Below are 283,825 nucleotides of genomic sequence, written 5' to 3'. Positions count from 1 at the left end.
TCACTGAGAATCGGGGCTGCGGGTGAGTGGGGATGTCTAGGCGAGTTTAGAAACCTTTATTGGCAAAGTGAAGCTGGAGTTGTAAGTGATGGAGAACTGAGAGGGCGCTGGATAGAACCAGGTGTCTTTCTACGACTGTGCGCCCCAGCCCGAAGCAGGCGGGGATCGGGAGGGTGACAAAGTGTGGTTCCAGAAGGGTCTTGACACTTGCTCCTGAAGGCGGGTCTTTCTGATCCCTGGGTGCAGCAGATCCTGCGTCCACCGCGCCCAGTAAGAGCCTGGGAAGGGAGGTGGGTCTGGTTCGCTGGGCGTGCGTCTACTTCAGCGCGCAGGTGTCTGAGCAGGAAGTTGCTGGGGCGCGTTGCTCGAGGCTCGGGCGCTCAAGACGTTGGTGACCACTAGAAGTGACTCTCAGCTCTGGCAGTCTGGAATCTGGGGGGCTTATCCCGGGGGTGCCGCGCCAGGAGGGGGTTTGGGGGCTGCCGTAACGCAGCCGCTGCTCCTGGGCCACCGCCTCATGACCTCTCTGCAGCCTCGGGCTCCCGCGCGCGGGTCATGCCTTGCAAGGTTCTGTTAGCCAGTGGAAGAGCTCTCGGGGATCCAGCTGAGGGTGCGGGATCTTCGCTTGGTATGCTGTAGTGAACTGGGTTCAGCTGTGGGCTCAGGTCTCCGAAGTGGCACCGCACGTTTCCTTTCCAGTTGGTCTTGCCCAGGCTCCCGCCTTCCCGGAGAGGTTCGGAGTGGCGGGCGCTCTCTAAGTCTGGAGCCTTTTATATTGGGTTCCCTCCGCCTCCAGCGCGGTTTCCTCCCTTCCTCCTCCCCTGAGCCAGCCCAGCTCTTCCCTCCCTGTGAGCCCAGCCCAACGGGCGTTCGTACACATCCGTTTCACAAATTGCCAAGCCCATCTCTCATCCTAGACCCCAGTGCCACCGGGATGAATCCTCCGGATTCTCCCTTGGTGAATGAAATTAAGTAAACAAACCAGACTTTCTTACTGGCGCTCCCCTCCACCTCACTTTCTGCCCTCATTCTCCGCGTCCTAGAAACTGATGAAAGATTTAAATAGAACTACTTTCTGAGTTCACGTCTTTACGCAAGGTACCCCAGCCAAGTCTTACCCAAATTAAGACAAATTCTTTCGCCATTCTCAGGTTCCTCAGGTCACCGCGGCATTTTGCAGAATTTAAATAGCGGTGGTTAAGGCATCCTACTCGAATCAGGTTTATTTTTATCCAGGAAAGGAAGCGCTAGCTTCCTCTTTAAAGATTCCTGAAGCATCTTTAAAATTCTAACCATGCCCAGCATCTTATTGATAAATTGGCAGCTATTTATAGAGCGCGCGATATCTTTTCCTTTTCCGTAGCGTTTTCGGTTTGGTTTGTTTCTTTGCAGAATAGGGAAGAGGTGTTTGGAGGGAGTGCTCACTTGGGGTTTTTAGGCGGCCTGGCCTGTCAGGCATTGTGATCTTCAGGATCTAAAATGCCAATAATTGTCAACTGGAGCGCTGAGGGGAGAATTTGAAACAATAAACCGTCCGTGGTTCAGATGGGAGATCAAAGAGGGAATCCCGGCAGCTTTCAAATCCCATAAGGATCCTCCTGTGTGTTTTCTAATTAGAATCACTTAAGGGGGTGGGGTGAGGTAGAATTAGCCCAAGGGATGGAATATATATAAAATTCAGATGGCAAACTAGACTGCTGTAGCCAAAGACAGTCTAAGGATGGCTCTTACCGCAGTTGTGCAACATTGTGATGTGGACACACAGGGACAAATGACTTTCTTATTGCCAGAGGCAGGCTGGTCTAAATTAGAGTCCAGGAGTTGCTGTATCCTGCCATTTTTAAAATTTTTTTCACACACAATCCCCACATGTGAGCCTCAACTGCTTTTCCTCTCATCTAAAATCACATTTTTTGATCCTAAGGAAAAATGACTTTTAAAAAACTCTGGAAAGAAACCCTCGCAGTGAATGTAAATTCTTGTAAAATGGTAAGTGGAGATTTGGAGATCAAAGTCTTTGTAAAATGTTGTAAAAATTGTAAATTGAATTTTGGGGACAGATGTCTTTATTAAATGTTGAACAAATGTATGAGTGGATCCTATTAAAGTCCCTTCATGCTGGGCAATCCAAATTCCAGGTGAGTTTATGTTCTAGCGAGCACACGTAAATAGTATTGATAAATATCCATAGTCTATGACTCAATTTGCTAAAAGGCTCCCAGCAGAGCTTTGTTTTTGAAGGCTTAAGGGACAGAGGTTTATAATTTTTGTGGAAACAGAATTACAAATTTAATACCTAAACAAATTGAGTTTCAAGCACATTTGTGAAATCTTATCAGTAACTGATGAAAGTTTTAAAAACCCTACCTCCTTTGGAATCTCCAAAGCACTATATTTATACCTTTATTTTTGATCGTACTATACTCTAGTATATTGTATGTGTTTGCATGTCTGTCTTCCCACCAGACAGAACTGAGTCAGGAGCACCTTTGTGGTAGAATATTCTAGAACTCCAACCCCAGTATCCAGTTTTCTTCTTCTTGGGTTCCCAGCTAGAGGACATTTTCCAGTCACATTTGAATCTAAGTGGTACTTCCGAGGTCTGTTACTTCCAGGTCTGCCCATAAGATATCCTGCATAATAATTTACAAGCACTTTGTTTTCTCTGTTCATTTAGCAAAGATGGAAGGAACCCAGGCCTGAGTCTTTGCTTAAAAGAGAGCTGTTGGACCAGGAATACCTACATTTAACTTTGTGCAAATGAGAAATATACTTTGTGTCAAAGATGCTGTGATTTGTGGATGTTTGCTCAACAACTAGTATTGCTAGTATTACTGATAAGAATACAGGAACATCTACCTCATCATCATATATTTCTAAAGCTGAGTAGAATGCTGTGCGTTGAGTCATTTTAACGAAGGTAATTAATCTGGTGTTCATTTAGACCCTACTTAATAAATTAGCTCACCTTAGAGTTCCTTCTATAGGTATCCCACATGAATAGTTAACTCTTCTCTCTCACAATTAGCCTATGTACTCTTGTAGATTTTGTCTTTATTATCAGTCCCATTTATGCTACATGTTAACTTTGACTAGAACATTTGTAGAAAATAAGAAAAATTAACAAAGACTCAGAATGACTATAGTCAACATTGAAGAGATTGTGGTCTCATTGTAGTCTATTCTGGTCAGCATTTTATTGTTTTTACTTTAAGCTCTTATAAAGACTAGTGTCAAGCAGCAAAAACTAGTCAGCATTATCTTTTACAAATATATACAAGCATAAAGGGAAAATATAATAAATCCTTATATATTCATAATCTAGCTAACGGCAAAACTCGAGACCAATCTTCTTATCTATACAGTAGTCCTACTCTTATTTGTGATTTTGGTTACTGTGGTTTCAGTGTTCCCAGGGTCAACTGCAGACTGAAAATATTCAATGTAAAAATTCTGAAATAAAAAAATTAATGAATTCTATGTTGTGTGGCATTTTACACAGCGTAATAAAATCTCCTGATGCCCCACTGCATCTAGTTCAGATGCAAGTCATTCTTTTGTGCAATGTATCCATGTTGTATATGCTACTTGCTTTTAGTCACTTAGTAACCTTCTCAGTTATCAGATTCGTTGTCTAATTACTCCAGTACTTACCTTAAGTAATCCTTTCATACTAGCCTAACCTGACCTCACAATGCCTCCATCATTGACTTGACTTCATCTCATCATATAGCTCATCAAAAAAGAAGAGGGAGTACAGTGAAATATTTTGAGATAGAGAGCATATTCATATAACTTTTATGTCAGTATACTGTTATAATTATTCTATTTTATGATTAGCTATCTTACTGCACCTAACTTATAAATGAAACTTTATCATGTAAAAGTATGTATAGAAAAAAACAGTGTGTATAGGTTTTGGTACTCCCTATAATTTCAGGTCTGTACCAGGGGAGAAGGGGACACCACTGAATTCTCATTAACTAACTTCCTCCTTCTCAGATTATTTTGAAGTAAATTAATTTTATCATAACATTTCATATGTGCATTTTTAGTATATATATCAAAAAGGTAAAAGCTCAGTTTAAATTTTGGAGGTCAAAACCAGAGCCCTTTTCTGAATGTAAGAATCATTAGCATTTAGGGATTTTGGTGGTGGCTGTTACAGCTCACCACACCCTGTTTCCGCTTCTTCCGGCACATACTCCTAGACTACATTCCCTAGTATCCTATGCATTTAGGTACAGTCACATGACTGAGTTCTGGCTAGTAGAATGTGGTGAAGAAGATGTATGCATCCCTACCATGTCTAGTTCATGAAAGTCTCCTACGTGTGATTCTCTCTCTTTTCCCTTGTCTGTTGTCTGGATGTTTCTCTTCAGGGTGCTCTTGGAGCAATGATCAGCCTGGGACCATGGAACAGAACCCTTGCCTGATCTCCACCTTTGCCCTGGAATATCCTGGTTGAGTAATATGGTTTAGGAGTTAAAAAAAATAGCACATTAAGACACTAAAATTTTCCAGTTTGTTATAGACTAGTCTTGCATTACCCTAACTAATTCAGAAGGCAGTGTTCTGAGAGAGGAAAATGGCAAACTTTTTCTTTAGAGGGCTAGATAGCAATTTTCTTTGTTTTTGTCTCCATGAGGTCCCTATTGCATTCATTCAACTCTGCTGTTGCAGTAGGAAAGTAGATATAGAAAACACGTGGATGAATGGATGAAGCTATGTTTTAATAAAACACAGAAATAGGCTGCTAGATCACATAAATGTTTGACAACCCCGTTCTGAGACACTCAGAGAGGTGTTTAGATAGATGCCACTAATGAGTGATGTAATCTTTGGGGCAAATTATTTTACCTCTCTGAGTCTTGATTTCCTCATCTGTAAATTAGGGCCAAAAAAGTCTACTCCAGGGCTATTGTGAAGTTCAACTATCATTCCTACAAGTAGAACAATATAACGAATTTCATGTCTCTGTGTCTAATAGATGAAGGACTCTATAAGCTATCCATGAGACCAGGGAGCTTGCTTCCCTCCTTCACTTCTAAATTCATATAGTGGATGCTCTATAATTACCTATTCAATGAATGCTGGTTTTTAGAAAACTGCTGAAAACTGTAGTTCAAATGGGCCTTAGAGATAAACTCTAAGCCCTCAAGAAAACACAAACAAAAAGTCAAAAGTGTTGTATCATTCGAGTCTCTCCTTTGAACTACACAGAGGGGTCATAGTGCTCGGAAGTGAGAAAATCACCACCATCAGAAGCGTTCTCAGGGTCTCCACCCCCAAAAGGCAGCTGCTAGGTTTGCTGGACACCTGGACCTCAGGCAACATTCTGGTTCTCCACACTCCAGCACATGAAATGTGTGAAAACTGAGGGGACACCTGCCACTCTTCTCTGCTTCGCCTAAAAGCTTCTAAATGTGCAAAGAACCCAACAGACCACTGGGTTCATGGTTTTTTGAAGAGGTCAAAAAGCTGCCTAGCAGAGAAGGTGCTGCCTTTCCACTGGCCAAGGATGAAATGGTGGTAATACATGATTGGTTCTTCCTTACCAGGAGGCTCTGTTACCACATTGCCGATATTACATTGAAATATGAAATTGCGCTCTTCTCAGACTTCTTTTGCAAATGGCTAGCTCTTTAGCTTTCATCTGTATTCCAGAAAGACCACTTTATTGTTTTTGCCTTGTTATGATTATTTCTGCAAATTCTGGAAAGGAAAATAAAATCTCAGGGACATATTATAACTGGAGGAAAAAAGTGCTGCCTAATTACAAAGTTATATGCTATACATCATATACGTTATTGTCAAACTTCTGACAAATAATTTTTAGGCAGGAAGTAAACATGACATTCAGTCAGAACCAAATCTCAGAGTCTAGATGTTGTTTTACAGATAAGGAAACTGAGGTCAGAGAATTAAATAGACATTCTCAATATGTCTATGACTTGGTGGCAGCATCAGGACAAGAATCCAGTGTCCCATGTGCTTTCTACCTTGCAAAGTAAATTTTCAAATAATAAAGTATGACATACATATAGAAAAGGATACATACCCTAGAATGTCCCTCAATGGAATTCTTACTACTTAAGTCAAGAAACAATGTTACTAGCACCCAAAGGCCAATTACCCTAATGTCACTGTATTCATCAACTTTTTGCTGCTGTGACCAAAATACCTGATATGAACAACTCAAAGGAGGAAAGATTTATTTTGGCACATGATTTCAGTCCATGGTCAACTGGCTCCATTGCTATGATCCTCAGAGGAGGCAGAACATCATATTGTGGTGGAAAGTAGTGGCAGAAAAAGCTGTTCAGTTCAGGATGGCTAGGAAGGAGAGAGAGAGATGCAGGGGTGGGGGGAAAGAGGAGGAGGAGGAGGGGGTGAGGTATCAGGGACAAGATACCATATAGTCCCCCAGGAACCTGCTCCAACTAGGCCTCACCCCATACAATTTCCTCAGCTTCACAAATTGCCATCAAATTGTTACTCTGTTGATAAGGTTAGAATCCTCATGAACCAATCACTTTCCAGAAGCCCCACCTATGAACATTGCTGCACTGGGGGCAAAGTCTTCAATGCATGACCTTTGGGGAAAACTTCTAGATTCAAACCATAACAGTTACAAAAATTCTGACTTATATCACTATGATTTTTCTCTTAAAAATTGATACGAGTTGAACTTTATGGTACATAATCTATGTCTACCTTCTTGTGCAATCTTCTATTCTTCTCCCCAACTCTTTTTTTTGAAAAATGTCAAACCTTTGAAAAATTTGGGAGTTTAATTGAATGAACACCCATAGATCCTAGTAGTAGACTGTTAAAAGTGTTCATAGTTTTCACCCCATTATATCAGGATCTTTATGAAGGGACTTTGCAGCTTCATTCATCACAAGGTGAAAACAGCGCCCCTTTGACTCTGAGCTGGCTTTTGGCTTGACTTAACCAAAAAGTAATGGACCAATTCTATGGTTAGGCTTCAAGAAGCACTAAGTGCTCCCCTTCACCCACCAGAACTTTGCCACTTCCATGTGAATAATCCATGACTAGCCTTCTAGAGGGTCCTTATTCACCCCTATTGCCCCTGCTGGCACCAGCTTATCTCCGTAAATAGAGATGCCTAGGTAAACCATAGCTGATCACAGACGTCTGAGAGGAGCCAGCCTGCTCTAAGGACCATCCAGATAAACCGAGTCTTAATAGGATAATAAATAAATAGTTGGATTTTAAAAATAACATAGTTCACCATGCAGTAAAAGGTCCTAAATACAACCCAAAATACTTCCTAAGAATAAAGTGAGTCTACATCATCGCAATGTAATCATCACACTCAGGACATTTAGTATCAGTACAATATCATTTAAATCACAATCCACATTTAATTTTTTCTAGTGGTCCCTATGTTATCCTTTACAGTTAATTTTTTTTTTTAAATCTAGAATTTAGGTGAGAATTACTCATTGAATTTAATTGTCATTATTCCATCTCTTTATCACTTTTGTTCTTTGCCCTCCTCCCTTTTTATTTTGGTCTCTCTTGCCATTAACACTTTTTAAAAAGCAAGTTGATTTTGCAGAATGACCTTCTGTTTATACCTGTGTGATTGTTTCTCCAGGACCAATTTTAGATTATGCACTTTGGACAAGAGTACCACTCAGATCACATTAAGTTCTTCTCAGTGCATCACACGATGGGTCCATGATATTGATTTCCCAGTCGTTGAGGAATCCATCTTCAGATACAGAGAACCAGAGTCATTTTGTGAGGTTAAATGGGAAGAGTTCTGAACTGACAATATGTTGGTGTGTTGGATTATTTTTTTCAATGTGGAAAGAAAACATGAATTCATCTAATTTTTTGGGAATCTACTTCATTTTCTTCCAAGTTGCTGTCAACATTGTCCGGTTCCCTCAGGGTAGTGGACTGTGGCCATACTGTGACCATACTACCAGGCGACTATCCTCAGACTGAAGTCTAGGAATCAGTTATTTTGTTTATTCTAATCAGAGTTCATTATCAAATCATTCTTACCAGTTTTGCCTCAGATTCTTTTTGTTGTTGTTAATTTGTTTGTTTTCTTTTTTTAGGAACAAGTCAGACATGATATAAGATGAAAGAAAAATAAGTTTGTATTTAATCAAAACTGTCTTCAGTGATTTAGAATAATAAAGGTTTTAATTTTATGATGCATTTTTTAAAATAAGGAATCTAAATATACCTTGGGGAGGTTAAAACCATTAAGCTGGAGATTTTAACTCTTTTCTGAAGAATAATTGAAATAATCTTTTCAACAACTCCAGGTGAGATTATATCTGAAATGAAGCTCAAGTTAATTTGCATTTGGAAATAGATTTAATCCAGCAGTCCCTCAGCAGAGAAAAATCAAACTGACACCTCTAAGATGCCACATCTGAGACATCTCTGCTCGAAATAGCTTTGCAACTGACTGGTTCTAACATCTTTACTAATAAACACAAGATCTCATCATCAGTGCTGGTGGCAAGAATTTCACAATGATTGAGGGGCCAGTGCCTCATTTGTGAGCCAGATGTGTCTAAACTGAAATCTGAAGATTCTCACTTGTAAACTCTAAACAGGATGATGAAAGATGAGACATGGCCTTGTGGAGGAATAAGCATGAAAGAGCTGTTTATAAATTTTTGGAGCTGAAATTGGGGGTGATTGTTGTTTTATAAAGGTCAAATTTTTCCTTTATTTATCTGGTGTCTAACTTGGGTCTGAAATTGTAGTTCAGTAAACAACTGTTGGCTTTTATCCATAATAAGTGACAAATAAAAAGTAGGTCTTTGGAATACAGATTTTATTTGTTGTGGCCACAGAAACCCTTGAAAGGGATATTTTGGTTATTCACAAAGATTGAAGGATGAACTACTCTTACTGTGTGTGTGTGTGTGTGTGTGTGTGTGTGTGTATCGTGAGTAAATAGTATGTGATGATGATACCAGGCATGGCAATTTTGAAAAATGTTTTACACTTGTATTAGGGAAAATGATATTAGCTGTACCAAACAACATCCCTGCCAAGGCTCAGTGACTTAGCCCAATAAAAGCTCATCTCTTGCCAGTATGTTACAATACTTTTAATGCTTTGGTATTCAAAGGGTAGTCTTTCTTTATGGAAGCCAGGATCCTTACATTTAGTGAGTATTATTTTTTTAGAATATCAATCCAGAGACAAGGGGAGAAAAACTATTTGGAGAGTTGATCAGGAAGCTTTAAAGGCCAAACCACACGCCATTGCCAGATCTCAGTGACATGACCCCATCCAACTGAACAGCTGGAATATACAGAATTTCTGTATACTAAGGAGGAAAGGGAAACAGGTATGTTGGATGCATGGTGTTCCCACCCAGAGTTACTTCTGTGAAAACACCATTCATTTCCACAAGTATGTGAACAAAGGCTTATGAAGTCATAGATGAAGTACAGCAAATGTGTTCTATAAAGCACCAGGTAACAAACATTTTTAGCCTTATGAAACAAGAAGAAAAGTCAAGGACTTACATAACCATTTAAAAGATGACTATTGAAAAATGTAAAAGGCATTCCTTAGCTTATGAACTATAAAAAAAATAGTGGGCAGGATTTGAACTGAGGGCCAGAGTTTACTGGCCCCCCAACTAGAGAAACTCTCAAAGGAAATACTTGGTACTATGGAATTTTCTCTTCCTTAGGTATCTTCCTAAGCTTTTTCTTTAGTTGAAACTTTCAGATGATCTATTTGTGCAAATTATGTGAGAAAATAGACTTAGTTGATGTTACAAAGATTATGCAGAATAAAATAACAGTTATATCTCAGGAAATAACACTTAACGAATAAAAAAATTACTTATATAAACTGAAAAGTAAACTGGAGAAAATATGTTTCAAAATATGACAAATCTATATGTCCTTACAAAAGGGTTCCTTTGGGCAACCTGATCCATGGTTACATCATGCTATTCATATCTTCTAGCTGTCTGACTACAAATATTAAGTTCCATTCAATACTTGTGTTATCTCAAACACTCAGATGTTGACGTTCCTCACTCCTCTTCTCTCCTCGTTTTTGAATGTTTAGTTTTCCTGGATGTTGTACAACTAGATAATAACATTAATGATCATATAATCAATAAAGAGTCTAGCCACTGTTGGAGGAGCTGTGTGGCCTAATGGTATCAGTTTTTGATTCATTAGCTCCAGGGTGAATGGTCAGATGTTGAATATTGTTCAGTGATATGCAAAAATGATAAATATATTATTCTTATAATTTTGTTCAGTAATACACATTGCAAAAATGGGGTTTGTATGTAGGATTACTCATGAAAAGATTGCTGTAAATTTTAATTTTATTAACTGATTATTATAAAAAGTAACATATTTGTGATCTTGAAATTATGGGAAATTATGAAAAGGTGAAATTAGGCATATTTCTATCACCTCAATATGGTCCTTTTTTAACCTGATATAATTCTTTTCTACTTACATACACAAATGCACATGCAAATTGTGCATAGAGACATATATCAAACACAGATATGCATAGACTTCCATCATATTTAGAAATTTGTACATAGTTTGGGGACATAACTGAAAGCAAGTTGCATATGATCATACAAATCTTCTAAAAGAAGTATTCTTATGACTGCTATGAATTTTCTTTCATGAATATATCATAATTTACTTAGCTTAACCTCTATGTTTAGACACTTATGTTGTACAAAATTTCCTTCATTAAAATACCATTAAGAGGTTTATACCCAACAAAATGAGTGCTTATATTCAACAAAAAGACATGTGTAAGAATATTCAGAGCAGCTTATTCCTAATAGTCCACAGCTGGAAACAATTCAAGTGTATGTCAATTTAGAAGAGATAAACACATTTAATGTATCCATACAATGTAATACTAATCATCAATGGAAAAGAACTATGGCTGGTTGCTCCATGGCCATATGGGGAATTCTCACAGACGTAGTATGTAATGGGAAACAAGAATACTTTTTGTACAAAACAATACATGTAAAAAAAAATTTTGTACCATTCATTTATACGAAATTCCAAAACAAACACAGCTAATCTAAAATCAGAATATTGCCTTTCAAGGGGTATAGACTGGGTTGGGGCATGAGTGAAAACTTTGGAATACCAAAAGCATTCTATGTGTTTATCTGAGTGCAGGTACACTTATGTGTAAAAAATTAATTGAACATAGTACCTCAGATTTGTGCACTTTACCATACGTAAAGTTTTCATCAATAAATAGAAATAAGAATTAAAATGCTCTGGTACAACTTTGCAGACAGAGTTTGACTACTTATCTTTTAAGTTCCTTAGGATAGAATACTCTCGTAATTCTTAAAACTGCCATTTTGAATTAGTTTCTTAAGTCTATGATCTCTTTTTCTGTTACAGTAGTCTTACAAGCTAGATTAAGTACAGAATCTGCCAGATAACATTAGTAATGTTTAGATTTGTCAAAGGACTTAAATCATTTGGAGAGTCATGATTAAAACTCTTGTATTCTTCTTAGGACTTCAGCTCAGTTTCAGTTTAATCTAGTTTTGAACATATAAAAACCCAAATTCAAAATTTCTATACAATTGAGGATATGGTTCCAAGAACTGCAGTTTGCTAAATGGATTCACAATAGTACTCTTCATTTGTAAAATTTCCTGAAACAATTCAATTATGATACAATCAATATGTAATTGTAGTATGTTTTAAACAAGGTTACTGGTATATGGAACAAGGTTATATGCATCCTATAGTACACTAACTTTGTACATAAATATTCTGTATGTCAGTCAGATTTTGTTATGTTAATAGTACTTAATGAAAAAACATAATCCCAGTGGATTACTATAGTAAACATTTTAATTCATACTCATGCATCTGCAAGTTGGCTGTGGTTTTACTGATCTTGGTTGATTCAGGAGGGACCATGGATTCCAGTCAGTTTCAGGTCTTCTCCCCCAATGTTTGCATCTCAGAAACAATGCTGAAGGAACAGCAACTCCCTGAGGATGCGTTTTAAGTAAGGGTAGAAGCTCCAAGAAACCTATCCACTCACTCAAGCACATTTGAAGCTTCAGCTCATATCACATCCTCTTACACCCATTGACCAAAGCACCCTGACCAACCCAACATCAGTGCATTGCAAGGTGAAAGATTGGGCTGAGTATACTCCATTGATATTAGGCTTAGTCATATGTAACTTGACTGGGATATGTGGTGCCTAGATTAAGCATTAATTCTGAATATGTCTGTGAGGGTGTTTCTGGATGAGATTAGAATTTGAATAAATGAACTGAGCAAAATAGATTATCCCTCTCCCAACATAGGTAAACAACATCCAATCTCTTGAGGACCTGAATAGAACAAAAAGACAGAGGAAAGGGGAATTTGCTTTCTTTGCCTGATTGCTTTAGCCAGGACAATAGTTTTCTCCTGCCCTTGACTGGGACTTAGACCTCCAGTTGTCCCCCAGTTCTTAGAACTATGCCATCAGCTTCTCTGGATCTCTAGCTTTCAGAAGGTAGATTGTGAAAATTCTCAGCCTCTGTGAGTGGGTGACCCACCTCCTTCATATCTGTATCATCTAAGTCTACATCTATATCCTATTGGTTTTGTTTCTTCAGAGGGACCCTAACTCATCATGTGACTTGTTTGGCTAGTGGCATAAGGACAGAAGCAATGGTATGTCAGTGCTGAGGTTAGTTTCTAATAACTTTGCATGTTTCTCATACTTCTGCCTTGGGGCAGCTGCTGTTCCAGGGAGGATGAAGACATGTGGAACAGACCTGGACGCGGCCTGCATGCTGGGGCTGGTGTCAGCTTAGGTCCAGCCTAGATTGGCCAATTCTCACCAAAAGATATGTGAATAAATGATTATTGTTTCTATTCATGAATTTTTAGGATGGTTTTATACAGTATGATTGTGGACCTGGTTATTTTCCAGGACCATGAGCTGAATTGTCTCTCCACGACTCACTCTCACATTTATTGAAAAAAGCTTGGACAAATAAATTCTATATGAAATCTTACAATTGGTAAATCATGCATATCCCACTTCAAAAATTTGTCATAACTATACAACCCTTCCACTATTATTCACCTACTATTTTTTGAATAAATTTCAAATTCATCATTTTGATCAGTACCTCTACCTACTCATATTCAAGCAAATACCAAGCGAGACGTGTCAGCTTTATTTTTTTTAAACATTTGTGTCTGTATCTGTATCAACATCTGAATCTATATATATGTAGCAGTGTCATTCTATGTGTTCATTTATCAGTCCCCATTTGTTAGTTTTCCTGGGTATACTGAAAAATTACATTTTGGGCCAACAAGTGGTATTTCCAGACCTGGTCCCTGAAATACCTTGAACTATTCTCTCGCTATCTCTCTTTTCTCTCTTTCTCCTTGTTTACTGAATGGATGCAAAGAACACAGGTTAAGATTCTGTCTACAAGAGTGGCAGAATCAGTAGAGGAAAGGAATCTTGGCTTTTGAAAGACCTTGTGGATCTGAAACCTCCCTCCCTCCAACCCCACCAATATGCACTGGAGTATCCATGAGCAAGAAATCAATGTTTGGTTATGCTAAGTCCCTGAGAATTCAGGATATTTGTGTCAGCAGTTAGAGTTACTCTGTATAACAAAAATACATAGCACTTAAAATTAAAGTACACCCATCCATTATAATCTAATCTTACCTTCTGTACTACCTATAATCTATATGCTGCCCTGCTTTGGAAACAAATCCCCATTTTACAGTCAAAGAAACAGAACCTCAGAGAGAAAAGGTATCACCCAAGGGTGTATAGAAAGTTAGAGCAAGATATGGAGGCTTAGATCCTAAATTTCCAAGTCCTAGCCTGGCAGTATTTCCAGGAAAACTGTCCATGTATTAGTCTGCCAGGAACTACAGGGCCAACTCCCCCTCAGGATTATGAAATAGGTTATTACAGACCCTGATGATGTCCCATATCACCTTGGCAACACTGAGTGATGCTGGGTCTGGGGAGGTAGCCCAGTGGTAGAGCACTTCCCTTGCATGTATGAGGCTCTAGGTTCAATCCCCAGCATCACTGGAAAAAAGAGAGAAAAACAAACAAAAATCCCTTAGAGATGCTAAGGACTCTCTCCTCTGACTGCCTGTGACTTGGCCTATGGGTGTTCATTGGTCACTGAAAGTGTATCTCATTTGCGTGCAATGGTGGATACCCTGGGAGCTCCATCAACAAAGGAAAGAGAAAAATAGTGGGTAACTTCCCTCATGGGTATACTCTGAGGAATATTCTATGCAGTATCCCAGAAGGTTTTAGTTGCCCACAGTGCTAACTTGCCCATCAATACTCCCTGCCTTCATTCTTTCCCTCTCACTTTTACTCCCCACTCATACCTGATAACATAGCAAAAAGCATTTGATGGACTGTCAGCACAAATGCCATTTGAAAGCCCTCTTCCCCAGTGTGATGGCACTCGTAGATGGGGCCTTAGCCATGTGGTTAGGTCATGAGGGCAGAGGCCTCAAGTATAGGATTAGTGCCCTTATAAGAAGAGAAATCAAAGAACTTACATCCTCTCTGCTCTCTGTCAAGTCAGGGAAGCACAAAGTTAGCCAGCTGCAAACCAGGAAGCCTGCCCTCACTACACTAAATCCACCAGCACCTTGATCTTGGACTCTCCAGCTCTCAGAGCTGACTGTGAGAAACATATGTCAGTAGTTTAAGTCACTCCCTTTATGATCATTATAGTAGCCTTAGAAGACTGACAGAGAAAGAGAGAAGCCATCTCTCAAAAGTGATGTTTAAACAGAGACCTGAATTGGAAAAGGAGCACAATAGAAGAGAGTTTCAGGCAAAGGGTTCACCACTTAAAATATTCCTGGAGCATCACAGTGAGGTTGATGTGGCTACAGAGAGAGGGAAGCAGAGGAGGGAGCGCGTGGGCATCAGCAAATCCCTGTGGAGATATTTGGTTAGCGGGAAAAAAATGTGTTAAGCAGAGGAATTGTTTGATCTGATTTATTTTCAGAGTTCAGTGATAGACTTTTTCAGAAAATGTGGAACCCAAGACAATCCCCTTTAGGCAAGGAGACAGTGTAGGTAACCAATAGCATCTACTCCGAAGCTTCCTCTTGAAGGTGTGGCTAGTGCTGGGGGGCCCTGTGCCTCTGGGCACTGTGACAGCTCTTGTCCTCTGCCTCCCATTTGTACCCCGGTGTGTTTTGTTCCTCCTTAAAGTCAGAGGGGGCTGGTAGGTGGCCTTGGGGTCTGTGAGGGTGTCCTCAGTGCCTTCCAAACAGATACCTTGGGCCCTATGCTGTCTTAAAATCCTTAAACTGCCTGCTACTTTATACCAAATCCACAGTGGATTTCATTCAACTGGGAAGCAAAATAAAAACTCACAATTAAAGAGATATTTTCCCCACACTTCGACCACACAAAATAAATATCTTCTTGCACAACACCCTGTTAAAATTATTAAAGGAGGCCCCAGCAATATTTCTGAACCCAGGGGAAGAATACTGTTACAGAAGTGTACAAAACAGGCCCTTGAAAATTCTAACAGGGGATCCTGTAAATGGCAGAGGAAAGTTGTGAGCTCTAAATGTGAAATAATTGAATAAAAGTAGCCCAGACAACCCGAATAGCTCAGCCCTCTAAGGAGTCTCTGTCACCCACCTCCCTTCAAAAGCGGGGAGCTCTGTTGTGAAAGCAATTAGGTTGTTTCAGACTTGAAACTAAGACATCTCAAAATTAAAATAAAACTATGGAAATCCAAAACCAATCAGTACTCAGAAGACTGATTAAGTCTGTCTTTAAACATACAGATGATTGAGGAATATTATTTGAGTTATTATATTCATGAGGATTCTGAGAAGTCTTAGGGCATTATTAAGTTTTATGCTCAATGATTTCGCAAAGCTGTTTTTGGTGTGAGTCAATGTGACAAGCACTTGAACAAACACTTTTTCCCCCCTCAGAGACTCATATTTATTGTAGTTTCAAAGTGGATTAAGGAGTTGAGTCAGAAACTGTTTTAAAACGGTGAGCTTATCCTTAAACTTTTTGCATTTCTTAGTCTGAATTACCCAACCCCCATCCTTCCTCTGAAGTTTAAAATGATGGTTTGACAGTACAAATTACCTTCTTTGTTTCCATTTAGCATAGCTTGTGGTTTTTATAGGCATATAAACTATTTTTATAACAATTCTTTGCAAGTTGTGGCATGAAGAGAAAGAGGCAGTGGCTATAAAAATGTTACTAAATCACTGCTAATTAAAAATGCAGCAATTTTCCATGTTGATGGAATCAAATAATTGCCTTTTCATATTGTAATTTAATTATTTTTATCAATAAAGACACATTTTATTAAAATAGCCATAACTTCTAATGCTGTAAGGCAGTGGAAAATATAAAGCCTTCCATTATCTGAGCAAGATCCTAAAGTTTAATTTGTGATCATTAAGATGGGTGTTTTGCCTACAAACAGATATATATGCACTAGGTCTTTATGAGATTGCTGAAGGCAGAGATTTTATTTTTAGGTATCTTAACTTTAGAAAGAAGTTTCAAACTGGCATTATCACCTCCTAACCATCTCTGTGCTCCAATTTTTCTAATAAAGTGAGTATAATAGTAGTAATTACTTATGAGGCTATTGCATGCATTAATTCAGTTAACAAAGGACCTGAAACAATGACTGGCACCCAGTACAGTTCAAAACATGTTTCTCATTTTCCCCAATCCCTAGCACCCAGTTATCATTCGTGTAGTTATGGCTTAGTGTAGTGGTTAATTTGAATTGCCAACTTGACTGGAGTAAGAGATGTCCATGAGGGCGTGTCTAGGAATGATTGGCATGTGGGATAGTGAACTGAAGTGGAGACCCTCCCTAAGCATGGGCATCACCGCCCAATAGGATGAAATAAAAGTTGGAAGAACAAGGAAGCAGATGCGAATGCAAGTTCCTCTCTTCTTGAAAGGGTTCTTGATCGCTGTTTCAATCATCTGAAGATATCAGACTCTCGCTTCTTCACTCTTCCAAAGTCGACTCTGCCAGTGATTCTCCAGGGAGTTTCCAGAAGCCTTGGTCTCGGACTAGGGTAATGCTGTTGATCTTTCTTGTTCTGGGGCTTCTGCATCTTGGACTGTGAAGTTACTGGTTCTTCCAGCTCTCTAGCCTGAAGATGGCCATTGTGGACTATTCAACTTCTGGTTGTGTAAGCCAATCTAATAAATCGTCCCCTTTTTTTATTGTAAGCAAATGGGGTACAACTTATTTCTCTGGTTGTAGAGGCATACCATTTGTGTGATCGTACATTTACATAGGGTAATGGTGTTTGACTCATTCTGTTATTTTTCCTTCCTCCCCTCCCCTTCCACCCCTCTTTTTCTTCTATATAGTCCATCCTTCCTCCATTCTTATCTCCCTCCCACCCCCCATTATGTATCATCATCCGCTTATCAGCGAGATAATTCGACCTTTGGTTTTTCGGGATTGGCTTATCTCACTTGGCATGATATTCTCCAATTTCATCCATTTGCCTGCAAATACCATAATTTTATTATTCTTTATGGCTGAGTAATATTCCATTGTGTGTGTGTGTGTGTGTATATATATATATATATATATATATACCACAGTTTCTTTATCCATTCATCTACTGAAGGGCATCTAGGTTGGTTCCACAATCTGGTTATTGTGAATTGAGCAGTTATGAACATTGATGTGGCTGCATCACTGTAGTATGCTGATTTTAAGTCCTTTGGGTATAGGCCAAGGAGTGGGATAGCTGGGTCAAATGGTGGTTCCATTCCAAGTTTTCTAAGGAATCTCCACACTGCTTTCCAGAGTGGCTGCACTAATTTGCAACCCCACCAGTAATGTATGAGTGTACCTTTTTCCCCACATCCATGCCAACACCCATTGTTGCTTGTATTCTTGATATTAGCCATTCTAATTGGGGTGAGATGGAATCTTAGGGTAGTTTTGATTTGCATTTTTCTTATTACTAGAGATGTTGAACATTTTTTCATATATCTTTTGATTGCTTGTACGTCTTCTTCTGTGAAGTGTCTGTTCATTTCCTTAGCCCATTTGTTGATTGGGTTATTTGTATTCTTGGTGTAAATTTTTTTGAGTTCTTTATGTATTCTGGAAATGGGTGCTCTATCTGAAGTATGAGTGGCAAAGATATTCTCCCACTCTGTAGGCTCTCTTTTCACATTGCTGATTGTTTCCTTTGCTGAGAGAAAACTTTTTAGTTTGAATCTATCCCAGTTATTGATTCTTGCTTTAATTTCTTGTGCTTTTGGAGTCATGTGAAGGAAGTCTGATCCTAAGCCGACATGTTGAAGACTTGAACCTACTTTTTCTTCTATAAGGTGCAGAATCTCTGGTCTGATTCCTAGGTCCTTGATCCATTTTGAGTTGAGTTTTGTGCAGGATGAGAGATAGGGGTTTAGTTTCATTCTGCTGTATATGGATTTCCAGTTTTCCCAGCACCATTTGTTGAACAGGCTATCTTTTCTCCATTGCATGTTTTTGGCACCTTTGTCTAGTATGAGAAAACTGTATTTATTTGGGTTTGTCTCTGTGTCCTCTAATAAATCCCCTTTATAATCATACTTTCTGTTGATTCTGTTCCTCTAGAGAACCCCGACTAATACACTTATTAAGGAATATTCTGGTAAGGCAAACCTTTTCTAGAATTCAAATGATAAAACAAAACGTAAAAGTCAAGTAAACTACATTGAAAGCAAAGATAATACTCAAAACTTATTTCCTCATCGCTTTTTACGATTACCTGTGCTCTCAAATTTAGTCATGTCTTTGTATCTACGTGGGGGAGATACCACATAATGGTGTGATTCTGCAAATCTCTTCCCAATTCTATGTCCAGTGATGTCACATCAATGGCTTGAAACAGCTAGGGAGGGAATGCAAATGTTATAAAGCAGGGCTCCCCCAACCTCACTGGGCCTCCTCTGCTGCTAGTTGCTAACTATTTATCAGCATATCACTGACCTTGATGTGGAGGGGTGGGTAGGAAGGGGTAGATAACTTCAAAAAGTTTACCATCTAAGAGTCCACAATTTTGTTCTGCTTTATTCTATTTTTTCTTCATTTTCAAGTTTTCATATTTCGTTATATCAGGGAAAATGTGAACCCATATTTGTGATATTTCTGAACACTCAGAGTGAAAATCTGAATGTACTTTCTCTTCTCATTGCCTTTCTTTGCATATGAATATTTAGCTTTAGTAGCACGTGTAGCATTTTAGGAATTCTTATGATAATTAGGTGTTATTTTTCTTTCTTTTTAAATTGACATTTAAAGATCTGTGCTAATATAGGTAGCAATGGCATGTAAAATCCCAAATGACACCATGCATCCGGTTACTTGAATTTCTCCCTTCCCTCACCCTCCACAGTGTATCCATCAGCTAGTCTTACTGATTCTCTACCTTTAGCCACAAATGAAACTCACCCACTTCTCACCCCGGTGCCAGCCTCTCAGTCAGGCTTCTGCCCTGTCTCACCAGGGCTTCTTCAACACTTTGACCCTTCTCATTTCCTCTCTTGCCCCTTCTCCAATTCTTGTGTCCTTGCAGTAGAGTGAATGATCTCTTCAATATGCAAATCAGGTCACATCATTCCCAATGTGAATCTCATCCATGGTTGTGCATTACAGTTGGAGTAAAATGAAACCTTCTCATTATGGCCCATAGGGCTCTGTAAGGCTATCTCTCTGGTTTTTGATGGTTTGCCCTATCCATCTGGGTTATTCTCCCCCTGGCTTCTTAAGCTCTAGGCTCATTGTTCTTCTGACAGTTCCTGGAACACATTATTTTCTGTCTCAGGGCCTTTGCACAAGCAGTTCTGCAATTGTATCATCCCCGTGCTTCTCCTTTCTTAAAAGTCTAGGTACTTTTTTCCTTCAGCTATTAGAGGAAATGCCACCTTGTCAGGGAGGTCTTCCTTGATCATCCTGTGTAAACAGGTCCATCTCTTTATCACAAATCCACATCTCTTTCATTTATTTTCCTCATTTACCTATGTGTAGCAATTGTTGTTTCTTTTTCTTTTGTCTGGTTCCTTAACTGGAGTGTAAGATCCATGAGCTCAGAGGCAATGTCTGTCTTGTCACATCAGAGTATGCCCCAAATCTGCCCAACACATTGACCTTTAGTAATATTTCTTGAAAGGAGAACTAAAGTGTGACCATGAGTGAAGATTTGTATAAACTCAGTTGCGTTTTGCTATGACTACATTTGCAAATGAAAAAAAAATACTCACCTTCCTATTTTCCTTTTGTGGTACTAACAGGAGTGGGTTTCCTAGGCTCTCATGCAGTTCTTCCCTCCTCTTTTGTGTCTTTCCTTGTCTGTTTCCTGTGACCTGGCATATCTGATGGTCCCCTACAGCCTGCCCGTGGTAAGGTCCCACCTCAGAGACCACTTCTTGGAGCTTTCCCTGGGTCTTCCTAGAGGAACGTGCCCTGAATGGAGCCTCCCTGCTTCTTGCTCCTGTAATCTGCTAAATGTGATTATAAACTTGACCATAAACTTTTCCAAAGCCTGTACAACTCTACATCTCAAGTCACCTAGCAGCATGCTTTATAGATAACCCTGCCCTCAGTAAAAAAATCACTAAATTAATTTGTTTCTAATGAAAACTTGAAAAGTGGGTTTATTACCTCAATGTTTCCAAATATCCAGATGTTTGTCTTCACTAGGAAAAAAGAAAACTATGAATGACTGATTAAATGTCTTCCTTCTCACCTCTGTGGCTTAGAGTTGTTTGAATACTGTCCCAGGGTATTTTTCTTAACCCTAATTTCTCCTTGCTTGATCAGTGCAAATTTGCTGATGTTTAGTCCTCCCTCTTAAATTTAAAACTTTTTTTCTTTAAATTTAAAACATCCTCTTGAAAGAAAAACTGAGAGAAGCTAAAAATATTTATATTGAATAATAAAAATCACAAAATGAAATTTCCTTGGTGCATTTTGTAGAAAGAGCTGAGGCAGATCTGCTAAAGGACTGGCAGTCTCTCCTTACTGGGATCAAAGGGCAAGGGAACCAGACTCTAGTCTGGTATTTGCAGCACTATATGCTTGCAGCTCTGCCTCCAAATTCCAAATAAGGTCAAAACTCATAGAAAGTAGCCCTTAAGATCTGCACGCTCTCAATAACTATGATGCATCCATTTTAAAAGGGGGAGGAGAGTTATATGAAAAGGTAACATGTGCATATTGAAAAAAGTAAAATAAAATAGGGTCAAATAAAAAAACAGAATAGCAAGAAAAATAACAGACAATTCTATAATATGCAGCATCAGCATCACCAGAGAGCTTCATGTTGGAACTGAAAACTCTGGCCTCATTACTGACCTGCAGTTAAAGAAGATCCCCCGGTAATTTGGATGCATATTAAAATCTGAGAAATTCTGCCTTAAAAAAATTGGGAAAATAAGAATGATTATCTTTCTATAAACTGAGGCTGATTTTTATCTGTTGTGTTGCATTGTTTACTTGTTATTCTGGTAAAAATTTGGACATTTCTTCCCCTTCCCCACTTTGCAGTATCCACCCTCTCTCTGCCCCTCTGCAGGCCCTGAGCCCAAGCCTGGTACTGGAGGTATCATTTAGATTGGATTTTGTTCACAAATCAGTTACTGGCTGCCTGAATCACTTAATGCCGCAAAATCACTTAATGCTGTATGTGTCTGTTTACTCTACTTTACAAAAGATGTCATGATGCTGGGTTACCCAGAGCTTAAATTAATTAATGTTTATAGGGCACTTCAAACCTTGGGGATAAAAGACTCTTTGAAAATATGTGTAATTATCGTCATGGCTAATGAAGCTCACTCCTAACTCCTCCCTCTCACTGGGGAGTGGGGAGCTGCCCACACAATCCAGATTAGAAGGAAATTTAAAGTTTGAGGAATTGTGCTTTAAAAAAATGTGGGACGATAAGGACAGTTATCTTCTAACGGAGGCTGATTTTATCTGTTGCATTGCACTGTTTACCTGTTATTCTGGTTAAAATTTAGCCATTTCCTCACTTTCCCTCTGCTTTGAAGTATATCCCCTCCCCATACCCTGAGCAGCCCCCTGAGCCTGTGTCTAACATTGGAGCTGTCATTTAGACTAGATTTTGTTCACAACTCAGATTAAGAGGAAATTTACCTTAAATATCATTTCATCTTTTTGGTCACCTTAATAGGGTTTTTCAGTTTTTTAGTTTTGTTTTGGTGCTAGGGATTAAATCCAGGAGTGTTCCACCACTGAGCCACGTCCCCACCCTTTTGTATTTTCTTATTTTGAAACAGGGTCTTGCTAAGTTCCTGAAGGCCTCCCTACATTGCTAAGGCTGAACTTGTGATCGTCCTGCCTCAGCCTCCCAAGTTGTTGGGATTACAGGTGTGCACCACAGTGTCTGACTTTTTCTTTTCTTTAAACTGCAAACTAGGTTTAGATGCATTAAGCAAGTTTATGATAAAATAACTCACAGGAGTTCTAAACTAGTGCTTCTCTCCACCTTCCCTTTGGACTTCCACTGTTTCTTTCTTGGTGTGATCCAAACAGTCTTAGAGAGGTGCTTCCACTAGAAGAGGGCTGTGAGGTTTACGGTGACAGTTCTGATGTTGAAGTTTATTATTTAGTCTTCAGGTCAACCAACTTCCGGGAACATATTTACGGCTAACTGCAGAAGAGAAGACAGTCTCCATAGGTTTCCTGCTGTAGGATAATGATAATCTAAAGTGATAGGTGCTTCTCCAAGTGGTGAGTGTTCGCTGCTGGAGGTGTTCAAAGGGAGACCTGCTCACTAAACACAAATTATGGTGCGAATGACATTTGTCATTGACCATTTTAAATTACTTTTTATTCCTTTCTCTGAATCTTGTCTTTGATTATCATTAATCTGATTTTGGAGATGATGAAGGAAATCCAATGAAGAAAGTCAATGAAGTAGTCACAGTGCCTTTGGGAATTTATTTATTTATTTGCATTACTGGAGACTGAGCCCAGAGGTGCTCTACCACTGAGCTACCATCCCTAGCAACCCTCCTCCCCCTTTCTTTTTGAGACAGAGTCTTGCTTAGTTGTCCAGGTTGGCTTCAAATTTGCAATCTTCCTGCCTCCTATGGTCCTGTGCTTATGGAGTTTCATTACTGCAAGATAAAGCTGTGTGTTGTCATCATTAAATCAGGTCTTGGGACAGGAATAGGAGGTGTAAAATCAAGACAGTTGGGTGCAGGAGTTAATCTACAGCACAGGCCACTCTGAGAAGTAGAATCATTAAAACTAACACACAATCAATGACTAGACTTTTAAATCCCTAGATTTGGGCCCCATTCTGTGGCAGTTGCTTGAGCATGGGCTCTAAGTAGTTAATTTCTTTTGTATCCCCCTCCCTCCATCCAGAAGGGTTTAGGATTCAACCATTCAATAAATATCTTAGTCAGAGTCCTAGAGATAAATACACAAAATGAGTTTTGCATATTGATATGAAAGTTATTTAAAGGACAGTGGTCACTTTAAGAGGTATTTCTGATACCTTCCCGGACCCCAAGGATGAAAGTGGTCCTTGCCTTTAAGGGGCTTGTGAGAGACAAGATAAACAGGTTTATTCTGTTTCTTTCACTAGAGGAGCTTTGTGAGGACAGGAGCCAGTTCTCCTACTCTCTGTTGGGTCTTCTTGAATAGAAGTGTGGTATGTATTTTGTGAATGTACAGAGGATGGAAGGAAGGAGGAAGGATGTGTGGCAATGAAATAACGTGTTCTGTATGCTGTTAAAAAGCTAGTTACAAATAACAAGAATGACAATGAATATGTAGATTTGTGGGATGAGGTGGGAATTCATGATAGACAAAAGAGGCAAGTATTATTCACTTAAATATTGGTTCAGAGGTCAGATCTCATGTTAAGTGTTTGCAAGGGACTATATATTTGCATCCCCCTTTGAATTCATATGTTGATGTTCTAAACCCTAATGTAATGGTATTAGGAACTGGAGGCTTTGGAACTGAATAGGTCATAAGGATTGAACCCTCAAGAAAAGGCTTAGAAAGCCCTTGTTCTTTTTTTTCCCCCTTCCCTTTAGAAGACAACGAGAAGTTGGCAGTGTGCCCCAGGGACCAGAGTCCTCACTAGAACAAGACCATGCTGGCTCCCTGATCTCACACTTCCAGCCTCCAGAGCTCTGAAAAATACAACATTCCTGTTGCTTGTAAGCTGCCATTTAGTCTATGATACTTGGTGATAGCTTCCCAAATATATTATCTTATCACGATAAAAAAATACCTAGACTTCGTTAAATAACTAAATGTTTGTTCTATGTGGAGAATAGCATCAAATACGAGGCTGAAATTTTCCAGATTTTCAGCCAATACCGTGGGAGACCCTAGAGAGGATTTGGTATTTATAATCATCCCAAATGGGAAATTTTAAACTTATTCTTTTGAAATATTTTTTAGGAAGGACACAATAATAATAGTATATACATAAAAATCAAACACTTATTTGCCTTCAATGTAACCAAAGTATTTTACAGCAGGAATAACCCAAATCAGGAATTAGGAATAAAAAGGACTTAAACAATCATTTAAAGTTTTTCTGTAAATCATTGGCCAGGATAGATTTTGAACCTCAGACAATCTGGACATGAGTTCAAATATATACTTTTTCTTTTCTTTCAATTAAAAAATCCTTATTCTAAGATAATAAGCGGGAAAAACACAATTTATCTCATAATTTACACCGTGCTTGGCCAACACCAGGCTGTTGGCTTTCGGAACAGAACAGAGCTAATTCCATCAAGAATAAGTAGGTTTCAATATGGTCTGGACAAAATCTTTGAGTCTTCAGACAGGCAAATCTAAAAATAATAGTAGTGAGCAGAGTGTGAACTTTCTCATTCATCTTAATGGGGTTGTCAACTATGAAGCTTAATTATATCACTTATATAACACTGTTAGCCACTTAATGGCAGTTATGGGACTCAGAGGCCAGCAATTAGTGGTGACTTCTACCCTAACGCAGTCCCTCTAGTTTCTTTATTGTTGTAATGATTGTTGGCTAAGCAGAAGGTCAGTTAAAGAGTCTGTTTGATCCCAGTCAATCACCTTAGTTACTGAGTCATTAGCTTCCTAATAACTGGCAAATCCTCTGGTGAGCTGGATCTGTTAGTTGGGTTGGCCATTCTGACCAGATGAAGCCGAGAATCTTACATTTCTGATGGCAGTATCATAAAGAAAACTACAAAATATGATTCAGTCATGGCCAGTGAGCAAGTGTAACTGCCCCTCCTCTTCCTCCAGGGGTATGTAGTCTAACTCATTAACACAGAGAACACTCAAATGAGGTGGAAATGCTAGCTGTGGGTCCCTCCTTCCTCTATTCTTTTCATCTATTTATTTCATGAAATAGTTTTCAACTTTACCATGTGCCAGACATTGGTGTAGAATAAACTTGGCTGACAAGATCCTTGGAACTTACAGTATACAAGTAAACAACTGGTAATTTACTTGTATAATTCCAGAGAGAGATAAAGTGCTTTGATGTCAAGGAGTGCTTTGAGGGTGGTTTGGGGATTACTTTAGGTTTGCACTGAACAGTAGAAATAGGATGTGGGTCACAGGTAGGAGTCACATATGTATTTTTAAATTTTCTGGTACACCAGAAAATTTTTTGACTACACCAAGAAGAGTAAAAATAAACAGGTAAAATTAATTAATTTTAGTAAACATTTAACTTGATGTGTCAAAGTATTTCAACATATAATTGATATAAAATTTATTAGTAAAAGGATTTACTTCTTTTTTCACATTAGGTCTTCAAAATTTAGTCTACATTTTGTACATAAGACACATCTCAAGTGCTCATCATTCACAAATGGGTACTGTTTTAGAGAGCATAGTCTTAGGTAGTGAAAGAAGACGGTCCGTTTATCACCCAAATAGTGAGAAAGAACCAGCCAAGCTGACTTAAGACACTCCAAATAGGGACTAGCCAAGACCCTGAGGCAGGGTTAAGATTTTGAACAAATTTGAACTCAATTGTAAATTAAAAAAAAAACAAATGTAGCTAGGTATCCTCATTATAATACTTCTATAAAGCCTTGCTAGAAACTAAATTGTTTCTTTCAAAATGTTCGTATAACAAAACAGGCTATCATTTCTTATGAGTGAAAATGAAATGACCAGTTCCATGCAGCTTAATCACTTGGTTGCAATAGAAATGAACTCAGTGCAAAATGAAACTTTTTTTTTTAATGATGTCTAAATAAATGCATCTTGAACAGATTTTTCCCCTTTTCCTTCAAACATGCAAATTTATCACAGTCTAGTGTGTATTTTACTGATAAATATACTAATTGTAGGTTCTACTTTCTAATAGCATTATCTGTCTTCAAGACAGGACTTTGTGAAAAATACATCTGGGTACCATTGCTTGCGTTTTATCTTTCTCTAGAGGCAGGCCATGGTTGACCCCTCTGTTAGCCCAGCAACATAATGAATTAATTAGAAACAAAGGTACGCTATACATAGAAAATGAAAACTCACACAGAAATAGCTTAAAGACAATCATTGAATGTATTCTAAAATAAAATGTCTGGTATATATTTTTCTTACCAAATATATATTCTCACATTTACAAAATACTAGTTTAATGTATGTCTTCGTTTGTATTCCTCCAGATGTTGACTCTGAGACAGGATGAGAGTGTAAGAAGTTTATTTGGGAGATGATTTCAGGAAGCAAGGATGGGAATGAAACCAGGTGGGGAGGAAACAAACAAACAGAAAAAGATGCGTCAGCAAGCCAATTAATTACCATATTGGGCACCTGGAGCCTAATCAAGCTGTGCCACTCTTGGGGTCTGTGAAGAACATATATCAGAATTAGCTCACCCTCCAGAGCAAGGAAAGATTACCCAGTTCAGGCAGTCACAGGCTGGGATGCTCCTGGGTTGGGGAGAAGAAGGGCATCAGTTCTGCAGCATAGGATGTCCATGTGGGCCGTGAAAGTCAGTCCACAGAAAAAAACTTATAAAGAGACTTAGGTGCTTGCATTTGGAATTTGGATGGTGTACACGGAAAAGAGAAAAGCCAAGAGAATCTGGACAGTCATTGCCAGCAGCTGCTTAATGAACATATTGGAAATTCATCCAGAAGCATACTTCATTGCTGAATACTTTATAGTTCACCAAGTACCTCCACTTAAGTTGTCGTATTTAATCCTCTCCCGGCCTCTAGGGGGTGAGTTGAGCAGACTGTACGTTAAAGGAGCAATCTGACTTATGCTAACAGATGGAAAAGAAGCAATGTAGGAATCTGGCTCTAGTGGAAACCATGGTTACCTTTTCAGCATCCCAGTCCACCCTGCCACTCCCACTAGATAGTTCTGAACTTTACTCTTGATCAACCTCATTCTTAGTTATAGGAATGGGCCTTGGTTGCCTGTCACTAATCAGACCACTCTCACTCTTGACTTAGTGCCACAATATTTAGTTGCACGGCAATTATGTGACCAAGTTTGGGTCCTGTCAGAGCAAAGTGAAGAACTGTAACAAACTAAATGGCAAAGATAAAAGCAATTTTATATAGCCATGAGAAGATATTTAGCTCTGCAGTCCTTGGCAGTCATCATGTGAGCAAGAGGCAATTCAGTGTGAAGTTGATATCATAGGTGGCATAAAAGAAAGAGAACGGAAAAAAAAAAAACATCAAATGGAAACCTTGGTGACATTTCTAACTTACTGGGTTAACCTCTGCTGAAGTTGAAATTTCCTTTCATTGTTTAAGAAAGCCATTTGAAATTGGAGTTCCAATTATTTGCAACTGAGAACATTCTGTCTGACTCCTGACTTGGGACTCTAAATCATTCTAAAATGAAATAATTTGAAAGACTTGTATAAAAAATGTAGAAGGATTTTTGGATATCATTTGTATCATACATTTACCTAAATTATGTCTTTTCATCTAAGGTGTATATCATAATGCTTGAAAACATCAATATAGACTAGGATACAGGGCACAGACCAGTTTGATGCTGGGAATAGAAAGGAAAAAGTGTTAGATAATGTTAAGTGAATGTGTGCCTTACAAACAGAATTTTCAATGAAAAAAAAATTTTTTTAAAGAAATCAATCCAAAGTTCAAACAAAAAAAGACAAAAGAAAACCATTTTCAACTGGATATGACATGATAGCCACACTAAGAGGATTGGTCTATCTTTTCCTCTCTCACCTACATCAATTATACAGATTGAAGACGCAAAATACTCATTTTTACAGCCTACTTTGCAGCTACATGATACGGTTCATATCAGTAAGGTGTAAATAGATGTCTTCTGGGGGAATTTCAGGGAAAGTATTTACTTTCTGATGAAATGGAATATACTTCTAGCATGCCCTTTTCCTCCTCTGTCCTCTTTGAACAGAAATATGAAATCCAGAACTGTGATGGTCTCCTTGTGATAATAAGGTAACTGACATGAGGACAAATGCCAAGTGAAGTAGAGTGGAAGGACAGAAACATGCTGCTTGATAGCACTGCAGGATCAACTGAATGCATGCCAGAAACTGCCTATCTCTGGCTTCTCTTTTAGGTAAGAAATCTAAACCCCTATTTGTTTAAGCCAGTGTTTATTGCATATTTTCTTACTTGCATCCCAATGCATTCCTAACTAGTATACAGTAAGTACCTTAACAACTCTGAATATTTAGGGTGATTTTTACCTTGTTTTTAAAACGTTTTTATGGTGGTAGCTTGACTCAGGAAATATTTGAATATCAAAGAAATCACTGACTGAGTCATTTTAAATGTAATACAGATATCCAGTAGAAAGGGTCTGTGTTTTGGATTCAGAACATCTTTGGGACTATATCTGGGCAGTTCCACATGCCACCTTTTGGATTTTTTTTCATTCACTCTAATGACCTATGTCTTTTAACAAGTGAATATAGATCATTCAGATCTAAAGTGATTATTGATGTAATATGATTGACAACTACCATACCTGTCATTGTATTTTGGTTTTTCAAATCTTTTCCCCCTCCTTCTATTTCTGCCTTTCCCCCCCCGATACTGGGAATTGAACCCAGGGGCACTTTATCACTGAGCTATACACTTCCCAAGCCATTCTTAATATTCTTTTTTGAGACAGGGTCTCACTAAATTGGTGGGAGCTGACTTTGAACTTGAGATCTTCCTGCCTCAGCCTCCTGAGTAGCTGGGATTACAGAAGTGTACCACAACTAACCTTCTCTGGTTTTAATTGAGCATTTCATGTGACCCATTCTTCTCTATCTCCTTTCTTAGCATATCAATTATACTTAAAATTTTTATTAGTGTTTTCCTTAGAGTGTACAATCACCCTTTTTTTTTAAAGCTTATCTTAGTCCACTTTCAAATAATGCTAGAACACTGTGTATGAAGCATAGGTACCTTTCAGTAGAATATTCTCTATTCTTTTGTCCTTTGTGACATTGCTATCATTTATTTCACTAACCATGTTATATTTTTTCAATACACTGTTACTATTATAACTTTTAAAATGTTATCATTTCAATCAATTAGAATAATAAGAGCAAAATATTTTATTTTTTAAATATTTAAATATTTAATTATTAACTATTTTATTAATTAAATTAATATTAAATAAAATATTAAATATATTATTTGAATATTTTATTCTTCATTGCTCTTCCATTCTTTATGTAACTATGAGTTTCTGATTGCTATCATTTTCCTTATTCTAAATAACTACTTTTAGTATTTCTCATATGATGGTCTGGCAGTGAATTCCCTCAGGTTTTTTTTTTTTTTTTTTTTTTTTTTTTTTTTTGCCAGAGACAAGTCTTAATTTACCTTTCATTTCTGAAGAATAATTCCACTGAATAATAGAGTTCTAGTTTCGTGTCTATTTTCTTTCAATATTTCAATATTGTACTTCTCTGTGCTACTGTGACAGAATACCATAGAATAGGTAATTTGTAAAGAACAGACATGTATTGCTCATGGTTCTGGAGACTAGAAATCCAAGATCAAGGGACTGGCATTTTTTTCTGGTGAGGTATTCTTGCTGCGTCTTTACTGGGCAGAAGGCAGAAGGACAAGGTAGTTGACTATGTGAAACCTCCTTTGAAAGGGCCTTAATTCCATAAACTAGGGAGTAGCCCTGGGTTGCCTGAGCTGGGCATTTCTTCATCAAGACAGTTCTATGGAAATGCCAAAGTTTGGCTCTTGGAGAAAGAAGGTGGTAACAATCTCATAGTTGACTGAGGAAGTTTCATGTGACTCTAAGGAGACCATACACCTCAAGATTTGATGTTTATGGGTAAAAGAGATAGAGATGTCTTTTTGCTTGGGTTCATCTAAAATCACAATAGGGACAAGTATTTGAATGCCAGTCATTTATTTGGGAGGTGATTCCAAAAACGTAGTTAGAGAGGGTTCATTGACAAGCAATTTGCCTGTGTAGGTGACTGGAGTGCTGTCCTGCTGAGGACATTCTGAGAGACAGCATAGAAGAAACCTTCAAATTATACTCCAGTGAAAAAGAGGTGGAGGTACTCATCTCCCAACTTCCCTGGCTTATGGTGGAGTGTGACTCCAAAACATCAACTTCTGCTTTCTCTGAACAAGGGACTACTGAGTCCAGAGGAAAACCTTAAGCAGAGGGATGCAAATCCTTGAGGTGGAAGCAACCATCTGTTTGAAAATGTCCACCTAGCTGCAGGTTACCTCCCGGGTGAGCTAAGAGGACACAGAGTATAGACTCCAAGAAGACCCTAGAATGCAGAACATAAAATAAGTCCCAGGATATCATGACTCTTTTTATTAAATCTTACTGTGAACTCAGCTTGCTTTCAGTAAACACTTACTATAATAACAAGACCATTGAATTCGTTTATCTGAATATGAACATTTTGCAGGTAGGGACAGAAGTAGTTTTTATCTTCTTTTCCCAATATCCAGTTCAGAGTCAGATACATTACTCATTAAATGCTTATGTGGGGAGGGAATTTAGGAGAGTGGGGAAACCTCAGTTTTTGAGGACAAAGAAATGGCATAGTATCTTGTAGCTCGGTGATTTATGTCATTATTTTCCACTGTTTCTTTTCAACTCTTACTCTATTTCCTTATGTTTAATATTGGAAGAATGATACTGATCCAAGTTTTACTCTAAGAAGCAAATGGGTTAACATATATTCAGTTACTGCTTTAGGATTCTACACTGGGAGAATTTTGAGGATGTAAGATTAGGGCTAGAAGAAAAAGAAGGGTCTGGGATGTACTTGGCAGAAGATTAAAAAATGCCATTGATTGGGGAAGGACTGGCTGACACAATGGGGAAGCTAAAGAAGTTTTCAAAGTACCCCCTTGGTGCTACAACAAGATCTGCTAGGTTAGAACAGGGTCTGGCAGGTTACAGGCATTTAATCAGATAGAGTTGCTATTATCAGATTGTGATGTATAAGATTACTATGGCTTAGAAATATTGAACTAAGAGCATATTGACAGTATTTGCACCTTGAGACCCATAATTGCCATTGCAGTACAACCTCAGGACTCTAGAAACAGGAAACTTGCAGTTCACAGGAGTATTTACCCTTGAAACCACTACATTTTCCCTAGATTTCTCTCTTGCTCGTATCCAGGTCCTTGTGAGTGACTGTCAACCCGTGAGGACTGCAATCAGGATTCAGAGTAAGGTGGAGAGCACAGTCCAAAGCCTGGGATGAGTGTTACTACAATGCAGGTCAGATCTCCCTTCCCTGATCCCCACAGAGTACGAACTCCAATATGGTGGGGATTTGGTCAATGGCGATATTGGGGCAATTCACAAATTCATCATATAAAACAGGGTGGGATTCATCTCTGTCAGTATCCTCACAGAAGTTATATTTCCTGAAAAACTGGCAGGAGACTCTTCAAGAAAGTCAGTTGAAGGAGATGAAGGACAAGCTGATCAGGGGTGCCTGTACCATCCAGATGTTGACACTGTGTGATGGGTACTTCTTATCTGAGATCCACACTTCACTTTGCATGGATCAGGAAGCCCCTCAGGGGGCTTCTTCACTCTGTTGTCTCTGACTGCAAAGACACAAATCTGTAAGCAGATTGGACCACTGCCTTTCGGGCTCAGCACCTTGCCATTGGGGACCTCAATCAAGACATGAATCAAAAAAGAATTTTAATCTGATAGTGATAATCTGAGTTATTTCAGTATGTTGGTATTTTTCCTCAAAATTGAATTTATTTTATTTTTTTAACTGTGAAAGATCTCACATGCACACACACACAAACACACACACACACACACACATCCTGTTTGCTCAGAGATAATGAGGTATATTTAAAAAAATCTTTTCTGTTTTTAATTTTTTTTTTTTTTTTTTTAGTTGTCAATGGACCTTTTATTTTATTTATTTGTGTGTGGTGCTGAGTTATTGAACCCAGGGCCTCACACATGCCAGGCAAGTGCTCAACCACTGAGCCACAACTCCAGCCACTAAAAATCTTTTCTTGTGGATTTATGTAGAGACCTGTTTTTTTTTTTTTTAATACTGAAGTATTTAATTAGGTGTGTAAAAATATTTATGCTTTCAATGTTTTAGATGTGTTTTAATGGTAATCATTTATATTGAATTAATTAAGTCTTACACAGCATTCTTAAAAAATAAAAGATTAAAATTAAACAAATTATAAACAGTTATATTATTTCCACTGTTTAGATTCTACAATCCTGAGATTCCTGTTGCTTAATCTTTATGATATACTTTATTCATTTTTCAAACACTCATATTTTTTCTTTTTCTGGGTTGCATTCTGAATAATTTTCTCTCATATGATTCCTAATTCTCTTTTCAACTGTGCCTAAAATCTTTTGAGATTTTGTTTTCAATGATATTTCATCATTGATGAAAGTTTTACTTTCCAAACCTGTCCCATATTTTTTCTCATATTTTCTGTTCATTTGTTACATACTTAATCATTTATGCATGGTTGTTTTTTGCATTGTCTATTAGAAGATGTCTATTAGTAGTGTTTCTCATATCTGCTTCTATTGCTTTTGCTTGTAGCAGATTGTTTCTCTATGTGTGTTGCAATTTTGGAGTGTGAGTTTATTTTCTGTGGGACTTAAGTGGGATCCCACTGTAATATGTGGCTCTTATAAGAGCTTTTCTGTTACCTTCTTCCAGTCATGTAATGGGTATTACTAGCAAGATCATATTCTATGCCAATTTATTGATAAAAGTTCTAGCGTATGTGTATATGCCAACCGACCAGGCCAGGACCATGATTATGAATTCTCAGAGTCCATCAATTTTTTCTTCATCTAGAACCTAGACAGAACAATTTGATTATCTTTCTCTTTTCTAACTTCTCTCCAGTCTAAGTCTTCATCTTCATTCACTATGTGGACTTTAAAACCTCTGTTTCTGAGACCAGAAAACTCCTATAGGGATTCCAGAGTTTCAGCTTAGCTATTCCAGTTTAAGTTTTCAAGGTTCTTTATTTTTCATCCTGGGGATTTTTCTAACTTTCTTGCAGGCCCAGCCTTGTATTTAAAAGGATGTTACATTTATCTAGAGTTTCTATTTTGTAATGGAAGAGTGTCTGAGTATTTAGACCACAATATCAATAGAAACTAAAGCTCTTAAGCATTTATTTAGTGTGCATTTTTAGAGGTGAAATTGCAAACTTAAGAGACATGTACATTTTGAATATACCTCATACATTAAAATTTGATAAATCATATGTAATGTTGAAAAAGGTTTGTCCTATTTGAAATTTCTTAGGAGTATAAGAGCATGACAATGAACATAAGACATCTTTTAAGTAACTTCTTTGCTCTTTTGTTAACTAAATCTCTGTTCCACTTGTTTCCTTATCATTTTAAGCTTTTCCTCTTTAATAGAACATCTGTTTTATCATAAACTTTCGAAGTATAAATCCAGAAGATCTGAACAGGCCCATGGGATTAGGATGAACAAGAATTTTCTAAAAACATGCTCTCACATTCTTCCTCCTACAAGGTGAGGACCTACCATATATAAATTCTATTTTCACATCACTCACATATGTTCACATTGAAGACTGAAAGGTGGAGTGGAGGAAAGCCCTTCGTAGGGATGGAGCAGAAATTAATTGCTGTGTATGCTGTTATTTTTAGTGGCTACCTCTCCGAGTCCTTAAACTGTCAATGAAGAGTAGCTTTGAATAAGCTACAAAACCCTGAAAGGTCATAACCCAAGAGAGGAGGGACTCCAAGAACGTGCACAAGGGAAGATGCAGATGGATAAACAAGCTGTAAAATGGACCATATTTTCTCTTTCCTAGCATTTCACTACCCTGTGAAAGTGAAATCTTAAAAGAGCCAATTCCAAACAAACCTACACCGACCCCCAGTTGGCTTTCTTTCCCCATCACTAATGAAACCCAGGAGGGTCCTGAAGTGAGGTGTGACAATTTGAGAAACAGAGAGAAGATCACAGAGGTGAGAAGCCTATCACCTCTCTTTTCATATCCCAAGGAGCATATGGGCCAGACGTAGAATGCCCATGGTTCTCGTGGCTGGGACAGCAGATGGACACCCACTGTTGCAAGCCCCCTCCTCCATCCCAGCCCAGCCTTTTCAAAGGTGCTTTATCTGAGAGCACTCACATCTGAAAGCCACCTTGCATGGCAGACATAAGCATATCTTTTCTGAGGAATTAGGCTTATGTGTCCATAGGTAATGAGAAGCAGGGATGGGATGAGAGGTGACTGTCCGGCCTACTGACCATCTGTGGGTGGGTTTATGCCTTTGGGTGCTAGAACTAGAATATGGATGAAACTTTTAAGATTTTGTCTATCTGATGCAAGTCAATAAAATTGATACTGGAGCAGTGTTGGGAGAGGAGAGCTGAAACTCTAGGAACTGAGGTTTCAGGATGTTATTTGCATCAATTCTGCTTCTTACCAATCTCTGTAGATACTCTGTTTACATTGTGAAATCAGGATCGGCTGGCTCTCTCAAAATGATTTCAAAGAGTTAAGTTAGTCATCAGATGGGGATCACATGTAATGATAAAGTCCTAGGCATGGTTGGGTCACTAGCTGGAAACCAACCTCGGTACTTGAAACACCACATGGAAGAGAGTTCTTGTCAATCACAGATACTTAGATTTCAATATGGTGCAATAAGTAATTCATCATTTTAAAATTATTTGTTCTAATTATACATGACAGAATGCATTTATGCATTTTGATAAATTATACAAAATAGAGTATAATTTCTCATTTTTCTGACTGCACATGTTGTAGGATCACATTGATCATGCAGTCATATATGCCCATGAGGTAATAATGTCTGCTTCACTCTACTACCTTTCCTACCCCCATACCCTTTCCCTCCATTCATCATTTCTTATCCCTGCAGTTTTATGTACTTTAACTTGAATGATCATTCTGGAATTTTTCATTGTACTTCTAGATGAATTCACTCTCCTGGATACCATGATTTCTCATGCTTAGAAGTGTTTATTGGAGTATTTTTCAAGTAATTTTTTAAAGAGTATTGAGGACATAAACTTTCTGAATATTTCATGTAAAAATGTTCCTAATTTTCTCTCCTTTCATTAGATGGATTTTTTTGGATGTAGAATTTTAAAAAACTATTTTCCCTCTAGGTTCTGAAGGCATTGCTTCACTGTCAACTAGCAACCAGTTTTGCTAATGAGACATTTGCAATAAAGAAGGAGGTATGAGCTACAAATAAGAAAATTACAAAAGACAGACAAACAGCTAACATACATATGGAAAAATTGTATCAGTAGTAAACTAAATCAAACATTAAAGATAACTGATTTTTTTTTCTCTATCAGATTGGTAAAGACTATAAAAATGATCACATCCAGCATTGGTGCAGCATTGGGTGAAAAAATTGCTATCGGCATTCTGGAGGACATATTTGTAATATCCAGTAATAAAACCAGTTACTTCTACCTTGTCAGGTGAGATTTTTTTGTTTTTTCCTAGTTGGAAACTTTAAGTTCTTCACTTTACCCTTGATATAATAAAATTTGATAAAGGTGTGTTCAGGTGAGAATCTTTTAATATTCATCAGTTGAGCACATACCCATTTCATTTTCTGTTTAATTTTAACCCCAGGGGAATAGTTCTTTTATTATATCCTTGATTTTTTTTTCACCTTGCATTCAATGTTTTTTTCCATTTTTCTCTCAACATTTTTATTGAGTAAATATTGGTCATCCTGTATGAATCCCTTGTGTTTTAAATTTTTTTTCACATTTCTAATATATTTGACCTTTGGTTCATATTCTGAGGGAGATTTTGAAAGTATTTCTTCTTTCTTTCTATTGGTTTATTTTCACTAAACATTTGAATATTAAATATTTTTAATTTTTATACATTCTGGGTTCCTTTTGGTATCAGCTAATTCTTGTTTTGTAGATATATTTTCATATAATAGAAGCAGTTTGACCTACAGTTTCATAATTAGGACATTTGGAAGTTTTCTTCTCCACTAGTTTTCTGTTTCTGTCCGTGAAAAATTTCTTTTTATCATCTTGACTACCCATTTTGGTGTTTCTGGTTTTCCTCTAACATCTGGTATCCCTGGTCATCTATTTCAGGTTGATCAATATGAAGAGCTGGCATGTTTCCTTTCAACTTGGCTATTACAAATATTAAATGTACAAAAAATCATTGCGATTTTCAAAAGAGTTTTCATCTTACTAGATATGAACCTACTTTAATAAAATATTTTAATGTTTCTATATAATGTTCCTATAACATTAACTATCTATAGGAGTTATAAAGTCATCTATAGAGGAAATCTTTAACATTTCGTTGACCTCACTTGGGGTTGTCTTGTAAATAAAATCTCTTACAAATTTGTACTTTGAAGTTTCATTTAATAATTTTTTAGAGTTCAAACGTCATAGCTATTTTGTTGGAAGTGTTTAGGAGAATTGAATTATATATACTTTTAACATCAACATACTATTTTATGTTGAGTGAAAAATCCATTTTGTTATAGGTGTCCATAATTTGTGACTATGATTTATTGAAGTTTTATGTGTGTGGAGTTTTTAAAAGACTTGTATAAATTATATGGAATTGGTATGGACACTATAAAATTTGTTGCATGACAACTGCAATTATTTACAAAATAGACACATTAAGGGGAAACCAGGCATGGTTGAAAAAGAGATGATTTTACGCTTTAAAAAAATTCATAGGTGGATTTGACTGCATCAGTCTGTTGAAAAGTTTTCATTTAAAAGATGCCAAGATCTTTTTCCATGACCTCACATTGCTACCCATTCATTTTTCACACACAGGGCTTTATTCACACAGGGAATCACAGTCAAGTCTTAGGGTGGATTGATCTCATCACAGTGAAGCCAGTACACTTCTTTTGGTCTTCCTTACACATTTACTCCATGCATGCTTCAAATCTGGAAAAAAACAAACTTTCAGGCTGGAGAAACAAAGAAGCTGCAATTTCCTTGCCTTAGTCCTTGGCCCATGATGAAGTAGAGAGCACGATGTGGTGATTGGAGCCAGACCTACCCTTGGCCATGGGCACTGCAGCCGACACAAACCTAATTAAGAGAGATCCTGAATAAACTTGGGTGAGAGCCAAAATCACTATTCCCTTCAATCAATATTTTTGATATAAAAATTAGCATCTGGCCTGAATAAAAAGGAGCACTGTTTCATGCTGCCCCCCAAATCCTCTCTTGCTTCTATTCTTACTTTCTGTTGTTGGAGATTTTATTGATCCGTGTTTGTGATAAGTTCTTAGCAGTTGACTTGCAAATGTTAGATTTCAACCTCTCGTTTGGATCAAGGGATGCAGTGAGAATTAGAATAGCAAGTCCTACCTTAAACCCAAACTGGCATAGGTGTCAAACTTTTCCAGACATGTAAATTGGTTGGACTTGTTCTCTCATTCTTGATTGAATAAGAGATTAATGGGATTAATGTAACTCTTGCTAATATATAAAGTTTAGCTGAATAACCTTTTAGGAAAGTTGATTTGATAAAGAAGAATTCAAGCATTTCAAGAAAGAACAATGTACCATCAGAGTCTTGGAATCCTCTTTATGCTCTGCTAATCCCCCTGAATCCTGTTGCCTTCCAAGAAATCTATCACAAATGTCGACAAGAGTACTTCTAAGATGGTGCATGTACAGTGTCTAGCTTGTGGTACTGAATATGAGTGCACTATTGTCTTTCATGTTACCACACACCTACTTTAGAAATAATTTCTAGTTTTGTTCCAGGGAATTCGTATACAGGCTATGAGACAGAAAGTAAACGTTAACATTTGACTCATTTTGATGACTTTGCTATTCTGAAGACCTATATTTCAGTGAAGTTGAAAGGAAGAATAAATTAAGCTATTCCCTACTTTTTAGAGACTCTCAGTGAAATATTTACTTATGAAATAAGATGATTTCTGGGGTTCCCTTTAAAGTCATCTGATGGGAGAGGTAGGGAAGTGGGCCAGGGAATAGATTAAAAGCTCGGCCATGAATTGATCATGTTTGAAGCTTGGTGACAGGTATTTGTGGGTTCATTATATGATTCTACTTTATTGTAAATTAAAATTTTCCATTATAAATTTTAAGTAGGTGTTTTAGAAATAAATTCTTACACCAATGATAACAGCTGAATAATTATCTTTAGCCGAATAGAATTTTCTGACCCAAGGTCATGCATGCCCTGTACCTCTAGCCAGTGACTGGTTGGTGGTAGGAGAACACAAAGACCTGATTTTGTTTCCCTATATTTGAGATAACTCTAGAGGACTATCTCAGTTGCACAGTTCCCTATGGAATTGACTGAGGCTTCTGCAGTGATTATATCACAGTTGAACTTCTCCCTTTTCCTTTTTTTTTTTTTTTTTTTTTTGCGGTACTGGGGATCGAACTCAGGGCCTTGTGCTTACAAGGCAAGCACTCTACCAGCTGAGCTATCTCCCCAGTCCCTCTCCCTTTTCCTAATCTTTTTCCCTAACTGTAATCTAGGTATTGTATCATTGTATGTGATCTCAGTGGTGTGCTGGCAAATGCTTAACAGACATCTCTCCAGATCCTTGGTTCATAGTATTTGCCAGCTTCCATGGTGTAAATACACTTACAGTGGCTAATTTTGAGCTCTCAGTGCAATGCCACTGAATGAGGAGTTGGAAAGAGAGGTGCTCAGTTGGTTCTCATGAGAGTGTAAGCCTGCCCTACCAGTTTTATCCAGTGAAATTCCTAAATGCAGATCTCTCCCTCAGTCTTTTTTATTTTCAGGGTAACCTAAACTAAATCAACAACAACAAAAAATCATTGATTATTTTTTATACTGTCAATTTTGGTGATTTGTTTATTAAAGAAACTAATATTTCACAGGCACAATAAAGTGAAATTGGTCATCTCAAATGTTTCAGTGAAGCACATCACACACACACACACACACACACACACACACACACACGTCATATACTATACATCCTAACACTATTATACAATGCCCCACAATAATTGCTTAGAAAAATTTAAGATATGACCTCCTTTTAATTTCCTAAAGACTACACAGCTGGGTAGGGCACTCTGAGAGAACAAACTTCAAAATATGTCCTCACAGTTTTGAGACCAGGATAAAGTGCAAAACCTTCACCACATGATATTCTCATTGTTATTATTATAATTGTTATTGCTGTAAATCAGAATTTATATTTAACAGAGTTCAGGTTTCATCATCAGAACTTAGGTTTTAGAATCAGAGTATTCCATTTACATATTTGCTAACTTTGAAGAAAAACAGAGGCACATTGCATGTTTGAGAAACTGTTAAGAATTTCACCCTGCTGAGGACCTGTTGTTGGAATAAATAAATAATTAAAGGTTGAGTTTTTTTAAAGATAGAAAGAAAAAAGAGAAAAAAAAAGACATCACATTCAAAGAAGGAAGGTGATGAAAAGAGAAAGAAATATCTTTCTAAGATTGATGCAAAAGAAAACTGGAGAAAGAATTTTGCCCCAAAGCATGGAATGTTATTTTTCACCATTGGTTCCATTTTTATAGAGAAAAAAGTAAATTGGAGAATGGGAAGAAAATGTTCCATTGAGGAGAAAAAGGTGCTCATAGAATAAATTCACTTTTGTATAAACATCTTTAAATATCAACAAAGAATCAGAATGAAATTCCTGTTATGTTATTAGCGCCAACTGTGTTAAAAAGACCTACATGTCTCTTTTCTTTGCACATTTATATGACATATGCCTTCTCTGCACAAGTAATGCTGCACCAGTTCATTGAGAGGGGTTGGAATTAGTTATCAAAACTAAAACCTCCAATAATGGTTCCCAATTCTGGCATGCATTAGAATCACCTGGGAAAGCTTGTTAAAATGTAGATTCCTGGGCACCACAGCTATTGATTCTGTGGAGGTCTGGTGTGGGGCCCAGGGATCTGTACATTAACAAGCTTCCTAGTAAATTCTGAAACCTGCGGTCTCTGTCAAATCAAAACACGCCAAAAGGCTCTATGGCCAAATATCCATGATGCCATCATTCAGAATTAATATTAGCAGTGAGTCTTTGCCATTTTCTTGTTGTGCTAATGTATCCTTATCAAAAATACCAGTCTGGAACCTTTGGTTTCTGCTTCCCTGAAGGTTATCTTCTAGAACAATATCTTCCATCCCTCTATCATCCAATCAGGTTCTCTATACCTTTTTGCTCATTTCTTGTGCAAAGAAAAGGTACATGTGTGTATGTGTGCGTGCATTCAAATGTGAGTGTTGGGAATGCATAATATTATAGCTCTGTTAGAAAATCCTTTTTCCTAACAGACCCAAACTGATATAGTTATCAAGGCTCAATAATTGCAATTGAATTGAAATCACGTTCTTATTAACCTAGCAGTAGAGGACTTTATTTCATGAAAGACAAAATTCTCAGTATTCACAATCCCCCTCTTAATCAACCTTTTTCTCTTATATTGGTAGCTCTATGAGTCAGGGTCTCTTGTGATTTACTCAAGAAGCATTCCATTTGGGTTAGAGTTGTTATCATAAGTGTATATACAATATAGGCTCTCTGATAGAAATAGGTCTTTTCTCTTGTGCATGAGAATGTATTAAATAGCCCACGACTTTTGGATCTAAATGAAAAGAAACTATTCTCCCTGCCCCCCATTCCAGGTGGGAAATGAATTAGACTCAGGTTCCTCCATGAAAGTTCTAAGGGTAGACATTCCTGCTGAGGAAAACACCTGTTCATCTAGGGGCTTAAAACTCAAAGGTTAGGTGTGAAGGTATATGTGAAGATCACAGACAGATCCAGAAAAGAAGAGGGGCGGGTATTTATTTCTTTGCTGTACCTTAAGGGTTGGCCTAGATGTCTGACCACTCTCCTCACCTCCTGTTTCCTTTATAGAGCTCCCCCATATTCAGACATTTTGGACAATTCAGTAGGAATGATGCCATTCAAATGCATGTGTTAAAAAGACCTACATGTCTCTTTTCTTTGCACATTTATATGACATATGCCTTCTCTGCACAAGTAATGCTGCACCAGTTCATTGAGAGGGGTTGGAATTAGTTATCAAAACCAGTCCTTGGATGAGGCAACTGCATTTTCAGAACTTCTTTCTTTTCTTCCTTTGCTAACATTAACCATTCATGAGGAACATCCTCACCATGATTCACTTTTAAACTGATGAACCTACTGGGGGTTATAATTTATAAAAAACTTTCCATGCCAATCACCTTTTTCCTTGAATGAGCTTTGAGCATCAGGGCATATTGCTCCATCCAACACTGGCGCTGCGGGTTGAGTTTCTATCTCAGTGCACAACATGAAAGCTTGGGCCCATCTGTGTCACACAAAGCCAAACCTCTCTTGAAGTGATTTGTTTACAGTGTCATTTGATGGAGTGGAATGTTCTGTAACTCATTCGAACTGTTACAGAAGCTTGGCTAAAAGGTCACCACTGCTCTTTAGAGTTTCCAAATCTGGGCACCATCTGGGAGCTTGTTAAAGATAAGGTTTTCCACTGACTTTTTCCATACCAACTAGATCCAATTAGCAAAGAACTAATTTTTCGAAGAAGTATATGTTTATATTGTACGTGTATGTGTAAGAGAGAGTAAGCACAGAGAGAGAGGGAGCAAGCAAACAAATAAATTACAGTTAGTTGTTCGAACATGTACAGACCCACCTTGCCCCCAATCTGAGTATATGTGCCAAATTGACGATATTATTTAATAGGCCTGAATGGGTGTGGCAGTCTTGAAAGAGATGAGAGAATTCACTGTTAAATGTCCTTCTTGAGTCAATACATCCTTCAAGTGTAGTTTTGGGAGTCAGTTCTAAAGGAGATTGAATCTCAAAATTTAACTCAAAATCCAATAGGAAAATGGCAACTTATTCCTTAAAGTAATAAAAGTTATGCATGCTAAACTTTCACTCTGCATGGTACCAACAACATTGGAGTAGTTATAATTTTACAGTTCTAGTCTAGGCCTAAAGTTGGCTGTGCTTGCTTTCTGCCCCCTTCTTTATGATACAAGAGTCTTAAATTTTCCCAACCTCAAAAACTCAGCTGTAAAACTGTAGAAGAGCAAGAGGAAAAGGAAAGTTTCCTTTAAAGACATTTCCAGTTGCTGCTGACCAATTCTGCTCTCTCCCTCAAAATGTTAACTGTGTCTTTTGACACTTGTCCTTGGAAAAAGTCCAAATGTGGCAAATGGTAGAAGCAACATTCTTTACCCTCCTGCCTGGAGCTTCCCATGATGTGGATGAACTATAGCTGGTACTTTTATGGGTGGAATGAGGAAGTCAGCTACTCTCCACCATCCTCACCCCTGTCTGCAAATGAAATAAGTAAACATACAGTGAGATTGCTGAATTCACTATCAAAATCTTCTCATTTGGTTGAACTCCTGAAAGGGTCTGAACCAATCAGGTTGCACAGTAGCAGCTAAAGCAGGTTCATTGCAATTAAAAATATTCTTAGAAATGTGCGTGTGTGTGTGTGTGTGTGTGTGTGTGTGTTTCTATCAGATACTTGGGAGAGGAGAAACTTAAATCTGGGACCATATTTCTGTTTCTGTAGTCACATGTTAAGATATTAAAAACACAATGATGTCTCTCTCAGTTCAATTAAGCTGGTCTGGAAAAGAAAATTGTTCTTAGGAAGGGGAAGAAATCCATTTATATTCCTTCTGAGGCAAGGAGGGAGGTCTTTCTGGCAAAGTCTTTATGTTCCATTCTGGACCAGGAAACTTAATCGTCAAGTTCAAAGTTCATTTCGTCATTGAGTACAGGGCGTGCTGACTTCCTGTGCCGGGAATATTTCAGGTGCAGGAGATCACCCATTTCATCAATGGCTTCCAAAACCTGCAATGAGATTGCCTTCCGTCAGTTATCTTTAAATCCCTAAGTGGCTCTGCCTTGCAAAACCCAGATTAATTACAAGCTACACAAAGGCTCAGTCTTATTTTGCCAGCTCCTTTGATTTTAAAGAAAAGGAGCAAGATCCATATCATCAGGTTGTGGTTTATAAGCCCTAGAGGAATGTTAGATGCTAATTCATTTTATGTAATAGTCTAACTCCACATTTTGAATGTTTATTTTATTTTGGGAATGTGAGGAGAGGAATAAAAACATCTGACCCATCTAAACCTTTAAGGATTTATTTTCAAATTTAATGACTTACATATAACCTTGTGGAAGAAAAGATAAGGTTGCAGAATACATTTAAGGTTGTATCTTCATGACACAATAAACTAACCTGGCCAAGAACAAAATGGAACAATGTGGGAACTAATTAGCATCACCCTCAGCCCTCCCATGCTTTAACTCTCCCCCAATCTGTTTTTAAATACTAATCTCTACATTCTATGGAGTAATAGAACTTAAACTCATAAGGGACCAACTCACTGTCTGGCTATATATTTATAATTCTTTCTGTATGTATATATTTATGATAATGGTATTGAGTACACCTTTTCAATACTTCTGATTTATTTTATTTTATTTTTTTGGTCCTGAGAATCAAACCCAGGGCCTCATGCATGCTAGGCAAGCCTTCTACCACTGATTCACATTCATAGCTCTGAGCCTGTATTTCTTAAGCTGCCAAATAGGAAGAAAACCATATTAGGATCTACTGCCCTGTAAAAGTCAGAGTAAGGATTGTTAACACTAAATTGAATGATTAATGAGGCTTATGTACTTTCACGTTTGAGGAGTCTTTCAAATTAATAGCAGTTTAAATATCCACCAACATGTTGAGAGTAATTTATTTTTTGTTGGTAAGGTTATGGATGTTTAAAACGTTCTTTCTGTAGGCTGGGGAGACAGCTCAGCTGGTAGAGTGCTTGCCTTATAATCACAAGGCCCTGAGTTTGATCCCCTAGTACCGCAAGAAAAAAAAAAAAAAAAAAAAAAAAGAATGTCAATAAAACGTTCTTTCCTATTTTTTTTCTAAATTTCCTACATCAAACCTGTATACTAAGAAAAAGCAGCAAAGGTTATCTTTTAAATGACAGCAATTTAGGATCGTTTCTATTTATCTTTGCTGAAGGTGGGGCATGGGATAGTTCAGAGGTTTCCAGAGAGAAGCGCCTGTGTCCTTGTGGGATGTATGTGGCAGTTATGGAGGACAAGGGAGGAAAACATCAGGTTTTTCATTCATCTTTATATTAATGTTTTTAACTTCTATTTTTGTCTGTTATATAATGTACACAATATATTGGGAATGCACACAAACTAATAAATAGTTTATGCTAAAGTTCCCTGATCTAAGACTATCTAAAAGGCACCCTACTCAAACATAGCTTTCTTCAGCTTGCTGCACCTGTACTCAAAGACAGGTTTCCTCAGCTTGCTGCAGCATGGAAGAGCAAAGCTCCAAAGCCAAGGGCAACTTAATGACAGGAAGTTGGGAGGGGCTTCTTACAGCATTTGGTTTTGAGCTTGATAAGACTTTAAAGCAGCAGAGACAGTTCTGGGTTGGATGCAGTCAAGTAGTGGGAGTAGTTCACCAGCTGGCTATTAATTTATAATCTTTATCAGGCAGATGGAAGGATTAAGGAGAAGCTAGAGCTGTTGTTGGTAAAGGAGCAGCCTTCAGTTTGAAAGGAAGATTTAAATTGTTTTTTGTTTTGTCCTAAACATGATCTCAAGCAGCACTTTGTTTCATATTGTCTATATTCTGTGATGTTTCAGTTGCTGCCTTAATGCCCTGGCTATTCAAATTTCACTTTTTCTTAAACTATAGTAAAGAATTGCTCACAATTTTTATTGAGATGGAGGCATGATCTCAGAAGTTTAGAGCAATCTGTCTAGATACTGTCTCACTGCTTTTTTCACCCCAGGTATTTCACAGCAATGAGGAGTTTTTGAAGAGAACGCAAAATCTACAGGATTGTGTATACTTAAATACTTCAATGCTGGTTGCACCACAAGAAATACAAATTCATCTCCATTGTCCTTTCCTTCCTGTGACTACTGGGAGCTTGCTTCCTGGCCATGTCCTCTTCTCTTCTGTATCCGTAGAATTCCCTCTTCATTCTCTTCATCCTTCAGTGTGTTAAACACATCATGTCCTTCCCCATCTTCAAAGGCTTTTCCTAGTTCTAATGTCCTCCATGACTTTCTCTCTTTCTTCCTTTCCTTCCTTGCTTCCTTCCTTCCTCCCTCCCTACCTCCTTCCCCTCTTTCCTTCTTTCCTTCTTTCTTGGGATTGAACCCAGGAGAGCTTTATCCTAAGCCACATTTGCAGGCCTTTTTGTTTTTCATATTAAGACAAGTTCTTGCTAAGTTGCTGAGCTCTTGCTAAGTTGCCTGGACTGAACTCCAGCTTGCCATCCTCTTGCCTCAACTTCCCAAGTTGCCCTAATTTTCTTGAATTTACAGTTGAGCTTCTTGAAATACTTGCCTACTCCTCCTTATTACTATCTCACTCCATTTTAAAGAAGCAATATATTAAAATTAAATTACTGGAAATATAGACTCATTTTAGAGAACCTGGAAAATATAGAAGGGTATAAAGACCAATGACAGAGTTTACTCATCATCTCAAAACCTGGAATTAGGTTGCTAATGTATCATTCAATCCATTTTTATTGTGTACCTATTATACACCATACACTGATTTAGGTCCTGAGGTTATACATGATAAATAAGGAGGAGATGTGTGTGTGTGTGTGTGTGTGTGTGATTATAGCTCAAGCTGTCCTCTTCATTTTTTTATTCTTTGTACTATTTCTGTTCTTTACATTCCCCTAAAACTGTCCACTGTATGGAATACTGAGTTCCTATGAATTGCTAACCCAAAAGGGTCTTCTAATCTCTTACCCCACTTGGACTTTCTTAAGTTGGGGGGGATGTTTTAATCCTCCTCTTTCTCCTCAAAACTCTCTTCTACTGTGCTCGACACTACGCTAGCCCACGTCTCTCCTGACTGCTCTAGCTCTAGTTCCCACTGTGATCCCTGTTGTCCTGGGACACGTGCACTTCGCTTCGTGAATTTGCCTTTGACCTGTTCACTCTTGTTTTCCCCTGGACAATTATATATTCTATCAATGGCTTTAAAAATCCCCGGTTCCTGAAACTACAGCAGTTCCAGCTTTGCATATTCCTTTAAGCTCTAGAATTGATTTTCTCTTCCACAGATGGCCCATGACATGTAATCTCAGCATGTGCACATATGAGTCCACTCCCATTGAAGACTTGCTGATCCTTACTGGATACCGTGTCTCATTTAACTACTTTACCATTCTGTTCACCAGAGCTAGAGACCTCGAATTATCTTTGCTCTTTTTTCTTCCCACACCTGTTCTGCTCCAATCATTTGACAGATCTTGGCAATTCCTGCATTTGTAATGTCAGTTTGTAGATCCATTTTCTTTCTGTTGTCATAGACATTGTCATCTCTTGTTTTGTTCTAATAGCTCCATTTTGGGTCCCTTCCTCTTGCCTTTTTCCTCTTCAACCCCTTTGTCACATTTATTTCATAGTGGCATGATAATGTTGCACCACTGGTCAGAAAGCTTGAATGATGCCTCATAATCCTTTTAAAAAAGGCTCAACTGAAGAGTCCCTTTACCTGTAAATCTTCCCCCATTATTATAATTCATTCCCACCTTCATGCCCCCACAGTGTTATTTACATATTTTTCATCAACATTTATTCTGACATTATCATTTGCTATTTATTAGTATCTTCTTCTCTAGACTTTTTGCCCCAGTGTTTGCACATTGTAAGCACTCAATAGTGTTTGCAAAACTACATTGATAGTCCCATTAGCCCAAACTGATTAAGATGGCTTAGTTCTTTGATATTACTCATTCACATAAAAATTGAAATCAAAGGACAAAAAATAAAGCAGTCTTGAAATTCATTTCCACCTGACTTAGATCCAGCTGATGTCATATAGATCTGTCCTGTTAACTTTCCAACATATTGCTTAGTTGGGTCCTGTTTTATGATGGAAGATTTCGTGGCTATGAAAATATCAGGATACAGGTTGTTAACGTTAAAATAACATGGAAGATCAGCTTTCATATTTCAGAACAAGTAAGTAGCACATTTGGTTACTTACTTGTCTTTTCTATGAAACCACAACACTGACTTGACTCGCCTTCACTAAACTGATTTTTTTTCTTCAATAGAGTTGATCATTTTGTTGGATATTGTTGTCATAACCTAGGTTTTTAGCTGTGAGTTTCATTTGTCCTGGTGTTGTGCTTCTACACTACCCAAGAAAATTTCAGAGAATCCCAATCTGGCTCAAGAAAAGAGGTGTTCAGAATCCAAGGTGCCATGACTAGACTTCCCATTGGCCTGTGGGGTACTCACTGTGTCTAACATCTCCCGAGTATGTGCCGCCGAAATGCAGAACCGAGCCCGAGCTTCTGCGAGTGGAGTGGCTGGAAATCCAACGACGACCACCCCAATTTTTCTATCTAACATATGCCTTGCGAAAGCCCTTAGGAAAAGGGGAGGGGGAAAGTTAACAGAAAGAAGACAGAATTATCCTGCTTCCCAACCCCCAAAAGGAATGTGGCAAATTGATTTTTCATTTTTATGATAATAAACAGATTTAAGGTTATTAAATTCTGTCAAATGCAATTGACAAAGAGGTGGGTGTTCACTTGATGTCTCCCATAATTGAGTGTAGTATTATAGGGTTTGACACGAACATTTGATAATTATGAGCACTGTGTCTGTGACATTGAGCAGAAAATGTTGATGTATGTGACTCTGGTTTAATAAGACTGCACTGATATAAAATCTTTCACTTACTGGGTTCCTAGGAATTAAAACCAGCTAACACATTACAATTACATAAGAAAAAATATATATTAAATGCAAATCTATGTTTTAAAACACTTAATACCAGTAAGTTATACTTGGTGACTATAATTTGAAGATCAGGATCTCAGGGTCTGTACAATTCAATCCCCAAGCCAATATTCCCATTCCAGAACCAAAGATCATATTTTACATCAAATCAGAGATAAGAAGTAACAAGGGTTTCATTTTTTAAAAACATATGAATAAACATATGCAGGTATGCCCGGGGATAATAAACCCATTGACTGGGATCAAGGAGACTCAGGCAGGAGGGAGGCAGGGAAAGAAGTGAGCACACACAGAGAACTTTATGGGCAGATGCAGCCTATGGGATCTAAGTCATATGACTGTAAAGCTCTTTGATGCAGGGTAAACCTTTGTAAGCTCTGATTCCTTCCCTTCATCCTTCTAGCTTTCTTTTTTCTAAAGCTAATCTCAGTAACAATTCTAGAATATTAAACTCAAAGTCTGTAAATTGCTTGCACTGAGAGCCAAGGTCAGATAAAAAGGCACATACCCCCAAGTGAGTCTTTCCCCGCTTTGGGCTCTGTTGCTCTCTGCAGGAAACCTTAATTACTGAGTGGCTCTACCCATAAGTAAAGTAAAAGCCTCAGATCTGTTCTGAGCATTAAGAGGTTGCTGGTGTATTATTTTAGGCTGGATGCTGACAGTGCCACAAAAACCTACAGTCATAACTCAGGAAGAATTTAGAACCAGACTTGGAGAGTAAGGCTGCTTGCCCATTCATTTGTCTTGCTGTTTAGTAGTCTGCCTTTTGGTTGCTTTACACAGAAGACAGGTTATCAAATGGAGCAGTGGAGACTGGGAGGCCTACCGGACACATGGCCTCTCTGGCTCCCTGGCTTGGGCAAGGCAAGATTAGCCCTTTGATTTTGACTGTTCTGTCTCCTTCTTGATCACCCTATGGAAGGCTGCCCACGGAACTGCACAGGATGAGAGCTCATAATTGTCTGAGAAACAAGTCAAGTGCTTTTATTGCTAGCGTACAAACCACCTGACCCATGATCTCAGGCCATGTTTGGGGCTCCCAGAAGACCATTTTCACTGTCTGCATGTTTCCCTTTGTACCAAAGGAAGCAAGTTTTGCCAAAGAATGTAGAGTAAAATATATGACTCCATTGATTCATTAGGCTAATTCGGGGTCTCCCTGGAGCATTTTTGACTTGAAAACTTATACTACCCCAGCTAACATCCTTATATTAATGTATATGGTTGCACTGAACATTTTATATAATAAGCTTCTGGGTTTTATTCTCCAAAGCAAATTAGAACTTGCAGAGGCAGGAAAAAGCTAAGCTAGGTGAAATAATGATGATGATGATGATGATGATGATGATGATAGTGATGAAGATTAGCACATCACTACATGCAGCATGACCACGTCTTGTATACTACTGTCTTCTAAATTCGTGACAAGGAAGGAAAATACAAACTTTCCCTATACCAACTTACTAAATATGTTACAGTTTTGATTATTCAAGTGCTCATTTCATGGGTGACATCACATTACACTGGATGCCATAGATGATTCCAGTGGTAGAGCTGTAACAGTACTAGAGACTATCCTTTTATTCAATAGAGATGGAAATGTGGAGAAACCACAATGTTTTAATAACATGAAAGGTTTTTAAATGTGTAAATTAAAGAAGTGCTTTCTACACTGTCCAATACAATTAATTCCCTGTTTCTCTGCATATAAACCTTCAATGGAAGAAGTATGATAGAAAGGAAAAAAGGCAGCAAAGTAAGCTCTTACCAGCAACTCCTGCTAGCAATAGATGTTATTATCTTTTCTTTCTAACCTTTTCTCAGTTTCTTTAGGAAATCCAAGCAGATATTTTTCTGTCTGATGCCTTTTGAATCACCAATGATGACATTCAAGAGAGTTTTATTTATACTGTTTTTTTTTAATGAGATGTGCATTTTCTCCTATGGATTGAAGCTTGAGAGGTTGAGCTGTGTATTCAAAAGTGCTCAGGTTTAGGAGGCAAATGGCTTTGAATTCTGAACTCTGCTGCCTACAACCTGTGTGAGCCTCAGAAAGCAGTTTCTAAGCAGTTTCTGCTGACTGTTTTGTCAGTATCCCACCCTCAGTGGATAAAACTAGTGATAAGCAGTGGGTGATCACTGGCATCAAACACCCTTGTTTAGTATATAATCAGAATTCAGCAATTTTCACTTCTTTTGGAAAATAATATTCAAGTGGAATGAACACAATACTTCAATATATCATCTAGTACCCAGTAGAGCATAATTGCTGCAGAGTATAGCAGAATCTTTACCTATTATTTTTCAAGGGAGTTCTGTTTTTATTAATGTAGCCAAAATTGCAGTAATCATTTTGGAGAGTCATGCAACCATAATAACTCAATATCCATTGATAGTCAATTGAAACTAATAATCATCATTATGATAACAGAATAGTAATCATAGCAGTAATAATGGCTATCATTGATTGAATGCTTCATAGTAAACCAAGAACTATGTTAAGTGCACTATACACATTATTGATATTATTAATAACAACTAACACTGAGTGGCTCCTATGTAAGAGTCAACATGCCAGTAAAGACCGTACCTTGTTTAATCTTCATAATGATCTTAGGAAGCAGGTACTTTTTTATATCCCAATTTATACATGAGAAAACTGGGATTTCAGAACGTTGGACCACTTGTCCAAGATTCCCCAGATTCCTAAGAGGCTGTCAAAATTCTTTTATGATTCCCGAACACTTAGTATGACATAGAGCATAACTTTTACATGAGGCATACTGTATTAGTGACTTCTTGAATTGAAATGCATTTGAAGTGCTGACTCGCTATTGTGCATACAGATAACAGTTATGTACTGTATACCTTAGCAAACTAGAAAAAAGGATTTTCAGTGTTTTCAGTAGAAAGAAATTGATGTTTGAGGGGACAGACGTGTTTAACCTAATTTAAACATTAAACAATGTATACGTATACTGAAACATCACATGATACCCCATAAATATGTGCATTTTTAATATTTTATATGTCATTTTTATGTATCACTTAAAAATAGATATAATTAGTAGAAAAGGCTTTTCTTGCCTTTTTTTTTTCCTGTTCATGACTCTTCTCATTGAGTTGGTTCATTTTTCCAACATGTTGAGATCCTAATTCTGGCTCTCATCAAAGTCAAAACTACTCCTGGTGTGGTGGAGTGGTGGCGTACTCCTTTATGCCACCACTCCCACATTGTGCACTCTATCCCCAAGCAAGTTTATTTTGGGTGGCTTCTTTTGAATTAAAGATCAAATATTAGTTACAGAAGAACTAAGTTTGGAATTTTCCTTCCAGAACATGCCATTTCGCCAGTCACTTTGAGCATTTGTGAGTGAGTGTGTGTGTGTGTGTGTGTGTGTGTGTGCCTTCCAAAATCATATGGTTAAGGATATTAGACTATCTGCTACTTGGAATCACTGCCACAGAATGCCATGGTATAGAACATTTCTGTAGCACTCTATCTCTTTGGATGCTCCATGCATTGTTTTCCTGACCCAGATTTGTGAATAAAGGGACAACTGGTGGCTGGTGTGGCATGCTAAACAATTCATCTTTGTATTTTAGCTGTTTGTTACTTTGCCATGGTGAAGTGACATAAGAGCATGCTTCAAAGAATCAGTCTTAGAACTCAACCCTACTCTCCCGAGTTTTCAACAACTAGGTCCCACATCTCTTTTACTGGTACTTTTCTATTGCAAATGTTCTGTCAATCCATTCAGACCTTTAGAGAGTCAAACAGAAAGCAATGGCCTTATGTTGGAGGGGAGTTAAACTCTTTAGAATCTAGGAAATATGATGTTGAATATTACTTTCCACCCTATGCTTCGTCAAAGATACCGATAAATATTTAGGAAGATTTTTGGTTAACTTCCTTTTAATAGAGGTAATTAGTCTCACACAGGTTGAAGAATGGCTCCTGTATAAAGTTGTCTGTGCCATACTGAGAAAAAGTCATTTTTCCCCTATATATAGTTGTCGTCGATGTTCAATTTCAGAGTTGCAATCAGGGGAAAACAACCCACAATAGGTTTATAGCATAGGTACTAAAATTTGATGTTAGGAAAATGAGCTTTGGTGTGAACCTAGGTTTGGGGTTTTGCTCTTAGTTTTACTACTGTTTGATTTATATGACTTTGGGAAAGTTGTTGAACTGCCCTCAGCCTTGGCTTCCTCACACCTGAATGAGGATACCCTCTTCTGGGGATGACCATGAGAGTTCAATGGGACAAAGTCTGGTTGTTTTGATATTGATATTGAGAGAACTGAGGGCTTTGGAAGTTCTCCCCGAGAAAGACCATGGGTTAGAAGGAGGCTCAGGATCATCCTTAATTTATCATTCAGTAACTTCCCCAAAATTCCTAGAGCTGGAACAAGGTAGTAGGGAGAGAAGTGGACCTTAGCACCTGACTCCTTTATTATAAGACATGTGAAAAAATCCCTGCTATGTCTGGTATGTGGCTTCTGAGAAGTTTGTATAAGCGAATTCAGAATTTGAGTACCCCTTTCAAATGCATGATCTAATAACTGTGCAGGAAAACTTCAGAGTGTCAAGGCACCATCTGAGGTCCCTTTGGGGTTCAGGCGTGACTCTAGGAGTCCTCAGATACTTACGCTACTTTACTAGGCATGTAAAGGAGCACAGGAACAACTGGAGACTTATCATTGCCATAGATAATTAATCCTATTTCCTTGAGTTTCTCTCGGAAGTATTTTGTGTTTTTTGCAAGTTGCCGTATTCTCTGCAATCCTGAAAGGAGACAGGTGTGAAATTCATTGATTCCATTGAGGAGAGGGAAGCAAAGATCAGCTCAACTTGACAAGCATTTCTAAGTCTTTTTGTAGGTGTCCATATTAGCTGGGAGGGGTGGGTAGGGGAATAGCTCCTAGTGAGCAGGTGTGGGCACTTTTGTGTGCCTGGAAGACAGGATGGAAAAGAGGTACTGCTAGATGTTGTAAGCAAGTAAAGCCAGGCTAGGCTTCAGGGCCAATGGGAAACGGGAAATACTTATTTGGTGTGAACTCTGTGCTAAGTGCATTAAACACATTAATTTAGAAGAAGCAAGTGTGATAAGAAGTACACACACACACACACACACACACACACACACCATTTGCTGGTAAATATATTTTAACCAAATTGAGCTGGCCTATTAAATTACCCCTTATATAAGTCTCTAATCAAAGGATGATTCAACCTGGTTTTGAAAGAAGTAGAATATTCCTGGATAAAGATTACTCCAGCCGTTATCATGACTGTTTTGTGAAGCATTTGGTGGAATTAGGGAAGAAGAAAAGAAAAAAGGGGGAAAAAAGGTGGGGATATATTTCCTCAGTCAGGGGAGGGGAAAAGGATAAGACAAGAAGAAGAGTATATGTGTCCTCCATATCAAGGGTTTTTGGTGCTTCAGTTCAAAAGCTTATTCTCTGTCTCAAGTATGTGTCCCAAAGCAGGGGTCACACATGTAAGATGATAAAGGGAATTAAAGAGCAGGAGAAGTTCTGAAGACAACTGCCTACTCCAGTCCTGCATTCAAGAGGTAGGTGAATAAAGCAGCCAGAATTAGAGAGTGTGTGCTCAAGGAAAATTAAGAGGATTGAACAACTGAGTCCCCTAGAAGTCAACCCAATATTTTCATTTGATGCAGGGTTACTGTTCAGTGGAAACATTCTACTTCAGTTGTGCTGGTTGTCTGTAGCTTTCCTCCATTCTGATTGGTCAGATGTTCATTCAGATTGAACCAGAGGTCACACTCTAGAAGTTATCCAATATTTTGAACATCCACTCATGGATATTTGGAACAATCCAGGTGGAAGAAGGATAAAAATGTCAAAACCATGTCAATTGTGGCAATCTAGTACCTCCTCAGAAAATGGCCCCAGATTGTGCACAAAGGATTGAGCAGTGAGTATCTTCTGTTGAGCATCTTTCCTCCAGATCAACTGAGGAAGAAATGAAAGGACAGGGTAATCCTCAAGCTACATCTTTGTTACCATGTAAAGGAAGCATGCTTGAGAATAGTGTTGGCTCTGATGAAAGCCAAGGCACAAGAAAAGGTCTTGGGTGGCATCATTTGAATATTTGGGTTCAGCCACGCTGAGGTTAGGCCATCATTTAGATTTCCCTGTTGTGTGAACCAATAAATGTCCTTTTCTGTTACCTTCAAGCAAATGTGTCCTAAGTGACACAAGTGGCCATTAATTGGATCAGGTGGCTTAAAGGATAATAATAATATAAACAACAACAATTACAGCTCGCATGTGTCTAATGTCACCAGTGTCATCATCACTTGGCTTTTAGTAACTTATTTAATCTTTGCACCAACCATATTGAGGTAGGTACTGTAATCCTATGTTATACATGGGGGACACCAAGTAACTTACTTGAGTTCACATAGGTGGTAGATAGCCAAGCCAGAATTTAATTTAATTGGGTTCTAGAATCTGTGCTATTAATCCCTACACTATAGTTGCTCTGCCCAGGAAATGGGTGGTGGCCATATCATCTCAAATATTTTAATAAAATCTTATCTCTGCCAGTTGCTTAAATCACAATTACATGTTTGTTTGTTTATTTGTTTATTTATTTATTTTGTAATAGAGATAGTTGAGAGGTTGAAGGCTGAGAAATTTTTGACAACCTCATGTTGTAAGAGGTTGGGTAGGACATCAAGGATTAGAAGCCATGGCCTGCTAAAGGGAAGAACTGGCAAATCCCTTTCACTTTCGGTGGGGGCCTGAAGCTCTGCACCCAGAAGTAAAGATGAAATAGTAGAGTAGCCTCCAAAGACCACTTTCTTTATATGTTAGAGTGACATGTGTTCAGTAGGTTCTGTCATTCCCCAAATACCTCAGATCTTCCTTTAAGAGTTTTTCTTTGCTCATTAGACCCAAATGGACTTAACCTGTGAATCTTAATTGTGCTAACAATATATGCAGAGGGTTGGAGATTATGTTGAGAAGAACATCAACCAAGGAGCACATGTTGAATGCTACAATTTTGTGCTTGTTTCTTTTCTTTTCTTTCTTTCTTTTTTATTCTTGGTCCAATTTCATCAAGTTCCAAGATAAACAAATACAACTTGGAAGCACACAAACATTGCAATGGATAATAAGAGCTGTCAGATTCATTTGTATGAACTTTTCTACCACGGAATATGGAAAACAAAGTCATGGTTTGAAAGTCTTTCATGGTCTGGAAAGATATCATTTTGCTATATTCTTTTCTGTGCTTGTTTTCTCTTTTATCCTTCCTATAACCTCGGTTTAAGGAAGATCCTTCCCCAACACTGCCAGTTCCTACCAAGCAGACCATGATTAAGAAAGTATCTGGTATACTGTATTTTCTCAGGGAAATTGGTCTTTCATTTCCATCATTCTAGCCACAGACAATGAAAAGAGGATGCCCTTGGCCTGAGTGAAGTCCATTTGGGTATTGGACAGGGAACCATGAAGTAATCAGTCAAAGGAACTTTGACAAAGACGTGATAAATATGAAGTAGACCAACCAGATCTCTGGCTAATAGAGTGTGGATGTGAAAAATTCAGTGAGAACTAATAGTTGGTAGTAAGAGTGGAAATTGAAAGACACAGAGAGAAAAGCTTATTAACAGAATCTATGAGACAGAGTAAATCATTGGTTGGCAGGAGCTATGGCAACCTATGAAGAAGAGAGTTGGGCAGTGCAAGGTTAGACAGTAGTGAGAGAAGATACAGAAAAGGCTTGTAGTCTAGTGGGGAAAGTAGACATGAATTAAATAATGACACAAATAGATATAAAACTATAATTCTAATAAGGGCTGTAAAGAAATATTACACAATGTTACAAGAGCTCACATTAGGGAGGTTGGAACAAATCTGGGACACTTAAAAAATGATATGAGCTAGAACTGAAGGAATAGCAAGAGTTAATCAAGGGAAAAAGGCAGAAAAGAGTGTGCTAGTAGAGAAAATAAATACAATGGTACCATGGTTTTTAGGAAACCAGAGTAGTTGAGAACCAAGCAACATGTGAAATGTGATTGAGTATGAAGCAAAATAAGGCTGGAAAGATGGAAGATTGTCTAAAAAAAGGGACAGGGATATGAGTCTGCAGGGGTCAAAGAATCTCATGTTTAGTGGTTGGGAAGAGGAGGCTAAACCTAAAAGGGAGACAAAACAGTACCAATCTGAGAAGAAGAAGATACATCAGAAGATGAAATCCATTGGATTTATCAATACAGCAGTCATTGAAAATCTTTACTTTAGGATTCCTGAATGGCATGTTGGCTTTACAGAAACAGTTGCAAGTATGGTATCCTTTAGGCATGTTTTAGTCAGCTTTTTCACTGCTGTGACCAAAGACCTGACGAAAAAATTTTAGAGAAGGAAAAGTTTAAGTTTATTTGACACTCACTGTTCTGAGTTCCACAGATGGCCAACTCCATTGCTCTGTGCCCAAGACGAGGCAGAACATCATGGCAGAAGGGTGTGGCAGAGGAGAGCAGCTCAGGGCAGGACGCCAGGAAGCAAAGAGAGACTTCTCCTCTTACCGAGAACAAAATATAAACTATACATAACCCAAAGGTAGGCCCCAGAGACCCACCTCCTCCAGCCACACCCTATCTGCCTACACTTAATCCAGTTAATCCCTATTAGGTGATTAATACACTGATTAGGTTAAGGCTCTCACAACCCAATCATTTCATCCCTAAACTTTCTAGCATTGTTTCACACATGAACCTTTGGGGGACATGTAATATCTAAACCATAACAATGCATATGTCCTTTTCTTTTCCCACTTACTTCTTTCAACAAAATAATAGTACATTTCTCCATTTTCCAATTCTAGACTTGCCACATAGATGTAAATGATCTGAGGGGGTGTACGACAATTTGTACAAATTCTGTTGCATAGAAACAGTCTCCTTGGTGTTTAAAAAGAGAATAATTTTGTAACATCTGAAGTGCCCCTTGGAAAGTCAGATGCGTATAGAGAGCAGTCTATTTGAAGATTAAAAACTAGAAATTAGGAAGGAGAATATTACTTAAAAAGTTCATTCATACATCAAAACTCCGTGTGGAGAGAGATAAGAACATGGGGAGGAGGGAAAGACTAGAGGCAGAAGGAAAAGATGAGTGCTGTGGTAAGATTTGTTATAAAGGTGATTGAAATGAAGGCACAGAAATACATCCCAGCCACCAAAATGTATTCCATATGTCCTGTCCCCTTGTGTGTTCGGCTCTTTTGTTGATCGTTAGCTGCAGAATGAATAGATGACTTCATCAAGCTGGTCTGATGACTCCTAAATGTTCCCCCTCTAAGACTGGAAGGATTTCCTGGCCTGGAAGTGCCTGAATGACTTAAATTGCTTTTCCCAGTGGCATTATCTTTGCACTTGCCTCTAATGACTCATCTATCATTGGGCTACTCAGCTACTTAATTGGCCCCGTCTGTCCCTCTGCCTTGATTAACCCAAGTAACTGGATCATCAACTAATGTCACCACTCCAGAGCTTCTAGATCCTTGGGAGACTTGACCAAACAGATCATAATATTGGTTCTGGGGATACCTGACTTGTAACAACTGAATGTTTTGCTGTCACTCTCTTTTCTATCTTTGAACTGGTTATTAGCACAGCATGGTTGACAAGCAGTTATGACACACTTTGTGGTCACCATGTTTCCTCATATAGGTCACTATAAATGCCTTTGAGGTCTTTGGAGTTGGCCAAGATACAGCTCCTTTCAATTACTCTATTGCTCACTCTTTAAAATTGGAAACATTTGCATTTTCTCTGAGGGCCTGGGGGCAGAGGAGAATTTGTACATATAAAACGCTACTCATCTAGACAGGATGTGGGTGATTTCATTAATTATTTTGTGCTTTGAGATCCTTGCTTGAAGAGTACTTTGCAAAAACATAAGGAATATTTGGCACAAATCCTTTTCTACAGTATTGGTCGTTGCCAGGATAGCACCTGGCCACTCAGGAGATAGGGTATGGGCAACAAATCTCCTATGAAGTGCTGAAAATTCCTAAGAGTTTCTGATTCTTCCTCCATATCGTACATGGAAGTTAGGAAAGGTCTTTACTCAGATAAGGAAATAAGAAGATTTCTTATGCAGAGCTCTGGAGAATTTATGTGTTTATTTTGCCTAATTCTGGGTTCTTTGAGGAGGCTGTTGAGTGAAATGAACAGATTTTGGAGTTAAATGGACTAGGAATCAAACTCTACCTGGAGAACTTAGAGCCTTGAAATCTCGGTACTATCTATAAAATAAGATAAGCTTATCTCCCAGGAAGATTGAAGGAATAAAGGGATTCATGCAGGAAAACTGCTTGGTACTATATCTGGCATCCAGCAAGCACTCAAAAGTTAATTATCTTTTCCAATAGAGCAGTAGCCCTCGGCATCTTCAGTGTCACCTTGGAATCATCTGGAGAGTTTGGAAAAATTCCATTGCCCAAGCTGTACCCCAAGCCACATGAATCAGGGTCTCTGCCCATGAGACTGGGCATGAATTTTGGTTTTCACAAGGTGAAATTTTTGTGGGGGAGACCTGCTCCCCTGACAGCTACCTGCTCCCAAGTACTCAACTTGAGATCGGCCCCACTGTCACCCTCACCTCTTTCATGAAGGTGGATAAAATCAAGGATGAACCCATTGCGACTGACAACCTGTATGTTGCTGTTCTTTCTGGTCAGATCTCTAGCCCTGTTGGCTTGAGAGATGGACTAGGTTAACAGAGGCCACGAGTGCTTTAACCTTCCCTCCAATGCTGTTAAAACAAAAACAGCTGGGGCAGAGGAAGGAAAACAAATAAAACACAAAGCATCTTACTACAAGCTTTGCAGTCCCCTAATAAAACAATGGTCTGTGGCGTTTCCAAAACTATGTTTGGGACGACTCAGTCTCCCAGAGGGCCAGAAGGAATTACAGACAGTGGAAACTACCAGAATGACCTGTCTTAAAAAAAGGAAGATTTCTTCCGTCAAACCATTGGTACACAAAAAAAGAGAAAGGCATTTCCCCATAAGATAATGAAAAATTCGATGAGCTCATGGGCCATTACCAGTGCCACACTCACTTTCTAATGGAGGAAACACGAATATACCCAAATGCCACAGGATGATTTAGTTTATTATTTCCTAGGCTCAAAAATGGACACACAGAAATATACACTGCTTATACCCTCCTTAAATTATTTATCACATCACTGTTGTTGGAATACAGACTAGACAATTCAAATATGCTCCTAGGCAGTTAGTTTGGAAAATGTTCTCCTTGTCTCTAGAGATGGAAAGTATCATTCCATAGAACATTTGTCAGCATTTAAGAAGTTCATATTTATGAAAAATTTATCCAGGGAAAATCAAATTGATATTAAAGAATGCCTACAGTGTTCTAAGAATGTTCTCTCCACTTCTCTGCACATTGTGCCCTTGGCTGCTCCCCCTGGCAAGGTGTTGGGGTGCTGGGGAGAGATCTGTGAGTAAAATTTCAGTGTGGCAGCAGGAACCCAGAGTCTGTTATTTTAAGTACTGGACACCAGACAGGACATTGTGTTTCCAACACACTCAGGGGCAGAGAGATCTCAGTAAAGATCAAGAGGCTATAGAGCGGTGAGAATCATAAGAATCACATTAGCAGTGACAAGCTTCCCAGTGGGGTGGAGAAAACAGCATTTGGAGTGGTTTGCTGAGAGGAACGCACATTTTTATCAGGCATTGAAGCTCTCCCTTTTGATGTTAGGATTCCAAGGTTACGGCATGTTTTATAGTCACATACACATGTTCCAAGGGCTCTCCAGGCTGCTCAGTCATGCCCTGTGGAATGCATGCAGGAGCTGGCTGGTCATCAGGGTGGGTGGCTGGATGTCTGCGTGGACAAATTTCAAGGGCTTTGAAGACAACCCTACCTTCACTTCCCCATCAGTTGCTCAACAACAACGTTAGGGATTTAATCCACAAGGCAGGGTAAGAAAAGACATCACTTGCATATCTACTGGAAGCTGGCAAATGATGTTTTGGGGTCCCCATTACAGATGAGGAAACTGAGACTTGGAGATCAGGAAAGCATTATTCAGATGATCTGGAAATGGGCTGTGCCCAAGACACAGTCTGCCCTTTGGAAATGCTGGCTAATTCATTCAGTATGATCTATGAATCCTTTGATTCACGGATACATACATTTCACACATGAAAACTACTATGTACAGGAGCCAGGCTAGCTGTGCAGGTGGGAGTAGAAGATGAAAATATTCTGAAGACCGTTTAGAAAGAAATATTCTAATAGAAGACAGTATAAATATCCAATACTATACCACCAAAATAAGTACCCTAAAACAGATATAAATATTCCTACTGCTTTGTTTCATGAATACTTATTGAATGAATGATGGGGCTTAATATTCATTTGCATTTCAGCAGAGAACAATTTCTTAGCAAGTCACCAGTAATGGAATTTTACACATTAAAGGAGGTAATTTGGGAGAAAAGCCTTCTGGAAACCCTTGTAAATCAGTGATTCTTAAGCAGAGGGATACACCAGAACCTTCTGGAATGTTTTAAAGTTTATTTTATTTAATTTTTAGAATACACACATTAACCTCCCTCTGCATATATTCTGTTCTAGAAGGGATGTTTATAAACAACTCTCTGGGCAATTATAGTGTGTACCCCAGTTAAGAACAATTGCTCAAAGTATAAATTATATCAAGGTGGTTGAATCTATACAGGTAATGATTGGTCATAATTGAAGACATTCTGTGGTAAAGAATTTTTGCTATCCATCAACATGATCCTTGTCAGGTTCCATCTGTCCCTTTTTCTATGAAGATGAGCAAGTCACTCATCATCTCTGAGCCTCAATTTACTATTAGATGGGGATGACAGTAATAGGAGCTCCACGTATTTCCCAGGACTTTGGCGAGGAGGATTAATTTAGCATCTGCTTATTTAGGGCTCCTTATGTGCAGGCTGATGTGTTCAGCAGAGGATTGAAAGATGAACATGTTTCACTATTTTAAAGAAGCTTATAAACTATAAAATGTAATACAATCATAACAGAAGTTGGAAAATCAAGTGCCTCATGAAAGAAGTACTGAGGGTTTAGAGTAGAGACCTGGAAGTGGTTAGTTCGTGTCTTGGGCACATAAGTTTAGTGGGTGTTACAGCAGGAACAGTGACTCACTTGCCTAGAACATTTGGATTGGAGTCATGTAAAGATTATGGAGTCAGATCAATGGGAGCTGCCAATTCCACCCTGAGAGTCAGAATTTGGAGATGGGCAGTAGGAAGCAAAGACAGCATCATAAGCTAAAATGGCATGTTCTGAGGGGGTTTAGGAAGATGAAGTTCATAGTGTGTAGTGCATGGATTCAGAGAAGGGAAAACCAGCAGTACAAGCTGAACAGCCAGAGTGGTGTAAATGTCCAAAGTAGGTGAGGAGATAGTGTCAATGATTCTTTTGATTTCTACCAGAGGCACAAATCCTGGGCTGGGTAACCCAGTTAATAGGTCCCTTGAAAGAACTCTGAGAACTCATGTAAAGGAAGGCCACCAGCAGACCCTCTTTGGGGCAGCCACCTACATAATTAAGCATTATGTTTCTAAAGCTCTTGCTTGGGAGGACTGCACTGCAGAAGCTCCAGAAGGAGTGGGTTGTGGGGAGAACAGATGGAAAGACCTTTACTTTGGCTTTAAACAACAGTACCACAGACAGGTGATCAAGGATGGGGTGAACCTAATTTCCTGGGTTCAATATCAACACTATCCCCTTGGCAAGGTACTTCATCTTTCTGTAACTTGGGTTTTTCAGGGGTAAAATGGGAATGATGATGATGATGATGATGATGAATAATTCCCATTTAATACTACAATTAAGTATTAATATTAAGCATGCAATTGAGTGATGGGCACACAATAAATTCAGTGTTATAAAAATTTTAAAATATGTTTTTATATAATGGATTTCAATTAACATTTCATTTGAAAAAATTCTAAGTTTCAAAAATATTAAAACCATTAGGGGGTGGCGGTTTTGGTTCAGTGGTAGAGGGCTTGCCTAGCACGAGTGAGGCCCTGGGTTCCATCCTCAGAAACACATAAAAAATAAATAAGTATTGTGTTCACCTACAACTAAAAAATAACATTTAAAAACAAAAACATGAAATATTACAATCATTAATCTGAACAAAATCCTGACTGCTTGACTTAGATTTGCTCTCTAAAGTTGGTCCTGTAGTCAATGTTATCAGTTTATCAGGCTGCCCTCTGTGCCAATATCTTCCTATCTCTCAGAGTTAATCGTTCATAGGAATAACTTTTGTCCTAAGTGCTCAGGTTGAGCCAGATGATCACTGAGAATCTGACTACATAAAGTTCTCCTACTTCACATGGGGTGCAAGCTTTAGAAACATGAACCAATAGCACCTGACACAAGTGCTATTCTGCAATAAATAACAGACAGCAAGATCAGCTTGATGACGTGGGTGGATATGTGTAGAGGGGACTCAGCTCTTCCTGAAGAAAGAGATTCAAAGAGAGAGAGAGGAAGGGATTTGATGGGAGGGAGACTCCATTGCTGGCTTTGGCAATGGTGGGTCAATGGTGAAGAATGAGAGTGGACCTGACTGACAATCAGCAAGGACCTGGGGACCTCAGTCCTACACCACCAAAGAATTGAATTTTGTCACAACCAGGTGAGCTTGGAAGAAGAGTTGAGTTTCAGATGAAGGCATAGCTGCTGACACTTTGATTTCAGCCTCATGAGAATCTGAGCAGAGAACACCCTGTCCCCAGACTCCCAACACAAAGAAACTGATAATAAATGGGCATTGTTTAAGCCTCTGTTTGTGGTCATTTGTTATGCAGAATAGAAAGCAAAAACATTCCCTCTAGCCTAAACACACACATGCAGGATTCCACCTGCTAAATCCTCCCCAGCTGTGACAGTTGAGGTACCTGGTTTTCCTAACAAAATACTCCAAACCAGAGTGGGGTTTGCTACTTAGTTGAAACTGAGCCCATAATGGGAAAAAAACAAAGAATAATGTGCAAAACCAGCTCTGGGAGATGCCACAGATGGAATTGAGTTCTTTCCTTCTCCAGTTGTACTGAGGTCGCATGGAATTCCAGGCATGTTTACCTCACAACTCTCCCACCTCAGAGGCCATCCACACAGAGGAGACAACTGAGAAGAGGAGTCATGATGTATAAAGATCTTGTTTGCAAGATGGCTGGAAGGAAGTGGCCACACTATCCTTCGTCCCACATGCCATCTAAAAAATCAAACAGATTTTCTTTACACTCTTGCTGGGGAAAAAATTTTAAAGGACTCCAAGCAAGTACAGAATTTTCTGGACTGCCATAAAATCCTACTCCTGGCTAACTTTTAAGATGAAGCAAATGAAGGGGTGGAAGATTCTGGAACAAACTTGCCAGTCATTTTTCTACAATCAGGCCAATGTCCCCTCCTAGCTAGAGTTTAGTTTGTTGGTTAATTTTGTGTTTGTTGGACAAACCCAAGTTGTCCTACATGCATTTAAGAAGCTACAGGGCAGGGAGGCAATGCTTGTCACCTTGATTGCTAACCCTGACCTTAGTTTTTCACACACAAAAAGACCAGGTAGATTTTTTTTTTAACCCCCCAGCACAGGTGATTAATCATGGGCCCAGGCAGGCCCTCAGTTGAAAGCCAGTGGAGCGTAGCACCTGACATCTGTTTTGTATTAGCTATTGCTGAAATGCCAGTGGCCTGAAACCATTTAGAAAACGCAGCTCTCTGTGCCCTCTGTCTCTTTCTTGGCCTCTTTCTGTGTCTCCAGCTGGTAACCAAGTGGCAAATATATTTAGTAAGCAGCAGTTAGCACCTCTCACAAAAATACCAGGGGCCTTTGATGCCAGGGACCTCAGATGGTGCATTTTAGGTGGAATTATCTGTGGATGCCACTTGTATTCAACAAGGGACCTCAGAGGGACAGGATTAATCCTCCCTAGGAGGATTGTTGTTACTGACTTTGACAGAGAGAAAAAAAATTGGAGGAAGCCAATTTGGTATTCACGAACTCTTTGCTGTGACTAAAAAAAAAAATGAGAAATATGAAAAAATCCAAAACCTTTTAAAACTGGGTGTTTAATTATTGTTGTTGTATTGCTTTGATTGCAGTCCTTTGTACTTCCTCAGAGGAGCCACAGAATTTCTATTGAAGAGTAAAATTCTGCAATAAATAACAGACACCCAGATCAGCTTGATGATGTGGGTGGATATGTGTAGTTTGCATCCCCCAAACAGCTGGCATTGAAGAAAAGCAGTGCCTGGTGAAAGAAGTTTGTGACTGTATCTGATGTCAAAAATAAACAGTAGGAAAGCAAGAAAATTCCTCTCTTGAGAGCTAATTGCTGTCACCCAATGTACTCCTTTCTCCTCCAACCCTCTCAATGCCCTAAATCTTCCCACTTAGTCACTCCTGGTTTTTAAACCTATCAAACTCAAGTGTAAAAATATGTGTGCCCTGTTCCAGGGACCAGAGCAAAGGTTGAAGGTCACAGCTGGAAGGGGCTGGTGCCACTTTCTCCAAGTCCACGTTGGGTTAGAAGCAGGGTCAATACCTCATCTGCCAATCTCATGATAAACTTTCACAAATGATCAGAATGAAGGAAATCATCCTTTCAAAATGAGTTTTAAATAAGGCACAGTTGTATTTTTTCAAAGTAAATACATTCCAAGTATCACTCTTTTTCCCTTTATCTTTTATCTACAGAATTTACATAAAATTGATTGAGTTTTCAAATTAATAAAGTTACTTGAAAGACACTGGCATTTTATTTGATTCCTTCTCTTAATAATTGAATGAAACCCAGAAATCTGAACTTTCAAATTAAAAAAAAAAAAGAGTCCCAGATATGGTACAATGTGAATTATGTGGCATGAACTTGTCCACCGAGATATAACAACAGAAGCACACAGCTTTTAGTGCTTCTCAAAGTAGATGAAATGTTGAAAGTGATGTTGATCAGGATTTTATTTTTATATAACTCAAGTTTGATATGGAATCTCATTCATTTCTCTGTCTGGGCTCCGAATTCAGTCTTTCCTTGTGTCTGGTTACCTCTGTCAGTCAGAGCTGGAGCTAATGTGATCCAAATCAGAGGTTCAATTCCCACTCAAGCCTGTTAGGTTTCTCTTGGTCTGCAGTCCCAAAAGAACTCAAGGAGAAATGAGTGAGAGAGTTGGGGCTAACCCCAAATAAACCCATCCAATTCAGATAATCAGCCTGTGTGTGTGTGTTTAAAAAGAAATTCATAATTTTCTAATAATGATGCCATTTTCCGTCTTACGCCTTTTGACAATAATAAAAAAAGAATCCTAGAGTTGTATGTTAATATTTCCAACATATACTTTCTCCCTTCTTCTGACCTGAACTCCAGAACTTTTAGAATTGTATGCCATTTTAATTTATTTTAGGGAAGGATTATCTTTGGGAGGATACAAAGTACACAGTATTGGTTAACTTATCAACATACTGATGTGAATACCTGCCATGTGGAAGGATAGAGTCCTGTGAAAAAGAATCCAGAAGTGAATGTAGTTAAAAGTCAGACTGATAAACCTCAGAGTCCCTATAAAAAGAAGAGATTCTCTATCACTGAGTTACATCCCCAGGATACATTCTTTTTTCTATTTCTTGTTTCTTCTTCTTCTTCTTATTTTGATTCATTGTACACAAATGGGGTACAATTTTCATTTTTATGTTTGTACATGAAGTAGAGTCACACTGAAAAAATAGAAAAAAAAATATCCTAACTCAGTGATAGAGCACCCATGAGATCAATCACCAGTACTGCAAAAAAAGTTACTAAATGTAAAATAAGGAAAAATTAGTAAAAAATAACAACAACAAAAAACATACTGGGGTTAGATTAAATGGTCCCCCCTTACTAGAGGTTACTCTTCTGTAGTTTTTGTTACCCATAGTCAACTATGGCTTGAAAATATTAAATGAAAAATTCCAGAAATAAACAATTTATAAGTTTTGAATAACTTGAAAAACTAAATAAAGAAGAGATCCATCTCTAGTCCTTTGGACTTTATTTGCTTTTGTTCTTTATTACTTTTGCTCTATTCCAGGTCAAGAGTTTATGTATTAAGTCACTATGAAAAGACTAGGGAACAGTCTAAATATATAATATACTTTTATCTTACAGTTATGTCCATCAGAAAGTCTGAGACAAGCAAGTCCTGGACTGAAGTTAACTACTGTGACGAAGACTGGTTACCTATTCACAGAACTCATGTTCTCCTCCTAAGCAGGTGATTAACTTCATTTTCCCAGATTTCTGTGTGGTTAGGCAAAGTCATGTGATTGAGTTATGGCCAATAGAATTTGGGCAGAAATGTGCCTCTCCAGTCATGGCCTATAAAAATAGCACAAAAGATCCTCTACCCTCCTTTCCCCTTTGGTAATAAACTTGAAAGCACATGTGACTCTGAAGGAACCATAAAATGGAAGGAGGCTGACTAACTTCCTGAAGGAGAACAACTGGCTCAACAGGAACACCAATTTTGGATTTTGTATGAGGAAAAAGTAAATTTCCATTGTGTAAATTCACCGATATGTTGAGTTTTCTTTGTTACAACAACCAATCCTAACAAATACTGCCCATACAAAGAAGGATACTATGACAAATTAATAAGAATTTAAAACCCTAATGCCTCTCTATCTTTTCTTTTTTATTCAAGACCTTGCACATGCTACAAAAGTGCTCTATCAATGAGCTACACCCCCAGCCCACTTCCCTTTTATTAGCTATATATTGTGAAATGTAATCTGCATTTTTCATGGGAATTTCAGTTTCTTAAGCTCTCATTACTAGTCACCAAATTAAGTCATGAAAACAAGGAGTTTCTTGATTGAAAAACATCCAAAGTACAAATCATCAAGAAGGGAGAGGAATTGGAGAGGGGATGGAAAAGATCATTTTGAATGGTTAAGAATCAATCCATTCTCTTATATGTCAGAAATATACACATCTGGACAGAGAGGATTAAACTGGTGCCCCCAGACCCTGCTGATTATTGTGCATAAAAAGTTCAAATGGACTTTGAGTTTTAGATAGAATCTTCATAGGAAATCTTAAGTGAGGGATTCAGTGAACTACTTGGATAATTAAAGGAAAAACTCCATTTTTGTTTCTGCAATTTGAGTAGCATTAGCTTGAATTATCAGTCTTCCTCACCTCACTTCTATAGCTGATGGTATAGACAAACCCTTACTGTACACAATGTAAAATTGTTCATTTAGCAAAGGCATTGAAAAGTGAATTTGAATTTTGTTCCATGCATGTATGTACCCATCCATAAGTGATTATAACTTCAATATTTGAGCCAAAATAATTTATTGACCACCTCTAAAAAAAAGTTGGAAATATTTATAAATGTTTTTTAAATTCCAAGACTTGTCCAGAAATTTTGCTTAGTCCAAAATCTAGCATTTGCTATCCATATTCATTCACGTATTTGATATTTAAAGCACAGTTAAATAATAAATCACTGTCTATTTGGAGGGCTGGATTAGGAGTGCATGTAACTAATAGGAACAAAAACCTTCAGAAACTGGAGGGGCAGCAGAGGGTTATCAAGATAGGGTTCAAAAGGATTAAGAGAGGTTTAGAAGATAAAGAATGGGTGTAGAAGGTTGTGGGAAGAGATGAGAGTCTACCAGATGGAGGACAAACCTTGAGTACACCCAGGGAGGTACAAATGCCCGGGGGATAGTTGATGAGATGTGTCCAAGCTTACACTGAATAAGGTCATTCATTCAGCCAACACACGGCTGTAAAGGAAGAGTGTTGTTTTCCCTCAATTTATCATTTAAGCCGAGGAGATCTTATTAGCAACAATGCAGGTGTAGTCTACTGAAATAAGATATTATACATTAGGAAAGAGAATTTCGTATTTATTTTCTTTAGTAAGTAAATTTCCACTGCTCTTTTCCTTTCGACAGACATTAATGGCCACTCAATTGTAAACAAAATCAAATTATTTCCATGCATGTGATAGCAAAAAATAATGCCATGACTTAGAAAGTTGGTGATTATTCCACTAGTGATAACACTGAAGTTAACAGTTGAGAGAGCATTGATTAAATTGTAGACATTATGGTTTTTCCTGTAACCATTTCTATGAAATAAAGAATGAGCTAGTCAATGGAGTAATCTAAAATTAATCACTGGCCTCCTAATTATAGCTAGAATCATTCTAATTTTTCCTATCTCTGGTTAACTCTTGTATTTAAAAAGACTTTTTTAACACAAAAATTCTAAAATATCCAAAGATTTAGATCTTTAGATATATAGTTTTGCAGATTTTAAAAGATACACATTAACAAGAAAGCTAAATGCTTGATAATATAGTCACTATTTCATGCATATAATATTGGAAGTATAACAAGAACCTTAGTATCTTACATTCAGTAGATACATTAGGTTGAGCAGATCTTTTCTTTAAAACAGGCTCATGTCTCTTCACTACTGTGTCATCAAAACTGTAACCATCATGGCAGGACGATGAGTGCCAAAGGAGGGTGATAATTATAGTGCAAAGTCAAGCAGATCCCACATAATTACAGGAAAAGCCATTCTTTCCGAGTTATGGATATGAAATATTTAGTCATAAGTTATTCCCATAACAAAGCAAGACTTGGCAGTGTTGCCTGTGGGGGAATCTCCTTTCTCAAACATTCGATTCTACCTATTAAAGATGCACTGAAGTGATAACAAATTTAAATAATTAATGTGAATACCATCCTCTTTAACCCAAGGAACATGAGTTAGTGAAGAAACGGCAGCATCTCTGTCAGATTCCTACTATCAAATTGCATAATATAATCAATGTTGTGACCACGAAGGGTTATGACTTTACATACTTCAAAAAGTTATATGAAAGCACAAGTTGTAGGGATGGCCTGTTGTAAGGAACATGCACTCCCTGTGGGCAAAAACCTCTTTGTTATTCCTGATGCCAAGGTGGTCACCAGTATTGAGGAGGACAGGTGAGAGTCCTGTAGTCACTGAGTGAACAGGATTTACATTTTGATTGAAATAGGGTTTAAAGAGATGGATCAAAACATGTTTCATGCTTTTCTATTTCTAGTCACCCCCCATCTGTTCTTCCTATTGCATATCTGCTAGGCCCCTTACCTGTGCCTGCATTGGCTAAAATTCTATTTTCTGATCTTGTTTCTCTCTGCACACATACCCTTATTTGTTTCCTTTTCTTTATATGGAAGTGTGATTCTTAAACTCGAGCCTGCATCCACCTCTAGAGTTTCTGATTCAAAAATGCCTACAGCAGTTCTAACAAGCCCCAGGTGATGCTGATGATGCTGGTCTAGAGACCACCCTTTGAGAACCACTGCTTTATAAATGCCTAGTCATCCCCCTCCTATCAGGCACTCCTGTCTTCATGAAAGTGAGGATTGGAGATATGTGGGTGACTACATTCATGGGATTATAATCCACATATAAATGTAATGGAGCAAACTAGTTAGGGAAACAGGCAAGTATTACAAGTCAGAGGCTGACCTTGGTGAGCAAGTTTAGTTACTTAGAGTCTGATTTAAGTACTCAAGTTTCTGATGAAAAACAAAATGGCCCCCAAGCATTTTATCAGCCTCTGCATCATGGCACAATTAGGACTTAACACATGTCTTCTCCATTCAACTTGAACATGTATTGAGAGCCTATTATGGGCCAGGCACTATGCTGATGGCAATGATATGATATTGATGATGTCTATCCACAAGAAATCTACAATTCATTAGTGCCTGATGGGAAGGACAGAATGAATCCGAGTTCATTAATAAGCAGTGGTTCTCAAAGAGTGGTCCTTTGGTCAGTAGCATCACCTGGGTCTTATTAGAAACAATAAGTATTTCATGCAGAAATCTCTGGGGGTGGGGGTCAATATCCCTACAGGTGATTTTGATGCAGAATCATTTCTTTATATAAAGGAAAGGGAACAGGGAAGGGTAGAAGCAAATGCAAAGAGAACAGAGGCTGGGATTCTTGTAAATATCAACAGAAAAAAAAAAAAAAAGAAAGAAAGAAACCCTGCAGAAAAGGGGTGGGAGAACAAGAAGAAAAAGAAGAAAAATCTGAGGATAACAGCATCTCCACAACTAAGGGAAGATCTGTTTTTAAAAAGAGAATGATGCAGAGAGGTCAAGTTCAATCTGGCAGAAGGATCAGGAGTGAACTTTGAGAGAGCAGAGTCCATGGAGCAGAGGGGCAGAGGACAAACTGAAGGGACTGAGAAGCAACAGATAGGACAGTTCTCTGTTCTGAGATTTGCTGCAATGGAAGGAAAAAGGGAACAAAGGGTAAAAGAAAGACTTTTTAGGATAAGGAAAACCAACAAGTTTATGGTTGAGGAAAGGGGCCAGTGCCTTTAGAAGGAATTAAGTACAGAGACCTAAAGGAGATCAGAGTTGTTTATTTGCTGAGATAAGAGGGAAAGAGAAAATGAAGAACACTATCTTTCAATAAATATTTGTTGAGAATTGGTGCCTACCAGGCACTGCTTTTGGTATAATGAATGACACAGACAAAGCACTACTTCTCCTGAAGAGAGGAAACTGACAATAAGCGATTATCTATCTATTTATCTATCTATCTATCTATCTATCTATCTATCTATCTATCTATCTATCTATCTATATCGTCCATCTATCCAATTTGCAGGCCCTCATAAATGCTATAAAAATTAAAGCAAAGCAAGGAAATTGAGAGAGACAAGGAGGGTATACTATTTAGGACTGGACTGTTCCCCTCAGAAGACTGATTCTGAGCAGAGATGTGAGGAGAGGAAAGAGTAAGCAGGGATGTGAGGGACAGTGGACCACACAGATGCTGATCAGAGGAGAAGTTTGGGGGAAGCTAGCAACCATAAAGGCCGGCTGCAGGAGATGCTCCCTATGATCCAGGAACTTCAAGATTCCTGGCTGCCTGGCTGCCCAGAGGTCACTAAATAAAGGCAATTGCTGGGGGGAAGTATGAAGGGACAAATCCAGTGAAGCCATGAAGACCAGTCTGGACCTTACACTGAGTCGCTGGTGATTTTTGTTTGTTATTTATTTGTTTGTTTTGGGACTAGGGATCAAACTCAGGGGTCAAGGGTACTTTACCACTGAGCTATGTCCCCAGTCTCTATTATTTTTTATTTTAAGAAAGGGTCTCACTAAGTAGATTAGGGCCTGGTAAGTGCTGAGGATGGCTTTGAACTTGCAATCCTCCTGCCTCAGTTGCTGGATTCCAGGCATGCATCTGGATCTTACACTGAGTAAGTAAGAAGCTGACAGAAAGTTCTGAATGGGGGAGTGACATGGTCTGAATAATGTTGTTTTCTTCTTTTAAGTACCACATATTCTCTCTTGTATGGATGTTATTAAAAAAGTTAATCAGAGTGTAGAATAGCAATTATGGAGGGAGAGAAAATAAAAAGAGGTTAGAGGAGAGGCACGCAAACACAGAAAGAATAAGCTCTAGTGTTCTACTAAAGAGTAGGGGGGGAGACCATAGTTAATAATATTCTATTATTTTTTGAATAACTAGAGAGGGGAACTCAAGGGCTCTAAACACAAAGTAATGATATGGAGATGGAAATGTTAATTACCCTGATTTATCAGCAATATTGTGTACATGAATTGAGACATAATAATACTCCATAATATGAACTAGTAAATGTCAATAAGAAATTAGAAAAAGTTGAAGGATATGTAAATGTTAAATACCCTGATTTGATCATTACAAATAAAATCAAATGTATAGATATATTAAATCATCACACAGTTCCCCCATAAATTTGGACATTGAAACTAATATAACAGGGATGATTTCTGTCTTTTGAGAGCAAACCATGAAAAGGGAAAAGCATGAAAGGGAGACTATTCAAGAGCTTCCTCTAGTAATCGAGGTGAGAGATGATGGAAGGAGTGGAGATGAGAGAAGTGACCAGATTCTGGAGACATGTCAAAAGAAGTGCTGCAGGGTTTGCTGATAGAGTAGGAATCAGGTGAGAGCAAGAGAGACTTCCAAGATGGGCCAAAGCTATTGGAAAATTTGCAAAAGGAAGGAAAAAAAAAGCAAACAGGCTAAAAATAATAGTAACTTTATTATTTACTCTGTACCAACCATCAGTCTATGTTCCCTGTATCACATATGATCTTCCTGACAACTTCAACTTCAATGGGGAACTGGAGCGAACAGAGGGCAAGCAATCATCATGAAGCAATTGGTGGGCCAGGTCCTGGGCCCAGAGCAGTCTGGCACAGAGTGCACCCCTTTAATCATCGATGTGATTCAACCTCTACGCTCTCTGAGAAGTGAAAGGTTATCCAGAGTTGGGTGTGGAAAGGAAGGGTCAAGACTGGAAGCCGAAAAACAATGTTGACTGATGAATTGGAAACTGTGCATCAAGATTTAAACAAAATAAGACAACTGTTGACAAAGTTTTCTTTAGGGGAGAAGTCTGTAGCTTGTGACTCACCCCGCTATGGCTGCTTGTGCTATGTCTAGATGAAGAAAGTGGCTGAGCTGCAATCTTTCTGAACCTCTCCAAGAGTAATCTCACCCACTGAGTGATCCCTTCAGCTGCCACAACTGATGTGGAACTGATTCCGGGCCTCCTAGTCCTATGAGATAAACATCCCTACAATCTATTTAGCATAAACACTGACCTGAAATCGAGCAGGCTGGCAAGATGGAAGTTGAGTCATGACATATTTATTAAGCTGAGCACTGAGTTTGACACTCAGAGGAACACCAAATTAATTCAAGACACATTTCTTGCCCTTAAGGGGCTTACAGCATGGGTTTGGCTGAGGGACCACCCAACATCTATTAGGATGGGGAAATCAAATCTCCACTTTGGGCTCATTGCACTGCACAGAGTGACAGACCAGGAGATTAAACTGGTCTTGGTGCATATGGAATGCACAGTCGGCCTGCAGCCCCTCAGCCTTTGTGCATTAACTCCACCAGCAGCCTGGCTGCAGAGTGAAGGTGGCTGTTTGTGCATAAACATTGTCATTTCACTGGGACTGCTATTTCATCTTTGAACCTTGGCATCAAAGGAACACTGACCTTATTCCTGTAGCTTGCCTTTCTTTGAAGCGTATGGCTTTGCATTGCAGATTAAAGTGAAGACATTCATCAAGGAACAGATCTGGCCAACCGCTCCCCAAACTCAACCAGAAACAAAGCCTTGAAAGGCTCCAATCACAGTTACAGTGGAGTGGGTTGAAGATGAAGGCTTGGAGCCAGGCTCCTCTTTCTCAGATCCTGTAAGTCAGCTCTAGCATGACAGTGCATCCTTTTGAGTGTTGGACAACTTTACCTGAAAGGCAATCTGTGTCTGTAGAAAGGGGTAGGCTAATGTGAAATTCCCAACCTGTTCTGTTCATTTTCTTTAAAGCAGGCATTGTTGCAAATGAGGCCAGTGTGATCATTCACTGTGTGCCTTTGAATTCTTCAAAAGATGTGCCAGGCAGAACCACCTGAAACTTAGCTGTATGATTCTACCAATTTACTTTTCGATTACCTCCTTTGTTCATTTATCGGAAAGGAAACTTTCCTATCTGTCTTCCTATTTCTGCTATCTTAGCTCTAAGAAAATGGACTGTACACACAGAATCCTCTGTTCTTTTCTTTTTTCTTAAGATGGCAAGAGGAGTAGAGTGAGAAACTTCAACTACGAGGTTAAAAATAATAACCAAAATTTTCTTAATCATAAGTCTAAGGAAAGAACCAAGAGAAATATTTCCCACCACAGGGGAAGAAAATTGATGATGGATGCTTTTTGAAGGGCAAATGATCATATCTTCAAATGAAATCTTTCTGCAGATCTTCAAATTCTGAGCAGATAAACAGTGAGTTAGTTCTGTCTGCAATGAAGGGGTAAAGCAATCCAGAGGAGGGAAGGAAGTGATTGTAAAGTTGTATACATATAAATCAACTGATTCTGAGAACAAAACACTAAAGGGTTTAAGAAATTAGTGAAAGTCCCTGTTGAGACTTAGGCTAATTTTCAAAATAACATTTTCCTAGTTAATCATCTTCAAATAATACCAGAGGATAATTTCAATTACTATGAGACTATTCACTTGCATTTTTGCCTAAATATCAAATAATTGATTTTCCATTAGAAGTGCTTGAAGTTGTCCATTGCATATATCAAATTATTAATTTTATTAAAAACAGTCCTATTAGAAGAAATGCAAGAAAATAATTAATGGAGATTTCTGGAAAGTCAATGGTTTCAGGCCAGTTTTAAAAAATCAACTATTCCTTTGTTTTTGTGATGCTGGGGATTGAACCCAGGGCCTTGCATGTACAAGGTAAGTGCTCTATGACTGAGCCACACCCCAACCCCAGAGCAGTTTTTAAGAGAACTTGATAACCATGTAGAAATGAATGTAACTCTATATAGCTTTGGTTTTTAAAAACTGAAAAATAACTACTTATACAATCTCCATATCTGTAAATTTACCACCTCCTCTTTTGGGGGCATGACCATGTGACCAGTTTTTGCCAATGAACTATAAATAAGGTGATAAGTGTCACTTCCAGCTGAACCTCCCTTTCTGTCTATTTTGGTGACCACGAATGGAGATGGCCAAGACTGAAAGTAGCCTGAATCACTGCCCTTATAGACAAGAAGTGTGCTGAGAGTTTTCTGATTTTATTAGCCTTGGTGCAAACAAGAAATAAATCTTGATTCTGTGAAGCCATTGAGATTTTCTGAGTTTATTTGTTATGGTGGCTAACTTAGTTTATCCTGACTAAGGGTCAAGATAGACATCTACTACTATAGAGCAATAGTAACAAAAACAGCATAGTATTGGCACAAAATTAGGTAGACCAATGGCACAGAATAGAAGACACAGAGACAAACCCACATAAGTACAGTTATCTCATACTAGACAAAGTTGCCAAAGAAGTTCAATAGAGAAAAGATAGCCTCTTCAACAAATGGTGCTGGCAAAACTGGAAATTCATATGCAGTAAAATGAAATTAAACCCCTATCTCTCACCCTATACAAACTCAACTCAAAATAGATCAGGATCTAGGAATTAGATCTGAGACCCTTCACCAAATAGAAGAAAAAGTAGGCCTGAGTCTTCATCATGTTGGCTTAGGACCAGACTTCCTTAACAAGACCCCCAGATGGCAAGAAATAAAAACAAGACTCAATTAATGGGATGGATTCAAACTCAAAAATGTTTTTCCCCAGCAAAGGAAACAATCAATAATGTGAAAAGAGAGCCTACAGAGTGGGAGAAAATCTTTTCCAGAAACACTTCAGACAGAGCACTAATCTCCAAATTTATAAAGAACTTAAAAAACTTACACCAAAAATATAAAGAACCCAATCAATAAATGGGCTAAGGAACTGGGCAGACGCTTCACAGAAGAAGATATATAGGTGATCAATAATACATGAAAAAGTGCTCATCATCTCTAGTAATTAGGGGAATGCAAATTAAAACCACCCTAAGATTTTATCTAACTCCAATTAGTATGGCTATTATCAAGAACACAAGCAATAATAAGTATTGGCATGGATGTGGGGAAAAAGGCACACTCATACATTGTTGGTGGAGTTGCAAATTGGTGCAGCACTCTGGAAAGCAGTATGGAGATTTTCAGAAAACTTGGAATGGACCCATCGTTTGACCCAGCTATCCCACTCCGTGGTTTATACCCAAAGGATTTAAAATCAGTATACTACAGTGATGCAGCCACATCAATGTTCATAGCTTCACAATTCACAATAGCTAGATTGTGGAATCAACCAAGATGCTCTTCACTTGATGAATGGATAAGAAACTGTGGTATATATACACAATGGAATATTATTCAGCCATAAAGAAGGATAAAAATTATGGCATTTGCTGGTGAATGGATGGAGTTGGAGAATATCATGCTAAGTGAAATAGGCCAAGCCCAAAAACCAAAGGCCAAATTTTTTCTCTGAAAAATGGATGATGACACATAATGAGGGTGGGAAAGTGGGGGGCAAGAGAAGAACAGAGGAACTTTGGGTTGTGTAGAGGAAATGGGGGGGGAGGGGATGGGGGAAGGAAAGATAGTGAACTGAGACAGACATTATTACCCTATGTACATGTATGACTACATGAATGGTGTGAATCTACATTGTGTACAACCATAGAAATGAAAAGTTTTATCCCATTTTTGTACAATGAATCAAATACAGTTTGTTAAAATAAAAGTAAAAATAAAGAGAAAAAATATGCAGACATCTAGTCCTACTTCCTTCTGTGTAAGAATTTTCCTACAGCATCCTTGAAAAGTGTTCAAATACTTCTTGAACACTTTAGGAATAATAGCAATAACAATAATAACAATCATATAGGACTTATTATTGTTCCCAGACACATTTAAAACTATTTGACATGAATTAACTTACCTAATTCTTACAAAACCTAGACACATAAATATTATTTGCCTCATTTTATAGCTGGAGGAACTGAAGCACAGAGAATTTAAGTAATTTTCTCAGGATTGAACAGATAAATCACTTTCTGAAGGCCAGACAGTGCTAAGTCAGTAGATTCAACTAGCTTCAGTCTGTAAAACCAGGACTTCCTAGACTGGGTTTGTGTTTCCTTTCTGCAAAGAGCATTTAACAAGATGCAATCCCAGGAAAGACCTTAGAGGTCAATCAACCACTGAATTTTATAGGAGGACGAGAAATTATCAGAAACCATTTTTTAGGCCATTCTCCTGATTTAGTGGGAAAAAAGTTTTACTTTGTGGTTTTCAAATTAGCATCCTGGGGAAAACTAAGGCTCAAGAGAAGGAACTCAGTGGCTATAGGTAAGAAGGTATGGAGACACTGCTTCGACCAGACCAGCCTTGTTCTTATCTGCTTTATGTGAGGGACACAGGTTGTTCCTTATCTGAAATGCTGCAAGCAGAAGTGTTTTGGATCTCAGGTTTTCTTGGATTTTGGAATATTTGCATCTAGATAATGAGATATCTTGAGGATGGACCTAAAGTCTAAACACAAAATTCATATGCTTCATATACACCTTATATACCTAACCTAGAGGTAATTTTATAAAATATTTTTAGTCACCTACTTTGACTATGTCCTGTCACATGAGGTCAGGTGTGGAATTTTCCACTTGTAGCATCATGTCGGCTCTCAAAAACACTTTCAGATTTTGGAGCATTTGAAATTTCAGAATTTCAGGTTGTGGATGGTCAACCTGTACTAGGTTTGTGATAAAATGCATATATGAATAAGTATTCTGCTGCCTTGAATAATATTGAAAAAGGAGGGAATCATGTATCTACTGAAATAGGTTTAGAATTTTGCACTCAACAACTCAGGGCTTTATAACAGTTGGGAGAAGGGGTGGAACACAAGAATTGCCTAGCTCAGTGGCCAGTTTGGAGGTCAGTATAATTTCTATTTCCATAAATGTACTTACTAGCTGCGTGGCAGGGAGAGCTGCTTTATTCATCATTGAATTCCCCACTGGTATGTGACATATAGTAAAAACTCTATAAACTAGATCTGAAAGATAGAAGGACAGTTCCAAGAGGCTTTGATGAAGCCATTCTTCAAAATGAAGATTATGTTCATTTAGATTGAACAAAGTAGCCACATTTTAACTGAGGTGACCCAATGACAAAGAAATGACTGGAAAGCTATTGTGTGTGCTTTCCCATAGGTCCTCAAGTGGCTTTCCCTTGCCCAACCTCACCTGTAAGAAATACAAAAGATTTTAAAAAATGAATATTAATTTGACTAATTTGGTCTGGGAAATATAAGGTAAGCCTCAAGCAGGCACACACACATACACACACACACACACCATGTTTACTTCATTTTAACACAATGGATTACACAAAATTATCCAAATTTGCTAATCATGTTAAGGGTGAATGAGAAGGTTTCTTTGTTTTAACAAAGGATTTGTGTGTGTACATGTGTGTGTGTGTATGTGTGTGTGTGTACTGACAACAGTTACAGTACATTTATCGCCTGACTTGATTTACAAATTGGATTTCATAAGACAAAAATGTGTACTTGAGAAGTACACATCCTGGACTGATAGAGAGGTTTGGGAGAGTTCAAGGGAACTGTGCTCTCTGAAGACCTTCTTACCTTGTGTGGTCCCATCCAGTCCCATGATGAGTTTCAATGATCTGATGATTTGCTCTGCAATCGGGGGGCTCATGGATGTAGCATAAACAGCACTATGTGAGTGAACCCGTAAATAATCCACAAGTTCCTTAAATAAAAGAGGAAACAGAAAAAGAAGGCAAATAGATCTCAGTACTGGTGGTGATAACCAGATCTAGTTCCATCTCCACTCATTGCAATGAAAGATATTTGATTTTTTGCAGCTCAAAAGATGAATGTGGTCTGGTTTCCAATGGGGATCACCAACTGCTTATTTTTTTCTATTCCTTTTTTCTTAGTTTCTCCTTCAAACACCTACAAACAGTAAAAAGCGGGGTGCCACAAGTTTGAAGTTGAGGTTTCCAATTCAAAACTAGATGTATGAAGGAGAAATGATTTCTGAAACATCTTTTGAATGCTTACTACATATGAGCACTGCCTTAGTATTCAGGAGTATCCAAAGAATACAGGATATAGTTCTTACCCTTGAGAATATTACATATGATTATGCTTAGGGAAAGCAAAGGTACAAGAAATAATTGCACATGCAAATAAGTGTATGTAACAGGGCTGCAAGAAGCATAGGAAAGAGAGAGGGTACTGATAGATAGTAAGGATATTAGGGATGTTCCAGTGAAAAGATGGGATTTATTAAGCCTTGAAGAATGAAGATAAAGAAAAAAAAGGAAACTTGCAAGAAATGAGTGGCACAAGGGAGAAGTCAAAGGTGCAGAGGCAAAAAAGCAAAAAGCATGTATATTTGAATATTAGCTAAGAAATTGCAATTCTTTTCTTCCCTGTACCATACATCTTTGCAATCCAATTTGTAGACCCTTCCATCAAGAGGCAGATAACTCTGGGCTGACCTTCTGAACTGCTTTGAGCAATAGAATGTGGCAGAAGTGATGGTGAGTTAGTTCTGACCCAAACCTAAGAGGTCTTGAGGAATTTTGTCCTTTTAGAACCCTCCCCAGCTGCCATGCAAACAAGCCCGAGCTAGCCAGCTGGAGGATGAGAGCGTGAGGAATAGAGCAATGCTTCAGCAAAGGCCACTCCAGTCAACCAGTGATTAGTTGACCAAACAGTTGACTGTTACACAAGAACAAGTTCAGATGAGACCAAAAAGTAGCCCAGCTGAGCCTAGCCCACATTGTTTATAAATAGAATTGTGAGCTAAATAAATGTGTTTTAATCACTAAGTTTTGGGGTGGTTTGTTATATAGCAAAGGCTTGCAGATACAACATGTGTGTAGGATAGCAAAGAACAGGTTAGCTAGGGATAGTGGAAATTAAACCAGAGTATAGGTTAGGACCCAATAAACTCTGATTGTGCCTTGGGCAATAGAGAACTAATAGAATTTTTGAGTAACACTCTCTGGAGTACCAGCCAATACAGAATCCTGGTTTTCAGAGGTAGGAACAATATTTAACCCACATGTCTGACTTCTGGGGCCAAATATAAAGTCCCAGGTAAGTTTGCTGAGAACCTTAAGAAGTTTCAAAAAACAACTGTCACAATGCAGAGGGACTCAGAGTCAGTATTTGCATGTACTTAGCCTGATTCATTGGCTCATGACCTGAGACTCTGGATGTCCCGTAGAAAAACTAAGGCGGTTAATAGCAACTCTATGTATTCATAGTGTGTCTTTAAAGGACACACCCTCTTCTCTAGGATAATATAGAAATTCCGTTTAAGTGTCTGATCATTCTTTATGGCAGTGAACTCAGAAGAACTCTTGGGAATTGAGATCTTTTGCTTTGGGGTAAGTTCATATCCTCCTAACCTATCCTACATATATTCCCATCTATGAGCCTGGGAATGGGCCCTGCCTCTCATTTTCCCATCTTTTTGGGGTATTTGTGGGCATTTTTTTTTCACAAGTATTTTGAACATTTGAAGTTCATGTTCCTCAGCAAAGTGGGTGGTCTGCCTCACAGGTGGTGGATGAAGGTTAAATCAATAATGTCATGACTCTACCTGGCTCTCAGGGAGTGTCAAGGGCTCCATTCTGTCCTTTCTGCCTCCTCCAATATGTCTTTCATTCTTAGTTCCCTCCTCACTCTGCCTTCTTCTCCAACTTCCTCCCTCCTTCTTCTGCACTTCAAATGGTTTGTTCCTTTGTTCCTTCTTTTCTTCCTAGCTGCTTTCTTCCTCTCTTCCTTGTACTCAGTTCCCTTTCCCCCCTCTTATTTTTATGTTTCAAATTCTCCATTTAAATATTTTTCCTTCTTTATTCCTAAGTATTGCTCTCCTTCCTTCACTTCTTTTTTTCATTCCCTCCCTCCTTCTCTTTCTTCTTCTGCCCACTCCTTCCTTTTATCTTTCCTTCTCGTCAGTGTATGTCAAAGACTTGCTCTGGACTGTGTGTGGGAGTCCAAGGGGGGAGGGAGAACAGAGAGAGGCCATAGTCTAGTCCCTGGCATCCATTACCCATGTGTATAATTAAAATGGACTTTATGTCTATTCTTTTCTTTGGTGAATCATATTGATTTGGTGAAACTCTTTGGGAGAGTTTTCCTCTAGTCAAAGAGCATGTGTGTGATGATGTCCTGACTTAAGGCACCAGCCAGGAAGCATTCAGGAAGTTCACTTTGGGGCATCTGGTATACCTCTAAAAGAGAGTAGTAATTTTCCAGGTAGTGGTAGCCAGGTTGTCCTCAAGCTCTCTGTCCAGCACCCCTAGTGAGCATCAGCAGGGATTTTCTTTCTCTGTTGAGAGTGACTACCTCCTCACAGGATGCTGGAGGAGCCAGTAGGAGAGAGTAGGTGAGACAAGCATGGAACATGGGTGGGGAGAGGGGACAAAAAGACAAAACTCCTCAGAGTCTTTATTCCAGCTCCCTCATTTTGCAGAAGGTAATGTTCTAAGCTTCTGTAACTATACTTGGATAACCTCAGACCTCAAGTCAAAGATATTTAGCTCAGCTCTTCCTCCATGACTAGTGGGGTGGTGGCAATAGCAGTGAAAGGGAGGAAAAACAGGGGTGAACAGCAGAATACTCAAACTTGAAGACAGACGGAATGACTCTGAAGAGAAAACGGGGCTAGAAGTTAACACCATTGCTGATATATACATACATTTCCTGTGCGAGGTTCTATTTTAAGAACTTGGCAGGTGTTAACTTATTTGAGCTCCACAATAAATCTATGAGATAGTACTTCTTTTATTGCCATTTTACAGATGGGACAACTGAGTCACAGAGAGGTTCAGACAATTATTCACAAAAGGTGGCAGAATGAAGATTTGACTCCAAAGAATCTGGTGCTGGAGTCCACCCCCATCCTTGGCATTAGATTTATTTTTAAAATTTATTTATTTTCATATGGTGCTGAGGATCGAACCCAAGACCTCACACATGCTAGGCAAGCACTCTGCCATTGAGCTGCAATCCCATTCTGGCATTAGACTTATTATCTCTACAAACCAGACCAAGAATGGGCTTGGTTTAAGGTGAGGGGAAAGTCTAGGAGAATACAGAGACCAATGAAACTTCTATTCACTCTATGGTACTCTCCTGATCCACAGAGGTTGTTCCTATTGTAGGGGAGATGGGGAGAATTCTGGATATACTCCAATCTACATAGTACTGAACCACAGCTTGAATTCCATCTGTCTAAAATGTTTCATGTCTATTACTCTTGTTTCTTCAAAGGAAAGAAAAGTCAGTTGGGAACAGGGATGGACTAATACACCTTCCTAAAATCCACAAAAGTGGGTACTCAGCAGGTGCCCAGTACATCCTGATTGTCTAATGAAAGGCAGAGGGGTTTCAGAGATGGAAGGATGGTGGGACACCTTGATGTCTGTAAGGGAGTACTAAGCTGCATTCTTAGGAACAAATATAGCAAAAGTTCCCAGCCTGGAGGGCACTGCTGACCGAGACCAGACAAGGAAACAAAGCCTCTTTTGATTCCCACTGTCCCCCACTCCAATTTCCTTTCATAAACTGAGAAGTTTCACAAGCACTTTTAGTTTGAGTAAAGTAGCTCATCAACATGAAGACTTTCTGTCCTACATTATTATTATTCCTTTGGACTTAGTTCATTTTCTCTCAGTCTGAGTTTGCAGGTGGGGTTAATTTGCTTTTGTGGTTCAGAAAATGGGACTCTTTAAGTAACTTCTGGAGAGTGTCAAGCAAGCCTCAGTTCTTGCTTACTGATTCCCTTCCTTTCTTTCCACCCCCCATTGGGCTCCTTGAGCCATGAATTAGGCGTTGGCTTTGGTCTTTTGTAAGGCTAGTCTGGGTTGTGTCTTTCTTCAGTGTGGGTTAGAGGTCTGCTCAGAATGAGGTTTCCAAGTCCATTTGTAAGTTCAAAACCTTGATTATTTTCTTTACCCATAGGCCTGGAGTTCAAGGACAAGGGTGGGTTTTCTGGAGGAAATCAGACAGGAGGCTCTTAGAATAAACATCTTGGTACTCATTCCATGACCCCTATTTACTTCAAAGAGCCATTAAATACAGCCAGGGCAAAGCTGGCTTCTGCAAAGGGCTTGCCTTCTTCTGGCTTGCAGGCTTCTGGGGCTAATGATCACCCCAAACTCTGCTGCCTATCCCACTTCCCTCCTTCAGAATTCCAGCCCTGCAACCTATCAATCATGAGGACAACCTTTGCTTCATTCATTTGCAACTTTCTGGTCAGCCTTTGGAGGCTGTGGAAGCCAGTGAATAGTAAAGGTGTGTGATAAGTCTGCAGATCCATGCCTGGAGAAAAACTGAGGGTCTGCTGTGTTGAAAATATCTCCCCAGCAACTGGAAAAATAAAAATGAAAAGAAAGAAAGGAAAGAAGAAAGAAACCTATCCTCATCAGCTCAGGTTTTCTTTAAAGAAGTTATTCATGACATGGAACTCTGACATGGGGAGGGAAGTGATTATCTGACATTTTATCCAAAAGGTCTTGAAAGAGTCCTCCAAATGGACTGTTCACTGTGCATCTATAGTCACTCTAAATTCAAAGTGAGCAAAATGGAAAACTCTTTCAGGCTCTTGAGAAATTGCTTTGGCAGTTTCTCTGAGGTGAGGAAAGAAAGCTATAGCCCAGAGACAATCTCTAATTAACAGAGATAAATTTGTAGGACATTTGTGAGGGGAAGACTGAGAACCAAACACAACCTCTAATCTCTGTGGTCCTAACTTAGTACTAAGCCATTTTTTTCTCCCCTTGTTTGTTTCCAGATATTTATTTCTTATATGATTCATCTTGTTGCTAATGTATGAAGCTGACCTTGACCCATTCCACAAAGATTTCTAGAACCTCCTAAACATTGTTATTGGAAATGTCATCCTTCTACAGTAGTATTAACAAGACCATTTAAAGAGATTTCAGACCTGGATGTTTTTATCTTTTTTCAAATCTTTTTCTAGATTTTTGTATTTGCATGATTATTTTCCAATTTAAAGATTTACTAAGAACCCAATAAAATTGAAATTATTTAGAGTTTCAGAAAAATGTCAAGAGTAAGAGTGTGCACTTAACTTTTCATGGTTAATTTTGTGTCCATTGGTTTTAAATCTTAGATATTTTGTAGTTGCCCATGAGATACAGACTACCAAATATCCATAGTTTCAGAAACTTTGAAAATTGTGTTCTAATTATTTAAATAGATGCATAAAAAATATTTTTTCAAATAAAAACTTTACTATTTGCCCAATCCTATGTCCTTTCAATTAAAAAGCATAGTTTAAAACAGACTTAAAATGAAAATTGTTCACAAAATTATATAAAGTTTAGGGAAATAAAATACGTGATTTAAATTGAAACTACATATAATTTAAAATTAACATAATTTAAAAAATATAAAGATACCAAGGAGCATATTCATAAGTTGTATTATTTCATGCGCTGTTAAGATTGGAAGGAAATGAATTTATCTGGATTTATTACAGTCTCACCCAAACTGTTCCAGACAGGTATGTATCTGATTAAAATTTCAGATCATCACACATGCAGTTTCTTAAGTGTCCTCTGCTTACTCTCCAGGTCTCCCAAACTACCTTACATGTTCAAGGTTTGGTATCTTGCTGATTTAGGGCAGTAAATCTCAGTATGTGCTGATGAGCCTCCGCCAAACACTCTCTAATTCCTGCTGCCACCTAGTGGTAAATTCAGAGACTGCAATGTAACATGGAGTAGGAGGAGAAGACTGGGAGGGAAGGGGAGAAGGGTTGTGAAGGAGGCAGGCTGCTGGATCCAAATTTCTACAAAATTAAATTTTTAAAGGGCAAGAATATGAACAAATGTACAAACTTATTCTGCATCCTGATTAATGAAAATAATTTTACAATCGTTCAGTATCTACCCCAAAGGACTAGATGTCATGTAGGCAAGAATATCCCCACTTTTAAATATTCCAACTGACTTCAGGATAAACAATAGTAGAGAATCACAGTGAGCTGGTCCTAATTGTAGCTAATCACAGGTCTTTGTTTAAAGTGGGTATCAAATGAAGACACTCAAAAGAGAAAAATGTGACAATGACCCAATTTGACAGCATTTCAAGGATCTGCTTGCTTCAGTTTATTCAGGTGACTTTGGCTCAGGAAACAGAGTTTCGCTTGGTTAAAAAATTTGTAGCTCAGACTGCTGCTAAAGTAATCACAAAACCACAACCTTGCAAAGCAATGTAATGTGGATAAGGGAGCTCCTAAATTTGAGACCTTCTGATCGCACTGCTCTGACAGGTAGGAAGGGAATATTTAACCTTTCACCAGATTTAGCTGACGTTTGTAAGAGCCTGAGCCTTTCCTATGTTTTTAGCATTACCCTGCTAATTCCCACAGGCTGGTAGAGGAGGATGAAAAACAATGCTTTGAGCCATGAAGAAAGCAGTGCTTATTGAAGAGTAAAAGATGACTAAATTCTGAACATTTTAAAGCATCTGTACATCTCATGGCAGGGCAAGTGGCCAAAATGAAATCTGTTGTTTTAAATCACAGACTTTCAATGACAGAATTGTTTTCTGCTGCTCCTACCAGGAGGCTGAACTTGTGCCTGCTGGTCACCATGGGAAGAGAATTGGGAATTTTGGACAAGCTGTTGATGCTGCCTGCATGCACTACTTTGGGGCCTGTGGTGCCAGCAATGCAAGGTAGAACCAATTCCACTGCCACACACTCTTTTTGGGACAGAGGTAGGTTTATGTGAGATGACCGGCAAGACTTGGAAAATGCTGCATGTAAAGGGCTGACAACTGGCTCCCTGATCCAGGAAGTTTGAATATTTTTTTAATTCTTTTTTTTTTTTATTATTGTAAACAAATGGGATACATGTTGTTTCTCTGTTTGAACATGGAGTAAAGGCATACCATTTGTGTAATCATAAATTTACATAGGATAATGTTGTTTAATTTTCTTATTGTCCTTCTTTTAAAATTTCTTTCAAATATTTATTGTTGCATATTTATAAACTCTTCGGTGATATATGGACACTAGAATAACAGGGCTAGAACTCAATCATCTAATAACATCAAATCAGAACTTTTTACTTTTAGTTATATAGATAAGAAATTAGAGGGTGATAAGATTTGGCTATCACTTATCCAACCACATGGGTAGGATTTATTTTGCAGAGAAAGTGTCTTAAGAGTCTGTTCCCGATCCTGCTATTCTTTTGATTGACACTCTTAAAACCCACGGGGTCAACAACCTCTTTAATATCTGACTTCATTTAAAATTTAGGTTTTAATTTTAGATTGAAATTCATTCTAAAAGACATCTCAGATCCTACCCTGCAGAGTCAGGGTCCTCTTGTACCTTGTGCATACTGCTAGCATTTCTTTTTTATTGTAATGTGATCATTCATCCCAGTTTCCTCTTCATCACTGGAGAATGAGTGCAAGGATGTTCCAGGCCTTGCCTGGCTCTGAGCTGGTTACAGAGATTAAGACGAGGCATGCTGAATTGAATTGAAACTTTCAAAAATTCAGAGAAGCCCTGCTGACGTTGTACCTCAGGATGTTCAGGTTTTAAAAAGACACAAGGAGTCCCTTCCTTACCTTTTTTCCAGCTATATAACCTCCGGAGGCTCCAAAGCTTTTGGTGAATGTGCCCATGTACACATCAACATCATCAGGGTCCATTCCAAAGAATTCTCTGACCCCCCGGCCAGTCGGTCCCACAGCCCCAATACTGTGAGCTTCATCCACGTAGAGGTAGGCCTTGTATTTCTTCTTCAGAGCCACAATCTGGGGCAGATTCACAATGGAACCTTCCATGCTAGGGCAGAAGAAAAATTGCTCAACAAAAGATCTATTAATCTTTCTTCTAATCATCCCAGACAGTTTTTGTTGACATTAGTCAGGGGTGTCAGGGACATATCATTCTTTTCTTCTGAAGGCATATTTTATTTGATAAGATAGCCCTCTAAATCTTGTAAGACTGGTCTGGCATGTCTATGCTACTTGAATAAAATAATTTACACATTCAGTGGATTTGAACCACTTTGAGTTATTATAGTTAATTCCCAAGTCAATAATGAACTCACTTTATTTTTGATCCAATTTATTTGTAAAGTTGATTATTGTAACTAGCCTTACCATTTTGGATTCTAGGTATTGTGCTAGTTATAAATTGCTCTGTGATGACCCACTTTTATCCACCTACTATTGCCTGTTTGACCAGGTCTGTCGACCTAAATTCAGTGCGTGGATTGCCAAAGATTAAAAGAGGGAATTAAAAACACACTAAAGACTCATTTAAGAATTCATGGTATTAATTACAGGATAATAGACAGCCTCTAGGACCTCTCTTCAGTACTTTCTGCAGGTCAAAGTCTTATCGGAAGTTTCTGGTGGTGTCCCTTCTTTCTGTTTCTTTAGGGCAACAGAACGAAGTTGAATAAGCATCAGAATCCCCCGAAAGGTTTAAGACCCAAATTGTTGGGTTTTCGACCCCAGAGTTTCTGACTTAGTAGGTCTAGAGTGGGCTTTGAATGTGCATAATCTCCCAGGAGACACTGGCACTGGTGGGGACAAAACTCTGAAGACAAATACTACAGAGGAATCCTTTAGCTTTAGATCTGTTTTATTTTTCATGGGATTATAAACTGCAAAAACACTTAAATCCTCTAACAAAGGGAAAAATATAATGTCAATCAATAAAGTTAAAATTTACACTTACATGGTGCTGTTTAGAACTCAATGGATTTAAAAGAATTTTGACTTCCATTCATTCTCGGAAAACTGTGGGCTTTGTCTACACTGCCCACAATTTTGATCTCACTGACAGGTGAGTTTCATGAAAACAAACTTAACCTGCCTGCCACACAAAGGAGCTTGTCAAACAAGTCAGCAACCCTTCAATTTGGTTCAAAGACTAAATCAATTCAGTCAAACAGAGTTGAAGAGTTGAACTACTATCCCCTTTATAATTAGTTTATTAGATTAAATTTGGTATATTTAACAAAAATTCAGCTTATGTGTGAAGTTGGTTTACAACAGTCCAGCTGGTTGCATAGTTACCCAGACCAAGCAGTTAGGTTTGGGGAAGAGTATGATGATCCCTGAGTGCAACATATGTTTTTTTGCAAAATTACTTTGGAAGTCTTCTCTTGGGTAAATTTGTGAGTTAATTCCAATATTTCTTTAGATTGCTTGTTGAAGCTGTCTTCATGGAAGGGGAGGCAAGATGGCCATCTGACTGCTTAGGCAGTCAGATGTAAACTTGGGCAACTTATATGATATCCTCTGCCTTGGTGTCTTTCTTTCTTTCTTTCTGTTTTTTTATTTATTTATTTTTTTCCCCACAAGATGACAGATTTAAATTTTTAAAAAATTTTTACAGACTGCATTTTGATTCATTGTACACAAATGGGACACAACCTCTCATTTCTATGGTTGTGCATGATGTAGATTCATACCATTTGGGTAACCATCAACGATGTCTCTCATTCCACCATCTTTCATACCCCCCTTGGTTTCTTCCTATGTAAAATAAGCATGATAATGGAGCCCTCTTCACAGGGTCTTTAGAACATGACTAGAAATCGTGCTCGTAAAGTGCTTGACCCACAACAAGTGCTCAGTGAATTGCTATTGTTCCTGGGAGGAGGAATGTAGGAGGAAGTGGTTGCAATGAGTTCTAACTAGGAAAATAGGGAACTCTTGACAATGCTCTGCATTGAATCTTCTAGGAATGAGGCATGTGGGTGTCATTGTGGGTGTCAAACATAATAAATGGCTTTGGGCCCTTGGAATTCTAGAACTTTCTTCTCATCTTTAAAATGTTATAAGTTGGTAACACAAATATGCTAAAAACCTGACATGCCACAAATAGCCATTCTTTGTTCTGGAACTGGATTTGACAGGGGGCAGTTAATGTTGAACATTGTTTATAGACACTCTCGGCAGCTAATTAACCATCCTTCCACGGGGCTGGTCTAACTGATGTTAGGAGCCTGCCCACCTGGTTTATATTTCTTCCTCTAAGATTAATGACTCTACAGTACTGCTGATTTCTGAAGTTAGTGCTGGGCACACATAGAGTCCTAGGAAGAACTCAGCTTTACACTAAGTTTTCATTTTCTCAATGAGATCATATTTTAATCGAGCCTTTTCTTTTAGTGCGATATTAAATCTGAGGCTTGCAGAAAAAGACAACCTTATTACTATAAATTACTGTAAAAAAAGTACCCAAAACAACAAAGAAGAAAGAACAGCATTTTGTTCTTTCTTTCTGAATGCAAGATTTTATCTTCCTTTTAACTTCAATAGAGGAAAAAACAACTTAAGTATAACTATAGGTAAAGATAACTCCACCCGTTAATTTGAAGTTCTGTGCAGAGACTTGAACTCTTTTTAAACTAGCAAGTCAATGAATAATTTCTTTATATCTTTTCTATTACATAGTATATTAGCTAAGTGACAAGACTCCCTTTTGAAATCTCCCTCTCATCACCTTTCTCTCCACATATAAACCATGTCATCCACTGACAGGATTGGAAATTAAAGCATTGGTTGGCCAATTTGCATATGGAAAAATCACCTTGGTGGTTCCAAATCATAACCAAAGGTGTGTGTGTGTGTGTGTGTGTGTGTGTGTGTGTGTGTGTGTGAGAGAGAGAGAGAGAGGATTAAAAATAACTACTCTTTTGTTATTCTTTACCTTTATGTGCTTAAATCATAGAGATAAAGAATAGAGTTTACCACTGAAATTCTCAATCCTTAAATTTATACTGTTTTGGGGAGCCAAATGGATTACTTAGTCTATTCTTAAACTAGATGGCATTCTGAGACTTCAGCATAAATTTATATGTGCATTCTTTTTGGGGGGGAAGGGCTGGATATTTTTGATTCCTCTCATTTTTGAAGTTTGGGCTCCACTTATGTTTCAGATTATTTGGGATACCTTTCTTATCTAGTATGTTTTGAATAATTTTGAGATTTCAGAACCCCCATGAGTTGATAAGAAATCTAGACTTCTCAGAGACATAAAAACTACAAAAATATGATCTTAAAACAACAGTAAAATACAGATAAGAACACTAAAATGATATTATTGTATTATAGTATTTACACAGATTTATGGAAATCATAGATTTATGGAATCTGTAGGCTTCAATTTCAATCTCCCCATTGTACGGATAAAGAGAATGAAGCCTAGATAGAATAATTATAAAGGTTGAAATGCATGTCCTTGAGTTTCCGTGTTTACTTCCTTGGATGTGGACAGATGGGCTGACCCTGCTGTTTCTATGGAGTCTTTGTCCTACTGAGGTCATCTGGGTTTAATCCCAGCTATGCTTCATCTCATTTATCTGTCCTGGGGCAAGTTATCTAGATTTCTGAGCCTTAGTGTCCTCATCTTCACAATAACTTCAGGGGTACTGAGAGGATTATTCAAGATTGCATGTATGAAATATTAAGCAAGGAGCAGACACATAGTCAATGTGATTACGTCCTCTGACATTTGTTTTCTGGGTGAATAAAGAGTAAACAGCCTTGCAATATATGTTGCAACTTCCTCAATTGTAAGCCAATATCATGAAGAAGACAACCACTCTTTGTCATGGCCTTTCTATGGGCCAGGCCTCTTCCAAAAACCAGCTTATATGATCTCAGTTAATACTTGCAAAATTGTCCTTTTGACGGTACATAGTCAAAGGCAGCATCATCGGAATTTGAACACAGGTCCCAGGCCTTCCTACAAATCCTGACTTCTCTATATTATACATAAAAATAAAATAACACCTATGGTTGATGACATTAACAATAATTACTATAATGTAATAATAATAATAATGGTTGTTAATATTATTACTTTTGTGGAGTTTTCTGACTTTTTAGTCTTGGTACCTAGTCTTTTTAAATCTTGATACCCATCAGGAACTTTCTGATTTGGCTGACTACTCTTTTTTGAAAAATATATGATATGTGAGCTCTTTGTGGTGGGGGTACTTTGTCCATGTTGACAGACCATAAGCAGGAGAAAAAGATATATCCTAGAAGTTAAAATTTGAAGGAGGCTTTGAGAAGGTATTACCTAGATCTGTGTTGATAATATACCTCTCAAAAGTGGAAGCACAGTTGTGAACTATTGATTTTACATTTATAACTGGAAAATCCTATGAATGCCATATTTTGGTGATAGCTGAAAATTAGAACCCCTGTATGAAGACTTTCCCATTGAGATTTATTCAAGAACTCTCCTTAGGCTAACCTTATTTTACAGATGAGGAAACAGGTTCCATGTGGTATTGGCATTTTCTAAGAGGTACCCTGATTCCTGTCTATGAACAAGTGGAGACTTCACTCTGCATAAATGCCAGATTGATTGAGATGCTATGATAAATTGCCTCCAACAATTGTAGCCTGCAAGTGTTCCTATCCTTGTGTACACAAGTTGATGCTCTCATCAAGAGGCGAGGTCTAGGACCCAGTCCAGTGCCCAAGTGCAACTCCAGCGCTACCCCAGCCCAGTGCCCCTCGTGGTCTCTAGTGCCTGCACTGCAGCTGACCATCTACCAATAGGTGGGGCTGCCTCTGCCTGCTATCATGGATTATTCCTGACCTGGAAGCCACCATCCCTAGTCAGGCAGCTCCCTTCTTGGGACACTACACTATTAAGTACCTCTCAGGCATCAGGCTACTGAAGACTAGGAGGTTTGAATAGTACAGTATAGTTTTATTGTAGAATTTTTTATTAGTAGTATTATTACAATTATTCCTATTATATCTACTATTATTCCTACTTTTCTTTTTTCTTTACTATTTTTCTCACTCTTTCTATTTTCCTCTTATCTATCTCTTTCCTTGGAGACTATTTCTCCCTTTCCTCATGCTAAAAACCAATTTCTTTTAGTTCCACTTTCACTATTCCTATGATGTAGTACCTCTATATACTCATTCTTATCTCATTAACATTACATCCTACACCGCTCCCCATCCTCTTTGTCCACCATTAGAAATTGTGGTTGTTATTGTAAACTTATTGTTTATACTATAGATAATAATCAATCTCATCATTGCTGTTTATTAAGACAATACTGTTAATATCTTAATAGGGACTATTTGGGTTACAGATGCATATTGTTTGTTTTATGTGTGTGCTGCTAATATTGATTGCCCACTTTAAGGCAAGGTATTGGAAACCTGCTGGGTCACTACACTGCAATACCTCCGATTTGCACTGCTAAAGGGAAAGATACACGAACAACATGAATAAACAAGGGAAGAAAGTGTCCCAAACAAACCTAGATGCTTTATCAATAGAATACTATGACAGCATGGTAGAAGAAATGTCGGAAAGGGAGTTCAGAATGTACATAATTAAAATGATCCAAGAAGCAAAGGATGAGATAAGAGAGCAAATGCAGGCAATGAATGATTCCACCAATAGATCATTTCAATAAAGAGATAGAGATTCTGAAAAAAACCAAACAGAAATCCTTGAAATGAAGGAAGCAATAAACCAAATTAAAAATTCAATAGAAATCATCACCAACAGAATAGATCGCTTGGAAGACAGAACCTCAGACAATGAAGACAAAATATTTAATCTTGAAAACATAGTTGACCAAACAGAAAAGATGGTAAGAAATCAAGAACAGAACCTCCAAGAATTATGGGATATCATGAAAAGACCAAATTTAAGAATTATTGGGATTGAGGAAGGCCAGAGATATAAACCAAAGGAATGAATAATCTATTCAATGAAATAATATCAGAAAATTCCCCAAATCTGAAGAATGAAATGGAAAATCAAATACGAGAGGCTTACAGGACACCAAATGTACAAAATTATAACAGATCCACACCAAGGCACATTATAATGAAAATGCCTAACATCCAAAATAAAGATTGAATTTTAAAGGCTGTGAGAGAAAAGCATCAAATTACATATAGGGGGAAACCAATATGGATATCTGCAGACTTCTCAGCCCAGACACTAAAAGCTAGAAGGGCCTGGAACAACATTTCTCAAGTTCTGAAAGAAAATGGATGCCAACCAAAAATCTTATACTCAGAAAAACTTACCTTCAGATTTGCCAATAAAATAAAATCCTTCTATGATAAACAAAAGCTAAAAGAACTTACAAATAGAAAGCCTGCACTACAGAACATTCTCAGCAAAATATTGCAAGAGGAAGAAATGAAAAACAACAATGTAAGTCAGCAAAGGGAGGAACTTATTTTTATAAGCCAACATGACTGGGAATACAAGTCATATCTCAATAATAACCCTGAACATTAATGGCCTAAATTCATCAATCAAAAGACATAGACCGGCAGATTGGATTAAAAACAAAGACCCAACAATATGCTGCATTCAAGAGACTCATTTCATAGAAAAAGATACCCACAGACTAAAGGTGAAAGGATGGGGGAAAAAACATATCACGCACACGGACTCAGTAAAAAAGCAGGGATTTCCATCCTCATGTCAGATAATGTGGACTTCAAGCCAAAGTTAGTCAGAAGGGATAAAGAAGGGCATTTCATACTGCTTAAGGGAAGCATAAATCAGCAAGACATAACAATCATAAATATTTATTCCACAAACAATGGAACAATTCCAGGAACCAAATAGAAAACAATACAATAATGCTAGGTGACTTTAAGACACCTCTCTCACCATTGGACAGATCTTCCAAACAAAAATTGAAAAAAGAAACCATAGAACTCAATAAGACAATCAATAATTTAGACCTAACAGACATATATAGAATATTCCATCCATCAACAAGTGAATACACTTTCTTCTCAGTAGCACATGGATCCTTCTCTAAGATATATCATATTTATACCACAAAGCTACTCTTAGCAAATACAAGAAGATAGAGATACTACCTTGAATTCTATCAGATCATAATGGAATGAAATTAGAAATCAATGATAAAATAAAAAACAGAAACTACTCTAACACCTGGAGACTAAATAATACCCTATGGAATGATGCATGGATAACAGAATGCTTCAGGAGGGAGATAAAAAAATTCTTACAGGTAAATGAGAACAATGATACAACATATCAAAATCTCTGGGATGCTGTGAAAGCAGTAGTAAGAAAATTCATTGCATGGAGCACATTCAATATAAGAAGAAAAAGTCAACAAATAAACGACCTAACATTACAACTCAAAGCCCAAGTAGAAGAAGAATGGATTGACACCAAAAGTAGTAGAAGACAGGAAACAATTAAAATCAGAGCTGAAATCAATGAAATTGAAATAAGAGAAACAATTCAAAAAATTGACAAAACAAAAAAGTTTGTTCTTTGAAAAAATAAGCAAAATTGATAAACCTGAAACACTAATGAAGAGAAGGAGATAAAAAACTCAAATTACTAAAATTTGTGATGAAAAAGGAAATACCAGGACAGACACTATTGAAATACAAAACATAATTAGAAGGTATTTTGAAAATCTATACTCCAAACAAATAGAAAATCTCAAAGACATCAAAGTTTTCTGGAGACATATGATCTGCCCAAACTGAATCCAGAGAACACACACAATTTAAACAGATCAATTTCAAGTAATGAAATAGAAGAAGCCATCAAAAGCCTACCAACCAAGAAAAGTCTGGGATCAGGTGGATTCTCAGCTGAGTTCTACAAGACCTTCAAAGAAGAACTCATTCCAATACTCCTCATGAATGGAAAAGGAACCCTTCCAAACTTATTCTGTGATGCTAGTATCACCCTGATAGCAAAACCAGACAAAGACACATAGAGGAAAGAAAATCAGACCAAAATCCCTAATGAACATAGATGCAAAAGTTCTTAACAAAATTTTAGCAAATCACATACAAAAACATATTAAAAAGATGGTGCACCATGATCAAGTGGGTTTCATCCCAGGGATGCAAGGCTGGTTCAACATCCAGAAGTCAATAAATGTAATGCATCACATCAACAAACTTAAAGTTAAGGATCATATGATTATTTCAATAGATGCAGAAAAGCATTTGATAAGATACAGCATCCCTTCATGCTCAAAACACTAGAAAAAATAGGGATAGTAGAAACATAGCTCAACATTGTAAAGGCTTTGTATGCTGTGCACATGGCCAACATCATTCTAAATGGAGAGAAACTGAAAGCATTCCCCCTAAAAACTGGAAGGACAGGGATGTCCTGTTTTACCTCTTCTATTCAACCTTGTCCTTGAAACTTCAGCCAGAGCAATTAGACAGACCATAGAAATTAAACGATACAAATAGGAAAAGAAGAACTCAAACTATCACTATTTGCCAATGACATGATTCTATATTTACAGGATCCAAAAAATTCTACCAGAAAACTTCTAGAATTCATAAATGAATTCAGCAAAGTAGTAGGATATGAAATCAATGCTTGTAAATCTAATGCATTTTTATTCATAAGTGATGAATCCTTTGAAAGAGAAATTTGGAAAACTACATCATTCACAATAGGCTCAAAAAAAAAAAAACCTAGGGAATCAATTTAACAAGAGGTGAAAGACCTCTATGAGAACTACAGAACTCTAAGGAAAGAAATTAAAGAAAACCTTAGAAGATGGAAATATCCCTCATGTGTTTGGATAGGCAGAATTAATAATGTCAAATGGTCATACTACCAGAAGCACTGTACAGATTCAATGCAATTCCAGTTAAAATCCTAATGATGTACTTCATAGAAATAGAGAAAGCAATCATGAAATTCATTTGGAAGAACAAGAGACCCAGACTAGCTAAAGTAATCATTAGCAGGAAGAGTGAAGCAGGTGGTATCACAATACCAGACCTTCAACTATATTACAGAGCAATAATAACAAAAATGGCATGGTATTGGCACCAAAATAGGTAGTTCAATGGTACAGAATAAAGGACACAGACACAAACCCACATAATACAGTTATCTTACACTAGACAAAGGTGCCAAAAATATACAATGGAGAAAAGATAGCATCTTCAACAAATAGTGCTGGGAAAACTGGAAATCCATATGCAGTAAAATGAAATTAAACCCCTATCTTTCACCCTGCACAAAACTCAACTCAAAATGAATCAAGGACCTAGGAATTAGACCACAGGCCCTGCATGTAATAGAGGAAAAAGTAGGTCCAAATCTTCATCATGTTGACTTAGGACCAGATGTCCTTAACATGACTCCAAAAGCACAAGAAATAAAAGCAAGAATCAATAACTGAGATAGATTTAAACTAAAAAACTTTTTTTTCAGCAAAGGAAACAATCAACAATGTGACGAGAAAGCCTACAGAGTGGGAGAAAATCTTTGTCACACACACTTCAGATAGAGCACTAATCTCCAGAATCTATAAAGAACTCAAAAAACTTTACACCAAGAATACAAATAACACAATCAATAAATGGAAATGAGCAGACAGAAGAAGATGAAGCACAGAAGAATGAGCACAGAAGAAGATCTACAAGCAGTCAACAGATATATGAAAAATTGTTCAACATCTCTAGTAATAAGAGAAATGCAAATCAAAACTACCCTAAGATTCCATCTCACCCCAATTAGAATGTCTATTATCAAGAATACAAGCAACAATAAGGTTGGCATGGATGTGGGGAAAAAGGTACACTGATACATTGCTGGTGGGATTGCAAATTGTGCAGTTACTCTGGAAAGCAGTAAGGAGATTACTTAGAAAATTTGGACTGGAACCACCATTTGACCCAGCTATCCCACTCTTTGGCCTATACCCAAAGGACTTGAAATCAGCATACTACAGTGATGCAGCTACATCAATAGTTATAGCTGTTTAATTCACAATAGCTAGATTGTGGAACCAACCTAGATGTCCTTCAATAGATGAATGAATAAAGAAACTGTGGTATATATACCCAATGAATATTCAACCATAAAGAATAATAAAATTATGGCATTTGCAGGTAAATGTATGGAGTTGGAGAATATCATGCTAAGTGAAATAAGCCAATCCCAAAGAACCAAAGGACGAATGATTTCTCTGATAAGTGGATGATGATACATAATGGGTGGGGGAGGCAAGAATGTAGGAAAGATGGGTTGTATAGAGGAAAAAAAGGGGTGTGGAGGAAGTGGGGGGATGGAAAGATAATAGAGTGAGACAAACATCATTACCCTATGTACATGTATGATTACACAAATGGTGTGACTCTACTGAGTGTACAACCAGAGAAATGAAAGTTGTACCCCATTTATGTACAATGAGTCAAAAAAAAAAAAAAAAAGACACACAACTAATACAATAAGAGGCAAGGTCTATTTCACCTTGGAATCTGGGATGGCCGTGTGTGATGTGATTTGACACAAGTTCAGGGACAATCCCTTAACATGATGGCAGCTTCTGATTTTGCTCTTTTGGAAGCCAGTTGTGTTTTAAGGAAGTTCTGGCTCAATAGTCAAATGGAAAAAGAATACATGCAGAAAAAATCGCATGAAAGAGAATAAGGCTCCCAAGTCAACAGCCGATACCAAGGGTTAGATGTGTAAATGAGATCATTTTGGATGTTCAAGTCCTAGCCGAACTCTCAGTTGAATGCAATCCCAGGAAGAAAACACTTGAAGCAGAAGTTCTGCCCACTTGGTTCAGATGACCCACAGTAGAATGGAGAATAACAAATCACTGCTGTGTAAACCATCATGCTTTGGGATGATTTGTTACATAGCAATGGATAACTGAGAAGTTATTATTGCTGATGTCATCAGTGATCTAAATTATAGGTTGATGACACATTGGCTTGGAGCCAGAAGTCCACACCTGGATTGCCTGCCTTTCTGATATGATAGGACACAGGCCCACATAGCCATTAACAAGTTCTTCAACTGGAATGATTTCTCTGTGTAACTGATGACAATATTTGACACTAAAATGTTGTTGTTCCTCTTAGTTTCAGCCATGGCTAAAGTGCTTGAAACTTAATTTTCCTTCAGTGGAGTCAAGTTCTGTTTATTTGTAATTGATTTCATTTACTCTGGTTAAAGGAGAAGCCTAGTGTGCTTTTCCTTAGCCAATATGTATTCCCACTAGTCCAAGTCTGAATGACAGGTGTTTAGATAAGGGCTGTCTGCTTCCTTCTGAGGCTGCCAGCTGGCACAAATCACACAAGGAGAAACATCTCTACTTGAGTTATGACACAGAGTAAATGCAAGATTGCTTCTTAAAATTAGCAAGTTTAGGACCAGTGAAGAGTTGATTATTCTAGAGCAGCATTTCTCAACGTTGGCATTATTGCCATTTTGAGCTAGATAATTCTTTGTTGTGAGGGAAGATGTCTTGTGCATTGCAAAATGCTTAGCAGCTACCCTAGCCTCTCCCCACTAGAGAACAGTGGCATCCTATTGCAATGGAAGCAACTGAAAATTGCTAAAAGTGCCTGCACTGGGGACAGGGGCAAAATCATCCTAGTTGAGGACCACTAGTTTAGCATCTGTATTAGTGCCACACTGCTGGGGCTGACCTTAGGAGGTAATGTTAGGTGATGCAGGAAGTGGGCTATGAGAAATTTAAAATGCCACCTTTGCCACAGTAGCACAGGGAATATCCAGAAGAGCAGTACATTGGGTAGCAAGTACTAGAGTTAGTTTAAAAAAAATAGACATATACCATGTTCACCATTATTATTTTAAATCTGGGAGAATTTGCTTCTTATTTCCAAAAGGGATGGTGGTATATTTCTTCAGTTATTTGTTACTCAGTTAGATGGTTTGAATCTGAGGTGTGTCCCCAAAGCTCCGTGGTAATGCAGGAATCTTCAGAGGTGAAATGATTATATTATGAGAGTTGTAAACTAAACAGTCCATCCTGGTTCGAATGGATTAACCTGGTGGGTAACTGTTGGCGGGTAGGGCATGCTTAGAAGAGGTGGCTCACTGGGGTTGTATCCTGGTAGGGTTTGTCTTTCCTGCAGCCCCTTCCCTTCTCTCTCTGCTTTCTGGCCAACTTGAGGTGAGTAGCTCTCCTCTGTCACTGCCTTTCTCCATGATGGTTCATCTCAACTTAGGCCCAAAGCAATGGGGTTGGCCAACCATGAACTGAGCCACTGAAACTGTGAGCCCCAAATAAATTATTCTCTTCTAAGTTGGTATTGTCAGATATTTTGGTCATAGCAACATGAAGCTGACTAACACATTAGTTATGTAAGAGAAACAACGTGCACTCAGGGAATGATCATACTAGCCAGCTGAATGTAACATTGCTTTTGTTTTTAAGTCTCCCTTGCAGCCACACTCCTCCTGGTTGGAAGGTTAAACAGCTCTTCTTTTTTTAAATATTTTTCACTTCTCTATCATTGTCTCACAGGAAATTTCTCCCTTGCATACTCTAACATTAGGATTGTTTGGGACTTGATTTAGGTAGGAATGGGTATTCTGAGATAATATTTCCCTGATCTGTGGACTAGGAAACCCAACAGCAAAAAATACTTGGATACAATTTTCATTTTAGCAGCGATAATTGGTTGAGGTAGAGAATGAAGCAATTTAAATGACAACCTGCAATATAAAAATACAGCTATGAATAGCTGAGCATTTGCTCAGGTTAAAAGGGGGTGGAAAAACTTGATCCTGAACATATATTCAAATGTTAAGATCATCACACTACCATCCTCCCTCCCTCAACTCTGGAGAAAGCCCTTTGTATTCTGATGCCAACCACTGAACTTGAAGTTAGCCAAGCTCAGCAAACAGCTGTGGTTGAATGTACTATCTAGTTAGCAGTATTGGGGACACCCATTAAAACATCTATTACAGAGTAAAGGCAAGGAACATTCTGATGTTGAGTGGTTCAGTCACATGCCTGAAACCCCAGGGCAGGCAAAGGTAGTGGAAAGAATCAACACAAAGTAATTATGAGAACACTTCTGAGGAAGGCTTCAGAAGCATGTGAACCTCCAAGGTGTTCCACCATATGTAATAAGTCATCAAAAATATGGGAGACCCAAGGACTGACAACTCCCATAAATAACCCTGTCTTAGTTTCTTTCATACTATCCATACCTAATTTGTTTCTTCATTAACCTAGGAAAGGTCAGTTTTTCCCCATTGATCATCTTGCTGTGGATGTTAAAATGCTTGTGGTTATTAACATACCTGTAGATGCCCTCTACCAGGATGAGAATCTTTTTCCAAGCTCTGCGGGTTCGAGGCTGACCATAGATGATAGCATCTCTCAGGAGCTTCTCTAGGTCTTGTATATCTTTACATAATCGAGAGAGAGAGAGAGAAAGAGAGAGAGAGAGAGAGAGAGAGAGAGAGAGAGAGAGAAAGAAATTGAGTCATGAGAAGGTTTTTTTTTTTTTCTCCCCCATTTTCTCTCTCGAGAAGGTGTCAGATAATTGAGGTTCACACTCAGACTTGAACTTTCAGAGAACTAAGTTGAAATTAGAGAATGCCGGGGAAGAGAGAACACTCTATTTCCTAGTTTCCTAGTAAAACTTATCTCTCTTGAGATGAATAGCTGGATTTGTATGAGTAGGCAGAGTCAACCTCCACCAGAGAAGCATGATTTCCAAGGCTCTTACCAGTTTCTTTTCTGCTACCTTAGAGAGCTTGAAATTCTACATTTAATGCATCTTTTGAGCTAAAGCTTTGTTGCCAGGTTAAAATGACCTTTGAGAGATATACATGACTATCACTCAGCTATTGTTCAGACAAGTATGTTAGGGTTTAGCTAAGTTTTCATGGTGTGGCAGCTTAGCTGGTGGGGAATCTCACTTCCTATGTTGTGGGGCTTGTTTCCTTTTTATTTACAGACAGCATTCACTGCATTGCTTAGGGCCTCTCTAAGTTGCTGAGGCTGGCTTGAACTCAGGCTCCTCCTGCCTCAGCCTCCTGAGCCCCTGGGATTACAAGTGTACACCACCACTCCTGGCAAGGCTCGATGTTTGACATCTTCCTATCTTATTTCAAAATTATAAGGTGGTAGGACAATTATTCCTCCTTTGTAAAATATTTGCAAGGTCTGCAATTTGATGTAGATGGTTGACCTTGGGTTGAGAAATCATGTGGATGATCTTGCCTATCAAATTAGCTGTTTGGTATGTGTGTGTGTGTTTGAATCATCAAGTCATTTGAGCAAAGTGCATTCAAATAAATGTGCCTTCATCCAAATAGGAGAAGGCTTGGATAAATCAGAATTTTCTGGCTCAGTTTCAGAACCTCTGTGCAAAGAGACCCCTGGTTTCTTTGTGTCTCACAACCTGTCCCCAGCACCCACCCACTACAGTGGATCTTGGGCCCTGACATTCAGAAAAAGTATGTGACATGTGACTAGGAGCATTATGTTCTAGAAAGTTCTCTTGGAAATCCAAGACTTAGCTATAACACACTCTTTGACATCCTTTGATCTGCTTAAGAAAACTTAGTGTACTTTATGAAGAAATGATGGAAGAGTTCTTTATTAAAGTAAATAAGGTCTTACATATTAGTGATAAACCCCCTTTTAGTGTTTCATCAATCATATTTAGCATCATATGTGAATCATCAGATACAAAATGTCATTTTTCTTCTTTAATAATTATCCAGAGGCTAACTTTTTGGGTTATACATCAGTTTAGTTATGGAATTGATCAGTAGTAATGATAACATGGGATCTGTGAAAAAAGAAATGGAAGAGATGGCAGATTTTCATTTTATTTCATGCCATTTTTTTTCTTTTTATCTGCAAAACAAGCCTAATGATATCCCTGACATTAGCATTGTTTCCTATTCATAAAGTACTTCTATTGCCAAATATATGGGGCTTTTATGATTATAGACTTTTTCCTGGCCAATCCTGTTCTATTTGACATGTGAATGGCATTGTGTTCTCTTCTCTGGTGTTTGGACACCATTTTTCATTGGTTTCTTTTTTTTTTTTTCTTTTTTTTCTTTTTTAAAAAATGGCTTTATTGAGGAGGTGTAAGTGAGATACAAGTAAAGTGCATGATTTGATAAGTTTTGGCATTTGTAGCAGTCTTTAATGTTTAATGTTTAATAATAGTCTGTTGCTTGAATGTGTCATATCTATTCATCTATCCCTCTATTGGTAGATGTCAAAATTGCTTCCATTTTTTTGCTAATACCCCCCCCTCCCAAATAAAATAAAATAAAACCAACTGCATCCCAACTCCCCTACATTTTCCCTGCACATTTGCCCTTCTACATCGAGGTTTTTCTTCTGTGAGGTGGAATATTAGCTGTAGGATTTTTGATCAAATAAATGCTCATTTTACATATTAATCAGTCTATCAGATTAGTTTCCCACTGCACAGACCTCCTTATTATGAACAGGATGTGTTCCTCACTTTGCTCTCTTTAAGGCAGAACCGTGCATTCAAACCACATTGAGCCAGCAAGCTGTGATTCTTGTTTCCTATTTGCTTCATATCAATTTTTCATTGAGTTCTTCTTTGGTTTCTGTTATCTCTTTTCCCACTATTTCTAGTGTCCCTTGTGGGAGCCATTTTCTCTTTCTACCAGTGTTCTTTTTGATGTTCACCTCTTATCCTTTTCTCTACTTTGTCATTTATTTGCCAGTGGTCTTCACCCTCAGTGTGAACAGGAAACATCATCTAGGGAGCTGGTTAGCGTGCAGACTCCTGATGTTTCTACTGAGAGATTGCCTTGGTGTGAGATGGGGCCCAGAAGTTTGCATGGGATTCTTAGGGCTCCTGGATAACTCCAAGCTGGATCTCTGTTTTGGGTTAGAAAATGTTTTTCCAACCTTCCAATTCTTTAGACAAATCCATGGGTACCTCAAACCCAACATTTCCAAGATGGAACTTGTGACAGATTGCATTATGAGACCCATTTCCCATTCTTCCTTCATTTGAGTCTTTTATTAGATGACTTTGCTGTTTTTCCTACTAAAAAGGTAGACAACATTTCTCTGCCTCTTGTCTAGGGTTTAGTCAAGTGACTTTCTTGGGCTAATTAAGTATAAAGAGGAAACAGCTTGCTAGTTCATGCAACTGCAGGCTGAAAAAGACCTTACATATTTTTACTCTTTCTTTTTATTTCTGCTAGTATCATGAAAAGAACATCCCCAGTCTAGTCCACTGGTCCCAGTAAAGATAAGAGACAGGTAGGACATAGTTATCCCAGTCCTCCTGCAGCCTCAAGTGAGAAATAAGTGCTGATTGTTGTGTGCCACTGAGTTATCTGTTATAATAACAGGCACCTAATACAATCTCACAAGGCTCTTCCTAATTTAGCCTCTGCATATTTTTTTGACATAGTTTCTCAGTGTTCTCCAACACAGCCTCCAAACTCTCCTATATGCTTCTTTTCCTGTAGTCTGTTTGAAGAGTTCCCACTCATCATTCAAACTTCAACTCAAACTTTCCTGGTCAATAATGGGGCTTCCTCCTTGGTGTCCCTCATGGCTCATCTATTCTTCTTTTAAGCACTTGTCACAAGCCTCATTGTTGATTTTTATATTTCTCCTCCATGGAAGGCAGGGACCTTCTTTTCTCTATCTTTCCAGTCAAAGTCCAAGTGCAAATATTAGGGATACATCAATACTGGGTTATTGGATCAATTCTCTTTTCATAAAAGGAAAGACCACTTTTAGATATAAGTAAGAATTATTAGAAAGGATAATTGCCCACTGTCTACGACATTTCTTTAACCAACCAGGCTTTTTTTGTTTCAAAGGTAGGCAGGTGTTTTCGGGAGCATGTTTTATCATTGACCACTAGATGGCAGCCAAGGAAACAAAAAGTAGCTCAAATTTTCAAGGGACATCTACCTTCGCTTGTGTTATTTTCACTTATGCTGTAGACTGAGTGTCTAAAATGTTGAAAGAACCCATATAATTGGAGGAACTTGTCTCCCTTTTCTCCATCTACCCCAGGATATTAGCCTCTGAATGGACAAAGAGATGATCAATACAAGTATTCCTACTTAAGGGATGTTTTTCCTTTCTGAACTTGAAATTTGGAAGTTTTGTATAGAAATGAAACAAATGAACTACAGTAGCAGTCACTTTATTTGTTTTGTTTTTTTGCGGTACTGGGGATCGAACTCAGGGCCTTGTGAGGTAAGCACTCTACCAGCTGAGCTATCTCCCCAGCCCAGTAGCAATTACTTTAAAATGGATATTCTAAGACTTGGAAAAAATCTGTAAATCTAGAGGCTTTTTTTTTTTTTTTTTTTCATCGAAAAGGTCACATATACTTTTGTATAGGACTGATTCTAAAATGAATGCCACTAGTCCTAAAGAGAAGTTTCTCTCCATTCTTTTAATAACAAGTGGAACATGAAAACAAGCCATTAAGTGACATGATACATTTTATGCATTTTTCCAATAAAACCAAAAAGAATTTTGCCTCCAAAACTGTGACTTGAAATTTTTCACTTGAATGGCAAGTTCCATGGAAAGAGGCTTTTGGTGAACTTCACAAAACCCCAGTGTCCACATACTGTGTTCTCTGAGTAGAGAGAAAAAAAAAAAATCAGTGTTTTTTTTTTTTTTTTTTTTTTTTTTCCCCCCTCTTGGTTTTCCCCTGGGAGGGACAAACTCACTGACCTAGAATTACAGAAGTTGGACAGGGAAAGGGATGACTTCACTCAGCCTGAGTTCTGTACCCACGTTAGCCTTGCTTGGGCAGTTTCCTCTCTGGTTCTGCAGGTCTTGCTCTGCAAGTCTCTGTGTGTCAGTTGCAAACCTGTAGGATTCAGGGGATTGTGATTTTTGTTCTGTAGACCTCGTGGGATTGTACTGTTTCAGCAAGCCACATGCTAACATCTGCAGGGGATTTTTAAATAGTAATACTTATTACTTCCCTTTTGCTGGCATTATGTTAATCCTTACAACACCTCTGAGAAATAGGGAAGAATGACTAGGTTTTTGTTTCTCTCAGAGAGCAAACTAATGCCAGACTTGTTAAAAAAAAAAAAAAAAAAGTCCCCCAACGAACTCATTTATGTTGTTTTATAAGAAAACGCTGAGATATGGAAATTCAAATAAAAGAATGATTTTGACACTGTCAAGGCACACACTGTACTGTTGTACAACATTGCCGTAAAGTCATAATGACATCCTATGCAATTGTAACCACAGTAAATTTGAGCATCAACAACGCTTTAAATATTACTCACCACAAAATCTGACTCACCAGGGAGGTTTCCTTTGCTTTGTGGAGGACTGAGAGGATGGAGCTGACAAGATGGTTGGGAATATTTAACTATCGAAAATGAAAATGTGGAGGCTATGCTCTAGGGCTGGTACAACAGGCCTTGTCTTTCACAGGCATGGGTAACTGGATTACTGATTACTAAACATCTCGAATAATCCAACAATGTGTAGAAAACTACAATCAGGCTTGGATGACAAATTTACTTGGCAAGCCTGAGCCTGTGCCTGTCCTTAATTCAAAGCCCTGATAATATCAGCAAGCCTGCTTGTTCTGTGAAAACTGTAGATATGATCTTGAGAAAAGAAAGCACCAGAAAGCACGGGCACCAGAATCTTCCAAGAAGGGCAGGTTGGGTGTAGTTCAAAATGCGTCTTCTTGAGGTTGAGAATCTGACGCTTATTTCTGTTCTGTTCTTACTGTACAGTGACAACACCGTTCCTTCTGCTGCATCTTCCTCATTTGTCTCCTCTTGTAAATTTTTGCTTCCGCTGAGGGCCTGGGTTTTGTGTGAGGGCTTCCTTCATTGCCCATTTCTCTGCCCTCTCTCTCAAATGAAGGAGGTTGGGGCTGGAATGCCTGCCTCCACTGCCTCTACTTTCCATATGTTTCCTGGTGTGGTTGGTGGCTTCTCTTTTGTCATTTGGGGCTTCTAAAAACCTACTTCCAGCTGCATTTAGATGTGTTCTTTTAGTGGGGAGGGGAGTGCTTACTGGGGATTGAACTCAGGAGAGCTTTGCCACTGAGCTATATCCCTGCATCCCCATTCCTTTTAAAAATTTTAACAGATCTTGCTAAGTTGTTGAGGCTGGCCTTGAACTTGTGATCCTCCTGCCTCAGCCTCCTGGGTCCCTGGGATTTTAGGTATGCACCATCATGTCCAGTTAGAGATGCTTTTTGGCTCCCTACTCTGTGGGTTGCTCATCAGAAACATTTCCACATCTGCATATGGTAGGTACTCAACAGATATTTTATAAATTAATAAATGGACTGATGATAATGAATGAATGCTATTTTTTAGTGTTTCTCATTCATTGCTTCTCTTGTTCCATTGGCGATATCTAGTTTAATCCTTTAAGAGTCAGCCCAAATATCGGATATTAAGTAGTAGGTATTTAAATGTAAATGATAAAGAAATTTTTTTTTATGACAGTGATAAGGAGGATTGTTCCCCCTCCCTTGTTTAGTCTTTTGGGGAAAAATCATAATGGCTAACATTGGCAAGCAAAGCAAATATTCTGAAAGTCATATTTATGGAATCTCCTTTCCATGAAATTAGTGAGAATATTCTTGGTGCACAGAAAAGTTCTTTTATATTTTAAAGCATATTGGGTAAATACTTTGGTACAGATTTTCTTAGCTCTGGATTGAACCAAAGTATTCACCCAGGACAGACTTCTTGGTCTAAAATTCCAGCTCTGCCTCTAACTAGCTCTTGTCTCTAAGCAAGTCACTTTACCACTTTTGCCTCTGTATCTTCATCTATAAAAAAGGGGAAGATGCCATTTTGTGTAGTTGTGAGACTAAAATGAGTCAGTGCATATAAAAGGCTCATTATAGCAAGGTTTCTGTATTTTTAACTATTGTTTAAATATGATCTCGTGGAGGATCCCAAGTTGTACCTAGAGATCTAAAGGGTCATGACTTGTAAAGGAGTGTAAGCAATGTTTATATGTTTGACCTTCCATTCAGACAACCTCATGAACCCTGATTCTACAGAAGGGCAGTGCTCAGCGCTTTCCAGCAAGTACTAGATTCTTGATTCTTTCTCCTCCTGACCTTGAATTGCTGCTAGATAGAATTTTGGTTCTTCTTCTTCGCTTTTGTTAACCACTTCAAATTCTTGGCTTGCTTGGACTTTTGACCTCATGGTAACTCTCTTAGCTGAAGAAATATTTTCTTTTCTCCAGGATTAGCTTAAGAAAGCCTTTGTGACACACTTGAGGACAAAGCTTGCTTGCTCCAGGTGTGGTCCTGCACAATAGCATCAGAATCAGCTGGGAGCTCCTCAGACTGCAGAGTCTTAAGCTCTTTTCTAGGTCCATGGAATCAGAGCAAGTGCTCTACCACTGAGCTACACCCCCAGCCCAGAGTCTGCTTCTTTTTTTTTTTTTTTTATTGTGAACAAATGGGATACATGTTCTTTCTCTGTTTGTACATAGATTAAAGGCATACCATTTGTGTAATCATACGTTTACATAGGGTGATGTTGGTTGATTCATTCTGTTATTTTTTTCCCCTTCCCCCCACCCCTCCCATCCCTCTTTTCCCTCTATACAGTCCTTCCTTCCCCCATTCTTGCACCCCTCCCTAACCCTCACTCTAACCCTAAAACTAACCCCTCCCACGCCCCATTATGTATCATCATCCACTTATCAGCGAGATCATTCTTCCTTTGGTTTTTTGAGATTGGCTTATCTCACTTAGCATGATATTCTCCAATTTCGTCCATTTGCTTGCAAATGCCATAATTTTATCATTCTTTATGGCTGAGTAATATTCCATTGTATATATATGCCACAGTTTCTTTATCCATTCATCAACTGAAGGGCATCTAGGTTGGTTCCACAATCTGGCTATGGTGAATTGAGCAGCAATGAACATTGATGTGGCTGTATCTCTGTAGTATGCTGATTTTAAGTCCTTTGGGTATAGGCCAAGGAGTGGGATAGCTGGGTCAAATGGTAGTTCCATTCCAAGTTTTTTAAGGAATCTCCATACTGCCTTCCAGAGTGGTTGCACTAATTTGCAACCCCACCAGCAATGTATGAGTGTACCTTTTTCACCACATCCTCGCCAACACCTGTTGTTGCTTGTGTTCTTGATAATTGCCATTCTGATTGGGGTGAGATGGAATCTTAGGGTGGTTTTGATTTGCATTTCTTTTATTACTAGAGATGTTGAACATTTTTCCATATGTTTGTTGATTGTTTGTAGGTCTTCTTCTGTGAAGTGTCTGTTCATTTCCTTAGACCATTTGTCGATTGGATTATTTGTAGTCTTGGTGTTGAGTTTTTTGAGTTCTTTATAGATTCTGGAGATTAGTGCTCTATCTGAAGTATGATTGGCAAAGATTTTCTCCCACTCTGTAGGCTCTTTCTTCACATTGCTGATAGTTTCCTTTGCTGAGAGAAAGCTTTTTAGTTTGAATCTATCCCAGTTGTTGATTCTTGCTTTTATTTCTTGTGCTATGGGAGTCCTGTTGAGAAAGTCTGGTCCTAAGCCGACATGTTGAAGATCTGGACCTACTTTTTCTTCTACAAGATGCAGGGTCTCTGGTCTGATTCCGAGGTCCTTAATCCATTTTGAGTTTAGTTTTGTGCACGGTGAGAGATATGGGTTTATTTTCATTTTGTTGCATATAGATTTCCAATTTTCCCAGCACCATTTATTGAAGAGGCTATCTTTTCTCCATTGCATATTTTTGGCCCCTTTGTCTAGTATGAGGAAATTATATTTGTTTGGGTTTGTGTCTGTGTCCTCTATTCTGTACCATTGATCTACCTGTCTATTTTGGTACCAATACCATGCCGTTTTTGTTACTATTGCTTTGTAGTACAGTTGAAGTTCAGGTATTGCAATACCCCCTGCTTCATTTTTCCTGCGAAGGATTGCTTTAGCAATTCTGGGTTTCTTATTCTTCCAGATGAATTTCATGATTGCTTGTTCTACTTCTGTAAGGTACATCATTGGGATTTTAATTGGAATTGCATTGAATCTGTATAGCACTTTTGGTAGTATGGCCATTTTGACAATATTAATTCTGCCTATCCAGGAACATGGGAGATCTTTCCATCTTCTAAGGTGTTCCTTAATTTCTTTCTTTAGTGTTCTGTAGTTCTCATTGTAGAGGTCTTTCACCTCTTTTGTGAGATTGATTCCCAAGTATTTTATTTTTTTCGAGGCTATTGTGAATGGAGTAGTTTTCCTAACTTCTCTTTCTGAAGATTCATCACTTATGTATAAAAATGCATTGGATTTATGAGCATTGATCTTGTATCCTGCTACTTTACTGAATTCACTTATGAGTTCTAAGAGTTTTCTGGTGGAATTTCCTGGTTCCTCTAAATATATAATCATATCATCAGCAAATAGGGGTAGTTTGAGTTCTTCTTTTCCAATTCGTATCCCTTTAATTTCTTTGGTCTGTCTAATTGCTCTGGCTAGAGTTTCAAGGACGATATTGAATAGGAGTGGTGAGAGAGGGCATCCCTGCCTTGTTCCAGATTTTAGGGGGAATGCTTTCAGTTTTTCACCATTAAGAATAATATTAGCCATGGGCTTAGCATAGATGGCCTTTACAATGTTAAGGAACGTTCCCACTATCCCTATTTTTTCTAGTGTTTTGAGCATGAAGGGGTGCTGTATTTTATCAAATGCTTTTTCTGCATCTATTGAAATAATCATGTGATTCTTGACTTTAAGTCTGTTGATATGGTGAATTACATTTATTGATTTCCTGATGTTGAACCAACCTTGCATCCCTGGGATGAAACCCACTTGATCATGGTGCACTATCTTTTTAATATGTTTTTGTATGCAATTTGCTAAAATTTTGTTGAGAATTTTTGCGTCGATGTTCATTAAGGATATTGGTCTGAAATTTTCTTTCCTCGATGTGTCTCTGTCTGGTTTAGGTATCAGGGTGATATTGGCTTCGTAGAATGAGTTTGGGAGGGTTCCCTCCTCTTCTATTTCATGGAATACTTTGAAAAGTATTGGAATGAGCTCTTCTTTAAAGGTTTTGTAGAACTCGGCTGAGAAACCATCAGGTCCTGGACTTTTCTTTGTTGGTAGGCTTTTGATGACTTCTTCTATTTCATTACTTGAAATTGGTCTATTTAAATTGTGTATGTCCTCCTCGTTTAGTTTAGGCAATTCATAGGTCTCTAGAAACTTGTTGATATCTTCGAAATTTTCTATTTTGTTGGAATATAGATTTTCAAAATAGCTTCTAATTATGTTTTGTATTTCACTAGTGTCTGTTGTGATATTTCCTTGTTCATTCCGAATTTTCTCTTGTCTTCTCTTTGTTAGTGTGGCTAAAGGTTTATCAATTTTGTTTATTTTTTCGAAGAACCAACTATTTATTTTGTCAATTTTTTGTATTGTTTCTTTCGTTTCAATTTCGTTGATTTCAGCTCTGAGTTTAACTATTTCCTGTCTTCTACTACTTTTGGTGTTGGTCTGTTCTTCTTTTTCTAGGGCTTTGAGCTGTAGTGTTAGGTTGTTTATTTGTTGAGTTTTACTTCTTTTATTAAATGCGCTCCATGAAATAAATCTTCCTCTAAGTACCGCTTTCATAGTGTCCCAGAGATTTTGATACGATATTTCTTTGTTCTCGTTTACCTCTAAGAATTTTTTAATTTCCTTCCTAATATCTTCTGTTATCCATTCCTCATATAATAGCATATTGTTTAATCTCCAGGTGTTGGAGTAATTTCTGTTTTTTGCTCTTTCATTTATTTCTAGTTTCAATCCATTATGGTCTGATAAAATACAAGGAAGTGTCTCTATCTTCTTGTATTTGCTAACATTAGCTTTGTGGCATAATATATGGTCTATTTTAGAGAAGGATCCATGTGCTGCTGAGAAGAAAGTGTATTCACTCTTCGTTGGATGGTATATTCTATAAATGTCTGTTAAGTCTAAATTATTGATTGTGTTATTGAGATCTATGGTTTCTTTGTTCAATTTTTGTTTGGAAGATCTGTCCAGTGGTGAGAGAGGCGTGTTAAAATCACCTAGTATTATTGTATTGTGGTCTATTTGATTTCTGAGATTGAGAAGGATTTGTTTGACATACATGGGTGAGTCACTGTTTGGGGCATAGATATTTATGATTGTTATGTCTTGCTGATTTATGGTTCCCTTAAGCATTATGAAATGTCCTTCTTTATCCCTTCTGATTAACTTTTGCTTGAAGTCCACTTTATCTGAAATGAGGATGGATACCCCAGCTTTTTTGCTGGGTCCATGTGCATGGTAAGTTTTTTCCCATCCTTTCACCTTTAGTCTATGGGTATCTCTTTCTAAGAGATGAGTCTCTTGCAGGCAACATATTGTTGGATCTTTCTTTTTTATCCAATCTGCCAGTCTATGTCTTTTGATTGATGAATTCAGGCCGTTAATATTCAGGGTTATTATTGAGATATGATTTGTATTCCCGGTCATTTGACTCATTTTATTCATTTATTTGCTTATTTTTGACACAACTTGGTTCCTCTTTATTTGAGAGTTCCTTTAGGATATCTCCTCCCTTTGCTGATTTGCTTCTTTGTTTTTCATATCTTCTTCATGGAATATTTTGCTGAGAATGTTCTGTAATGCTGGCTTTCTTTTTGTATATTCTTTTAGTTTTGTTTATCATGGAAGGATTTTATTTTGTCATCAAATCTGAAGGTAAGTTTTGCTGGGTATAAGATTCTTGGTTGGCATCCATTTTCTTTTAAGGCTTGAAAAATGTTATTCCAGGCCCTTCTAGCTTTTAGGGTCTGGATGGAAAAATCTGCTGATATCTGTATTGGCTTCCCCCTGAATGTAATTTGGTTCTTTTCTCTCACAGCCTTTAAGATTCTGTCTTTATTTTGTATGTTAGGTATTTTCATTTTAATGTGCCTTGGTGTGGGTCTGTTGTAATTTTGTGTATTTGGAGTCCTGTAAGCCTCTTGAACTTGATTTTCCATTTCGTTCTTCAGATTTGGGAAATTTTCTGAAATTATCTCATTGAATAGGTTGTTCATTCCTTTGGCTTGTTTCTCTAAGCCTTCCTCAATCCCAATAATTCTCAAATTTGGCCTTTTCATGATATCCCATAGTTCTTGAAGATTCTGTTCATGATTTCTTACCATCTTCTCTGTTTGTTCGACTTTGTTTTCGAGGTTAAATATTTTGTCTTCAATATCTGAGGTTCTGTCTTCCAGGTGTTCTATCCTATTGGTTGTGCTTTCTATGGAGTTCTTAATTTGGTTTATTGTTTCCTTCATTTCAAGGATTTCTGTTTGGTTTTTTTTCAATATCTCTAACTCTTTATTGAAATGGTCTTTTGCTTCCTGTATTTGCTCTTTTAACTGTCTATTGGTGCGTTCATTCAATGCCTGCATTTGCTCTTTCATTTCATCGTTTGCTTCCCTTATCATGTTGATTATGTACATTCTGAACTCCCTTTCTGACATTTCTTCTGCCATGCTGTCATTGGATTTTATTGATATAACATCCAGATTTGTTTGAGGCATTTTCTTCCCTTGTTTTCTCATATTGTTCAGGTATCAGTGGACTGCAGAGATGTTGCAGATTTCCTCTATTGACTTATAATGTCCCTGAAGATTGCTAGTGTATCCCCTCTTATCCTTCAGTAGCCTGAAGTCTTAGAGGAAGTTGATACTTCGGTGTTCCCCTAGGTAGCTGCCTCTCTAGGGGTGGTGGTCTTCAGGTGGGGTATATTCCCTGCTAGAGGGCAGAGGTGCCTCTACTTGTTGACCAATGGTCATCCAATGGGGAACTAGACTGCGGGCTGAGGCACTGCCTGTTTGGGCCTGTGTCTCTGGTTTTACCGTCTTTGTGGGAAAACCTCACTCGGCGGGGAAGACCCACCCGGTGGGGAGGTCTCACTAGTCAGTTCCCCTCCTAGAGGTTCCCCTCAGTCCACAACTACCACCTGGGCAGGGCAGCCTTCCCAAGCAACGTTTCCAGGGGCCTGGACCTACCTCCTGGGCTTAGGAGCCCTGCCCTTTGCAGACGAGTCTCCTTAGGTGGCCCCTCCTCAGAGAAGCTGCCCGAAGTCCTGGAACCTTAGCTCCACCCCTCAGCTGGTCTCTGTGTAGCTCTCCTGGGCCTGGGAGCCTCACCCTTCGTAGACCAGTCTCCTTAGGTTGTCCCTTCTTAGAGAAGCTGCCTGAAGTCCTAGAACCTTCACTTCGCCCCTCAGCTTGTCTCTGTGTAGTTCATTCAAGAAAAGGTGCCTAGGTCCCTGGACCGGACCTTGCTATGCACCTAATCGCCTGGCTATGCGACCCGCCCTCTGACCAGTCACTTGGAGCCTCGTACATATGTTCCAAGCCCCAGTGACCCGTCGCTCGTCTCTTCCTCCAGACAGCCACCCGGTGCTCTGTGTGGGCGCTTGGAGACCAAGCCACTCACTGCGTACCTCCACCTCCTCTGGGCAGTCCCCTCCCTGTTGCTCAGGCGGTTGCTGGATCCAAACAACTCGCCGCCTGGGCAGGGCAGCCTTCGCAGGCAGCGTTCTCTTTCTCTGGCAGCCACTCTTTCTCTGGCAGCCACTGGAGCCCTGGCAGATGGCTTCAAAACCAAGCGGTGTGTCGCACAACCTCCTTTGCAAAGTTCCCCGCTTTCTGAGTTCACTGCTCCAGCGGGGGAGGTGTGTCTTGCCGCCTGGGCAGGGCAGCCTTCGCAGGCAACGTTCCCAGGGGCCCGGACCTCCCTCCTGGGCCTCACCCTTCGCAGACGAGTCTCCTTAGGTTAGAGAATCTGCCCGCGGTCCTGGAAACTTCAATCCGCCATTTTTCGCTCCGCTTCGCTGTCCGTGTTTACCGCTCCGGCGGGGGAGGGGCGACCCGCCGAGCAACTCTACTTCACAAAGTTCTCTGCGTTCCGGGGCTACTGCCCCATCGGGGACGCCTCCCCTATGGGAGAAACTCACCCGGCGGCTTTGAGTTGGTCCCAAGTCGCTATCTCCTCTTTTGAATCTTGAGTCCTGGAGCAACATGAAATGCAGTCGTCCTCTAGTCCGCCATCTTGAACCTCCTCCAGAGTCTGCTTCTTAACAAGACCCCTAGATGCCTCATCTGCACACTAAAGCTTGAGAAACTTTTTCTTGAGTCTAGATCATATGTAATTTCCAGTACTGTGAGCAGGTTGATGGAAATAGTAGTTTAGTCTTGATTTCTCCAACTCTCTGAAAGAAGATGCTGACTTTTCCAAGGAGTTAAAGCCGCTCCAGGGTTTGAGGTCTTAGAATGCTCCGGGAATTAATACATTCTGCCCAGAAGATACGTTTCCCAATGTTGCACAAGTGACCCACAGAGTCTTTTGCTCCTTTCCTCAAAATGCAGCACAGTCATGGTGGAAAACAAATTTGTTGGTCCCTGGTTGGATCTGGTTCCTTAGTGTAGGCTGCAAAATAGCTGGAGAGTCTGTTTTGTGGTACCCAGTGATTCAATCTAAGGATGGGCTGTTTCACTGAAGCTTCATACAGTAGAAAATGCAAGAAAATATTCTTAGTACTTAGCTGGCAAGAATGCATTGGCCAAACTGTAGCATTCTGAGTGGAAATTTAAGCAACCAATAAGATAGGACTCCAACAACCGTTACTTTGGGATGGTTTTTACACAAGGGGATACAACTTTCTGGGTCCTACAAGTGACCTGGCAGTAGTTGGACTCACGTAGTGGTTAAGAAATGCTGTGGGTGTTCTAATTGCATCCTTTAATTTCAGCTCCTTTTTGCAAACACAGGCCATTCTTTGTACAAGAACACTTTTTCTGTCTGTGGGAGCATTCATACTTGCTTGAGAGAGGAACAGTCCTCAATCCCTGACCAATGGGAATTGGTGCATAAATACCCCAGCTCCCTACCCTATCAGGTGGGATAACACTGAGATATATACACTGGTGCTGAGGTCTTCCTACTAGGACTGAAATCCAGTTGTCCACTGTGGTAACTTGCTCCACCATGCATCCTTATTGAATGCTCTCTCTTCCCTGTCTCTGTTTCCAGCTCACCTGCTGGTGCTTCCTGGGATCACTTCCTAAATAAGTGACTCACACTTAAATCCTCATTTCAGGGTCTGCTGCTGGGAGAAACAAACCAAGACAAAGGCAACAGATTTGTGTTATTTGTTATAAGTTCTGTTATTTGCCATTTGTGTGATCTTGGCAGGTCATTTAATCACTTCAAGGATCAGTGATTTTTAAAATTTTACTAAAGAGGGGCTAATAAAGATAACTATGTATCTGGTTGTTGTTAAATTAAATGAACTAATTATGTAAAGGACTTAATATGGTGCCTAGTCCCAGTGAATGCTGAATAAGTGATAGTTATGACTTACTTATTATCCAATTTACTTTGCAGTAAGAGCTAGTCTATGGTGATAAGAGATTAAGTATCCAGCTTTGGATTGAGCATTATTAAAAATGTACTTAGGAGTCCTCTGCTGTTCTTTAGGGAGAAACCTTTAGGGGTTCTGATTTTGCTTACTTTTAGAACTTTCCTCCTGTTTAGTCTTCTCAGTCCTTCATCTGACTTTGTCGGAAATAGAAATGATGAATAGCTTGGAGTCAGAGCTGAGTCTATTCACACAGTTTATTACGATGGTCTGAGTAGGTTTGACTACACTTTAGGTACATGGTTCCTCTACAAATTCAAGGGCCAAGAATTCTAGTTAATTTACAGTTGTCCTAAACAACAAAAGATACACCATAAAACTACATACAGATAGATCCTTCTTTCCTCAAATAATCACAGGAGTATAAGAAAGGTATAAGGAGAGAACATGAGGTGGAGAACACTGCAGAGGAGCAGAACAAATTTTTTGCAGTTATATGAAATCCCATAATGCCAGTTGAAGTATGTGCCAATATAGGTGGCCATTCTTAAGAATCTGCCTCAGAGTTATTAGCTTCTATCTGGCCTGGTTGTATGTCTCATATACACATGACAAGACAAATTGACATCTTCTGCAGATCCTTAAACAGTCCCTGCATTATATCATTCCAATCTGTGTGGATACCTGTTAAGGATTAAAGCATCACTATGCTGTATATTGAAACATTTAGTATTGTCATAAGAAGAGCAAAGCAAGAAAGATAGCCAGCAAAAACTGAAGCCATACATACAATCACTCCATTTAATTTTTTCCCTCTTCATATACCTTCTCATTTTCTCCATCTCTCAAGAAAGAAGTTATTATGAGGGCCTTGCAAATAGCTGTGCTCCCAAAGGTGGTTGTTTTCATGATGTAAATATAGTGGAAGGGAGAGTCATCTTATGTTCCAAAGTGGTCTGATGCATGTCAGGGAGTGGGGACAAGGACTGGACTTATCTGATAATGAAAGTGTATTAGTTTCCTATTGCTTCTGTAAGAAAGTCGTACACATTTTGTAATTTTAAAATAACATGAACTTATCTTTCAGATCTGAAAGTCAGAAGTCCAAAATGGGTGTGACTAGGCTAAAATCTAGGAATTGGTGAGGCTGTGTTCCTTTCTGGAAGTTCTAGAAGAATCTGTTTCCTTGTTTTTCCCAGCTTTTAGAGGCTTCTATCATCCCTTAGCATGTGGCCTCTTCCATCTTCAAAACTAGCAATGGCTATTTAAGTTTTTTTCACACTATATTACTGCCACCCATTTCCTTCCCTTTTCACATTTTAGAACCTTTAAGATTACACTGGACCCATGTGGATAATTTATTTTAAGACTAGCTGATTAGCAAACTGAACTTCATTTGCAATCTAATTCCCTTTGCCATGTAATAGAATATTCTGAGGATCAGGGCATGAATACCTTGGCCAGGGGCCGAGATGGGTGGGGGCATCTGCCTTCCACAGAAAGCTAAAGAGCAACCACTGCTCATTCATAACAGATATCCATGGATTAGATGGTAGGTAGATTCTGACCCTAGCAGCACACAACCCCTAAATAGTTGGGAAGGGCAGCATTTATCCAGAGAGTCCCAGGTCTCACCATTGAATATTTGCATAATCCTGGACAAGTTGATTAAAACTCTAAGCTTGAATCTCCTCATTTGTAAATTAGTTCCTAGCTCATGGGATTTGCCACAGGACTAAATATGCAAGAGAACATCAGTAACTCAGCATCTGGCACAGAGTAAATTCTCAATAAGTGTTAGTTGTTAACATTTATTATATTATAGCCATAGTTATGCTATAACTCACATTAGTGTAGTACAGTTATACTCTAATGTCGTATAGATATAGTATAACTAATTGTGGGAAGCCACCCCTGGCTTGTATGAGAACCAAGCGTAATGGAGTCATTAATGGGAGGATCTGGCCTCAGGAACTCACAGTTATTGACAATTGTTTGAGAACACCTGAGTTGGCCATTCTTTGTGAGGGCAATTTAAAACTCCACAGTAATCTCCACTGCCCGCCATTGGCGCCTCGGCTTTGCTAATTCTTATAATATTAAAAATGTATATCCATTTGCTTCTAACAATTTTTTTTCAACAGAAAGATAGTTAATACTGTCATCCACATTTGTTTAATGTCTTGAATTTTACAATTAAAGATAAGTAAATTAAATTTAAAGTAAACAGGATTAATATATGTCTTTATTACAGGAGTAGTTATTGATTTATAAGGTTGAAATACTAAAATGTTATCTATTGGGTGCTAAAATATTATTTACTAAGTATAAAATCATCAGATACTCTTGACTAAAATATATTTAAACATTTGTGTATGTAATTTGGTTAACATAAAAAAAGGCCTAAAATTCTTTTATTCTTTGCATTCTCACTGAGAACTAAGTTGCTGGGACTTAAACTATCAGGTGTGATATATAAGGGTCTAAGAAATTTTTCAACTTGTAAAGTAGAAGACTGTAACATGTCTGAGTACATTAAAATAATTTGTACAAAATAACTTTCAAAAGGTTTACATATAATTAAATTGGTTATATAAAATTAACACAATCAGCTAAAGTTATTTAAAGCTTTTTTCTCTTTAAATTCTGCTAAGTTTCTATCATGAAGCCTATTTACAAGTATAAATAAGATCTTTTCACAGACCCCTATTAATTGGGTCTTATAACCAAAGAATAAAAGGAAGAGGAAATAGTTAAAACAGTCATCTACTCTCATTCCAATAGAATAATTTCTTATGTCTGTTGAGTTTTATTATTTAGAAAGCTAGTTTTAAATAAATTAATAATTATACAATTTTGGTTAAACAATAACTGTTGTTTTAAAATATCACCTTACATTCCAGATTTCAAATTTCTCTTTAAAAGCTAAACTTGGTTAATATAAAAACATCAATGTAATTATAATAATTATTACTAACTTGTAATATGTTAATTGTATTTTATTTCCCAGATATATGTCTTTAATGTATAAGATTTAAAAGGACATTTTACAAAGCCGATGGGCTCCAAACTAAATTTTCTACAATAATGGTCTCTTCCAAACTTATATAATAAAAACAAATTAATTAAAAATTTAATTGTGTCATTTAATATTTTATGAGTTATAAAATTTTTATGTTACTCTGTACACTGAGAAGTGAATTTAACTATATTTCTAAAGGATAATTAAGAGACACTAGCATATTTAAAAGTTAGTAATATGAGATATAAAAATATTTTGACACCTTCCCCCAAGAGGGGATAAAAGCTCTCTTAACTTGTCTGTTTAATGTTTCAGATATAATATTAAATTATGTTACCTAAGTTATATTAATTCAAAAAATTATATATACAAATTTTATGAAACAATATTCAAATAAGAAACTAAGAATTAAATTAAAACACCTTACCTAAATTTTATCAAGAGACCCATTTAAGAAATATTAAGAAGTATACATAAGAATCTCTTAAAAATCTACTATACATGAATAACTACTATTAATGTTTTGTACATAACCTTCTAAACTGTTTTCTATACATATACATATTTTATACATATAGAATCATATTGTTATTACTTTAAAAACTTGTATGTGTAAATTACACGTAATTAATATTCTTTCACAATATTATTTTTAATGCCAGATTTTTTTTATCATATAGTTCATTTATTCAAAACCCTATGTTGGACATTTAAATATTTTTGCTACCTTAAAAACAAAGTTATTAAGAGTATTCATACAGCCGTATCTTTATGCATAAAAATTATTTTAACATAAATTCCTTAAAAAATTATTGCTAGATCAATGACATAAAATTCTAAGATGTTTAAATAAGTAATTGGATCACTGTCCTGAAAGATACAACCAATTCACATTTTACCCAATAATATTTGAAGGTATTAATTCCCTATACTTGGATCAACACAAATTTGATGATAATAAAAAATTTTCATAATATGGTAGTAAAAAGCTGCTCATTCCTTTACTTCATTTTTATTATTAATAAATGAAAGAAAAATTTCCTGTGCTCACTACACATATGTATTTTCTATTTAAAAAAGAGTCTGTGGAGGCCACCTCTATTAAGTTAAAAGTCTGCTTCTCGTCTCATTCCAAGCTAAAATAATAATTCAAGTTCATTGAAAGTTAAGATCAAAAACTAAAAGTTTGTTATACAAGTTACTATATTCTTAATATAAATAAAAACTAAAGATTTAATGTATAAAATTATATTGTTTAATTCATAACTATTATAAAAATTAAATGTTTTTTTACTCTTCTTAATTTTATATTGTATTTCCCTTACAAACATTAAAACTACTGTTTGTTAAAGTCTTACACTTGTACCAATTGTAATATAAAAACATGTTAATTTAAGATAATACAGCCATTATCTGTAAAACAAACAAGTTGTTAAACTGACTTTCAATATCTATACTGACCCCATTTCACAATTTTGTCTCTCAGTCCACTACTAGAGACAAAATAAAATGATACATTTGGTAAAAACCAGGCCTCCTTTTACTGCAATGCCCGCTTCAGCCCAATAACATTGACTTTAACAATTCTCACATGCTTAACAGGTAACTTTTACTAATTTTCCTGGCCAAATAAAAATATTTATTAAGTCACTTCTTATAGTTTAAATACTCGTACAATGCTAGGTCATTGTCTACAATTTAAGACTAATGATACTCCAACTTATATCAACTTTTTTCTACAATTTTAAAAAATAAAAAGGGAAAACAGAACCTTACATAAACCCACTAAATTTCACAAAATTATTTCAAAAAAATTTTTTTTAAATTGTGATATTAAAAGTCTCACTGCTGCTGAGTGATACATGAGCAATATAATACACTGGATTCTATATCCAGAAAAACCAACCTGTCATCGTGGGGGCAACCGAAGAACCTTACACTTCAGGCTGAACAGATAGTTCAACAACAGAGAAATAATAAGACTCCATCCACCATGTTTATAGTCGTACTGGCTTTGCTGAACTGTCATGCCAGTAGAATACATGGAGAATTCATTCCCGTATTTACTAATGATATTCATATAATCAAAATTTTACAGATACATGTATTACATTTATTCATGCTACTGGATTTAATTATACTGGCTACAGTGGAAATTACCTATATGTTGGTCTCATGATAAATATTCTGGCTATTTAAAGATAGTTTTTGAGGAAGAGACAGCTTAGGGAGTACCTAGGCTAGCCAATCATACTGACCCTTGGAATTTAAGATTATATGTTCAAACATTTATTAAAATGGGACTCTCTCATAATAAGCCAGTCATTTCCATGGAACATCCACCAATATCTTACTGCCCTAATCATCCTGCAATAGAATTAGGCACCTTTCATAAATGGATGGAAAGTGCAAATGTCTTGCCAATGCAACATAAAATCTCTAAGAGTGGTTGGTTATCGATCTTCAAAATTGATAAAAGACAGTCACATTGGAATGTCACTTCTTCCAGAAGGTCCACAGCCAGGAAGGCTTACCATGACAACACTGCCACTAAGTTTGTTTCATTTTTACTTCTTCTTGAAAAGAATTTGCAGGCAACCATGTTTAATTTGAATTTTTAATACAGTAGAATATCTAAGAAACTAGGAAAACAGTTATCTAAAACTATTTTCAGAATACAAAAATAAGATTTTATATATATAATAATTCTGATTTTTTGAAATTCCATGATTTGAACTATTACCTATTGTTTGGGTGTTGCTTTGCGCTAGTAATAATCATGTAATGAAGACCAAATCAGAGCCCAGCAAACTGATCGATGTTACACTAAAACGATCAGTAATTCACATAGGGCTTCCAGCAGGTATTTCTTATTTGATGATAATTTGGGTCCCATATATTTCGATGTATTCTCTCAGGTTTCTATCTGTTCCCACATTCACAATATCTAGGGACATAGTCTATTCTGTTAAGATGCTATGATTCCTGGAAATATTGATGAAAAGATTGAGATAAAATCAAATGCTTTAACAGCTACTGTTACAAATATTTGTAATGAGCTTTCAGCTCTCACATTTAAACAAAGGCTTAAATGCCATGATGACTATAAGTATGTTTGTGTTACTGTAGCCAAATATGATACTTCCCAATAGCATTAGGAAATAAATAATCAACTAATGGGCATTTGACATGTCAATAATAGCCTGGATCTTATGGAGTTACATCATCACATCCAAGATATTCAGAAAAGCAGAGTTGATCTCATGGACCCTACATCACTAGTGTTGGGAGAAATCCTAAGTCTTGGCTAGCAGTTGTGAATGTCTCAAGTGTGTAAAAGGAAAACCTTCGCACATTCACACCCATCAGTTATACCTATGGAGAGGAGCATTCTGCTCTGGTCACTTAGGAAAGTAAACAACTGTCCCCAAATTTACTTAGTGTTACTAAGGGAACCTATATAGGGGCCTGGTGGTCTGATCCCCTGTGGCACATTGTGATTGGGTTAAAAGTCTATAAAATATATGGTTTCTCCTGCAATAAACGAGTTTGCAGGTTGCTCACCACAAGCCTGCTTTTACCCAACTCCTGGTGTCTGGGTTATGACTCCATCAGCTCTTACCTGCGCCTCAGCTAGCTGGCACACACCCTACACACTAGTTGAATAAATACTTCATGAATTAATTGACTTTAATCCTAGAAACATGCAGAAACATTCTGCATGGTGTATTATTGGAACGATATGTTTGCTACTAATTCTTTATTGGTATCATGATAATAGGTTGTCATACCCTCAGAAGCAGGATCTGGAAATTTGAAGTAGCTGTCCATCATTTGCATTTAAAAAATAGAAAAGGTGGATATGCCGGAAGTCATCCATGGCTTGTATGAGAACCAAGCATAATTGAGTGATCTGGCCTCAGGTGCTCACAGTTATTGATAATTGTTCAAGAATGCCTGAGTCATGTGGTTATCCTGCATTGGCTCACTGCTGAAGGTCAAACACAAGCATTGGATGGGAGTAATCTGCTAGAGCCAAATGACTTGCTTCTTCCACCCCCCATCCTGTTTTTTGAGGAAGAAGCTCCTACTGGTACCTTTTGATCTATAACGATATAAATAAAGCAAGCACAGGCTCCTTCTTTGTTAGAGCCAGAGCCTTCTGAATGGTTCAATCAGTCATGCCTCTGCTCTTAAGATAATTCTGTCTTCTGTCATTATTTCTGATAAATAAATTTAATAGCTTTATTTCACAGCCAGTCCATCCCTCTGACAGGAACATTTTCCCTTGCCTATGACTGATGTGCAGGGAGAGGTAACATTTATTAAAAAGATAGAGATAACTTATTCTTTAAGAGCACAAAAGGAAGAATGAAGAATAAGTTGCTGAATGTTTTAAGGACTTTGTAAAATTAAGAGGTAAAATTTACTCTCAAATTTTTAGTGAGGAAGTTGGGAAAAATGTACACTCATACATTGCTGGGGAAAATGCAAATTGGTGCAACCATGGAAAGCAGTATGGAGATTCCTCAGAAAACTTGGAATGGAACCACCATTTGACCCAGTTATCCCACTCCTCAGTTGATACTCAAAGGACTTAAAATTAGTATACTACATTAACACAGTCACAACAATGTTTAAAGCAGCTCAACTCACAATAGTTAAACTATGATACCAACTTAGGTGTTCTTCAACAGATAAATGGATAAAGAAAATGTGGTATATATATATACAATGGAATATTACTCAACTTTAAAGAAGAATGAAATTCTGGCATTTGGTGGTAAGTGGATGGAGCTGGAGAATATTAAGATGAGCAAAGTAAGTTGGACCCCAAAAGCAAAGGCCAAATGTTTTCTTTGATATGCAAATGCTAATTCACAATAATGGGGCGGGGCACTAGGGAAGAATAGAGTTTCTTTATATTATGTAGAGGAGAGTGAAGAGAGGGGAATGGGTATGGGAGTGGGAAGGATAGTAGATAGTAAACTGAAACATCTCCTTCAGTATATTTAACATTGACTTATTACTCTTATCTAATATTACCTAATCTATTGTCCATCTTCCAACTTTGTGCATTGTCTCAGAAATCTCTTTTAGAGCATTTTTTCCATCTCTTTCTGAATCCAGTCTAGGACCACATATTGCACTCAGTTGTCACAGTTCTTCTAGTAGCCTCTATTCTGGAGCATTTCCTCAGTCTATCTTTGTCTTTTATGATATTGACATATTCTGAGAATACAATTCCTTTCTTTTTAAAATAAGAGCATTTCTAATTCATCTAGCAGTAAGAGTATGTGCTGATCTGCAGCCTATGTAAATAATGTTGAATTCTTCTCAGGTGTCACATCTGGAGACACACAATGCCCATTTGCTCCTCTCTGATGATGTCACTTTTTTTTTCAGCTGTCCAGGTGACCTTTGATTTTTTTCCCCTAGTATAGTTACAATGTTTTCATAGTGATTTCACTGAAACTGTTATCCTGAACTTGGAATCTAAAGGAGAAGATACTAAATAGCTGCATGTCTGACATGGGCTAGGTCAGAAAGAGCAGGTTGAATTACTCTGTATCACTGAACAATCACTGAGCAGTTGAAATGGGCGGAAAGACAATCTGTGGCTAGATCAGATTTATTTAAATTTTTAAAACAAAGTTACTTTCTAAGGTTCTGCTTAGAAATCTTCCCATTGCATGGTTTCTGTTAAATCCTTTGTATTTCCCTTTTTGTTTGAAAATTGATGTGGTCCCATTGTGCGCATCTACTTTATGTATCTATGGATAAGAGAAATCTTCTTGATAACTCTGTGGGATGAAAGGTGGGCAGCAATTTGGTCTTCAGCCTCAACCAACAGTGCAAGAATCATTTCAGGCCACCTTCCCACTGACTCCCAAGGTCCTAACATTCCTAGGTCGTACTGCATTAGTTGGTAGGAAACTGTGTCTGAAGAAGTCAAGAAGTATTAGCCAAGCTCCAATTCACTTCCTGACCCATGTTCCACAGGCTCTCACATTTTCTGTCCTCATGCAGACCAAGAAAAGCTTGTCCTGAAGTTGAAGTCATTCTGTAATCTGTCCTATTGGGGATTCTTTACCATAACTGTGGTGTAGATAAAGTAGTTGAGTGAAAGCATGTAGGGTCTGCTCTATAGAACTTCATGGAGGAGGAAGTAGGAAGCCATACTTGAGTGTCTGACTTGTGCCCCAGCAATGGTAGTCAGAGAAACTGTGTCAGTTATCTATTGCCATGTAGTAATTTACTCCAATGCCATGTGGCATAAAACAAACATTTATCATCTTACAGATTCTATGCATCAGAAATTTGGGAGCCTTGGTTGGGTGGTTCTGGCTCAGGAAACTTGTGAGGCTACAGTCAGACGTTGTCTGGAGCTACAGTCACCTGGAGGCTTGACAGAGGCCAGAGTTCAGTTAGAATGCCCCATTCACAAGGCTGTTGGTAAAGGTCATCTGTTATTCTCCATAGGCAGCCTAAGTGTCCACATATGTGACCCAAAAGAGAATTAGAAAGACGGAAGCCATGATGTCTTTGAATCTTAACCTTATTCTTTTGATCTGTATTCTATTGATTCCTTATTTCTATTCTGATACATTGCAGAAAAGGACCACATAAGAGAATAAATGCCAGTAGATGGGGATCATTGGTGATCATCCTGGAAAACTGATACCCATATAACCTTAAGATGAGTAATAATTTTGAAAGTCTTCAACATAAAGAATGATAAATGTCTGAGATAATGGATATGCCAATTACCCTAATCTGATCATTATATATTATATACATGTATTTAAATGTCATACAAAAATGTGTGAAATTAGTATGTATTATTTAAAAAGTTAAAAATAAAAGCCTTAATCTGGAGAATAGGAATGTGTGATGAAGGAATAATAAAGTTTGTGCTTGATCTTCCAGTTGGGTATGCATATGTATATACACATATATGTATGTATGTACATCTATGTATCTATCTATTATCAATCATTTAAATCATCTATCAGCAGCTTCTATAGAATCTCCAAAGAAAGACTAGAAAATGGTAGAATTTGAAACAATAACAAATTCAGGTAGAGAAAGTATAGGATGATGCTCTTTGGGGAACAAATAATCTTGTTTTTTTTCATCCAATGTTATTCAAAGCTTCAGTTTAATTCAATTAAATTGATCTCCATTTCCACCTCTGAAATATGGGAAGGCACAGGATATATGGCAAGGCAACTAAATGTCTTGAGAAAAAACAGTTCACCCATGGAAAAGCATATCCTGAAACAGAACTTCCCAGGCACCTGTTGTTGCTTCTTGAAGTACATGCATCTTAGCTGGCATATACACATATTGACTACATTAACAGGCTGGATCTTAGTTTTTAACCTCTTCTCTAGTAATTTTACCCCACACTCAGGTCATGCTGGAAGTATTGCACACACAAAATTGTTCCTCTGATTAGAATTCTCTTAATCCTTTAAAGACTATTGCAAAATGCCAGTCATTTCATGCAATGCAGGGTGAACTGACCTCTGCCTTTTCTACTATCCATCAGTGATATGATTGACAATTATGAGGATACAAATACTAATAACAACACAGCAGTCATAAATAATTAGTTGTTCCCATTGCCAGGCTTGTGCTATATGTCCTTCAACACATTTTGAATTAGGTGTCATAATTATCTTCATTGTTTGAATAAAGACATTGAGAACTAGAAGTTTAAGTAATTTGTTTAAGACCATAGACTAATAAAGTATAGAATGAGGACACTAATGCTTGGGTCAAAGGCTGTAATTAAAAAAAAAAAAGCAGTCTTAAATTTTGTATATACTATATGAAAACAATGATAATTTTAGACACAATTTTATTGTAGGGAAACATAGAGATCTTAAGTTTATAATTCAAAGAGTTTTAATAAGAACATAACCATCACATCAATCAAGATATCATAACTCTCTATCACCCCAGAAACTTCCTTGATGCTTTTTTTTTTTTTTTGCGGTACTGGGGATCGAACTCAGGGCCTTGTGCTTGCGAGGCAAACACTCTACCAGCTGAGCTATCTCCCAGCCCTCCTTGATGCTTCTTTACACCAATTCCCTCCCACACAACCAGAGATGGTCATGTTATGATTTCCCTCTCCATAAGCTGACTTTGTCTATTTTTTAATTTGCTGCAAATGAACTGACACAGTATGTATACTCTTTATGTCTGATGTATTCCCTTAGAAATTATTTTTCCTGAGAGTCATCCAGTATATCAGTATCTTGTTTATTTTCTAATGTAGAATAGTATTCTATGTATGAATAAGTAAAAAAAAAAAAAAAAGCGTTCCATTTTTCTGCCAATGGACACTTTAGTTGTTTCCAGTTATTGGTTATTATGAATAAAACTATAAACATTCTTATACAAGCCTGTTTGTAGACATATGCTTTCATTTCTCATGTGTAAATACTTGGAATAGAATTTCTGGGTCATAGTATAGGTATATGTTTAGCTTTATAAGACTTTGTCAAAGAGCTTTCTGAAGACACTGTACCATTTTATATTCCACCAACAATGGTGATAGTTCTAGTTGCTCCATGTCTTTGCTAACATTTGGGGTTGTCACAATTTTATTTTAATCATTCTTGTGGGTATGGAAAAGTACCAAAGCCTGTACTCTTAGCTGTTGCCTGATGCCACCCTGGATCTTCTATATTTTGATCCACAGTACAATTGCTTGCAAACATCTCTGTCTGTTCTACTAGATCATATGCTCTCTGCTAAGATATTATCTTATGCTTTTTATAGTCCTCCAAAGGCCTAATGGAGTATTTGAATCAAAATAGGTATTCAATAAATATTCATTGCATTTTAGGTTGAGACACTGTACCCACATTATTTTTACTCTGATAATTTAAATCAGAAGTGTAAAAGAGCGGTGAGAGGAAGAGTGAGGTTAGTTAGTATGTGGTGAGTGCCTGGTAATATTCCAAGGTGTGCTGGCAAGATCCAGGGCAGCTCAAATAAAAGGAGGTTTAGAAAACAAGGTCTTATAGTGCTCATTATACATCATGATCATTAGTAGATGCCTTGGTTCCAACACAGATATTTGGACTTAGCTGGCTTGAAGGTAGGTACAGTCACTGATCTTTCAAAGATATTCTCTAGATACATATATTGTGCAAATAGGGCCATGTGTCACTGCTCTCAATAGAATGGAGTGAAGAAATGAGATATTAACATTGGCCATGATATGGTGCATTTGTTCCATGATATAGTTCATTTGACATGCCTGTGTCTCCTTCTAGAAGTGAGATTATCATGTTAAACATTTACATAGATGAATCAACAGTTAAATAATTGTCAACAATCCCCTTTATTTTTTTCACAGCAAGGCAAAGGCTTTGATCACCAATCATATGTCATGCTAAAGATTGAAAAGGGCATAGTATTCTTAAGTTATACTGCCAAAAGCATTTGCTCTGGTTTCTTAATAAAACACATTTCTTGAAGCCTTAAAACATGTGTTCTCCAAACGTGAATTCCCAAAACTGCCAATATAGTTTAAGCCTAGATATAACAAATGATAATAAATCAAGCAGAACTGAAGGGACTTAACTTGGCTTATTAAAGATTAAAGCCAAGATTGAGTGTTTGATGCAAAATTAATCAGTGAGGTCATTGTATTTTGAATTGCATCGAGCTGGACATTGTAGATGAGCCATCAGGGCTCACCATCTGCTTCTTCTGGAGGGCCTGACCCTGAACTTCACTCCAAAGATTCAACTTCAACAGAGGCTGAAAGTGGTTCAGTAAGGCATAACCAGACCTCACCTCAGTGAGAGCAGGAGCTTTTTTCATTCAAACAGCTGTATGAGGTAAAAAGGGAGGGTTTACTTGAGAATACTTCAATGCATGTTCTTTTCTTCCTCATCAGACAATTAATTTAGGTTTGAGGTGAACAGAATGGAACTGGGAGAAGGCTTTCTCTGTTTCCTATCAGTAATCTTTTTCTTACCTCAATCTTTGCTACCTCCTTCAAAGAAGGAGAGAAGTACAAAGCAAGAGAAACAGGGAAAAGTGGAGGGAAAAGGGGAACACCAGGGAAAGGTGGTGAGAAGGAAAAGAGAGAAAAACCTTGTTTGTGTGTGGTGTGGTGTGTATGTGTGTATATGTGTGTACCTGTATGTGTGTGCACTCAAAAATAAAGGAGGTCTCTGACGACAGTGCATTAGAATCAGAACCTCTGAACCAGGAGATCCTTCTACCTCACATAGTTCAACACCCTCAGTTTACCAATGAGGAAATTGAATGCAAAGATTAAAGGATTTATGCAAACTGACCCATCAAGTCAGGGGCAGAGCCTGATGAGAGATCTCAGGTGTCTACCACCATCTACATCCTTCAGAGTGTTTCCTAAGACTGGCTATGCTGCCTCATGAGATCTTTAAAGAAGAAATAGCCTTTTGACTTCGCACCACTCAACCTCACAACCCAGAGCCTCAAAAGAGATTTTAATGAAGTTGAATCATTTATGAGAACATTATCTGAATATTTTGTGGGTGGGAAGAGTGAAAGGAGGCATGATACTAAGAAATAAGCTCAGTTTTTACCTGACTATAAATAGCAGAAAACTTAAGTCTTCACACTTGCCCAAGGCAGTTACAGGATGGGGAGATTTATAACTGTCTGATAACTAACAATCCCAAGAGATCAGTCATGTCTTGAAAGACCACACTGTAAGGCCACTAACAGTGACACTAATGTGTTTGGGCTACACTTCACAATCTGGATGTTAATACACTTCATCCATTTGTTCCAGGTCACCAGAGGTTAACAAGCCAGCAATAAATATAAGGACAATTGTGCTTCATTAAGAAAAGTTGCCAGTTTGAAGAGCAAGGACAAAGCTTTAGCAATAATCTTTGCTTTCATCTAGGAGCAAGCCAGTACAAGTTGAAGAAACACATAATACTTACTGTTGTGTTTGAAGGGCCTTATGGTTGCACCGGAGAGTCGAGCCCCAAGGACAATAGAGGCGTGGTTTAACTCATCACTTAAAATGAGGCATCCCTGTGCAGAAAACAAGCACACAGAACAGAAGTCGGTATGTAAAATTAAGGGAATGAGAAGACACTCTAACACCTATCACAAATTCTGAAAGTCCTTTTTAATTTTCAAAGACCAAGGGTTTAAGCTGGTGTCTATATGGATAAAATACCGATAGCAGTAAGCTCACAGGGATGAAAATTGCTTTAAGAGATCACACCTTGACTGGAACATTTACACACAGTTAGCAACAGAGAAGTTCATCCAAGATCTTGTTTGGGCACCAGTCAGTCTAAAGGATTGACCTTCCGACAGGAAAACCTATCTGTTTTGGGGAGGGTTGTGGACTTGCTGGGGTGCTTGAATCCATTCTAGATCATTTTAGATGGTCCTGAAAAGCCAGGGCTCTTTCAGCAGGATGTTTCAAGCTCTCACTCTGTGTGGTTCTCATTCTCCACTGTGTTAACGTCCACAGAGACAGAAGCATCACTGCTTTGCAGTTAAAAGCCTTGAATTTGGAAAAGTATGGATGGCCATTTAACCTGAGATAAGTGAGAAAAGTCAATCCAATTTACTTCTTATAAATTACTGTTTGTAAATTTCTTTTTTAATTCAAAAATTTCTAGCTTGTAGAACTGTTCAAGCATACCAATAAAGCAGTGATGAATTAGGGTGGACCTTTGTCTTTTGTGTCCACCTAGATGAAAAAAAATGTGTTCTCTCTTACATTTTGGTACTCTTACACATGGTGTGTTAAAGGTTTTAAGGCAAAAGTTAGCAAAATTCCCACATTTCCACACTGTAGACATGTACCTGTGACATATTAAATTTTCTGTCTAAACATTTGAGATTTATCATAGTCCTCATCTCTATATCCTGTAGCCATTCTCCTACAAAATCACAATGAAATTATCACACCCAAGAAGTCCCACATTTACATACTATTATTATCTAATATATAATTCAAATTCAATTTCTCCAACTGTTCTAATACTGTCTTAATGTCTTTTATAGATGTTAATTTTCTTTTATTATTTTTAAATGCAGAAATCCAATCTAAGATCACACATTGCATTTAGTTATCTTTAAATATTTTTAAAATATCAGTCTGATTATCACACCTATTTACTTAAACTAACCAATTCCTCATTTTTCTTAGAACATTTTCAATCATTCTGGCATGTTTTACACTATAGGGATTTTTGTGATTTGGAACCTGTCTTATATCTCTGGTCTCTTCTTTGATCATTATTATATGCTCTATTTCCTCCAAACCTCTGTAATTTGTACATGCTGTTCCTTCTTCCTTGTGTTAAGGAAACAACTTATCTGTTAAAACTCTGTTCTCAAGACACCACCTCACAGAGTTATCAGTCTTTCTCAAGAAGAGTCTGGACAACACTTTAGTGTGTGATTTTTTTTTTTGTGGTATTCCTCCAATTTTACTTAGGGGTATTGTTTTCCCACTAGACTGTAAAATACGCTCATTTTCAAGGTGCAAACTTTGTTCATCTTGGTATTATAACTGGCCTTATGCCATGACACAGTAGATATTCAATAAATGGTTCATTAAATGAATAAATGAATGAATTACATAGGAAAAAATATTTTTAGAACTTTAAAAAAACTTGTTCTATTTAGTTATACATGACAGCAGAATGCATTTTGATTCATTATACACAAATGGAGTACAACTTTTCATTTCTCTGGTTGTACACGATGTAGAGTCACATCATTCATGCAATCATCTATATATAGGGTAGAAAAATATTTTGTCCAAATAAATGCTTAGTAAGTGTTGCAAATGGGGATTCAAGAGCCTAAAACTTAGACCTTGCTAAGCCGTCATGATGTTGAAGCTTGACCCTCTACTAGGTCTGCAATTCTATAACCAGAAACATCAGGATGAAGAGATTTGCTGGACTAAGCTGACAACCTACTAAAAAATCTGGATCTTCCTAAGAAAAAGATCATCTCAGCCATACCTCTATCTGCTTAGAATTACGAATCATAGGAATAACACAGTAGAAGACATTTATGTTAACAGATCCTCACCTTTCCAACAAGTGCAGGAATATTCATTGAATTAGTTGCAAATCCCATCCCAAAGACCATTGCTGCTTCTACATTCAGGAACTTAGCCATAAGGTCCTCCAGCTCTTTATGCTTATCCAAGGTACCTGCATATGGAATTAAGTGAAGAGTGACTCTTCTCTTTGCAACAGTCCAAGAATGAGAAATCAAATTCCTGTGGATATACACCCAAAAGACCTGTACAAGACTGTGCATAGCAGGGGTATTTGTCATAGTCCCAATCTAAAAACAACCTAAATGTTTATCTACTGTAGAATGGACAAATACATTGTAGGATATTTTTATAATGGAACATAACACCAAGCATGAACTACTGCTTTATACAATAGTGTGAATAAATCTCACAAAACACATTTCTAATAAGTCAGACATTTAAAAGAGTACAGGCTACATAAATCCATTTATATAAAATTGATATACAGACAAAGCAGATCTAGAGTGTTAAATGTCTTGAGGAGAATTTTGAGATTCTCTGTTTCAAGGATTTGGGTGCTGACCACATAGATTTGTTGGCTTTGTGAAAATCCATTGTGCTATATACTTATGATTGTTCCACTTTCTGGGAAGTATTTTATAATGTAATAAATTTATAAAATGTGCCACAATTTCTGTCTCCGCCATGCTATACCCCACAATTAATTAATTAAATTTGAACCTCCTCAGAGATTTCCCACACCTAAATACAAATAGATCTCATGATGACTATAGATATAATGTATGTTAATTTATTGAACCTTTGGGATGTACTAGATACTGTGCCAAACCTGTTATCTAGATTATCTTATTTAATCATAGGAGCCTAGAAATGAAGATTTATACTTTCCAGATTAGAAAACTGAAGTTTAAAGATGTCATAGGTCAAAAACAGAGACCATCTAGATTAACTCCAAAATTCATATTTTCACCTCTCTATAACTTTGTTCGCTGTCTGACTCCTTCTTAAACACGATTCCCTCGTGTCTTACTGACAGCTAATGTCGATGCTACTTGTAATTTGTACATGCCATAACTCATTCTACACCCTCTAATGCAGTAGCCCCATGCTACCTGCAGTTAGTGCTGGTGAGGAACTGAATTTTACATTTCATTTCATTGTAATTAACTTAATATTTAAAACCGAAACACTATAAAATATTTTTCCTTAAACACAATTTTATTATTTTGATAGGATTACATTTCTTATTAGCCATTCAAAATTTAGTGTATATTTTGAGATACGCTGTAAATGTAAAAAATGCATCATTTTTGAAGTATTAGTACAACATGAATATAAAATAGCTCATTCAGATATTTTATATTGATTGTATGTTTAAATGATAAAATTTTGGATATAGTGGGTTAATTAAAATATGCTATTAAATTAATTTTAGTTTTTTAGTTTTTACTTTATTTATTTATTTACTTTTGCAGTACTGAGTATGGAACCCAAGGCCTTGAGCCATGCAAGGCAAGCACTCTCTCACTGACTTGTATCCCCAGCCTTCTGTTTTTCAGTTTTTAATGTGACTATTAGGGAATTTAAAATTACAAGTTTTGCATTATATTTTTATTGGTCAGCATTTTACTTGGCAAAACAGAAAAAAATGGAGATATGCCATAATTTGTATCCACAGGATGTAGGAAGCTATTGCTGAGATGTTAAATGAGAGAAATATTGTTAGCATGTTTAGGACTATTATAAACATTCTTCCTTCAACCTAAGGATAAACATATTTACTATGCAGGGTGGAATATCAGAATTCTATTTAAATTGGTAAATTAGTTTCCTTACTATGACAAGTGCATCACTGTTAAGTCCTTAGAATAGCATGGAACATACTGTCAAGCAATTAAACAGACAAGTAACTATGAGATGTGAATATGTCTAAGACCAATCCTGGTTTAAAGAAAGGGAGAAAAGTGGAAATTTGGCAGTTCATCTGGGGTCTCCAGAAAAATCAGCTTATTTCTGTTTTTCCAGAAAAAGTGACAGGGCATAATAAAGTAATTTTTAAACAGGCTACTTACTATGCCCAGATGTCTAACTACTGAGTGATGAGTGATTTTGCACCTAGAATTTCACCTTCATTTGTAGAAAACAATATTCCTCAAATTCCATTGTCATGGAATGAATGTCTATTTAGTGTTCATAGCTCAGGTTTTACAAACAAATTTGAGAGAGTCCCAGGATGACTGGACATTTTCCACTTGAGGAAGCCATGCCTTTGAAAGTTAGTCTGGGGTGAGGTTGAATGCATTAAAGAATAATATAAAAAGATACTTTTTTTTTTATTAAGTCAGCGCTACTTTAGTCATCTTATTCTTCTTATTTAAGAAATAAAAAGGCAGGAAGAGTTTGGGAACAAAGTAGTCACTAGAAACTTGAATAGCTTCCTTTGCACAAACTTTGAGGCCATACTCTATTTGAGTAAAGATGTGGAGCTGCAGTCCATGGTCCCAATGTTAAAGTAGTTCCAGGAATTATATTCAAAATTTTGTCTTTAGTATACAAATATTGACTTTTCAAAAATCCCAAGAGAGTAAAACTATAATCCTAGCTGAAGGTACATATAAAACCATAATAGTGTTTATTTTTATTTCTCTCAATGACATTTTAGTCTCTGAAGGTCAATACGAGCCACAAATTGACTTGTAATAATGCATCTCCAAATTGCTGTTCTATATATATATTGACTTTTATTCTTATCCTGATGGTTTATTTATATAGTCTGATACTCAAAACCTACTTTGTGAATAAAAGAATAAATACAAACTGGTTGTTCTGTCTTGCCAATTCTCTAAGCAATATTTTCATGTGCCAAGCCCTGGGTTCACTGTCATCAGTCAAATTGGTAAAAATTAGATTCAGGATAAAATATCAACATTCCGTTGATGGACTGTAGACTCCTGCTGGATTTTCACTGATACTGATTGGCTTACATGTGTTAGAACATGGAGATTGCTGGTCTTCACACTGACATATTAACAAAGATTAGAAGCAAAGAATGTGGGTATAGTTAATAAGCCTATTTCCTAATTACCAATTTTTCCTTTGTAGCATGTGTGAAGATATTTTCCAAATTGTGATCATAGTCATTTTGATTCCAAAAGTCCTATTTTTTTTTTTTTTTCAAAAGTCCTATTTTTTCACTGTTCCCAGACTTGGCCTAAGAGCAGGCTGTCATTTATTATGGGGACCCACCAGCTGTACCATCGGTCTGTTCCAACGGTGCCATGTCCATCAGTCCACATCTGGGCCACTTTGCTTGAACCAGGGATTCCTGTGTTCAAGTCCGCATCAACCCTTCCACCTAAAGGATTCTACCTTAAGACTTCACCCCTGTGTACTCTGGTCTCTTCTTTTTGCATTTGTGTTTAGTTTGATGGGAGGTTATGGAGCCACATTGCCTCATGAATGATATCTTGTTTTTTTTTCTTTTTCTTTTTGTGGTGCCGGAGATTGAACCCAGGTCTTCATGCGTGTTAGGCAAGCATTCTACCACTGAGTCACATCCCTAGCCCAGTGACCATTTTTCTGGCCAACATTCAGAGAAAGAATGGAAGGAGTCAGAGGTGGTATCATCAATGGATCTGGGTCAGACTGTCACACTGAATGTTAGACCCCTGCAGCTGTGTTCAGAGACCCTCCTTGACAAAGTCTGGTAAAAGAGCAGAAACAACTTGGATCTGCCATATACCCAGGATTTTTTTTAAACAAACCTCTCCTTATCTCTTGGTTAAAATATCAGGAGAAAATTAGAATCTAAGGCAAACAGAGATCAAAGTGAGACATAGGCATATAATTATGGTGAAACTTTAAGGTGAATAATACTAAGGAGAGAGAACTTTTAAGTAGGCAGAAGGATGATTTCTCCCTCACTTTCTTTTCTCATTCTCTTTTAACATTTTATTTTTAAAGTTTATTTATTTATTTTTTATGTATGTACTATATAAACATAATGTTTTGATAAACATGTAGATATTGAAAATGAAAAAAAATTAACATATTCATAATTTCAAATAGTTATCCTTTTCACGTGTGTGTGTGTGTGTGTGTGTGTGTATGGCAAGAGCTCCTAAAATCTGCTTTTAGCAAAATTTCCAAGAACAGTATGATATTGTTAAATTTAATGTACAGATCTCATAGTATACATTAGATTTGTAGACTTGTTCATTCTATGTCTGCTCTTTTGTATGCTTTGATCTACATCTTCCTGTTTTCTGTCCCTCCATAGCCACTGTTTTATTTTCTACTATATATTTGACTTTTAAAAACATTCTACTTATAAGTGGAATCATGCAATCTTTTTCTTTCTGTGACAGATTTATTTTACTTAGTGTGGCTTCCCAATTATTTGATGTAGTTCAAACATACAGAAAAGTTGCAAGAACAGTACCAACAATGCCAACGTATGTTCCATTCAGATTCCCCAAATGTTATCATTTTACTAAATTAACCATACTTTTATTACTTTCTGTACCTCTTTTCTATGTATAATACATAGTAATTGTTATATATTACATACACACATGTACTTTTTTTAAACTGTTTAATGAATCACAGTTATAATGTCTCAATTTGCCTAAATATTTCAATGTATACTTTCTATAAACAAGAAATTCTCTTATGTAACTATAGTACTATTATCACTGATACAGTATTTATTATCTATTTTACAGACTTAACTCAGATTTCCTTCTCTCACTTTTAAAACCCATCACCAAAATGGAAAAGTAGAAGGAGATGGAATGAAGCAACTTGTAATGAGTGCCTACTAATGCACCATGATTGGTTACTTTAATCCTCACACCTGCATACACTCTATAATCCTCACACCCACAGATGCTTTATAAAAGTAGGAAATTGTTTTCTTGCTTTACCAATGAGTAAATAGGTACAGGGGTGCTGTTACTCAAGAAGAGGCAGAGCTAATAACACAGGTCATCTACTTAACTATGTGCCAATCTACCATACTGAAACATTTCAAGGCTTTCCTTGGTTAATTATAATAAAACCATTTGAGGTTAGTACTGGAATTATCCCCATTTTCCAGATGAAAACATAAAAACTTGAAAGTTTAGTTCGCTCTCAAGACTCCTTGGAAGCTCCAAGGTCACACGGTTGAAAACCTAGAGTGAATATTCAAACTAAGCACGTTTGACTTTAGAGTGATCCCTACTTCATGATTCTTCTCAAAGCAAGAACTCTTGATGTATGCTAATGTAAGGCACCAACTATATGTATATTTTTAGATATATAAAGATTCATTGTTATGAACAGTATAGGACAACCTATTGAAATATTAACCATGTATATTCCCCTTAAGTAACATTTTCCCCCTTCTCCAATTAGTAGGTGGCCAGATACCACTTTTGTTTCTGGGGAGGTTCATGATATAGGGCCCAAAGTGGAAACTTTCCTTCATATCTTTAGGAAAGCTTATACAAGTTGAAAGGATTTCATTAGATGTACTGTAAGGAGAAAAATCAGGGTATCTGAAGCAGAGAGGTTAATAGAGATTTTATCAAGACTGGGATCAATGGGTCCACGCGCATTTCTTGGTGGTAGCTACCTGCTGACAGTTAAAAGTTGCCTGAAAGTAACTTGAATGACATGACAGACTCTGATTTCTATTTTCACTAGAGACTCCCAGAGCTCCACATGGGACAGAAACACTGGGCTGCTAGACTACAAAGATTGTGATTTTGACTGAAACAGTGGATGATCAACATTGAACAATTGGTCTTAGGTCCAAAGATCAGGAGACAACCCTGATGTTTGGGAGCTGCAATGATACCCTAAAATCTTTACTCCATATTGAAAAATGGGAACCCCAAAATGGACTAAAAATAAAAGAGGCAGATTGGGGCTTGTATTCAACTTGTTAAAAAATTAAACACTTCTTGCATACTTGAATTTGTGATACATTTGACCTCTTTATTCATTAGCTATATGACCTTGAGAAAGTTAGACTTTCTAAACCTTGGATTCTCTTTCACAAAAGAAAACTAAACACTATGGTTTTGTGCCAAAACCCAGTTATGATTCTTTCTGTATTTTACTTTAATTTAGTGGCTGAGATTTAAGTCTCAAGATGGTGTGTGGCAAGATGGGTAGTCTCTATATTACACATTGGCTAGAGATTAACATGTAGGTTCCTGTGTGGTCTTTAGTTCTAGCTCTTGATTGGAAGAGTTTATTTTTCTCCTTCTTAATTCAGGAAAATACATTCAAAGTATGGTGTCCAGTTTGGTGCAGAATTCAAAGGAAAATATACATACCTATGTCCTAAAGGATGATGATAGACACATGAAATAGGTAGAAGAAAAACAGGAGAAGACTAAATAAGTTCCTGGATTTTGCAACTCAAGTTTTTTGAACTTTCTAGTCAACGAGCAAGAAGTCAAGTCATACAATTAGGTTGTGTTTTTTGTATCAGAAGAAACATAGGTGCTGAGTAATCATAAGTGACCTCCATTATACCAACATATCTAATTCTTGCATCATCAGAAGGATACAAAATAAATGGATAAGTATTATGTTTCTGTCTAGTTTTCTTTTTTCCATCTGAACTGTTCTTCTTTCCACAGATGATTGCATAAATATGAGAAGTTAGGGATAGACTTTGATGATGTCCTTGGTCTCCCTCAGGTTTATAACAGTGACCATAAAGAGTATACCCAGGTGCTGATGTTGATGAAAACTAATCTGTATTCTTAATGTGTTTGGAAATAATAATTTGGATTTTAATTTAAATGAAGGAGGTTAACACTTGATGTATTGCTGATGTGCATTAAATTTGGAAATCTGGTCCATTGCTAATAAATGTAGAATATTCTTCCCTCCAAATCACAACGATGGCAAGTACTAGTTTAAAGTACTAGCAAACATTTTATAGAGATTCAGAGAGTAAATAATTGAGATTTTGCTGGCCATATGGTTGCTAATGCATATAGTCAACTCTGCCACTGTAAAGTGAAAGTAGTCATAGACAAAACATAAAAGAATAAGAATAACTGTGTTCTAGTAAAACTATTCATGGTCAGTGAAATTTGAATTTCATATAATTTTCATGTGTCACCAAGGATTATTCTCATTTTCATTTTCCCAGTGGTTTAAAACTATAAAAACTCTTTTTAATTGCAGGCAGCACAAAACCAGGGGCCACCTGGGCTAGGTTAGTGATCCTTGATCTAGATGGCTTCTGGGTTTAGCTTGAACAGTAGGGAATAATACAAAGAGTTCTTCAGTGGGGCTTAAGAGAATCCATGTCTAGTCCTGACTTTGCAACAGACAGACTGCAGGAACGCTGATTGCCAAGTCAATTAAAAAAAAAAAAATCTCTGGAGTGTGCCACATCTTATGCTATTGGTAAGGGTGCGGAGGAAAGGGCAGAGTGAAGTACAAATTCTGCAGTTCCATGGGTCTCAACTTCTGTTGTCATCCTAGGTATCACCTTTGTTGGCCAAAATTATACTTATATAAAATTATTGGCACATCTCATTGAATTGCGCTTGCTTGGTTTTGTTGAACCTGTAGGACCAAATTCTACACTTTCAGAAATACCCAGCTAGTTAAAATTTGACTGGACTGTGGTTTCTATCATTATCAAAAGAAAAGCAATTACCTTGTCAGAACTCTACAAGGACTCGGAAAATTGTCAAACGGCTTTCAGAAACAAAGATATGCTTTAATTTTTCTACTTCCAAACAATTCCTCTGAGAGTCCCCTTTTCCTTACAAATGTTAGTAAAGGAAAATTAAGAAGCTTGAGAGAAATGTAATAAAATCTCATTAAGTAGAATTTACAAAAATTTGTCCTGAGAAGAATTGGCATTATTTATGAAGAAGGGTTTTGCTATATAAATTAAGTATTTGGAGTGAGGATGTTTATAGCTTACTTAATTTATTTAGTCAAATTGATTACTGCATAAAAACACTTGTAGCATTTATTTGCATAAAAGTGTGTTCATTAAAATTGCTTTTTAAAAGGAAGCATGATCTCCTCGGTAGCAGTTTCTTAGAAACTTCTCATTCATGAAGAAACTCAAAGGGCGTATGTTGATATTTATTTAAAATATGCTTTAATTTAGACATTTTGAAAATTTAGGCTGGCCCTTTCTTCAGATTTCAGGTTAATGAAACTGTACTTTCCCTAGATTTAACTTCAAATCTCTGAGAAAGAGACACAGGAAGAGCCTTGATAATCTGAATTAAATGATAGCAGAGAATGTGTTAGGAAGATAAGTTGCAAGAAGAATGATTAAGGGCAATATTCTCAAACTGAAAAATAGAAATTTCAATAAAGTTGCATATCATGTAAAAATCACACCTGAAACTTTATACAAGAATTTTCTATTATATCCAGTCAACATGTTTATTTTGATGTTTTGGAACATGACATTATTAGAGGCTCCTTCTTGCAATTGCAATTACAATTTGAAGGAATGTTCTCAAGGAGGCTGTCTTAGGCATGCCTTTTATTCAGGCACCCCTGGTGAGAATCAAGCATGAGGCTTTCCTTTACAAGGGTAGAAAAATCACCAAACTGAGCTGAGCTTTCACTGGCATAAGAGTTAGTCTTGTGGTATTCCATGAGTTTGTTTTCTTAGAAGTGGACTTATGACCACTCTGGATGAAACAAAGGCAGCACAAAGGACTTATAGATTATCAGAACACAAGTAATACGCTGTTACTTCACACCTATTCCTCACCCTCAGGTGCTCAGGGAAAGAAAATCTAAGAAACTACACACCCTGTTAGAGCAGAAGTGTGAAAAGAGGAAGAAGTGAAAGAAAAGCTTCTTTATGCTTTGCCTGAATTTAATCTTCTCTGAATTAGGAAATCTCAACAGAAGTATGAGTCAAGAGATGCTCAGTGATCAAAATTAGCTTGCCTTGCTAACTTTTGGATGTCTATTAACCTACTTGGAATTTTTGGTTTGCAGACTGTCTCTCAGGCATATGTGGTGTTCATCCAACACAAAATGAAAGACTTTTGGAAAACTTTTGACTAATTTGGTCAAGAAGGTCAGTTATGCTATATAGTTTCAGGTGGTTCTCAAAGTTTGGTCCCCAAAGCAGCAATGTCAACACAGAGGGGACCTAGAAATGCAAACTCATGGGTCCTATTCCAGATCTAATTGGCAGCTCTGTTAAGTGGAGCCAGCAACCTGTTGTTTCTCAAGCCCTCATGTGAGCAAAGGTTTGAGAGCCACTGGTTTAGGTGCAAGGAGATGCTCTCTGCTCCACAGCCCCTAGAGTAGGCAGCAAAATCTGGTCTAACTCAATAGCAACATCTCGGAAGTGCAGGAACTCTCTTTACAAGACTGCCTAAACACCAACTTCATTAGGCTCCTGTTCTTTTTGTTTCTTTTATTTGGTGCTGGGGATTGAACTTAGGGCCTCAGACATACTAAGCATTTGCTCTATCTCTGAGTTACACTCCCAGCCCACTTCTGCTCATTTTTTAAAGAAAATAATTTGCCCAAAGAATATGATATCCTTGAGAAAAAATGAGAAAATATTACAAAATAAAATATAACCTCCTTGATGCATATATTCAAAAATAATATATTCTTAAAAGAATTCTTCATATACACAATGTTCAACAACTTGTTTTATTTTTGCAACAATATATTTTCCATTTTGCATCGGAGAAAATGGAGGACACAAGTTTATCCCTGGCCATAATAAAAATTTTAAAAAAACTTTTGTCAATTAGGTGAAAAATGATATCTCAGTGTCTTAGTTTTTCTTTACTAATGAGTCAGAATGTTTTTCATAGGCTCACTGGTCACATATTTTCTGGTATTTTTCCTAAGCTGAGTAAACCTTATTCTTTTAAAAAACTCTTTGACTACTTACCATGTCAATTTCATAGGTTCATTGACAACTTATATACTTTCCACTTTTGGGGATTTAATGAGATTTCCTTTATGACATAATATATAGTAAATTTTTGTAAAAGTTCAATGACTCTTCAAAAAGATGAAGTACACAGATAGTATGTTTTAAGGTTTGGCATTCAATATGTAGTTATTCAATCAACATTAATCATTTGTAATTACATGTTTTTATTTTCTTTATCTTTTTGTGTACCTTTTGGGTTCTTTATTTTCAAGAATTGAGACTTATGGTCTTCTATCACTCTTCCATGCTCTGATTTTATTTTTTTTGTTTCTGAGGACTAAATATAAATTTGACCCTGTGCTTTTAGAAGGCTTCCATAACTTCTTATCCCTCTAATCACTGGTTGCACACACACACACACATACAAAAATTTCATACTTGTTTCTGCTGTGTTGTGTGGTACACAGAGAATGTAGGAGGTGCATTTATCTTCATTATTATTTTTATGATGTGCATCTTTTATTTTGTTTAATGATTCGTAAGTTAAGCTTAATTCGTGCTTTGTTTTCTGTTCATATTTATACCATGAATTTAGTCCATTTGTTATTCTTTATTATAAACTCAACTCAAGTGAAGGAAGAGCAAGCAATGATGCACTGCTTTTGTCTTAGGGGTCGCTGCACTCTTTTCCATTGTTAAACCAATATAGTCAAATAAATATCTTCTACCTAGAGAAAAATTAAGTCATTTTTGAAGATAAGGAAATTCAAGGATCAAATGTGGCAATGTCTTGCATAATGGAGATATTACTTAATGTTGTTTGATGTTCAAAACTCAAATATTATGAACAGTGTGTGCACAATTCTCAATCCCAGTGCTGAAAATCTAAAAATCCATGCAATTTTAAGATCCTTTCTGCAACCAGTTCTTTTTTCAGCCACCATGAAAAGAATAAATTGAGTATGGGTTTCTGAAAGCTTTGATAAACTGTTAAGTCTAGAGTTCTTTATTGCACAATTTGGTGTCACTCACAAATTTCTAAACTTTCACAGCCCTTGAGCAAAGTTTTTAGGAGAAACTAGACTGTCACTACCAAACTTCAAATTATCACATAATTTGAAAGGGAGAGCCAAGCTCTAGGAATATCAGAGCAAAAAGCATCACCAGTTGAAGATATAAATTTTAAACATTTAGATATTTAAACACTTGATTATGACTCCAAATTATCATTCTAGTCTGTCTCATATTTAGGATATAAAAACTATGCATTTCCTTTTATCATTGGCCTGTGTAATGTAAAATTGACCCACGAGAGGATCAAAATCTCCCTTAATTCTGTATTCCTTTATTTTTTTAGGTATACTCTAAAATACATCTTGAAAATGGCATTTGTATTTCTGTATATGTATCTGTAGAAATGTATCATTCCCAGCTGTATTTTTGGCCTTAGTTCTAACAGGTGTAGGTTTGGCAAACAACTTTCTTTTGGGGCCTTTCTTTCGTAACTTCTTCCACTGGCCTGGCTTCCTTCTTGGGCACTAGGGGCATGGTGGTTACAGCAGTGAGGAAGGAATCAGATATCTGGCTGGTATCTTTATACTTTTCATTCTTTGGAATAACTTTAATTGAATAATATTTTATTTTAAACTGCAGTATGTAGTTGAGTTTGGGGTTTGGGGCCATATTTCAGTCTTTTTCCATTTAGTAGGCAAATGTGTTGTTAATCCATTTGTGCTATTAAACATTTTCTTAAGACTGTAAAGCACATGTTTTCCAAGAGTTAATTGAATTTCTCAGAATAAATGTCTTTCAGAGTTATGCTATTCCAAATTGTTGCATGCCATATTAAGATTATTATTTATAGGGCAAAATACTTTCAATGTCCCCTCTTATTTATTCACTTCTTAACTGACTGCTTGTATTTATGTTTAAGTCCTTTGATTTGCCCAAAATGTGTGTGGGTGACTTCTCTTTTGGGTCTGTCATTATTCACTTGAAAACTATTGAAATCCTCTTCTTGGAACTTGACCTAGAGAGTTGAATGAAGCAGGTAACTATAAAAGATTAACAATGCAGAGGTGTTAATAGGCAGAGAAAGACTGAGGCTGTGGGTAGTAAAAAATGGAAACTTCATTTCTGGCTAGTTTCTCGGTTTGCTGAACCCATGAAATCAGGGATCCTTGTTCCATATCTGCCTTCCTCTGCAGGTAAACTACAGCCTGTGTCAAACTGCTGTCCTTCAGATTCTGCCAGCCGTGATAGGGGACTGTTTGGTTTCACTGAGTGGAGGGGTCGTCATCTTCAGGACAGTGTCTTTTTCCTGATCATTACAACCCTGATACTAGATGTCACCAGCACCAGAGAAAACATTCCCAAAGTTTCCTGACTTGTGCCTGTTATGTCTGGGGGTATTGTTCCATTCTCTGCTCCATCTCCAAATGGGACATCATGGATGGGTTAGAACCAACCCTGTTTCCACAACCTAGGAGCATGCTGTTACATATCCAGCTCTCATGCTAACAGACCTGATGCTAAGTAGATTGTCTTTCTTAAGAAACCTGAGCAACCACTATTAAAACTGGAGCTTTAGTTATTTGCCAAATGTTTGAATACAAAAAACACTTTATTCTATTCGAAGCATCTTTTGCACAGTTTGAAATAATTATTTTGTTCTTAAAGCCTATTGCTAACTAGTTATCTAAGAGGGGCATGCAATTCATTATTCATTAATGGCAAATCTCTTTTTAACAGACTTCTCACTGATTCTTAGGCAGGTTTGGCCTAACTGGGTAAACTCTGCTTATGACTCCATGATGGGGAACAGTGATAGTAGAGAGAGATGAGCTAGACTGAAATAAAGTGTGGTTAATGAGTCCCCTTGGGCACATCACTTAGATGACATGATACTCAGTTTGTTCTTCTAGAAGATGGGGAAAATACCACCCATACTGCTTATAGTACAGGATTTTATTTTTTAAGGAATAAATGATATGATAACATGAAAACAATCACCACCACAACATGCCAGCTATTGCAAAGCATTCTCTAAGTACAAGTTCCCAATATTTTTTCTCCCTGCAGTGGAGAGGAGTGGAAGTTTCCTTCTCACAAATTTTATTCCTTTGAATAAGATTTTTTTTTCTAGAAGGTAAATAAATAGGCAGTTAGCTCCATCTTGTCTATCCATTCATCATTTATTCATTCAACCCAACATTCCACAAGGCCAGTCCCTCTTGTTATGAAGCTTATATTGGAGGAGTAGAGACAGGTTATATGCAAATACAAAAGCGAGATTATTTGGATCACTAGTGAATGTTAATAATAAAAATGAGAGGACAGACTAGGACCTGCTGGAGGGGGCACAATAGTTGCTATTTTAGAAATGTGATCAGGAAAGATCTATTTTCACTCAGTCATGAGAATGAAAGCAAATTTAATAAACTGCCTGGCAATAGCAAAATGCTTGAAAATTTCAAAAAGTCTTTTATATCCCTTTTGCTTTCTGAATTTTATAATAGTTATTTGAGGCACATATTCTAGATAGAATATCAATTTGAGAAGTAGTCACAAGGAACCTGAGACAAGACTGGACGAAATTCCAAAGTAGTTGATGCACATACCCATTTCGTGTCTGGTGCTGGCCACACCTGAGCCGTACGTTTCTAAAACGTCCTTTATTGTCCTCATAGATTCATTGTATTTGACTGCGAGCCCAAGAAAGTTATAGGAGCCCATGTTGATGACATCTTTGATGATTCTTCCAGTAAACCTGCAGGGAGACAGACAAGTGAGCACAGAGGACTTTCTCATTTAATCCCAGTGCCCAAGAGACAGGGATTTGGGCCTGGCCCAGATCATATGTTTTCTTTTTCTTTTTAATTTTCACTGTTTTCAGCATACAATAATAGCTTGTCCTTAGAGGAAAGCAATCCATAATGAAGTGGGGTCAGCATTAGAGAAAGATATCTTGGGCCATGGTGTACTACTCACTCTTGATTTTCCTTGGGCAATGGCTTTCATGAAAAGCATGCTCTGATTTAAAACCCAACAAGAATTTCTAAAGGAACAAGAAGCTGTGTCAACACTGTCTCCATTAGGGAGAAGAGAAGGGTACGATTTGACAGGAAAGCTGGAAAGAGCTCTTATGTCCTGTACCTTCTAACATGGGTTTCATGATATAACTGAAAGTTATGATATAACTTTAGTTTTATCATAAATAAGCTGCCTTTGCAAAGCAATTATTGACTTCCTCCATTGACCTCATGAGAGCTGCCAAGGTCTGAAGGATGAAGACCAACCACTTCTGCATTTGGGGTTTTTCAGATCTGTGATATGGTTCCCATGCGAGGATTTCCTTGAAGGGAATATCATTTTTCCACCAAGTCCCTCCAGGTGGCTGCCTCACCTAAACGTCCAGTTATAGTCATCGGATACCCTTTCCATCACATCAAAATGAGCCCCTGGGGCACTGCAGATGGGCCGGTTCCAGTTGTCTCTGATTCTCATGTAAAGGTTCCGTGTATAAAAATTCTCAAAGTCTTGATACAGTGGCACAAAATCCTATAACAGAGGTAGAAGGTTAGCTTTGGGCTTTATTTTATTTCATTTTATTTGCAATTGAAGCTGAGAGAACACCTGAGAGAACCCTGCAAAAATCCATCTGCAGATTTTTTTTTTTTTTTTTGAGCAGGGTCAGTGGTTGAGGGAACAAATGGAACCCACAAATAAAACTGTGAGAACTCTATCCCTAAAGAGCTTGCCCTTTAGTGGGGGAAGTACAAATGTGATAAACAAGGGTAACAAAGAGGACGGCATCATACAAGGCAAGTCCCAGAACAAGTGATGGAGATAAGGAGTCACTGTGGGGTTCCCAGGAAGGGAGAATATGGCTGAAGGATAACAACAGGTATTTATGTCTGAACAGTTTAGTTGGGAAAAAATGGTTGAGGTGATAATTTGGTTTTAACTTTTTTGAAATATGTATTCCCCTTCACCATGTTTTTAGGTTTTAATTTTTTTACATGCAATTTATTTTTTATCTTTTATTTTTACAGACTGCATTTTGATTCATTGTACACAAATGGGGTACAACTTTTTGTATCTGTGGTTGTACATGATGTAGATTCATACCATTTGTGTAATCATACATGTACATAGGGTAATGATGTCTGTCTCATTCCACCATCTTTCATACACCTACCCCCTCCCCTTCTCATGTCCCTCAATGTAATCCAAAGTTCCTCCATTATTCTCTTACCCCACCCCCTCCCCCATTATGTATCATCATCTACTTATCATCACCATGTTTTAGACGAGTAAATGGAATTGAACTATTGGCAAAACTGCTAATTGGCAGGTGGCTGGCTGTCATATTGCCAAGGGCCTGGAAACAGCTGACAAGCCTGTGGAGCACCAGCCAAAGCAAGAGCACTGTGTTCCTGTATAAAATGTAATTCATGGCTGGAGGGATCTGCAATCCGGCTGAAGCTCAAAGCAAGACATGTCTGACTTTATCATTTGACTTATAAGAGTACATACTAGGAAAAAAGTGCAAATGTTATGACTATGGTCTAAGCAGGCATTCAGAGGATTAGATCAGGAGCGAGAGTCACCTCTTGCTGGAAGAATCAGAGAGGTTTTATGTGGGAGGGACTTTGAGGTGACACTAGGATAAATGAGGCTATTATGATTAGGAATATTTGGGGAGGGCTCTCAGGGTGAATGAGTTTGCTGAAATATGGAGACCATTTGAGAAAAATGATTGAGAATAAACATCAGGCATATCCTCTCACTCCTTGCTCTGAACCTGTAGTGGCTCTTACCTTATTCCAAGTAAAAGTCAAGGCCCTGATTCATTTGGCTTCTGGTTTCTTCTCTTATCCCACCCCTTCACTATTTTTTGTTGCATCAATGAGGCTGTACAGAGAAGGGGAGCCTTAAGCTTCTGCACGAGAGGCTCAGATTTTGTTCTCTGGGTAACAGGGAGCCACTGAATAATTGGGAGTGAGAATCTCATTTGAGAATCTCCTATCCTCTTGGGTTCTTTGCTTTCCTTTCCCTTAAGAGATGGAGCAGGTTTCCTGAGGATGATTCCTTTTTGGATGATCTTGTGCAACTGGTTTCCCTACTCATTTTCAGAACTGGTCCATTCCAGAGAAAAATATAGAGAATATGTGGGTCTTTTATGGCAGGTGTCTATAGTCAAGCCACAGTCCTTTGTGTCACTTCACCCTCTGGTGTTCAGTGATAGTGACATTATTCCCAGGGTTCCCCTGTGGAAATCCCATTATGATTTTCTGTAGGAAGAAATGTTCATAAACACACATTGGTACTATCTATTACATGTGAATTTGAAACTCTACTGATTGCAATTCAAAATCTCATACCAATTGCATTTTCTCTAAAGAACTGTGATTTGGGTTTTATTATCATTTAAAATGATAAGTTTATGGTAATTATATGATTCTTTCATGTTCTCACAGGGAAAAAACATATTTTTGAGACAAGATTGCATAACTGGAAAATCATTTATAAACCATTTCCTCTTTGATTAAATATATTCTTTCAGACTATTTGCCGTTTGTGGATTATTCCATGTTCCCATATGTTATTTGTATACTTCTGTTTGCTTAAAGACTGATTTAAAATGAACCGTATAAACTTATCCTATCAGAGGAAAAGAGAAAATTAGGTCTGTAGGTAATATTTCTGGGATCTAGGTGGAATTACAGGTTTTATGATGAATCTTACTCAAAATAAAGTAAAAGTTGGTTTTGGAGAGGAGAAAAGAAACAAGCATTCTGTCTACAAAATTAAAACAAAATTAATTTCAAATTTGTAACCACAGAATTCACAAGGTAGCAGGAATGAAGAGGACACAGAGATCACAGAACTCAAATGCCCATTTGATACATCAGGAAAATCAGACCCAGAAAGGTGAGTGACTTGACTTCTGGTCATCCTCTGGCTTCACTCCCTCTCCCAGACAGAGACTTCAGAATGACCTTGGGATTATTCAGATTCCCTCTAGCACACCACTGGTGACAAAAAAAGTCACCCACGATATGTAAAACTCTGCCCAACATATTTTCAGACTAGACAGGAGTGTCTAGTAGTCATAAGGAACTCTGCATCAATGTGAGAAAACAATGTGCAGCTTCCCCATGTCCTGCTTCATGAAGATACATTATCATAGCCACCTGAGAGAAGGTGGGAAATAATTCATCCTGCTATGATTTTCTCCCTTCCAACTGGGAGATGTAGAATCTGTACCATGTGGAAATGGGCAGTACCTTTTTATTGAAACAAATGCTTTGAGGGAAAGTTATAGGGATTCAAACCTATCGTGTGGGGTCAAGGAAGACTTCTTTCTGGGAATGATCCTCACATGCAATAGCAATGTTACAGATTAGGTACTTGTACCTCCCTTGTAAAAAGGTATGATGGTTATTTAACCACAGAGGTATATCTTTGTGTATGATGTAAATACTAACCCAGACCTGATACGCAAGTTCAGCAACCTACATAGTCCTGAGATGGACAATTGAGCCTTGGAATCCTCCTTGGAATTGAATATCTGATCTGGGAATGAACTGGCTTGCTTTAGGGCATGGTCCTCTTCTCCCCACAAGTGTGGCTTCCTGCCTCTGCATGGGTGTGTTTTCACTCCACCCCATTCCTGTGAGCAGCAGTGAGTTTTCTTTAGGAGCAGCCAACACCTCAAAAGGTCAATGTCCTCTAGTCTCAGACAAGCTTCCCACAGCAATTTAACTACAGCAGAAAATGAAGTTAGACTTGATACTTCAAAGAGAAGCATTGCAATAGGACATATATTTATGTATCCATAGATTTAATTTATCACTCAACTTACTATCTTTGTTTTGCTTTCTGACACAAATGGACAAATGTGATAGGTAACTCTAGGTCATCAAGACACCACCATTTTGGGGAGTAGGGTGTAGGAAAGGATGAGTCCAACCTAAAAAACATAACAACAACAATGGCTTTGTTTCTTCTTCAAGTTGGTAATCATTATTTTTCTACCTTAAACTTGGGTGGTAATCCATCATTTTCCAAATATAGTAGATGTTTCTATCCAACTGTTGTGAATAGATAGATGAAAAGTCAGACCACAAATTGCAAAAATTGGGAATTTGAATGAGTTCCATAATCAATGCTCTTTTCAATGAATGGGGCTTTGTGTTTATTAGGAAGTAAAAGAGCATACCACAGACCATTGTTAAGTACTGCTGCCATATTTGGAAGAAAGTTCCTCTTAATCGATTTAACTACATGCCTGTTTAGTAGCAAATAGAATTATAGCTTTATAAAGAAAGAGTCATTATCAAACACCAGTTATTAATTTGTGTCTTTTTTCATCTAATATTTATTTTTATATCTTTATAATACCAGAAAGTTCAGAAAATAACAAAAAATGCTTGTAATTTGCTTTTCTTAGTAAGGTAGCTGTAGTTCTTTGAAGCATGAGAATCTCAAAGAAATGGTGTCTAATGTTAATTTTTATTTTAAAGAAACTAGGTGGTATTATGGCTTGCATTTTAAATATCCCCCAAAGGTTTATATGTTAAAGAGTTGGTTGCCAGTCTGTGTTGTTTTTGGTGGGTGGTGGAACTGTTCAGAGGTAGAGCTAGTGGGAGGAAGTTAGGTCATTGGGGGTATGCTCCTGAAGGAATATTGGGAACTGAGCCCCTTCCTCCATTTCTCTGTTTTGCTTCCCAGTCACCATGAGGTGAATAGCCTTGTTCCTTGTGCTCCCTGACATGATTTTCTGCCTCAACACAGACCCAAAGCAATGGGGCCAAGGGATCATGTACTAAAACCTCTGAACCTGAATCAGTATACTTTTAAGTTGATTTTCTCAGATATTTTGTCACAGCAATGGAAAACTGACTTACACAGATGGGGACTGAACAAATATTGCAGACTCGGTACTTACATGGATGCTTTCACTTCTATAAAAGTTCTATAAAATGAGATAATAGTGAACATTTAATAAAGCAAAATGAAGTGATACATGCCTAAAGAGACTATCAAAAATATCATCAATAAATCAGAAGAATCACACACACATACAAAAATACATAAATAGTATCTGGAGAAATAAAACTATTAGAAATCATAGTTTGAAACATTTTCAGGAAGTCTGGTGTGGATATAAGCTAACTGCAGGGTAACTCCAAGTTGAGAGTGAATAGCTAAAACAAGTTGATATTCAGGGAGACAAACTGGGAAGCTAGATCACTTTGCTGGGCTAATAAATAAGTGTCAGTAATATTGTCCAGAGGACAAAGCTTTGTAATGGGCAGCAGAAACTAAATGGAAGAGCAGTGCCTCAATATATAGAGACATAATAGAACAATGCATCTTTTAAAAGGATAAAAGAGTCCAAGAGTGTAATGGCCACAGCCCAAAAGAAAATTAATAAGTTTCAAAATTAAATTTGCTAATTTTTCCAGAAGAGTTAAAAAGGGACAAAGAGAAAAGAAAAAATGAAAAAAAAGTCAAGAGTTATGATGGACTGATACAAAAGATTCGATGTCTCGGTGATGGGCATGAAAAAATTGAAAAAAGGCAATTAAGGAGGAGAATAGAAGGATGAGGAAAAGAAATTAAAGTAGAAGAAGGAAGAGAGAGTGGAATTTTCTAGAGATGAAAAAAGAGTTGAACCCTAAGATGTGAAGAGCTCATCAAGGACTGATTAGAGCAAATGAATAGTTTCATCCTACTTCAATTCCAAATTTCCAAGGGTAAAGAGAAAAGTTCCAAAAGTGTTCCTATAGGAGGTAAAGCAGTTTATATATTAGGGAATAAGAGTCAGATTGCTTCAGCCTTTCTTTGATGATAATGGTAGAAAATAACTTGAGGACAATTTGTTTTGAACTTAAAATCCTATACTTAGCCAAATCAACAACCAAATGATAAAAACAGAGAAACACATTCTCATATAGGTAAGCTGCCATGGGTTTAATAACCACAGACATTTCTGAGAACTGAGAGGATACTACTGGATTTCAAAATACACTACAAAGTTATAGTAATAAAAACAGCAAGATACTGGCACAGAAATAGCCATATAGCCATATAGACCAATGAAACAGAATAGAGAGCCCGGATGTAAGTCCGTACATTTTAGAACAATTGAGGTGCCAAGAACGCATATGGGGAAAAGCAATGTCATCAAAAAATGGTGGTGGGAAAACTATGTCCATAGGCAGAAGAATGAAACTGGAACCTTATCTCATGTCATAAAAAAATGAAATGAATAAGAGGTACTGGGGACTTAATTAAAACAAGATATATTTCATGCTTCTATAATTATGTCAAAATGAAATCTACTGTCATGCATAACAAAGAATAAAAAATGAACTCAAAATGAATTAAAGAATTAAATATAAGTCCTCAAACTATAAAACTACTGAAAGAAAACAGGAAAAGTTTCTTATCATTGGTTTAGGCAATGAATTTTTTGGATATGACCTCAAAAGCACACCACAAAAATGAGAAATATAGGATTTATGTTCAAACTAAAAATCTTATGGGCAGCAGAGGAAATAATCAACAGAGTGAAGAAACAACCAATGGAATCCTAGAAAATATTTTCATTCCATATATCTGATAAAAGGTTATTATCCCAAATATATAATAAACTCAACTCAATAGCAAGACAACCCAACTAAAACCATAACCCAATTAAAAATAATCCAATTAAAAATGGGCAAATGACCCAAACAGATATTTCTCTGCAAAGTCATACTAACTGACCAATAGGTTTATGAAAATAATGTTCGGCATCACAAATCATCAGGGAAATGCAAATCTACTACAGGAAGATATCATTTCACACCTGTTAGGGTGACTGTTATTGAAAAGATAACAGATAACAAGGGTTGATACAGACTGAGAAAAAGGAACCTTATGTACTGTGAGAATGTGAATAACAGCTATTGTGCAAAACAATATGGAGGTTCTTCAAAAAATTAAAAATATAATTACCATATAATCTAGCAGTCTTGCTTCTGGATATATCCTAGAGAAGTGAAATCAATATCTATAAGAGGCATCTGCATACTCATCTTCATGCTCTCAGTATTCACAGTAGACTAGATATGGAAATAGTCCAAGTGTCCATCACAGATAAAGGGAAAAACAAAATGTACATATACATTGTGATGGAATACCATGAAGCCTTAAAAAAGAAGAAAATGCTCTCATTTGCAACCACATGGATGAACCTGTAGAACATTACAATAAGTGAAATAAGGCAGGAACAGAAAGGTGAACACTGAATGATCTCACTTATATATGGAAACTAAAAAAGTTGAAATCACAGAATCAGAGGAAAGATGATGGCATCTAGGTTCTGGGGCATGGAGGAAAGGGGAGATCTCAGTTAAAGGGTCTAGAGTTTCACTTACAAAGAATGATCAAGTTCTGGAGGACTAACATACATAGTGGTGATTGTAGGTAATAATAATAATGTACCGCATGCTTTAAATTTACTAAGAGGGTAGATTCTAAACATTCTCAGCAAGCAAAGAAAGAGATAAAAAGATAACAATATGAAGTAACATTTTATTAATTTGACTGTGGTAGTTAAAATATATATGTAAAATCACAAAACACATTATACAATGTAAATAAATACATTTTGTAAATTATACCCCAATAAAATTGGAAAAAAAGTAAAAGAAAAACTAAATGATATTAAAATGCATATTAAAGAAAAAAAAAAAAGAAATGGACCAGAGTGTAAAGGGAGAAATATTTAAAATTTAAAAAATGACAATGTGAACATAAAACATAAATATGGCAGAAATAAGTTTAAAGTGAGTCAATAAAATGGTAGCCTTAGTCATATGGAATAGGTAACGTGAGACCATTTTTAGCCTATGAAAGTGGAAGTTTAATATACTTTAAGTAGTATTTAATATGTTATTATAATACAGAACCTTTAGTATTTGTTTAAAATCAATCTGTAGGCTGCTTATAAGAGGCATACATGCTCTGAAAATTATGAAACCTGGAAACAAAGGGATGGCTTTTGAAGAAAAAGTAGATGTATAAATATTAAAATCAGGCAACAGATGTTCTTGGATAGGCAGAATTAATATTGTCAAAATGGCCATACTACCAAAAGTGCTATACAGATTCAATGCAATTCCAATTAAAATCCCAATGACATACCTCATAGAAACAGAGCAAGCAATCATGAAATTCATTTGGAAAAATAAGAGACCCAGAATGGCTAAAGTAATCCTTAGCAGGAAAAGTGAAGTAGGGGGTATTATAATATCAGAACTTCAACTATACTACAGAGCAATACCAACAAAAATGGCATGGTATTGACACAAAAATAGATAGGTAGCTCAATGGTGCAGAATAGAGGACACAGACACAAACCCACAAAAATACAGTTTTCTCATACTAGACAAAGGTTCCAAAAATATACAATGGAGAAAAGATAACCTCTTTAACAAATGGTGCTGGGAAAACTGGAAATCCATATGCAGCAAAATGAAACTAAACCCCTATCTCTCACCCTGCACAAAACTCAAAATGGATCGAGGAACTCAGAATCAGACCGCAGACCCTGCACCTTATAGAAGAAAAAGTAGGTCCAAATCTTCATCATGTCAGCTTAGGACTAGAATTCCTTAACATGACTCCCAAAGCACAAGAAATAAAATCAAAATCAATATTTGGGATAGATTCAAACTAAAAAGCTTTCTCTCAGCAAAGGAAACTATCACCAATGTGAAGAAACAGCCTACAGAGTGAGAGAAAATCTTTGCCACTCATACTTCAGATAGAACACTAATCTCCAGAATCTATACAGAACCCAAAAAACTTTACACCAAGAATACAAGTAATTCAATAAATGGACTAAGAATTGAGCACACACTTCACAGGAGATCTACAAGCAGTCAACAGATACATGAAAAAATGTTCAACATCTTTAGTAATAAGAAAAATGCAAATCAAAACTACCCTAAGATTCCATCTCACCCCAATTAGAATGGCGATTATCAAGAATACAAGCAACAATAGGTGTTGGCGAGGATGTGGGGAAAAGGTACACTGATACATTGCTGGTGGGGTGAAAATTAGTGCACCCACTCTGGAAAGAAGTGTGGAGATTACTTAGAATACTTGGAATGGAACCACCAATTGACCCAGCTATCCTACTCCTTGGCCTATACCCAAAGGACTTAAAATCAGCATACTACAGTGATGCAGTCACATCAATATTCATAGCTGCTCAATTCACAATAGCTAGATTGTGGAACCAACCTAGATGCCCTTCAGTTGATGAGTGGATAAAGAAACTGTGGTACATATACACAATGGAATATTACTCAGCTGTAAAGAAGAATAGAATTATGGCATTTGCAGGTAAATGGATGGAGTTGAAGAATATTATGCTAAGTGAAATAAGCCAATCCCAAAAAACCAAAGGTCAAATGATCTGTCTGAAAAGTGGATGATGATGCATAATGGGGGGTGGGAAGGAGGCAAGAATGGAGGAGGGATGGATTGTATACAGGGAAAAGAGGGCTGGGAGGTGTTGGGGGGAAGGAAAAATAAGAGAAATGAGACAAACATCATTACTCTATGTAATGTATGATTACACAAATGGTGCGACTCTACTTCATGTACAACCAGAGAAACAACAGTTGTACCCCATTTGTGTACAATGAATCAAAATTAATAAATAAAAAAAATCAGGCAACAGAGTATATTTTGAAAAGTAATATGCAAGGAAAAATCCATCAAGAACTATTAGAGTCAGAAACTTTTATGTACATTATGGTTAACACTAAAATACATATGAGAAAGTATTAGCACACATTTATTAAAAAAATGTTTGAGTAGATGAAAAGAAAAAGAAGTCTAGAAGAGTTAAATAACACAGTTAGCAACTGTTTTGTAATAATCACCTAACAGACAACCTACATTTTTTGGGGGGCACACAAAAAATTTCAAGAAATTTTAAAACAACTATATGAGAAACTGTGAAAGAGAGAATTCATTAAAGTGGTATATTTGGGATGAAAATATAAATATATCAATATGTCTCCTGTATGCTAGCAATAACTAATTAGAACATGGTATGGAGGAAAAAAAGATAGTACTCACTAATACTATGATAAAAAATGTTCCAAATAAAAGGAAATGGAGACTTTTATAAATAAAATTATTAAACATTTTTTGGAAGAACATAAGAAGTATGTAAAGAAATGGAAAGAAATGTTTCCAAGTGGGAAGAATGAATATTTCGAAGATACTACATTTTATAAAGTTAGCTTATAGATTTAATAAATTCCCAATTAAAGTGACAGACTTTTTATCAAAGTTCAAAACCTGACTAGTTAATTCTCAAGCACACACAGGGAAAATACATATAATATTTACCTGAAAACTTACAGTTATCTAAAAAAATAGATAAATTGATCAATATTTTGCAACAGTGGATTAAAAAGTATTTAGTTAATGATACTGGAACAACTAGAAATATCTTTAAAAATTAGTCCTTCTACTTTGCACAACACTTAAAAATAAATCTAAATGCATTTGTGTCCTACATAAATAAAATAAATATCTAACATCATAAAAGTAGTGATTGAAACGATAAGAAAATTTTTTATGACTTTAGTTGAAAAAAGTGCCTTCCTAAACATGACTAATCTCCCTCCTCACAAAGGGGGTGGACAATAACAACAAAGAGAACATAAAAGAAATGTTTAAATGGCCATTGCAGGTTTGGTTAGAAGTCCAATGCCCTATTCATTGTACCACAGAATCCATTACTAAAAGAAATGTTTGATACATATGACCTGATAACTTACATAGAACTTTCAAGCCAAGAAACAGAATTGGAAAAATATTTAAAGTATACTTTTTAAATAAATGATCAATATAAGGATATAGAGAAAGAGTGTTGCTAAATCCATAAGAAAATTTAATAATATTTTGAGCAAAGAATTTGAATAGACAATTCAAGAAGAATAAGTAAGTAAAAATGATATGAAAAGAAGCTTAGATTCATTATTACTCAGGAAGACATGAAATAAGATATGAATAAAAAATATTCTCCCATGAGACTGGCAAAAAATTTAAAAATAAAGTTGATAGTATCAATATACCAAATGTTGACAAGGAACTACTCTCAGCTATTAATCACTTGAGTCTAGCTCTGCAAGCTTTTCTGAAAGACAATTTGTCAGTATCTCACAGAAGTTAAAACATTCATTCCTTAGAGGCAGAAAGCTACTTCAAGGAATTATCCTAGAATAATGCAAATGCTACTCATTGACAAAAATTAGTTACCATAATAAAAAGGGATCATAAATAAATTATGATATATAAATTATTAAGGAATACCATCATGAAGCTACTAAAAGAAAAACATATTCTGGTACAGAAAGATGTCCAGATATATACTACATTCAGGTTTGAAAAAAAAAAAAGAAGTTACACAGCACAGTATAAAACAATCTCATTTATGTTAGGGAAAGGACAGGGTGAGTGCAAAAGGAAAGTAAGTGTAGTGAGGGAGCCAAGGGACTGGGAATGCAGAAAGTGATTGCTTTTACTTATTATTTCCATAATAAAAGGGAAAGGGAAAAAGAAAAGGTGTTTGATAAGTGACTTTTCATTAGGGTTGTTATTACCCACCCATTCCACAGCTTGGCTTTTGATCAGTTAATGTATGATAGCACAGATTCAACCGAACAAAATCAGTCCACCCTTCCCACTGTCCTAGATTCTTTCTTTCTGAGTCTGTCTACATTGTAAAAGAAATAAAAAGAATGATTTGACCAACATTTGAAGGCCAGATCAGAATATATTTGTACATATATATCTTCTATGTAATATGTATTAATTATAATAAAATTATATCATCAATTGCAATATAATTAATATATAATATAAAATGAATTACATACATGCATATATTGTATTGCATATTATACATATATGTTATATAAAATATATGTACATACATATGCATACCCATACACATGTGTCTATACATATATACGCACACATACAAATACACATATGTCTCCAAATCAATTCTGAACTCTCTGAATAGTCATTGTGAGATGTTGTACTCTCACTTAATTGATGGTCCTATTTTGCAAAATATTTTTAGAACTTTAAAATTTTGAATTTGTCCTCCCAGCCTATGGGACCTGCTCTAATGGATGCACTTACAGAAAATCTCCACCCCTGTGAGACTGGATTTGATTTTCAGCCAGAATCTATTTGGAACCAACCCTGGTAAGAAAGATTGGGGATTTCACTGGTCAGTGATTCCTACTGCGTTTAAAGGTATTTGTTTCTTGGTGACTGTTGAGCCAAGGGGTGAGGAATAAGCCACACAAATACCTGAGGGAGGATCATTCAAGGTAGAAAAAAATGCAAGTGAAAAATCCTTGAGGTGGGAGGGAAGGGAAAAAATAACAGAATGAATCAAACAACATTACCCTATGTAAATTTATGATTACACAAATGGTATGCCTTTACGCCATGTACAAACAGAGAAACAACATGTATCCCATTTGTTTACAATAAAAAAAAAAAAAATCCTTGAGGAAGGTATATGTAGGCGAAGCCTGAAGAAGAGTGAGGAAGTTCTAGTGTTTGAAGCAGTGTGAGATAGGGGGAGTAGTAGAGGAAATGAAATCAGGGACATGAGGGGATTGTGTTCTTCAGGGTCTCAGCCAGCTGTGGCTCTTACTCCACATGAGTTGGAAAGGCATAGAAGGGTTCTATACAGAGTTCGGTGTTAACAAATAACAGTACTTATCAATGAGAGAGGAAGAGGGGTACATAAGAGAAGGTGTTATCACAAACCTGGAGGAAGCAGGATGGTAAAAAGTAGTCTGATAGATATATTTTGAACATAGAACTATTATTATTGCAGACAGATTTGACTTGGAGTCCAAGACCAAAAGAGAAGTCAGGGATGACTTAAGCCATTTTTGTCTAAAGCACCTGGACTGGTGGAGTCATCATTGACTAACCTGGGAAAGATTACGAAAGGCACAGGCTTGGAGAGGAAGCCCAAGTGCAGAGTTTGGATGCGTCAAAGCTAAAGATTGTTGATGAATGGGACCTAGTACACAAGTGGAGGGCTTGGCCTGGATAGGCGCCCATTCACCTGTTCCATGGAAAGGGAGTAAAAGGTCAAGTACTTGAGCACAGGTGCTGGTAAGGAAGTGGTGGAGACAGCAGGTGGGAGTTTTGGCTTTTGTCTATTTTTTCAGTGAAATAGGAAGCACGATTATTTGGTGAATGTCAGTTGGGCCAAGAGGTGTTGGAGGTTTGAGCGGAAAGAAGAAGGCATGAAATAATCACCTAGAAGAGCCAGTGACTGAGTGGACAAGGCAAGGCAGAGTGATTGGCAGGAGGCACTGAGCCACCTTGATCTTAGTGATCCTGAAATTAAAGGGAGATTGGTCATCTTAAGCAGGGATGTGCATCAAGTTGAGGGTGTATCAAAGCCATGGAATTTAAGTTGGATAGAAGGAAGGAAAAGAGGACATGGGGGAGTTCAGAACAGAAAGAGACCAAAATCAAGGGATGTAGACTCCTGGGATGAAGTAGGGTTGAGGTATGTTGGAGGTGGTCCTGGAGGGAGAAAGTTGGCAAAGACAAATTCCTGGGGCAGATCAATGGATTAAGGTGTGCAGTCAAGGTTGAGAAACTCTGAATCTGTATTTTCAGCTGCTAGTATGGACTAGTTGGCATCCCTCTGTGAGGGATGATGCTGCCTTCACCTGACCACAGGTGAACTTCCAATTGGGAACCTCTAGGATAGAACTGCTCTTCAAACTTCAGTGCATGTCCACATCATCGATGACTATGTTAAAATGAATGTTCTGCTTCAGAAGTGCTGGGCTGGGCCTGAGAGTTCTAACAAGCTCTCAGATGAAAACACCAAAACGGATCAATGGTGGTTTCTGGACCAGCAGCATCAGTTTTCTTGGTAGCTTGTTTAGAGCTATAGAATCTTGGTGCCACAGAATCTTCATTTGAACATAGAGCAGAAACTGTATTTGAACATGATAACCAGATAATTTGGGTGCCTGTTAAAGTTTGAGAAGATTATTCTAAAGCATTTGACTGCATGTGAAAAACACCCAGGCTGCACTCCAAAGCAGTAAAATCAGAATGTTTGTAGGTAAAAACCAGAGGTTGATTTCTACAAAAGCTTCTCATTGATTCCCTGGTGAACCAAGGCTATAAAGCACTAGTCTAATATTATCATTCCACAAATTGATGGCTAATATATGAAATTCTTAGGGCACCCCAATGAAGCTGTCTGGACTCAAGTAGGTCCAGTGCCTGGGTCATCTGTTTACTTTGGAGAAGACCATATCTCACACCCAGTGATTTAATGGACCCCATACTTGAAATTACTCAGAAGAAAGCTCTTCTGGGCTTATCCTGCTGTTGTTTCTGAATGCAAAATATAGATGCCACAGAACAAGTTTTAAGTCTAGCAAACACGTGGATGTTTGTCTTAACATTTTATATGGCCATAACTTGCTGAGCCCTCTTTGTTTCTGGTTGGAGCAAAAATCTCTGGTGTTGAGCCAGAAATGTCTGGGACTTACTTGAAGAGATCCTGGGGACTAACTGGATCTAATGTGAACACAGAATTAGCTGTAATGTTTTATACCAAGCTGGGATCATGCTATATCAAGTCTTGTGGAAGCTGGATGTTGGGGCCATAGGGACTTGAAAACTACGAAGTGGTAAAATGAATTGCGTTTGAAGTTTTTAAAGTCTCTGATGACGCTTAACCTCCATTGATTATATTTACTGACATCCTCTGGATTTTGCCAAGTTGGACTGTTACATCATTGGGAAAGGAATTTTTCCAGAGGTCTTTGAGAAATTATGTTTTGACTCTAAAGTTGCCTTTGATTTAAAAAAAAAAAAGACACAAAAACACTACCAACAACAGAAGAAACTTATAGACTGCCACAAAATGAAGAGTTAAGTAGAAAAATTAAGCAAAATATTTAAGCCTTGTGTCTATCTGTAATGTACTTCCTGTTGTTGGGGTCTATGGATAGCTAAGTGGTGTCTATCTGGGGTATCAGTACCCTGGATTTATGATTGTTTTTAGTGCTCTCATGGATGGTGGTTTTGACTTTTCTATTCTATTTCACTTCACTAATACTCATATGATGCAGCTAACAGGGATTATCAAATCCTTTCTGTTTTGGAGTTAATTTCAGAGTATTTGGGTTAGAAATTGAAAACAGGGAAAAATAAACAGGTACTTTACATTTAGGACAACACTTTGGTTTGGATTGATAGTTTGGTATAAGAGACATCAGCATAGTGAGAAAGAAAATAGGTTCTATATCTTCTCATATTTGATTAAGAAAATTAAGATAGAATAAGAGTAAAATTGGAAATAAAAGCATCAATTTATGATTTTTGAGAAAATCACACACTTACACACTTTTCCCCACCACCACTTCATGGATACTCTTCCTTTTCTCAGGTCATTTTGCCAATGACTGTTTTGTCTTGTGAGGCAATACATTCTGTACTCCTAGTGACCAGCTTTTAAACTATGATATTCCTTTCCACAACAAAGAACCAGGGATTAATGGAAAAAATAGCGTATTTCCTGTTTTGAGTAAGAGACTTCAAGATGTGCCTCAGATAGTTTCTTAACAGAAAGTAAGAAGACTGTCAAGTATGGAACTGGAGGTAATATCCGAAGGATAAAGGTCAGTCTGTGGCATGATGGAGAATGACCAAGTCCCCTCCAAAGGAATATAGTGATCACAGTTAGTTAGAACCTGTCACTCTAAAAGACTCTGAATCTCTAAAGAGTCTCAAATGGGACAAATAAGAAAATGTATGCCATCACTTAATGGGAGCTTATACTGATCAATGCTCTCAACCTTATAAAGATCGAACAGGGTGGAAATCATTTATTTTGCAAAGAAATGTAAGTTATCAATTTATTTAAGGCAGTCTTCCTCCTGTAAAGTCTTCCTCTTATAGCAATGTGAACAGGTGTTAAGGCACAGGTTGCCCACAGTCCCTCATTCAGGACTGAAACATTGGAGGCTAAAAATTTCTCGGAGGATTGTCTAGCCTGAAGGGATCTTCCTTAGCCAAGATCCTTGGGGGCAGCCCCTATGAATGCCAAAGTTCAAAGGCCTAGTCCCCTTCCCTCAGTTCAGAATGACTCTGAAGAGCCTTCCTATCTCCAGAGCACTCTATGGGGCTTTTTATGGGTCTGTCATCACCATCATTTATCAAAATAGGATGGATCTGACACTGCCATCCACATGTCAGTCCAAGCAAGAAATCTGGAACTTCCCTGTATTCCTTCTCCTATGCATTCAGCCACCAAGACTTGATGACTTTCTAAATGTCTCTACAATTAGTTCCCTTTTCATTTCATCCCTTTCTTCTCTATGTCAAGCATAATGATGTCTTTCCTAAGCTACCATAAACTTGCTTTATGGTTGCTTTGTTTCTAGTCCTGAATTGGAATTCCATCCCTGACACGTATTAAAGTCTCTGAAGTTCATTTTCTTCCCTTGCTTTCTTTTTTTTCTCTCCAGACCTGCTCTGGGAGATCCTGTCTACTTCTCTGGCTTTGATTCATGTCGATATGCTAAAGATACACTGAAGTTGCTATGGTGTCCATCTGAGACTTCTCTCTGGTGGTCCAGATCTCAATTTTTAGCTGCCAACTCTTCAAACTCAACTTGGCAAAAGAGAAATTGACCAGTTTCTCCCTCCAACTGGATCTTTATCTTCTATTTCTCATTTCAGTGAATGGCAAAAACTTGTGCCATCTGCCCAAGTCATAAACCTGAGTGTGGCCATTGATTTGTCCACCTTCGTTAATTCCCAGGTCAAATTGACCATCTCTAGTTCCACCTCTTACACATCTCTTGACCTTATCACCACCCCTACTTGTTACTACCTTGGTTTCAGCCAAAGTTTCTTGCCTAGATTTTCATCTCTATGTTGACTTTCTGCAACCCATTTCTCATAGTTCAGAGAATGATCTTTTTAAATCTACCAATCTGCATTCTTCTGTCCAAAGCTGTTCAATGCTTTCTCACTGTTCTTATGATATATGTCCATGGCTTATAAAAACCCATGATAGTCTGCCCCTGCTTGCCTCTCAGTCTTCCTCCTCACATACTCTTGCTCCCACTCACAGCACTCCAGTCATTGGAATTCCTTGAATACACAATGCTTTCTCTTACCCTGGACCATCTTGCCCACATACCTTCTCCTGAAAGAATCCTTGCCCCTCCCCACCCAGCCTCGCCCTTTGCCTTACTGCTTACTCTTCATTCTTCAGGTCTCACTTTAACTTTCTGTCCCTCCCAGAAGGCTTCACTGAACTGCAAGTTCAAGTTAGGCATATCTCTTTGCTCCCCTGATGCCATCCACTTCTCTTTCTTGTGCCCTTTATCAAGTCCTGTTGCTTTTTTATAAGTTAGTCTCTGAGGCAGGAACTCTGTCTGACTTGGTTATTCTGGTATACTCAGATTGTGGCACAATCTCAGTATACTCAGTTGGGGGCACAAAAATCCATGCTTGAAAAGAATCTGGCTTGATTAATGAATGGACACACAACTTGGCCCAAGTGATGCCCTCTTTAGAGAATGTTTTCCTTTGTACCCTTGCTTACTTGGCGAACTCCTGCTCCTCATTCAGGCCTCCTATCAGGATTTCCTCATTTCCTGAGAGTCACAGGGCACAGATCCCTGAGAGCCACATCACTGTTCCCCAGCATCACCTTTTAGCAAATGAATTACTTGTGAACCTGTTTAAATACTGGAATTCAACTTTTCTGATGGCATGCCCCCCCCTTTTTTAAATGTAGATAACTCCTAACATGTGCTCAAATACTTATAAATCAATAGGATTATAATGATGAATCTGGGTCTGATTTTTTTCTGAAGGTGATACACTTGGCTTAAGGAAATTCCCAAAGAAATGTTCCACATGATTTGTTCATTGGTGTGTTAATGTAATAAATGTTTATCTTACCATGGGTAGTGGTTGCTTAATTACATGATTTGAGGTTCTCTTGCTACCCTGCAGGTCATGCCTCACTATGTTTATGGCAATATTAGTAGTATTCCAAAGCAATTTTTGGAAAAAAGAGATGCATGACATCATAAATGTTTTGAACCAATTTGAAAAATGTATTAACACAATTCAGGGTCTTTGTAGAGCTCTAAGTATTTTCCAGGTTGTTCTACACTTCTTTGCAAACACCAAACGATGTAGACTTTTATAGGCTAACTCTAAAAAGTGACTAGATCAATAGTTCTAAATCATGGGGATTTTGTACCTCAATTGATGTGGACTTTTATAGGCTAATTCTAAAAAGTGACTAGATCAAGGTTCTAAATCATGGGTGATTTTTGTACCCCATAAGACATTTGGTACTCTCTGGAGGAATTTTTGATCACCACCTATGTGTGTGTGTGTATCTGTGTGTGTGTACATGCCAGTGCTAATGGCTAATCTAGTGGGTGGAGGCCAGGGATGCTGTTAAAATTCTCATAATGCACAGGACAGCAACAAAGAATCATTTAGTGCAACATAGCAAGAGTGTGAAAGTTGAGAAACTCTGATGAGATGAAATAAAATATTACCTTTCACTCAGACATACTTTCCTACTTCAGGATAGAGTAAATAATATTCAATCTACAGTTAGAAGATGAGCGTGCAATCCCATTCAGGTGTCCTTGCTCTTATATATTGCTGTTTTTATGTTTCAAGTGATATTTTAATATCTATCTGTTGATATATATATATATACATATGCAAATTAAACATTGAGATGTATAGAAGAACCTATGTTCAACCTCTGGCAATTAGTAGTTGCTAAACAAATGTTTGTAAAAACAAATCTATCAATTTCTATGAATTTATGAACTTGTCAAGAATCCAACTACTATGTATAAATATAAAGTTCTAATAAAAAAAATCCATAAACACACAGGTAATGAGGTTTAGAAGGGTGGAGATGGATGGAAATCACCCTGAATAGTTCCAGAGCATCTAAGTTTTGTATCTGCATCACTTTTTTTGTTGTTGTTGTTATTTTTTGGTAACTAGGATTGAACTCAGGGGCACTCAATCATTGAGTCACATCCCCAGTCCTATTTTGTATTTTATTTAGAGACAAGATCTCACTGAGTTGCTTAGTGCCTCACTTTTGCTGAGGCTGGCTTTGAACTGGCCATCCTCCTGCCTCAGCCTCCTGAGCTACTGGGATTATAGGCATGTGCCACCATGCCCGGCCTGCATCACCACTTCTGAGTGCATTTCAGAGCAGATATGGACATTGATCCGGGGAGTTGCACATACATACCTTTTGTTCTTCTCGTTCTATGGCTGCATTGCATTTTTCTATTCCCCAGTTTCTCAAAAAGTCTCTGAAATAGCCAAACAGGGTTCCAATTCCATATCCCATGTAGGTGAAGACCAGAACATGAAGAGGCGCTTCCTCAAAGGATTCAACAATGAGATTATCATAAAAATGTGGCTTCCCATTTTGCTGGAAACACAAGAGAAAACCCGAGATGAGTAAGTCTCCATTACAAATACACTTTCATACTTAAATATTTGGATTTTTGACCTTTTAAATTTTAAAAAACGTATTTCAGATTGTAAAAGTTGCTTGGGAAAAGCTGGAACTTGGCCATTGAAGAGGAGAAACAGAAATATAAATTTTACTTTACAAAGTCTAATGAAATAATTGAATCAAGAAAAAAAATTCTTGGACTGGGAATAAATAGCTCGGTTGGTAGAGTGCTTGCCTTGCATGTACAAGGCCCTTGGTTCAATCCCCAGCACAAAAAAAAAAAAAAAAGAGAAGAAAAAATAATTTTCAACCAATGCTCAAACCATTAGAAGAAAAGTTAGTGGAGCAGGTATTCACAAGATGCCAAAGCATGACCCCTTAAATTACTCTTTAACCACAAACCTGGGGGTTAGTACTTTAACCGTGTAATCAGAAGATATCACAAATGTTTTAATAACCAGACACTCTGTGCTCTTACTGTTTTTTTAATTGTTTTATTTGTTCTAATTAGTTGTACATGACAGTGGAATGCATTTATACATTATAGGTCATACATAAATAGAGTATAATCTCTCATTTTTCTGATTATACATATTGCAGGATCACACTGGTCATGCAATCATACATGAACATGAGGTAATAATGTCTATTTCAGTCTACTATCATTCCTTCCCCCATACCCCTTCACCTCTCTTCACTCCCCTCTACCTAATATAAAGTAACTCTATTCTTCCCTGTATCTCCTCCTCATTGTGAATTAGTTTCTGCATATCACAGAAAACATTTGGTCTTTGGATTTTGGGTTTGGCTTATTTCACTTAGCATGATATTCTCTAACTCCATCCATTTACCAGCAAATGCCATAGTTTTATTCTTCTTTAAGGCTGTGCTCTTATTTTAATGTAATAACCAATGTACAGCATCACCTATGAAATATTTAATCTGAATTTAGTCATGCTCTTATATCTAACATCTTTGACAAAAAATATCATTGTAGAGGCGTGTGATAAATGACATTATGAGAAAACAATCAGATGACCCAGGATGTGAAATTTTCTGTATGACACTTGGCCTGGTTTTTTTTTTTACAAGGTCAATTCTCATTAAATAATAAAAAAAAAAAAAGGTAGAGAGGGGAACTTAAGACAAAGAACAACTAAATTTGATTCTATTTTTTTTATTGTTATTATTATTATTATTATTTTGCGTGTGGGGGTAAAAAGGTGAAAATGCTGTGTTTTGAACAACTGTGGGAATTCAATATGAACTATATATCTCATTAAGGCATTGTTAATTTTTTTTTAGAAATGATTGTAATATTATAGCTTTGTAAGGAGTTACTTTAATCCTGTAGATTCATGCTAAAGTGTTAAGGGGGAAAGCATTGTGACAACTCTAATTTTCTTTCAAATGGTTCATTCAAATTGCATGTACACATGGAGAAACTCTAGGGAAATGTTAACAATCACTGACTCTGGATGGAGGTTATATGGGTATCCATTTTTTTATTTTATTTATTTATTTATTTTTTTAATTGTAAACAAATGGGATACATGTTGTTTCTCTGTTTGTACATGGCGTAAAGGCATACCATTTGTGTAATCATAAATTTACATAGGGTAATGTTGTTTGATTCATTCTGTTATTTTTTCCCATCCCCCCCACCCCTCCCACCCCTCTTTTCACTCTATACAGTCCTTCCTTCCTCCATTCTTGCCCCCCTCAGCAAAGGAAAGTATCAGCAATGCAAAGAAAGAGCCTACAGAGTGGGAGAAAATCTTTGTCAATCATACTTCAGATAGAGCACTAATCTCCAGAATCTATAAAGAACTCAAAAAACTCTACACCAAGAATGCAAATAATCCAATCGACAAATGGGCTAAGGAAATGAATAGACACTTCACAGAAGAAGATCTACAAGTAATCAACAAACATATGGAAAAATGTTCAACATCTCTAGTAATAAGAGAAATGCAAATCAAAACCACCCTAAGATTCCATCTCACCCCAATCAGAATGTCGATTATCAAGAATACAAGCAACAACAGGTGTTGGCGAGGATGTGGGGAAAAAGGTACACTCATACATTGCTGGTGGGGCTGCAAATTAGTGCAGCCACTCTGGAAAGCAGTGTGGAGACTCCTTAGAAAATTTGGAATGGAACCACCATTTATTTTATTTTTGTATTCTATGTTTCTGATTTTTCATAGTAATAAGTTAAAAAAACTTTCTCTTCTATTTTAACCTTTCTGTAACGTCAACTTAGCATTAAACCATTCTGATTATTATTTGCTTAGCATTTAGTAACTCAATCAATGGTTGCTCAATATATGAGTGAGTAAATTATTTCTAATGCTGATATTTAATTGTTAGTCCTTAATAAATATTTATACATTCATTTATTATTTCTTTCATCAATATAAGTCTGTTAGAAGATTCCCCATTTCCCTTTGGCCATTTGGAATTCATAGTCTTCAAAGATTTACAAGAAAACACCAAATGCCTATAATATTTATTGTATTAATTTAACTTACATATGTATATTAAGAATGATGTATTATATTAAGTCGTATTAACTAGAAACACTGTTCTTTTCCATTCTGTACTCTCTGATAACCACAGCCAATAGTCTTCAAGACTATAACAGAATCATATTTATTTCCTGTATATTTTTTGAAATACAGCATTTTTGGAATCTGTGTGATTTAGTCTCTTGGAATATTTTTTGAAAGGCATACAAAAGATAGAAAAAATTGGTAGATAAACATTTGATCTCTACATTACTTGATTTTATTTGAAACTGCACCTTTTTATTTGAAACTGCACCTTTTTATTTTACCATGTACTGAAATTAACTAGAAATGAGTTGCAAACTCAATTGTAAGATGTGAAGCTGTAGAATTTCTTGAAAAGAAAAAAAAAAAAACAAAAAAATTCCATGACATTGTTTTTGGTGATTATATTTTGTGATATGAAAGCGAAAACACAGGTAACAAAAGCAAAAACAGACAAATGGGAAAAATCAAACAGAAGAGTTTCTTCACAGCAAAGGGAACCATCGAAAAAAGTGTGAAGGAAAATTACATAAAGGAAAACATTTGAAAAGGATTAAAATTAAAAATATAGATGGAACTCATACAATTCAATAGCAAGACAAAAACAAAAGCAACACAAGCAAATAAATAACCCTATTTAAAAATGTACAAAAGTCTTCAGTAAACATTTCTCCAAAGAAAACATACAAATCCCCAACACACATGAAATTTTATTTAACATCGCTCATCATCAGAGGAATGTAAAGGAAAACCAAAATAAGTATTCTTTCATACTTGGTGGGGTAGCTGTTTTTAAAAAGCATGAGATAACATATTTGGCAATAGTGTAGGGAAAAAAAAAACACTCCTGCATACTATTGAATGAACCATAAATTGATATCATTAATATGGAAAACAGTATGTTCATTTCTCAAAAAAAAATTTAAAAATAGACCTAATATATGATCCATCAATCTCATTTTTGGGTATAAGAAAATGAAGTCTGTGCCAAGAAGACACATCTGTATCCCCATATTCATGGAAACATTATTCAAACTAGCAAGATATGGAAATAACGTGTTGAACAATGGGTGATTAAATAAGGAAATCATGATACATGTATTCGACCAATGTACTACAATAAAATACAATTCAAGTTGTAGTGGAAGGTTAATGTGATAAGAGACAAATCATAAAGAGCAAAGAGCAACAGAATTGGAACAGAATTTTGGGTCACAGTGCTTTTATGGGCATCACTCAAAATCTTGTTCTAACCTGCTCACAAATGAACCCTTCTGGCTGATTTAGAGGATGGCTAAGTTACGTTAGTGCTTGTCAGGCAATAAACATGAAGGATATTCAAGGTCAGCCTCTGAGGATCAGCAGATTTTCTCTTTCTCCTTTCTTACCCACCTTTCCATCTCTAAACTCCACATGTGCCCAAACCAAGTAGTGCATTTCCCTTGAAATCCATGGCAGTTTCTGCTTGAATGGGTTCTGAGGCAAGTTTCCTCTGTTCGTAACAGATGGTTCATCTAGATGTAAATAAGGTCCTCAGTTGGTTGCACAAGCTAGACCTGGGAAACTTTGTTCTTTATTTTCCCTTTGACTTATATAACAAAGGAGAAATTTTCAAAGTTTATCAGTCCCAAACAATATCTATTTTCCTGTCTCATTTAAATTTTGTTTCACAGAGATAAAATGAGAGACCTTCTTGGAGAACAAAAACTTGGTATTTTTCCTAACAGATGGAAAGTGACTCATTTACCACATTCCCTTATTTAGAGTTGAAGTTAGTCACACCTCTTGGAAAGGATTTCTCAGTGTGAGATTGGATAGTTATTTTGAAATGTGGGATTTTGACCTATTAAAATAGATGAAGCCTAAATCTTGCTTAATAAGTTTATACTAAATAAGCATGCATTATTGCTGCAGACACAGCACTATGATCTGTAATACATGGTGGTTTGTTTTACCTTTTCTTACACATCCTTGAAAATAAACAGAGCTTAAGCCACCTTGCCCAGATTGACTAGTCATTTGGGGCATGATGACACCCTGAGGTTTGTTTTCTTCCTGCATTCTTGTCACTTCTGGATATAAACAGGAGGTTGGGACCTGTTGGGAGGATCCCTTCTTTCAGATGATTTCTCTTCTATTCAACTTGGCAGCTCTTTTACCACTTGTCATAAGCTAACATGAAAGGTGATATGAAATCTGTAAATACAATCTTTCTCCTAGAGTCAGTAGTAAAATGGTGTGTGTGTGTGTGTGTGTGTGTGCACGCGTGTGTGCAAATGTCCATAATATAGTAATAATGTAAATGTCCTAAGGATGACACAAATGAGATCCTATCACATTAAGTGATCAGGAGTGGCTTCCAGAGGGAGGTTGAATTGACGGCCAACCTTGATGGAACATAATGGTGGAGAAGATGTGCACAGGTGTCAGACTGTCTGAGCTCAAATCCAGGCACATTCATTTGCTGATTACGTGACTTTGTGCAAATCACTTAATTTCCCTGGACTTTGAATGTCTCAAGGGTAAAATAGGTCCAACAAGAGTTATTTTGAAAATCAAATGACATAAAATATACACGTGCAATATATTTACTTGTTACAGCCTAAGATCTCATTAAATATTAGGATTTTCATTTTATCTTCTGAATAGAGAGGATTGTTGAAGCTGTTAGAGTGGATGCTGCTACTTTTAGAGAAACCTTTGGGAAAGGAGAAAAGAGAATATATAAGTACAGCCTTGGCCAATACCTATCCATAGGGGGGATTAGAAGAATGAGGGTCCAGTAAAGCGATAGCAAGTGTGAGAGAGGAGAGATGTGCAGGGGCTCAAGGGGGAAGAGACATTGAGGGTTGAGATACTAAAGTTGAAAAAGACCACTGCATATGGGAATTCTCAGAAGACAACCTGAGCAAGTGATTTTATCAACCTATTATTGCTGAAATTTTATTAGACTGTCAGGACTTAAGAAGAGAGACTGGGGAGGTGATAGCGCTAAGCGTTGTTACTAATCATCCATGAAATGTAGTGATGAAGAATGGAACAGAGAAAACAGGTGGTGGCTTTGGATACCAGTAGTGATGGGAGATGCTTATTTTGGAATAAAGAAATATTGAGTGTCTTTAGGAGCTGAGAAAAATATTTCACAGATCAAAGTTAATTAGAGAGAAAGTAAGAGATAGTATAAGTTCTAGAACAAGATCTCTTAAGGAAGATGGCATGAGGAACCTACATGACTATCCTAACCATAACAACAGACCATCTCAGCACTTTGGGGAACTTGTATTGCAGACCCTTGTTCTACTCTAGGTTCTTGGGTGTATGGTTAAAAAAAAAAAAAAATGAAAAGGGCTGGGGATATAGCCTAGCGGTAGAGCACATTCTTAGAAAAAAACAAAAACAAAACAAAACAAAAAACTCAGAAAATCAAGAGAATTCTGTTGAGTCACCACCCATTCACAAGTAAACTATTATTTTCAGAATGAGGTATCCCATGTAACTTGCACATTCATTTCATCATGCTGCTGGGTCATTCCTTGGAAAGAAAAGTTCGGATTGGAGACTTTCAGGCCTTGGTCACTCTATAAGAGCAGGAAGTTTAGTGTTAAGATCAGCTCTGGGATGCTGAAATGCCAAAGAAAACCCAGAGCACTGGAGATAATGATGGCATGTTTCTTTCTGAAGTGGAATGCATACAGAGTTTTCTACATTATGATCAAGAATTAGCACAGGTGCTCCTCTGAGAGAGAACACAAACTTTCCAAGATATTGGTATTTGGGGAATGAATCTCCACTTACATTGTACCAGTTAAGTTTTTAACAGGTAAACAAAACTACTGCAAAATATGTGGAACAAGAGCTTTATTTTAAATAGTGTACTGCATCCAAATATGGGAACTGGTTAAAAAAAAAATCAGTGGAAGGAGAGACCATTTCTTTGATGGTGGGCAAAAAGAATTCCATAGATGCTCTTTACAAATAAAAATTTTAAAATCTGATAAAATTCATCAGAAGTAAACTTTTAAAAGTATCTGGAAATTGCCTTAAGGGCATACAGCAGATGAAGAAACATTTGTTCAAGATGATCTACTGAATATCCTAAAAGAACAGTGAGAGACTGTGTCACCAAACCATGACCCATTCTCTCCCTCCAATCCTCCACCTTCCACTTCAGCATGAAAAGTTCCCTTCTAAGCAGGTATGGCTGAGATGACAGAGCTTCCTCTCCCCTGCTCCAGTCCAGGATTATGATAATTTCCCTGAGAGAAGCAACCCTTTCTTATCACCCCGGCTCTGTGTTGCAGAGGCTAAACTCCTTGCAAATGTGTCTGAGAGATTGGGAGTTCCCTTCTTCCTCTGAACACCTATTCTTAAGGTGAAAACTCTTTGCTAGGCATCGTATGCTGGAAATACTGCAGCCCCAATTTCCCTTACCCCAGTTCACCAGCAGGATATGGTTTCTGTGTTGGAAGAGGAAAACCAGAAGCTACTGGCCCATCCAGATCCCTGTTCATAAAACTCTACTCATGTCCCATTTAGAGAGTCAGGTCATTGTCCTGCATTCAGCTTGCGAACAGTGGTTTATTGGCTTTGCCCAGGAGGAAAGATTGATCTTAGAAACACAGAATGGTAAAGGATTCACTAAGAAAATTGACTGCATTTGGAATGGACAGCAGGAAAGTTTAAGGCTGCAGGGTACCCTTGGAAACCATGGAGATTTTGGTGGTAAACAATTTAGAAATTTGTTGCTTCACAAAAGCAACAAGTTAAACTGAGGGCAATAGTAAGTTTATCAGAAAGAAACAGGGAAATCGTTAAGAAGAGTTCTCTTGGGTTCAGAACCTCAAAGACTGGTCTCAGCCAAGGATCATGACTTTGATTGGATCAGATTGTGGAACAATTTGTGCCCCAGGGCATTGTCAAAACCAATAGAACCAATAAGCAGTGGAAACCAGCTGGCAAGACTGACACCAGTAGAAGCAGATAGCTTAACAGAGTGATTAGGGAAAAAGACAGTAAGTGGCTTGCTAAAGCCACTGTCATTTCAGGGCACATCAGTAAAGGCTGTACTCTTTAAGGAGGAGCATTAGAGGCTCTGCATTGTGAGGTAAATAGATGAAAGTAGCTCAGCGATATCTCACTGAATTTAAGCTTGTATAAATCTGAATCAACTGAGAAGATAAGATAGACATACACACACACACACACACACACACACACACACACATTTATATTAAGTCCTAGAGTAACCACAAATAAAACTAAAAATAAATGTGAAAATCATTGAATTAGATCAATTATAGAAAATTACCACACTATAAAATATCCATGTAATGCAAAAGAAAGCACTAAAGTGAAAATAGAGGAACTAAAAAAAAGGACATGAGACATAGAGAAAGGGGAAGCTAAAGTGGCAGACACGAATCTACTCTTTTCATCATAACAGTAAAAGTTGGATGAATCAATTCAATCAACTGACAGAGTAAAATGCTAAATAAAAGCAAAATCAAATCCAACGGGAAGTTGTCCACAGGAGAGACACTTGAGATTCACAGATCCTAGTGATTTAAAATTGAAAGAATAGACAAAGATATCATGAAAAGAGCAACCAAGTGCTGGGGATGTAGCTCAGTGGCAGACTGTTTCCATAGCATGTGTGAGGCCTTGGGCTCAATCCCTTGTACCACCAAAAAAAAAAAAAAAAGAAGAAAAGAAAAAGAAAATGAAAAGTAAATAGTAACCATAAGAAAAACTGGACTGGATATATGAATAGACTTTCAAAGGCTTGGAGGATGAGAGTCTTGGAAGATAAGGGTAGTAGTAATGAACAGGGACGATCCCTAAGACAGGATTGAGAGATACTCCTCACCTTTCTCCTGCACCACTGTGTTACCGTCTGGGTGGTCTGTTTATTCTATCTTCAGTTACTAGACAATTTCATCTCTAGTTCTAACAATGAAGCATCATTTCTCACAGAATTTCCAAAGTGCTCCCTAGAGATGACCACCAACCTAAGGGGTTTTTAAAGATTACTGTCCTCTCCCCCTTCTTGAGGATTTGCAGTGTCCAGAAGTTGAGGTATAAGAGCCAGAGGAGACAACTTTCTTGTTCATTACTGCATCCCCTTTGTGTACCTGTGGGCTTAGGAATGATGCTGGATAAATATTTGCTGATTGAATCAACTCATAATATATATGATATAATATGATATATATTATATACTAAGCCAATATATTTCATATTTAATAAAAATACTGAAGTGGAAAAGCAATTTAACTTTGGGAAGTCTAGTATGCATAGCAAAGGTATTTTTCACCTTTTATGCAAATTTACCTATGCCACGTCAAAAGCTTTCTTTGGGAAGTGTTAGTTTCAACATAAAGCTAAATTGTTTAGAGTACACAACAATGCCCTTCCTGCTTCCCATCTTCCATTTGTTATATACATCATCAAACTACATTCACTCCATACTTCTTGGGCTGTCACTTTTCTATAATTTCTGCAATCTTTTTTTTCCTAGTTGTCCTTCCTACTTTTTATTTATTTATTTTTTTGCCTGCCTTATGACCAGCTCTGCTTAGGACCCAGCTCTGGCTTCACTACTGAAAAGATCCAGGTTAAATGTTCCAGCTGCATGACACCAATAGTACACTTACTTTATTGTGTTACAGTACTTTATTTTGACAACATTATAAAAGACAAGTCATTTAGTAAATATTTTCTATTCATTAGAAGGAGAACAGAAAATAAGATACCTAGCCAAAAAAAAAAGTAGCTTTCATTATCTCACACAAAGGATATTCAAATATTTTAACATTGTTATCCAGTGTGGCAAAGATTGATTATTAGCCAAACCCATTTTCTTTTCCTCTTTCTCACAGTGAAGCTACATTTCCCACCTCCCTTCAAGACAAATGTAACCACGTGGCTGAGTTCTAGCTAATTAGAAATGGGTAGAAGCAAAATGTGCCACTTCTGCACCTGGCCCATAAGTCTCTCTGTCCTGTTACCATCTGAATATTGATAGTCAAGTTGAATGTGGAAGCACACATTAAAAATTGTAGGGTCTTTGTTAGCCTGATCCCCCGAAAAATTCTGCAGAGCAGTTTTCTCCACCATTCCCAAATTCCTATTATTGCCAATTTGACTTATTATGAGTAAGATAGAAATATCTATTGAGTTATGCTATTGAGATTTGGTAGTTTATACATTATAATATTTAGTACCTTAATAATACATACATACAATACAAATATTCTTAAAGTTATTTTATTCCAGAGGCTAGCAGAGTAGTATGTGCTCAGCATGCCAAGGTCCTGGATTCAATTCAAACACACAAAATTTTTTTTCCCTCATTTCTAATCCTTGCTTAGAAAGGTTTAGAAGTCTGAGAACAGAGTCACCTCTTCAAAGAAACTTCTACCTCAAGACCCACCTAAGCTAACCAAAATTCAAGTTTGAGTACAGGAAAGTATAAGCCAGAAAACTCAGTCAAAGATTCCATTCTTGATTTAATAAGCATCTCTTGGTATTAAGTAGTACATGATGGAAAAATGTACGTTGCAAGTTTTGGGCTTCAGTGACCCCAAAAGTCAGAGATAAAGAGACAGGTTATAAAAAGAACTTTCTATGTTAGCTACTCTGACACTTTCTTTCTGTTGAAGAACCAATTCAGTACTTGAGAAGTGAAGTTGCTTTCTGATCATCACTACTTTCTGCTTTATTCACCTGATAAGTTGGCTAATATCCAGGGTGGTCCATGAAGACAGGTACAGACTTCAACAGGGGCAGCCTGAATGGTGAATGAGGGATTCATAGAAGTAACAATATTGTACAGAGTGGTCTAAATGCAGCCTTAGGAGGATGACCAGTGAATATCTACTGAAGGAATGAATGAATGAAGAAAAACCAAGACTGGGAAACTTGGGAGAGGAGAGGAGGAAGGAAATTCCAGGATAGGAGGCCCAGCATGAACATTCATTGGTGGGTGGAAATGAGGGCCAAAGCCTTGAAGAGACCTCTAGCTAGACTTCCTATTGTACATACTTGAAGATGAGATGCACACAGCCTCCTGGGATTGAATAATAGAAGGTCTTCCATGGCAAGGTAAGACAGACATTCTCTTTCAGGTACTGGTATAAGAAAGTCATGCCATCACTAGAGTGTCACCTTATCATAACTGCATAGGAATGCAAGGCAGAAAAATCTGTAAACTAGAACCTACCTGGGGAGACAGCTAGGGTGGAGGTGCCAAAGTTCATTGGACGTGATTCAACTCTGGAACTGAGTGGCTGTCATTCACCACCCTGTAATGGTTGCATTCTTTTGATCTTGCTTACAACCACTTGACTCACTTGAGGAACACAGAGCTTTTATTAAGTTGTGCTGATAAACCAGAAGAAAACAATGCACTGGTTTAATATCTCTGAGAATAACTACCACATTTTTGATCAATTATAATATGCCATGTGAGAATGATGCTTATCTGTAAAGTGCTCAAAAGCTTTTATGGACATTACCTTATTTATTTACATGATAGCCCTAAAAATTATCTTCACTTAGTAATGATACAAGGGCATTAAGCAACTTGGCCATGATTATAAAGCAGAAAAAACTAAGACTTTGAATCTGTCAACTCCACAAAACCAGGGTTGAAGCTAGAAGGAAGCATGAATTTAGACCTCTGAGACAGGACAGATTGGAACATACTTCAGAAATAAAGTAGCCAGGGGACTGAATATTTTGCCTCCCCACTAGTAGCAGCAAACACTCTGTGGGAAGATTGACTGTTTCGTGCATGAGAAGGTATGAAAAGGATCACTCAGGTAGTCTCACTAGAATTTCCATCCTCATGAAGCTCATGTATAGTGGTGAGATAAAGTACACACACAAAAATATAATATTTATGACTAGAAAGCAAGAAGTATCCCATGGCTACATCTAATCAAGCACCAGAGCAGTAGCTAAAAGGAAATAAGAGTTCTGATAAGTCATTTCATATTTCATCACTTTTTCTTTCATTCTTTCATTCAATAAACATGTAGAGTGGGATGGAATACCTACCCTGTGCCAGCTTTTGTGCCAGCATTTGACACAGATGTGAGCCAACGGACACAGCTCTTTACCTCATGGTCTAGACCAGTGCTATCTAATAATCATTAGCCACATGTGGCTAGTTACATTTAAGCTTAACTAATTAAAATTAAATAAATTTAGAAATTTATATACATGTTAAGTGTTCAATAACCACATGTGGTTTGTGGTTACTATACTGGAGAGGACATAGTAGAACATTTCCATCATTGCAGGAAATTCTATTGTTCAGATATTTGCAAATTATGGCCCAGAGGTCAGATTTTGCTCATAGCCTGATTTGATAATCAAAACTTTATTGGAATACAGCTGCAATCATTAGTTTATGTATTGTCCATGGCTGTTTTTGTGCTATGATGGCAGCATTAAGTAGTTGTGACAGACTGAATGGTCTACAAAGTTAAAAATATTTACTATCTGCCTCTTAGCAGAAAAATCCAGCCAACCTCTGGTGTAGATAGAAATACTAATGTAAAACAATACTTACAAAAAGAGAAATGGTGATTAAGTAAGGGTAGTGTGGAATAGATAGCATAGGCAGCTGACCTAGTTCACAAAAAGGGAAGGGCCTCCCCTAAGAGAAGATGATATTTAAAAATGAAATATAAAGAATTAGTAAGAGTTTACCAGGAGCAGATAGTCTCCCCAGGAGAAGAAAGAGCTTGGGGAAGTGAAAGAAGGTGGAAGAGTGTCTGAGCTGGCATGGGAGGTGAAGGGCAGGCATGGCTGAATGTCAGTCCCAGGACAAGGGGCTCCCTCCACCTTGTCCATTGCTAATGCTCCAGTACCTAGAGCAGCCTTTGACATGTGGCAAGTGTTCAGTAAATATTTGTTGAGTGAATGGATATATAAATGAGCAGTCTGCAAAGGTTATGCAGGACAGGTAAATCAAGTTAAGAATTGTTGCCTTGATCCTAAGAAGAGAAGCCGCTGATGAATTAAAACAAATGATGACCTGATCAGATATGCATTTTCAAAAGTGCCTGGTGTGGAAAGGCTATTCATGCAAATTTCACATTCGACAATTCACAGCAATTTGTGGAAGAAAAGTCAATGAAGCCAACTTGCTCAGTTGATTCTGGAATTTTGACCCTCTGACCAAATATCAAAAGGATAGAGTCTCTAAACTGTACAGAAATGAACCAACAACAGAGGAGGGTTTGAACATCACAGTGTGGTGTGCACTGTGGCATTTCTTCATGGTGTTGGGTAGCCAATGACTCATAGATGAGTTATAAGGAGGGTGGGGCTCCTAAGTCATTTAGCTGAGTTCAGTGAACTGAATTTGTATTACGAACAATGTTTATTTTCCCCCTCATTGAATCAAAATGAACCAATTTCTTCTTTTACCTAGTTGATGTTGAGCTGCTGTATTTGGTTCCCACCCCAAACTCGCCATCCCCTGTGGCTAGACCAAACAATGTCTGCCATTCAGCAGCATGCAGAAGCAGAAATCCTTCTGACCCAGAAAGAGAGAAACTTGCCAGGGAGTCAACTGCTGTTTCTTTCTGTGTGTTGGTTTCTTTTTTGCACATAACTAATCCTCTTGCTTCTCTCCCCTCCTTCACTGCCTGTCACTCCGTATAACCTCGTTCATCTTTTGAAGAATAATGCAAAGTTGAGTGTATATAGATTACGTGACTGTAACCTTTGTTACTCACAGGAAGCAGCACATATTGTTTTATTTTCCATGAAAACCTTTTGAGTCTATGAAAAATAAGTATAATGTCTCCAAACAGCCGATTCACTAAGAATAAAGCTCTATGATTTATTTCTTTGCTTCCAAGAAATCTGGTAATATCCATGGTTATAGGTTTCATTATCTGATTAATTTTCTTATCAATGGCAAATAATAGAAAAAAAAGGTAACTTCTCCCAGAACAAGACTAACCTTGACTAGATTTTACCTGTACTCCTGGATCAACTAGTTTAGCAGATGCAGGCATTTTGTAGACTTTATAGGTTTTGAGCCTCACGTAATGACTGGGTGCAAGGCATAAGTCATTTGATTGGGGTACACAGATCTGGGACCTAAGTATAACATGGATGTTATACTTAGCAAAATAAAACTGATATTTGTGACTTATTTTTGGCCAGTAGATCATTTTTTACAGACTGTCATGTGCAGTACTTTTATTTATGAATATAATACTGAGTCTGTAGACATTTGATTCCTTTGTCTTGATAAAAATTAACCAATGGGAGGCATGACTCCTTAGAGAAAAGGCATCCTTCCCTGTCATAGACTCACAAATCTGCTGTCTATTACTGGTGGGATTTTCCTAAGTACCCTAAATCATTCCCACAGGCTGACAAAAGGAGTTACTGCCAAGGGCTTCAACAGGGTTTGTTCTTGGTTCTGTGATGTCCAAGGGTATAGTGTGTTATTTTGAGATCTTGGGTCAAAAACTATAACTGTTTGAGTCTCAGTTGCCTCATATTTAAAATAAAATCAAATAGCTCCATTGGTAGTAAAAAGATGTGAATATTCCAAGGTTGTGTCCTGGTATGAATTTCAGACTTTGGTGAAGAAAAAAAAAAACAAAAGGAGTTCAGTTTTAAAGGGAAATGGAGGAAGTGACTCTGGGGAGTATTAATTTGGGGGTTTGTGTTAGTCAGCTTTTTATCACTATGACCAAAATATCTGACAAGAAGCACTTAGGAGAGAAAAAGTTTATTTGGCTCATAGTTTCAGAGATTTCAATGCATGGCCAACTGATTCCATTGCTCTGGGCCTAAGGTGAGGCCAAGCATCATTGGTGGGAGAGCATAGCAGAGGAAAGCTGTTCTGCTTGTGGTGACTAGGAAGCAGAAAGAGAGAAGGAAAGGAGCTGCAGAGAAGATGAACCCTTGCAGAGCATGCTTCCAGTGACCACCTCCTCCAGTCATGCCCCACCTGCCTACAGTTACCACCCAGTCAGTCCACTCAAGGTAGGATGAACTGATTAGCTCTCATCATACAATCATTTCACCTCTGAATATTCCTGCATTAACACAGGAGCTCTTGGGAGATTCATATATCCAAACTATAACATTCTGCCCTGACTCCCAAAAGCTCATATTCATCTCACAGAGAATAATGCATTGAGTTCATGTCCAAGAGTCCCCATAATCTTAACAATTACGACATTGCCCCAAAGTCTAAGTTCAAAGTCTCCTCTGAGGCTCTTGGCTGAGGTCCCTATAAAAATCAAAAACAAGTTATATTTATTCAATATGCAGTGGCAGGAGTAATCATTTCTATTCCAAAAGGGAAGAAAAGGAGCATAGAAAAATGGGATGGAACAAAAACAAGACTGAAAACCCAGCTGGGCAAATGAGTCCTGTAGCTACAAGTCCTGCTTCTTGGCACATGGTGGCAAGAGGTGATCTCTAAAGGGCTCAGATAGCCCCACCCCTTTGGTCTTGCTTCTTGCAGTGCTCAAGCCTCTTTCTTAGCCTGGCTGTCTCTGTACCCAGCAGTTGTCCTTTGCAGATAGTTCACTTTACTGGCACCTCTTAATTCTTGGGATCTCCATTTCGGCTTTCTGGCACCTCTTAATTTTTGGGGTGTCCATTTCAGCTTTGTCTTCATCCTCATGGTTTCATGCATTACCCTGTCAGGGGCAGTCTGCAGGTAGTCCCATCCTGCTTCAATTTCCCTGGCCTCCCAGGTTTCCTTTGAAATACTGCAGAATCACCATCAAGTGGATGATGACAAGGTCTGCCACCAACTCAAGCAGTAGCTGAGCTCTCTGGGATCATGATTGCAATGGCCTCTGAGTGTCTGGGTGGATGAGCATGATGAGAAAACATCCCAGGCCACCCTGTCAGTTTTACATGCACTTTTCTGGCCAAACAGCAATTTTTAAAAGTCCTTCTGCTCTGCTATTTGCTCCCAATTCTCACAGTAAACTTTGGTAAATGCTGCCAACAATATTCATGACACCTCCTGAATCCTGTCCTACCTTTAAATTTCTCCACCAGGTTAAGCAGTCCATCACCCTTAAATTCAGCCTCACAGAAAGTCTCAAGACATGTGAAAAATGTGAACAACATTTTTGCCATAATGTAACATGAATGACCCTCTAGTTCAATTCCCAGCTGAGTCCTCACCCCCCTCTGAAATCTCATGAGCACATTCTTTACTGTTCAAATTTCTATCTGCATTCTGGTCTTCTGAGTGTCCATCAGACTTACCCATAAGCTCTGTTTACAACATTCTAAGGTTTCTCTAGCCTGCATCCCCAAACTCTTTCAAACTCCTCTCACAAGACACTTCTAAAAGCTTCTGAACCACATGGTTAGCTTAGTCACAGCCATGGTCAATTTCTGTGTTAGCTGGCTTTTCATTGCTGAGACCAAAATACCTGACAAGAATAATTTAGAAGAGGACAGGTTTATTTGGGGCTCATGGTTTCAGAGGTTTTAGTCAATGGTCAGCTAACCCCATTGCTCTGGACCTGAGATAAGAATGTAGCAGAGGAAAGTTGCTCTGTTTGTGCCTGCCAGGAAGCAGGGAGAATGATGAGAAGGGGCTGCAGGGAAGATGAATCCATCCAAGGCATGCTTCCAGTGACCACCTCCTCCAGCCATGCCCCACCTGCCTACAGTTACCCAGTCAGTCCACTCAAGCTAGGATGAACTGATTAGGTTACATCTGTTATCATCTGATCATTTTACCTCTGAATACTCCTGCATGAGCACAAGAACTTTTGGGGGATACCTCATATGCAAACCATAACAGGGTTTGATAAAACGTAAAGTCAGTAGGGAAAAACAATCTACTCCTACTTTTGTATCCTTCCATCAGTTACATAACCATTCTCAAGCATTGGTCTATAGCTCTATGAAGATATTTGCTAAAATTTTCACTGATGTATGATAACATTAGAAATTAAAATATATGCACATATTTATATATATACAATATACACACATAAAAACAATATATATGCACATAGATGCATGCAGGTACATTATTTTTCTTAAGGACTATACATTAATCAGAAGTGATTTTGTTTTGGTTGATAAACCATTTTTATTGTGGATATATAAATGATGATGAGAGCAGATCATGGGTTACAATGTTTCAAATCATGGCAAAATCAAAAAGTTGGCACACTAAAATTCACTTTTTTTTTCTTTAAATCTTAAAGGGCTATGAAATTCTAAAGTCTGAGTTCCACTGGGTGGAATAAGTCTTCTGAGTTTTCACATTTTATGAATAGAAACTTCTGCTCCTATTGAAAAATAGTCCTAAAAGAAATAGGACCTAAAAGAAATTATAGATAACATGGTTTTGGGAATTATAAGATACTTTCTGCCATTATTATTATTATAATGCTTGAGAAGATTTGAAGACCAATTTCTTTAGGATTAAATATCAGTGTAGGTGGTTTAAAAATATGCCATGTTGCAACAGCCCAAGAGTCTCCACCATGCCATTGATGTCATTAGCTTGGGCAAGCTCAGCAATGAGTGAATTAATTCATTTCCCTTGCCAAGTCTGAAAGCAAACCTTTATTATGTCATGATTTTAAAAATGGAGTTCAGGCTGATCCAGGACTCAGAGGAATGTAGTTTTAAGAAATATCCATCCTAGGTAGCATAGAGATGTGAGACAAAGGTAAATAATTTTTAAAGTGAATTTTATAGGAAGCCTGGCTTTCTGACGTGCCATATATATTGCCTTGATTTGGAAATCTTAGGTAGAAATCAACATTATTCTTCCAGGCTTTTAGAATCACAAAGTTGTGTTTTGTTTTGTTTAATTCACTAAGTCTAACCCCCAAAGTTTTCTTTTTTTTCTGAATGAGTAGAATAACCAAAATGATACATTTTTGTGTTTGCATATGTGCTCAATTAAAATACTGAAGGACAGAGACTGATTTTTTTTTTAACCTCCTACCTGTTCTTATAAGCAGCTGCTGATGGAGTTTTATGTACTAAATAAATGCTTGACAAAATGTCTGCTGCAGCCAATCCTTCAAGACGTTCCTGATCTTAGAGTCAGTGTGTCTGGGATTATTATCCTGCTCTGTTCCCATTATCCAGATAACTGTGGTCTCAGTAGTGAGCCCCAGCCTTCACATCCTTAAAATAGGTCAGTAACACTTATTCTATTTACCTCCCAGCATCAAATCGCTCACTGGACCATTGAAGATCCAGTTAGATCCTGGATGTAAAAGTGATACACAGATATCAGGATCATCATAGTTAAAGGAGAAGGGGAAAGGGATACAACTTGGTTATGCCTTTTTTTTTTCATTTTTTAAAATTATTTTTTATTTTTTACAGACTGCATTGTGATTCATTATACATAAATGGGGTACATCTTTTTGTTTCTATGGTTATGCTTTTTAAAAAAGTGTATTCTTTATTTGGGGTTTCCCAGAAGCAGAGACTTGTAAGAGATTCATATGCAATCTGTTTATTTAGAAGGTGATTCCAGGAATCACTGGCAAGGAGCGGGTATGATAAGAGAAAGGGAAGGAATCCCGTAAAGGTGTGCTGTCAAGGGAGTTCAGCTGTAGCTCTCTTCCACTAGGGAACACTTGAGACAGTGGGGGCACGCCTTCCTGAGGGGCCAGGGGGCTGGGTATTTATCCTCCAGCTTGCATCCGTCAATGTTTGAGCACTGCTCCTGGGAGTGTTCATTCCCCAGCACTTTTTGCCTATTCTATATTAGGGCAGAACATCTCCAGAAGGTCAGAGAAAGTCGTCAAACAAAGGTGGCAAAAGTTCGCTGTTGGGAATGAAGCTGTGTACATGGAAATGGAAGAGCTGAGAGCAGAAGTGGATATGGCACCGATGGGATTGTTTTCACTTGAAGAATTGTTGCTATTTTATTCAAGTATTTTCTTCACTGTGCATTAAAGGCTTCTGAAGCCACTATGATGAACCCTCTTAGCATATCCGGGTGTTTCACAAAGAAGGGATAGGGATAAAAATAAGACATTTCTACAAGGGCCAACATTAATAATAGGGCACATTTAGAACTTATCTCTGGTATCTGGCACTATTCTGAGGCTTGGCATGCATTAGCCTACTTACTTCTCACAACAGCCTTATAAGGTAGGCACCACTATTATTCTTATTGTTCAGATGAGGAAACTGAAGCATGGAGAAATTAAGCTCCTTGCCCAAAGTCACAGAGTTACCAGTGTGAAGCTGGGATTCAAGCCCAGAAAATGTGAATAGAAAGCCCTGCTCCCAACTCCAGGTAATGATTTGAGGTACTAGGGCAAAATATCTGAGGGATGTGGTAAGAAACTATATGATACCAGGAGTCAGAAGATCCTGATTCTATGAATGGCTAGTTGTATGGATGATTATCTTATCTTTCCAAACGTTGATTTCTTTTTTTTATGAAAGTATTTTTCATTTGTTCTTTATGGATATACATGACAGTAGAGTGTATTTTGACATATTATGCATACATGAAGTATAAATTCCCATTCTTGTGGTTGTACATGATGTGGAGTTACACTGGTTGTGTATTCATATATGAATATAGGAAAGTTATATCTGATTCATTCTACTATCTTTCCTGTTCCCATCCTCCCTCCCTTCTCTTTGTGTAATTCAATGAACTTCTGTTCTCTGCCCACCCCACAACCTTATTGCGTGTTACTATCTGCATATCAGAGAGAATATTCAGCCTTTGGTTTTTTTGGGACTGGCTTATTTGACTTAGCATGATAATCTTCAGTTCCATCTGTTTACCAGTATATGTCATAATTTTATTCTTCTTTACAGCTGAGTAATATTCTATTATGTACATATACCACATTTTCTTTATCCATTCATCTGTTGAAGGGCACTTAGGTTGGTCCCATCGCTTAGCTATTGTGAATTGAGCTTCTATAAGCATTGATGTGGCTATATTACTATAGTATGCTGATTTTGAGTCCTTTGGGTATATGCTGAGGAGTGGGATAACTGGGTCAAATAGGATTCCATTCCACAATTTTTGATTTCATGTATGTGAAATTTGAAAGTCTATTATTAAATTAACAATAATTTTAAAAGGGCAAATACAGAGTAGGTCCTCATGTGTGGTAGGAATCACTAACTTGAATTGCTATTGTTGAGGTCCCAAAGCCTTCAGAAAAGGAAACTTTCTACATGTGGCTCTTATTTTGGGGTTGTCTTTACTTCACACAAAAGCAATTTTGTAGTATCTATTTTGAAACTGAAATTGGAGAATACTGCAGATCCACTTGGAGACTCATCAAACAATTATAGTCACTGATTTTTCCTTTAATAAGTTGAGGTTTCAAAAAAAGGTGCAACTTTCCAGAAAGGATCTTGGAATGGAAATCAATAAAGTGGACATCTCATATTGGTGTGACCTTGAAGGTAATCACTTATCCTTGCTGATCCTTGCTTCCCATGTGTAGGAAGAAAGGATGGAATGGAATTGTAAGGATTTCCAAACTAACTTCGCTTCCTACTGTCTGGATTACTAAAGACCCAAAGAAAAATGGCTTTTGATCCCTTTAGAATTATGGTTATACAACAGGGATATTTCTCTAGTTGACTGTTTTCTAGTGAGCCCTTCCTTTACCTGGTTAGATGCTAATTTACATATTGGTTCTCTTTTTAGAGATTAAACCCTTCAATATTAAGTACAAAGTCTTTCAGAATACCATCAGTCAAAGCTACCTTAAGAAATAATATCAATTGTTATTTTGATTATTATCTGAGTTAAAATTTATATGCAATGAAATACACAGACTTGAAAGTATACCATTAACTCAAATTAAAAAAAAAAAAACTGTGGTCAAATATGAAAGTCTGCTTAGCAACATGCATGCTGAAGGGTTTATTGATAAATTTTATTGATTCTATAATATTCTTTGAAATGAAGGGAATATGTATACAGATAGGTAGAGGGAAGGATAGATGAGTAAACATGATAAAAATAGAGCAAAATATTAATTGCAGAATGTGGGTGGCAGATTATGATTATTTTCTATTTAATTCTTTTGCAAATTTTCACAATAAAGTGTTGGAGGAAAAGACATTTTATCTAATGATAAAAACACAGAGCCTGGGACCAGCCCACACTGCTAACTAGCTGTTTATGCAAGTAACTTTGGTATGGCTCAGTTAACTTATCTAGAAAATGGACATAGTAACACTTTAAGCTTATAAGGTTAGTTGAGGACCAAATAAGTTAGATTTTCTAAAGTTATTAGTGTGTAATTTAATACGTAATTTTATTAAATAAAATTTGAGAAAATTATCTCATATATGGAGTCATTAGTGGGAAAACAGATCATACTGATTTTTCTCAGACATTCAAGTTTGGAAATGCAGAGCTTTATTAGTACCCGATGACAGCCCAATATGTGCTGAGGGATTATCCATTTTACCCTTTAATCCCTGCATATTTTATCTTCTGCTAAGCAGTAACAAGAATTTTTGGAACAAATTAATACTGTTTATTTTCTTCAAGAAGTTCCATTTGCTTAAAGCATACTCCCTGTCTCAGTCTTGGTGTACATTATATATAATAATATAAAAGCAGGTAGCTACCTAGTCATATGAAGTAATCTAAAGATTTAACAATTTTTATATAGCGGGTCATGGTTAATAACCATATTCTTCAATAAAAGTTAGAAAAACCTGTGAATTAATTAATAAGTGATATGCCTTGAAGGTTATAAAGAAGGCTGTATACCATCTAAGCAGGATAGTAAATGGAAATTTAAATAACAAAATTGGATACAATATGAGATTCCAAACAACAGATTAGGAGGAATGAGTATTTTTTATTCATTCTACAAATATTGAGCACCTACTATGTACATGCTCTGGTGTAGGTGTAGAAGATTCATGAGAGAACAAGACAGAAATCCACGCCCACATGGAGCTCATAATCTAGAGGTGGAGGCAGACAGGAAAAAAATTAGTGTGTGTGTGTCTTTTGTGTAGGTATGTGTGTGTGTGTGTGTGTGTGTGTGTGTGCATGCACACAGGTGGTATTAACTGGTAAAGAAAACAAATAGGGAAGGGACAAGAAGTAAAGCATTTTGCAATTTATTTCATTTCATTTTTTTCAGTTTCAGAAAGGATTGTGAGCCTAAGTCCCCCAGAGCATGTGCTGAATCAAGACTTGAAAGGAGGAAATGGTGGACTTTCTGGATATCCAGGGAAAGGGTACTTCAGGCCCAGGTAAGAGGAAATATGAATGTCGCAGGTGAGAGAATGGAAGAGAAGCCAACTCAAGGAACAGTGAGGAACTGGAACAGAGTAAGCTCAAGAGAAAATAGCAGGAGATGAGTCAGGGACTACCAGGCTGAGGCCTTAAGGTTAATATAAGGATTTTTGCTTTTACTCTGAGCAAAATGCTAACCATGGGAAGGGATTAGGCAGAAAAATGGCAGCTCTGAATTTCATTTCAATAGGATCACTGGTTGCTGTATTGAGAACAGTCTTACACATGGCAACGGAGGGCAGGGCAAGGGTAGAAGCAGAGCCTGGCACTTTTAAAACATGTCTAGGAATTCTTCAATACTGTTCCCATTGAGAGGTAGGATGGTTCCTTCCCCAGAACCTGGTTGTCTTATTTGAGATTGTTTCAATTCAGTTTAGTTCTGTCTTGTTTAATCCTTCAGCCATCAGAACCCAGGTGCCAGACCTGAGAGTGAGGAATTCAACTTGGAGGTGGACCATCCTGGCACAGATCTTTCAGCCCTGCCCACTGAATCATCCCAATGGAGACCCCAGACATTACAGAACAGGGGAGAGCTGTGTCCCCACTGAGCCTTTTCTGAATTCCTGACCAGCAGAACCCATGAGCACAAGAAAACAGCTGTTGTTTGTGCCATTATGGGTTGGACTGATTTGTTATACAGCAATAGGCAACTGAACACAGAGAAAAGAGATGGAGCTCCTGCAATAATCCAGGCAAGAGGTAATGTTAACCGAGACCAGAGGGGTTGCTGAGAGGAAGGTAAGGAGTGTTCAGATTCTGGATCTGTTGTGAAGGTAGGATCATGCGTTGCTGACAGACTGCATCTAGACTATGAAGGATGAAGGAGAATGGTCATGAATGATGTCAAAGTTTTTGCTTTGAGCCACAAAAAGAGAGCATCCATTTACTGAGATGAGAAAGACTATAAGGAAAACTGGTTTGGGAATGGATGGAGGAGTACTAAGGACTCAGTTTTGTATGTATTGAATTTGAGAAGTCTTTTGATTATCCAAGTGGAAAGATGAAGAAGGAAGTCAGAAATTGCCTACTATGTGTGTGTGTATGTTTGTATGTGTGTTAAATAGTCAGTTGGAAATGCCTATTTTATACACACACACATACGTATATTATATATATAGTGTTGAGACAAGATCAGATCATCATGAGAAATATGTGGTTAGAAGAGAGAAGTAGTATCAGGATTTAGTCTGGAGTCCCTCCATTGTTTATAGATAGAAGAAATGAGAAGAAACCATAACAGAAACTGCAGAACAGTAGCTATTTACAAAGAAAGAAAATATGGAGAGGCATCCTGGAAGCAAAGAGAAGAAAGTGCTTCAATGTAGTCTGCTTTTCTCTATTGAAATAATATACCCAAGGTTGGGTACTTATAAAGAAAAGAGGTTTATCTAGCTCACGGTTTTGAAGACTAAAAGTCTAAAATCATAGTGCTGACCCTGGCAAGAACCCCTTCGACTGCATCACCTTATAGCAGATGGTACCACAATTATGGGAGCACGTGTAGGGGAAGAGATCACTTCCAGACAGTGAGCGGCAGAGAGATTCAGGAGTTGGGCTCATTCTTATAACAATTCTCTTTCATGTGAAGTAACTCAGGGACCTGACTTCATGGAAATTAACCTTCATCACTTCAAGGGCATACCCCCAGTGACCTGTTGACCTCCTACTAGGCCTGACACACCAGCACACTGAGGATTAAGGCTCTAATATGTGAATCCTTGGGAATACAATCAACCCATATCCAAACTATAGGGAGAAGGGAGAGAATACTCATGTCAAATGCTGCTGACAGGCCAAGGAAAATGAGATCAAGAAGTTACCATTGGATAAAGAAATTCAAGAGAATGTGACTATCATTTATTGAGCACCTACTAAATAACAGGCATTATACTGACCACTCTTATCATAGTAGTAGAGGAGAAAGAGATGGTTGCAGGTTTTAATAGATAATAGTTATCATTTATTGAGTATATGCTGTATATGGTATTTATTGGGAATCTTACATGTTCTATCTTATTTAAATCTTCACCATATCCTTGTGAGGGTTAGATCAGAGACAAAAAGATGACCTGCTCAATATGGCATAACTAGTAAGTGGAAGACTTATGACTCTCTGTATCTGAGGTCCTTAAGAGGTTCCCATATACATGGGAAATCCAAGAGGAGCTGTGGTATGCAAAGCTACCACGTAAATATCTTTATTGGGAGTACAGTTTTACTCAGTTTTAGGTGAAGACACAAAAGTTCTCTTATAGCAAAGGAAATATGAATTTATTATAGAAGGCAAAATTCTAGTATAATTTTAAAATAAATGTTTAATACACAGGGAGTTTATGTCCTGATTGACTCTGTGTGGTTTTCTGTCTTTGGCGAATCAATCTGTGACTCCTTCACTCTGTCTTCTCTGAGACAGATGATTTGTTAGTATATCTGACTGGGTTGTGAGTATAGGGTTAGCATAATTGATAAAGACATTTCAGAGCTAATGTTCATATCCTGGGGATCTGAAGACTTGAGGGAATATATGAATTCTCTACATAGAAATTTCTGTGATTATAGACATATCCACTTTTCTATAGCAAGTATCTGTCAGTCTCTCAAAGGTATCCTTGACCTCTCAAAGACTAAAAGTCACATGACAGGGACAAACAGCCACGTATAACTCATAGTTAGAAGGATACTTAGGGTTTACACTTAGTCTTATTCTTGGACAACTTCTGAAGGCCAAGTTAAACCAGATCTAGAGAACAATAATGGTGACCAAGTTTTGAGCATACATCATCTAACAGAAGGTTTCTGTGTCATTTCCTTCCAAGTCCAAGAGATGGGGTTTGACCAATACATATTGCCAGGTTTATGACATTTTGATGAACATTCTGGGCCCTGATGTTTGGAATCAGGGTTAGTCAAGGAAATTTAGGGCATGGAGATGATTATAAGGGTCCCTCTAACCTGCACATTCTAGGACCAAGAGTTAATTGTAACAACTAAGAAAAGTAAAGATGGAAGAACTGCTTGTTTAAAGTACAAAGTAAATCTGAAATGAGGGGAGTCAAATTCCTAGAACAATTTTTCCTACTAAGTATACATGAGAAAAGAGGATTCTAGTAAAAAGATTAGTGTATTTCAAAATAAAGTGGTTGATTCTTTGCAAGTAGTTAATCTATTGCTAATAGTGTTTCCAAAGGAAAAAAAAAACTTTCTAGAAAATATTAACAAATAAGAAAACTAATTTGTGATTGGCAGATATTAAATATACTTAACAACATGTGTTCTTTCAAATAACACAATTAAAATACATTAAATATACTTTAAAACCATCTGTTCTTTTGATTAATGAAACAGTGAGTACACACATTCTCTTGAGTCAGCTTCTCATTCACAGACGATGTAATACATTACAGTCCTCGTCTGATTGAATAAGTACACTTCATGTTTGGAAATATTCAAATGATGGTGCTTTTTGCATTGGTGATATTTATGTTCATTGTATTTGACTTTTACAGCCAAACACTCAACCCCAGGTTAAGAACTTAAACATACAATCTATTCGCCAAGCAAAATAAAACAAATTTACAGTCTAGGGAAAGTCATCATTGCCAAAAACAGATGGCCAAAACAAACTCTTCCCTCAAAAAGTAAATGCAAGCACTGAAAATAGTTACAAAAAGAGATTGTGAAATGACTTTGTAGGCATTTTAAAGAAATATAATATCCATGTGGTGGGTTTTTGCTGCTGCTTAATAAACTACCGCTAAATTTAAAACAATAATCAATTGTTTTGCTCGGAAAAACAGATAAAAATCTGTAATTTGGGCAGAGCCCCGCTGGGACATTTTGTCTTCACAACATGCAGTATCATTTGGAGCAGATAGAAGCTCAGGCTGGAAAATCCACTTATTAGAGATCATTCACACCATTTGATAGTTGGTGCTGCATCTCAACTGGGAACATAGCAGAGATACTTGTTTTCTCTCCACCTGGGCTTCTCCTTGGGCTACTTCCTCCAAACAGGTTGTCTGAGTTCCAATGTTCAAACTGAAATGTTTCTGGTAACTGAACCTCAAAAGTCCCAGATTGTCCTTTTGTCACATTCTATTGGCCAAGTAAATCATTAGATCAAGCCCAGATTCAATGGGAGCAGAATTAGATTTTATCACTCAATGGGAAGTGATCTACCTCTAAAATAAAGAAACTACATCTACCTCCGATCTATCATATTACATGTCTAAAGCAGCAGTATTACCAGGAAATATTGTACTAAAGGAACTGCCTATTCAGGGAAGACGTGTACCCTGCAAAAAGTTTCAGGCATTCTTTATTTTATTTTATTTTTTTGTACCAGAGATTGAACCCAGGGGTGCTTACCACTGAGACACATCCCCAGCCCTTTTTTGTATCTTATTTAGAGACAGGATCTTAAATTGCTGGGGCCAGCAGGCATTCTAAGTGCCAGGCAGCTTATCTCTTGACCTCCAGACAGGGTTAAATCTAAGTCTAGATGACTCAGGGTTCCATCCTGGCTATTTTACTAAACTCAAGAGTTGTTTAAAGTGAAGTATGAGAGGTAGTCAGTTCACTGATACAATTTGTCTGTGAGTGGAAAAATGTTGCATATTAAAAGTTCTGATATGTAACATTTCAGTGTCATTTGGGAAGATGAACTGGAATTGTAGTTAAGAACAAAAAGGACAGCAAACAAAACAATCCATAATGCCTTTAACTCACAATGACTCTGCCTGTTAATGCTGAGTCCAGTTGGCCTCCTCACTGTGGAAGTAGGTGTCAATCCCATTCCTAATAATATTTTGTGTTTAGAGAAGCTGTGGGAAGTCAGGGATAAAAATTTAGGTTATAGGATTGGGCAAACATGACTTCCAAATCTGGTTTTGATACTTATGAACTGGTGACCTGGGTTAAGTTCCTAAGGCTGTTTCTTCATTGCTAAAATGAATCAAACAATAATACCTCATAGGACTGTTGCAAAATGACAAATATAAAACAGAGTGATGTGCACTTTGAAAAAACTCAATATGTGTTAGAGATTATTATAATTACTATTTTCTTTTTTACCTCTCTATGTTTTTAACTGCAGAATAACTTGCACTAGGAATTGAAGCATGGTGTTCTTGGATTCCGTGATTACAAGGAAACGATCAACTCTTTTCTCATCTTAAGCAACTGGTTTTATATTTGACTCTTAAAATAAGAATCTCTAGGCCTATTTTAATGGCACCATGGGTCCCTGAACTGTTACTGGGAGTAAAAAAAAGTTGGGTTAAGGTGAATAGTCTCAAGTTTATGTCCCAATTTCCTTCTAGCTGTGTGAACTTGGAGAAGTTAATTATAGTTTCAGAGCCTCAGCGTCCTCATCTGTTCAAACACAGCTAATAATATCCACTTGGCAGAATCATTAAGAGAATTAAGTGAGGCAAATTATACAAAAGGGCCTAATGTGTAGGATCTAGTAACACTCAACACTCTTATTCATTAACCGTACCATTATTATTATACTGATCTAAATAACTAAATTATTCAAACTAAATTTCAAATTGATTTTGTATTTTTTAGACACACCTGGGAAAATAAATTTTTCTTTCCCTTCTCATAGAACCCAGTTCTAGCATATGCCTTTCCTTCCCTTTCCTAACTTTCATTTCCTTCTTTCTTTTTCCTTTCCTAAACTTGTGACTCGCTTAGTATTTCCTTCATATATTTTGCCCATTATTCTTTAGGTTTTAGATTTTTTTTCTGTATTGATTTCCAAAACTCATTTGTGTATTAAAAAGTTTGCATTTTGTAATGTAAATCATACACATTTCACAGTCTGTAATTTGGTTTTTGATATTTTTAAGGTTATTTTTGTTGTGTTTTTGGTATGTAGAAAGAAACCTTTGATCTTTATATAAAGACAATCTGCATATAAATATCTAAAAATCTACATTTTTGCTACTTTATGAATTGATGTTAACACTTTTATATAATATGTATCTATTTATATACTAATATAAAACTCTTCTAAGTCTTTTACTGCATAATAGAATTACTAGTTAGCATTGCTAGTCATCCTTTATTTTTTTTTAAATATATTTTTAGTTGCAGATGGACACAATACCTTCATTTTATTTATTTACTTTTATGTGGTGCTGAGGATTGAACATAGTGCCTCACACAACCTAGGCAAGTGCTCTATACGGAGCCATACCCCCAGCCCATAGTCACCCTTTATTATTATTTTTACATTTTTTTTCTTGTCTATTCTTCCTTCTTATTTTTCCACATAAAATTTAAAGCCTGGCTCAAACTATGGTGTCTTGCTTACTGGAATCACATGCAACTTATGGATTATCAAGGCAGAATTGATAAATTTTCATGTTGAGGCTACCTTTGCATGAGTATTACATGGATTTCCACTTATTTCACTTTTCTTTCATGTTCCTCGGTAGTCTTTTAATATTCTCTTCAAATTAATTTGCAACTTACATCTTACATCTGTTCCCAAGTCCTTCAGGTTTCTGGTGCTGTTTTATTTTTTCCAATTACATTTTCCAATTGATTTTTATTCATTATCCTTTATAATGTCTTTTACCATATATTGTTAAACTTGCTAAGATTTCGTGGTTTGTTTTCTCATCTTGGCAGAGTGCAAAGGGACTGAATTATAACAGTGACATTCAACATGGATATGTTCCCTTTCTCCTTGCCAAGCTTAGTGGGTAGGTTTGCTCATGTTGCTTAATAGCATTATCCAGAATTCTATGATGTCTAACTCATTAGTTCAGGGATAATTCACAAACCAAGTTTAAAAGTCATCATAAATAAAAGTCACATTTGGAGAAAACCACAGCTAATCATGTCAATCCTCTTCTCAAACCTCCATCACTCACAAATAACTATGGTTATAGTAGATGCTCTTGGTGGTACATCCAGATCCTCATGAAGTCTGATGATGTCAGTGTACCACAAACACTGGTATATTAACCTGAAGGCTTTTTCTGACCAGAGAAGTGTACTCAGACCATGTGTAGGAAGGGTAAAAATGCTGTCTCTGGGAGCATCCCTTACCAGATAATGGATAAGAGATAGTTGATAGAAATTTGGTTTCATTGTGCCTCAGCTGGGGAAACTTTGAGGCATGTTCTATAGCATCTCCCCAAAGTGGGTCAAATTTTGTTGTCTTGAGTGACTTTTTGTCTTCCCAGCTAGGTCAGATTTCCTTTTCTCTACGTTTCCAAGCATAGTGGATATATCTCATTTATGGACTCTATCCAGAGATGGTTACAGTAATCTCTGCAGTCACTCACAATCTTTACTGTTGTAACTGTGCCGTTCCTCCCACTAAGAAACAGAGTCTGTTTCCCCTCCCTTTCCATCTGTGCTGGACTATAACTGACGTGGATGACAAATTGTTCCTGGGACATAAGATAACTTGCAGGGTCCATTTATACTCTCTTAGAGGGTAATTTCCTGTAAAGAAATTAGAGCTATTCTGTAGAATCTTTAGAGACCACATAGAGAGAATGTCTTTGTGAAGGTGCCCTGGACAACAATGAACAGTAGTCTTGAACATTAAGTATCTTGGATACTTGGTGGCGTGGGTTGGAAATAGTTTGAGTTGTTCTTTCATAAAATACATGTGAGAAGATTGGTCCCCAGGGTAGCAGAGTTAGGAGTTGGTGTGGAACCTGTAAGAGGTAGAGCCTACTGTAATGTCCTTAGGTCAATGGGGCAGGGGGCATGACCCCCATGTCACTCTGGCTTCCAGTACTATGATATCATCTCTTCCTCTTGCCTGTGTAACAATGGTCCACTTTATGTTTTGAATATAACCCTTGCTACTCTGCTCTGCAACTTATTCTTAAAATGGACATGTTTCTTTCTCTTCCTCTCTCCCTGTTCCTCCTTAATCTCAGGGGAAACAGGATTACCTTTCTTCCCCATTCCAGGCAGAGTTATCTGTCCTTGCGTACACAGCCACCATAGGAAGGAAATAATACAGACTTTGTGGATGGTACTAGAAGATCTCGGAAATGACTATCTCCCATATTAATAAATGAATTACAACAATAGAGAACACATGGAATGTAGCCTTTGAGTTGCCTCTTTAAAAGCCCCTGGGCTGAGGATATAGCTCAGTTCATAGGGTGCTTGCCTGTCAAGCCCAAGGCCCTAGGTTCAATCCCCAGTATTGCAAAAAAAAAAAAAAAAAAAAAAAAAAAAAAAAAATGCATTCTTTCAGGGGCTGAGTTGTAGCTTGGTGGCAGAGCACTTGCCTACCACGTGTGAGGCACTGCGTTCAATCCTCAGCACCACATTAAAAAATAAAATAAAATAAAAGTATAAAAGCCCCATTTCTACTGATGACCTTTGGGACAGGAGTCCCCCTGTGTTTCTCCTTTGCGAGCAAAGCTATAAACGTTCTTTTTCCTTTTTCTCAAAACCATGTCCTCATTATTGGGTTGGCATCAGGACAAAGACTGAGTTCTTGGCAACACCTGTACTATCACCATCATGGTGCCACCCAACTTGAGGTCCTCACCAGAACTGAGATGATGGGGGCATCATATACTTGAACTTCCAGAAACGTGAGTTAAGTAAACCTCTTCTTTTAAAGCCGCCTAGTTTCATTTTGTTATAGTAATAGAAAACTGACTAAAATAAATTATTGAGGAAAGTGTAATACAAAGTTGCTCCCCCGCCCTTTCCGTTGCATCACAACCTAGCTTGTCAGTCTGAAAGCTGCTCTCCCTGCCCTCTCTGGTGCAGCCATTTTCCCTGACTCCCAACTACTGTCAGTCTTTGAACATCCTAGCTAGCTATTGGTTCATCAGTCAGCTTGCAAGTATCCTTCTCCATTATTGGTCCCCTGTTAGCAGGGCGGGATTCTTAAACATAGCTTCACCGCCATCTTTTCTCCCTTGCTTTTCTCTCTCCCTGACTCACTTTCTCTATCCTCCTCGTTTTCACACTCTTTCTTGGGCATGCCCTTTCTCTTTCCTTTCTCTTTTCCTCTCATTTTCTCTCTTACCCTGCAGGGAGACACTCTGTTTGCTTAATAAACTCCCTTATGTGATTTCCCATGTCCAGCGTGGTTTCCCTGGGATTCCTTACAGAGAGGATCATGAATGTAAAATGTGGAGGCAGCTTTGGAACTGGGTGACAGGAAGAGGTTGTAACAGTTTTTAGTCATATTAACAATGAGACTTGGGAGTAAAAGGAGGCAGAAGAGAAACGGTTGAAAAATCTCACAGCTTAGCCAGGGAAGGAGTAAAAGGAGTACAAAGGTGTAGTGGAGCAATCTCTTGGTAAAGGGATCATCATGGATAAAAGGAGACAATAAGGAAATGCCTGGAGGGTATCTCAGAAATCTTCAAGGCCATCTCTCCCATCACAGGACCTGAGGCACTCCAGGCAAATTTGTTTCAAGGGCCAAGTCTACGTTTCTCTTCACAGGTTTAATGCCAAGACCGTTTGAGGATTCTGGCTTTCTAGCAAAGTGCTTTGTAGCCACTGCAGCCATGGTTCAAGCAGGCCCAGGTTTAGTTTGTCCCAGGGACAGATCTTGGTGTCCACAAGGTGTTGATTTTACAGACACACAAGATGTAATAGTTATGGTGTCATGGGCGCTTACACTGAGAACAACAACAACAACAAAAATACCTAAAGGCCAGGAGGAAGTCTGCTCTAGGGTCAGAACAGCCTTTGATGAGGTAACGCCTAATAAAACTATGGGGGTAGAGCTGCCCTAAAGACTCCAGAAAAGGATGCTCCCAGCAGCAAGTGGACAACCAACCTGAGAGAGTAACCATGTGGCCTTTGACCAGCAAAGCTCTAGGGGTGGGGCTACCCAAAGCCTTGGGGGTCCACCCCTCTGGGCACAAGTTTTAAGATTTAATGTCTTCTGGTCTGGGTTTTAGTCTTGCTTCGGAGTGATTGCTCCTTTCTGCTTGCCTCCTTCTTTTTGGAATAAGAATGTTTAACTCCTCCTCTCATTGTTATTGTATCTTGGGAACATATAACTTACTTTTGGATTTTGTAGGGACTCAGAACTGGGAGGAGTTTGCCTTGAGTCTGGACTTGGACTTTTGTGTGATGCTAGAACAAGATAAGACTTCAGGACGATTAGAGCTGGAATGAATATATTTTGCATTGTGAGAAGGGCATAAGCCTTGGGGCCAGGGCTGGAGTGCCATTGTTTGAATATGGTTTGAGTCTGTCTCTCCAGGGTTCTTGTGTGAGAAACTTGGTGTCCAGCCTGATGGAGTTGGGAAGTAGGTGGCCCAGTGGGAGGTCCTTAGGTCAATTTTGGGCATGCCCTCAGAGGGCACTGTGGGCACTAGTATCGTTCATTATGTTTCGTGATGTTTCCTGTGCCCTCTAACAACTCCTACCTTCATATCTGGGATTCCATACCCTTCTTTTCCTCATTTGGCTCCTAGGAATAAACTTCCCATTTACTCTGTCACTGTCAATTGAGTCCTTTCAGTTCCATAAAGCTGCCACTACCACCCCAGTCTGTGGCTCCCTAGAAAGTAGTGGCAAGGGAACTGGCCCTTGGGGCACCCTGAATCTGGGTTCAGATTTGGGCTATGCTACCTGTGATTCTGCTTAAGTTCCTCAGTGATTTATGATTCTTCATCACCATAAGGTGTCACTTCATGCTGCCACCCCATGGGGGGCTGTGTACTTAGCCTGGTCCTGGTACCTGGCAAAATGTTGATATAAGTTACTTTCTCCCCTGGCTCTCTGAACTTCTCTGTGCATATAGCACTTATTTTTCCTTCAATCACACCTGCTTTATGAGAGCTCGTCCTTGCACTATCATTTAACTTTAATTAAAAAAAAATTAATATAGGCTTTCTCCCAATAGCTAAATTATAAACTTTTTTTCCTCATATTTACTTATCCCAGGGATAACAGGTTCTTAATAAGTACTGGTGAATGAGTGAATGAATGATAGAAAAAGCAACTAGTTCTGAGGACCTAGAACCCCATACCTGGCAATATTATAGCATTCAGTTCAAGAACTCCATAAGCAATAGATAGTTCTAACCCCAGGATATTTTTTCTTTTTCAGGAAAGGAATGATTAGGGGGAAACCTCACAATTTTTCTTTATTCTCTAGAATCAATTTAAAAGAAGAAAATGCAGAGCCCATCCAAGTAAAAATCTATCTCCAGAAGCACTAAGTTAAGAGCAACAAAGACACAAGGTCTACCATACAAGGTTCAAACTTTCCTAATAAAAGCATGTGGCCAGGTCAGAAATAGTGTGAATTAAAAAGCAATGATGTAGATAATATAATTCAAACTAATTATATGAAATTAAGTGAGTCAATAGGAAATTATAAGAAAACTCGTGCTTATGGATTAAGGACATTAAAGGTCCTTCTTTCTTTTCTATGGATTTGCTCATGAGGAGGGAGAAGGAATCCTCTAGGACAATAGCGTTCTATTAGAAGTTAGATAGAATGACAGATTAGCAGTAAACAAAGAAATGGACCTCAGCACTGCTGAAAACCACTTTCAGTGCATCTTCAGGGCAAATGAGGTTTAAAGAAAAGAAAGAAAGAAAGAGAGAGAGAGAGAGAGAGAGAGAGAGAGAGAGAGAGAGAGAAACACAGGTAACATGATACAGCAAAACAAATAAACAAAAAACTTCAGAAAGGAACTATAGAAGGTTTCCAGAACAAAAAGTTTCTGGCTTCTTGCTAGTCTTGAGGTTGGGGTAGCAAGCCTGCAAGGCAGAGTGAGGGTATTCAAACCAGGCTGTACTGGAACAAAGTGAAGGAGGATTCCCAAGCTACTGTCTAATAGGGATTTTCAAATTGTTTGTCATGCAAGAAAACCCTTAACCAACAGAACCATAAAGGATCCCCCAATATATAATAGGAATAACTCTATTTCTGTATGGTTGCAAAAAAAAAAAAAAAAAAGAAAAAAGAAAAAAAAGCAGGTAGAGAAAGGGTGAGGGGAATCAATTTTCAGAGAAGCTGGAAGAATTTTAGATGTTCTATCTGGAAGATAGTAGGCCTGGAAGAAAGTGTTTGGAAGACCACTGGTCTCAGATATCTGTAAGCTTTTAGGGATTGTTTTTATCAACAGGTAAGGTTTTTGTTCAAGACCTAGCTTGTCAAAGGGCCTGTGGGTAAAACTAGTGACTGAGGATCATGATCGTAAATAATATCATTCATATTATGGAAGAAGAAAACAGGCCCTTTTTGCTCTATTACACTATGATCTCATTGGGGTTTATTCTTTTTGGAAAATATTTTTTAAGCTGTAATTGAAGCTCTGGTGGAAGCCAATTTCAACTTAGCAACACCTAAATATATCTTAGCCAACAGGCTCTGGGTAGCCCTTCAGAAAGAGCTGTCAGAAAAGACAACATCAGCCCTTATGTTTTCACCTGCTCTTAGGGAAGCCTCAATATCCAAGGTTTTTTGTAGTCTTGTTGGTACAGTTAGTTGGAAATCTTTAGGATCCTAGAGTCTGTCCTTACATAGGAGTAACTATAACTGTCTGTATAAGTTTCTAATCTCTAATACTAGATTATAGTTATAAAACTAAGATAAAGAAAGGAAAAACAAGTTTTGAAGGCGTCTGTGTTCAAATAAGAGCCCTCAGGGACAGAATGATCCAGAAGGTAAACGGATGAATGGTCATTGAGATACAGACATTTCAGGCACAAGGAACATCTTGGGCAAGTGACCTGAATGCATATCGAATGATGAATATGTGGTGGATATTATTGTGACTTCCTTCATGCAAATGGCAGAGGATAGGCACTTTTTCTTTATCTTGCTCCGATACTCATCTGGGAAAGGTTGGGCCTGAGGTCCTGGTAGACACTGCCCAGGCTAGGGTAATGTGAAGAGGGGAATACATTTGGGGACCACACTTTCTTTTACACCCAAACCAGACTCTAGAGTTCCTGCTACCTCTTGCAGATTTAATGCACTAAGTGGAGGACTGGTTCCAGCTAGCCCCACCTGTATCATGATCTTGTAACAACCTGACCTTTCCCCTGGGTGGATACTGGCTCCCTGGGATGACTGAGTGATGGAAGATTGCATGGGGTTCCCTGTGCAGTTTCTCATTTTCCAACAACCACGGCTACCTGTTTGGCTACTCAAGTTTGCTACCAGGGCAGGTAAGCTTACCCCTTCTGCAGGAGCAGATTGACAGGATGCTGTGTGGGAAGTGGGGAACTGCCTTTAAACAAGAAACTCACAGACCCAGTCTTCTTCTTTGAATAATTTTTTGAATTTTTCCTCCCCCATAAACATTCCCTTCAAACATTCTATTAGAGCAGAAGCAATAGCAGAAAGGGGGAACAAAAAAATCATCAAATGGAGGAGAAAAAACCCTTAAAAGTCTGTTTGAAAGATGTTTCTTTGATTTCTGTATGCAGCATGTTACAGTAAGCTATACTCTCTGCAATGTTTCAGAAAGGAATTTCTGGGATGCCAAATTTCAAAAGACTCTGGACTCAAATCAAGTTGTGAACTCTGACAATGCTCCATTAAACACCAAAAACAACTCGCCTTTCAGACATTTAGCGTGTACCAGGGAAAAGTGCCATCTACATCCCATAATTGGAGCAAAATTTCCTTTCACTTCCTCTTTTCCTTCTGAAGCATCATGAAGGTAACAGGTTTCTTGATGAACTGCAATTTAACTGAAGAGTTTGAACCTTCACAACCCTGCCTCCTCAATGCTTGAGAGAAAATGAAAGTGTACTAGGTTAAGTGTGTATTTTAGAAAATCTAAAGCTGTGTGGGTCTGTGTGTGTTCAAGCTTGTACAGAGGAAGAATTCCCTCTTGTCTCCACACCTAAACTTTTTGGTAGCCAAGAATGTCAAAATACCAGCTGCGATGAGGAGCCCAAATACACATCAAACACACTTCATCAGAGGACTTCTGAGTTAGCCTCAAACAGCTTTGCAAAGAAGTATTGAAATGCACAGAGCAAGGGGATGGGGGATTGTCTCTTACCTGAGCTTCTTTCATGATTCCATTTTTGGTGCCAGTCCCACTTTTCGAGCCATTGCTCTGTTTCTTGTGATTGTGAAGAGTTCCATTGCAAACAGCACCACCTCCAGGATTAGCCATTTGTGGGAAGTGATGGAGCCGGCAGATTCCCCTTCAGAGGTCTCCTGGAGCTTTAATTTTTAAGTAGGCGAGGGGATGGGATAAAGCACTTGGGGCTGAGCCCTTAAAGGAATCCTACCAGTCAGGCTTTTCCAGAAGAAGAGCAACAACCTATCTTTTTGCCAGATCTTTGAAACTGAAAACAAATGGTCACCTTTATACACCTCGACTCCAGTCAGAATGTAGATTCCATGGCAACAAACCTGCTTCCAAAATTACAAAGGAAATTGGCCATGCTAGCTCCTCTAGGAGACTGAGGAAACTTGGGGAAGAAAAACCCAGCAGCAAACTGTAAGGAGGCGGGCAGGGAGGTGGAGAATCTTTTAAAGACACACACACGTGTACACAGCACACTCACTGAGTCTTCTAAGTACTGTGTAGCCAGTTGTGAATTTATGATTTACTTCTTTCCCTCATCCTATGTCTTCTGCATGTAATTACTTTTTTGGGGTTTTTTTGGTTGTAAACCAAACTCAAAAGTCAAGATTTCTTTTTGTTGTTAAATAAAATTCAGAAGAGCTTGCCAGGGGAGAAAGGGATGTGGGGATGTGGGAATGGGTACAGAGTTTCAGTTGGAGCAGAAGAAAAATTTATGGCTGTACATCTTTGCAGAACAATGTGAATGTACTTAATGCTGCTGAATTTAACTCAAAAGGAGTTAAAATGATAAATTTTATGCATTATATACTTTAACATGATAACAACAACATTCAAAACCCATGTAAATATATGAACATATGTAACCAGATATAATGAGGGGTCATAAATCATCAAGAATTCCAGTGTAACACCACATCATGTACAATCACAAGAATGGAAAGTTATACTCCACGTATGTATAATATGTCAAAATACATTCTATTGTCATGTTTAACTAAAACGAACAAATATCAAAAATCAATAAAAGACAAAAGAAAAACAGATGCATTGTCTCTGTCACACGACCCTGGAGGAGTCATTAAACCTCTTTCTGCTCCAACTTTTCTGCCTATAAAATGAGACAAAATGTCTTTGGTGGACTAGTGTCCAATGGGGCATTAGGAAATAAAACTGTGACTTGGGTTTGTTACTAACACAGGTATATGAGGCAGATGGTGACTGCAGGGCCCCAGTCCCAAAACACCTCTGGCTTATTCATTAACTCTTCTCTCAATGCACCAGTTATCAGAGGTTCGCTTCTTTCTATAATCATCAAATGGCACTGTAATGGTATGGCTTATTGGAGAATGTTAATGTTAATCATTCTCTAATAAGCCTGTTGAATCTTTTCAAGGCCACCTTCATGGTTTTCCTTTGTTGGAGTTCAGAGAGTGATACTCCAAAGCAAAGGCCTTAGAGGTAGAGCACCTCTCTTACCTTCTCATGTCCCCCTGTCTCCTACTCACCTTTCTCCCCCACTTCCCCTAAGGAAAGCCATAGAAACCAGAATTTCTGTTGTTCAAGGTACCCCCTTTCCCCAAGGTAAGTTATAAACTCGAAAATATGTTCTGACTTCCTTAAGTTTTTGCTTTGAAGCTAACCCAAAAGTAATTCTCTGACTTACCTTTTTCTGACAGTAGATCATGAGATCTTCATTTCAGAAGGAATTCTGCCCCCAATACCTGGAGAAAGGAATGCTGCAGAGAGAGCAAGATGAATCTAAATGTATAGGTCTTGCTGGGGTTCCCCACTCAGTATAAAATAGATAGCATAAAAAGTATAAAACCAGATTATTCACCCTGAATCTTTGACTCTGAAGGCTCCCATGCCATATAAAACTATGATCAGATAAATTTATGTTTTTCTTTTATTAATGTGTCTAATTAGAGAGACATCTGCTATCACCCTATCTAATGATCAGGAAGGGGATTGTTCCCTCTTCCACCCTGAATCCAGCCTTTTCTGACAGCAGGTACTTAGCAAATAAACCCATTTATTGGATCAAGAGACACAAACAAAAACTAGAAATTGGCCCCTGTTGCCAGATCCTCATTCTCTAGTTCCAAGCTGTCTTGGTTGGGATTTATTTCTTCTCCAAAATGATGTGGCTGATCATGCTTTCTTGACCACAATTTTCATGTGATGGTCCCCATTCTTCCCATCCCAAGGAGTGCTGGATAAATAATACTAAGTTCTTGGACCAAATGATGAGATGGAATAAATATTAAGTGTATCCAGCCCAGTGTGTGTCTCCAGGTTAGAATTTTTATTGCATTTCTCTCAACCTCTGTCATCAGAGCAGAACAAACTTTTAACTGGTCTCTCTTTTCCATGGCTGTTACACTGGGTGTTGGAAGCTAAACCCTTGTTGGCTTATTTATCTCTAAGAATTACATAACAGAAAGATAAAGAAGTAAGAGGGAGTATTGATGGCTGGTGGCCTGACTGCCTCTTGTTACTTAGAAGGACAAGTTGAAGACATTGTATTATTTTGACTGAGCTCTATTGTCCTATACAAAGATTGTATTATTACTATTATTGTTAGTTTGGGTACTGGGGATTGAACCTAGGGAGTTAAGCATGCTAAGTATGTATGCATTCTACTACTGAGCAACAAACCAGCTCCAAAAGCTATACATATATACATATGAGTATCTGAGCATCCCCCCCCCCCAATTTATTTTTAATCTTTATCTTTTTGTTGTTGTTCACTACTAGAGATTGAACCCAGGGCCTCGCACATGCTAGGCAAAAACTTTAACACTGAGCTACAACCCAAGACCTTTTTTAAAACTTTGAGACAGGATCTTGCTAGGTTTCCCCTACTGACCTTGAACTTATAATTCTTCTGCCTCAGCTTCCTGAGTAGCTGGGATTACAGGTGTGTGCTACTGCATCCAACTCCAAAAACCTATTTTTTCAATGAGGATTTTGAGATAAAACTAACTAAACTGAGAGTGTTAGATGTTTCTTCTCTTTCTCCTTCCTTTTTTTACATTTCTCTTTTTTCTTTTAACCCTTCCCCATCCTTCTCTTTCTTTTTGTTTCTCTGTATCTTCTTTTTATGAGTGGACAAAAGACACACATAAAGAAAATGTCTCAAAACACAGCTGAAGTCTACTTCGCTACCCACCCAGCTAATCACTTGTAGAACTTTGGGACTTATCTATTATGAGCTCTGACTCTTGAACTTTTGCTATTTTACTTGCCATATTGGAATATGGACATTGTTGTGTGCATGAGATCATCTTAACACACTAACCTTTCTGCATCAGCTACTGCTGGCATATGTAATCACTGGTCATTGCTTGACATCATCTCCAGTCACAATAAATATGAAGTTCTCTTCATGTGAGTAGTAACTTTTAATTTAAGGATTAGGACAGCAGTAATAGACTAACTACTGAGATACAGCTGGTATCACTTAATAAGTAAATGCATTTCAAATTGAGTAGTAAACTCAACAATGTTTTAATAATTAGTGTGTATTAGGTTATTTGATAAGTCCTTGTATACAACAATGAATAAAACATTCATAGCTCCACCATCTTGTAACTATGAGTTAGCAGCCCCTCCTTAGCTTCTACAGAAGTTATGTCATTATTGAAGATAAAAGTAAATCTGTCCATTAGTGACTAAAGGTGAAATTAATGTTTACAATGGTTTTATATTCTCTGAAGTGACTATTCTTTTTGTGTGTGTGTGCAGAAGTCTGTTTCTTAGCTCTTCCCTTGATGAAGCAGACAGAAAAAGAGATCACAGAGTAGGGATAAGAAAGAAAGGTATGTTCAGAGGCTTAGTAGTACATTCTGTAAAAGACTCTTGAAGTCCCTTGGAGATAGAAAGTTGAAAGAAGAGGGAGGAAATGAGCAAAAAGAATGGGGGCAATTGTATGGTGTATAGAGATCTATTGATTCTCAGTGACTCAATCTTTCCCTGATGCTGATTTGAAAACTAATGTTCCAACAGGTTAAGTGACTTTTTCAAAGCCACAAGAACAATATATGGTGGAAGTAGGTCATGAACTCAAGAATCTCTGGACCCAGAGTGAGTTTCCTTTCCCTGACACCATGATACTGCTCCTTCAGCTGTGGACATAAGAACCATCAGCCACCAAGAAAAGAAGTAACAGAGACTTTTGTGATATGAGAGATTACATTGAATTGACCAAATAATGAGTAAAAAGACTTTCTTTTGTTCCTCTCCCCTGATGTGTTAAAATCTGGCAATCTATTAAATAGGTACAAAGAACTAATGACATCTCAATATCTATTGACAATATTTCCATGGATACATTTGAATTTCCTGGAGAATTCAGACAGAAAAATGTTCAGCGTAGACACAATTCATTTCCAAAGATTTTTTTCAACAACAGATTATAAACCCAATAATGGAAGGTCAAATTATAGATGACCAAATATCTAATCTGAATTGACCAAGAAGTCACTGAAATTGAGAAAAACCTAGAAAATGACCATATGGATTTTTCCATTTTCAGGTGGGAATTTTAAGTCTTTGTCAAGATCAAGTTAAATTTAGTTTTCCCATCTTTGAGTTTTATGCAGTGGTGTGACTGGGAAAGTCACGTACATATTGATCATCACATAACTTTGCTCTGAAATGGACTCTATCCATGGTTGCAGACTCCATCAATTCCTTGTTCATATCCTTTTGGATTAATTGGATGTCCCTGAGAGATAGCCCCCTCAACAGGTTGGCTGATGTTCGTGTCTCTCTGTCTGAACAGTACATCTGTCCCCTGTTTTGGTAGTGTGGGCCAGGTGTGCTGAGTTCACATTCCTGGGAGCAACCCTCAATCAACAAGGCACAGGAGTTGATAGACAAACACCCCCCTGTTCTTTTCTTCTCTATGGGATAATTCTGAGGTCTATTCATCTTCTCTGGTGTGTTCATAATCGATTCCCAGCGACCTTGTTACCCTCAGCAGTAACCCTCTTGTGAAATCATCTGTTATTGGCTTTATTCCCTTATTTGTTTTACTTGTACACTCCTTCCAAAAACATCCCCCAAACTACTTGCACCCAAATCCTTGTCTCAGAGTCTGCAGGAACCTAAATTAGGATACCAAATTCTAGCTGGTCCCTCAGATCTGTAGATCAGATTTTTCCCTTGAATCTTTTAAATGATCCATATTAGATTGCTCCAAAATAAAGAGAAGTATCATACAGGGAAGCTCAATATGTTCATTGAATAAAATTTTAATAAATTTAGGAGGGAAAAGGGAGTCTGTACTCTTGTGTCTTCCATAGGACAAGTTTGTGAGATATAGGTAAGAAGAGAGTGTCTACAACCTTAGGGAAAGAAAGCCATACACTTTAGTTACAGTATCATAAAAGCAGTACACATTTGAATGAGGAACGGGCTCTGAAAAGTCTTTTAGAATAAGTTATTTTTTAAGAATAAATGTTATCAGTCGAAAAAATATAACTAACTTATTATCCTTAACGTTTTCATCGAAAGACTCCTTTCGTGTTTTTAGCCGGCAAGAGATGGTAAATGAAAATGAAAGACTCAGCACTTTCATCCATTTTTTTATTGCTAGTGTAACAATGATCATAAACTTAGTAGCTGAAGTAACATAAACTATCATTTTAGAACTGTGTAGGTCAGAAATCTCACTGGACCAAAATTGAGAAGTCAGGAGGGTTGCAATCCCTTCTCCAGGCTCCAGGAGAGAATCTGTCTCCTTGGATTTTTCCATCATTTAGAAGCCACCCAAATTCCTTGGTTAAGACCCCTTCCTCCCATCTTCAAATTAACATTGCTGCATCTTTGGGATATCTCTGATTTTTCTCTGAAAGTTTCTCTACTTTTAAGAAATCACGTAATCTAAAGTTCCTCCATTCTTCTCTCACCCCCCTGTCCCCAGCCCCTTTATATATCATCATCCACTGATCAGGGAGAACATTTGGCCTTTGGTTTTATTGGGATTGGCTTATTTCAGTTAGCATGATATTCTCCAATTCCATCCATTTAGCTGCAAATGCCATAAAATTATTCTTCATTATGGTTGAATCATGTTCCATTGTATATATGAGGGAAATGAGAGGGAGGGGGTATGAAAAGTGGTGGAATGAGACAGACATCATTACCCTATGTACATGTATGATTACATGAATGGTATGAATCTACATCGTGCACAACCATAGAAATGAAATGATGTACCCCATTTGTGTACAATGAATCAAAATACAGTCTGTTCTGAGTAATCTCAGTTCTGGGTAATCTCAGAATAATCTCAATGACACCTATAAATTTTATTTCATCAACAAAAATAATTTATTTGAATTAACAAATAGTATGTATTTATGGGACTCTACATAGTGGGTTTTGATATACATATAATGCTGCGGGATGGCTAATGTGTGAGTAAGGTGAGAACACCCAAAATCTTTTCTTTTAGCAATGGCCAAGTGTATAGTTCACTGTTATTAACTATGGTCACCATATTGTACAACATGTCTCTTGAATTGATTCCTCCTGCCTAAATGAGATTTTGTGTTTTGGGACCAATATCTTACACAGTCCCTTTTGCCATAAAAGGTAAGGTATTCATAGGGTCAGGGATTAGGATTTGGACATGTATGGTGGACCATTATTCTGCCTACCACAGTACCTATTACTACTAATGTTGACCATTATTCTGCCTACCACAGTACCTATTACTACTAATGTTAAGAGTGCAAAAAGTCACAGAGGGTCTCCTTATTTAGTTTATTGTTCCTGTCACTTCCTTTTAAGTAATGTGCATTTAAAAAATCTTTCAGAGTTCATTCCAAAGTTGAGCATCCAATAGCTTTTTAAAAAATTTTTACAGACTGCATTTTGATTCACTGTACAAAAATGGGGTACAACTTTTCATTTCTGTGGTTGTGCCCAATGTAGATTCATACCATTTGTGTAATCATACATGTACATAGGGTAATGATGTCTGTCTCATTCCACTGTCCTTCATTCCCCCCATTTCCCTCTACATAATCTAAACTAAGCAAATTTTTATTGCAATCTATTTTATAGAGACAAAGATACACAGTTTAAGTCTACAATTCAATGAATATTTAAAAAGTGAACGCACATGGGAATTGACACTCAGATCAAGACATGGAAATTTCTGGCACCTGGAAGCCCTCTTTCAAGTCCTGCCCTACTCATTACTTCCTATCTCCTAAAATAAACCACTGTATTGATTTCATCATGATTGATTAGTCCTGTCTCATAATTTCATATAAGTGGAATTAGAGCCATTTATTTTTTATATCTTACTTCTTCCACCCAATTATGTTTGAGAGAGTTTTCTGTTTTCTTGCGTATAGAAATAACTTGTTCATTCTCATTGTCATATAATATTCCAATATATTAACATACTGCAATTTATTTATCCTTCGTATTGTGGAAATTTGGGTTGCTTCCTGTTTTTAAGTATTAAAATTATTGCTAGTAAGTTTTCTAGTATATTTTTTGAGTAACCGTATTTATATAACCCTATTGGGTATGTACCTAGCAGTAAAACCACTGACAAAAGGTGTGCATCGGTTCAACTTTGGAAGATATTGATAAACAGTTTCGAAGTGGTTGTGCCACTTTACACACCAGTCAACAATGAGCATCCTAGTTGTTCTGTGTCCTCGCCAATGTTTGGAAAGATCCATGTTTTTAAAAATTCAACCAGTCTGGCGAATGTGTAGTGGTATCTCATTAAGGTTTCTTGTTATTGCTATTTTATTTTATTTATTTATTTATTTATTTTGATGGTGCTGGGGATTGAACCCAGGACCTTGTGCATCAGAGGCAAGCATTCTACCAACTGAGCTATATCCCCAGCCCTGCTATTGTTTTTAAGATAAATTGAACATATGATGAAATGCACAGATCTTAAGGTGGAATTCAATGAATTTCGTCAAACCCTAAACTTATTTGACAAGGTCACAAGTCATTTAATTGTGAATTTGCCGCTCACAGCAGGGCTTGGAGAATTAAATCCCTTGTGGTTGCAGAGGGAAAACAGTATACTTCCTGTCCCTCCTCCCAGTGACAGGTGTGACACTCTGGCATAGGCTGGCACATACATAAGGTCTGTGGACCATTGCATTGATGGAATTAGTATATGTTACTTACCTCAGAGGCCATTTGCCTACTGACCTCAGGGTCACTTGGTCAGAAAAGGAAAAGTCAGAGCCGTAGCTTCTGAGTCGTAGGAACATTCCAGAGGAGCCCAGCATCAGAGTCTGATGATGTTCTCAAATGTCTTACTGCTGGTGCCACAAGTATGCGAAAAAGAAATGACCATTCAGACCTCAAAACCCACCTCTTTTCTTCTTCTTTTTGCTGGTCACATTCCTGCATGAGTCACTTCCAATTAGGTATTTATGGCATGGTTGAAACTAGTTCCCTGTAGGCCCCTGGCGCACTCAGGTTCTGATGCTTCTCACTTAGCTTCACCGTAGGAAATGTACCATGGAGTCATAATTTGCTTGCAAGCAAAGAAGATGGAAAAAACCAGTCAGCTTGTAAAAAGTTGCAGGCTTGTAAAAGATGGACCCATCCACCAAGACTCCCTCTGCAGCTGTTTTCCTTAGAGGCACTGCCGGGGAAGCATGGCAAGCCCCTTTGCTGCTGCCCACCTGTCCTGTGCCTCTGCCCCTGACGTCTCCTTTAAATGGGGTAACATGTTTTTTTTTTTTTTTTTTTTTTTTTCCTAGTCTGCCAGGAGTATCCTGTTCTCCTGAAAATCTGCTGTCATCACTCATGCATGTCTCTGTAATTCTCCCAAAGATTTCTGTTTTGGAACACAAAACCCCAGAAGAGTTCATTATTATTTTATTTCTCTGTATTTTGCTCTGTTTACTTTCCCTCCTGGTTCAATGAGAAAAGAGCAGCTCAACAGCTAGGATGTGGCCTGAAGGAGAGAGTGATGATCAGTTGACATGTTGGGATAATATTCTACAATAATCCACCTGCCTGCCCATCTATCCTTACAGCAAACACATGCATACAAGCAAGTGTATTGCACCTCTTCAGCATTTGGAATGGATGTGTGTGATCTTAGGCTTTTCAAATTGTTCCCAATTGGCTACATATACATATATGCTGAGTTATACAATAGATAACTTTATTTTTTTATTCCTCAAATTATCCTGTGAACCAATCTTTACATATTACATTTGATTAGTTCAGTGAGTTAGATAAAATTTTTGACATATTCATGTTGTATTTGTATGAAAGTCAAGTGTTTTCACTTTTTGGAAAATTATACTGTAGTCATTTGTAGTAAAGGATGCTTCTTTGGTACTTAAATTACCACTTTAATCCTCTTCTTTATCAGAATGTCTCAGGGTTTTTCCACATTCAATGTAGTCTACAATAATATTCACAATTAATAGATAAAATGATTTTCATTTTTTACACTAAAAACTGAGGCTCAGAGAAGGGTCTTACAGTTACTTATTACTACATAACTGGATTTTCAATGAATTCCAGCTTACTCTCACTCTGGTGTCTCCTGTGTGTCAGTCTGGATTATTTTGAAGTCAAAATTGCTGAGGACAATACCATTTTCTTGTAAAAGTATTGAAAGCACTATGCTCCTCATTTTAAGTCTTTTCAAAAAAAAAAGAATTTGTTTATTTTGGAGGTTTAAATTCAAAGCAATATTTGCTCCCTCCCTACCTATAGAGGATACTGAGTATATATGTCAGTTGCATGAAAGAATATATGATATTTATGAGGCTAATAATCAACAATTTAGTGGAGGAAGAAAGACAAGAATATATAAAAAATGTTCATAAAATCAAAAAAAATTTAACAGTATTATTTATTGGTTCTTTTTAGTTATATCTGACAGTAGAGTCCATTTTGATATAATTATACAAGCATGGAATATATCTTATTCTAATTAGGACCCCAGTCTTGTGGATGTACATGATGGTGAGATTCACTGTGGTGTATTCATATATGAACATAGGAAAGTTAGGTTGGATTCATTCCATTGTCTTTCCTTTTCCTTTCCCCTCCCTTCCCTTCATTCCTTTTTTACTAATCCACTGAACATCTATTCTTCCCCTCCCTCCCTTATTGTGGGTTAGCCTCCCCATATCATGAAGACATCTGACCTTTGGCTTTTTTTGGATTGACTTATTTCACTTAGCATAATAGCCTCCAGATCCATCCATTTACTGGCAAATGCCATAAAGTCATTCATCTTCATGACTGAGTAGTACTCCATTGTGTACATATACCAAAATTTTTTTATCCACTCATCTGTTGACGAGCACCTAAATCAGGAGTATTTTTTTTAAAAAGTAATGGACAACATATCATAATTAGTGATTGGTGATCAAATGACTTATTCCTCCCCTTGGTGGAAAGAACAAAGCATAGAAGATAATGTTTTATAACAGCTTAGTATTCAGGTTCAAAGTTGGTCAATTTACTTTATTTTCGCTTCTCTCTCCTCTCTGAACCACTAGTTTGCTATGATTCAAAGCTGAATGGTACAGCACTGAGGTGCTTCTTATCGTGTAAGAATTCTTGCTTCTGACTGGCTTCACTTACTAATCTTTTATCCTGTCCTGAATTTGTGATTCATGACCCTTCTGAAGGGTTGCAATAAACATTTTTTTCTTGAATTTCAAGATGGAATACCTGTGTTAACTAAGTAGAGCTAAGGGCAGGACTAACTACATAATTTGTGGACCCAGTACCAAGTGAAAATTTAGACTCCATGTTTAAATAAGAAACAACATTACTAACACCCGGGAGCTTCCTGCATGTCCCTGTTCCAGTCTCTACTTTGCTGAGGGGGACCACTACCTTGACTTCTAACAGGTTTTCTTGGTCCATTTTTCTTTTCTTTGTATTAAAGGAATCATACATGATGTACTCTTTTTTTTTTTCTCAATATGATGGTGAGATTTTTCCACATCATTGCATGCAGTTGTAATTTTCTTACTATTATTGCTAAATGATATTCATTTCATAAAAATCTTAACATAATTACTACTATTGGCTTCTTATCATTTCAGTATAATTTCTCCAAATTGCACATGCTTACACACACACACACATACACTCATTGTGATGAAATTAGTCCACTTCGAATAGAGGTGGGGAAGGGACACCAACTGGGTTTTGAACTTGGAATAGGGTGTCAATTTCCCAGTAACAGCAAAGTGTTAAACTTCCAGAAGATATTGGCATATTTACTCATGTTATTTTCTCTTCCAAATCACTATTATTTTTCCCCCCATGAGTGAACTCATGCATATAACTTTAGTTGGTGACATACCAAATCTATATTCAACTTGTTTTTCAAGTTCTGGGAACTTGACAACTTTCTCTTGTTCCATTTCCAAGTTGTTTAGTTTCCAGTTCTTGACACATTGGTATGAAAATGATCATGGAGAAGTCACATGTATGTGACCTGTGATAAAACTCTCAGAAATGAACCACAAGACATGCTTCAATGACACCTTAGTGCTTTCCAGTGCAAGGATATTTCATCTATCATTCTAATGGTTTTGAAGTTTCTTGGACTGTACTTTAACCTTTTTAGTTTTTAATATAAAAGCATTACTGATAGATAATCCACATATATCTTTAATTCACCTATTTAAAGTATACAATTTAATGGTTTTTAATATAGGCACAGAATGGTGCAAGATTAACACTATCAATTTTAGAATATTTTCACCACTCCAAAGGAAAGCTCATATCTCTTAGCCGGCATTCCTCATTTTCTCTCAACCTCTACTTCCTTTACCCCTTGATTAGGGGACCATTAATCTACTTTAACTGTATAGTTTTGCCTATTCTGATTATATGAAATGGAATCATACAATAAGTGGTATTTTTGTACATGACTTCTTTTATTTAGCATAATGTTTTTGAGGTTCATCTACATTGTTGCATGTATCAGTGTTTCATTCCTTTTTCTAGCTGAATAATATTCTATTGTATAGATATACCACATTTAGTTTATCTGTTTATCAGCAGATGGACACCTGGATTATTTCCACCTTTTTTCTTAGTATTAATAAACGTTTCCATATAAACGTTTTTATATGGAAATATGTTTTTATTTTCTTGGATCATTTATTGTGATACAAAAGCATGGGATTTTCTTAATGTACAGTTTCTAGCTCAAAATACCACTTATTGTATGATTCCATTTCATATAATCAGAATGATTGAGCCAGGTACAGTGGTGCACACCTGTAATCCCAGTGACTCAGGAGGCTGAGGCAGAAAGATTGAATGTTTGAAGCTAGCCTCAGCAAATTAGTGAAACCCTAAGCAACTTAGCAAGATCCTGTCTCAAAATTAAAAATAAAATGGGGCTGAGGATGTGACTCAGTGGTTAAATGCCCTTGGGTTCAACCATGGCACTAATAATAATAATAATAATAAGTGAGAAGAGAAGAAGACATTGCAGAATAACGTGAGTTGTGACTCATACAAAATCATTTTGTTAAAATACTAAAAACTATTATATACTTTTATGGAGTCATGGAGAAAAACTGATTCCCTGGTTATACCTGGGAAATAAGGGAATACGTTTTAACTTTTTCTTAACAGATCTTTGTGTCAGTGAGTTTGAGTACAGGTGTATTGTGCAATTTCTCAGAAAAAAAAATAGGAAATATAACTTTTTAAAGGTCGGTAATTTTTCCAGAACATGTATACTTAAATCCTGAACAGAACAGTCCCTGACATGAACTACTAAGCCTAGAATTATTGCTAATGTCGCTGTTCCGTTTAATATCAAGTGGTATATAAGAATGTACAAATGATTGTGACAAATCTAAATGCCTTTAGAATATATGTAAAATCAATGAAGAATAATTATTTTTTGGATGGCCCCTTTTTTCTATATTGAGTAATATTTTTAATGTTTGATTCTTTGAAAAGCTAAAATTGTATAATATCCTCCATTTTTTCACTAAATATAACATTTTCCTACAGGTTGTCTGGAACAACTGTGTGAGTTAAACAAGAGTGAGAACCCCTCTCTTTCAGACATCTACAAATTCCTGAACCTCATTTTTAACCCTCCTTCCAATAAAGGCGGAGCAGAAACTTATCCTAGCACCCAGATAGCTGCTGGCATTCCACAGCTGTGAACCCTGTCCACACCAGCACATCCTGCTTCCTTGGAGGGATAGGGCTTCCATCAACCTTGTCCCCAGCAACCCACCTATCTCATGATAACAGCTGAGATAAGAATTCTCTATTATTCAGTAATCAAGGTCACAGGAAGAGACCAGGTGAAGTGAAATACTTCTGAGATGCATAGTCATTGGGTGTCTCACCCCTAGGCGAAGGTCCTCAGATTCCTGCATTATTCTTGAGGAAAGTTGAAACAAAGGACCTGCCATAGTTACCCAAGGGAGATGATGGAGCTTCCTTGATGCACTGGAGAAATCAGTACCTGTGGGCAAAAGCATGGTTAATTTAGTTTTTATTTGTGGAAAAAGAAACATGTAACATGAAATCTATCCTCTTAACCAATTCTTGAGTGTTTGAATCTGTTAACTTTAAATTTTTTTAAAAAATTTGTTCTGATTAGTTTTACATGACAGTAGAATGTATTTATACATGTTGATAAATCATACATAAATGGAGTGTAATTTCTCATTTTTCTGATTGTACATATTATAGGATCACATTGATCATGCAGTCCTATTAACTTTCTTTTTTTTAAACTGACATTTCTTTTTCAGTGTTTAGAGAGTTCTGAAATGTAATTTTCACCTGTTTATCTTTCTAACCACAGGGCAAATACTTATGGTGTGTATTACACTCTATTATAAAGTGCCTGGATTACAGAAAACCAGGTTATTGCTTTGGATTTCAAGGAACATTTGACCTAATACCCCTTCTCCTAACCACACAAAATGTTCCACTCAGACTGTCCTTAACTATTGAGAAGGTTTTGTTCCCCAAGATAGGTTATAAGTGAATTTGAAATCAGTATTACAATATTTTAGGTTATTAGAAGGAATCATATTTTAAAAGAACTTCTTTAATTTTTAGCTGATATTTTTTAAAGGAAGGAAGTTGTAATAAAAGAGAAATATATTTGCATTGCAACTTTCCATCTTGTGTAATGATATCTTACAAAAATTCTATGAGGTAGAAAAAGGTGATATTTTTATTCTCATTTTACAAATCATAAAGTTGAACTCTGAGAGGTTAAGGGATTTTCCCAGGGTCTAACCCTGTGACTGGAGTTACATACATCTTTTTATCTTGGAGCATGAGAGACAGTCTCCCCTACTCAGGGATGATACTTCCAAACACTAAGAGAACACTAAGTAGTAGTTAATTCTACATATGTAAGGCTCAGAACCTCCCCAGTTTGGTAACTCCATTGGTCCTGGATTAGAGTAAGAAGGTGTGGCATTCCACACCTAAACTCCCCTGTTTCTTATTTCATTGTATCATTTGTTTGTGGTTCATTTGGAAACTTCCTGTATAAACACACTCTCCATGAAAAAATATATATCTTTGTGTGTGTCTTTGTGTGTGTTTGTATGTATATATATGTGTGTGTACACACATATATAATTTACCCATATATATGTATCTACATATATATGTGTATATATATAATTTATGCAAACATACATGCGTTTATGTCACATAAAAGGTAACACTAAACATGGATGTGGTGAATGCAGTATTAATAGAGGTGATTTTAAAGTAAAGAATGCTTAAAGTGTGGATATGTTTTGATAGTAACAGCTGAATAAATTATACCTTTTCTAGAACCTCTTCTTTGGTGGTGGTCAGTTTAGCAGCAATTGATGTACCTTATTTTCAAAATCCAATGACATTGCTCTGCTTATTCTGGGACTGGGAATATAGTTCTGTTGGTAGAGGGCTTGCCTAGCATTCACAAGGCCCTAGGTTCAATCCCCAGCATCACCCTCAAAATAAAAAGAAAGAAGAAAAAAAAAGTTTCTCTTATGATCTTGACTGCTATTGTTTATGAGGAAGTTCATAGAGAAGTACAAGCAGAAGATACAGGAATAGCCTCTAGAAGACTAGATGGGTAGAAATCATATTGTATAATTTACTAAGCTGTCAAATTCCACAAATACTTTTTTTTTATACAGTACATATTTTAAAACCTGACCTATAATACAGACATTGTACCAACATAGGAACAAATAAATAAATAAGTCAAGCTCATGACAAGAGTCATCAAACAGTATTTTTCTGGTTTCGCCTCAACCACACAGCTTCTCTCAAGTTTCTCCTGAATCTTTTTGGGATGCCCCATAGGTCTCTCACATCCCCTAGGCAAATAAATCTTGTGTTGGAAAAGGGGATGTGTGAGGACTTGGACTCCCCCATTCTTCTCCAGTGCTTGAATTGCTCGTGCTAATTAGTCCCCACCTATGCTAGCCTCATGGCCATGACTGCCCTGGTGCTGGTGCTGGAGACTCTTATGGAGGCAGTTGATCTGTGATCTCGAAGCTACAGAAATTTGTTTTTAGAGAGTGCAGGGTCCTACTGGTCCTTGTGATGTTGTTTAATTGTACTCTCTGAATCTCATGGAGAATATACTGACACAGTTTTACTTGCCCTTTTCTGAGAGTCTGTAGCCATCCTCAGGCCTCCAGCTTCCCTGCAGGTGCATCTCCCTTACTGTTGTCATCTGCAACACTGCTCCATTATCCTTAAACCATAGGTATTGCTTGGACAGATCTCTGTTAAGTCTATCTCTGTGGTCCTACCTCCCAAGTCCTCTAAACCTGTCCAGATGCACTTGAGTAGAACACAATTTATTCCCTTGGAAGAATCAGTGATAGCCTGGGATCACAGTGGCCTGTGGGCCTTCTATCAGTCATTTCTGGAACAAGCATGGGAGGGTTCCATTATTCTCCTCAATATTCCGTGTTCTTATCTGTGGGCTTGCTGACTTATCAGGTACATGATGCAGAAGAGAATTTTCATTGATGTTTCTGCCCCTTAACCTCCTGTATTTGCCAAGGACGACTGGTTTCATTTGCAATTCAGTATCTGTTTGGGTAGGCGTGCCTGTTGATTTCACTTGCAGAGGAGAGTGGAGGAGAGAAAGATATGAGTCTTGAAGAAACTGGCTCCACCCAGGACAGAAATGACTCTTTGCTGTCTCAAGGCTGGAGAGCCTCACATATTCCACCTTGAACCTTTTGGACACCATGCCACCATTGCTTACATTTTTCTGAAGAATATTTTAAGTGCTTAACTTTCCATCAAGTTACATCCCCCTAACTTAAGTGGCATTGATACATAAGTTTCGAAATAGTTCTTTGAAGTTTAATATTCAAAAATATCCTCCAGATTTCCTTGCCTAAGTGCTCACTGAGTTTGCATTCACAAGAAACTTCTTGCTACCTTTATAAATGATGTTAGATATGTGTTGTTACATGTAAATCCTAAGCGTCCTCACCACCATTGCCCAAAGTAACATTATTTTAAATGTGACATGGAGCCATGAGTCTTCTGGGCTATCACTTGACTTCTCTGAGTTAATTCTTTTTTTCATTCATTGCAATCACACAGTAGGTATGTGCAAAATGAATGAATGGATCTCAGTATACTAATCTATAAATGGGGTGGGGGGAGGTTGGAGTAGTCTATTACAAGGTCCCATTCAGTCCAAACATTTGCTAATTCTTTAAATTTAAATCATTATACTTACTCTGGGTACTGTAACACGCTGTATGAACAAACTAGACATGATAGCACTATGTAATCAGATTTCTGGTTCAAGTAGAGAATGGACTTGAATATATATTTAATGTCATAGGATGAAGACTATTTTATACATGTAATTTGTTTTAGGATAAAAAATTTCCTATAAAAAGGTATATATAAATTTTCAGAAAATTCCTTTAGGAAAAAAGTGAATACTGATTTTTTTTTAATGTATTGAATTGACCAAAGGGTAATTCAATTTTTGCATGAAACATTAAAAACATCTGGATCACTTCATCCAATCATCCTCAAGGTGAGTTTGTTGATATCTTAGACTGTTATTTAAAAACTTACAGTGAGAAAATTTGTAGAAATGTTAGGAATCTGATTCTAATTCAAGAAGTTTCTATCTAATGTAGGGCAAACTATAGCACTGGAAGAGGCGAAATATGAGTTTGAATTCTGGATGTGACCCACTACTTACTAACTCTGAGCCTGTTGCCATTCTGAGACTCTGTTTCTCTTTCTGTATAACATATAATAAGTTTATGAGTTTGTCTGTTTTCAGACTTTTGGACACTCTGTGGTATATTTATCATATTTTTTGCTCAACTAAAAATTAAACCCATAGTGTTAAATTTAGTGCCTTTTATTTAAACATGTAACTGACTTACTGTCTTGACAAATAAATTCATCTTATGGTTTCTGGTTTTTCAAACACTGTAGATGTAAGGGGGTTTTATTTATGGAAGTGAAATGCATGTTAATGGAAAATAAAATATTGTCCTTAAAGAGAGGACAAAACCCACAGGAAATGGCTCAGAAACAGTGTCAGGAGCTCTGAGTGTTTAATCTTTTCTGAACTAGAAAACAGGTCATTAAGGATGGCATGGCAAGGACCAAGGAGAAACTGGAGTAATAATTATTGGTACAAATGGAAGATGCCTATAGTGATTCTAAGACTGAAAATCACCGTCCACCATGGCTGGCTAGATTGAAAAGCTCTGGACAGAGCAAAAAGACAAAGATCTCTTGACCAGGTGCATTCTCATTGGATCTGCCAGGCTAGTGCTGCCTTTCTCTTGGTATCAGTGTGGAAAGTCTTCCAATGTGTTGTGATAAATTATGCAATCTAGAAACAAGACTGTGTCCCCAAAGTCCCTAATTAGTGCCATTTTCATCATCAAGTCCCCGGATATCAGTTTATAGTTGGTTCTCTTTCTACTGGGATTGATCTATTATGAGAACCCTGAAACTTGAAACAGAAATCTGATGTTTCTGCATGGTTTAAGTACTCATCCATATTCCTAAAAGGCAATATACACTTTGGGTCTTTAGTGGCAAGAGCTTTAGGAGATACCTCCCTATGGATAGGCCTAGTGCTGAATGACTGATTCCCTGAATTTCTAAGAAGAGATTCAATGCTGCAAATAATATTAATGAGAGGCTTTATGGTGAGGCCCAGCTGTTAGTGCATATGGGCTTTGGCATGAATTCAAGAAGCCAGTTTGACTCAGAGCTGGCTCATTAGGTTGGGAGGCAAGGCCACTGAAGCTGAGATAAGATTTTTCCTAATGAAGCCTTTTGGGGAGTGCCTTGTGCCATTTCCTGTGCTTCGTTTCTGTTTGTAGTTTATGCAATCCCACAACCTGTAGTAAGTCTTTTATTGTGACATATCCTGATGGATGCCACACATCCAGAAATTCTTCTTTTACAAAAAGAAAAAAAAATCAAAATCCAAAAAAAACCCCACAAAACAAAACCAAAAACAGAAAAAAAAAAAAAAAAAAATCCACCTAAACAAAAACAGAGACAATGAGGCCAGAGGCTCAGCATATTCAGCAGGAAAACTGGCTTTCTTTGACACTTTGTTTTGAACTATTTTTTTTCTTTGACTATGGCAATCTGAATCATGTAGCCAAGAGTTTCATCTCCTTATTTATATGTACTTCTGATAGTTCTGCCTCATTGCAGCACCCATGTATCAGCGCCTCCTGTGAGTGAATGAAGGTCTGTTTCTGAACTCTCTTATAAGGGCTATTCAAATTTAAATCAGTTAATATTAAGTGAAAATAGATATTCACTTCTTTAATCATCAGTTACATTCCAAGGGCTCCACTGCCACAGTGTGCTTAGTGGCTTCCATATTGGTCATTGCAGATGTAGAACGTTCTATGATCACAGAAAATTTCTTATAGCAAGGATCTGTTGGGTAAAGTTAAAGAAGTGGGTTGTGCAATCTTTGACAAATTAGATACACTGAATGGTACTATCAATTGAGAAAACAGAAACGTTGGATGGATTATTTTTAAAAATATTGCCCAAGTGCTTCATTGAGCAGGCATTAAAAAAAGGAAAAGAAAGAAAGAAAACTGAGGTGAGAGCAGGAAGCCTGTAAGTTAAGTATATGCCACAACTGGAGCTTCCTCATGAGTTTCTAAGAACTTAGGGACACCTGACCTTCTGATTGGCCTTGTGGCCTTAGGAAGTAAAAGATGAACTTAGAGCAACAGAAAATGTAAGTGTGCCAAAAGATCTCATAACACTTGAATCCACAAGGGCTGAGACCTTGGAGGTAAGGTGAATTAGGAGAAACCTCATGCTGCAGATAGAATATCAGTGAAAGATCTTTTTTGACCTAGGTGCTGAATTGGGGCAATCTCCTCTAAAAAAGTGTAATGGTAAAACAGTTCTCACATGAATTTTAGTTCAGATTCCGATTGCCTTGCATCTGGAAAAATTTCAACCAGATTGCTTAATTCAGGTGGTGTCGATTTGGTAATACCTTTGGGCACCTGGCAGACAAAAATGCTTGCTTTGTGAAACCTCAAATTTGAACTCACATTCAGACATTCCCAAATGCTGGGCATGGCAGTGTATGCCTATAATCCCAGCAGCCCAGGAGGCTGAGACAGGAGGTTTGTAAGTTCAAAGCTCAGCAATTTAGCGAGGCCTGAAGCAACTTAAAAAGACCCTGTATCAAAATAAAATATAGAAAGGGCTGGGGATGTGGATCAGTGGTAAAGTGTGCCTGGGTTCAATCCTTGGTAAAAAAAAAAAAAAAAAAAAGAAGAAGAAGAAGGAGGAGGAGGAGGAGGAGGAGAAGGAGGAGGAGGAGGAGGAGGAGGAGGAGGAGGAGGAGGAGGAGGAGGAGGAGGAGGAGGAGGAGGAGGAGGAGGGGAAGAAGAAGAAGAAAAAATTCCCACAGCTAAAATTTCAAGTAAAGGCAAGTAAGTAACTCAGTTTTCTAACTTTACAAAACAGAAGGAAAGGAAATACCAGTAATGAAAAGTAGCAGATAGCAAAAGAACTGGACAGACATAGAATATAAGATAATATATGGTAATTAATTTGAAAACAACTGAGATGAATAATTTCTAAGCAGGTCCAAGTAATCAAAGCTGCCTCAAAGTCAAAGGAAAACTTGGATTTAACTAGAAACTTCAAAGTATTTATATTTATACTCAAAAGTCTCCAACCAGAAAGAAGCAGCCTCAAATTTACAGTAAATTCTCATAACCATTTTTCATAAACATTTCTGCTATTGAACATTCTATTCCAAAGTATAGTAAAATAGGAAATGCTGTCTTTCTCATTGATGAAACTATAGTAACCTTGATACCAGATACTGACAAAAACATTATGAGAAATTACAGCATAAATGAAAAACCCCTCAACTAAATATTAAACTAATTTTAAGAAGTGCAAAATTGATGACATTTATCATTGCCTGTGTTTATTTCAGTTTAATGTTAGAAAACTCATCAGTATGAGTTATCTCATTAGTAGATTATAGGAGAAAAAATGTCTGATCATCTACATGTAAGCAGAAAAGTCTTCTAACAGTATTCACCACCTATTCATGAAGACAATATGCAAAACAGACACAATCAGCAAACTAGAAATGGAAGGGAACTTCCTCAATCTGATAAAAAGCCTCTATAAAAATGTACATCAAGTAAAATACTTAAAGATGACAAAGATGAAAACATTTCCTGTATATTTAAGAGCAAGAAAAGATGCCTGTGGTTATAATTTCTTTTCAGTTTTGAACTAGAGCCCACCTATAATTTAAGTGACTTGGGAGGCTGATGCAGAAAGGATCACAAGTTTGAAACCAGGAAGACCTGCCTCAACAAAATCGGGGTAGGTGCTGTGGATGTAACTCAGTGACAGAATGCTCCTGAGTTCAATCCCATTATTAAAAAAAAAAAAAAAAAATGGATTATACCAGAAGTATCAGTAAGGTATCTGAAAGGATAAAACACAATTGATACCATTCATCAATGATAGGATTGTCTATATTAAATATCTAAAATAGAAAATATTAATAGAAATAATGGAATTAATTGAATATCCATAAACCAGTAGTGATCAATTAGATGAAACATTTTAACAGATACTGTTTAGAAAAAAGAAATATGAAAATGTAAAATATTTAGGAATTAATTAAATAAAGGATGTACAAATGCTTTGTGGAAAAATTATTAAAACACATTGAAAACTTTTTTAAAAGTCTAACCAGACATGGTGCCATGTGCCTGTAATTCCAGCAGCTCATGAGGCTGAGGCAGGAGGACCTCAAGTTCAAAGCCAGCCTCAGCAAAAGTGAGGCACTAAAGCAATTCAGTGAGACACTGTCTCTAAATAAAATACAAAAGGCTGGGGATGTGGCTCAGTGACTGAGTGCCCCGAGTTCAATCTCTGGTATACCCCAACCCCCCCCCCAAATAAACTAAGTAAAATGGAGAGATAAACAATATTCTTAAATGGTTCAATAGAATAAAGATATAAATTCCCACCAAATTGAGAATTTAATGCAATTACAAACAATATCCCAATAGAGTTTTTAGGCATTGAGAAGATAATTCTAAAATTCTGTTCTAATAAAATTATGTTCTTATAAAAAAACAACAAAAAAGGGGGGGGATGGAAAAAACTTTCCTGAAGAAAGAATAAGGTATAGCGACTTTCCCTATCAAAAGTAAAGAACTTATTATTACATTATACCAATTGATAAAGCATGCTATTTGTGGCAGGACAAAGAAATAATCCTGCAGAGTACAATACATGGCTCAAAACAAACTTATGCCTACATGGAAATTTCATTCTTGAAAGAGCGAGTACAGCCAGGTTAATCCAGGCAATGCTGTAGTAACAAATTGCCCCTCACACTTCTTACTTACAGTATGAATCCAGTGGTTGGGTGGGTTGGTGAGGGTGGGGCATGTACTCTGGTCCTTAGAATCACTCAGGGATTCAGGAAAACAGAGGCTTCCTCATCTTGTAATTGTGAACCCTCAAGAACTTTATGGCCTTTTGGTTATTGTGGCATAGAAACAAGAGTGAGAGAGTCAGGTTTCACACATGAACACTTTGATTTCAAAGTGACTCTTCACAGACCTTGGCCTACAATGGTCTACATGAGGTCCCATCTAACTACAAAGGAACTGGGAAATGTGGTGGACCACTTGGAGATAACAAGGTTAACAACTATTACTGTTAGTGGATAAAGATAGTCATTAGCAAAGTGATAGACTCTTTAATAAGTGAAAAAACCCATGTCAGTCTTGCAGATAAATGGTCAAGTGGCATAAGCAAAACTTTTCACAGAAGAGAACATGAAGATGGCTCAGAAAACATTTAAGGATGCTGCAGTTCCCTTGAAATAACAGAAATGAAAATGAAACCCCAAATGAGACACCATTCCACCCTTCCTGATGCTAAAGTGGCTTTCAAAATTGGTATACTACTATACCCCAACAAACAATGCATGAAAATTCTAGTTCCTCCACATTCTAATTATTATCAAACATTTTAAGTCTCAGTAAAATGGCAGGATGAAATGGTGTTCAGAGCACTATGACTCATAATGGCCCCAAACTGAACATGACCTCATTTTTATAAGGGTAGACTGAATCAGCAAATGGAAAAATAGTCATGCAATTCATTGTAAGCTTAAAATCAAGCAAAATTATGTTATATGCACATGTAATTTATATTGTATATATTTATAAAATAGTAGAAACCATATAAATAATATAGTCAAAGATAGATGGTAAAACTAAAAACTGGAAGGAAAAAAAACAAGGAAGTTAAAGATCTAGTAGGAGAGAGGGATGTGATCTGAAAGAAGCATACAGGGAAGCTTCTAAATATTGGTAATTTTCAGTGTCTTAAATTGGGTCATGTATATTTGATCTTTTGGTAGTGGTAAAAGTTTGAAATTGAGTAAAATACCTAGAGACATCTAGGTAATAAGTGGCAGTGCTAGAATTTCAATCCATTTCCACCAGGGCAATTGGTTTCTTCTACATACTTTTCTTGGTATGCATTCTAAGAAATAGCTTTCCTTCTTTCCCTCTAACTCAACCGTCCATTCTTTTTACTGTCTTCCAGAAATCTGTAGACATCTCTTGTTCTCTAACTACAACTTCAATACCTGTTCTCTAAATTTTTTTTAGGATAACACATGCACATAGATAGTTCGAGGCACAGAAGAAAACGTGAAGAAACATGACACTTTAGGAAGATACAGTATTCATAAAACAAGAACGGGATGCTGTGAAAAGAAACAAAGTTCATGACAGAATCCTTTTAATTAAAAAAGAGAAAGAAAAAGGAATAAATTCCCAAAATGTAGGTTGCTAAGAAGAGGAAGCAAAACGTTTTAGAAAAATAGCAAGAGACACAGAGAATCTATCCAGGAGATCTTACCGGCAGCAAGTAGTATTGTCAGAAAAGATGGAATAGAGGAAACAGAGACATCTAAATGATCTAAGAAGCAATATGAAGATATTTTTCAGAGTCCAAAGTAAGGAGAATTCTTTAAATAAGAGGATTCACATCTAGATCCTAATTACAACAATACTAAAGATAAAGAGAAGACAGGATACTTTTGGCAGTAGAATTTTCATTGGAAACACCAGATGCTAAAAAAAAAAAAAAAAAAAAAAAAAAAAAAAAAAAAAAAAAAATTAAAATAGAGCCTTCAAAGTTGGGCTTAGTGGTGCATGCCTGTAATCTCAGCAGCTCAGGAGGCTGAGGCAGGAGGATCATGAGTTCAAAGTCAGACTCAGCAAAAGTGAAGTGCTAAGCAACTAAATAAAATACAAAATAGGGCTGGGTATGTGGCTCAGTGGTCAAGTGCCTCTGAGTTCAATCCCTTGTACTGACCAAAAAGACAAAGCAAACAAACAACAAAGCAGAGTCTTCAAATTTCTGAAGAATAATTATTTCCCTGCCTCTCTTTCTTTCCCTTTTCTTCTCTTCTGTCCATCAGTCCATCCACTCATCCACCCACCCATACATCCATCCATGCATCCATTCACCCATCCATGCATCAACCATGCATCATATTAACTCATCTTTCATGAATTTCCTTTTATAGTCCATGCATTTCCCAAGCTGTTTCCTTATAGCTGTTGCCATATTCATTTTGAATGGATTTGTCAAGTATTTCCATTTAAATCAGAATAACGTTATTAATTCTTCTAATTTGACATTTTTCAGCTCTTTCCAAAGCTTTGGTACTTTTGCCCTTTTTGGTTTATTTTTACCAAAATGAATTATTATAGTACACATTATTCTGAAACTTGATTTTTTTCTCATTTAGTATGTCATAAATGACATACATTGTCAAAATGTGTCTAATTAACCCTGCTTATCAACTGCCTAATAGTTCTTTGCAGGGATTTGCTCTAATTTATTAATTTACTTGCCTCTTAAGTCACTGGATTTATTTTCAGCAACCAAGTTCTAGCCTCTTCAGGTAGCAGGTGTTCAGAGAAGTGACACATATCTACAATGGGAACTGGGGAGATACAGATTGTTAGTGTATCTGAAGGATTTGCGTAGCATGTGACGCTTGCCACTCAATCAACTCTACATAGTATCCAATTCCTGCATAGAACTATCATCTGCTTTTCACTGGAAAACACACCTCCTGGTTACAGCTGAGCTTACTTTATACAGAGAGGTACATGAGTTATACATGGTGCAAAGTTATATTTTCCTTCTCAATGGACTTTCAACTATACTACTCCCTTTTACTCCCCAAAGAAAGTCACTAGAATGACAGCTTCCATAGATCTTTATCTTGGTTTTGAACATGAAATACAATTTCTGAACACCCTTAAAGTTACCTTTAAGTATACATTTAGAGTTTATGTGGGTGAGAGATGAAGAATAGTAATTTTAATTTTACTTCCTAAGCTAATAGCATAAAGTCACATGCTGCCTTTTAAAATCTGAACTTTATCTACCCAAGAGATAGAAGGACACACTTCAGTAAGCACTACATTACTTCCCAGCATGAGAAATAAATGCAATAAAATCAGTTTTTATTTTTGAAGCCAATTAATAAATCATGAACATAACTGAAAAGAATTTTCCTTAAGACTATAATTAATACTTATAAGGTAAAGATATGGCATCTGAGATTAACATTGGCCTTTTGCATCAGCAAGACTAAAATAATGCCCTTTTAATTTTAATTTCTTTATTTTTTATTTTTCGGTACTAGGAATTGAATCCAGGGGTGCCCAACCACTGAGCCACATCCCCAGTCCTTTTTTTATTTTTTATTTTATATTTTTGAGACAAGATCTTACTAAGTTGTTTAGGTCCTTGACAGGTTGCTAAGGCCAGCGTTGAACTTGCCATCCTCCTGCTTTAGCCTCTTGAGCCACTGGAATTACAGGCATATGACTCTGTGTCCAGCTTAGGTTTCTTGAAACACACTGCTGAATTTTCTTTTCCCATTGATTTTTCAGGATTTTTGATATAATATAGCATTTGATAAAAATATCATTACTAAATTATTAATTTTATAGCAATCATCATCTTTTACAAAATCATTAATTTAAAAAATCTAAGTATCAATTTTATTTATTTTTTATATTTTAATATTTTAATTTGTTCTAATTAGTTATACATGACAGTAGAATGTATTTCTGCATTTTGATAAATCATACATAAATGAAGTTTAATTTCTCATTTTTCTGATTGTACATATTGTAGGATCACATGGGTCATGCAGTCATATAAATTTTGCTGGTTTTATTCTTCAGCGTTAGGCTTTCTGTTCAGTCACAATTTCTGCTATTTCATTAATTCTGTTGATTCTTCACATAATAAGAGTATTTCAATTAGTCGTTTTTTTATATTCAGGAAGGGCGAGTGAATGCTGCATTTTCAACAATCTATACTTTTTAAACTGAGATGTGATTAGCATAAAAATGCACAGGTATCACATGTTTGGATAGATGAATTTTTTTGACCATTGTATATATAATTTGAGCAACTACAGCTCAAATTAATATTCAGAATATTTACACCTTCCAGAGAGTTTCTTCATATTCCTCCTATCCCACCCCGCTTTCTGCTACTATTTGGTTTCCACTGTCCTAGGTTGACTTTGTTTGGAATAATTGGAACCACACAGCAGTAGTCTCTTGGATCTGGTTCCCTTACTGAGCATTGAGATTTAGTCATGTCATTGTCTGCATCAGTCCTTTATTCTTTTTTGTTGTTGGATAATATTCTATTTTACAACTACTCTACAATTTGTTTATCCAGATTTTTGCTCATAGACACTTGAGTTGTTTCCATCGTTACTATATTTTGAATATGGTGGCTGAAAAAATTCCTTTACGAGTGTCTCTGTAGACCTATGTTCTCACTTCTCTTAGACAAGTACCAAAGGGTGAAATTGCTGGAGTACCTGGGGGTGAAATTTCTGGGTCATGAGGTAAAGTTAAACTTTATAAGAAATTGCCAAATAAATAAATAAATAAATAAATCAATAAACCTCTTAAAAAGTAATTGTTCCACTTAAATTCCTATTGGCAGTACACATAGCTTCTAGTTGTTCCATATCCTGGCTGATATTTGCATCTTTTGATAACTAAATAGTTTCCTGGTGTGATAACTAAATAGTTTCCTGGTGTTCTACCTTTTACTTTTAAAATTTTATATTTCCCACTCTGATGCTTCACCAAATATCAGGCTTACTGGTCTAAGGCACAAGTCTTGTGAAATGACACTCAACTTGCTTGGCTCACCTGAAGATTCTCTGGGATCTTAGTCTTTCTTAAATTTCAAATTTTATCTCCCAATCTCTAATATAAAATTTCCACACACCCTATGTTCCAGCCAAACTAGCTACAGCTGGCTGTGTCCCAAACCTGCAGGGTGATTCTCCCTTTCTGCTTCCCTGCAAAGAACTTCTTAATGGAGCTTAGTTCCAGAGCCTGCCCATTCACAGGACTCAGCTCAGGTTGCAACCTTCTGTGACACACACTCTCCCAAACATGAAGTGGAGCTTCAGAACCCCTTTAGAATTGGATTTTTGTCCTTGTTTTAGTATGTTTCACTTCTGCCATTTTTGTGACACTTAAAATAGTATCTTTTTTTATTGATACATATTAATTGTGCAAAATACCTAGAAGAGAGGATTTTGAACACGCTTACCATACAGATATGAAAAAAGTACAGGATGATAGATGTGCTAATTGATCATTGCACAACATATGCATGAATCAAAATAGTACCTTTTATTGTAGTTCATTTGTTGTATGCCTGTAGGTCTCCTCCTGGCTGCGAGTTTTGAAGGTGAGGTTAACATCCTATTTCTTCCCTGTTCACAATGGGCTCTGAATAACTCTTCAGAGTACTGTTTTTGTGTTTTTTTTTTTTTTTTTTTTTTAACCTATGTGGCCACTTCTTTTTAAGTGGATTTCATCTGGGTGTGGAAAATGAAATACACACCCTGCCCTACACTTTGGTTTGCCATGCTTGTTATCTGATAATGATCTCTGCCACGAATACATACTGAGGTTTTAGTGTGAGTCCTGGTTGTCTCAGTTTTTTCTCCCTGCCAGGCCCTCTCTTCACATCATTATAGGAAAGGAGTCAGCTCTGAATTTTACTTTTTCTTTTCTTCTCTTCTCTTTTCTTTCTTTTTTAGCTTCAGGGTCTTGTGCATCTGTGTAGCTATTGAAAGGAAACTTTTTTTTCTGTCTTCTAAGAAAGCTTGGGGTCTCAGGACTCCTTGACACTATTAAAAATGATTAAGAACCCCAAGGAGTTTTTACTCTTTAATGGCTTTGTGTTCATTTTACAAATTTTCTTAATGGTTTATTAGAACACCAAGGTATATTCTGCATTTTGTTGTTGTTGTTGTTTTTGGTACTAGGAATTGAAACCAGAGGGGATTTATCATTGAGCCACAACTCCAGTCCATTTTTTATTATTTATTTTGAGACAGGGTCTCACTAAGTTGCTCAGGACCCCACTAATTTGCTGAGTCTGGCCTCAAACTTGCAATTCTCCTGCCTCGGACTCCTCGGTCACTGGGATTACAGGTGTACACCACCTCCCTGGGTAGTATTTGTTCTATTCTGATATCACATGTTATTAACCTCTGGTAAATCCCATTGCACACTCTCAAAATAACAAGATAGGCAAATACTTACTTTTCATCATAATATCAATAGTTTTGACCTCACTTTCTTTGAGAGCTCTTGGGATCCTGAGGGATTTTGTACCACACTCTGAGAACTGTGGATTTATTTTGAAGAAATGGTATAGAAGTGCTTAAATGAAATGTGTGCAATAGGGAAGGGAAAATGCCTTTGAGGAGGGGAAAAAAAGGCAATATTCTTTGACTGGAGAAGGAACCTTCATTCTGTGGGTGGCTCTGCCATGGGAGGATGTAGGAAGAACTTCCTCGGGATGCTCATGAGTTCTATCTAGTATAGCTGCACCCTAGGATTGGTTATCAATCTTAGCAAAGTTCCCCAGACCCTATGTAGGGCCTGAAATTTCATAGATGTCAGGATACAGGAATCAGCATAGCCTGGTACATTGATTGGGATTCCATTGGTAACCAAGATTGATTGGAGGGGCCTCCCCACATGTTCCCTAAGCATTGAATTTGTAGTAAGCACAGTTCTACTTCCCATAGGGTTCTGAAACATGTGAAAGCAATGTTGGTTGTCTCACTGATCAGGAAGACTGATGCAACAACCATGAAGCCAGACATCCAGTTCAGTCTGTGCATTTAAGATTTCAAGTGGCCCTGAGTTTTCCTAAGAATGAAAAGCTTATAAACAGCTTAGAATCTATTTTTTTATGTCATACACATAGATGGCATTTTCTGCATAATTTAAATGAATCATAACTATCCTAGAAATAAATCATACTATAAAATTAAGGGAAGATGAAGCTGGGAATGGTGATACATGCCTGTAATCCTAGCAATTCAGGTGTCAGAGGCAGGATTGCAAGTTCGAGGCCAGCCTCATCAATTCATCAAGGCCATAAGCAACATAGAGAGACTCCGTTTCAAAATAAAAAGTAAAATAGACTGGGACAGTAACTCAGTGGTTAAGTGCCCTTGAATTCAATCTCCCGTTCCAAATCAATCAGTGAATCAATTATCAAGGGAAGATTCTACTTTGTTCTGTTTGGAATTTTATCCGGATTATTTTACCATTTTACAAAATAACACCATTTAAACAAAAATATTATGTTAATTGACTCCTCACTACTACAAACCTGGACCAATATGTATTTGGAGCTGTGACATATGAGTAGGTTCAATCTTTTCACAGCATCTTCTACTTAATCGAGCTTGAGCATTCATACATTGATATATTAGAAATATAACATTGATATATTAGAAATTTGCCTTTTTAATTTGTATTATGTTTTTAAATAATATTGATGGTTTTAAAGATTTTGTGGTCAGATAGGTTATGTGAGCTCTGAATTTTATTTCAGGGTTGTAGGAGACATTGTAAGAGATTTATTATAACAAAAGGAGTGGTGAATCTAATAGGTTGAGAAAAGGGAACCTTCATATGACCATGAGTAGGAACAGACAAGAGAGGGGGAGAGACCAATAATACTGCTAAAGGTAAAATACTATTTTACTCATATTTTCCTTTAAAATATGATCTAATCTATCTAATCTATCAAGACAATTGATGGTGAAGGGGAGCATTTATTTCACACTTCTATTTCTGGTTCTAGTCAAATTGACAAATGCATCTCAATGGTCCTGGATGCTCAGATCTTTGTCACCATTCATAGCTACCACTATTTCTAGTTCTGATTCTGCAGCCTTAGCCAATGGGCCAGAGACACATGGCAGCTGTGCATGCTTGAGATGGGTACTAGGATGGCCTGTTATAGTCTCCTGGCCAAAGGGATTTATATTCTTCCAAGGAGTTTTTGATCATATTTTCACATAGATTATTTCAAACTAGCTATTCAGAAAGAGTATGCAGAGGACTCTGGAATCAGGTCTGTGCTTCTCTCTGACTTACTAGTTATAAGAATATGAGCAAGTTAGTGAAGACTTCCTGAGCTCAATTTTTTAAATTTATCAAGTGAGGATAATATTACTCCATTGTCTTTTGACAATTAGATGAAACAAAGCATTTGAAACATGCTAGAGTTTTACACTTTAGCCCTGCACACACAGTTTCCACAACTCAAATTCTCTTTAATAATTGCTAACAATGTAAAATTTAAGAGAGGTTGGGGAGGACATTCATACTTTGGCCCCTGATTACCCACCTTCTGGAAAGGACTGCAAACAGCTGGGTTCAGGTCCTGCCCTGATTTGCCAAGAAAAACAACAACAACAAAAAACACACCATCCCTGTTGTCCCTGAAAGCCACCCCACCCCCTTCCCAGACTTCTAGAAGAATCCAGACAAGTGGGAGTATTCACAGGAAGTGTGAGTGTCAGGTTGGAGAAGCAAGTGTTCTTTTAAAGATGTGTTCTCTTTTGTAATGGCAACCAGTGGGGGCTTGGAAAAATTCATTCACAAAGACTAGGGATGCTCTTAAAAAGGAAAGGATCTCATCCCCAGAGGCACATCTCCTAAGGCATGCAGGCTTGCCCATCTTTCTGAAAGTCTAACTGAAGAGGGAGTTAGCAGAGAAGGCAGATGGGCAGGAGAAAGAGCAAGGACCCTGGTAACATTCCTACACCATGTTTGGAATGCAGTTTCCTCTGGTGATGTGGCAGAAAGGAGCCAGTGTCACCTATTGTCATTTCTCCATCAAAGATGGCTGCTAACAGACTTGAAGAGTTCCCAAGGTCAGTGGCATCTGTGGTCTCTGTTCCTGATTCCAAGTATCCTGAGGTCCTCAAAAGTTCTTTTGTTCATGAAAGGGAGGAAAAAATTTTCCAAGGGCCCAAAAATTCAAACTGACTAATCTTAGGCTGACATCTTGTGGCTCAGCATGATATAGGTATTTCGCTAAGAAATTGTTCCTTGGATTGGTCAACAGGTGGGAAGAATGGTGACCCCGAGGACATAAGGAAGAAATAAAAACCAATTTATTTAATTTTTTGGACAATATGATGATAATAGTTTTTAATTGTATTTTACAGTATATCTATGATATAGTATTTGACAATAGTAACTATGGGTTTAAATTTATTTTTGATTAAATGTACGTTAAGAATTATCAAAAAGTATGACTTATGCTATTTCAAGTCAATTTCCAGTATGAGAGACTCCTGTCTTTTTCTGTCTAGTGGTCTGTGATAGGAGCCCTCTGTTGATGCCAGCAGGAATTTCTGGGAACACTGGAAGGTGCTGCAATATTCTATCGGTCCACCTGTGTCCTCAGCACCTCATGTTCTAGACTGGGGCTGGATCTCCCCCCTCTCTTTTGGGGGCCTGAGACCATTTTCTACTAGTCATTATTCCCTCTGGTCTCTTTCACCAAAAGCTATGAACAAGGATGCTTTATCTAAGCACAGCTTCCAAAAGAATATGAATGAAACTTTGCCGATACTTGAAATTCCAATGCACAAAAGGGAAACTTAAAAACACAATTCCAGCTTCTATTTTCCTAAAATTTATCAAGCTGCCTATTCTTTTGGATATCTCCTTGTACTGCAGCTCCTAGCATATTGCCAAGCTCGCGGGGTCCATATTTTTACTTCCCAAAGAGTCTGATTCTAATGTCCTCTAGAAGGAAAGACGCAAGTCCGGTCGCAGGCTCCTGCCTGAGGAAGAAAATTATCACTCCAGATTATTAAGCTGTGCAGAGATGCACCAGTTCATCACCATGCTGGTCACATTTTTAAAGCAACACCCTTAGCATCTCATTTTGAAGCATTTGAATTTAGATTACTTTTCCAATGTCCAGAGTTTCTCAAAGAATAATGGGCTCCTATTTGATTTATACTCATGATAAAGGTGGGTTCATTAAGATAATTCTCAAAACCAGGAATTCAGCCCAAAGCCTGAATTTCAGTTTTTACTCTCAGAGTTACACACATAAAAAAATCCATTTTAAAGTGGAAGTTTCTGTTCCTATTTCACTGCACCACTATTGCTGGTGGTAATAGATTAACCTCTTTAGGCCTCTAAATGAGGACAATAATACATAACTTCATTTAGTGAGGACCAAATGAGATGATTTAAGTAAAATAATCTTTAAACTGGGATCATATAAACATAAATGTCTGTTGATTTTTTTTTTTTTTTTTTTACTGCATTCTTCTTAAGACAATGCTTCTGAAATTGGCCAGAGTTCTTCAGTTATACTGCACAATTCTTAGTAATGCAGAAAGATTGGGGTGGGGAATGTGCTGAAGTTATTCTTTATGTAATTTATAATAATTTATATGTGTATGTGGAATTAATATTTTGAAATATATTAATGTGTTTTTTTCTGTTTTCTGTTTCTGACTAATAGCTTTCTCCTTAGTCCACCTGAGCTTCCATCTTCTGGGCAGATAGGTGAGGTTGGGGTGAGGAGCGGGAGGATGGGGAGAGGTGAGGATTGTTAAAGCAGAAATCCAAAGAGAATCACAAGAGTTGTAAAGTTGTTGCTGTTGTTATTTAACAAGACTTTGAATGTCCTGATATATTATGGGAGAACAGATTTTCTAAAACTCCTTTAGGTCTTAATTGAATGGGTAAGTGCTGTTCTACAGAGTCAGGTCATAGACTTTCTTCCACAGAAATAAGATGCCCCTACCACCCAAGACCACTAAGGGAGGGGAAAATGAATATGCTGTTGGAAAAGAAAAGCTCAGAGGGATAAGACAGGGAGAGAGAAAAGCCTGATGGTTACTGTTTTAAACATCAAAAATAAACATAGGGAGAAAGGGAGATGTTGGTGGGAGGATGTTCATTGCTGAGGTTCTTATTCCTAGAGATGTGGTAGCTTAAGTTCATCCAGTAAGGTATCCCATGGCCAAGAACACTGGGGCGATGGGCTGCTTTTCTAGAAGCACTAGATGAAATGCTTAGGCTTCTATGCCCTTGTGACCATTTCCAACAAAGAGATGGGCAACAGTGCTCCTGTAATGGCCAAGACAGACTTAGGGAGATAGGTGATTGGATGTGTATTTAATATCGCTTTCAAGAACCATTTCCCATTTGGGACCCTGGAAGAAAAACACTTCACAATGATGAAAGCACAAGGGAGGATTTGAGGTGTCCTCAAGCTGTATGTGGCTTCTATATGGCGCAGGTGGGACACAGATGTTGCTATATGCCTCTGAAGCAGGGGAAGAGAATTGGGATCATGGTTAAGGATTGTGTAGAAGCATCATTGTGGTGGAGAAAGAAGAACCATCTTAGAACTATCTGGGCCAGGGTCATGACCACAGACTGGTAAGGAGTCATAGCACCATTCAGGGATGTGCTGATGGGGGCCCTGTCTGCAGGTTCAACTGATTCCACCCTGCCATACGCTGAGTGACACAGACAAGAGCAGAGTGCACGTTATTTCTTCTCCCGAACCAGGATGAACTCTGAATGCAGATCTGACACCCTCTTCTCAGATCCCAGAGGCTTCTGCCCCACACCCTCCACACTCAGATGTTCTCCTGCTGAGAGCAAAGAAGGGAAAAAGAAGCACAGTCTACAAGAATGGGATTGGAAAATTGAGATATGTTCAAAATAGAAGTTAAGCATCCCAAATGAAAAAAATCTGGAATGTTCTAAAATCTGAACTTATTTGAGTACTATCATCAGGCCACCAATGGAAAATTTCATATCTGACCTCATGTGACAGGTTTCAGTCAAAATATGGCACATTAAAAATGTTGTATATAATTATCTTCAAGCTATGTGTATGAAGTGTATATGAAACATACATCATTTTCTATTTAGACTTTGGTCTTATGCCCAAAATATCTAGTTATATATATGTAAATATTCTGAATCTGAAAAAATTCCCAAATATGTAATATTTCTTCTGGTCTCAAGCTTTGACTAAAGAATACTTGACCTGCATTGAATTGGATTTTATCTGTTTGCACACTCCAGGGGTAGAAACAGGAAGGTGATATGGGGGAAGGTTCTGGGGTACTAGTAATGTTCTATGTTTTGCTCTGAGTTCTGACTTCTTAGCCTTGCTTAGTTTTTGAAAAATACTTGCAGATACACACTTAACATTTGCATATCTCCTTATAGGCAAGAATATGTTATTCTTTAGCAAAATGTTTACTTGTAAATTCTTATTCTTTCACATCTATTTGCATATTCATAAAGACCCATACAAACTTCTCAACGGGTGGCACTTGTAAAAAACAAAATATCAATTTTAGAGAAATAAAGATGTCACCTTTTCTCCACAGATGAGTTGAATGTAAGTATGTGACTTCACTTTATGAGCTTTTGCTAAAGAAAACTTGTCAAAAATCCACAAAGACTCTCCATTTCCATAGGAAAAAAATTTAGGCTAGTGCTATATTAAATATTATCTAGAATGACAAGTGTTGTAGAATCAATTCCATACGACAGAAATTAATGAGGAGATTTAGTCATTATGGTACCAGATCTGTGTATTATCATAGATGCTTGAGCGGTTGAAACACATTTCTTATATTTTATTGTTATTTTGTTATATTTTGGAAAATAGTGCAAGCAGGGAAATAGTGCAAGCATATACTTTCCAATATTTTTGGAGACCTTAAATTAACTTTAACAAAAACCTTCCCTGAATTGTCAGTAGTCTTAGAATACAGAGGCATAAGGAGGAAAAGAGAAAGAAGAAAGTGGGTCAATTGCCTTTTAACAGTTGTAAAATATTAGGTGAACCATGTAACCCTTCAGGCTACTTCTTCAACAAGTGAAATAATTCTCACATCTGCCCACCCCACAGTCTTGCAGTGAGATTAATGAGATGCTGAATGTCTAAGTCCTTTGCAAAATGCAAACACAGGACACTTCTTGATCATTGTAAATCTGACTTGAGAAATGGGAGGCAGCATGTGTCCCCACTCTGTAAAACTCTGGTGGTAGCTTCGTATTTCCAGAGCTTTGGTACTTTGCCTAATGATCTAAAAGAAGTAGCATGGGTCATCTTATTGGTCCCTTATGATATTTCATAATTTGTTATATGAAATGATGTATCTCTAAAATAGTTTGTGCTGTATGAAGGCAACTTCTCTGTGGGTTATGATAATTCTTGTGTTACATTCAGTTCTGCCCGACAGTTGCAGACATTGCTAGTGTCCATTTCATGTCCTTCTTTCAAGCACTTCGGTGAGTATCCATAAATTCTAACCCTCTGACCCTATGTCACCCTGTCTGGAGGTTTTTCTGGTGAGTGAGGCTGATGTGCTGAATCATAGAAGGTGCTGGAAGTCTCAGAGAATTAACATTCCTAGAGGCAGCACTCAGTGAGCATCCCAGCTCCCTTGTCCCTGAAAAGTGCTGACCCTGGGGCTTGCGTCCTACACTGACAGCCGTCTCTAGCTGGTTGGTTTCCATACCTATTATGAGTGCCTTCATGTCTCTGTCTCACTTCCAACTGTCCTGTGGTGTTTTCTTCACTTCCCAGATACACTCATTGCATTCATATCCCTGTTTCAAGGTCTGCCTCTGTTAAATCTCAAACCAAGACAGACCCAACTATATTAGCTACAATTTTGGAAACTTGAAGTTGAATTTGTTGCTTCACTTGTGAATTTTCCTTGGGTTCAGAAACCTTTTGGCTCACCCTCCATGCCCTGGGCCATTAAAACGAAGTTGTAAGACCACATTGGAAAAAGAGCATTGGTTTCTTTCAATAGGTATACGTTCACCAGTCTATTTTCTAAAACTGCTATCATCTAGTGTCATCTGGGTTGCTTCTCCTTTATGAATCCTAATCCTTCAGAATTCAGCATAATCCCAAAGTAATAACTTTAGAGTGCATTAAAGATAACAAAGATCCTTTGTTTTCTTAAGGAAAACTTGAGATTCCTAATATATTCTAATTTATCAGAGAGGAATGAGACATTTTATTGAATAAAATTTATTTCACTTGAGTAGCAATTCTCTCTCAGTGATCTTTTCCATCCTTTCTTTCTCTCTCTTCCTTTCATTCTTCCACATTCCTTCCCTATTTCCACCTCCCTCCTCTGGACCCCACCCGCCTACCCAATTTTAAAAGAAGACAGGTAGGTATCAGAGGACACTTTCAGAAAACTATCACAGTAAGATTACCTCTTAAAAATCTTTTTTTTTTTTTGATACTAAATTACTTTAAAAGACAATGACTTCTGAGTAGTTCATGAGCAGAAATTCTTCCAGTTTGAATGTTCTTTAGTGAGACAGCTTTTTTTCTGGAGTCTTATAACTTGAGATCTTAAATCATTTTGGACAGCTCAGATGCAGATGTCATCATGGAGAACAAACATGCTGGCTTAATTAAGACACAGGAAGAGCAATATTTTTTTTTCTCAAAATATGCCACTTTTTTTGTCCCCATTCTTCTTTTGAATATTATGGTGGACTCCATTCTTCTTTGGGTAGTTTTAGGGGAGAGTGAAGTATGGTTAATAGTCACTAAAATCACTTAGAACTGACCCTCCATCACTAAGTGTTCACCATGAAACATGTTTTCTTTGTTTTACAAAAGAGGAAGCAAAGGCAATCCAGGGGCTGGGGGAGATAGCTCAGTCAGTAGAGTGCTTGCCTTGTAAGCACAAGGCCCTGGGTTCGATCCCCAGCACCGCCCCCCCCCTCAAAAAAAAAAAAAAAAAAAAAAACCAACAACAAAGACATTCCATTCTTGAACTGAGGGACTTTGACCTATAACAATGACATGAAGTCTGGGTGTCTCCCTAAAATTGAAATTCCAGGAACACAATTTATTCCTTATCTTGTGCACTAAATAATCCAAGTCGATGTTTCAAGAGTTTAGAGATGGTTTCAAAATGTGTGGGACTAAGAAACAGAAGGAAACTCTTCTTGTTGCTGGGAATGTTTTCTCAGAAATTGCAAAATCAGGTTTAGCCAGGTATGGTGGTGCATAACTACTCAGGAGAATAAGGCATGAGGATTAAGTATGAGGCAAAACTCAACAATTTAGCAAGACTTTGTCTCAAATTAAAATTAAAAGGGGTGGAGACGTAGCTCAGTGGTGGAGTGCCCCTGAGTTCAATCCCTAGTACTGGGGAAGAAGGGCTCATTCGTGGTCTCATAAAGCTTCTTCTATAAAATCCAGTAGGGGATCAGATCTTTCAGAGTCCTTCAATTCCCCCTTTGAGTATTAGTTGGTAGTGTTTTATGGAGGTGATAGTACCTGTAAGTTTCTGTGGGGGAAAGGCATTTGCCATAAAAACTTAGGATGTGTGACTAAAATACAATTTTGTAGCTGTGAGCTTATTTTAACATTTATGGCCTGAATTTTTATTTCTTTGCCAAACAATTTCTACCCTTTTACTTAATCAAGCATGTTTGCATAGCACCCTTACAAAAATGCCACTTTCTGAAATCTGCTGAACACATAGGGGCTCTTTGTGAGGAAAGAATCAGCTAGCCTGAGGTGAAAAGCGCACTTTCTATGCAGGGCATTTTCCATTTGGTGGAATTTTAAGATTCCAGTGTTCTTCAAGTGTTAATATTACTGCTTTAGTGGAAAATAACACTTTCTATAATCTCTATAAGCTTGAAAGTTTTATTTCATTTGATTTGACCACAGTTGTAAAGATCCTTAATCTTTTGTTTATAATTTGGGTGTATCTACCTATCCATCAAACATGCTTAATAAATACTCTTTTCTCTTATGGGAAAGTATCATAAAATTCATTAGTACTGGGTAAAAGTGAATATTTTGGGGTTTCAAAAAGGTACTGTTTTTTCTCTGTGTTATTTCATACCTCAGAGGAGGTGAGAATTTCTTTGTGATTCACAACTAAAAGGAGAAGGTAGAGATATTAAAGCACATCACTCACTGAAAGTTACCTTGTTGAAGCTAGAAAGGAATTAAGAGTTAGAGACAATGGGATTACCTATCCTCTAATGTTTAATTCGGACTTCCTTTGTAGTCATCTAAGGTCCTGTGAACACTGGAAAAACAAAGACTTTGCAATTGTCTAACTCATTCTTGGACAGGCACTTTCCAAGATGAAAACTAACACCTGACTCTTAGGGGCATGTCACCATGTTCTCAGTCCCCAACCTCTGCGATCTCCTTCCTCTTGCATCACTCCTAAGACAATATGCTTTGATCTCTCTCTCACCCAAGCATTTACATAGATAAAACAGGAATATACATTATTTATCTAAAGACTTTCAAAACCCAGTTTTGAAAACCTAATACTATTATGTGTTATAAGAATGTAGATAAATAAGAAGTTAATATATACCACTAATAGGAATGGAAATTGTCATGACAAATGGAAGAATATTTTCTACATTTGGTAAAATTGAAAATTTACATATTGCCCAATACTCACTTAATTGTTTGCTATATCTGTAAAATAGTGACAATAATTTTATCTGTCTCATTGGGTTGGGAGATAGGGTGGTGTCATCAGGCGGCATGACAGCCTAAAGTTGGTATAGGAATAAAAGGATTTAATATAGTAAAATATATAGATGTTACATTTTAAGTTCTGTGTGGTACAGATTTTATTATTATTATTATTATTAGTAGTAGTAGCAATGTTATGAGTTTCCCACCTTATAGAAACTCTTGTAATGCCCCTAAGGAGAAATGTACATTAATGTTTATAAAATAATATTTGTAATAGTAACAAAAATTGCAAAGAACCTAAATATTAATAAAAACGGAATGGATAAAAATGTTATATTCATGAGATGGAATAATATTCAACTGCTACTTATATCAGTATGGACCAATCTTAAAATATAATACTTATTAAAATAGTTTGCTAAAGAGTACCCAAATTATGATACCAGTTTCATGTATGCCATAAACAATACTTTATATTGTTAGGGATGGATATATGCCTAGAAAATTGTTAAGATAATTATAAATTATATATATATAGATAACATAATCTTCAAAATCATTATTTGGTAGGGAAAAATGTTCTATGATTGGGGATGAGACCATTTCATTTTTCAAATTGAGTAATGTGTAAATAATTTTATTTCATTGTATCATTCTTTATGTCTTTTAGCAAACTTTAAATGTTGCACAACAAGTTTTTAAAAAACAACAAATAGCAGGAATGAAGAACAAATAGCACATTCATGGATTAACTTTTTACTTTTACATTTATTGAGAACAACAATTATTTGTTAACATGAAAAGGCCCTTTGACTTCAACATAAGAAATTTTATGTAATGATGTCTTGATTCAATTTAAATCCTTGCTAAGGAATTGAAAACAAGTGAAATCCAAAAGCAATGAAAATATTCGTGTAGAAAACATTTGTTACTGCCTGCTCATAGGGCTAATGAAGGCACAATTGTTTACTTGAAGTTAATTACACCAATTGAGCATAAATAAGACTCCAGTGAAACTAGTCATTCATTTTCACTGTGTCCTCCCATGTCCCCAGCAACCCATAGTCCTCATGCAGGTCCTTGGGCTTGGACTCCTCTCATGCTGTGGTCTGAATGCTCAGCAACAATTTCCCATCAGTACCTTCTTTGTTTTTACTTTTAAAGTTTCTAGAGGGCTGGCATTCAATTCCAAACACTCATCACAACCCACTCACTCATCCAACTGAAATTTAATGACTGTCTCCTCTGTGGCTAGCACTATACTAGACATAGACTTTGCCATAAACCGAGTCTTTAATAAACCACCCCAATATAATATGCTGGCTAGACCAGGAAAAAAGATGAAGAATAACATACTCTGAAAGACCTTCATCTGATGCTACGAGCTTAGGATCTGCTGTCTTTACCAGTCCTGCTTCAATTGTAAAGTGTTTGTGTCTGCTATATTTTAAAATGTTATCCCTAAACCTGGAGGCTTTTATGATAATCTGTAATATAGGAAATAATTGTCATCCATAATTAACACTAAAAAGTAAAAGGGCACATCATTAGTCACAAAGAATGAGAATCAGTTCCCACTGAGCTCAGATTCTTTTTATAGTGAGCATTAGTTATGGGCTTATTTAAAAAGCAGTCTTACAGTCTCAGACACCATGACTTAATTGTTCAAGACCATAAAAATCCAGGGGAGTTGAGATGGAGCTTGTTGAAGGAGAATTTCCAAAGAGTGACTGGGTGTGCCAGCGCTGTGGCTGTGCCACATGACCACAAGTGGGATTTCTGAAGTGGAAAGTTGCCTTAGGAGAATCTCTGCAGCCATGGTAAATGTTTGTTTCTCTTCCTCATCAGGCAGTAAGTAAGAATGGCTGTCGAAAAAGATTTCAAACAATGAGAATACGGGAGTTGTCCTCATTACATCATCATCCAGTTCAAGGGACAGTGAACTTTCTACCAAGCCCCCCCTGTAAATATATTCAGCTTTGCAGGTTTTTATGGTTTCTGTGGCAACTATAAAATTTGGCAGTTGTAAGGGGAAAGCATTTGTAGTACGCAAATGAATGGGCATGGCTGTATTCCATGAAGTTTATTTTCATAAAGCAGCAGGGCCAGATATGACCTGTCTGTAGTGGTTGCTTAACACTAATGTAGATGGATCTATGTTTCTAAATAAAAGAAAACACTAATAAGCTAGCAAGGTTTATGCTCTTGGCAAGGTTTAGAAGAACTAAGACTAAAAGAGTAAGAAAAAAAATAAAATGTAACAGTAGCATTGCTAAAATAAAAATGAGCACTCATTACAACACTATGCTTTTTATAAGAACTAAACACAATAAAAGACATATATTAAATGTATGATGACTTCCTTTGGGGGAAGTTAGTAGAAAAGGGAGTGGGAAATTAGAATAAATAAATAAAAGAAGGGAGATGGTTTTTGAGGGATCAGTGAGTACACTGTGCTTTGATTGGAACTTTTGGGAAACTCAGCCCTCTGTTGCTGAGTTTCTCTACCTACCAAGAAAAGATACATTCAAAATAATACAAAAAGCCATGCTCAAAATGATATAAAAAGATCAACAAAATTTCCTTTTTGATTTGAACTGAAATTAAGAAAACTGTGCAAAAATATTTCTTGGATATAGATAATGACAACATGTCTCCATCCTGTAATTCTACTAAGCATTCTAATTTTAAATAAGCATTTATTGCATTCAACCTAAGGGCAGAGTAGTCTGTCATAGGATGACTTTATAAACTGAAAACCATCCAAATATCACTTCTAAGAGTTTCCCATGTGAAAAATAATATTCTCCCATGTGAAAATAATATTTGAATCAGTGAAATGCAAGGTGTAGCCTGTGAATCACTGCTAACCAGTGAATATTTTACTTCTGTCTTAAAATAGGTTTAATACAGCAACCAAGAGCAAGCGTTTAGAGACTTTCATTACTATTTGTGACACAGCATCTAAGTGGACTTGCTTTGTTGAACAGGGTCACAAGACAAGACATAAACCTGCAGGAGTTATATAAGCACTGAACACAGTAGGGCCATGTTCTAAAACAATTACCCATATTAGTAGGTCTGTGATAGTATTGGATGTGGTGGCACAAACCTTTAATCCCAGCTGCAGGAGAGGGTGAGACAGAAAGATTAAAAATTCAAAGACTGCCTGGGTTCAAACCTGTCTCAAAATAAAAGACTTGGGTTGTAGTTTTGTGGTAGAGCTCTCCTGGGTTCAACCTTCAGTACCATAAAACCCCGAAAAACAAAACAAAGCAGTACAAAATAAAAACACACAATAAAAAGGTTTGTGACACATTATAAATCAATGTAACATTTTCTTCATTGTTAAAGTACTATACAGTTGAACTAAATGCTGTGCTTAGAGAAATAGTAAAACATATGTATTCCATAAAGGATAATAAGTTAGATTCAAGATTATTTTCCTTTTTGGAGGCAATCTGTGGGAGCTGATCAAAAACAACTGTTAATGTATATGGAGGTACTTGTTGACTAAGGGGGAAAAGTTCAGTGGAGAATATTTCAACTATGGAATGAATTCAGTTTTTCTGCAAGGTAAGTGGTTAGTTTGATACTGACTTTAAAGACAGAATTGGACAAATGGTTGTTCTTATTTGTCTAATACTTTTGATGTTCTTTGTATGGTCTTATTATTGCTTTGAATCGAAAAAATTAATGTGTCTTTCCATGGCAAATAAGACCAAAGGGCAAAATTCCAAGTAGAAGCTTGAAAGAATAGTTTCTACAAAGGTCCATGACTTGACAACAATTACCAAGGAAGTAATTGGTGATATTGATATTGCACATCTGCCAAAGTTTATCACCAAAAGCCTTACCTTACATATTAATTTTTTCTATCAAAAGAAGATCCATGCCTAGTGCTCACATATATAGATCTCATTTCTTTCACTACAAGGTGATTTACTTTTAATTATAAATTCACAGGAAAATCATGTAACTAGCACCAAAAGATTTTATGCACATATATTTAGTTTTTGTTTCTGAGATGGGGTCTCAAAATGTTGTTCAGACTGGTTTCAAACCCACGGGTTCATACAAACCTTCTGCCTCAGCTTCCCAAGAAGTTGGGACTACAAGTGTGGGCCAGTCTGGCTTAAAAATCAATTTTGACAATATAGCACATTCATAAACTTCATTTTGGATAAAAGCTTAAAAAAATCCTGATAATTTGAGATTGCTGAAATGGCTCTAAAACTTTTATTTTACTATTGTTAAATAATTTGTAATGTAAAAACTTTTACATGTCATTATGCTGTTCAAAATGTTACATACATGTTTAACATGAGAAATTGGCTACTTTATTCATAATTTTAAGATTTGTTATTAAATGACAAAAGTAACAAGTCAGATATTTTGTTTATTTTATTAAGGTATACAAATTTATGGGGTACAGTAGATCATTCACTATATCTCTATAGTGTGTAATGATCAAATCAGGATGGTTAATGATTTCATCTCCTTAAATAATTAAAAAAATTTGATTAACATATAATGATTTCATATTTTTTGGGTACATTATAAGATTTCAGTGAATTTACACAATATGTACTGATTAAATCAAGATGGTTAATATTTCCCTCTCCTTATCATAACTTTGTGTTTGGAGGGTTTAAGTTCCTCTCTTCCAATTATTGACAGAATTTATAATAGGATGTCACCCGGTCATCCCAAACCTTGTTTTAGTACCCGTTACTCAGCCTCCTTCCTAACTCCTCCCCCAACCCTTTCCAGTCTCTAGAAATCACTTATGTGGTTTGGTTGGCTATTTTTTAACATCTACATGTGAGAATGAACATGGGGTATTTGTATTTCTGGGTCTGGCTTTGACTTAGCCTAATGCCCTCCAGTTACATCTATTTTGCTGCAAATGATAGGTTATATTTTTTCTTTACAGCCAGATAATATTCCATTGTGTATATATGACCACATTGGTTTTATCCATTCCTCCATTGATGGACATCGAGGTTGATTCTATAGCTGAGCTATGGTGTATAGTGCAGCAATAAACATGGATGGATGTGCAGATATCACTTTGATACCTTGGTATCACTTATTTCTTTTGAATATACTCAGAAGTAGGATAACAGAATAATATGATAGATTTATTTTTAGTATATTGAGGAATGTCTCTCACCTTAAACAGAAATGAGCTCAAAATGAAGCAAAGACCTAAATGTAAGAACTGAAGCCATGAAACTACTAGAAGAAAACAGGGAAACACTAGAGACATTGTTCTAGACAATTATTTTGTGGATAAGTCTTCCCCAAACACAGGAAACCAATGCAAAAACAATATTATATCAAACTAAGTAGGTTCTGCACATTAAAGAAAATAATCCATGAAGAGAGAGTCTACAAAATGAGAACAAAAAATGTTTGCAAACTATTCAGCTGACAAAAGATTAATAACCAGAATATATAAGGAACTTCAGAAACTCAATAACAATAAAACAAATAAGCCAATTAAAATGAACCAAGGATAGAAACATTCAGTTCTCAAAAGATGAAGTTCAAATGGCCAGTGATTTATGAAAAAATGCTTCATTTTATTAGCCTTCAGGAAAATGCAAGTCAAAACTGCAATAAGATATCATCCCTCCCTAGTTAGAATGGCTGTTATCACAAAGACAAAATTTGACATAGGCTACAAAGGATGCAGAAAAAAGGCAGCCCTTGCACACTGCTGGTTGGAATGAAAGACAGTGTTTTGCTGTAATATTGAGATGCTTTAGGCCTCAGAAGTAACCTCAGAAAATAAAGTCTCTGACCTTTTTCCTACCCTCCTTTCATCTGTAGGCCATAGAATCTAGAACTTCTCCTCCCCCATGGTGGCCATAGAAACTAACCCTTTCTGTCTTGAAGATACCATAAAGAAATTCTCTGACCTATTCGATAATAGATCACAAATTCCCCGACCCCACAATTTCAGAGAGTCCTGCCCCATTCCCAGGAAGAAGAAAAGCTGCACAGAGAGGCCCAGAAGAGCAGACAGGCCTTGCTGGGTTTTACCACTGAGTCTGTGAGCATTAGCTCACATTGCTTTTCTACATGGTTGTGCATAAATTAATCATGCTTATGCAAAGCAGCCTCCATAGAAATTTGAAAGGACAGGTTCTGGAGATAGGTCTGAACCTCTGAGCACATGGAGGCTTCCAGGAAGGTGAATAAGAATGCATGCACAGGCTGCGAGGGTAGGACACCTCAGCTCCATGGGATGGGAAGTAACTGGAAGTGTAATACTTTCAGACCTTACCTATGTTATCTCTTCAGCTGGTAGTTTATATGTATCCTTTAAAATATCCTATATAATAAACAGGTATGTGTTTCTCTGAGTTCCATGAGTCACTCAATCAACTTAACTAAGCCTGAAGAGAGGATTCTTGGAACCCTAATTTGGAGCCTCTTGCTTAGAAGTTCCAGATGCCTGGATTTGAGACTGAAGTGAGCATAGTACTGTGGGCAGAGCCCTCATGCTGTGGGATCTGATGGTAGATAAAGTCAGAATTAAATTGAACTAGAGATGCCCAGTGTGTGTCCATGGCAGAACTGCTTATTGTTGGGGAATAATCCTATTCACTTTGAGATGCCAAAGGTGGTTTGTATCTTGAACAGATGGCAAAAAAACTGAGTTTGAGTTTCACTTTGTTTTTCTTCTATATCATCAGAAGACAGAAGGAGAAAATCACATTCTGAATGAAAACCTAAAATAAATGACTTGACTGTTTAGTCTATGTGACTGTAACTTTTATAAAAGGAAAAAATCTAATAAATAACTTATTTCCTGATTACCTAATGCTTGAACTGCACAGGTGGTGTTCCTGGCAGGAGACTCAGGCCTCTGCTCACAAAGTCACAGCCTGGGAGAACTCTCCTCTCCAGGGGTATACTCTATTTTAAGACAGTCCTACCAACAACAACCTGTTATATAGGTTAATCCCCTCTTGGTTCTTCTCATTTCTCTGATGAACCCTGGTGACACAGGACTATCTGGGCTTCACTCCAAACTCCACACCTCTCTCTGAGTTCCACTATCTGAACTCCTGTCTCTGGTTCTTCCCATTGCTGATACTCTGATCCCAGGTTTGGAGTAGATCTTTGAACCTCTCTTCTCCCTATGCAAGCCCCTAGTCTTCTCTGGCTCAAGTCCCCTCCCCCCACTGTACACCAAAGGCTCCATTTCCTCTGTTCCTGCTCATCACAGCTACACATCTGAGCTCTCAAATCGTAAGCACATAATGAAATGGACATGGGGTAGACCCAGCAGGGTAGCCATAGCAGTTAAATCTTGTTTACTATCACCATGGAAACTACAACCAAAAGGTCTGGAAGGTGCTTCAATGGGGTGGGGTCAGATGCTAGAGCCAAGTGATAGCACAAGCCCCTTACCCCTCCCCACCCTAGGCTTTTGGGTAGCCTTTTGGAACCAGCTCCCCTTGCATCCTGGAAATGAATCCCAATTATTTTCTCCTGAAATCTGTGACATCCTGAAATCTGTGACATCAGGTCCACTGAACAGATGGAGGTAGGATGTCTGAAAAGAATTGAGATCTGAAAGGAGACAAGGAGTGTTGCTGGGTGGTTCCCTCTGGTGCAGAATCAGAGGCGGGTGACTTCAAGTGATGAAATACAAGTGTGGGGTTTGGATGGGGAAGCTTGAGGTCATAGAGTTTCACTGTGACCAAACTGAAGCAGAGTTGGAATTGGCCATGCAGGCACAGGGAATTTAATAAAAGGCCAGTTGCCCAGGCCTGAGCCCAGCAGAAAGATGCTGAGCATGAAAGGATGGCACTTGGGCTCCTGCTGCAGGTCACTTTCACTTGACCTCTTTAATATGGGCCTTTCTCAAGGACACCCTCTCACCTACATCCTTTTATGGATCTCAGAATCAACTACAGTCTGTAGCTTCCTTATCCCCATCCCTACCCCAAGCTCTCTCTTCACCAGCTTCTCTTAGTTCCCAGCAGCCATAATCCTCCTCTTGGGTTTACAGAATTTTTTTCTGGAGCCACCCCCTGTATCCATGTCTTTGGTTGACTTGCTGATTGTCCCCTGTGCATCCTGTCCACCTTGAATTCCAGGATGGCTGTGATGGTCATGATCACATGAGTTTTCTGAATCACTATGTAGATGGGAAATGGGTTCTATCAGTGCCAGCAGATAAAGCTTCACAGCAAGGTTATTTTGAAGATGACACTATAAAGGATACATAAGTTCCCTACAACCAGAGTGTGAGGGTACCATAAAGTCACTGTGATTTGCAAATTCTTGCAGAGAGGTTGCAAAGCTGATTAGGAGAAAGGCCCGAAAAACATGGCAGTGTCTTAGCCTAGTTTTACCTGGTCATGCTCCTAGTCATCTGATGGACTGCCAATAGCTTTCAAAGAAAGGTGTCTTGCTGGTTGCTCCTGAAATGCTCCAAGAAACTAATGCCATGAAACCCTGAAAAATGAGAAACTGAATCCACAAGAGAACCTCTGAAGATAGCAAACCCCAATAGAGACATTGCTCATTGGAGGAAAAAGCAGGCATGGAACATGTCTCATAATGGAAGAGTTTTGGCTATATAATACTGCTGTAATTATTTCTGATGTGTCAGAAATAACCTCTGTAAAAGGAAGAGAGGATGTTTTCCAAAAATACTTGGAGAAGATAAATACATCTCATCTTGAGAGAAACCCAAGTTGTTTTTAGTAGAAAATCAGATTATAATATTTTTATGAGATAATGTATCGTGCTTAAAAAAAAAAAACTACAGAGGAAAAAAAGTGAATTAAATACAGTTTCAGCAAAACATATCACACAAGTCAAAAAATAAAAGAATAAATTCAACAATCAGAGGAAATTTGGTAGTGGTGTTCTGTTGAACAGAGTATGAATGTCAGACAAGGTCACCCTGTCACCATGACAGATCAAGAAAAAGAGAAGCTACTCTGTAATAATGTCTAACTGCAGACAAAAATATAAAAATTGCTGGGCTCGGTGGATTACATGTTTGTAATCCCAGTGACTTGGAAGGCTAAGACAGGAGAATTGTGAGTTCAAAGTCAGCCTCAGCAATTTAGCAAGGTCCTAAGAAACTCAGTGAGACATTGTCGTAAACAAAATATAAAAATATAAAAAGGTCTGGGGATGTTGTTCAGTGGTTAAGCACCCCTAGGTTCAATCCCTGGTACAAGTGTGTATATATATGAAAATTGTTCAAATTGCAAAGCTTGCCAAACAGTTTCCTCTCCTGGCAAGATATGAATTACTGTTGCCATTTTTTAATCAAACAGAGTTTTAGCTTCACCTGCCCAGCACCTTCTGAATGAGAGTTATTAAGATACTCATTCATGAAATTGTCCCTACTTTCTGATAGCATCCAGTTCAGGCCAAATCCCCACTTCCTTGAATCCTCTCCCAAAGTATCTCGTGCAAACTCACATTCTTCAAGAGTTTTCTAATACCTTCTTACTGTGATAGGATTTGTAATTCCACAAGGTAGCTGTTTTGCTTTATTTTCATAAATCAGCAATAGCAGTTTCCATAAGGGTCTTTGTCTATGAGACACTGACAGCATGGAAGCTCACCAAGATTTAGCTGAAAACCAGTTGAACCCCTTTTTGTCTTGGACCAGAATACTTGACCAGTAAGAATGTGTATACCTAAGACTTTTGTTCGTCTTGAAGTATCGATCTTCCTATGGTAAGTTAATGTACAATTGAGCGCTAATATTTTATTGAAGCCTTTCTGTCTTTATTTTATTTTCCTAATTGTAAAATCCTCTAGTATTTTGTTTATGATCTTCTTTGTATTGTTCCTCAGGAAATTTGTTTTCTGCATTAGCAATAGTTTCCAAAGTCCCTCTGCTTGTCTGGTGTCATGTGTTATCTATAAGCAGAAAATTATTTAGGAAACATGTTTGTACAGGCCTAATGCAAAAATAAACAGAGCCACAGATACTGATGGAAAAACATAAAATGAACATAAATATGTGTAGTGGAAAGGAAAAGGAGAGAGAGAAGAGAAAAAACATATTTGAAAAATGACTAGACATTTTCAAATTTTAATCAGAAGCAGTAACCTTCACTTCCAAGAAGCTTAACAGACTCCTGTAAAAGATAGATACAAAGAATTCATGCCTAGACATTTTATAGCCAAACTGTCAAAAACTGAAAACAAAGAGGAAATTTTTAAAGCACCAAGATAAAAAATAGTTCATCTTTTACAGAGGAGAAATATTCCTTATTGGCTGACCACTTGTCAGAAGCAGTGTAGATAAAAACGTAAAGGAGCAAAGCAAATCAAGAAAAACAAAAGACCTTACTAAACAATGACATTAGACCCAGAAAAACTGTCATTAAAAATGTGAAGACAAATGATCAAGGTGGCTCACACCTCTAATTCCAGCACCTCGGAAGGCTGAGACAGGAGGATCACAAGTTGGAGGTCAGCCTCAGCAACCTAGCAAGACCCTCAGCAACTTGGTGAGACTCTGTCTCAAAATAATAAATTCAAACAGCTAAGGTTGCAGCTCAGTGGTAAAATATCCCTGGATTAGATGATCAGTATCCAACCCTGCCCCACAAAAAGTGAAGGCAAATTAAAGATACTCTCAAATATGGACTGAGAAAATTAATTAATACCATACTTAAAAGAACTTACCAAAAAAAAAAAAACAGAAAAAGAACTACAAAAAGAATTATTTCAGGCTGAAAGCAAATGATGTCAAACAGCAATTCAAAACTAAAAACAGAAATATAGAGCACCAGAAATAGTTAATATGTGTTAATAGTTAATAGTTAATAGTTAATAATTTCTTATTAAGAAATTGTCAAGGTTGTGCCAGTGACAGAAACAACACACAGAAAGGAAGAAATGAAGCTAACTTGGAGCAAATATTTTATATTTTATTAGAATTAAGATAGTATTAGGCTGAAGTAGACTGAACTGAGTCATGTTTCACTCCCTTGGGAAGCCATTAAAAAACATCATAAAAACAGTTTAAAAAAATCACGGGTTTCAAGATGGCGGACTAGAAGGCGGCTGCATTTCATGTTGACACAGGACTCAGGATTCAAAAGAGGAGATAGTGAGTGACTTGGGACCAACTCAAAGCCGTCGGGAGAGTCTCTCCCGTTGGGGAGGTGTCCCGGATGGGGCAGTAGCCCCAGAACACAGGGAACTTTGTGATAGAGTTGCCCGGCGAGACACCCCTCCCCCCACTGGAGCGGTAAACACGGACCACTGGGAACATCGTAGAGGTGGCTGCTCAGCACAGCACTTGGACTCGGAGCAACCACTGGGACTCTGGGCGGCTGCCTGAGGAGGAGCAGCATGGCGAGCTGTTTGGACTCAGAGCGATCGCTTCTGAACACCGGGGGGTTGCCTGGAGGAAGAGGAGGAACGTGGCGGGTCGCTTGGTCTAGGAGTGACTACATAAGAGTTACAGGCAGTTGCCAGAGGAGGAGGCGACTGGTGAGTTGTTTGGACTCAAAGCGAACGCTCCTGAACACCGGTGGCCTGCCTGGAGGAGAAGCGCGGTGGGTTGCTTGGTCTCCGAGCGACCGCTCCTGAACACCCGGGGGACTACCCCGAGGAGGAGGAGGAGGAACAGGGCAGATCACTTAGACTCTGAGTAACTGCCTAGGGCTATGGGCAGTTGGTGGGAGGAGGAGACGCGAAGTGAGTTGCTTGGACTCCTAGTGACTGTGTCGGAACACCGGGCGGCTGTCCGGAGGAAGAGGTGTGTGGTGGGTCTCTGGGACTCAGAGCTATTGTACGGGGCTCCAGGTGGCGGCTCAGAGGAGGGGCTGCATAGTCAGGTGATTAGGTGCAGAGCAGGGTCCCAGGACCTAGGAGGCTTCTTGGTGGAAGAGCTGCACAGAGACACGCCTAGGGGCGGAGTGAAGTTTCCAACTGCAGGCAGATTCTCTGAGGAGAGGCAGCCTAAGGAGACTCGTCTGTGAAGGGTGAGGCTCCCAGGCTCAGGAAGTAGGTCCGGGCCCCTGGGAACATTGCAGAGGAAGGCAGACCAGCCCAGGCGGTAGTTGTAGATTGAGGGGAACCTCTAGGAGGGGAACTGACCAGCGAGACCTCCACACTGGGTGAGTCTTCCCTGCCAGGTGAGGTTTTCCCACAAGGACGGTAAAACCAGAGACACAGGCACAAACAGGCCTTGCCTCAGCCCGCAGCCTAGTTCCCCTTTGGATGATCATTGGTCAACAAGTGGAGGCACCTCTACCCACTATCAGAGAATATACCCCACCTGAGGGTAACCAACCTTAGAGAGGCAGCTTCCTTGTGGAGCACCGCATTATCAACTTCCTCCAAGACTGCAGGCTACTGAAGGGTAAGAGAGGATATACTAGCAATCTTCAGGGACATTAAGTCAATAGAGGAAATCTGCAATATCTTAATGACCCACTGATTCCTGAACAATATGAGAAAAGAAGGGAAGAAAATTCCCCAAACAAATCTAGATGTTACATCAATAAAATCCAACGACAGCATGGCAGAAGAAATGACAGAAAGGGAGTTCAGAATGTACATAATTAAAATGATCAGGGAAGCAAACCATGAGATGAAAGAGCAAACACAGGCATTGAATGATGAGATGAAAGAGCAAATGCAGGCATTGAATGATAGCACCAATCGACAGTTAAAAGAGCAAATAAAGGAAGCAAAAGATCATTTCAATAAAGAGTTAGAGATATTGATAAAAACCAAACAGAAATCCTTGAAATGAAGGAAACAATAAACCAAATAATGAACTCCATAGAAAGCATAACCAATAGGATAGAACACCTGGAAGACAGAACCTCAGATATTGAAGACAAAATATTTAACCTTGAAAACAAAGTTGAACAAACAGATAGGATGATAAGAAATCATGAACAGAATCTCCAAGAACTATGGGATATCATGAAAAGGCCAAATTTGAGAATTATTGGGATTGAGGAAGGCTTAGAGAAACAAACCAAAGGAATGAACAATCTATTCAATGAAATAATATCAGAAAATTTCCCAAATCTGAAGAATGAAATGGAAAATCAAGTTCAAGAGGCTTATAGGACTCCAAATACACAAAATTACAACAGACCCACACCAAGGCACATTATAATGAAAATACCTAACATACAAAATAAAGACAGAATTTTAAAGGCTGTGAGAGAAAAGAACCAAATTACATTCAGGGGGAAACCAATACGGATATCAGCAGATTTTTCAATCCAGACCCTAAAAGCTAGAAGCGCCTGGAACAACATTTACCAAGCCCTGAAAGAAAATGGATGCCAACCAAGAATCTTATACCCAGCAAAACTTACTTTCAAATTTGACGATGAAATAAAAGCCTTCCATGATAAACAAAAGCTAAAAGAATTTACAAAAAGAAAGCCAGCATTACAGAACATTCTCAGCAAAATATTCCATGAGGAAGAGATAAAAAATAAAGAAACAAATCAGCAAAGGGAGTAATTATCCTAAAGGAACTATCAAATAAAGGAGGAACCAAGTTGTGTCAAAAAAATGAATAAATAAATAAAATTTTAAAAATGAACCAAATGACCGGGAATACAAATCATATCTCAATAATAACCCTGAATGTTAATGGCCTGAATTCATCAATCAAAAGACATAGACTGGTAGATTGGATTAAAAAGAAAGATCCAACAATATGTTGCCTGCAAGAGACTCACCTCATAGAAAGAGATACCCATAGACTAAAGGTGAAAGGATGGGGAAAAACATACCATGCACATGGACTCAGCAAAAAAGCTGGAGTATCCATCCTCATTTCAGATAATGTGGACTTCAAGCCAAAGTTAGTCAGAAGGGATAAAGAAGGACATTTCATACTGCTTAAGGGAAGCATAAATCAGCAAGATATAACAATCATAAACATCTATGCCCCAAACAGTGGCTCATTCATGTATATCAAATAAATCCTTCTCAATTTTAGAAACCAAATGAACCATAACACAATAATACTAGGTGATTTTAATACGCCTCTCTCACCACTGGACAGATCTTCCAAACAAAAATTGAACAAAGAAACCATAGATCTCAATAACACAATCAATAATTTAGACTTAATAGACATTTACAGAATATACCATCCAACCAAGAGCGAATACACTTTCTTCTCAGCAGCACATGGATCCTTCTCTAAAATAGACCATATATTATGCCACAAAGCTAATGTCAGCAAATACAAGAAGATAGAGACACTACCTTGTATTCTATCAGATCATAATGGATTGAAGTTAGAAATAAATGAAAGAGTAAAAAACAGAAACTACTCCAACACCTGGAGATTAAACAATATACTATTATATGATGAATGGATAACAGAAGATATTAGGAAGGAAATTAAAAAATTCTTAGAGGTAAATGAGAACAAAGACACATCATATCAAAATCTCTGGGACACTATGAAAGCAGTACTTAGAGGAAAATTTATTTCATGGAGCACATTTAATAAAAGAAATAAAACTCAACAAATAAACGACCTAACACAACAGCTCAAAGCCCTAGAAAAAGAAGAACAGACCAAGACCAAAAGTAGTAGAAGACAGGAAATAGTTAAACTCAGAGCTGAAATGAATGAAATTGAAACGAAAGAAACAATACAAAAAATTGACAAAATAAATAGTTGGTTCTTCGAAAAAATAAACAAAATTGATAAACCTTTAGCCACACTAACAAAGAGAAGACGAGAGAAAACCCAAATCACTAAAATTCGGAATGAACAAGGAAATATCACAACAGACACGACTGAAATACAAAACATAATTAGAAGCTATTTTGAAAATCTATACTCCAACAAAATAGAAAATTTCGAAGACATCAACAGGTTTCTAGAGACATATGAATTGCCTAAACGGAACGAGGAGGACATACACAACTTAAATAAACCAATATCAAGTAATGAAATAGAAGAAGTCATCAAAAGCCTACCAACAAAGAAAAGTTCAGGACCAGATGGGTTCTCAGCCGAGTTCTACAAAACCTTTAAAGAAGAGCTCATTCCAATACTTCTCAAAGTATTCCATAAAATAGAAGAGGAGGGAACCCTCCCAAACTCATTCTATGAAGCCAATATTACCCTGATACCTAAACCAGACAGAGACACATCAAGGAAAGAAAATTTCAGACCAATATCCTTAATGAACATCAACGCAAAAATTCTAAACAAAATTTTAGCAAATTGCATACAAAAACATATTAAAAAGATAGTGCACCATGATCAAGTGGGTTTCATCCCAGGGATGCAAGGTAGGTTCAACATCAGGAAATCAATAATTGTAATTCACCATATCAATAGACTTAAAGTCAAGAATCACATGATTATTTCAATAGATGCAGAAAAAGCATTTGATAAAATACAGCACCCCTTCATTCTCAAAACACTAGAAAAAATAGGGATAGTGGGAACATTCCTTAACATTGTAAAGGCCATCTATGCTAAGCCCATGGCTAATATAATTCTAAATGGTGAAAAACTGAAAGCATTCCCCCTTAAAACTGGAACAAGGCAGGGATGCCCTCTTTCACCACTTCTTTTAAATATCGTCCTTGAAACTCTAGCCAGAGCAGTTAGACAGACCAAAGAAATTAAAGGGATACGAATAGGAAAAGAAGAACTCAAACTATCCCTATTTGCTGATGATATGATTATATACTTAGAGGAACCAGGAAATTCCACCAGAAAACTTTTAGATCTCATAAGTGAATTCAGTAAAGTAGCGGGATATAAGATCAATGCACATAAATCTAAGGCATTTTTATATATAAGTGATGAATCTTCAGAAAGAGAAATTAGGAAAACTACCCCATTCACAATAGCATCGAAAAAAATAAAATACTTGGGAATCAATCTCACAAAAGAGGTGAAAGATCTCTACAATGAGAACTACAGAACACTAAAGAAAGAAATTAAAGAAAACCTTAGAAGATGGAAAGATCTCCCATGTTCTTGGATAGGCAGAATTAATATTGTCAAAATGGCCATACTACCAAAAGTGCTATACAGATTCAATGCAATTCCAATTAAAATCCCAATGATGTACCTTACAGAAATAGAGCAAGAAATTATGAAATTCATCTGGAAGAATAAAAAACCCAGAATAGCTAAAGCAATCCTTGGCAGAAAGAGTGAAGCAGGGGGTATCGCAATACCAGATCTTCAACTCTACTACACAGCGATAAACAAAAACGGCATGGTATTGGTACCAAAATAGAAAGGTGGATCAATGGTACAGAATAGAGGATACGGATACAAACCCAAATAAATACAATTTTCTCATACTAGACAAAGGGGCCAAAAATATGCGATGGAGAAAAGATAGCCTCTTCAACCAATGGTGCTGGGAGAATTGGAAATCCATATGCAACAGAATGAAACTAAACCCATATCTCTCACCATGCACGAAACTAAACTCAAAATGGATTAAGGACCTCAGAATCAGACCAGAGACCTTGCATCTTATAGAAGAAAAAGTAGGACCAGAGCTTCAACATGTCGGCTTAGGACCAGACTTCCTCAACCGGAGTCCCATAGCACAAGAAATAAAAGCAAGAATCAATAACTGGGATAGATTCAAACTAAAAAGCTTTCTCTCAGCAAAGGAATCTCTCAGCAATGCAAAGAAAGAGCCTACAGAGTGGGAGAAAATCTTTGCCAATCATACTTCAGATAGAGCACTAATCTCCAGAATCTATAAAGAACTCAAAAAACTCTACAGCAAGAATGAAAATAATCCAATCGACAAATGGGCTAAGGAAATGAATAGACACTTCACAGAAGAAGATCAACAAGCAATCAACAAACATATGGAAAAATGTTCAACATCTCTAGTAATAAGAGAAATGCAAATCAAAACCACCCTAAGATTCCATCTCACCCCAATTAGAATGGCGATTATCAAGAATACAAGCAACAACAGGTGTTGGCGAGGATGTGGGGAGAAAGGTACACTCATACATTGCTGGTGGGGCTGCAAATTAGTGCAGCCACTCTGGAAAGCAGTGTGGAGACTCCTTAGAAAACTTGGAATGGAACCACCATTTGACCCAGCTATCCCACTCCTCGGCCTATACCCAAAGGACTAAAAATCAGCATATTACAGAGATACAGCCACATCAATGTTCATAGCTGCTCAGTTCACAATAGCCAGATTGTGGAACCAATCTAGATGTCCTTCAATTGATGAATGGATAAAGAAACTGGTATATATATACAATGGAATATTACTCAGCCATAAAGAATGATAAAATTATGACATTTGCAGGCAAATGGATGAAACTGGAGAATATCATGCTAAGTGAGATAAGTCAATTTCAAAAAACCAAAGGACGAATGATATCGCTAATAAGTGGATGATGACACATAATGGGGAGGTGGGAGGGGTTAGTGTTAGGGTTAGAGTTAGGGTTAGGGAGGGGGGCAAGAATGGAGGAAGGAAGGACAGTATATAGGAAAAAGAGGGGTGGGAGGGGTGGGAGGGGTGGGGGGGAGGGAAAAATAACAGAATGAATCAAACAACATTACCCTATGTGAATTTATGATTATACAAATGGTATGCCTTTAAGCCATGTACAAACAGAGAAACAACATGTATCCCATTTGTTTACAATAAAAAAAAAAAAAAGGAAAAAAAATCACAAGGGAGCTGGGGATATAGCTCAGTTGGTAGAGTGCTGGCCTCACATGCACAAGGCCCTGGGTCCAATCCCCAGCACCACACACACACACACACACACACACACACACGCACACACACAATGTTAGATAAAAAATATTTTATACCATAGAAGGTCATCAATGAGTATAAAGAGTAAAAGTGACAGGGTCACATAGAACACAAATGACAAAAATGATGGCTAGGAAAACAACCTTATAATATTAATATAAGTGGTTGAACATTAAAATGGTGATAACTGCCAGACTGGATAGAAAACATGATCAGACTAAATATCACCTGCAAGATACTCGTCTTACATTGAAGTACACATGTTGAAAGCAAAAGGGAAGGGATACCCTCATATAAAAAGGGTTATATACCATGATCAAATAGGATTCATCTCAGGATGGCAAGGTGGGTGTAACATTCAAAGATCAATTAAAACAACCTACCAGTTTAATAGAATAAAGGACACAAACCATATAACAATAGACTTTGGAAAGGCATTTGGAAAAAAACCAACATCTACACATGATAAAAAAAAATCAGGGCTGGGGCGATAGCTCATTTGGTAGAGTGCTTGCCTTGCAAGTACAGGGCCCTGCGTTCAATTCCCAGCACTGCAAAAAAAAAAAAAAAAAAAAAAAAAAAAAAAAATCAACAAAGTGGTCTGACAGAAGGAAATGTCCTTATTTTAATAAAGAACAGCTGTGAAAAATGCACAGATAACAGTATATTTAATAGTACAAAAGTGTAATTTTATCCCCTAACTTTGTGAAACAAGGGAAGGATGTTCAGTTTTGTCACTTCTATTCAATATTACAGTATGGTTTTTAACTAGTGAAATGAAAAAATAAATATAAATGGAAAAATAAAAGCATCCAATTTCTTAAGGAAATAGTTTTTATTCTCAGATGCCAAGAGTATCCTATATATAGAAGAATTTTACAAGTTATAAATGAGCTTGCCAAATTTATGGGATACAAGATCAAACTACAAAATTGAATTGTGTTTCTACATACTAGCAAATAATCCAGAAATGAAATAAAAATTTCATTCATAGTAGCATGAAAAAGAAAATAAAGATAAATGTAGCAAAACCTGCACACTGAAAATTACAAAACATTGCTGAGAGACACTTAAAAGATATAAATAAGTGGGAAGACATTTCATATTCATGGATAGGAATATTTTCCAGATCATAATTCTTTCTAGAGCAGTCTACAAATTCAAAAATCACTAAAAACATACCAGTAGATATTTTTGGTGACATAGACAAATTGATTTGAAAACCTACATGGAAATTCAAAGGACTTAGAATAGCCAAAATGATTTTCAAAAAGAATGAGGGGTGGGATATGGCTCAATGGTAGAGTTCTTGCCTGGCATGCATGAGGCTGTGAGTTTGATTACCTGCAAAAACAAACAAACAAACAAATAAACAAAAGAGAGAGCGAAAGACAGAGAGAGAGAGAAAGAGAGAGAGAGAGAGAGAGAGAGAGAGAGAGAGAGAGAGAGAGAGAGAGAGAGAGTTGGGGGATTTATATACCTGCTTTCAAAACTTAAGTTCCAGTAATCAAGACATCAATGGTATTTTCACAGTTATCACAGGTCAGGTACATAGATTAGTGGAAACTATTGGAGAGTCTAAAATAAGTCCTTAGATTTATGGTCAAATGATTTTTTTTTTTTTTTACAAAGGTGCATCCTATTAAACAAATAGTGCCGACCAAGTGAACGTCCATGTGCAAAGAAAGAAAAGAAAAAGGAAGAATGACCCTTAACTTGCATTATTCACAAAAATTCACTAAAAAAATTGATCATGGGCTCAAATACAAGAGCCAAAACCTTAAACTTTCGATGAAAGAAAAGGAAAAATATTTTTACTTTGGACTGGGAAACGAAATTATTAAATAAACTTCATAAAAATTAGAAGGGTTACACTAAAAGAGACACCATTAAAATAACAAAAATACAAACCACCAACTGGAAGAAAACAAATCATATATAGACTTGAATTCAGAATATGTACTCTTTAAATAGAATGACAACCCAAAATATTCATGGTCAACACAGATCACAGCAGCAATTATTTTACTTCTTCTTTCTTCAAAGGGCAGGTAGTTTAGTTGGTAGTTTCTTAATCTTTGCTTAACATATGCTCTAGTCCAGTGCAGCTCTCCCTGGGCAGCCACAGCTGGACTTGTGTTCACCCAGTTCCAGGAAGATAGGACAGTCCTGACTGATTTAAGCTCTCTAGGTTTTAGAACTCAGCTCCAGGATTGTTGATCTCTGGTAGAAGCAATGTGGTCAAGGAAGGCAGACTTTTACCAGGCCCAGGGGATGGATCTGACCCATCCAAACTAATCACGGCATCCCCACTCTGCTGGTAACTATTCAGAGTCAGGTAGAAGATGAATTTCTGGCTGCTGAATTGTAAGCATATATCTGCTGAGGAGATGCTTTTCCAGTTTCACAAAATTCATGGGGAAAGAAAAACTCCCCATTCTTTGCCTTCACTGTGTGGTCAGAGAATGATTCTTGGAACTACCGCAGACACCTTGTACTCAGGAGGGAAGGTTCTGCAGATGCATTGGTGATCACAGATTGCAAGTAGGAAAGTGATTTTCACCCTTGAAGGTTTGCAAGGATGCTGAGCCAGCCTAGGAATTACTTTCATCCACCATTGCAGGTAAACGGCAGTCTCTCTTGCACATATCACCATTTCTGGGGTTTCTGCCTTTGTGCAGGAAGCACCAACAAAGCAAACACTAGGCCTGAGAGAGTACAAATCCCCTGGTTTGGGGACCACAATCTGAAGAAAGGTTGTCTCTTCCTGAGACTGTGAAAACTGTTAATGCATTTTAATTTGTTTAGTGCCCACAATCCAAGACAACTGTTCATCTGCTCAGAGCCAAAAATGAAAACAGAACAGAAAGGAAGAAATTAGAAACCCCGTTAAAATGCAAAAATGGCTAGGATTAGGCTGACATCTTGTGGATGAGCCTGAGAAGGCATCTGACCAAGAAGTGAATCCAGGAGATCAGGCAGCTCTGGAGGGAACTGTCTGCAGTCTGAGAACAGGGAACACCTTTTTAATTTCACCCTCTGTTTTTCTTCATTCTCTTATTACAGGTCAAACTTTTTCAATAGTCTTTTTGGTTCAGCTATCAGAAATGTAATATTTTAACTGTAATGACTACAGACTAATTTCTGGCTAATAATAAATTATGATGATGACTAATTCTGCTTCAGATTAATGTTAATCATCCATTCACTTAATATCATTGGATGACCCTTTTCTTTAAATGATCAATTAATGGCAGCTGACTTGACTGATTTGTGTAGTTTTTAGTTAAAAATTACCTAGGTGTGCCTCATCCATTAACTTCTTAAGGAGTAGGACAGCGGGAGTGTAATGGTTTTAGGTAGATAAGAAACCCAGCAATACTCACAGTCACAATAAGCGAGGGTTGGGTAGGTAAGGACTTGAGCATAGGCCTTCAGATTCCAGGGCCCAGAGGTGGAATCAATGGTCATTCAAAGCATAGGACAAAAAAACAACATGTTCACAACATTTCAATTAATCTTTAAAACCACCCTAGGAAGGGTGTTTAAATGACTGCTTTGTGAATGAGAAAATGAAACAAGGGTCATGGAGTTTGGCTCCCTGTGAATCTGAACACCGCCTCCCCACTTCTAAAACTCATCCTTTCTTCTGCCTGCACTGGTAGAGGTAATCCACCTGGATTTGCCCTTGGTCCCAAGCTCCCTCCCTATCTTAACCCCCCGACTCCCACATATGGGCTGCCATGAAATTCGTATTAGCATTGTTGCTATGGTCCTCTTTAAAATGTGAATTGATGCAGAATTATTCTTTTTTTTTTTTTAAATTAGGAACATTTGCACTACAATAGATAAACAGCTCATGAACACATAGAGCCTTTGGAATTTGAAGGAAGCATGCCAGACTTTAAGACATGTTTGAGAGGAGGACACTTGGGGGCAGGTAAACAAAGATTTCCTTTAAATAACCTAACAAAGACAGTTCTGTCCTTGGCAGCCTAGGGCATGCAGACATCAGATTGCATATCTAGTGTCATTGAAAATCCAACTGAAGGGCTGGGGTTGTGGCTCAGTGGTAGAGCACTTACCTAGCATGTGTGAGGCACTGGATTTGATTCTCAACACTACATAAAAATAAATGAAACAAAGGTATTGTGTCTATTTACAACTAAAAATATTTAAAAAATAAAAAGGAAGAAAGAAAATCCAACTGAAGACAAATATTTATTTGCTTAGCATCTTGGATGGATTTACCACCAGACTAATGCAAATGACACCTGAGAAGAGCTGAAAACTGATCATAAGACAAAGAGATTTTTTTGCCCAGCCTTATTTTGAAAAAACAATATCTTCATATTTCCAAAAGGAGCTAGAACATTTTCATTCTAATGAAATTGAAGTTTTTATTTTTCCAAAAATAAATGTGAATATCAATGGCCAATTAGCTAGTAAATGATATTTTGTTCTCAGGATAGAGGAACAATTGCAGGATACTTGAGGGCCAGATTAGCAGACACCATGCTAAGGACTTTTTCTAAACTATCACACTTAACTCCCATAAAGTCAGTCATGAGATAACATTGATACTCTCCATGTCATAGCTGGGAGAATTGCTGGTTAGAGGGGGTCTGGTGCCTGTCTGAGGTTAAACAGATGGCTGGAATCTAGGTGGGTTTGATACTAGACCCTTGATATGTCTATATCCATAGTGATGTTTCCATTATTTACAGTAAAATAAAATGTGAACTCTGAGCTTTTTATTTTCAGAATTGCCCTCCTTTCTCTGTGACAGGTGGGTAAGAAGGATGGATGGAGACTTTCTTGCTGAATACAGTTGTAACCCAGGTTCCCTGCATTATGAGAGATCCCCTCCCTTTACTGTCCTGGGGTCCTGGTTGTTAGGTATAAAGCCACCTTTCTCTCCTGCTACAGGAACCACCTGTCAATCTGCGTTAAGCCCACCTCTCCCATTATAGGAACCCAGCCTCCCAACCCACCTGTCAATCTGCTCTTTCGCCTGCCTCTCCCATTACAGGAATTTCTGGCTTACGTTGCCGTAACCTTCCTGCCTCCCACGTTATGTTCTAATATGTCATTGGTCCATCAGTCAGTCTGTAATAATAATAATTCTCCTCCGCGATTGGTTCCTCCCAGCCGCGAAATTCCAATATCTGAGAAGAAACCCTGCGCCATTTTCTTCTTTTCCTTTCCCCTTCCCCCAGAGCGGGCACGATTCGTCCGCATAAAATAAAAAGTTCCTCGTGTGGGACCTGTGTCTGCGGAGCGTTTTTCTGGGAGTTATCGAGGAACCAAAACTGCCCCTAACATCTGGCCTAACATCTGGCCTAACACTGGTCCCAAATCTGAGCTGTCAGATGGGTGCTAGCAGGTTTCCGAAAACCCTGGGGATTGGTAGAATTTCCCAGTGGCTCCTTTGTGCCTATAGATCTCATGTTCCAGAGGGAAGCTCAATCCTTCCCTCCTTCTACCAGTTTATGGCTTCATTTTCCTTCAGTTGTTTTTTTCTCTGGTTATGTTTTGCCAAAGAATGTGAACAAGGATGATTCTGAAAAAAATAGTTAACATGAAACTTTTGAATACCACACACCTCACTGACACTTGGAGGTAAAATGCAGAAAAAGGAAACTTAAATTATTAGGATACTCCTTTCCTAGAATTCAACAACTTCTTATCTGGGAAACTCCCTGCCTAACTCTAACCCTAACTCTAACTACAAGAGGCCCACCTTTTTCTTTTCCTCCAGATGAAAGATCTACAACGCTGACCTCTGATCCTTGTTTAGGAAACAAACCATCAAAACCATCATTTTGCATCATACTAACCTCAAGGTTCCTCTGTTGTGAAGATGGGGGTCCTTTTAGTTTTTGTTAAGGCAGGGCACTTCCTTGAAGCACATGCACAACTGCATATAATTCACCTGTTGAGGGCTTCCCCAGGCATCAGGAGTAATCTTACATTTAATTACTATTGGAACAACTGAAAGGTAAAAATATCTCCTTGGAAAAGCACAGAAGTTTTCCCCTAATACAAATTTTCTACCAAAGAAAGTCAAGAAAGACTAGTTTAAAATATACTCCTTTTTGTTTTCACATGATAGTTCTACAATGACAACTAGTTGAACTGCTTTAAGCCTTCAAAAAATGACAGGAAAACATATCCCGCAAGGATGCTGTGAGGTTAAAAAAAGGCAAAAATTCTTTCTGTGTATGTGACTTCCCCTTTCTATTCCTGAGGACAGTTGTCTGTTTCAGAGAAAAAAAAATAAAGGAAGGAAGGAAGGAAGGAAGGAAGGAAGGAAGGAAGCAAGGAAGGAAGGAAGGAAGAAAGAAAGAAAGAACAGGATAGAATTAAGATTAAGATTAGGTTTATTACAAAAGATATTTAAAGTAAAAAGTAATATTTGGTTCTTGGCATGAAATACAGTGTTGTTTCACACTCTTGCAAGGAAAGAATCTTGGAAGCCAGAGTTTGTTGAGCCAGAAAGCCTTCTCTAATGATGGAGAATTCTTATAAATTTTCTTCCAAGGTAGTGAACATGTCCCTTTTGGTTCTGGCTATTAGAATAGGAGATAGATAATCCAAGTGAAGGAGAGAAGTGCTCAGCAGTAGAGTTAATACCCTAGAGTAGAAGGATATGACATGGAAGAAAGGAAATCTGGAAGATTCCATCTTGTAGACCATGGTTAAAAAAGGAGAATGGAGAGAGTGATGAATTTGTTTCTGAGTTGAGGTTGGATGTAGTGGTGAGCCCAGCTTTTCTTAAGTTCTTCAGCTGGGTGTGCAGCTGCATCCCAAGATCACTGGGCTGGGCAGGCTAGAAAGGACACACTACCTGAAGTCTGTTAGCCTGTATTTCTGCATGTGCCATAGGCTGTATGGGATTAAGCAACAATGCTGCTTTAGGGGAAGAAGAACAGTGGGAGTTAAAGAAGTCTATGTGGCCTCCCTGCTATGATCCCTGCCTGTTTCCCAGAAAGCCTTAGCAACAAGATCAGGAGGGTCCATTTAAACATTTTTTATGGTGCCATCTTGTGAGGCAGAAAGAGGGAGAGCTGGAGTTTGGGTATTGTCTGAACAGGTCTCACATGTTCCTACACTAACTTCTCTCCCCAATGCATGGAAACAGTTGAGAGAATGATAGAGGGTCTTTCCAGAGGGTATCAGTATGGTGGGGCAAAGAAGTTCTAACATAAATGACTGCACAATGACCACATGAGCCAGAATCACATGAGAAGCATGATAGTATTTCTAGGGAGGGAGGATTCACAGCAGTGTCTAGAAGTGACGTGAGGTCCAGTGAGCAGCCACAATTAATGGGCACTGATTAGTTATGCTGGCCACAGATATCAGCAGCTGATGACAGGTAGATAAACCTATATACCATCAAGGACTCTGAATGCAGGTGTGAAAGTCTATATCACAACCTTCCCACCATCTTGACCAAGACGGAGCACCTGGGGAGCTCCTGGTTTACTAAGTCATGCTGTTTCTTGATCTAGGGGCTGATTATACAGGCATGTTTACCTTGTGAAGATTCAACCAGCTGTACATTTATGATTTGTACATACTTCTATGTGTATATTATACTTCAAAATTGATGACATTAAGTGAAAAAGGTCTTATGTTCTCTTTCATATGTGGAAGCAAGAGAGAAAAGGGGGACAAAAAGAGGAGGTATCTCATAAAAATAGGAGGGATACTAGTAGAGTAGAAGAAGAGAACTGGGGGAGGGAAGAAGGGAAGGGCAAGGAAGGTATTGGGAAATGAAATTGATTAAGTTATGCTATGTGCATGTGTGAATGTGCCACAATGAATTCACTATTATTTATGATTAAAATGCAACAATAACTATTTTTTTTAAAGGTGACTTGGAAATCTATACAGATTTATCTCCATTTTACCCCACAAATGAAATACAGTGAACACACATTGGCAGATGGGTAGCTGTGAGAGACCCAAGGTCAATTATAGAAAAATAAAAATACATCATTTTATCTGCACATTTAAGATTAGTGTGAGTAAAAATACACCTGTACTTCATATGATCTTCAAGAGAAAGGGGGATGGAAGGATATGGAAAACAACAACCCCCAGGGAAAAAGGGAGAATAACAATCCCCAGGGAGAAAAGGAGGACAATGGGTCCCAGGGAGAGAAGGAGAACAATGGGCTCTGAACTTTCGCCATTTCCCAGCAACAATGGGCTTTGAACTCTCACAACTGTTTTCACTGTCCAAGGAACACACTCTACTATGATTCAAGTCTAACTGAGCCCTATAAAACTCAGACCCCTCTTGTTACCAGTTGCCATTTTCCTCCTGAAAATGTGCCCCTCCTGAAAATGTGCCCCTCCTGTGCTTAATAAAACATTGGTGCTCCAGGGTCTGTCCCTGTTTTGTTTACTTTTGTTTTCAGGAACAAACCCAGCAAACCCAGAAATCTCCCCCCAAATATGTGATGGCCATATCAGAAGGAAAAAATCAAGCTCTAATTTTAGAACAATATTAGTCAAAATTCTGTAGGTTTTTAGGCTATAACAGCCAAGAACAGGTTTAGGAATTATTGTATATACATGCTATCTCCATAGATGAAATGTTTTTTGAAAGAAATTTTGTTCATTTTTATTGGTATCTTTATATATTTTGAAAATGTCACACACTTCACAATATTCCTAGAGGTCTTAAGCCACCCTTGACTAGAGTCTTCCCTGATCCCAAACTGAGCCTTCCTTGAAATAGCATAAAATTCAACAAGATGGGGTGGAAGATACTTATTACTAGAGCAAAGAGGACCCAGGTTAGAGTTCATGCCCTCTTAGCATTCAGAAAACATTAGATGAATTGCATGATTTCTGAAATTGTGTAATGTAATTCCGACTTTATTCAGAGTTAGGTCAAATTTCATGGTTAAGGAAAAAGCCTTGTAGAAGACTGAACTCAAGTCAAGTTTTAGCGTTCTAGGCCACTTGGACTTTTGACTAATTGGCTATAAATTCTGGGGTTCCTGTTGATACCGCTGTTTATTGGTGACGAGTCCTGCTTCCTCAGGTGTTGAAGTATAATGCCAGAGAAGCACACCGAGGCAAGTGTAGAGTAGAAAGTAAGCTTTATTAAAGAAAAGTAGAGTAGAAGAAGTAGAGTCGACTTCTACCGGGTGGAAGAAGGGGACCCAAAGACAGAATCCATAGGATGGGCAAATCTTGTCCTTTTTATAAGTTTTGTTCTCCAATTTCTCCAATTCTTTCCCCCTTATTTCTTTCCTTCCTGCAAATGGGATTAGGCTTGGTTTTGCAGGTGAGATGTAAAAAGTGAGAAGCAGATGGGGCAGGGGGAGGGCCAAAGTGATTCAGCCAGGTAAGGGCCCCGGGGGTATTAATTAGCATCTCCTTGCCTGCAGTCCCTGACAAGGGCAGGTAAATTTGGTTATTGATGGGCTCTGCAGGTCCTTGACATTCCATTCTCCCAGGGCAGTTTCCAACTTCCAGAGGCAGATGATTTTCATGGCCTCCATCTTCTCGATCTGACCCGATTCCCTATTTCTACACTAACTGCCTGTCCCCAATTCTGGCTTCACTGCTATTTCCCAAAAGTTTGATAATTCAATAGAATGTGTCAAGGACTTTGGTAAGTGCTATACTTACTATTGTCATTTTATTTTAAAGGGAACAAAGGAGGGGCAGTTAAAGAGATGCTCAGGGTAGGTCTGCAAGGGTTCCAAGTAGGAAACATTCCTGAGGACACAGCATCTTTCTGACACAGGAACGTGCAATTGTCACTCAGGGAAACTCATCTGAGCTTCAAGAGTCCCCCCACTTCTTTTTTTTTTTTTAATTGTGGCTTCATTATGTTAGACGTGATTGACCAATCATTGGCCAAATTATTAACTCAGCTTCCAGTCCTCTTTATTCCCATGAGATGGGGCTAATGATATGGCTCAAATCCAGCCCTGTGATAGCATTTTTGGTCTGTGAACTGTGAATAGTTCTGCCCTGACTATAGAAGGGCTCCACCATAAGTTCCCTTTTTAGTATAAACTCAGGTGTGACCCAGGGGACCCAGCACCAAGGACGCGGACACTCATTAAACAATTCCAAGGGACTGGAAGATTCTTTCCCAGGACCGGGAATCAAGACAGGCATTTTTGTGTTTTTCCTTTTCAACCATGTAACAGACTATTTGCTCCTCTTGTGCTGATGTGAAGATTCTGTGAGATGAGGCCACCTTCTCATGATTTTAGATCCATCTTGAGAAATGAAAAGACAAACTCTGTAACTTGAATAGAGCTTCATAAAGCTCCTTTTAGCCATCTTTCTAGAGCGCCAAAAGCAAGTGGAGTTGACCGTAGAAAACTCAATTGTCCCCTTACTGCTGGAGCTTAATAGTCTTCTTTTGGAGGAGATGATGCTTATGTGTCTGTCAGGGGCTCTGTGGAGTGTGAGGGTGACATAAAGCTTTTCTTATGCTCGGCAGTGTTGAGCTCCTCTGAGACAGTAAGCAGATCACGTCAAGGCCTTGCCCACGTCCTTTACAGCCTCAGTTTGCAGCACTGCCAACACCTGTGCCTCTTTGCACGAGGGCTTTCTGTGGCCACTGAAGAATGTTTTGCCACTGAAGAAACTTACATACCTCTTTCCTTCATCCCTGCAGCCCTGGTGTGGATACTTCCCAGTTCCCTCTCCCCTCATGGGAGTTAATTCTGAGGCACTGTGTTCTTCACTCCTCTCCAAATGTTCCCCTGGGCATCCTCAGTGACAACTGATTTGACAAGGCATTCTTTACTGATGATGTGTTCACCCAGTCTTCTCCCCTGCCCCTCTTCCTGGTGATTTCTTTTTTGCCCAAAGAAAATAAGTGCTCTTAAATTCTTGTCTCAGTATCTGTTTCAGGGGAAAGCCACACAAAAACAATGCACGATAATGATTTGTGGATGTATTATGTGACATCGGTGCCCGGGATAGGTGTTCTCACAACCTCCATGTCACATAGCCAAGAGATCACATAGAAAAAAGCTTGAGGAAACTTGGTTTACTCTGGTCAATGTGTATGTTATGGTTTGAATATGTGGTGTCTCCTGAAGCTCCTATGTAAGACAGCCTAAGAAAGTTTAGAGGTGAAAAGATTGGGTTATGAGAGCTTTACCCTAATCAGTGCATTAATTCACTCATACGGATTAACTGGGCGATAACTGCAGGCAGGTAGAAGTGACTGGAGGAGGTAGGTCACTGGGGGCTTGCCTGTGGGGTTTATGTTTTTTTCTTTGCTGGTAAGCAGAGCTCTCTCTGCTCCCTGGCCTCCTTGTCCTGAATTGCTTTCCTCCTCCACACCCTTCTGCTGTGTTGTTCTGCCTCACCTCAGGCCCTGAGCAAAGGGATCAGCCATTTATGGGCTGAGACCTCTAAAACTGTGAAACATAAAATTTTCCTTCTCTAAATTTTATTGTCACAGTGTGACAAAATTTTTTGGTCACAGTGATGAAAAAACTAAAACAGTGTGTTGTACACCCGTATGAGTGTATGTGCCTGTGTATGCATGTTGTGGGCACAGTCAGCTACTTTTTTCAAAACTAAACATTAGTTTAGTATTTTAGCTGCATCAACTTTACCCTTACTGGCATCCTGAGTATTACTATATCTATGCTGATAGTGTGGAGGTTACTATAGCCCCAAGGATATTTAAAATGTGTTAAAGAAAGACAAACTGTACATATCCCAATGGAGAATTAACACAGCTCTTAGCATCTCTGTTTTCAGGGAGAGCTGTGATTTTGTAGGGACGAGTACATTCTACTTTTGTAACAGTGCTCCACTTCACCTTTTGACTATAGCTCTGAGGCTTATCTGAGGGACTTGTTTTCGTTTTCCTCTTCTCCCTCTCCCCATCCCTAACCTGGGGGCGGGGAACAAGATTACCTTGAGTTACCTGTGCTCTACAGGAAGGAGAAGTCTGCGGAGGATCTAGAAAATGAATATCTCCCAAATTAACAAGTGAAAGTTAACACATGTCAGGGGGCCCTAGGATCCCCCTGCCAGGGCACGCCTGGAACGTGGTCTTTGAATAGCTCCTTTAAAATCTCCCTGTTCCTGCTGATGGGCAGAATCACAGCCTCTGGGACAGGAGTCCCCTGTGCTTCCCCTTTGCTAGCAAAGCAGTAAAACTTCTTTTTCCATTTTCTCAAAACCGTGTCTTCATTATGGAATAGGCATTGGGGAAAAGGATTGAGTTTTTGGTAACATTTTCCTGTTTTTTATGTTCTCCCCACTGTTCCTCCATTCCTTGCTTCCTCTCCCTTCCTTTATCCCTCCATGTTCCTTCCCTACACTTGGTCCTACTGGACCTCTCTCACCCCCTCACATACACCTTAAAAAGAAGACAAGCTTTAGGGGCTCCTCTAGACACCTATCCCAGTGCAAACACGCCTCGGCCTAAGGACACGTCTCCTGGTATTTTAACCTCACACTGAATTATTTTAAATGTCATTGTCTTCTGAGGAAGGACCTCAAGTACTAATAGTTAGAATATGCTTAAGATGCCACTGGTATTCTTAAAATCAGGAATCATGAATGGAGAACAGATACAACCTGGCTTGATCGAGAATCAGATGGAGAGAGATATTTTTAAAACATGATTCTGGTTTGAAAATCACAGCACATTCCATTTATCTTGAGGTGATTTCATGGAAATATAGGGACTGGTTTGTAAAAGCTAAATAGCTTGTAAAATCCTTTCAATACCCAAGGCTTGCCACAAAACATATTTACTTTACTTTGGGAAAGAGAGAGAAGATATTCTTCCAATGTTCTTCTGTCACTGAACCTAAGTGTTTTACCAGTAGCAAGATACCAACCAAGCCAGAGCTTCTCCTTGCAACCAGAATGCCAGGCAGAGAGGATGATTTCTTTCACTATTTTCCATTAGATAATTTCTGTTGGTTATTTCAAAAGTTCAGATGATTTAAAACTGAATGGAAGTGAACATCAAAAGAAAGGAGATTATTTTGAGGGGGGCAGTAACTGTTGATATTTTTACTGGGTTTGTAAGATCAGAGGAAGTAGTAGTTCACAGCAAGTGATAATTCTTAAATTAATTTCAATGGGGACCCAGAATGTTTATGGTTCTGAAATAGAGGTCATAGTACCTTAATGTTTATCAGTGAGGAAAAGGATTTTGCCATGAAAACATAAAATGCACAACTAAAATACAGTTTATTTTGTTGTTAGAACTTACATTACTTTTTATGGCCTAAAATCTGTTTTTCAAGGAGAACAAATGTTAACCTTTTATCCAGCCAAGGCTGTTTCCATAGCTGCTTTACAGAAGTGCCCAGATTTCTATTACCCAGTGGATGCAGAAGACCTTGTTCCATGACAAGGATCTGTGGAAGTTGTGGGGAAATCCTCCTTCCCACACCTTGGGGATGCCAGTTGGTCCTACTGGTAGCTACTCCGCCATGAATGCGTGAGCAGGAAAAAGACAATGAAAGGTCACTGAAAGCACAGGGAGCTTTATTTGAGAGATAAGCGCCTGGAAGATGGGGGCTTGGTATGTTAAAACTTCCCCCAGCCTTAATTAAGAAAAGCTACCATTTGTGACCCTGTTGCCCTTATCTCTTAGAACCCTGTCTCCAGGACCCTCACTCATCACTGAAAACTATGTCACAACCCCCAGTCACCTGATAGCAAAACACTGAGACTCTCACAAAACTTGGTGGGGACACTTCAAAGGATAATGAACGGACTAAGTGGGCAGGAAATGGAAGTAAAACAAGAAGGAGATTCAATTTCTTTAAAAACCCCTTCTCTATGAGCACCACACCATGCTCTCTTGGAGGTGGTTCATGCAGTGCTTTTGCTGTCAGTCCAAAGTCAAGAGGTGGACTTCGATGGGACTCTGGAAACTTCCTTGGGACTCCCAATAAAACTAGAGGGCAGGAAGACACGCTGTTCTCCTCTCTGGGAGAACCCACTCTTTCCCTTGAGAGACTCCCCTTTCCCCCTTCTCATCCATCTAATAAACTCATGCCTATTACTCTGACATGTCTGCAATCTTTCCGACTTGATCACAAGAATAGGGGTTTGAAGGGGACCTTGGTGCTGCCTCGGTTTCCTGGAAGACCCTAGCTCTGTAATACTACTTCAAAGTTTCTAGAGATTTAGAGGATAATTACTAACATATTGGGGAAAATTTGTGTCTTCTGTGGTTTAGCGGAATTACAATTTTTTTTTTTAAGAGTTTCTGATTTGTACTGAAGGCCTTTTAATCTCCTTGGTTCATAGTCAGGGTGTGTTTTGTCATCGATAAAGACACATAATAAACATTTCTTCCTCTTGTAGGAGACAAAAGAAAATGAATGAATACTGGTGGAAAGTGATAACTTTAGGTTAAAAAGAATGTTATTGATTTGCTCTGTGCTATTTGAATTATTCATAATAAAAAGGAGAGAGCAGGGGTGCTCAGGGACACCACATTTATTGAAAAGTCATAATGTTAAAAGTAGGGAAGAATTGGGAGTTGGTGATAAAGGAATTTTCCATTCTCTGATCTTTAATTCAGATATCTCCCTGTAGTCTTTGACAGCCAAATGAGCCCTGGGAAAAGAAAGAATTAGCATATGTATGGTTCTATTGCTTGGATGGGTATGTATAAGACTACTAATTAGGTTGAGAGTTTCATTTGGGTGTCTTGTGTTTTGTTTAGTTTTCAGTTCTCAACTTCTTTGACCACCTTTCCCTCATTCTTAAAATAAACTTGCCTTTACTTTGATTTCTTTCTCCCCCTGTCACTCTTCATCTCTTTCTCTTGGTCTTTTCTGATCTATCTTCCAATCAATAAAACATTTTATCTCTCTCTCCATATATATATGTATATATATATATATATATATGAAGATAAATTTTTAGTCTGAGAATACCAAGTTTTGGTGAGAATGTGGAGCAATGGGAACTTTTACATACCCTTCATGGGGATAAAAAATTTTTCAAGCGCCCTGGAGAAAAATTTGGTAGTATTTTACAAGGTAGAAAATTCCATAACTCAGTGACTCCTCTTCAATGTTTTCTTTTCTTTGTAAAAGTGGCATCTATTTCACAAAAGTCTTAGAATTAGATGAATTAATTACTGTAAAACAAATAGACTAATAAAGTTAGCTCTTATTCTCAAAAGTAGCAGTTGGAGTAATGGGAATAGTATCTGTTATGGTTTGAATATGGTTTGTACCCTAGAAAGGTCATGTTGAAGTTTGGTCCCCAGGGTAATGGTATAGAGGAGTGATGGGCCCTTTAGGAGGTATTTAGAGTTATAAGGGATCCATTCTTATGAATGGATCAATTTTTTTTTTTATTGTGGTAATGGTTTTAGCTACTTATGGTGTTCAGTGACCACCTGTCTCTTTGTTTGTGCCCACTTGCCCTTCTGTCATGAAGCATTCATCAAAAGTCAAGCAGATGCTGGCATCTTGTTTATGGACTTCCAAAACCATGAGTCAAAATAAACCTTACTTTATAAATTATCCAGTCTCAGGTATTCTGTTTCAGCAACACAAAATGGAATAAGACAAAATCTTTATTATTCTGTTTAACTACATATACCAAGAAGATTTGTACATATCCCCCAAGTGCAGCCAAAATTAAAGACAGGCAGTCAGTGTAGATAGATGATTGGATTGAATAGAGAAAATGGAGGCTGGTTTGGATTTGGGGAAGTTGGAGACTGACCCCTGGGAGATTGGAATGTCAATGTCTCCAGAGTGCTTTGCTTCCCAGGAGTACCTGCCTATATTACTCCTCCCAAAAGGTTGCAGACAGGGAGTTGTTAATTAATGCCTCCTGGGCTGCTTCTGTGTGGATACTCTATTTGGTCCTTCCCCCTGTCCATCTGCTTCTCACCTTCTCACCATGAGCATCTCCTGGGTCTAGTCATGTATGCAGGAAGGAGAGAGATAAGAGGGGAGAGAGCAGGAGAAAAAAAAAATTCTGTAAAAGGGGCAGGGTGCTCTCGCTTCTTAGGATACCAGAATACCAGCTATGGCCCACTTCTCCCTCCTGGGAGAAGTCTGTGTTACCAGTTTTAAATAAAACCTGCTTTATATGCTTGCCTTGGCATGCTTCTCTAATGTTCAAACTTCAACATTCGAGGGAACAGAACTCATCATTGATAACCGGCGGCATCACAAGGAGACGTGCATATAATTAATGCTTATCATGTCATTGTTTAAAATATCAAACAAAAATGTTGAAAGAGCTCATATCTTTATCTCCATATATATCTGAAGATGAATTAAAAATTTTACCTCAGTGAAAAAATCAAGGATAAAAAAATTCTGTGAAATATTTTTACAGTAGACTACCATAAAGAAGGTATGGACACTATTAGGGATGAGCCACAAAAATATACCACTGATTAAAAACATTTTTAGAAAAATAAAGCATGTTTTCAGTTATACTCAAGCTATAATATGCAAATTATATAGTATATACTGTTTTCCCCCTCAGTGTTTGGGATTGAACCCAGGGGTTTTTATATGGTAGGCAAGTACTCTATCACTGAACATCATCCCTAGCCCCACTATATATACTTCTAAAGGAGTGGTTACAAATGTCAAATGTTTTAAAAGTTAAAAAAAAAAATTCACAAATTAGAGATTGTTGATAGAGAGTTCTATAATTAGAGATGGGGTTTTAATTGGATGCATTTTTTTTATATTTATTTATTTTTTTTAATTGTATACAAATGGGATACATGTTGTTTCTCTATTTGTACATAGAGTCAAGGCATACCTTTTGTGTAATCATACATTTACATAGGGCAATGATGTTTATTTTTTTTTCCCTTCCCCCCCACCCCTCCCACCCCTCTTTTCCCTCTATACAGTCCTTCTTTCCTTCATTCTTACAGCTCTCCTTATCCCTAACCCTAAACCTAACACTAAACCTAATGCTAACCCCTCCCACCCCCCATTATATGTCCTCATCCGCTTATCAGTGAGATCATTCGTCCTTTAGTTTTTTGAGATTGGCTTATCTCACTTAGCATGATATTCTCCAATTTCGTCCATTTGCCTACAAATGCCATAATTTTATCATTCTTCATTGCGGAGTAATATTCCATTGTATAAATATGCCACAGTTTCTTTATCCATTCATCAACTGAAGGGCATCTAGGTTGGTTCCACAATCTGGCTATGGTGAATTGAGCAGCAATGAACATTGATGTGGCTGTATCTCTGTAGTATGCTGATTTTAAGTCCTTTGGGTATAGGCCAAGGAGTGGGATAGCTGGGTCAAATGGTGTTTCCATTCCAAGCTTTCTGAGGAATCTCCACACTGCTTTCCAGAGTGGCTGCACTAATTTGCAACCCCACCAGCAATGTATGAGTGTTCCTTTTTCACCACATCCTCGCCAACACCTATTGTTGCTTGTATTCTTGATAATCGCCATTCTAATTGGGGTGAGATGAAATCTTAGGGTAGTTTTGATTTGCATTTCCCTTATTACTAGGGATGTTGAACATTTTTTCATATATCTGTTGATTGCTTGTATATCTTCTTCTGTGAAGTGTCTGTTCATTTCCTTAGCCCATTTGTTGATTGGATTATTTGTATTCTTCGTGTAGAGTTTTTTGAGTTCTTTATAGATTCTGGAAATTAGCGCTCTATCTGAGTTATGGTTGGCAAAGATATTCTCCCACTCTGTAGGCTCTCTCTTCACATTTCTGATAGTTTCCTTTGCTGAGAGAAAGCTTTTTAATTTGAATCTATCCCAGTTGTTGATTCTTGCTTTTATTTCTTGTGCTATGGAAGTCCTGTTAAGGAAATCTGATCCTAAGCCAACAAGTTGAAGATTTGGACCTACTTTTTCTTCTATAAGATGCAGGGTCTCTGGTCTGATTCCGAGGTCCTTGATCCATTTTGAGTTGAGTTTTGTGTAGGGTGAGAGATAGGGGTTTAATTTCATTCTATTGCATATAGTTTTCCAGTTTTCCCAGCACCATTTGTTGAAGAGGCTATCTTTTCTCCATTGCATATTGTTGGAACCTTTGTCTAGTATGAGAAAATTGTATTTATTTGGGTTTGTGTCCATGTCCTCTATTCTGTACCATTGATCTACCTGTCTATTTTGGTACCAATACCATGCCGTTTTTGTTACTATTGCTTTGTAGTAGAGTTGAAGATCTGGTATTGCAATACCCCCTGCTTCGCTCTTGCTACTGAGGATTGCTTTAGCTATTCTGGGTTTTTTATTCTTCCAGATGAATTTCATAATTGCTTGCTCTATTTCTGCAAGGTACATCATTGGGATTTTAATTGGAATTGCATTGAATCTGTATAGCACTTTAGGTAGTATAGCCATTTTGACGATATTAATTCTGCCTATCCAGGAACATGGGAGATCTTTCCATCTTCTAAGGTTTTCTTGAATTTCTTTCTTTAGTGTTCTGTAGTTCTCATTGTAGAGGTCTTTCACCTCTTTTGTGAGATTGATTCCCAAGTATTTTATTTTTTTCGATGCTATTGTGAATGGGGTAGTTTTCCTAATTTCTCTTTCTGAAGATTCATCACTTATGTATAAAAATGCATTGGATTTATGAGCATTGATCTTGTAACCTGCTACTTTACTGATTCCAAGCTTTCTGAGGAATCTCCACACTGCTTTCCAGAGTGGCTGCACTAATTTGCAACCCCACCAGCAATGTATGAGTGTTCCTTTTTCACCACATCCTCGCCAACACCTGTTGTTGCTTGTATTCTTGATAAATCTTCAGAAAGAGAAATTAGGAAAACTACCCCATTCACAATAGCCTCAAAAAAAATAAAATACTTGGGAATCAATCTCACAAAAGAGGTGAAAGACCTCTACAATGAGAACTACAGAACACTAAAGAAAGAAATTCAAGAAAACCTTAGAAAATGGAAAGATCTCCCATGTTCCTGGATAGGCAGAATTAATATTGTCAAAATGGCTATACTACCTAAAGTGCTATACAGATTCAATGCAATTCCAATTAAAATCCCAATGATGTACCTTGCAGAAATAGAGCAAGCAATTATGAAATTCATCTGGAAGAATAAAAAACCTAGAATAGCTAAAGCAATCCTCAGTAGCAAGAGCGAAGCAGGGGGTATTGCAATACAGGATCTTCAACTCTACTACAAAGCAATAGTAACAAAAACGGCATGGTATTGGTACCAAAATAGACAGGTAGATCAATGGTACAGAATAGAGGACATGGACACAAACCCAAATAAATACAATTTTCTCATACTAGACAAAGGTTCCAAAAATATGCAATGGAGGAAAGATAGCCTCTTCAACAAATGGTGCTGGGAAAACTGGGAAACCATATGCAATAGAATGAAATTAAACCCCTATCTCTCACCCTACACAAAACTCAACTCAAAATGGATCAAGGACCTTGGAATCAGACCAGAGACCCTGCATCTTATAGAAGAAAAAGTAGGTCCAAATCTTCAACTTGTTGGCTTAGGATCAGACTTCCTCAACAGGACTCCCATAGCACAAGAAATAAAAGCAAGAATCAACAACTGGGATAGATTCAAACTAAAAAGCTTTCTCTCAGCAAAGGAAACTATCAGAAATGTGAAGAGAGAGCCTACGGAGTGGGAGAATATCTTTGCCAACCATACCTCAGATAGAGCGCTAATTTCCAGAATCGATAAAGAACTCAAAAAACTCTACACGAAGAATACAAATAATCCAATCAACAAATGGTCTAAGGAAATGAACAGACACTTCACAGAAGAAGATGTACAAGTAATCAACAGATATATGAAGAAATGTTCAACATCCCTAGTAATAAGGGAAATGCAAATCAAAACTACCCTAAGATTTCATCTCACCCCAATTAGAATTGGATGCATTTAAAAATTTTTTTTAAGTCAGATATTCCTTCTATTGTTCCCTATATGTTTTGCTGTTTCTTAAGTGCTCGACTCCTCCCCAAATAATAATGTAGCTACAGAAAAGAATAAATAGTATATTAGTGAATCAGGTGTTTGTTTGCATATTTGCTGTCTATATATTTAGTTATTTGTTAGCTTAGTTAGATCCTGCAAATTGGATATTAGGAGTGTTAAATAAAGTCTGAAAGAGCTTGCTCTGTGTCATGGTTTAGATATGAGGTGACCCCTAAAAGCTTAACTGTGACATAATGCAAGAATGTTCAGAGGTAAAATGATTGGGTTACAAGAGCTAGAATGTAATCTCTCACTGTGTTAATCCACTGATGTGAGTAACTGGGTGGTAACTGTAAGCAGGTTGGGTGTGTCTGAAGGAAGGTGGTACTGGGGTTGTGCCTTTGGGCCTTATATTTTGTCCCTGATGAGAGGACCTCTCTCCCTGCTTCCTGGCTTTGGTATACTGAGCTGCTTTCCTTCACTATACCCTTCCACCATGATGTTGTATCTCAGTTCCAGTTCAGAGCTGTGGAGTCAGCCCACCACGGACTGAATCTCTGAAGCTGTGAGCAAAAGTAATCTTTTTCTCCTTTAAGTGGTTCTTGTCATGTCTTCCCATCATAGTGATGAAAAACTGACTAAAACAATCTGTTCGGATTGGATGAAGACCACACACACTATGGAAATGTATATCCAGTGTTTACTTGTGAACACACCCCAAAAGTTAAAGAAGGCAGAATAGTTGACCTGAAAGGCAGTAAGTGATTAGGTTTGCCAATCAAAGTGTACTTAATTTCTTTGTCTGCCTTGAATTTTAACAATTTTGTTTTTGTGTGTCCCTAGGGCAGGTCTAGTTCATTTATGTATGAACTATTATTTTTTTTACTGCTGTCTGGATGGCTTTTATCATTTCCATGTCAGCAATCTCTAATATTTATATTTCTAGAGGGCAGAATTCTGTTTGAAGCACATAGTAGAACCCACTCATTTATTTAACAGATATTTATTAAGACTCTATTTTATGCCAAACATTGCTAGACACTGACTTAAGCCTTTCAAATCAAGTGTTTGATAAACACTGAATATTCATTGTCTAAATGAAAGATGTGGCCTAGATGGGCCAGAAAGATGGAAGCAAAGATGTTCTCTGAGTGATGTCTTCCTGGTGCTATCAGCCTGATGTCTTTTAAACTCATTAGGCTATCCTGAGTTTCAAATTGTTGTCACTTGGTATTTTTCTAAAAGATCCCCTAAAGCCCAGAGTATTATACAATATGCTGTGGTTATTCAAAATTGTTAATAAAAATACAATACTTTTATATTTTTAGTAATGGTTCTGAGGTTAATTTACTTTTCTATTTAATCATAATCCTGAGTTTAAAACAGTTTTAAAGCCTTCCTGTGGCTTTATTATTTCAACTCATAGTCCAGGAAAGCTGATATGGAGCCATGCTACATGTTGAAGAAGTAGTTCAATTGACTGAATAACTTCTGTTTGCACTTTGGGTGTAGTAACATGTCAGTAAGTGGGGTTTCTGAAGTGGACATTTGTCTTGGGAAAATCTTTTGTGCTGATTGGGATTTCTGCGGACACGGTGCACGGGCATGGTAGTTTCCTCTAATTGGTTTATTCACAGTTTCCATCTCTGGAACAACATCTTTATCCTTTTATTTATATTTACACACAGAGTTGATGATAATAATAATAATAGTTCTTATTATTATATTTTCTATTATAGGTAAGAGTATTTCAAGTATTGCCATGTCCCAGGCTCTGCTTTATTATTTTAAAAAATTTGTCATGATACATACTGGTTGTACATATTTCTGGGGTAGAGTGTGATATTTTGATACATGTATATGATGCGTTTTGACCAAATCAGGGTAATGAACATATCCATCCTCTCAAACATTAATCATTTCTTTGTGTTGGCAGAGTTCAAAATTCTCTCTCATACCTATTTTGAAATATACAATAAATTATAGTTACTCTGCCATACTGTGCTACTGAACACTAGAACTTATTCCTCCTAAAGTTTTGTACTAACTTCTCACCCTTCCACTCTCTGATAACTACAGTTCTTACTCTCTACTCCTATAAAATCGATTTTTCAGCTTTCACATGCATCAATTTTTTAGCTTCCACAGGCAGGTAGGATCACTTGGTATTTGTCTCTCTGAACCTGGCTTATTTCACTTAACATATTGTCTTCCAGTCCCATTAGCTGTCCAGGCTCAATTGAAAGCACTTTCTGTTCTTCCAGTCCAGTCAATCTCAGACCACCTGGGACGAGTCTCTTGTCCTACTATGTCAGGCTGTCAACTCATCGCAATGAGGAAGAACACATATCTGAGGAAGTACTTTGGTTATTCTAGGATTTTGCAGAAAGGTGAAATTTAGCTGAACCAGTATACTAATGGACTCAAAGTAGAACAGAACTGTGTGTAAGAGGTCAACACCATTATGTCCAGGTACAAGTAGATCCAAGGTCAGTCCTGTTACCCAAGACACCACAGTTACAATAGAAGTTTTGCAGCCACATCCTTTATCAGAAAGCCTGTGTTTTGTATGTCCAGGCTGCTTTCTAAGTGAAGGTGACCAATCCTCTAGGTAAGGGTGGAAGGTATTCATGGGAAATCTTGAGAAGCAGAGAATGGCTGACTCACAGTCAGTCAAGAAATGGAGACCATAGTCTTGTTAGAAGCTGAATTTGGTTGACAACCCAAGTGATCTTGCACTCTTCCCAGAACCTCCAGGAAGAAAGGGCACTTTGAATTTCAGCAATCTGAGACCCTTAGCATTGGAACTAGTTGATCCTACCCAGACTTCAGACCTACAGACACTGAAAAAATAAACAAGCATTAAAACCCCACAAGGAAACAAGAAAATCCCACAATAAACATACAAATAACAGGAGTGTTTCATTATTACTAATTTGATTCTAGTCAGCAATATTTTTAATACATCTCTGATATAAGAAAACAAAGTTTCCCACTAAGAAAGCAATTGTCACTCAACAAAGAAGGGTTTACTATACTTTAGAACCAACCCTTGGGAGAAATGTTGATATTAACTTTGCATCTAGTTTTATCTTTTTTTGGTGGGGGGAGGTTTACAGGGGATTGAACTCAGGGGCACTCAACCTCTAAGCCACATCCCCATCCCTATTTTGTATTTTATTTAGAGACAGGGTCTCACTGAATTGCTTGGTGCCTTGCTTTTGCTGAGGCTGGCTTTGAACTGGTGATCCTCCTGCCTCAGCCTCCCAAACCACTGGAATTAGAGGTGTGCACCACTGTGCCTGACTGGTTTTATCTTTTACCTGTCATCCAAGCATGATGTACAACCAGACAGAATTTTACTTTTTTAGTTCAAGATCATTTTCTCTTTTTCAAAGTATTAATACTTGCTCCTCACAACAATTCTATGGAGAAGAAAATATTAAAGTTCCTTTTGGTAGATGAAGAAACTGAAGTATCAGGTGTGATCAGTTCCTTGGGGAGGAGAAAGGGGTCATAAAGAGTGGTACCAGGCTCTAACTAGGGCCCAGCTGTCTTCAAAACCCATTGTGTTATGTGAGCCCTTACATTTAGGCCAATAGCACATATTATTGAAGCAGATGGAAATAGAATTCCCTTTAGGGAAGAAAAATCAGTTGCAAATATTTCAGGACAGAATGTGTGAGTTGGGTTAGTTCATGTGATGGGACAGATAGAGGGGTTAATTGAGCTGTTCCACATTAACAACTGCAAAGGTTCTGGTGCTTGAATGCACTCACTATGTACTAGGGACTGCACATGTGTATACAATTACTTAGCTCTTGCAAAAACGCTATGAGTTATGGAGATACCCATTTTATGGAGAAGCAAGTTGTGGCTCACAGATGTACAGTAAAGTCATGTGGGATTTTAAGGGGTGGACTTGGATCTGTGCCTCAGATACCTGTCTCCAAAGCCTGATTTCTTAACTATTGTGTTATACTAGAAGACACAAGATTTAGGAAATGTAAGGACAAAAACAAAGTGGGGGCCAGAATAGGAATAGAGGAGACAGAATGGCTGAGCTCCATTGCAAGGGTACAGAGGGCTTTGAAGCTCAGATGGCAAATATTCATTTCAAAGTTTCCTGCACTGCTGGGTTATGAACATCTCTCTTCCAATCTGCTGACACAGAAAGTACTTGTGTAAATGAGTTTTTTGGGTAGTACAGGTGGGAATCAGGGAAAGTATGAATTCCACATTTGTTTTAAAAAGAAAGTCATGAGGGAAGAATAATATTATGGCATATTGCAGATAAATTGATGGAATTGGAGAATATCATGCTAAGTGAAATAAGCCAATCCCCAAAAATCAAAGGCTGAATGTTTTTCCTGGTAAGTGGATGATGATACATAATGGGGGGGGTGGGGTGTGAGAGAAGAATGGAGGAACTTTAGATTATGTAGAGGGAAATGAGAGGGACAGGTGGGTATGAAAGATGGTGGAATGAGACAGACATCATTACCCTATGTACATGTATGATTACACGAATGGTATGAATCTACTTTGTGCACAACCACAGAAATGAAAGAATGTACCTCATTTGTGTACAATGAATCAAAATGCAGTCTGTAAAAAATACATAAATAAATAAATAAGTAAAAATAATTTAAAAAATAAAAAAAATTTTAAAAATCATGAGGTATATATATAATGGAAGGTGTATAATTCATGAGCAATCAGAAGCAGACCCTAGAAGGAAATAGAAGTTATACTTAGGAGGCGGGGATCATTTGGAACTATTCAAAACCTGCAAAGAGGTTTTGAGTCAATTTTATTCAGGTCTTAAGAATCTGGATCACTTTAGTGGACACTCAGGTTGCATTTCCTTTATGCAGTTTCAGAGAGAACAACCTGAGAGTTGAATTGACTCATATCAGTAGGAGGTGAAGTATTATGAAGTATTAATAATTTCTGGTACCTATCATAATTATCAGGTACATGATAATCCCTGAATAGATAAGTGTTTATTGAATAAAAATAAGAACTATAGATTAATAATCGGTGGTTTTCAAACAATAATTAAGGGGTGGAAGTTAATTATTTTATTTCAATATGTTTATAGAGAATCAAAACTCTTTCCCACCTCCACACTATTTTTATCTTTATCTTATGACCTAGAGTATAGAGTAGATATGGTTGCTAATATCCGTCAGCATTTAATCATGTGTCATGATTATAAGAAACAGATATGTGGCACTTGATTGATCAAACTCCATAGGACTGAAGTCAGTTTGATGAGATAATACACATTAAATGCAAAGTACAAAATCTGTCTGGAAGAATGTTTATTCTTTTCTTTCATGAATTTTTACATTAAACATTTTCTGAAATGGAAAATTTTAATAATGCACCATGAATATTAATCCCCAATTTTCTGAACATATTAAACTCTTTTTCTTTCTTTTGGTGATCATTCTTATGAACATTCACTTACCCTACACATATTCACTGAGTGCAAATTTCTGGGCTCTGATGCAGTGGTGTTCTTGACTATAGCTAACTGGCAGTGTTCTTGGTTGCAAATGACAGAGTCCACTCTACTAGTTAAATAGCAAAATAAACTTATTCCAAGAGATTGGATAATTCATAGCATTGTGGGGGGTAAGAGAATTAGGAATAGAGTCCCTGTAGCCAGAAATGATGCCCAAATGTTACCACTGGCTGCTCTAGAAGAGACCAAAGTACTGCCATCAACAGGCACCAACCACAGATTTCACCACAACTTCAGAGACCTCTATCTGGGATAGGTGCTCTCTCTGCTACAGTCAGTCACCCTATCATAGAATAAATTCCACTTGGTCACTACTTTCTCTTCCAAATCCACTTTGGGAGTATGCAGTTGATAAAGTTAAGTTCACTTGTCCTTGTTTTAGTTACAAGGTGGTCTAGGAAAACTGACAAGTGAATTCTGGTTTCTGTCTGAGGAAGGCAGACTTAGAATATGGAGAATCACCCAGAGAATGGCCACTCAAAATATGCTGGGTAGCTGTATACATGACTTCAGCCTACCACACCCTTGGAGTCTTGTAGTAGTAGATACTACCAAAGGGTAATTTGGATAAGAATGGCTCTGCTCTGAAGGATATTAGCCTGCCTCCTGGTTTGCTTGGTCTTTCTTGGTCTTGTCTCTGTTAACTCTTAACTGTCATTTTTCCTACTGCTGTTACAAGAAAGCAAACAAACATTTATTTTTTTTTATGGGTCAAGATACTATTTGGTACAGTTTTTGAGCTTTTAATGTGTTCTAGGATCTGTGCAAGAGAGCTTTACTTATGTCTTGAGTTACCTTTTATCTTTCCTATTTTTGTCTTCTACAATGGCGCTGGGAATTGAACCAATGGCCTTATGCAGGTTAGGCAAATGCTGTATCACTGAGATATACCTCCAGTCCCTAGATTTACTCTTTTAGATCCTTTTTTGTTCTTTTAGATTTATTCTTCATACACCTATGAGATAGATGTTATTCTCCCAGCCTTGAATATTAAAGGCAAGGAAACTGAGTCTATAAGCAGTTAAGGTGCCTTGCTGGGATTTGTGGAAGGAGACAGAATAAGTGAAATAGGTGAAATTTGGTCCCAAGACCTAAGCACTTAAACCCTTGTACTCCTCTTGCCCATTAGGTTAAAATTTTAATCAATAGGCTAATGAATTGTCCTCCAGATTGAGTAATTACATAGAAGTCACCAGATTGACACCTCCTTCCTCTACCAAGGAAGTGAACTGCTTTGAATTTACAAAGCTCATAAGAGATTTTAAAATATGATGGCACCCCTTTGAGAGAGAAAACAAAGCAAAATGAAAACCAGCTGCATTGTGTGTTAGGGTTATTCCTTTTATTTA

The 283,825-nt window shown here is 37.6% G+C and overlaps 1 protein-coding gene and 1 long non-coding RNA gene across 2 annotated transcripts; one reads left to right on the top strand and one right to left on the bottom strand.

Annotated features, from left to right (window-relative positions):
- Positions 1–43,081: 43,081 nt before the first annotated feature.
- Sptlc3 (serine palmitoyltransferase long chain base subunit 3) lies at positions 43,082–201,152 on the bottom strand. Its single transcript, XM_047541702.1, has 12 exons — positions 200,721–201,152; positions 164,659–164,844; positions 145,648–145,802; positions 144,863–145,011; positions 131,374–131,498; positions 129,249–129,342; positions 100,170–100,275; positions 86,663–86,882; positions 78,650–78,776; positions 53,081–53,216; positions 47,921–48,050; positions 43,082–43,453 (listed from the first exon to the last, which is right to left on the bottom strand). The coding sequence occupies exons 1-12, from the start codon at positions 200,835–200,837 to the stop codon at positions 43,340–43,342; spliced, it is 1,659 nt and encodes a 552-aa protein (XP_047397658.1). The 5' UTR covers positions 200,838–201,152; the 3' UTR covers positions 43,082–43,339.
- A 19,530-nt stretch (positions 201,153–220,682) lies between these two features.
- Positions 220,683–236,407, top strand: LOC124977731 (uncharacterized). Its single transcript, XR_007107250.1, has 4 exons — positions 220,683–220,732; positions 221,549–221,648; positions 233,235–233,278; positions 234,214–236,407. It is a non-coding gene; the product is annotated as an uncharacterized LOC124977731 (long non-coding RNA).
- Positions 236,408–283,825: the final 47,418 nt, after the last annotated feature.

The sequence above is a fragment of the Sciurus carolinensis genome, chromosome 2, assembly GCF_902686445.1.
Source record: "Sciurus carolinensis chromosome 2, mSciCar1.2, whole genome shotgun sequence".
Taxonomy (NCBI): domain Eukaryota; kingdom Metazoa; phylum Chordata; class Mammalia; order Rodentia; family Sciuridae; genus Sciurus; species Sciurus carolinensis.
This window is presented reverse-complemented; position numbering and strand designations above follow the sequence as displayed.

What these genes read in the sequence shown, in the direction of transcription:
- Sptlc3 (XM_047541702.1), bottom strand. Translation starts at nt 200,837, where the DNA reads ATGGCTAATCCTGGAGGTGGTGCTGTTTGCAATGGAACTCTTCACAAT. An exon ending in TTCCTGCACTTGTTGGAAAG is followed by an intron (nt 129,343 to 131,373) that starts GTGAGGATCTGT and finishes TTTTCTGCACAG; the next exon opens with GGATGCCTCATTTTAAGTGA. An exon ending in ACTGGATGGGACCACACAAG is followed by an intron (nt 53,217 to 78,649) that starts GTAAGAAGGTCT and finishes GTCTCCTTTCAG; the next exon opens with GATTGCAGAGAATACGGCAA.